Source organism: Nylanderia fulva, unplaced genomic scaffold (assembly GCF_048542155.1).
Source record: "Nylanderia fulva isolate GAGA-0341 unplaced genomic scaffold, ASM4854215v1 Scaffold19, whole genome shotgun sequence".
Classification (NCBI taxonomy): domain Eukaryota; kingdom Metazoa; phylum Arthropoda; class Insecta; order Hymenoptera; family Formicidae; genus Nylanderia; species Nylanderia fulva.
Genome location: NW_028190161.1, coordinates 14919 through 258711, shown reverse-complemented (window position 1 = coordinate 258711; position 243793 = coordinate 14919). Strand labels below are relative to the sequence as shown.

At 34.5% G+C, this 243793-nt stretch overlaps 5 protein-coding genes across 19 annotated transcripts; 3 read left to right on the top strand and 2 right to left on the bottom strand.

Moving 5' to 3' along the window:
- Positions 1-3163: 3163 nt before the first annotated feature.
- Positions 3164-7254, top strand: tank (EI24 domain-containing protein tank). 2 transcript variants are annotated; one of them, XM_029309114.2, is made up of 6 exons: positions 3164-3595; positions 4363-4562; positions 4657-4912; positions 5018-5361; positions 5644-5718; positions 5809-7254. In XM_029309114.2, exons 1-6 carry the CDS (start codon positions 3581-3583, stop codon positions 5894-5896), a joined length of 978 nt encoding a protein of 325 aa, XP_029164947.1. In that variant the 5' UTR covers positions 3164-3580; the 3' UTR covers positions 5897-7254. The 2 variants fall into 2 exon arrangements, with proteins under 2 accessions (XP_029164947.1, XP_029164948.1); XM_029309115.2 differs by having other exon boundaries at positions 4349-4562.
- LOC114936059 (transforming growth factor beta regulator 1) lies at positions 5750-9516 on the bottom strand. The gene is made up of 5 exons (XM_029309055.2): positions 9074-9516; positions 8730-8958; positions 8285-8561; positions 7978-8197; positions 5750-7676 (listed from the first exon to the last, which is right to left on the bottom strand). The coding sequence occupies exons 1-5, from the start codon at positions 9191-9193 to the stop codon at positions 7506-7508; spliced, it is 1017 nt and encodes a 338-aa protein (XP_029164888.1). The 5' UTR covers positions 9194-9516; the 3' UTR covers positions 5750-7505.
- A 9398-nt stretch (positions 9517-18914) lies between these two features.
- LOC114936050 (CUGBP Elav-like family member 1-A) lies at positions 18915-213069 on the bottom strand. 14 transcript variants are annotated; one of them, XM_085481654.1, is made up of 15 exons: positions 212902-213069; positions 155621-155703; positions 105722-105766; positions 101449-101497; positions 45271-45476; positions 38539-38667; positions 37669-37945; positions 36015-36107; positions 33182-33223; positions 32278-32307; positions 30327-30449; positions 30155-30202; positions 28587-28817; positions 28170-28320; positions 18915-25229 (listed from the first exon to the last, which is right to left on the bottom strand). In XM_085481654.1, exons 1-14 carry the CDS (start codon positions 213065-213067, stop codon positions 28193-28195), a joined length of 1650 nt encoding a protein of 549 aa, XP_085337780.1. In that variant the 5' UTR covers positions 213068-213069; the 3' UTR covers positions 18915-25229; positions 28170-28192. The 14 variants fall into 14 exon arrangements, with proteins under 14 accessions (XP_085337780.1, XP_085337781.1, XP_085337782.1 ...); XM_085481655.1 differs by having other exon boundaries at positions 18915-25226; XM_085481656.1 differs by having other exon boundaries at positions 28174-28320.
- LOC146723507 (uncharacterized) lies at positions 42669-45144 on the top strand. Its single transcript, XM_085481668.1, has 2 exons — positions 42669-43893; positions 43997-45144. The coding sequence occupies exons 1-2, from the start codon at positions 42822-42824 to the stop codon at positions 44545-44547; spliced, it is 1623 nt and encodes a 540-aa protein (XP_085337794.1). The 5' UTR covers positions 42669-42821; the 3' UTR covers positions 44548-45144.
- On the top strand, positions 72301-75217 carry LOC146723506 (uncharacterized). The gene is made up of 2 exons (XM_085481667.1): positions 72301-73525; positions 73629-75217. Exons 1-2 carry the CDS (start codon positions 72454-72456, stop codon positions 74177-74179), a joined length of 1623 nt encoding a protein of 540 aa, XP_085337793.1. The 5' UTR covers positions 72301-72453; the 3' UTR covers positions 74180-75217.
- Positions 213070-243793: the final 30724 nt, after the last annotated feature.

Below are 243793 nucleotides of genomic sequence, written 5' to 3'. Positions count from 1 at the left end.
TATAAATTTTTAAGAGCGAAAATGTAAAATCCGGCCTTTTAGAGGACTGCTTTATTATATAAAGAATATATTAAAAAAAAAGTCACGAAGTTATGTCACTTATGTTATGAAATATCTGGACGATAAGATTCTCACTAGATTCATAAGGAGCAGGGGAAATTTCTGTGGTAACATGCTGACTGCTTGACAAGGAGAGAGCATCATTCCATCTTTGTCTCTCTTACATCGCATATGTAGTAGCGTCCATGTAGGTACAAACACTAATACGTGAGCACACGGATGCAAATATTGAGAGATAATGTCAGCAAAAAGGCTATCATATTATTTTTATTTTTTTGTATATGTATGCATATGTAAATAAAGAACAAAAATAAAAACTATTTTAAGATGACATTTTATAATTAATTTTCTATATGTATTTGCATTTTATTAATATGTATTACATTTTTGATATGTTTTTAATTTATAATTTATATAAACATAAGTATGAAATAAAAATTGAAATAGTTCTGAAAATAAGTATATTAATGATAAAATTATTCAAAACAATAAAAAAATTAAATTTAATATTTTTTAGTGTTTGTACCTACATGGACGCTACTACATATGCGATGTAAGAGAGACAAAGATGGAATGATGCTCTCTCCTTGTCAAGCAGTATTAAAAGCCATATTAAAAGCTCTAGCTTCATTCAATTAATAATCCAATATAATAATCAACAATTATTTTTATATAATATATAGTATTTTTAAATATTTTTAAATATTTAAAAATATTTTTTTTAAGATTAATTGAGGAAAAGAATATTTTAAATATAAAAAAATATTTTAAATATTTTTTTTCAATTAATTTTTAAAACAAATTTTTAAAAATATTTTTATATATTCAAATATTTATTATATTATATAAAAATTATTGTGAATTATACTCATTGGAGTAATAATTATTGATTGAAGCTTGTTATGGCACAAACTGAACATCTTGTACATTGTCTGTATAATTTTTTACTTATTTATAAAATGTTTTTTATAAATAAATGAAATATTATATATATATAATATATAAGATTATAATATATAAGATTATTGATGTTACATTGTATAACTCTCATTTCTTTCTCTCTGCTACATAAGTACTTATGACGTGAAAGAACTTACGAGTAACGTATGATGGCTCAATGCAAGAATATTTAATCACGTAAAAAACTTGAGTTCAAATATATCAATATCAATTTTTTTATAATATATTGGAATATAGAAAATCATAGAAATATATTTTTTATATAGGCGATAAACTTAAAAATTTGATATTGAAAATATTTTAATCATTTTACAACTACACATACTATAAATATATAAATGCAAAATAATTCCGTAAATAAATTTCAAGTAATAAATCAATTGCACACATGCACACAGCTGGTATGTAGATTTTTATTAAATTTATTTTCTGAATTATTTTACACTTATATATAGTGTATGTAGTAAAAATATTTTCAATATATTAAAAAATTTTTAAATCGCCGAAATATATTTTTTTATCATTTTTCTATATTCTAATATATATATATATATATATATATATATATTATAAAAAAATTGATATTGATATATTTGAACTCTAATTTATATACTGGATGATATACTGAACATCCTTGCATTGATTATACATTACTCAACGTTCTTTCACGTTATAAGTATTTGGAGCAAATTATACAATAGTATCAATAATCAAAAAGAAATCAAGAATATAATCAACATATCCCTTATATAATATATATATATATATATATATATATATATATATATATATATATATATATATATATATATATATATATATATATATATATGTTATATATATACGTTATGCACATATGTGCATAACCATATATACAATTTCCAAAAAGTGGGTGTTTATTAGTCTTGCTACGTTACTGCTTTCTGCTACGGAAGGCCAGAAAGCATTTTCAGGCGGCATCTCGCGTATACCGGCACGGTAGATGAACAAGGAGAACACGTGATTATCGGTCCTTGTCTCTCTTACGTGCGTCCGCGTGAGCGATGCAGTTGGTGTATGTACGTGTACAGACATACACCACTACATAAAACCCGAGAATTGGTTTCTCGGCGTTGGCAACACTGAAACCGGAGTTTCGCGTTGTCACCGCACGAGGTCTCCAATATCAATTCGGAGTTTGCCTGGGTGTACTGCCGACCCTTAAGGGTCATTCCATCTTTGTCTCTCTTACATCGCATATGTAGTAGCGTCCATGTAGGTACAAACACTAAAAAATATTAAATTTAATTTTTTTATTGTTTTGAATAATTTTATCATTAATATACTTATTTTCAGAACTATTTCAATTTTTATTTCATACTTATGTTTATATAAATTATAAATTAAAAACATATCAAAAATGTAATACATATTAATAAAATGCAAATACATATAGAAAATTAATTATAAAATGTCATCTTAAAATAGTTTTTATTTTTGTTCTTTATTTACATATGCATACATATACAAAAAAATAAAAATAATATGATAGCCTTTTTGCTGACATTATCTCTCAATATTTGCATCCGTGTGCTCACGTATTAGTGTTTGTACCTACATGGACGCTACTACATATGCGATGTAAGAGAGACAAAGATGGAATGATGCTCTCTCCTTGTCAAGCAGTCAGCATGTTACCACAGAAATTTCCCCTGCTCCTTATGAATCTAGTGAGAATCTTATCGTCCAGATATTTCATAAAATAAGTGACATAACTTCGTGAATTTTTTTTTAATATATTCTTTATATAATAAAGCAGTCCTCTAAAAGGCCGGATTTTACATTTTCGCTCTTAAAAATTTATAATAAATAAAATACGGACTCGCGGCTAACCCAACCTTACCCGTTCCTAGCTGTGCATTCCCCCAAGTTTATTAAAAATTTTTATTTTTATCTTTTTTTCATAAAATAGCTCTTTAGAGGACTACAAATGAGCTTACTGATTAAGAATATCCTAAATTTAATAAGATTCATTCAATATTTTCGCTAATATCTGGAAAATAAGAATCCGTAATTCCCGGCCGGCCGATAGGCGTCTCCACCATGTCGCCTGCCGACCCTTAATCTGTGGCAGGATAAAGGCATGATGCATAAATATCTAGATTCGACGCGAACTTTAGACGGAGAGGATATGACGTCGAATCGAGTGCAACTTCCAAGCAATCTATGATCAGCTGATTCTTTCATATATTTGCATTTTAGCTGACTCGTTTAAAGAAATCGGTCGTACACACGGAGTGGTGGAGGGGAAATGGATCTCCGAACGAGATCCTTGCTGTTATTGGACGATACGAATTGTTTGCGTCGTACATTTGACGATGGATACTTGATAATCAAGCACTTGTCGCAACATTGCGAAAAACTCTTCGCGAGCTTGTTTTCATAGTGAGTGTTTTCGTCGTTTTTCGACATCGTAGTCGACAGTATCGCGGCACGTAATTCTTGTGCCAAAAATGATCGTGTTCAGTGTATTGTCTGTTTTCCAAGAATAAATTGAGCCACAGTCAAGCATTATCATATCATGGATAGCGTGACAGTGAGTAGCCTTTAACCTCGTCTCCTCATCATTGTGCTCTTTATTAAACTCTAGTCTTGCAAACAATCTGTATCACCTGACAATACATGCTCCAATTGTATTATTTTGTCAAAAGTTAAATCAAATTTGAAATAATATGAAAAAATATGCATCCAATAATTTTATGGAAATTTGACAATTTTATTGTACTTTGGCAATAAGTAGATCTGTTAATTTTAATTACACTTCATTATGTGTTTTATGTTTCCTTTCTTTTTTTTTCTTCAAAGTCTATGTATTTTATTTTAAAGACAGAGAAAATGAAATGTATATATGCAGGATATAAAAAAAATTGTCACATAGATTTATATAATATATAGAATATATTATATAAATATATAGAATTTATAGATATAAAACTCTAGCTCTTTTCTATACATCTACTTATGTTATCTCATATTTATTACATGACTATGCATGTTTAGAATAAAAATGTCATTATGCATATGATTAAAAATCAAAATGGCATTTTCTCTTCTACAAGAAGTCCTACAGTAGAATAAGAAAATGGGATTGAAATAGCATGTTAAAAATAGAAAAATTTTGTTCCAATAAGTTAAGAATGCAGATATTTGTAAAACAGGTGATACCAAAAGTTTTTATATAGATATTTTTATAATATTTATATATTTGTGTAGATGTTATATTTAAAATATGACAGATAGCATATCTGTGCTTTTTACTATAAATATATATTTCAAATATTGTTATAAGTTTTGTATTTCTAGGGGATAATATATGCAATATGTCGAGGATTTGTGGACAGTTGGAAGGGTGCTGTTGTACTCTTTTACATGGATAAACAAATCAATGAGAAGTTAGTTGTGAACCCTCCTACGTCTAGGAATGTTCCTATTAGAACAGAAACTGAACTCAGAAACAGAGACTTATCTATGCAAAACTCCATTAGGCACAATAATCAACAACGGTAACTTTATTCTTATTTTATGTTTGTGGAAAGTAGATATAACAATAATGTTTTATACTAGAATTAATTAATTTGTATGTTTGTATGCTTTTAGAAAATCTATGGTAATGAGGAGAACTTTACAATGTTGTGCATTGAATGGTGGTGTGTTTTGGGCTAGTATAGCAATATTTGAATATGGTCTTTTACCATTTGTCAAGTATTTATTGACTATTATATTTGGCCATTCTCCTGGCATGGGTCTTTTTGTATGGTCATGGATTCAGCCATTTTTATCTTTAACATTTGGCACAATATGGGTGTTACCACTGTTTTTGCTCAGTAAGATAGTCAACAGCTTATGGTTTCAGGTATAATTTTTTACAAAATAATAATTTTATTTAAAAATGAATATTATTAAACTTACATTTTATATATCACATGATATAAATATAATATATTTATAAACTCTGTAGGATATCGCAGATAGCGCTTACAGATACAGACAAGGGAGACCATTGCTTCTGTCAAGTGTGAGCAGACTGATAGCAGATACACTTTTCAGTGTGTTGGTTCAAGCATTGTTCTTAGGACAAGGAATGTTGGTGTCTAAAGTTCCGTTACCATTGTTAGGGGATATTCTTGCCCTTGTTCATATGTGCCTTTTATATGCTCTCTATGCCTTTGAATACAAATGGTTCAACATGGGTTGGGAGTTACATAAACGATTGACTTTTATCGAAGGCAACTGGCCGTACTTTTTAGGCTTTGGTCTGCCATTAGCAGTACTTACTCAATTGCCCAGTTCGTATGTTACAAGGTATGAAACGATTATCTTTTTGAGAAGATATGTTCTATTTGAAGACAGATATTTGTTTTTCCTAAAATCTTGAGAAACTTCAAATTAATTACAACTTATATCAGAATTAATTGATAATTTTTCCTTAATTTTTCCATGTTAACAAATTTCCATTGTAAATATTGTTAACAAATTCGAATTTTCATTGTAATTAGTCTCTACATTTGTTATTAGTTTGTTATTGAAAGAACCTGCAATAATTCTCTGAAACTCTTTGTATTTAGAAAATAATTTATTTTTCAGTGGCTGTGTTTTTTCTATTTTATTTCCGCTATTTATTATAAGTGGAAACGAAGCAGAACCTGTAACTGGAACATGGTATATCTTCAGATTATAAAATATGTGTATATTTCTTACTTCTTTCTATATTTTATTTGAAATTTAACATGATATAAATAATTGTTTCAGTGATTGCCAACTGAAATTATTTTCACCAGTAATTGCAATTGCAAATACATTATTTAATAAAACTATTGGACGAGCTAATAGGCGGTGACAGTGAGAAAGAAAAAGACAAGAAAATGCCTAATTTATGCCGTTAGTATGCTAAAATGCACATACAATTTACTAATTTGTTACAAAAAATTTTATGCATAAATAATTATATAAATTGCTATTCAAAAACTATTTGTATATATCTATTACTTACTATTGCAGGAAATTATATTACTTTTATTATATTTTGATTGCTTATAAATTTTTAAGAAAAAATACAAAAATATATTTGCTTTTTTTATTAAATAAAATTAAAATAAAATCATAAATTTTATATTCTTTTCTTAGTATTTGTAAAGAATTTTTGACCATATTTCAATTGGAATGCAGGGCCAATCAGTACAAATATTTATTTACGCATATTTAATAACGCACATATAACTTATTTATATATGTAATTTCTTGTATTTAATGATATCGCCGACATATACATAATATACAAATTTAAAGTTATATATTTCTCAATTTTTATGAGAATTTATATTTTGAGCTTTTTATATATGCAATAGCTAGTCATTTTTCAATATCGATTTATGATCTCCAATCGGCGCTGCGCTATAAGCGTATCATAAACATGTAAAAATAGTATGCTGACAGAATTTATATATACATATATCCAATTTAGTAATGAAATCTCAATATAGAATAGTTAAATATTTTTTAAATATTAAAATAATCCTAAATATGTTTAGTGCTTTATACATGACTATTTAAATTTTTTTTAGGAATGTTATATTAAAAAAAGTTATTTAATTTGAAGAAATTTTAGATTAGAATGTCGATTGTCTGTACAGTGACATGCTATGATATATCTTGTCAGTTTTACAAATTAATTAACATCACTCTTTAGAAGCATATAATATTTCTCTTACTTGAATTTACATTAATTGTGTAATCATATTATAATGAAACAAATAAAAGAGCATGCAATAATATTTTTACTTTACACGTACATATGTATCAAATAATATAAAATAAATTAATAAAGTTTCACAAGAATGTTTAATCTTCATGATACAGACAATCGATTGTAAGTATATATATAAAAACACTAATAGAAATATTTTAATTTATTGATCGTGAGTATAATTAAATATGTAGTGTGCCATACATACATATCATTTACTTGAATAACATTCGTCCGAGAAATAGGTTTACACATATAAAATTAAGAGAAAAATATTATAAATCATATGATAAACACTGCTAATAATTAATAATGTATAATATAATATTCCAATTTGTATAGTATGGTTATAGGAAAAAATGCTCTGATTATATATATATACATATATTTGTCATAAAATTTAATCATTTTATATACACTATAGCTCAAATAAATATTATAGAACTATTAAAGTTTTCTATTTGCATTCATTAAAAATGTTTTTATTAGAAATTTCTCAAATGCAATCCAATTTATATACCAAAATGCTAAAAACGTATATTACTATTGAGAATAAAAAGTAGTAATACTATTAATAAGTTATACTATAGCAACTGATAAATCTTTTTGTTTAAATATATTTTAGATATATGAAAAGTTTTATTTATTAATTTTAAATTATATAATTGTGTATGTAAGTTAAGTTAATAGATTAGATTAGCAATCACGCAAGAAGGTCTTGAAGTGTTAATAGATCATGATCTGAAGGTTCTTCCTTTACTCTATAAGAATTTAAAACATAATGTCTGTGTAATGCTGTAAAACTCAGTCCTGGATCAGTTTCCATTTCTATTACTGGACTTGTAGCTCGTTCAATGACATGATTTTTACTGACCTGCAATATATATATAAATTTTTAAATAATATAATGAATACTTGATAACATTTTAAATTTAGAGATTTAAAATATAATATCCTAATCTATCACAATCTTTTCCAAATTCAGATTTAAAGTGAATGTCACTTAATAAAATTTAGGTAGAAATATCTTAAGATATGTAATTTTAAATTATGGCTGTGAAAAATGATATATTTTGAATAAATAATACTTTTTTTTTCCTAATTTGAATCTTATTCATTGACTTCATTCATTGATTTATTAATATATAATCTTAAAAGATTATATATATACATACTTCAAAACGTTGTTGTTTGTACATGGCCAATTTGCGTGTTCCTGGAGAACTTTGTATTAAGTTTTGTATAGTAGGATGAGAAATCCCAAAGAAATCTGCGCCCTTTGGTGCTATCGAACAAAGCACTGGAGAAATTGCTGCTAAGAGTTTTGAATGACACTCATCAGGACTACATCCAACCAATGGTTGATCCAAGTCATTATCAGATACTATTTCAAATCTATAAAATTATGTGCATTTGTATATCAATATTTCCAATTTTTTCCAAAAATAATTATTTTATCAAGCTACTTTCTTATTTTTATACCTAGGTTTTGGTCCACCATCTAATATTTTACAGGTATACAAGCTTTTTGTTCTTGGATCTCTTAAGTTAGCATACACTCTTGTACTACAATAGCCTACTGGAAATATAAGATCTTCTGTGTGATATGCAATTCTGTCTGATACCACTTCACCAAGAGAATATATTGTGAGATCTCCCAAAGCTATGGGAAATATTGGCCTCCCATGTACATCTAATGGAATCAACTGCACTACTCTTCTGGCAGTTTTGTTATACCTTTTGGTCTTATTCTTTGATTCTAGAAAAAAATTATAAGTTAAAACATTTTTGTATAAATTAATGAGTATTGCTAGTGTATTATACATATTTCTTGCTATATAAATTAATAAGATCTTAGTGCATTAAACTGATTTCTCAAATTTATTTTTATGTAGCAAATAATTGGCAATATGTTATAAAGAAATACCTGATCCATCTGAAGGAGCTTTCTTTTTCACTGTCTTTTTTGATGCAGCACATTCTGGATTAAATGATGGTGAATTTACATTATTTGACTGTGAACGTGCTACCATAGAATTTGATTCCATTTCTCCCTGTTGTTGACATAATTTGCGTAAAAGAAACAGTCTCTCTTCTTTAACAACCATGAGATTTTCTTGCATATGTGCAACTTGATCGCATAAAGCTGCATTTTCCTGTAAAATTTAAAATTTATAACTATTCTTGAATTTATATATAAAGTACGAAATTATATACACTTTCTAAACGAAATTGCAACTAAAAATATAAAACTTGTACAGTAAGACTTACAAAAACAGTATTCTTCACAATCCTTTTGAGCTTGTGGTACTTTTTCTTATATTTTAGATTTAATTGTAGTTCAGTATTTTTATGATAATCGTTGTAATAACTATCATACGTTTGAGCCATATTATAATATTATTAATAAAATATTGCACGTGTACAAATTAAGAAACTGAATTGTATTACACACATGTATATTATATTTGATTGACAATAAGACTGACAACTAGAGGTTAGAAATTCCAAAATTCCGTTGATTTTGTAGTTACATATTCTGTATTTATCTCTTCAGAGAGGAGCACTTAAAATAATTTACGCACTTAAGATATATGTATAGATTTTAATGAGAAAGTTTCAGAAAATGCAATAAACAAAATCAAAGTGTATATTTATTATTTCATATTACGTCACACAAAAGTTGACAGGAGAGATTGCAGAGATCTCTTGCGGAGAGTTGTGAACTATAGAGAGACGCTGTGATTGGTCATTTTTTGGCGCTCATATGAAGTATATGCAACTAGTCCATCTAGATAATCTTTGTAGTGCGCAGCTCGCCTAAACGGAGACAATTATTGAATCGCGTCGCGACAAAAATTACAAAATCGTAATTAAATCATGTCGTATCGTTTGCATCCGTCCGTCTAAAAGTGAGTTTAGTACGCGAAGTTATTGTAGCGAGTGAATTTAATCCGCGAAAAGTATTTATTGCGAATAAATTTAACGCGCAAAGTGCAAGAATTTTGTGCGGGAAAAATGTTATGGTGAGATGTCGCGCGCGAAAAATATTATCGCGAATATTTGTTATAAAATGTCGAATTTCGTCTCAACATCGCAGATGCATGTTAATATGGTATGTGCAGTCGTATTATTTCAAGTACATATATATTTGCAATTAAATATAAAAACTTATCAATATATCTTCATATTTGTCAGATATTTTATTCATGAAAATAATTATCAATAATAATCTGATTTACTCTAAATGTTTATACCGGTATAACAATAATGTTAAATAAAAATAAATCTCAATATTGTGACTGTCGTATTAAAAATTTATTCTTCTTGTTTGCAGAATCAATGAAAAATAAATCTATGTGTATATTTTATTTCATATTTTACAGCATATTAAAATCGACAGAAGAGACCTCTTGCGAAGAGCTGTGAACTACAGACAGACGCGTGATTGGTCAATTTCTGCGCATGTATAGTACATGCAGTTAGTTCATCTAGATAATCTTTGTAGTTCGCGACTCATCGCCTAAACGGAGAACCGGAGAACGGGAATGAGTACGAATCGCGTCGCGATAAAAATTACAAAATCGTAATTAAATAGTGTCGTATCGTTTGCATCCGTCCGTCTAAAAGTGAGTTTAGTACGCGAAGTTAGTGTAGCGAGTGAATTTAGTCCGCGAAAAGTATTATTACGAGTGAATTTAACGTGCGAAGTGTTAGAATTATTGCGGGAATTTTGCGCGGGAAAAGTGTTAGGCGGGATGTCGCGCGCCAAAAGTATTACCGCGAGAATTTGTGTAAGACGCCAAATTTTGTCTCAACGTCGCAGGCGCATGTAAATATGTGCAGGTATGTGCACTCGTATTATTTCATATGCATATATAATATATTATATATATATATATATATATATATATAATTTTAATATATATATATATATATATATATATATATATATATATATGTTTATGTATATATATATTTTTTTATTTTATTTTTCAATGAAATATATAAAATAAACTTATCCATATCTTTATTTGTTTAATCAAATATATCATTTTTACAAATATTTATTAACGTCTTTTATTATATAATCCGATTTTTATTTCAAATATTTATATTGGTATAAAAATAATTTTCAATAAAGATAAATCTTAATATTGTGATTTCCGTATCAATAATCATGTAGAATCATAACCAGTTTCGATCAGAAGCGTCGTACATTATTATCTTCCCGCTACAAGGATCTTGATTATGTGAACAGCTCTAATTAACCTGAGAGGAGGAGCAGGCTTAGGAAAAGCATCGGGCACTGGCCGAGCAACCTTGGGGTAAATATATTTATTATTTGCATATAATACTTTATTATAAATTACGAATATGTTATTATTTCTCTATTTAAATAGTTTAAATAGTTTAAACAAGAGAATAGAAAAAAATACTTTTGATATAAATTATATAAAATAAGTTCCTACAAAAGTTTATATTTAAAAACATAATCTTTGTAAAATTTTTAATTATAATTATTTAACTAATATATTTTTATTAATATTATTGTATGCGTTTTGAATATAAAATTCAATGAGTACACTGATAATTTTTATTAGAAATATTAATTATTTTGCGTATAACTATAATTTGAGTTTTATATATTACAGATCAGCGAAGCTTTGATGCAGATGAACTCCGCTGATGATACTCATCGATTGGTGAGTAATTACAATAATAATTTCTTAATTCAAATGTGTTTATAATAATATATTTTTCTGGTAAAATTGCTTTGATTATATATTTGAAAAAAATGCATTAAAAAAAATATACATTTATATGTATATATTCTATACCAAATGTTATGTTTAAAAATATGAAAATTAAATTATTTTATGACAAAGAATGGAAAAATATATTTTATTTTATATAGAGGTTTATCATATAAAAATATAGAGAAATTTTAACTATCAGTTATTAAGTGGAAAAAATTTAGTAAAAAATAATATTTATAAATAAAAACGTATAATAGGAAGTTATTTATATATCATAGTATAATTTTATATATTTATCATAATATATTACAATAGAGTTTATTGTTAATATTAAATGTAGATTGATTGGACATACCCATAATATAAAGAAACGTTTCAGACTTTAAATTTACAAAGAAATTTATTTGTTTATATGTTAATGCAACTGTAATAAAAGAAATTTATAATTAATTAATAAAAGAAACATTAAAAACAATTTTGATAAACTTTTTCTATATTTATGAGAAAATTGAAAAGTAGGGAAGTTGAGAAGAAAGTAAATCTGTAAAAGATTTATTTCGAAAATACGATTTATTAACTTGCCGAACCTAAATTCTGTGACACGCGCTCACACGCATTTACACGCGACATTTCGTTATCGCACGCGCTTTTCTGCATATTCTCACACACTCGATATATAAAATCTAAAAGGTCGCTATACTTAAACACCGTGACTCGTAGCTTGTCCGATAAACGTTACGCTATCCTAGAAATCGTGTTAATTACTATGTCGATACGAGTTGCTCGATCGTGCGCGATCATCACCGCCGTCGTTACAACGATTACACAGAACTCTGTAAAACATCGTGACACAATACATCAAAGATACCCAATCTTCATTATGCGATTCATTTCGCTCATACTGTATTTATCCTAGAGCATTTCTTATAAAAAATGAACTGTCATCAATAAGCTGCAATGTTGACCGTCGGTGGAAATCTTATCAAAAATTGTGAAAGAGAAAAAGAAAGAATTTTGTATTGTTTAATAAAAAATTATACATATATATATAATGAAATAAATTTTAGAGGCAGATATCAATTTCTCTGATAATGAGTTGCATCTTTTAAATATAATAAAAAATTGAATCATACTAAAAATACCCACAAATATAAACATATGATTTACGATATATATGTTCACAATATATTATATATATATATCATAAATATATTATTAAATATTATTTAGCAATAAAAACTAAAGAGCAATTAAAGAGTAACATCTTTAATTACAAAATAATATATTTAAAAATAAAAATAAATTGCTTTTTAGAATTATTTGTCTTTTAGTTAATGTCAGAGAGCCACTTGTTCAATTTTTCATATTTTTGCATAATTAGTTTTCTATTTCTCAAACTTTTATGAACTTTCCACAAACGATCAATTTTTCTGCAATCGCATACGAATGATGCTATTCCTATTAAAGCGACGGATTTATGGATGCATAAAATACAATAAATCAGCTTAAAAGAATAATAAACTTATCTGTGAAAAGTGATTAATATATTTAAAAGATATATTAATCTGAGTTTTTACTTATATGTATAGTTAATAAGTTCACAAATTTCATTTTACTGCAAATTCTTTATATGTAAAAAATTATGTAATTAATGTTATCCCAAACTATTTAGGAAAACTTCCCTTAAACGTAAGTACTTATCAACATTTTTCTTGCAATTTTTTTCTTGTAAAAAGTTTTTATAAATTCATTATTTCTAATTTCATTTTCATTAAATTGAATAAGGATTAGATCGCAGTATTACTTTGTGATTATATTAATTGGAAAAAGTTTGACGCGAGAGTTTATAAAACATTAATATTATATATACATATATATATATATATATATATATATATATATATACAAAACTCAATATACATTGACATCGTATTTAAGTTATGTTAAATGTAGCGCATTTAATATAAACACGCTAAAACTCGCATTTATTTCTGATAACGTAATTAGTCGCAAATTTTAATACTACGATCATAAAGTAATCACATATAATTCTTATTAAAGATAAAAATTAGATGTGGAGACCATAGATCCGACGCTGTTATATATTACAAGTGTGCAAATCTTTATTATCACCCGTGTCAGCGAGATTAAGCTAATCTAGTAATTCATTTTCCAACCTTGTATACTTATAACGATCTCGCAGTCAGAATAAGCGCTTTGAGACAGAAAGAAAAATCTGTACCCAGATGTATTCTTATTTAATCAGAATTACTTGTGTGTGTTCACACTTCCATAAAAGTAATTTTCTCGATTAGGCTGCATCATTTAGGCAAATTTTTGCCGACAACTTAACATTCATTCTATAATGTACAATAGTGTATAATCGGTGATATTAATATTTGTGCGACAAATATACACGGGAAAAATTAGCTATTATAGCTAAATTTTAGCCATCCCTATATTAAACATAAAATTTAATTATCATGCCTAAATTTTAGTTATGATAGCTAATATTTTTTGCTATACCATTCTCTTGTTAAATTATAGCTAAAAAATATTAGCTATTATAGCTAAAATTTAGGTATGATAACTAAAATTCAGGTTGCAACATGAAGACCATTTAGCCATGGTAGCTAATTTTTTTCTTGTATATATTTCGGTAAATTTGAGCAAAATTAACATTTGTTTTAGTACGACAATAACAATTAAATATGCTTTGCTGGATTTTATTATAAATAAGAATAATTTTGTTTATATGAATGCATAAAACTTGTAAAAATATTCAAAAGGTCTTTTAATCGATTGTTTCGATTGAAAATATCGCAATTTATTTGCGAAGTAAAGATGATTCTTTTTTATTGAAATAATACGATTTGGTAGATTTGCTTTTTTCGAGTCAATCGGGTTTACATAGCTGACTTTTTATAAGTCAATATTTATATACGAATAATATGCAGGGTCTGTTCTAGACGCGAGCGATATATGGGGAACGAAATTACATTTAAGATGATAAAAGATAAAAGAGCGGCAATAGCTCTTTTTAAATAAATATTTTTAAATATTTTTAAATAACATATATTTTAAATATAAATAAATATTTTTAAAAAACTCCATCTTCATCTCGACTAAGAGCCAAACGCGATGTTAATGCGACAAATTAATATTTAGAATTTCTAAATATTAATTTGTCGCATTAACATCGCGTTTGGCTCTTAGTCGAGATGAAGATGGAGTTTTTTAAAAAATAGGAGAGCTGACTGACAAATATTCTTATAAATATTTTTAAGTTGAAACATTATAAAATGTGCAATTTAATCAATTTAACATTTAATTTGGAACATTTAACACTTAAAAAATAGTAAAATTTAAGTTTGCAAGATTTTCATATTTTTTTCAGCCCTTGTAAATATTTTTAATAATTTGAAGAAAAAAGGAAACAATTATTTACGTGGCAATTAATTAGTACAATTAGTTTCCACATATATCCCAAATTAGACGTATCTCACGTTAGCATTCTTTCATAGCATATCATGGATATGTATCTGCATTCGTTATTTGCACGAGCTTTGTTCACTTGCGGTCTAGAAAAAGCCCTCATCGTCGAGATCGAACATCGAGAGCGACATACATTTCAAGGATGAATGATCTTAATCTTGGTCGTCTAAAAAACTTTTAATTGCAGACGCATTTATCCGTTGACTAAATGTAATATTTTAGATACCTAAATTAGCCACCAATTCACTAAAAAGCGAATTATGGATGCAATTAACAATTAATCGACGGCCATCGATAATAAGCTTCGTCATATTGTTATGTTTTTTCTTCATCGGTGAACAATTTGCGAGATTCAAAGAACGGTTTAAAGATGAACCTCAGGATACAAAAAGAACATTAACGCGTAAACTTTCTGATTTCTGACTGATCCTGATTTCTCTTTCTTTATGCATTGCATAACTCAATATTAATTTGACCACATATCGATGTTGAAAATCCACATGTCGCACTGTTAATGCAAAACTATTGTAACTCGAAAACACTTGTTTTCTGGAAAAATTAATGCGATATATATGAAAGGAAAAATTAATAGTCGATATAATCGATACATTTTTTGAATTACAATTGTGTAACAGTGCATCATGCAAAACATAGTCTACACATAGAATATATAAGATGTATTGTGAAGCAATCAAGTAGCATTATCTCTAAGAATTATTGATAAAAAGATTTGTTGTTGAAAAAAATTAATTTAAATATTTAATAAATTTGATATTGTGACATATTTCTTTTCTCTGTCTTTAATAATTTTAAAATATGAGTTGCCGAGTTACTATAATGGAATAAGTTTAAATTACCACTTTATAATAACCAAATTAGATAATAACTGTCATATATTTTTCGCTAAATGTGGCAATCTGTTTTCAAGTTTTATTTGTCTAATCTGAATATCACATTTAATGTTATTACAGGCTGAGAATTATATAGCCACATTTAGCACTAAATGGAGTATAAATAGCCATAATTTGCGTGAGTGACGCTTCAGATATTCTATACGTAGACTATGCGTAGACTTCCAACGCTATCGCATACGCCTCCATGCATCCACTGGAATAATCGCTGACGCGTGTACACAGTGGCGGAGTTCCGCTAGAGGCGGAAACGCGCATCGTAGTCCGTTAAACGTTGCTATTTACAGTAGTTACATGAACTCGTCTCTACAAGTTAAACACGCAACATTATGACTGATATTTACATGATAAGAGTAACAAACTCGGCAGCCATCGCTAGTTCGTTCCGCCTGGTTTATCGACACATATTTCAAATTATCTTGAATAAGGAAACTGCATAGTATCAAAGGACATAATTGACCTTTAAAATATCTTTTTTTTAATCTACACTCATCGGAATTTCTCTTAACCAAAATTTCCTTAACTCTTGTTTTTTTTTTTTAATTTTAATTATATTTGTTTCGAAAGCCTATACATAAAATAGAGTAATAAATAGAACGTTGTATTATTTTATTTATTATTTTGTTGCTCAACTCATAAAAATTCATTATTGAAATCGATAAATATTAATGCCTAAACTTGTTTCTTAAAAGAGAATTTACTATAAATTGATGAGAAAATTTGTCGAAGAGAAAATTTATAATAAGGCGAGTACATCTTTGTGTAAAAGATTCTCTGTGCATTAAATGTTTAATTTATTTATGTCTTTAAAAAAAATTTGTGCAAGAATTTATAAACATTTTTGAATATAACTTTTAATGTTTTTTTTTAGGCATGGTTGGCTCTGACTAATTATTAAATAATCGGTTTTGTATCACATATTACAAGAGCAATTAATAATAGCTTAATTTACATCTTGTATTTTATTTTTAAATAGTACCATACTATTTTTAAATAGTATCATAGTATTTAAATTATTATTTTATCGCTGTTAAAAGTAGTTTTTCTTTCTGTTCTTAGAATTCTTTTATATCTTCTTTAATTTTTTATTAATTAAATAAATAGAAAGAAAATATAATGGAATAAAAGAAATGTTTTATAATTTTATGTTCTGATTTTTCGCGCGATTGCAATTAATATTAACAAATATTGATGCATTATAATAGATCTGACAAATTTTTTTGAAATTAGATCCAGATATTGATCTTTTCGCCACTGTGAACACACGTTATTCTTCGCAGAGATCATCACAATTGATTATATATAACGATATAATATTAATTTACTTAGGATTTTGTTGCATACAAAAAATATTCTTACGAACTAGATATGGGCTATATACAGTTATGTTAGTTTGTCGAATGATTATTACAAGTTTATGTCCGGATTTTATACAATTGATATATATTTTAGCATAACTGCCGAAAAAAATTATAATTTGTCTATAATTATATAATCGAACGCTTGACGCAATTAAAGTCAGAGTAAAGATATTTGAAAAAATCTAACGAAAGTTATAATCTCAAGAAAAGTTATAATATACATATTTTTAAAATTTTATTGTAATATTTTAATGTAATTATTTACAAAAAATTCTATTTACTCGCGTTTTGTACTTGACAAATGTTCTCATCAACAATTATAACTTCTTGAAATGCTATTAGTCTACTTTGAAAGGGCACATAATCTTTTTTAATAAAAAATAATTTTAGAAGAATATAATATATTGAACGTAAATTTTTTGTCAAATCTTTAATATACAAAAGAGTGTGATAAGTGTTTGATTTAAATTCAATTTCAATTTCAAACAATACTTTTTACTTTTAATATAAGCATTTTTGGAGTATAAAAGAAATCATCAGTTTATATACAAAATGTATACGATCTATAAAAGTGACAAAATTATGATAAATATATAGCATTACGAGTCTCCTTATAAACGAGAAAAAATTTCTAACATTATGTTGATAAATCAAAGTTAAAAATATGTTCCAAAGGATTTCTAAATCAAATTGAATGAAATGTTGCTTTTTGTTTCCTTATTTATGAATTATTCATATAATTCAATTTTGATACGTATATAATACAAAATTGCAACCATTGCATACATAACATATAGTGCAAAAATATTTTGGCAACAATTTTACTGCTAGAAAAACAGTAGTTTTTGTTATTCAAATTTATATTTGAGTAGAAATCAAGTCAATTTGATATAAATAACTGTGGAATCGCAATCGAGAAAATAAACTAGATATATTTTATAATCTGACGATGAGCCATTTATTTTGGAAGTTGTGTTTGAAATAACTGAACAAAATGTATGTATATTGTCATCTTTTTTTAAGAATTTATATATTATTGAATTTATTTTTTATTGTTCAAAAATAGTGATAATCCATAATTTAATTCCCATTTCACAAAATTGGCAAAAGGAGCTGAATATTATACTTCTTGAATTCACGTTAATCTGCGAAAATTAAATTAAAATAATTATATATCAATTCGCGTTTTTTTTTTAAATGTTATTTTTCAACGTACAACTTATATTTTGCTTGTAAAATAAGCGCGTAACTTTGTGAATATTGAGAAATAAACACTTTTATAAAATTATAAGCAAGTTGCTAATATGTATATTATTAGCATCTTTGGAGCACGCTTGCACATGCAGTCTTAGCGATTACTTTTTATTAATGAATAAATATTATTTAAGATTTAAAAATCTGACTTCTCGTAGTTGCAAAAGAAATCCTGCCCATAAGGAATTAAAATGAGATCATAGTATACACAGTAAAGAAAAATAGCCAGGTACTTTGCAAAATTTTTCTATAGATTCTACTAGACCGATGGTCAAATACAGCAATTAACGAGTCAGGATCATAGGAGTGGTAGTAAAGCGAAGAAAAAAAATTAAAACAACAAAATAAATATATGTATTGTTATTTTTAACATACGCCACATGCTGATCGCGCTCTGCACAGACCAAGCGAAACAGAAAAGAAAATATATAAGTATACTCAACGATATATATACGCCGACGCGATCTCCGCGATTTCTTTTCGCCGGCCACTTGAAATAAAAAAATGGTCAGCGATTAAACAAAAAAAAAAGAACTAAACAAATTATGGATAATTACGAGTAAATTGCGGAGCGGCGTTACACGTGACGACAGAAGATGAATACTATCGCGCACGCAGACATTCATATTATTATGTATACATTCGCGTACGTTTACAGAAATACATACACAAAAGTACATTTAATGCCCGAACATAAGTACGCGTGTGTACTTTTATACGTACACACGCGCGCACATAAAAAGCTGTCGCAATGCGCACGTGGGGTACCATAGCAATAACTCACGATAATTTTCTGTTCACGATTGTTATTCGATTATCGAGAATTAAATGATTTTAATTAAAAGAATGGGATTAATCGCGCGCCTTTCGGAGCTATATTTCAATGATTTTCATTTTAAGTTACATACTTTATAATAAATGAAAAAGAATATTTACTTGGAGCAAAAATACTTCTCTGTCGCGTAACTTAAAATATACTATATAGTTAATAATAAAATAATTACATTATAAATTCTTGCTTTGGATTAAATTACATTTTACATGCGCATAAGTACTTCTTTAATTGCACAATTGTTTAAGTACTGACTACCGCAATAATTGCAATATCTAAAGACAGAGTTGAGTGCTGAAAGCAAATATGGTGATATTAACGGAATTTCGATGTTCCGTATTGACACATATTATTGTAATATTTGCTATTATTTTAAATTTCAAATTTTAATTAAGTAGCTTAGCATTTCAATTTTAAAGTAATAGTTTTTATTTTAACTCTATTATTTATTTTTTTTCAAATTTGCATTGAATTGGACAAGCGAATCATTGTTTCGATAACTCCGATCGCGAAGTATCCCATCTTTTAATTAAAAAAAAAAAAAAAAAAATAATACATACATTTATATCCCAGGAGAGAAACGCGGTAAACGAACAAATTAAAGAAAAAAGAACGAATTAGATTTTAAGCGTATAAGAGAACAAAAATAAAGAAGCATAACAAATTATTAATGACGCAAAGACAGTATACTCAACAGTATAACAGTAGTCTTACGAGATAATCATTCAAACATTTAAAAACAAAAATCTATTCAACAGATTTAGATTGCGGTTGTAGAAATAGTAATTTAAATAAACGGCCGTGCCATTGATGGTCAAACAGAATCACCGAATTGATCGGTTCGCATGCAAAAGAGAAACGGAAAAAGAAACTTATATTATTAATTATATGACAAATTTATTTATAATAAAATATATTATAAATACAAATATATAATTGTATATAAAAATTCCGTATTTTTCTGTTGAAGTATCTTTCTTTATTACTTTGTTTTGTTTGTATTAAGCAGTTTGTATCCAATCTTTGAATAATGTGCAAATAAACATAAAAAATGATTTAATTAATATTATAAATACATTATTCCGTGCTCTTATAACATGTATACATGTAAGATGTATGTATACATTATTTAGAAACGAAACCGTTCCAATAAGTGATTCTGATTTGACCATTTATTAATCGCACAGATATGCGACTTGTGTTTTTATAGCGAATAAAATCATTCGTATACACATTAATGTCCTGTAGAAGTGGACATAAGAATATCTATGATCTGATTCTGATCCTAAATTGATAGTCGTCATTGCGGTACTAAATGAGCGAGCAATCGATCATAGTAACAGATAATCGCGATCGGTATCGCGTAAAGTGATCGTAATAATACATGTAAAACTAATAGAAATAATAGTCATATAATAGTGATAATAAATGCCAATAATGGAATATTACCATTATTGGCAGGAGGTTACTATAGTAATATAAACATATAATACTAATAAAGTAATAATAATCGTAGAGGGAGTAATAATAATTCTATTACATTAATCAATAGCAACAGATATAACTAGCAAAAGTGTGAATATAGTATATAATAATAATAGTAAATAAAGTACTAATAATAGCCATAATAAACGTAGGAGCATTAACAATAGTATCAATGCACGTGCTGGAGGACGATAATGAAAATGAACATAGTGAGAATACATGAACATAGAAGCAATTTTCCATTTGTTAACGATATTTGTGACTAGGTTCTATTTGTATGTACGCACAAAACTAATGTGTACGCGTGCTCTTTTTTATTGTTAATTAATTGATTTAATGTGTGATCAGAAAATGTTGATTATCCACGCATATAGCCTATGTTGACTACAAGATTATTTACTTTTTAAATATTTTTTTATCAAATTTATTTATATGGTTGTTGTATTTATATGATTATATTGTATCTGTTTGTATAAGCAAAAAGATTATTGTTAAACAGATAATTTTTAATTTAACTTTTGCTGGTTGATTTATTAGATAATTTCGATTTTACAAAATCTGCAAAATTTAAATAAATATATATTTTACAGACAGTTTTTATTTTTGCGTGGATACTCAACACTATTCAAATTAGTTGTCAACGTAAGTACATCAATTAATTAATAGACACATCTTTGGTTTTCATACGGAGCACAATGTGTTATCTGCTTGTCAAAGACAATCGCAATTATCGAATAAAAATCATACGCATAAATTTTCTCTGCAATAACGCCGGTTACTCCGTTTATTTGGTCTGACGCACGCGTGTGCATGTTAATGTTCTTGACGACAAAACAAAACTGCATACATTTAATTGTGAATGACAATTAATAGTATTATGGACAAAGTTAGTTTTTATTTCGTCTTTCAAGTATATTCCAAAGAGAAACTCATTGTTTTATTTAAATTTGTTATTGATATTTTCAAAATGTAAACAATACATTTTTTTTGTAATTACATTATAATGAGCGTCAATTTTCATTATTTTAAATGAAAATATATTCTATGATTTGATTGCAAGTAAAACCATTTGATTGGTTTACTTAAAATATTTGAAAGAAACGTAAAAATATGATGGAATATAACAGACTATAATCTGTATTATTATTTTAAAAAAGAAACAAAAATTATATTGCCATTTAGTAATTAAATGTACGTAGAATTTGCTTTGCTCAATATAAACAAGGTTGCGCGAGAAAAAACGCAAATTTTTTTAGAAAAATATGATTTAGAAAAATATGTATTTTGTCAAAATTTGAAGTATGGATAATAATTAGATAAGAAAGATTATGTGACACGATTATTAGAAAAAGTAGTATGGAGATGACTCCAGAAACGTCGAAAAGAAGCTACGCAAAATTCTGTCGCTTAAATAGTATAGCAAGGGAAATCCTAATAAAAATAGTTTTATCGGTTTTTAATAATTTTGATAATTACGGGAAACGTAAGAAACGAATTGAGAATATTGTTTCAATCGACATAAAGGGTTATAATTTATAAAAAATAAAAAAGTCCAAACAACATATTTTTCTCTCTTTAAAAGGCAAAGAAAAGTATGGAAAATCATGATATTTTTTAGTTGACTTTTATATATTTTTTGAATATTTTCTATTGTTTGGAATGTGTATTATATTGTGTAATGTAATTAAGTACCTAGCATCTCGTGAATGTTATTATGTCAGTAATACCTTTAAATATTAATAAAGTCCAAATATTCTAAGTCAGCATTTCTTCCAAGGGCTGAACATTTTTATAATTTGATATTATTTCAAAAGAAAAATTAATTAAAATTAATTAATTAAAATAAAACATTATCGTAAAAAGATTAAAGTATATTTTATAAAACGAAAAGCTTCGTTATAGATGTATGTGTATACCATTTCTCGTAACGTATATAAGATTTAAATAAACTGAGAATAATAATTTTAAAGTTTGGAATTATATACAAAATAGAAATATTATTTTGTATTAAAATTTAAGATTCTACAATATGATGATTTCCTATTAAATAACGTGATTCACTTATGCGATCGACTTTAAGATGTTTCACATTTTCATATTAAATTAACATTCACGAAGGCGTTCACACATCCAGACTAGAGCACTTAGAATTACTTATTTTTAATCACTAACCCTGTGTATATCCTTGCACGACGGTTTTGATTTATTCGAATACAATTATCGCACGGCTTCGTCATGCAACCGACTTTCGCGTTGGTCATCCCGAGCTGAAAATATTTATAATAATCGTTCCATGATTTGTTACGTAATTTCGAAAACACTCACGCGACATTTGAAATTTCGTCACTTGCATTTTATTTGCATTTAAAAGCAAAAATGTCCAAATATCTATTTTGCTTGAATCAAAGTTAACTGTAATCTCACACGTAAAAGAGGATATTGTTAATTTGTAATTATCTGAGGTCCTTATATAAAGCGGTTCGATAATCGACAGAATTTTGATCCCCCAAAACGCAACAATTTTTTTTTATTTATTTCCAAGAAGCAAATTTATATTCGGCGTCACGAATGATTTATTTCAAAATATCTTGCGCGTTGATGCAAACCTACTCGAGTAAATCTATTTTTCTTTTTTTGAATGCGTGTTTCACAATTATACACAATAACTCTGATTCTCTGATTTCGCATTTTGTGTTGCGAAATCGAAGATTTTTAACTCGAGTCGATCCAAGCAGCTTGTCCACAGGATCGGTCCCGTATCCAGCTTTTGTTTCGCGAAGAGCTAAGACTATAATTGCATAAAGCGTGCAACTCGTGAACCCGACGAAGAAGACGATGCAAGTGCGCAAGTCGGGAAACTCGTCCGACGTTAAAACTCGTTAAAAATTTCTCGCATCTCGTGTACTTGTCTCTACGTTCGCGAAGCGTTTCCAGTGGCGGCATAAAATTGGATGCGCGCAATTAACGCGTGACACTTGATGTGTTAGCTTCTGAGCGATCCGGCCCAGCTTCAATTTTTGAGACCCCCCAAATTTTTGAGGTCCCAAATTATCCGGTCCCCTATATACGATACAATCTTATCACAAAAGGTCATTACTACAAAATGTCTCTTACATTCATTTCTTCGCTACCTATCGATTTTTTGTTTCTTTCTTTGTATCCGTTTTCGTTTTTGGTATATTTGCACGATTTTTTTTTTTAAATCTAAGAAATCGCACGTGCGTCGGTTCCGCACGATCATCGTTCGTCCTTTCCATATATTTTCCAGCCTCCGTCTCTCTCGCGCTTTTTTTTCCATACACACACATTATTCTCGCCTACACACGCCCAATTCGCCGTGACGCATATATGTGTGTGTGTATGTATATTTATATATATATATATATATATATAATATATATTATATAAACAGACGCTGCGAAAAGCGCTGACAGCGATCTCGACAATAGAGCCGATAAAAATAGTTCTCAGTCAATAATCCGATTTATGAACATGTATGTATATGTATAGTTATGTATAAGAAATTTTCTCTCTTGCGCGCGCGGCTCGTTCCTCTTCCTTCTGACCCCTTTTTTGTTGTAAGACGAAGAGAAACGTCCGCGCGTTCACCGCTAGTCAGCCACGAAGAATTCTCGACACACACGCACATATCACATACACACGTACACATATATGTGTATGTACATATATGTATAATATATTTATATATCTGTATATATATACAGGGAGGGTTGTGGACAGACAATTAACGTGGTGCGCGTTAGCTTCGTTCGAGGAATCCAGCTCGATCGGTTGGTAATCCTCATCCACTTTTTCCACGTTCCACTTTCTTGGCCCTCTTCGTCGTGTTCTTCTGCGCAATTTCTCTCGCCCGTCATTTTTTTTCGTATGCATATCGTCCAGCATCGTGATTTCTCCCCTGCGAGTCCGACGAGTTCGCAATCGAGAAGATATACGAGGCGCAACTTTCGAGACGATCGTCGCCGATCCTCTCGGCATCGATATCGCAAAATGTGAGCGATGTTGTGCACCTTTGTGGACAGGTGGTTTATAAGCGCGCGAAAGTTCGTGGGGATGAGATGAGAAGAGAGAAGAGGTCGATCGGGCGGAGGATCTTTTACGGCGAAAGTGAGAGCGCGTTTGAGCGGGTGTTGTTCTTTATACAGGCACCGATAGACACAGATAGACTGATCGAGAGACTGACCGGGGAATCGTGATTGATCAATCGACCGATCAAGCGAACGATCGATACCGATTTGACTGACTGAGACTGACATGGCACGGCGACTCCGATCGAGAGTACACGGTCACAACGTCACAGGCCACCTGCTGGCACACAAACAAACACACGGACATGTTAGTCACCACCACACACCAGATATAAAGATTTATCCCTGGGCAAACACGCGCGGTGATGGTTTTTTTTTTTTTTCGAAGACTCCGCTAGATCTAATAATTCTGTGCCCAATTGTCTCTGCAGACGCTCAATCTTGAATCGATCATACTGGTTGTCATCAGACACGATGTCATTAATTTTTCATGAAGACTTAGGGAGAGATCAATCAATATGTGTTATCAGAAAATTAAATATTTTTCTATATTGGCAGTGTTGAAAAATAAAAATTGATCAAATTATTTCGAAATGTTGACTTATTGAGTTAATCCTCTAATAAGGCAATATCTCGAGAGTTGTAGGGTCTGATAAAAAATTGCGCACATAATATAATGTATATGCAGAGTCACTTTAAACTGTTAAAGTATTACATCGAAAGATTAAACTCGATCTTCGCAGAGCCTTCAAACCAACACCGTGCATCGTGTACACAGGTAATTTGCCGAGTCGTTCTTTTCAGACATAAGCAACGAGCGTCCACTTTGCTCAGCTTGACAGACAGTCACAAGGAAAAAAAGAAACAAAGTGTTTGACAGCGCATCGATGGAAACTCGTTGCTGATGCAACGCGATCGGTGGAATTCGCCGGCGGTTTCCGAATTCAGATTGCATGCAAATAACAGCAATATTCCTCCGAATTACACGTAATATGCCGAATGATCGTTTCATAGTTGAAAGCTATATTCGTCCTCGATTGTCTCGAGCGAAAATTGCGATAACGGTAGAACAATGATAAGTAGCGGATTCTTCTTGAATGTATAAATTACGGAAACGATCGGCTTATATTCCCACCGCTTCTTACGATCGGCTTTACATTTCTCCCCCCTCCCCCCAAAAAAATCACATGGCAATGTTAGTACTACTAACTAATAAAGCGTCGTAGCGTGATTATAACCATTAAAAAAATTTAGTGATATTATTATCACGTGATAGAACGTAACCAATTTTTGTGCGCCTCGAACACTGAACGAAGGATACACGCGATATAATAGCTGACACAATTATATAATGAGTGAGGTAGATCCTTGTGTGTATCGCTCGTATACTGTCGGTTCAACTGCTGGCTTAAACTACGTGGTTATTGAGATAGAGAGCTAGATAGAGACAAAAAAAGAGATAGAAAGATATGAATTACAAAAATACAGGAAGAAAAAAAAAAAAGAAAGAGAGAGAGAGAGAAAAGTCAAATCGTCAAATGGTTACAAGGTACGACTCGTGAAACGCTGCGTGAAAATTCAAAGCGAACTACTCTTACTCTCCTGGGGGGGGAAAAGCTACGTTGTTAGTGAACTTCACGTACGTAATTCCACTTTGTGCAACAGTAAGTTAGCACAGAAAGCTTTACTGGCAGCCTTTTGCAACGAGATGTTTGATTGCGTCACCGGGGAAACGTGCCGCCAGGTTTGCATCTTCGAGATTCGAAGAGACGACCATGTTTTCGACACCGTGTGATAAATACGGGCGAATATGACGATTTCAAAGAATCCGATATTTTATTACCGCGTATTTTGCGATAAACGTGAATATTCGATTTTCAATTTTGCTCGCGTTTATATTAAAAAATACTTTTGTTCGCGTGTGCTAAACGTTTTACTTCGTAAATAAACTGAATTCAAGAATGAATGAGCATGTTTAACGATAAATATGCACGCTATATCAAAGTTCTGACGAACGTAACAAAATTTAACTCGAAAATCGAGTTGAGTTGAAATTCGAAAAGCTTTTATTCATCTCGCGTGAAAAAATCTCTTTAGAAATATTAAACATTAGAGCCATTTATTTTGAAAGCTACTATATGGATTGTCAAGACAAAAATCGAATTAAGAGATCTATTTAAAATGGATATATTCATTATACAGACGATCACATTATGAAGCCTTTACATGCAAATTTTTTTATCTTTTATGAAAGCAAAATGAGGTATTTTTCATAACTCTTGCATGCAAATTCCCTTATGTGTTTAAGAGAATATGTAGCAAACATGACATATACTCTCAATATACTCATATGTGTTAATATCTCTTAAAATTTAATATGCAAAGTTACTTTCGATATAAACGGCTCATTTAGTTTCTAAATAGATCGCGCATTGTCTAGATTTTAATAATACTTCATAATTATATATCGTATTCACTAGATCTGTTAGGAATATCGGTGTCATATCATAGTGTCTGAAATCAGTCATTATACGAAATCAAGTTGCCCGAAATAATAATATTAAACTTATATTCGTTAATCCTATCCTATTTTCCATAAAATTACTGGAATGGATTGTCGAAGAAAGTAGGATTTTTATATTTAAAATTCTGAGTACTGAAAGGAGATTGAGACGAATGTAACCACGATATAAAATCGCGACGGATATGGACAGAATAGACAGATTGTTGGACTGAAAAATGTACTGAGAATTCACATATGGGCGGTAGGTAGAAGAGAAAGAGAAGACAATTTCGCGGGAGGGACAAGTTCGCACAAGCGACACGTTAAAAACGATAAATTATTACGTTCCTGAACGTCGGAAGAAAAGTCAATCCGATGAACAAGAGAGTCTTCTGGATTATCACAGCCTCGTTTCGATAGGACGACGAAGGTGTCGCGAGGCGACGTTTCCTCTTCAGCGTCCGAGGACGCTAGATTTGTAGCTCGTTATAGCTCGCTACCTTCGTGAAAAATACTGCTTGACTAGAGAACATCGTGGAACATCCTGCCACCTGATATTTTTCGTTTGTCTACCTAAACCTATCTCGTTAGATTAGACGCGGCAATCCCGCTGCAGAATAATGATTAATTATCGCGGTTATAAATTAAAACGCGCGAGCGTCGTCCCGATTAAGGACGCCGTCGAGCCGAGATGTCCGAGAAGTCCTTGGTATCTACCTACGAACGCTCTGTGACGTCGGCTAGTACGGCTTAGAGGCGTCCTTGGACCGTTTTAACTGGACCTTCAGCCGCTTCATGCCAATCTGGAAACCATGCATCGTCTGGATCGCCACTTGCGCGCTCGCCGCATTATCATACGATACGAAACCTGAAACAACGTCGTAAAGTGTAGAATTTATGATTCGCGGAGATTCGAACTAGGAATGAAATTGATCTTTATATTTTGTCTCCTCGGATGAAAGGTCTAGTTTTTTTTTTTTTTTTAAATTATGTAATTTAAATGCAATATTTCTTACTCCGGAAATTACTTTAGTTCAAAACTCTGAATAGGTAGTCGCAGATACTCGTTACAAAAGCTATCCTTATATTTAAACATTCGTATCTTATTCCTTCACCCGTATTAATTCAACTTACCGAAGCATTTGCTCATGTGCGTGTGCTTATCTATGAAAACTTTGGCGGATATGACGTTGCCGAAGGGCAAGAAGGTGGAGATGAGATCCGTGTCGCTGAATTCCTGTGGCAGGTGGTAGATAAAGAGGTTGCAACCTTCGGGACCCTCGATCTGCTTGTCCGTGTTAGTGAACTTCGTCTTCTGCGTTGCCGCCGCCGCAGCGGCCGCAGCTGCCGTGAACGCGGGAAACCCTGAAATCCGAACACGTTGATGATGATGCTTGTATTTTTTCAAAATTACATAAAACGATTTTCTCTCATAAATCTCGTTGAAGCAAATTAATATTTAATTTTATCCTTGTAGCTCAATATATAATATTATGAATTGATTTCTCTAAACTTGAACTACTTTCTGATAAAACAATTCGATTATCAATATACTGAAAGAAATTATTAAATTAATAAATATTATTTCAATACTGCCTATAATAAATTATTTATTTGAAACAAATAAATATTTGTTTTTATTTTGAAAAGGATTTTCTTATATCAAATAAATATTTTTCACATCAAATCAATATTATTAGTTTTAAATAAATGATTTATTTGGTAGTAATGAAATAAATACTTATTCGAATTCAATAAATTTTTTTCTCAGTGTATATAAATTTACGCATCGACTTAACATATCCCAGCTTACGAAACATATCAAACGAAAAGAGACTCTACTGATTAAAATATTATTATTTTATTAATTTTAATTTTGCTCCAATTTATTCCAAAAAATGACCATGAGCAAATTAACATGTGTGATAATGAAGAATAGAATGAGAAATGATCACATATTAATTCAATTTTGAAATTAAATCACATATTGTATATACGTGATACTGTGAGAAGATATAATGAAATTTTATAAGCTTTTAAATTGCAAAAATGATATTGTGAAATATATTTTTATTTATTTCATTTTCACGAATGTATCTTGTACTCTGGGATACGTGGATTATTCAATAGATACATGCAAACCTATTGATCGTCTTCTTTCAAACATTCATTTGGTTCACTTCCATATTCCTATGCTACAGGTATCTCGATTCTTTCAACTAATTGCTTTAATTGCAGTTTAATTGATCAATTTTAATCTATCTTGCATTCGCATCAGTTTCATAGAAATGTTCTATAAGTACGATTTTAAATTAGACGCTTTTACATGCACATCAATATAAAGAACAATTAAAATTGAAATTAAAAGATTAATAAAGATAAATATAATATTAAATGCGCGAATAGAAATAAGATTTTTAAGATTTTTATTTAAGAAGTTAATTTTATTTTTGCTATCATATATATATATATATATATATATATATATGAGGCATTAATTGATATATTTTTTTAATATAATTTTTTTATAATACTTATAATGTCAATCAAATTCTTATAATTGTGGTCTAGCAGCAATTAGTCATATCATGAACGTGTATTAACTCGAAAGTCAACCATATGAATTAACTTGCTATAAACAATTTACAAAAATATATATATATATATATATATATTTAGGTAATCTACTCATTATTACTCACTATGCAATTCTTTCTTTTCCACCGTCACCGTCGTCTTTCCAATGAGAGCTTTAATACGCACAGTTCACTCATTAGAAAGTAGTACGTTTATACGGATACAAAAAAGCAGTTTAAACTGCGTTTAGCGATTTTCTGCATATATCGAAAGTGGCTTAATGAGCCAAACAATTACCTGCATATTGTTGCAAACTGGAATAAGCGTTACTCAGCGAGTCTTGAAGTCCGTTTAGTGGCGTCCCCGTCAAAGAGTTGAGCGTGAGAGATGTTACAGGACTTAGACTACCCCCGGTAGACCCTTCAAGATAAACATCATGATCATGTTATTTTTTATTGATCCCTAAGTGCAAATTTCGACGATACCCAAGCCTAATTAATTCCATGGCATGCCTCACATGCTACGACGTCGCGAAAACGTCAATCGCCATGGCTCTGACTTTGTTATCACGATTAGAGGCAGAAAGCATCTTATGCAATACGATAAACGAATTTTATAAAATAGTCTACTACTAGATTATTAGATAGCTACTCGATAATTTTTTCAAGAAAGATACGAGGAGGTTAATTGAAAGAGTTTCACGGTATATAGCGTGATATATTTCTTATGACTTTTTCCTTTTTCCGATTGTATCCATTATTCTAATCCGGAGCTTATAATTTGAAATTGACAAATCAAATTTTAAATCGATCAAGTAATCTTAAATCTTAATGTTATCTTAATGTGAATATTAAATAAAATTAAAATAGTTATAAATAATGTTGGAAAAATATATTTTTTGAAGACATTTAAGAGTAAGAAATATATAAAAAAATATTCTTTCTCTCTTTCTTTCTCTTTTATAAGAAAAAATTTAAACTGGGCATACATAAGAATAAATTATAAAAGTTGCAATATGGATATAAAATATTATGCTTGATAGAAAAGCTAATATTTTTAAATAATTAAAATTTTAGAGTCTAAGGTATCGTCTTTCTCCTTGATGTTAACAAAAAATTCGTTAAACATCACAATATACTTGATAATAATAATAATTTAGAAATAAAATATAAAATATAAATTACTATACACGAATCATTATTATATATGGTAAAAATATCTCGGGGATTAATTGCGGATGAAAAGTAAGCGTTTTACGAAAAGTTCTACTTTTTTTATTATGCATAAACGTCACTGCCAATTAAGTTCTTATTACGAAAAATCGTCCACCCGTTAATTGCGATAAGCGTTTGTGCGAGAATCATATATTCCTCCAATACATCTCAAATATACATATATACAAGTATTTAGTCCGATATATACATATTGTTAAAACAACAATTTTACGATTGATAAAGGATAAAAGTATTTAGGTTCCTAAAAGCTCCAACCGGGTCTCGCCAATTAATGTATTAATTCAGTGTCCGAGAGTTTTCACAATAATTCAGCGCGCAAAATATCAATCATTTACTAATTGGCCTTTTATTTACACATTGTGAATAAAATATACATACAAAATGTCATAAACCTCTCTGTTATTCTCTCTACAATCTTTTAATTTATAAAATCCATCACTTAACTTGAAATTAAGTTTTCTTAATAACTTTGATTAAATATATTAACTTTTTTTATTGTCATTTAATGTTTCATGTTAAATATCTTCCTGACTTATACCTAAATTAAAATTTTATTAAAAATGAAGTTAATTTAAACTTGAGAAAAAAAAATAAAGTTTTATTACTGAGCTTTATTTTTATTAAATTTCTAATTCAAATAAAAAGTCCATAAATTTACAATTTCAATTTAATCGAAAATTGCTTTAATGCTTCGATATTTTAAATTAAGTAAATAAAAACATATCTGAAATATTTTTGAAATTGTTTGATTTTTACAAGTGACTACAAGTTATATACAAAACAAAATTTAGCGTTGATAACAGGGGAGACCCGTTTGATTAATTAAATCTGCAGTCAACAATAATTATCAATCTTTCATTTATACAAAATATACAAGAGACAATAATAAAGAAAAAATATACAAGAATGACAGAAGAGAAATGACGAGATAAGGATTTGAGAGGAAACTAAATAGTGTTGAAGTACGATAAAAATTCAGCCAAACAATTTTTCTTCCTATATGAATGTCTCACCTGTATTTCCTGTTTTTCCCAGAAGGGCAGCTATGCACGAAAAAAAATACGCAGCGTTAAGATTGCGATGTATATTCACATAAAAGAAAACGAAAATAATAAAATATGATGTAATCATTTGTTACATGACATATTTAGTACGGTATAAAAATAATGGAACATTCCCGTCTGCAGTTTAATTCCATTGTATTCAAATTTACATAATAACATAAATGTAAAAGCGTCACAGTTAATTAGACAACAAGTATAATTCTTGTGAAAGACTATTTTCCACTATTATCTCTATTATGTTCTTATGTAAATTTATGATGTTTATATTTCGTAAATCTTTTTCATAATTATACATATCAATTTATTTTTATTTAATAAATTTATACTCAATAATTAATTATTATAAAAATTTGAGATTTTATGATAAAAAATAAAAAATCGCGTCAATCATTAGAAAATCATTCATCCTGTTAATAATCAGGAAAAATTGTGGCAGATAAAATGATTAAATTATCAGAAATATTTATGGAAAAGAATTAAAATGAATTCTCAATGTCTGAACAAAAATGTCTAATTTTCGATCGTAATTACGGTTACTAATTATGTAATTGATTGTATTGAAATGGTTGGTTTGATATCTCGCATTCGAGTAATAATCTCTTAATATACAGTGTACAAAATCGCGTAAGGGAATATCTGGGTCCATCATGAAAATTGAAATGTAGGTAGAAACAGAGGAATGTGTGAGGGAACTCGGAAGAAGGAAGAGGGAAAATGCGTGCACACGCGTGCACGCGGACTATTAAATAAGCGAAATGGGGAAATTAGACCGTCAACAGGATTAAGGCCCCTTTTGCATGATTGAAATTAATTTAGTAATTGTTAATACTGTACCAGGCAATGCGACACGTACATAGCGACATACCTGCTGTCGAATTTGCCAGGCCGGTTAATGCTGAAACACAAAACACGGTATTAACAAACAGAGTCAGTAATATGTATATGGTATTTTCGCGAAATGAAACTTTGGCGGGATTTTCCGGGTAACGCTGCCAATATTATGTTTTTAATCGCGATTGGGAAATTACAGAGTCAACAGTATACGTTCACTTGTGTCATTAAATTAATACAAGTCAAATTTGCGAGGCTAGTTTGTAAAAATTATTTATCTTTCTTTTTCACGTTGTTACATCACTACGTCTGTTATAGACAACCTGTTCAACATCCGCTAATTGAAAAGAATTATACAGTAAAATATTTTAAAAAATTATTTTATATTTAAAGTTCTTAAATATAATTTATATATATGTATATATATATATATCTCCACATATATTTTTCAGTATTTATTATATAATTCAATATAAAGTCTTTTTCCTTGTTTTAAAATTAAGCTTTTTATATTTATTTTAATATTGAGGTATTTTATTTATTTCAAAATGTATCTTTCCAGATAATTTATATTTTACACATAGAGAATAATTATTGTATATTAATTGAATTGTTATATATATATAATAATAATTTCAAGAATAATTATAAAATCACATCATGTATTAATATGACGACCTGCTAATTTTATAAAACTCAACTGTTCATTATAAAAATCTTTAAAAAATTTGTTTTTATATGCAAATAGTATTTCCACAATTTCTTACGTCTAAAAACCCCAATGAAGCAACCTGCATACTTGACTTACTTTTCTGTTGACTTTACATAAATTATACGAGAAACGTATGTGGACACGTGAAGTACAATAATAAAGGTGCGTTAGTTTGCTTTGCTCATACTGATGAAAGCCGGTAAAAGAAATAATTATGCAATTAATTACAAAAATATACATCTTACCTGCAGACTTTATACATTTACACAGTTCAAGCACATACAATATAAAGAAGATATAAATCACTAGAAATTTTGATATGCAATTTACTTAGTATATTTTTAGTGATGAATTATTTCCATGATTATTAATTTTAACTTTAACTGAGACTCAATCATCAAATTCGTTCAATGAAAGAAATAACTATAATAAATTATTTAACTGCGCATAACGTAATAATAAAAATAATGATCTTAATAAAAATTATACACAAAAATTGTATTTTGCATGTGATATTACGCATGGAGCTTTTATTCTTCTCGTTCGGGTCTCATTGTCAGTGCGAATAATGACGAGGCTATAGAATGTGTAATTGTATATCACCACCAGGGCGTAAAATATTTCGGCAATAAATTATCCACAACAAAGTATTCGGCCTTGTTGTCATCCATACAAACTTGAACAAGAAAATAGGGATGATGTGAGACGCTCCATCGACTTTTCGATCATCTAAATATAAACGACTGAATCGGATCGCTCGTTTAGTTTTTGTGTGTTAGAATAACAAAGCGGAGGAAGAACGACTAATATATTACATATATTATATATAATATATCTTTTCCTTCCTCCGCTGATTACTAACAGACTAAACGCATTCCGATTTATCTCGCTTTACATTATATTTAAATTTAGACCATCGAAAAGTCGACGGAGTGTCTCGTATCCCTACTTTCGAGTGTTGGCGCGTGAATAATAAATAGAGCCACATGTCAACAAATTATGTCAACAAAGCGCGCTAGATGATATCAAGGCTGAATACTTTGTTACTGATAATTAGTTGAAATATTTTATGCCCCGATATATATAGTCTGCGCGACTACATTCCACAGCCTCGTCGTCATTCGCATAGTGAGACTCCAACGAGAAAGTAAAGGCTTCATATATTATTAGATTATTATACTGTAATATCATGCGAAACGCGATCCATTCCGTATTATTATAATTATTAGCAATTATCAACTCCCGCGATCGATTATTTTAAAATGCTTGTATATAATTTGATATTCCGCGTGTCATACAGGGTGTCCGATAATCGATTATTACCCTGTATATGTTTATTTTTAATTTGATGATTAAGTCTATAATATACTCTCTGCATTTTTCATGAGACAATCTACAAACGATACAAATTTTAGAAGTCAGTCGGGATTGATAAGAATGATAATTTATATTTATGATATATGCATATGCAAAATTATTCATAAAATTATTGTGGTATTAATTTTGTTAAAACAGAGAACGAAAATAGCTATAACATTATTCAATTAATTGAGTTAATTTGCGTATTCTATAGATAATATTATTTCCAAATTTAATATTTTTAGTACAACTTGCAAATATAAAGTAAAAATTGAACATCTATTGATAGAATATTTTTTTTCTTTCGATTGACTTCTAACACGCATCGTTTACAATTGTGCGTTACGTCTTGAAACATCTGGACTCCATTGTACCGTCGTACAATTAAAGTCTGGTTAATATACACTTTTCGAGGACGAGTATAGACACCCCGTCGCGTTATTACTGTCACCGTAATATCGCGACTTCGGCTCACTTTATCCATGCAATACCTACAAAAGCGTGGACAGTTTACCCGTTTGCCTGAAACTTCAACAACGCATGCGATCATTAAAGTCCGTCTACGCTCAAGCGAATTTACTGTCTAGCGCAAGTAACATACGTGATGCATAAGCATATGGGTGGTTTGTACAATTGATGGGAGAACGGGTATGTATAACGTATGGTCCGAAGTTACGCATGTAATTCGGAGCACCGGACAATTTCGCATGGAACTTACAGCTGCACGTTAACGTACGATAATGTGTTCTCCGATTATGTACCACGCGAAATATTCTCTACTCACTGTTTGGCGACACCTGGAGGTTGCCGTTTCCGCCGGTCATAGCTGCCAGAGTGACGAGGTTCTGCATACTCATCGGCGACACGCCCGCGTTCGCTGCAAAATAATGCATCAAAATTTATCGTAGAGAATCTCGATGTTAATCATCTAAAATCGCGATTTTTTTTAAATAACATATCTCTTTCTTAATAATAAGATAATTTAATAGCGATAATTAATTGACATGTTCTTAATGTGCTTCCAAAAAAAGTTCAGTAGACAAATTAGAAAAATGATTTTTCTAATTTGTCTAATGAACTTTTTTTGGAAGCGCATTAAAAACATGTCAATTAATTATCACTATTAAATTCGACTTTTCCGTAATTATAATTGAAGCTTCGAGCTTGACTGCATATCGAAAGTAGGCAACGCGTCATTTCGAACTTGATTCATGTATACATTCATTGCGTGAATTTATTGCGTGACTTTCGAATATCATCGAATGATCATACGTTCCGCAGCAATGAACGGTAAACACATATCTCAGAATAAAATAATGATAGACGCAGTTCTGGCATCCTTCCCGATCTCATAAAACGTAGAATTTTATTATTACGGAACAAGCTAAAGCAGGACATTTCATTGTAATTTTCGAAAAGATATGACTCATGGGACTCGATCGGCGAAAGTTAGAGAATATAAGAGGGAAATAATATAATTTATTCTGACACCGATATAATGAAAGAATATAAAATGCGTAAAAGAATAATTTGCAGGAAAGAAACGGATAAAATCTGATTTCTCTGACAAAAGCAGATCTATCGTATTCTATAGTGCTTTACGTCGGAACAATGGTGCACCTGACACATTTTTAAGCAAAAGAGGATTTACATCTCCCGAGAGGAATTATATATTTAAATTTGCTTGCAAGATTTACGTTCTTTAACTCGTTCGCAAAAATAGGACTCTCATAACTACTGAAAGGCATAAAGTGGTCAGAAAGTGACGTGACCAGTTAAACATGCACATTTGAAAAAAAGAGATAAATTTAAGAATCTTATATGTCAATTATTCTAATGTCAGAAACATGAAACAGCTGACGCAACTTGATATAAAATGCAAATGTGTGAAACGGATGTCTAACATGCATTTTGAACGTATTATAGGATTATGCATAATTGATTATAAAATATATAAATGTGTGTGTGTGTGTGTGTGTAAAAGAGATGGGAATGATAAATATACCATTGACTATTTTTAACTATCAATATACAATTTTACTTATTTGACAATAGAAAAAGATCTCTGTTGTGACTGTTGTTATCAAATATATTTACGATGTGATAACTTTTAATATTAATTTCAATATAGAAAGTTATCATATCTGTCGTCTCTATCTATGCTGCGCGTATTATACACACATTTATTATACGATACACACATTTTAATATATTGTTCAATAAAATTTAATAGAAAATAAATATTAGAATGTCAGCGCAATAAAGACAAAAATATTTTATTATATATATTGAAAAAATTAATAATAATCAAACGCAATTATCTTGAAAAGATCTTATTTGAATGATATCGTTAATTGCATCCAATTGCAAAAAGTGGCAACGTAATAAGTGCGAAAATAAGCGAAAATAAAAATAAATAACAACCAATCGACACTGACCATACTCACCAGCGGTGTTGCTCAGAGACGCGAGGGTGGCCAGACTTTGCAGATTCGCGGGGTTGATTTCCGCCGGACTGGGTACAGCAGGGGGTGCTGCGTGCGCAGGGGTTGCCGCTCCAAGACCAAGGTGTTGTTGTAACAGTAATTGATGTTGCACGTTCGACAATGCATTCGCCGCTCCCGCGTTTGCGGCGACTGGAGTCGCGGCGCTCGTTGTTGCCTGCAATTGTTGCAGCAATTGCAACGATGCAGGCGCCAATGTATGCGCGTCATTCTGCGAGCACAAGCGACATTTTTCATTACGATCATATTTTTATTAATATAAATCCTCTATAATATAGCTAGCACGGGTGCAACATTTTTATGCATGTTCTGATAATATTTTATCTTGATTTTATACTTGACTGGGAAGCTTTGACTAAATAGTCATCAGAAATCTAATTAATTTTTTATTAGAAATTTTTGATATCTTTAGATTCTTAATCCGGTTTCTTAGAAAATTTTCGTTAAGAAAAGATCGATTGCAAATTTATCAGAAAATACGCTTTTTCTTGTGAAGTTTTATGCAAATCTTATGAAACGTTTAATAAAAACAAAGGCTTTGGGACAGGTAGTCGCGTTGAACTGCATTGTACGCGTTCGAAGAATACAGCCCATGTTCTTCGAAAAAGTCTCAATTCTTTTTTTTCATATATTTTGCATAACAAAATTGAGGTCGCTGTGTAGAAAGTCTCAAAGGCTAGATAATGCATACGAGTGTAAGGCGCTCAAACGATAGAACCATGAAGAGTATTCTCGTTCTCGATGCAAATGGAATCTTTGATACCGGCCAAAGAGCTTTTATTATAAAATATTAAGCACACGTACGGCCAGGTAATGCGGCGTGATGTTGACTCCCGCGATATTCCAGAGATTCGACTGGAGTTGCTGCATCCTTTTCTGATCCTTTTCTTTTTGCGTGTCGGCGAATTTTACGACTAACGGCGACGAACAGCCCTGAAAATTGTATAACATTGATGCATAATAGTAAATGCAAAATGTAAGAAATGTTGATTGCTATCGAGATTAAGATCCGATATCTCGACATTTAAAATGCATATAAATTTGTTAAAAAATTTATAAAAAATATTTCCAATACTTGTTTTCTTATTTATACAAATATATTTTCTCATAAAATTTTTATATGATATAAAAAACATGAAAGTATAATTCGCAGTAACAAATGTTCGAGATATCGATTCTATAATAATTTCGTATAGCTTTTTGAAATATTATATTTATATTATTTAATAATTATTAAATATTAATAATTCGCATTAAATTTTCTTCATATTAGCTCTTTCTCAGTGCATACTGTGATTCAAAGATGAAAAGATATATATGTACCATAACATTTCCCTTCCACTTTCTGTTTGAAATTTAAGAAATATTCATATTTCGAGAACTGTGTCACCGCAATGTTACATTTTGCCTTGCTTTCTTAAATTCTTGAAAAAGTGTCTCTGCCATGGTTCGATACTCTTCTCATTAACTTCTAATTTCTATTGTACTTCGCTCCGAGTGTCGTTTTACTCTCGAATCCAAATCCCGTATCTCTCATCCGCCCGATGCATTATTGGTTCAAGTCCAAGTTCAACATTGGCGTGAGAACAAATTTGCTGGTGATCGGGCGTTACATTGGGGGAAAGAGGTACTCTTACGTTTGACGGTATTCGGGTTGGTACACGCAAAGCTCGAGGTCGATGCACTATATACAATACGCGTGCAATCGGGAATGCAAAATCGGCGTGCTGGTTACGCCGGTATATAGCGAGGAACGAGCAAGTTCGAGGAACTTACGGCCGGAAATATTCGTGATATTAAAGTAGAATTGCCCTCGTGCCCGCATGCCTTGGCACGGCTCGCTTTTACCATTCGAAATAGTACATTACATAGGCGTAGTAACTGTCACCAGGATGAATAATCCATTTTACAGAAATATTAGGTATATTTTAAATAATTGTCGATATCGTTAAACGTTTAACCGCATCACATTTTATTGTACCGAAACACAATTACATAATGATTGACATAATTGTAGGACAAGTAATACCTAAGACGTGAACAGAAAATGGAAAGAAAAATAAAATGTCTTTGTATGACAAGTAGAGCAAGTAGGCACAAAGAATTATTTTTTTACTTTAGAATTTCACAGAGTGAGATATATCATATGTTGTAGGCTTTTTTCGAAAAAATGTAGGTCATTCTATATAATTTATTAATTTTTCTGAAAGAAATTTTTCGCGTAAAATTACTCATCTGAAAAGAATACATTTTTCTATAAGACTATCATTTATTTTTCTATAAAACTATCATATCTCTGATGCACAATTCATTAATATTTTGCAATTTTATTATGCAAATAATGTGAAAGGGAGATTCGATAATAATTAACATTCATATGTCTCTATTTAATCCTAATCTAGCATTTCCGGAAGATTAGGATGCTGAGGAGCACGGACGGTGAGAGACGGAAAAGTCCTAGCGTGCTTTGAATCGTTAAGGTGTCGGCCGGTTCGGTGCCATCTTTATTTGCTCGATTTTAGTTACCCCGAGTTAAATTGGTATATCACCGAGGTGACTAGCCGAGTTGTAGATGCACGCGGATGTTTCGTCGAGTAACAATGGCATCGAGCCAATACATCCGTCGGCTTGGCTGAATCGCCATGAAAAGAAATGAGCCGCGAACATTCAACGACTCACTTTGTGCAGTCATCTATTAATTTCTTAACACTGTTTTGCTTAAAAAATCGGAATATTACTTCATTTTTTCTTGCAATGTAAATTTGAAAATAAATTACGTATTCTTATTGGGATTTGAATGGGACTTAAATTTGTGCATTATCTCGACAAGTAATATTCGTTGGCTAATTCTAATAAATACAAACGTAGATTCGATGGGATGGGAGGAACAAAATCATCATCGGATGATAGATCAATAAATGATATTTTAAAAAAGCAGAAATTAAAATAAATATAGTAGAAGCTATATTCTCGTAGAAATTAAATTATTCTTTTACATGTAATTTTTAGAAATAAAACGCAGATTAAAAAATCTCTCAACTAAGAAATTTAACAAGCCTAATAATAACAATATAACAGATACCAATAATACTAATACTAACACTAAATATTTTGTCATACCATATATAGAATCAATATCTGAGAAAGTTGCTTCAGCAATAAGAAGACCTGACGTAGTGGTAGGATATCGTTGCATTAAAAAATTGAATGACTTCATAAGAGTTCAAAAGGACAAAAATAATTGCCCCACGAATTCTAATGTTATTTATAAATTGAATTGCAACGATTGTGACGCCACATATGTCGGACAGACAAAAAGACAGTTAGGAACGAGACTTAAAGAACATAAAAATAATATTAAATTAGACTCTGCTAGACATTCGGTTGTCACAGAACACATTCTAAACGAACAACATACATTTGACTGGGACAATATTAAAATTATGGACCACGAAAAGAACTATCATAAAAGACTAATATCTGAAATGATCCACATTAAAGAACAGAAAAATGGAATTAATTTAAATACAGACACCGAATTGTTAGACAGTAGTTATTTTGACATACTTAAAAAATTTGCTGAATCATAATTTAGAAAAAACATTGGTAATAAATAAATACATCACGCTCTCTATTTTGACATTTGGTATTCAGACTTCGCAACACACACTTGAAATATCGGGGAAAAGGACTTGTTAAAACGATAATGTAAGTTGAAAGATTTTTTAATTCTCTCTGACATTGATTTAATTCGCGTATTATATCCGTAGCATGCTCAAATGTCGCATAACTTGGCATCTCAGACCAATCGCCTTGCATATCTATTGGTCAACAGCGAAGAATCGTTTCAATTTTATATTTTAATATTTAACTAACTTTGTATTTTTAACATTTAACTTTGTATTTTAATATTTAACTTTTATGTATTGATAAAGACTGTAGTGCAGTCGAAACGTTTACAATTTATATCGATTCTGTAACGGAATGTTAATTCAATTATTTAACTATTAATAAAAATTTTTACACCTTATTTATTTGCTCGTTCAGTTGGCCTACTATATATGATTTGTTTAATTGAATTACTTAATACTTACAAGGGACATGTCACAACTGTCCGGAACCGATTTGATTCTCCTTGAAATATGTTGTTAAATACACAAATCTAAAAGACACGTATTTTTTTATACGTGCGCAATTTGAGTTTTAAGGGGTGAAACACCCCTTTAAAGAATAACGGTATTTTTCTTTAGGATCAAATATCTGCTAAACTATAAGAGATATAAAGAAAAAACGTACAACAAATTTTAATGGCTTGAAGAGTACTTTAAAGTTATATGAACAAAAATTTTTTTTTTTTTTTTTTTTTTTAAAAAACCCTCACCACCTAATTTTTTTTTTCAAAATTAAAAATTTTGTTTTACCTAATTTAAAGCTTATTTTTTTCCAAATTCAACCATGTGTAATAAAGTTATGTTACGAAATATCATTTTCGAAAATTAATTATAAACGCTCCCGTATATACGCTCATCCGTGCTATGTGCGTAAGTAATTACCGTCGAACAATAAAATATATAAAAAATGTTTTTGTATAATTCTTATTTATGTTTTCTATGTATTTATAACTGCGTATTGTGTATATTTAGATTTAAAAAAAAATTTTTAAATATAATTAATAAGAATTTTTTAAATATACCCCCTGCTTTCTTATTATTTCTTTAATATTTAATTTCTTCTATAAAAATTAAAAACAATTATATTTTATAATAAAATTATTTTTTAATTGAATCTTGCGAATACCAATGTCGCAATATTTGGCATAAACAAATTTTATATCTTACGTTAAATGAATCATAAGATAAGATTATGTGTACGTGTTCCAGATAAGTTATAATTTTTACAATAAAATCTTTAATACGTTAAAATAAATAATAAAATAAGATTATGTGATGACGTATTTCTGATAAGTTAATATAAATTGTTCATGTAGCAGCATAATTCTCACAGTCGGTGTAGTCTTTTCGTTGTAATAATATCTGTGTAAACTGTTCTTTTATTGCAATAGAAAGCAAAATATAACATCTTTGAATATGATTATCAATCCGCTTAACGTTGTTAGACTTTTATTGGTGTCAATAAATTCAATATATTTAACAGAAACGCCAGTAACTGAAGCAGAAGTGGAATTAAAGGAAAACATTAAAAAAATATTACTGGATAGCGTTTTTCATTATAATGGGGTGGAAGTAACGGAAGAAATATATCTCGATTATGAAGAACCTTATAAATTACATAGTTTTGAAATAATTGAAGATGACGAAGAAGCATGGCATGAAGATAGTTTAAATTCTCATCCTCATTGTTCAAATGATGATACAAATTTTGATAGTTCTTATAAAAGACGAGCTGTTGAGTATTGGCGATTTCGGGACACTGATGAAAACAGTAATGACAGAAAAAGGAATCGTCCTCTAAGAGTAGTACAAAATAAATTTAGAAGAGTTTCATCTGAACGTCAGTTAAGGCGATGGGAAGAACAAATACAATCAGGTGGAAGTCGTACAGAAAAATTATCTTACATCTCCAAATTTACACATGATAAATTTACTGCAGCTGTCGAATCAGGATTCATGGTTCATGATATTGATTTAAAAAGATGGGCTTTACAAGCTCAAGAAGAAATAGGAAATTTAAATCCTATATTTAAAGCATCTCACAGTTGGATAGCAAGATTTAAGAAGTCTCACCGAATTGTTTCAAGAAAAGTTACGAAGTTTGTCACTAGAAGAACATTAGAAGATTCTGCTGATTTGCAAAAATCAGCTGATGATTTTCTGGAAACAGTAAAACCTCTTATTGAACAGTTTGGATCTGAAAATATTTACAATTCAGATCAAAGTGGTTTCCAATTGGAACTTCACTCTGGAAGATCATTGTCTAACCAGGGAGAAAAGAAAGTAGAACGTGTCGTGCAATCCATATCATCAACAACCCATTCATATACGATACAACCAATAATATCCTGTAATGGCAATTTGTTGTCCCCTTTATTTATTGTATTAAAAGAAGCTAATGGTAAATTTGGACCAAGAGTACAAGAAAATTTATTTAAAGCAGAAAATGTTATTGTAAAAGCATCGAAATCTGGTAAAATGACATCAGGTATTTTCCTTTTATAATTACTTTTTTTAACAACCTTATTTTATTTAACAATTTAATAAGAGTCATAAAAAAACTATTAAATTAACATTTATATTTTGTACAGATCATTTTAAAATGTGGTTAGAAGAAGCTTATTTCGCAAACATTGGTCCTAATAGCGTTCTTCTTATCGATTCATGGACTGGACATTGCCCCAATATGATTTCGGATTTAACACCTCCTGGAACACATATTACTACTATGATAATACCGAAAGGAACTACAGGGAAAATACAACCATTAGATGTTTATGGATTCAGAATTTGGAAAAATTTTGCTAAAAGATTTTCAGATGCGGTTTTACTGTTGGAAAGTAATATAAACTTACATGAACGAAATAATATAATAAAATTGCAATCTTTGATACATAATCAATTGTCATCCCCACGATATCAAAACTTATTTAAATATTCGTGGTTTAAAAGTGGTTATACGAATGAAAGACCAGACGAATTCGAAAATCCAGTACACTTTAGTTTAGACGAAACTTTAACAAAATGTGATATCGAAGGTTGCAATAATATAGCTGTAGTAAGATGTTCTTGGTGCAAGAAGTCATTATGTTTGAAACATTTTTTTGTCGAATATCATTATTGTAATGTGTATAATGAGTGAATAATATAAAATGCAAATACATTTTTAAAAAAATCTAAATATACACAATACACAGTTATAAATACATAGAAAACATAAATAAGAATTATACAAAAACATTTTTTATATATTTTATTGTTCGACGGTAATTACTTACGCACATAGCACGGATGAGCGTATATACGGGAGCGTTTATAATTAATTTTCGAAAATGATATTTCGTAACATAACTTTATTACACATGGTTGAATTTGGAAAAAAATAAGCTTTAAATTAGGTAAAACAAAATTTTTAATTTTGAAAAAAAAAATTAGGTGGTGAGGGTTTTTTTAAAAAAAAAAAAAAAAAAAAAATTTTTGTTCATATAACTTTAAAGTACTCTTCAAGCCATTAAAATTTGTTGTACGTTTTTTCTTTATATCTCTTATAGTTTAGCAGATATTTGATCCTAAAGAAAAATACCGTTATTCTTTAAAGGGGTGTTTCACCCCTTAAAACTCAAATTGCGCACGTATAAAAAAATACGTGTCTTTTAGATTTGTGTATTTAACAACATATTTCAAGGAGAATCAAATCGGTTCCGGACAGTTGTGACATGTCCCTTGTTAGTAATTTTAATTACTCTAACATTAATAATTGCGATTAATTATTTGTTTAATTTTCATTTTAATATTTAAAATCAGTTATTAAGCGTTACATATTATTCGCACTGTTGGTACATTAAATATTTTCAATTATACTCACCTCCATTGTCTGGGAATGATGCAAAGCTTTAATGGCATTGATCGCGTACTGCTTACTAGCGAAGGTAACGAAGGCACAGGCTTTACTTTTTCCGGTACTGTCCCTCAGCACCGAACATTCTTCGATCATTCCGTAAGCGCTGAACATGTTCCTAACGTCATTCTCCGTGAATTTTTTCGATAGCATGCCGACGAACAGCTTGCGCTCTGTAATAATAAAACACATTTTTTTTAGCGATCGTTTTAAATGCCATCGCTTTTATATTGTGTATGAAAAGCAAATAAGTATCTTTCGTTTGTATGTATCTTAATGGCTTGATAAGTACTACATAACGATATCGCCTTAAGGATAATATACAATTATTCATCTTCATGTATGTGTGCATATAATTAATCAGAGAGACGTGTCTTGCTGACTAATCATACAATCGAATGACTAAGATATATTCAGTTGTTATTAGCAAGGACATATGATACATTCTATGTGGAATTGCGTTGTAGATAAATCAAATGCATTGCTCATTCTTATCACATTTCTTACAGGTGAATAGATTAATCGATGTGGGTGGTTTTCAAGTTATGGGAATGATTCAGACAGTATAATCTTTCTTAATTAGATTCTTAATTTATCACAATAATCGGAGTTATTAATTAATCAATAAATAACGTTCGGCTCTTTAAATACGTCATCGTGTGCAGTAGAATATACGCCATATAAAAAAAGATTTAAATTATTGAGTATGAGAAAATAAGTTCTTGGCATGTGCCAATCAACTCCTAATAAAATTTTAATAAACGTGTCGATCAAGCATCATCGATATTTGTTTTATGACAGGAAATTATTAAACGAACGTTCCACAGTTTAAAGGTCAACAATCGTTATCTAATATTCTCGGCCGTGAGCAATTAATCGAAAAAAAGAATGAGTCTTCTTCTTGACGTAACTTGTTCTTAAACTTTGTCGTCTCGAACCGAGGTCGCGAGTGACATCATGATTTTCCATCTCGCCCACCGTTTAATAAGCGTTTACGGATAATGCAGACGGTGGTCAAGCTATGGACCTGCGGTGCCGACCATACTGGAGGAAGCGACCTGGTCAATATTTGTTTAGGACCGGGAGAAAAGCTCTACCCAGAGGAAAGCCGCTTATGTAAATTCGGCGTCGCAGGGTATAGGCTAGGCAAAATACTCGGATGTATCTCTCGAGTTTATCCCCGTTTTCTCTCAACCCTGTCACGCATGTTCAATTCTCCGGTGAATCTTCTCGGTGTTAATGCATCGTGGTTTCTTCTGTGTGCGCAGTATAAGTAATATATACTGTTCAACCATCCAAATTTTGTCTTATATAATACTCTACGATCACGAGCGTCCGCAGGATTTTTTCCAAAGGGGAGCATAATTAAATTTTTTGTTTTTTCTGTTTTATTCTTTCTTAATTTTTATTTTTTTTTATATTAAATATGCAAATAAATTCCAGCGCGGCGTTTATTCAAAAGAAGAGCAAATGCTTAATTGTTTTTACTAATTCCAAGAGGGAGCAAATGTTTCCTGCGAATGCCCATGTCTACAAGTTTTATATTTATAATATAAAAATTCTATTATATCAGATTTTCGAATCAAGGTTTATTTATCTTGTTATTTGAGAATTTGATTACCGAAACGATACATTAACAGATTTATATGCTTTAATTAGCGGTTCTGTGTATCTATAAATAGAGCTTTGCAATTTGATATTTACATTTATAAAATTGATTTGCGATAATAACATCTCGTTTGCCGCGAGATTAATCTACACTATGAATAGTTGTTACGCGACGAAAATTAAATTAAACTTGCATCATTTTTGCGTATACGTTTTTACACAAATATATATATATATATATCTCGCATGAGTGCATTAGATCACGATTATTAGATACTCGATTAGTGACTCGCGTTATATTAATGATCAATATTTTCAGAGTATTAATAATGTGAATTAATACATTGATACCGAGTTGTGCAAACTTGCTAGCCAACAAGAGAGCTAAACATGACGAGCTTTAATATATGAAAATCATGGTTCGCTGTCAAATGTTGCAATCCAATTCGTGTGATATCAAAGGAACACGATGCTGCGTTTCAAGCTATGCGCAGCCATACTAACGCGAATTGAAATCGAGCATACGTCGATTTATAGTATGCGCAATGTATCCATAGAAGTTGATATCGAATTCATACGGTAGGATTGCGTGTGATCGTGTTTCTGGAAATCATCAAAACGCTTTATGTGCAAATAATTACGGCCCTTGTTGCTGATAAATAACACTACGGAACATTTTCATAATGTTCGTTCATAATAAAATATAATAAGAGATACTGATTATAAAATATGTTATTTTGAAATATAATAAACGCGAAATATTGTATACCATGTATACAGATAATGATAATTATATTGTTATAACGAATATTTATATTTTATAACGAATATATATTTTCATTCTGATAACGAATTTGTGTAAAATCTATAACGCTAATATTAAATGCAAATATGTAATGGCCTATTCTATAGACTCCATTCTCTCTGATAATTTTGTGTCTCTAATAATATGTATTTAGTCATACGGCAATTTTCAACCTGATTTAATCGTAATCTTTAACTTGCATAATTTCCTATATTTTTTCTCCTATTCAATTTCAATATATTTATTATTTGGAAATTCTTTGTAACAATGATCTAACTCTTTGCGTTCAACGGGTCGTATTTTGTTAAAAAAAAATAATAATTATAAAAAGAAAAAAATACAAGCTCGAGGACTATGGGAGTTTATTCAGAGTTGATTTGTACCGCAGATAAGAGCGGAAAGGACGAAAAGAGCGGCAGATATATCGGTCTAGACCACGGCAAACTCATCCGCAGTTAACGATTTAATTAATTTCGCAACCCCCTAGCGACCGGATACCCGCGGTTGTCGGCGACGGATAGGATTTCCCGCTGAAATCGAATGAAAATTTTAAGCTCGCGCGCCTTTTTTACCTTCGCGAGAAAAATACGAGGTAAAAAGGCAGCCGGCTGAGAGCGGAAGACAAATTCCCCTTCCTTTTCCGTTTCCCTCGCGTTCCAGCGAAACTGCGGCCTTTACGGAATGTTTATTAAATACCGAAGGTGCTGGTTTGTACCCTTCCTCTTCCTTCTAAACGGACCGAAATTTTCCGTCCGTTGCGACCGAGCGGGACGGGTATTATCCGCATGCGGAGGCCAACGTATCGAATATCCCTGGGGATCGATTAGAGGTGGAGTCGTGGTCGGCTAGGAAATAAGGAGGGTGGACGCGAATTGTCTTGATGTCGTCGATTTAATTCACACACGGGAATAATGTATGATTGACAGAAAAGGGAAAATTGAATGATTCGTCAAATAGAAATTAATTTCAAACATTGCGAAATGTTAGTTTTTTTTTTTTTTTTTTTTCATTCGATTTTCCTTATTTTTTACAATTACTTGGTGTTTCTTGTTATTTGCGCATAAGAGAAAATTTATAAATTTTATTTTTCTCACACACAATAAAAGAGATATCATGTAATATTTTTTTTTAAATTTAATAATGTCTTTTCACAATTTAAAGAATTTTTAAAAATAAGAATAGTATTGCAATATATTTTATTCCATATTGAAATCATCACCGCTGTTAGATTAAGCAGTGTATATTCAGTTCATTTTATATATATTTATATATTATTAATAATAGATAATATCTCCTTTACGTTGTGCGATATATATCATCAGGCATCGGGATAACATCGAGCTCATTATAAATCACATTTAGACGGGAGGCTATATTAACGCGGAAATAAAACAAGAGCACGATACAGAGGCACTGACCTCTGTAACTGCATTTGTAATGTAATTCACGTGCAAACTAGATACGACGCGGCGTCGGATCATGGAGTCGGATATGAGATGCAGATCGCGCCTGCCGGAATGTTTGCATCGCACCGAATATTCCGTTAGGACGTCTGCGGCACGTCGTCGCAGGATACGTGCATCAAAGTATTGCGCATACTCTATCGATCGAGCTTTATAAGGTCGGTTTGCATAAACGAATGACAATGTACAAAAGTTACCGTAAATTGCAAGTGCGATGCACAACTCTTCATGAGACTCATATCTTGTAGAATGGCTCATAGTTAATTGTTTTGATATTATAATACAATTGTTAATTAGAATTTTGACAGACTCCACGCACATGTATGGTTTTATATATAAAAAATTAACTATTTAAAATATTTTTTAATTTTTAGTTTTAAATTGATTTTATTTGAATTTTTTCTGTAATGAAATTATAAGTAGAGAGTAATTTTATATTATTCATCCAAAATAATTTAATAAAAAAATCGAGTAAAAAAAAATAAAAATATGCTAATATCTTTACAAATATGTAATGTAATAAGAATATTGTGCTAGTCGTATATGAGATAAACTTGGCTCTATTAAAGTGCATTAGAGAGAATTAATATCAAAACAATTTGGTATTAACTCCTGTCAGCCGCAACGTGGTGAAAACTAATTTTTGGTTGCATTCCGTAAGGTCAGTAGGTGTTGATAACAATTTGCACTTTCTTTCGCAAAGCGTTTATACGATACAAACAGGTGTTTAGCTTCCACAAACAAAACGTTCGTAGCCAGTCGGTGGCCAATGCGGTTGTTTCTGTCCGATTCGATCTCCTTTTGTACCTCGCGAACCTATTTACACTCCTGTGCAATTAAATCGCAGTTTGCGAACGTGATAAGTTTTTCAATGGATGTCCTAAGCATTTCGAATTGATCCTCGCGCTTGGAAACGCAAACAGCGGTTTCGTATCTTTAGTCTTCTCCCATCATTTTTTACTCGATTTCGCTTCTTCGTGGCGCGATCTAATCGAGCGCGAGAAATGGCGAATGAACCACTTACAGGCTGGAGAAGGAAATCAGCGCGATAGGATCGTGCATGCAAATGCAAACAAGCACCGGAATTTCACTGAGAAGCATTTCGATGCGCCTTTCCGAGAATCTTTCTTCTGATACGCATCGCCGGAAGCGCAACTCTTTGATTCCAAAGTTCGATTTCTAAGTTCGTTATCTCGTTTATCGAAGATCCTTCCGTCTAAGTGAAATTTCGTAATCGAGAAAAGTTACAAAAGCGAAAACGGAGTCGTCAAATAATTCCCACAACTATTTCCCGAATATTTTTGTAACAGAATTTTTTTACACGTTAAATTCGATTTAATTATATCTGTGATGTGTTATAGATGTGATAAAATTGCTTAATAAATATTATCGTAAGCGTAAAAAAATATTATCAAAGCATATTGAAAACTTAATGATATAATAAGACTTGGTTTCTATATATACGGTTCACAACTATATAAGCTTAAAATTACGCGATAGTTATTTATATTGTCCAAGTACGAAACGTGAAAATTAATTTAAAAATTTTAAAGAACAGAGAAATAACTTTAAGAATATTTTTAATTCTCATTATCACAATCGTTCTAAATTTGAAATGTTCATGCTGCTGGAATATTTGCGAAGTATATCTCGAAGTTATCTCTTATAATGACTTTTTACGGCTGCGTCTAAAGATACTTGCACAGAAAAAAATGTTTGCAAAACGTGAGTTTTAATTAAAAATATTTTTTTTGAGCTGCGTAATTGTCTCCTGTTCTATGAATACTGATTATTAATAATCATTAAAATTGGCCTCTTGCCATGGGCGGTGCTAAAGACGATTAGATTTGTATCACAGTATTCATCGTACAGCATGTCGCTTCGCCAGAAATATTTTCACGCTTTTAGTGCTCTGCTTTCTAAACTATGCATTTATTTTAAAAAATAAAAATTCACTGTATTAATTCAATCGTTACACTTGGATATGTTGAATGCATACATTGCATTTTGTCCATAGAAAAATCTGCGGAATCAGATATTTATGAAACAATATCTATAAAGATTTAAGTTACAAACATAAAAATGTGCAGATGAAGAGAAATTTATAATAGAATTTAAAGTTTTTGAAATAAAATAAAAAAAATCAGGAATCTATTAATTAAAATACTAATGAATTATATATCTGAAAAAATTCTTAAGACAAAGTACTTGCAAGAAATTCATACATTTCGATGCAGGTGCATTTCATATAATTACAATTATGTAGTCATGGATGTGTCGCTGAATTCCAAGAAATGACATCAAAGATAGACAATTTTAGACACCTTGAAATTCTGATTAGTTAAGGCATTTGGACAGTCGCAATAATAAGATGGTAAATTACGTTTATGAATATGATTCATAATGTTATGAAGGAGACAATTATTGTCCTGTTTTACGAACTGATAGACAGTAATCATAACGCACTGATGCAGATTTACGGTCCAACGAAAATACAAACTAATTCTGTCATAGTGATTAATATGTAGACAGTGATAAACGAGCCAGTTAGAGAAGGCACCTGCGAACGAAACTGCCTTAGAATATGCATAACTGAGACCTGCATAACTCTCTATCCTCATTCTCGTTTAAATCATTTATTAGGAAAATGGTATGTTATTTTTCATTTTAACCACGCATAACATTTATAGTATTTCACTGAACTTTGCATTCTATGTTACGACGCATTTACTGCCACGTGAGCGTGTTTAATCTTGATCCTTGCTTTGAATCTATTTAAAGGGTGACACAAAAGTTTTATAGAACAAACAATTAAAAACAACACAATATATTTATTCAAAAATTTAATTCAAAAATAAATAATTTATTTGTAGAAAAAAATTTAATATAAATATGATAATAATTAGAAATAGTCAGATTTATCATACTTAGTCTTGAATAGTGATTTAAAAAAATGTTTCCTCCAAAAAATTCTTGCAAAAGTAAGCAAGAAAAATGGATCTTTTTAGAATAAACGTATCATGAAGTTTCAAAGAAACTAAATTCGTATATATATATCCTGTGAATCCCCTACCGACATACATTTTGTGGAAACCCTTGTCACCCTCCTGACCACCAAATATCTTCCTCACGATCGCACTACCGCCGCCAGTGAGAACAAATGACGCCATAAATCGTGGATCGCGACTGCGAGCGTTAAGCATCACCATCGTTAAGGACGTGTACGAAGGATACGAATGATGTCTCATACACGTCCGAATAGTAGATGAAGTTCACCAGTGTCACGTTTATATTCCCGGTGGACTGTAAGCGGGCTACATTAATTGGGCATTTGTATGGGATCCGGTGTCTCATGTCGCTTCCGGTTAGTTCCACTGCAGTCGAAGCTGTGTCCATTATGCAATTCTTGTCCTCTTACACGTCCTTTCACCGGAAGAGACTTCCTCTTCTCGATTCGTTACTTTGCTTATCGTTTTTAGCTTCTTTCTCAGAAATATATATTTACGTATTTGCCACTTTTTTTATTAAACAAAATGCTCTTTTTGATGGAAAAATTAGTTTTTAAAAATATAATATAAAATATATTGTGTTGTTCTTAAAATTTATTTAACTCATTTAAAAAATGAAGTCACGAATTATTATATCGTTTAAAATTCTTTTAACTTTTCCCACGTGTGTGTGTTATTATTATTTGTTTAAACTACTATTTTAAATCATATATATATTTTTTTCAAGTTATTTAAAAATCTTACTTTCTTCACGTTATGTAATATTTGATAATATTGCGTGACTAATATTTCACTTCCTCTTCGAAGCATATTTTTACTCGTAAAAACGTCGGCGTACGCATATTTGCCAGTTCCTTTTTATCTGACGAAACCCTGAAACGTTCTTCGCATACAAAATCAACTACTTTCAAAGGTCTCAATACACAAAGATGATTTCTCGAATACTAAAATTATTTCTTCTGACCTACATTTCACTTCTTTTACCAACTTTTATGATATAGCAATTGTATATGTTGGTCTGGTATATACATTATATTGTTTCATCAATAAGGTTTCTTGTGAAATTATATTATTTGCATTTTAAAATATCAAAATGCCCATCTAGTTTATCGTACGAGAATATAAGAATCTTTTAAAAGTAATAAATAGGCACTATTTAAAAATCAAATCCGTAAAGTACGTTAAGTATGAAAAGTTACGATGTTATTTAATTAATTTCTTCGCCGCAAACTTAATTTTCTCATTATGAATTTGATATTTTTGAACTTGCAAATTTAATTTCTCAGTTAGAAATGTCATTCACTTATTAAAAGTTTAATGAGAGTCATCTGAGCTTATGATAATTATATAATTTTATCTCTTTCATTTATTCGCTTGCGAGAAATTAAATATTTTAAAAATAAATGTGAGACGACCCAACTGGCTTAAATTAATTCTTATTATTATTAGTTTGATGCCATGTACAAGAAAAGACAACGTTTCGACCTTAGGTTTAGGTCCTTATCAAGTCTTACAAATTCTTAAGTGCAATATATAATTAATTTTGTTCCATTTTACATATTTCAATATAAATATTGTGTCACGTAAACGTTCGGTATGAATGGTAAAGACGAACGTTCGTCTTTACCATCCATACCGAACGTTTACGTGACACAATATTTATATTGAAATATGTAAAATGGAACAAAATTAATTATATATTGCACTTAAGAATTTGTAAGACTTGATAAGGACCTAAACCTAAGGTCGAAACGTTGTCTTTTCTTGTACATGGCATCAAACTAATAATAATAAGAATTAATTTAAGCCAGTTGGGTCGTCTCACATTTATTTTTAATTTTATTCATCACTGGCGATACAAGATATCTACTTTTAAATATTTTATATATATGTGATAATATGAAAAAGTAATTGCAGAAGTTGAAGTAAAGAAATTCGATATTACAACTTCGATAGTATAGCAAAGATTTGCATAGTAATTAATATTTACGTCGTTATTCATCCTCTATGTAAAAAACGTTAGCATCCAAGTATTTACGACTATAAACATCTAATCCCGTAATTCATTCTTGAATAATTTGAAATAAAAAAAATATGTCCTTAATTTTGAACTAATATTTATATTCTAAGATAATAGATAGTATATTCGAATTCTTTCCAATATAAACATTTTAATTCAATTATACACTAACTTAATTACATAATTATTTAAATTATTTAAAAAAAAATTTATTTCTAAAATAAAAATGTATTATGTGAATAATAGCTGAAATTATACTTGCATTATAAAACAATGAAAATTTAAATTTAACGTATAAGACGGGCAACAAGAGCCAAATCGCGGATGACAATGCGTTATCCTAACGAAACTAAATAATTTTCCGTTAGAATTAAATACCGGTGCACAAGGCACCAAATTTTACTTGGACACGGCCAAGATTTTAAAATATGAAATAATCTCATATTTGAGATTTAATTTCAATACCCCCTTTAACCCCCCTACGGAAAATAAATAAATGAATGCAAGAGAAAAATATAGATCCGAAAATGGCTGAATCGGGAAGCGAACCCGAGACCTTTCGCTTGCCGGGCGACTGCTCTTCCAGCTGAGCTATTCAGATCCTTTCGATTCTATACTTTTCTCTGTTATATATATTAATGTTGGTAAACAAACGCATTTTTAAGCCAGCGTGTATCAATATAAGAGTTTTAACAAGGCTCTGTAATATAAATATAAATTTAACGTATAAGACGGGCAACAAGAGCCAAATCTCAAATATGAGATTATTTCATATTTTAAAATCTTGGCCGTGTCCAAGTAAAATTTGGTGCCTTGTGCACCGGTATTTAATTCTAACGGAAAATTATTTAGTTTCGTTAGGATAACGCATTGTCATCCGCGATTTGGCTCTTGTTGCCCGTCTTATACGTTAAATTTATATTTATATTACAGAGCCTTGTTAAAACTCTTATAATGAAAATTTATTTTCATGAAATGAAAGAAGACGTTTTCAATATCTTTTTAAACCGATATTCGTTCCACTACAACCACAATAATTTTCAGTAAAAAATTGTTTTAGTTATTATTACATCTGAAGGATGCAAACACATAGTATAGTGGACACTAATCCCAGTTTGGGCTTACTTATCATATGCATGTTGCCATGCAAAACCTGCATGAATATGTAAAGCGCGGGTCAGCGGATATGTTCTTTGGAGAATGAAATTGTCGCGAAAGCACCTTCAATTTCGTAGTACATCCTAATCTTCGAAGTACCTTTGTTTCGCACTTTCATATCGTGAAATTGCGAATTGCGAACAAGAGCTTGACTTCAATTGTTCGGTAATCATCGGTAGTCTCGATAATCGCGTAATTACTTGACACGCTTAGCTAGAATCACACTCTCGATTACTGCAATAGACTCATCGACGTATCGTCATTATCAAGTATCGCGAACGTGTCATCATTTATTATATGTTTCCTACCTACATTATCTTTACCCTTTCAGTTTTTGAAAATAAGTCGTATGAAAAACATATAAAACACAATATTTCGTTGGTTACATATATTTTTGTAATCACATTTTTAATATTGCAAAATAATACTATTTTATAATTATGCTATCCAAATTTAATTAGAATTATATTAACATTTATAGTATAATAAATCATATCTGTTTTTTTTAAATATGTTTTATCTGTGGAAATATTAAATTGGATTAACATTTGCAATTATATGCTATATTTAATTATAAGCAATTATTGAAGAAAACATCATATATTTATAAAGTACTTTCGTTTATAAGATACTTGGCTTGTTTATTATTGGCTTAGAAGAAGTCAAAGTGCAATAAGTGAAGATGAAAATACGTAAGATGATGCATAAATTTATAGCGTTTCTTTTTCTCATAATTAGCAAGAAAATTATACAAGACTGTATGGGAAGAGAATATTATATTAATAATCCGTATAAGAGTTAATCTTTTTTTTTTTTGCAATAATATGATGGATGCATAGTCCTCGTGGCAATTAATTAACTGTATAGATATACGATGTACGTTCCGTGGTTTTGTGTTTGTGTGTAGTTAAATTCTTACATAAAGCCGGAGAATGTAAAATGCGCCGTGACAACACAGACTACGACAGACATATTCACACAGCGCATTTCTATTCGACACGGAGGCCAATATTCCTCGCGGGCGGGCGAACACATGCGGCGTAAATGAGCGTGTTGAAAATAAGTCGCGTAAAGTTGCTTTCGCAATGACACGACGGACGGCGAGATATGCGCCTATATTGCAGTCACAAGATAACGGCGTGGCGACACTAGGTATATGCACAGTGGCGCGTTTATGTCTATTGAAACTTTTAGTTAAAAATCTTCCAAGCTAAAACAACTTTTGTTTATATTAACTTAAATTTAAAAAATTAAAATCAGTATATCTCATACGTAAAATTACGCGTGCGCGCGTGTATATATATATTTCATATAATATTATATTCGCAAATAACGAAATATCATATATCAATAAAATTATTATAGAAATAATTTATAACGAAACATAAATATGTAATAAATTTGATTACCTTCGTTACATAAGAATATATTTTCGTGGTAAAATATAAATAATGTGAAATACACATACAAATTATTCATTGAATTGACAAGAAATAAAAATATAAAATTCACGAAATAGGTGATATAATGTGAAAAATGATTAAAAATAATTTGGTTGAAAAATATGCTTGCGAGGCATATTTTTTCATATTTATTTTTTCTCGCACTCTTCGAGTATATTTAAAAACTCGCGCCACTGTCAGATTGTCGCGAGCCGGTGAATTGCTACGAAGCCTTCTTTCTCTTTTTCTCTCGTTGCACTCGTACATAACTGTTCGTACAGCGATGCACAACGGAACGCGGCCGTGCCATCGTACGGTACCATCGTGTAGGGCATACCTCGGCAACAAGCGGAGAACCTGACCGAGGAGCAATCGCAATCCTCTCTTACGCAACCGGATGATGGTCGGCGGTTTCTGCGAAACCGTTCGCCTCATTGTATAAGACGGGAGGGAAAAGCTCGTCGGTTCGCCGACTCGATTCGGTCTGAACGGTTCGTCGGGATTCCCTCAAGTGAAACCTCCGGCTCTATTTGGGAGGGAAAACGCTCTCACTCCAGATATGATCTGTTCCCTTCGCACATCTTCTCTTCAGCGCCAAAACTATATATCGCGTTGATACTTTGTCGCTCGAGAAATTATCCTGATATTTTTGTCATTTATTTTTTCAAAATTTGAAAAATTTCGACATGTATATTATATATTGTTTCATTTTTTTTTAAAAGGATGATAGACTTTCTGAAATTGCTGACAGAATGATTTAATAAGTAAGCATGATTACAAGTAATCTTGCTAATTATTATAATTATTATAATGATTATAAAAACTTTTATAAACTTTTATTAAGTACAATTATAATCACGTTTATTTATGTGGATACCGAGTATCTTAAATGATTCTTTGAGATTATGGGGATATACATGCCACAAAGTCTTTCTTGTATTTTCAATATCGGTCTGGTTGTGAATTTGATTCTCGAGGACTAAAATTACTTTGGAATATCGTTTACATACCGCGATCATACTTCGTTTCATTCGCTGCGATCATTAAAACTCGATGTACCTTTGAAGGATACGATTTCGTCGTGACTTCAAATATGCCTCCCGATGCATAGCGCAGGGAGGTAGGTACAGAAAAACGTCAAGTTTCTTGAATATATTTTTCTCTGCGCTTTGAGTCGTCCAATTTTTAAATATTTTTGACCTATTTATTGCTCCACCAGGAGGAAAGGAAAGACTTTATGACAAAGAAAAAAAAAGAATTTTCATATATGTATATTGCATATTTTTATGCAGCATTTCGATATGTATGAAAATTCTAACATTTCAGCATTATTATGCAGTTACATACTCATAAAAGCTCAACTTACATGCAATTTACACAAAATGAAAATATTAGAGGATTGAAAAAATGAGATATGTGTGTGATGACACGTTTCGGAAATAATTTAATTATTTGATAATTTTAAAATATTAATATATAAAAATTGTTTTATATAATATTTAAAGAAATTATTAAACACAGTAGGACCCTATAATTTTGGTTTGGAAGATTATCGGTATATTTAAGTATAATTCTTTCGCGAATTGCCAAGACCGCGAATCTAGGTTTTGCGCGTAGCGTTACGCAAATACCTGCAGGGCATTGTTTTGCTCAGGTTGAAAACAGCATTGCGAACGTATGTTCAAGGATACAGTTTCATGTGCTTCGTAGTTGAATACAATTCACCGCGAATTCTGAAATCGTCGGACGAAAAAGACACGCACGTTGCAGTAGCTCGAATAGACAAAACGGAATGATTGCCTTCTGCGAAACAACGATTCATGATTACTGCGCTAGGCTATTTTCAGAACGTATAATTCCGCAACACATAAACTAACTGAATTGCGTTGCAGAGTAAACAGTGGCTCCATAGTGGCATCAATTTCCATGGCTGTTCGAAAAGTCATTTGTGTTGAGTTTAAAAATAATTAAATCTAAATAATTACGAAATTTATTTTTATTGAGCGCGAGCTCTGACATGTTTGGAATAAATAATAAATTACGGCTCTTGAAGGATAGTACATTTTTTTCCAAATTTAGTATACGAAGGGAATTTTAAATGTTTCAAAATATTAATTCGCTGTTGGTCGAATTTAGCACTGATCTCTCTTCATACTGTCTTGTCTCTAAGATATAGACTTGGACAATCAATTAGATTAACGTTAATTCACATCGGTGTGCAAATGGCCTTTAGAGTGCTGCAGAGCTCTCGAACATAGCTCTGGCTAAATCGTGCGTGATAATACGCGGTGTGCATCCTGGAGTTTCACACCGGCCTGAATAAGGAGGACGTGAGGAAAAGCGTACTCTGTTTCAAGGTTGGCGTCATCGTGCCAGCTAAGATTTTCCTCTGTCAGTTGAAAGAAGGATTAAGTTATATAATGAAGGCGACGTAACGTTACGAACAAGCGCGAGATGCTGACACCTTCAAAGACATCTCTTCCTTCCACGATCATGCGAGCGTAATTATCGTCTCGACGTAAATTCAGCCTTTACCTATTTCCAATCGCACGTCATCGCGATTTAGCTAAGTAATGGGTTAAACTGGGGCCGCTAATTTGCGTGCAATTTGCGCGCTGCGTGTTTGCGAATAAGCGAGTCGTCCCGCGTTTACGCGACCATGATCGTGAAATGTTGGCGGTCGAATCAAAATGCCGAGCATTCGTTACTGTATCGATCAAATTAACATCCGCGGAAAGCTTCCGCGTAATTTCTAATTAGTAGTTACTACATGCCTATGAATGCAATTATGAAACAGGACGCGAGGCGGGAAAAGTAAAAAAGACTGCCTCGCACAGAGAGCCTCCGAGAATAGTATTAAAATGAGAATTTGATTTCGCGTGTTTTAATTTTGCACAAAAATGTTTATATTTTGCATACTTGTATTTTTTAATAAATCAGAATTGGTATCGCATTTAGTATTTAATACGTGAAAATAAGTAATGAAATAAAATTAGAACAGCAGTCAACGTGTTCAAATAGAGCATAAATTTTCCACGGAGAATAATAAGTTGAATAAAGAAAAAAATTATTAATCGCGCGTATTAATCAATGGAATGTTTTTTTTCAATTATAAAATTATTTTATATTTATATATAGTTTAGTATTCTTATGCACCAAATATAAAGTTCGATGTGTCCAATTATAATTTTTTGAAATAGCAATTAATTTGAACGCTGCTATAATTTAGATTTTGTATTTGTATGTTACAGAAAAAGTTGCTTGAACATCAACTACTCCGCTGTTGTGCATCGGTATCGGTGAGTGAGATTTTATTTAATTTTGAGGTAACGGATTTTTAAATCGTAGTTGTAGATTGTAGATTGCAGATAGATTACCTCAATAAAATGGATGGACTAGAACAAATTAGATCAAATTTACTTGGATAGAACTTTTGATAGATGCCTTTAATATACACAATTAAAACATATTATACATACAAGTATAAAATAACGTATAAATTAAAGAAAGATATAAAGAATTTCAATTCAGATTGCATTTATTTATTTTATTTAAAGAACGCGCGCTTGTGATTTTATTAATTACATATTATATAACAACTACGTTATATATAAAAATAATTTGTTCTTTTAATAGACGATTATGCTAATTTTTTATAGTCTATTCATCTATGTAGTGTGACATATGAAAATACTTTGCTTTGATTGATGTAAAACCAAGTTATCGATCAAGTTAATAATATATACAATATGAATGTTTTTAAGGAGAGATTTATTTTATTATAAATTTTATTATAAATAATACTATTATATAAATATAATTATTATTATTGTTATTAGAAAAATATCATCATTTTGATCAATGACTCGGCGCTATGTTAGTTAAAGCAAAATTAAACTCAACGATGACAAATGACCGTAATTTCTTACGTTTGTATCCAAGCGTAAAATTACGCTTTTGCAAAACTTTAATATCAAACAGTGTCAGAAGAATTTCTTTGTATTTACATCACAAAAAACTAAAACAAAATAATTAAAGTAAATTTTATATGATATATTTTAATATAAATATATATGATATAGTTTGATACAAATCTAAAATATGATAAAATCTATTTATAATATTATCTGCACAAAATTATTTGATGTAAATGATTTCATATCTTTGTTACGATTGTAAAGAATATCGATAACAACGCGCGCGAGATTATAGAATGACGTAGCTATTCAAATAAATTTTGCACGTCACTTTATACTAGTCTCCAACTGAAATTGACTTGTCATGACCTTCATTTTACCAACGCGCTCGTACACATTTTTTTCTTTCTCTTGCGCGCGCGTATAATAATGGTCTCCATTGATAAATTTCTGAAGTCTACAGACTGCACCGATCACAAAAACAAGTATTATATACAAATGTTGCAAGGAACTATATCTTTTTTCTTTTCTTTGTTACTCTTTTTTTCATCGGAATTTTCTCTTGCGGAAAGTACGTAATTGATCATTATTGAAATAAACTAATAGAAACGCTTACAAAGCGTGAATTTGCATTATATATTTTAATGCTACATGCAGCAGTTTGATTTTTTTGTAACAAAATATTTCATATATTTTTATAATATACATTCTTGAGTAGCGAATTTTCAGATGGATATTTTCTTTAAGAAGAATTGTCAAAGGTAAGAAATAAATAAAATGTATAGTGCGATTTAGAAATTATGTTCTTCATAAATAAGCCGGCAATAAATGAATCCATAGTGTTAAATGCGAAAAGGAATCGAATACAACGAGATAGATATAACGCGAAATAATTTCTCACATAAAAATGGTTAGAGATGGAAAAATTGAAGTTACTATTTGCGGTAGTTTGAAATAGCGGAAAAGCATGTCTGCGTTCTATTTTTTTCGACGATTTAGTCGGGTGGGAATACACCAAGCGTAACGAATTACCCGATTTTTCAGGGACGATACAAACTGGTGATACGAGTGAAAGCGGAACACATATGCATTCAAAATTAATATGCAAAGAAGTGTCACACAAGCGAAACTTCTCTCTATTATATAGTGCGAACGAAATCATTTTCTCGATTTTTGTAGGACGATATATAGATCACTCGATATATAAAATTTCACAGAATTAGTGATAGTTATTATTGATCAGAGAAATTAAAATATAATTACTTAACATTTCTTTTAATTCGATTAAGAGATTTAAATTTTAAAAATTATTAATAATCTCTTACATTTAGTAAAAAATAGTTAACACTATTTTCATTTTTGATTATGATAAATTTTGAATGTGCTCAGAATAGTTCTCTTTGAATAAAAGAGATGTATATGTTTCCTCCATGTTCCAAAATAGCAGTACTTTGAAATAGGTTTTCAAAGCAAATTCGATATATGTACATTACAATTGGGTTTCACTAAAATATATATACGGTCAGATATATCAAAATAAAAACGACACAGAGAGACCGTTTATAACTATAGTATATGTTGAAAATTGAATGAGAAATTGATTAAAACTGTAGAAATAAATATAAAAAATTTGAATCGACAGAACTAGGTGATACTCAGTGTTTAAAATATATAATATGTGTATACTCGGTGTCATTTATCAAAGAATCGACACATTTTTAAACTCAACAGAACTCATATTTGTCATTTACGCATAAACATCAATTTGTCTAGTTTACAAGAAACAAGTCATACGTCAATCAAATACAACCGTGAAATAGTGTTTCGTACGCGAGCCAAACGATACGGAGATTTGTTTTAGGGTCAACCACCTCTATCAGCTGAGACTAGGTCGCATGCAAATCGTGGGACAACAGGAGGCACCTTCTCTCTACCATTGCCAATTCATTTCTCAGTGATCGGCAAATCCGCAAAGTCGACTGCCGCGATTTTAGCATTGAACCTCCTTTCCGTCGATCGATATTTCTTTCGCTGATTTTTTACTCGTAGATTCAGCCTGTATATTAACTCTCAAATTGTGCAACATCGTAATTCGAAGTGATAGATGCAAATAACGAAATAATTGAAATAATCTCCCAAAGTATAAATTCATGACTCAATCGACAATATATTTTTAATAATAATTTTCAAGACATACATTTTTATCCCGGAATAACATAATATAATAAATTTCTTTAATCGTACATATAATTGCATCACTGAAGATCGCATACATATATATATTCTAAAATTTACTCCTCTTTGTAAAGTATCAAATTTTATTTACACACGCGCACGCGTATGTAAATTCGATTTGAACATCGTACTTTCCACCGATATTCCTCGAATGTAGATCACTACATGGCGAAGAGAAGATTGAAGAGATCGAAAGTACGGCAAACCGTGACGGCGAAGGGCATCGTACCTTGCGGTTATGTGTAAATGCCGGATAAGAAACTCGTTTCGTTCCCGGTCCACTGACACACTGACGCGACGTCGTTTCGCATCGCACAGAACCTTAACTTCCCCGAGTTCGTAAAGTTGCGCTTTTGAGAGAAACGCTCGAGGGCACCGTATTCCGCGGAATAGAAAACGACGTCGCGCCGCTGTTGGGAGGATACGATGCGAAACGAAACGATGTCTCGCTTTACTGTGCACGAAAAAATTAATTTTTTAACATCCCTAAAAAAGAGTATACGATATTTTGTACATTATGTCTTGAAAAGTATTATGACCGACGTGACGCAACTTCCTCTGCAACATTCTCTCGCGACATTAATTTCAAGGAGTGATGTATATACTTATTGTTAGCTATATTGGAAAAAATTATTAAATTAATAAATATTTATTTCAATACTGCCTAATCAATCATTTATTTGAAACAAATAAATATTTTTCACATCATATATCAATATTATTAGTTATAAATAATTTATTACGCAGAATTGGAAATAAATCAATATTTATTCAAATTTATTTCTCAGTGTAGAGATATCGTAGACGGATTTATCAACATTTATTAATATTGTCACACTATACTAATATAAAAATATCTATATAATTAATTGCAGATTTTTGAATAGAGAAGAGAATGAATTTCTCAAATAATTATTATTTATAATTACAGACAGAATTATAAAGATATTTTATAGTCTTTTTTTCTATCGCAATATAATTTAAAATTTTGAGGGATTTTTAATTATCTATTATATATTTAAGATTTGCGCAAAGCCTTTTTTGATTTCTCACAAAATAATTATTTCAATTGGACTTAGTGTCGTAATAAAAATTATATGCATTCAGACACCGGGCTTTGCAACTGCAAATGATGACGGTAGCATTTGCATTGCATCTTTGTTGAAATAATGTCTCAATTGACTAATTTAAAACTTTTCTGATCGTCTTGAACGGAACGTGACGAATGTGTCAAACAGGACCGCAATCTGTAAACGAAGTCACGCCGAAAGAAATATTGCGCCACCGCCGTCGCTTGCTAATGCAGCCAAGTGCATTAGAAACGTGCACTTTGTCAAGCATCGACGTGAAATCGTAGCGACTCGTCCCGCTTGCGCAACCCATTAACGCATACATAAATACATGCATATATATGTGTGTGTGTGTGTGTGTATATGTATGTACATATACAATATAGAAACACATACGTCACCTGACTATACTTAACTCCTCTTTGATCGCCTCGTTATTGATGCGATCACAAGGAAAGACATAAGTTAGTCATCGTACGTGTCATAAAAAAATGACTCTTTTACAACGCGATTTACTGTTCTTCGAGTATTTGCTCATATGCTTACTCCAGCTGTCAGATTACACGATTTCCCGAAGAATATTTTAGTCAGAACGATGGTTTGCTTAATAAAAATAATTTTAATTATACTTATACGCAACAGAGAAACCAAACAAGTTTTTTAAACATTATCTTAGTAATTTCTAATGCATTTGTAGTGATTCAATCTTAAACATTTTGTATTATTACAATTTATTAGGATTTTTATATGAATATGATAAATTATTTCATATTTGAAATGAGTGAAACACAATCTCATTTTTTCTAAAATTTTGAGAATCTATTTCTCTTACAATTTCTCTTTCTCTATCTCTTTTGTATATAAAAAAGACTATCCAATTTATGTAAGTGTGTATATATATATTGATGATGTAATTTGCAGAAAATTTTTAATGCAGCAAAAGTTACATATTATCCTGAAATTTCTTTCATAACCTAATTACATTCATATTACTTGAACTTTTACGAGTCAAAGTTATCTACATAACTAGTTCTCTCATATAACCGCAATCTTAGTTAAAAGTGAAATCTTTAATAAATTATAGTAAATTAAACAAATCAACAAGTGAATTAGAAACTACATCAAATCTTATAATATTTTATCAAGAATATCTTAATACAATAATAAATTCAATCTTGAAATTTACTGTCTTCTAACTCGCAAATTATTTACTAAGAATGCAATATTCAAAAACTGCAGCAATTATTAATATGATTGCCGCATTTATACTAGCTATTTTATATCAGTGTAGCTATCACGTGCAAAGTACAATGCAACTTATCTTGTTATTCAATCAATGTTGATGTATATATATTTAGTAAAATACCTTAAGCTTTTATGTGTTAGCAATCGTGGGACATTTTTAGACGTATTGTTTCTCGTGTTTGCATTATTCACACGATAACCGGTTTAACCAGTTCTGCAGGATATACTAGATGCATCGGCGTTTTAATGAGAAGTGTTTGTGTTTAATATCTAAGATATTTAATATCGAAAATTTAGAGAAAAATCAACATGTAATCAGCTTGTAATAAAACTTGCGGGAAGAAAATTGATAAAAAATAATCTATATTGTGTGCGACAGTCGCTGCATATATAATATCTCGCAAAATTTGTAGATGCTACTTCGTATAACTAAATGGGCGCATTTTCCATTTCATCCCGACAAAAGCCTCGTTAAAAGTATCCTCGGATAAGCAACAACGATTCCTCAAAGGACGATTTCTAATTCCGCGGGACAATCTGACGCGGTAGAAACATCGTGACAAAGGATTCTGGTACACAGCGGTCTTCCCTCTCGTTTTCTTGTCGTATCCTTCTTACCTGCTTTGCCGTGACTCGACGAGTTTCATTACGTAACTTCCCGCGTGCCTGCATATAAGGAAGTCAAGGATGTTTGAAAGTGTGTTCGTTATTGTATTCTCTCCTCCCTCGGAATTCCGCGCGACTCTCATTTGCGCTTCCCGCCTCGACTGCAACACCTGTTATCGATTACTTCGAATCGATGCATCGACATTGCTAGCGTTCCAATTTGTACGTGATGAAGATTTTCCAAAAGTTCGAAAAACATCGTGAAAATTTATAAACTGTCTTATTAGAACTGTCACACACGCTTTTCGTCTATAAACTCTTCGAGAAATGTAATATGAGTTTTTCTTCAGCAAATATTTGACAGAGTAATTTTTTTTGCCACGATTGATGATGGACTTCTTTAACGTTAAATATCTCGATAATTGGATACTTTTGATTTTTTTAGAGCTGCATTTTAACTATTTTTTGTATCGTCTTATCGATGACTTTCTCGCGAAAGAGCTGCGTGACAAAGTCATACCTATTGAATTTTATTAGTTGAAGCTACTCGCGTTGCTGCAACTCGATATCGCTTGCGTTAGCGTACACAACGCTATCATTTTTCAACGTGGCATTCGTTATTGTGAGACGAGTGTGCTTACGTTAGATGAAGTATCCGCGATATTGATGAAGGGACAGGAGCGGACTAAATTATCCGCAGTAAATTCGTCATTTTACGTTATTAGTTTATCGAAGTGTGATATTGCTCCAAATTTGTATATAATGCAATTTGTTAGTCAATCCAATTATAATGCTAATTATTTTTCTGATTAAAAAAAAATCCACTTTTCTTCTCTTTCTCTCCCCCTTATTTTAGATATAAACACACATGTTTGTATTTAATCTTTCATAATTGTCAAGACAGATCATAATCTCATAATGTAAACAAAGTGATAAATATAAGGCCAACTTATCGAGCTGAATATTCGAGATGTTCAGTCAACTACCATTTATTACATGTATAAATTATAAAACTACAGTCATTATATTAAAACTAACGCAAATTACAATCATTCTATAAACGTTTCGACCGCACGCGGTCTTCTTCAGTATAATTATTGAAATATAAATTCTTACAATTCACATAATATCGAAATTTAATTATAGTTATTCAGAATCAAGAGTTTTTGAGCAATTAACGCGTGTTTCAATCCGTCCTGTCCAACAATGTTCGCCTCGATATGATCCCTGATTTTGTTCAGATCTCGGATAGTTTCATCGTTAATATGCGAGAAATTAACCCGTTCCGTAGGCGCTGCGATTAATAAAAAATTACCGATCAACGTATGTCCAAATTATAATATGTATCCCCTACAATTGGTAGTATGCTTACCTATCATCGTTCTTCTTGACAATTTTGCTACTTATTAACAGTTATTAAGGATGACACATAACAAACCAACAATACAGAAAGACAGCTCATTTTAAACTCTACTTGATCGGAGAGCGTGCGTGTTTATATATGATCTAATATCTATGTTTTACTCGTTAATGTTCTATTTGTCCTATTATTATTTCTTGTTTGCTAATATATCCAAAATATCAAAATACGACTCGCTAAGTAACTCAGTATCTTTGTTTAAATTTAGTCCATTTTTTTGTTCCTTGATATGTAGCATCTCAGAAATGAGTCTTTTATAATAATTATTTTCGTTGTCCATGATCTTAACATTGTCCCAATTAAAAGTATGATGTTCATTTATTATGTGTTCAGAAATTACTGAATGTTTCGTTGAGTCCAATCTAATATTATTTTTATGTTCTTTCATTCGCGTCTGCAATTGCCTCTTTGTTTGGCCTACATAAGATGCATTACAATTATTGCAACTGATCTTATAAACCACATTCGAATTGCATGGATGTTTAGTTTTATCTTTCTGCGCTTTAATAATATTATCCAGTTTGTTGAGACATCTATACCCTACCATACAATTTTTATTTTTTACCGAGGAAACAATCATTTCTGAGATCCCATCTATATACGGAATGACAAAGAATTTTTTATTGACCGAGTCATTTCCTATACTTTTTGTTCTTTCTATGTTGGCCTGTCTCTCTATAATGCTCCCCTTAGATATGATGTGTTCTATCCGATGATTAATTTGGTTAAAAATCAGATCAAGAGGGTAACCATTGCTTCTGAGTATATTAATAATTAACTCCAAATTTTTATTAAAAAATAGTGGATGTGATAGCAATAGACATCTGTCTACAAGGTTGTATATTATTCCAATTTTGTGGCATAATGGGTGGTTTGAATAAAATGATAACGTCCTTCCTGAGAAGGTTTCTTTTTGATACCAGTCTATATATATTTTGTTATTAATAATTTTAAGTGATAAATCTAAGAAATTCAAGCTATGGTTAACCTCTTGTTCGACCGTGAATTTAAGTCTTTCATGATAGTTGTTAAAATTATTCACAATCTGAGTCATATTAGTCATAGAGGTGGCCACTATTATGTCATCCACATAACGAAAATAAAACAAACATTCCAAATTCAACGCTTTGAGAACTGTATCCTCAAGATCTTGCATAACCAGGTCTGCAATAATTGGTGATAACGGTGACCCCATAGGGGTCCCAAACGTCTGTTTATAAATTATGTCATCAAATGTAAAATATGTAGAAGTCAATATGAATTTTATACCCCCCAAAAATTCGTTTTTCGGTATTTTAGTATTTATTCCAATGTAATCCCATCTATCGTTAATACCGTCAATCGCAAGATCCAGAGGAACGTTCGTAAACAAAGACACCACATCCAAGGAAAACATCCTATCATTCTCATCAATCTTTTTACCAGACAATATGCTGTACAAATCAAAACTATTATTAATATGACTTTTCGCTTTGGGTAGGCTAGTTCGTAAGGTGTTTTGTAAAAACGAAGCCAGCGAGTATAGAGCTGTATCAACCGATGAAACTATGATTCTAACTGGATAGTTTTCCTTATGGATTTTAGGTAATCCATACGCTTTTGGAAGGAGAGAATCACTACAACGTAATTTATAATATTCGTTTTTTGAAATATAATCTTCCTTAAGCCATCTCTTCAACAAATCATTCAAATCGTTCTCTATTTTTTTGCACGGATTTTTTTTAACAATAGTGTAAGTATTGACATCTTTTAAAACGTTTTCCATTTTGTTAATATAATGAGATCTTTCCATTGCCACCGTAGCATTACCCTTGTCCGCGCATGTGAATAGAACATTCGGATTGTCTTTACAAAATTTTATTAAATCTCTGTGTGCACCAAGTAATTTGGGTTATTTAATCGTTTACCTGTACTCGCGTGGAATAGAATTTTCGAACATCATAACATTGCTTTTAAAAATTGCCACAACAGATTGGTTACTGCACACGAAAAGAAATTCAATTGGCTTAAGAGAAAACAACACTATAAGTATATCAACAGCATCAAACCTATAGATATACATTGTTCTTTACATTTTGAAACTTCACAACCGACGAAAATATCACAAAATTCTCTCAGGGCAATCACTAATGATGCCAAGGAGATCAATATACACATAGAAGCCAATAAATTTCTCAATGATACAATTAACCCTTTGGAAAATACTAATAAAAAATGGTTTGTTAATCTTTCCAACACAGACATTCCGCCTAACGTTTCTAATCTGTTGCAAATGGGTGATAAATTCTGTCTTCCGAATATTAGTAAAAAAACAGCGATACATGAATTCATCAAGGACATAGAGAGTAATAGCAAACGAAATAATATTAATAATCTCACAACGATCAGAAATATCGCGGTTCCAAAATTTGCACAACTTCTGAACACGAAGGATAAAAATGACGTAAGTCAACAAAAATTACTTGGTGCACACAGAGATTTAATAAAATTTTGTAAAGACAATCCGAATGTTCTATTCACACGCGCGGACAAGGGTAATGCTACGGTGGCAATGGAAAGATCTCATTATATTAACAAAATGGAAAACGTTTTAAAAGATGTCAATACTTACACTATTGTTAAAAAAAATCCGTGCAAAAAAATAGAAAACGATTTGAATGATTTGTTGAAGAGATGGCTTAAGGAAGATTATATTTCAAAAAACGAATATTATAAATTACGTTGTAGTGATTCTCTCCTTCCAAAAGCGTATGGATTACCTAAAATCCATAAGGAAAACTATCCAGTTAGAATCATAGTTTCATCGGTTGATACAGCTCTATACTCGCTGGCTTCGTTTTTACAAAACACCTTACGAACTAGCCTACCCAAAGCGAAAAGTCATATTAATAATAGTTTTGATTTGTACAGCATATTGTCTGGTAAAAAGATTGATGAGAATGATAGGATGTTTTCCTTGGATGTGGTGTCTTTGTTTACGAACGTTCCTCTGGATCTTGCGATTGACGGTATTAACGATAGATGGGATTACATTGGAATAAATACTAAAATACCGAAAAACGAATTTTTGGGGGGTATAAAATTCATATTGACTTCTACATATTTTACATTTGATGACATAATTTATAAACAGACGTTTGGGACCCCTATGGGGTCACCGTTATCACCAATTATTGCAGACCTGGTTATGCAAGATCTTGAGGATACAGTTCTCAAAGCGTTGAATTTGGAATGTTTGTTTTATTTTCGTTATGTGGATGACATAATAGTGGCCACCTCTATGACTAATATGACTCAGATTGTGAATAATTTTAACAACTATCATGAAAGACTTAAATTCACGGTCGAACAAGAGGTTAACCATAGCTTGAATTTCTTAGATTTATCACTTAAAATTATTAATAACAAAATATATATAGACTGGTATCAAAAAGAAACCTTCTCAGGAAGGACGTTATCATTTTATTCAAACCACCCATTATGCCACAAAATTGGAATAATATACAACCTTGTAGACAGATGTCTATTGCTATCACATCCACTATTTTTTAATAAAAATTTGGAGTTAATTATTAATATACTCAGAAGCAATGGTTACCCTCTTGATCTGATTTTTAACCAAATTAATCATCGGATAGAACACATCATATCTAAGGGGAGCATTATAGAGAGACAGGCCAACATAGAAAGAACAAAAAGTATAGGAAATGACTCGGTCAATAAAAAATTCTTTGTCATTCCGTATATAGATGGGATCTCAGAAATGATTGTTTCCTCGGTAAAAAATAAAAATTGTATGGTAGGGTATAGATGTCTCAACAAACTGGATAATATTATTAAAGCGCAGAAAGATAAAACTAAACATCCATGCAATTCGAATGTGGTTTATAAGATCAGTTGCAATAATTGTAATGCATCTTATGTAGGCCAAACAAAGAGGCAATTGCAGACGCGAATGAAAGAACATAAAAATAATATTAGATTGGACTCAACGAAACATTCAGTAATTTCTGAACACATAATAAATGAACATCATACTTTTAATTGGGACAATGTTAAGATCATGGACAACGAAAATAATTATTATAAAAGACTCATTTCTGAGATGCTACATATCAAGGAACAAAAAAATGGACTAAATTTAAACAAAGATACTGACAAGGGACATGTCACAACTGTCCGGAACCGATTTGATTCTCCTTGAAATATGTTGTTAAATACACAAATCTAAAAGACACGTATTTTTTTATACGTGCGCAATTTGAGTTTTAAGGGGTGAAACACCCCTTTAAAGAATAACGGTATTTTTCTTTAGGATCAAATATCTGCTAAACTATAAGAGATATAAAGAAAAAACGTACAACAAATTTTAATGGCTTGAAGAGTAATTTAAAGTTATATGAACAAAAATTTTTTTTTTTTTTTTTTTTTTTTTAAAAACCCTCACCACCTAATTTTTTTTTTCAAAATTAAAAATTTTGTTTTACCTAATTTAAAGCTTATTTTTTTCCAAATTCAACCATGTGTAATAAAGTTATGTTACGAAATATCATTTTCGAAAATTAATTATAAACGCTCCCGTATATACGCTCATCCGTGCTATGTGCGTAAGTAATTACCGTCGAACAATAAAATATATAAAAAATGTTTTTGTATAATTCTTATTTATGTTTTCTATGTATTTATAACTGCGTATTGTGTATATTTAGATTTAAAAAAAAATTTTTAAATATAATTAATAAGAATTTTTTAAATATACCCCCTGCTTTCTTATTATTTCTTTAATATTTAATTTCTTCTATAAAAATTAAAAACAATTATATTTTATAATAAAATTATTTTTTAATTGAATCTTGCGAATACCAATGTCGCAATATTTGGCATAAACAAATTTTATATCTTACGTTAAATGAATCATAAGATAAGATTATGTGTACGTGTTCCAGATAAGTTATAATTTTTACAATAAAATCTTTAATACGTTAAAATAAATAATAAAATAAGATTATGTGATGACGTATTTCTGATAAGTTAATATAAATTGTTCATGTAGCAGCATAATTCTCACAGTCGGTGTAGTCTTTTCGTTGTAATAATATCTGTGTAAACTGTTCTTTTATTGCAATAGAAAGCAAAATATAACATCTTTGAATATGATTATCAATCCGCTTAACGTTGTTAGACTTTTATTGGTGTCAATAAATTCAATATATTTAACAGAAACGCCAGTAACTGAAGCAGAAGTGGAATTAAAGGAAAACATTAAAAAAATATTACTGGATAGCGTTTTTCATTATAATGGGGTGGAAGTAACGGAAGAAATATATCTCGATTATGAAGAACCTTATAAATTACATAGTTTTGAAATAATTGAAGATGACGAAGAAGCATGGCATGAAGATAGTTTAAATTCTCATCCTCATTGTTCAAATGATGATACAAATTTTGATAGTTCTTATAAAAGACGAGCTGTTGAGTATTGGCGATTTCGGGACACTGATGAAAACAGTAATGACAGAAAAAGGAATCGTCCTCTAAGAGTAGTACAAAATAAATTTAGAAGAGTTTCATCTGAACGTCAGTTAAGGCGATGGGAAGAACAAATACAATCAGGTGGAAGTCGTACAGAAAAATTATCTTACATCTCCAAATTTACACATGATAAATTTACTGCAGCTGTCGAATCAGGATTCATGGTTCATGATATTGATTTAAAAAGATGGGCTTTACAAGCTCAAGAAGAAATAGGAAATTTAAATCCTATATTTAAAGCATCTCACAGTTGGATAGCAAGATTTAAGAAGTCTCACCGAATTGTTTCAAGAAAAGTTACGAAGTTTGTCACTAGAAGAACATTAGAAGATTCTGCTGATTTGCAAAAATCAGCTGATGATTTTCTGGAAACAGTAAAACCTCTTATTGAACAGTTTGGATCTGAAAATATTTACAATTCAGATCAAAGTGGTTTCCAATTGGAACTTCACTCTGGAAGATCATTGTCTAACCAGGGAGAAAAGAAAGTAGAACGTGTCGTGCAATCCATATCATCAACAACCCATTCATATACGATACAACCAATAATATCCTGTAATGGCAATTTGTTGTCCCCTTTATTTATTGTATTAAAAGAAGCTAATGGTAAATTTGGACCAAGAGTACAAGAAAATTTATTTAAAGCAGAAAATGTTATTGTAAAAGCATCGAAATCTGGTAAAATGACATCAGGTATTTTCCTTTTATAATTACTTTTTTTAACAACCTTATTTTATTTAACAATTTAATAAGAGTCATAAAAAAACTATTAAATTAACATTTATATTTTGTACAGATCATTTTAAAATGTGGTTAGAAGAAGCTTATTTCGCAAACATTGGTCCTAATAGCGTTCTTCTTATCGATTCATGGACTGGACATTGCCCCAATATGATTTCGGATTTAACACCTCCTGGAACACATATTACTACTATGATAATACCGAAAGGAACTACAGGGAAAATACAACCATTAGATGTTTATGGATTCAGAATTTGGAAAAATTTTGCTAAAAGATTTTCAGATGCGGTTTTACTGTTGGAAAGTAATATAAACTTACATGAACGAAATAATATAATAAAATTGCAATCTTTGATACATAATCAATTGTCATCCCCACGACATCAAAACTTATTTAAATATTCGTGGTTTAAAAGTGGTTATACGAATGAAAGACCAGACAAATTCGAAAATCCAGTACACTTTAGTTTAGACGAAACTTTAACAAAATGTGATATCGAAGGTTGCAATAATATAGCTGTAGTAAGATGTTCTTGGTGCAAGAAGTCATTATGTTTGAAACATTTTTTTGTCGAATATCATTATTGTAATGTGTATAATGAGTGAATAATATAAAATGCAAATACATTTTAAAAAAAATCTAAATATACACAATACACAGTTATAAATACATAGAAAACATAAATAAGAATTATACAAAAACATTTTTTATATATTTTATTGTTCGACGGTAATTACTTACGCACATAGCACGGATGAGCGTATATACGGGAGCGTTTATAATTAATTTTCGAAAATGATATTTCGTAACATAACTTTATTACACATGGTTGAATTTGGAAAAAAATAAGCTTTAAATTAGGTAAAACAAAATTTTTAATTTTGAAAAAAAAAATTAGGTGGTGAGGGTTTTTTAAAAAAAAAAAAAAAAAAAAAAATTTTTGTTCATATAACTTTAAAGTACTCTTCAAGCCATTAAAATTTGTTGTACGTTTTTTCTTTATATCTCTTATAGTTTAGCAGATATTTGATCCTAAAGAAAAATACCGTTATTCTTTAAAGGGGTGTTTCACCCCTTAAAACTCAAATTGCGCACGTATAAAAAAATACGTGTCTTTTAGATTTGTGTATTTAACAACATATTTCAAGGAGAATCAAATCGGTTCCGGACAGTTGTGACATGTCCCTTGTGAGTTACTTAGCGAGTCGTATTTTGATATTTTGGATATATTAGCGAACAAGAAATAATAATAGGACAAATAGGACATTAACGAGTAAAACATAGATATTAGATCATATATAAACACGCACGCTCTCCGATCAAGTAGAGTTTAAAATGAGCTGTCTTTCTGTATTGTTGGTTTGTTATGTGTCATCCTTAATAACTGTTAATAAGTAGCAAAATTGTCAAGAAGAACGATGATAGGTAAGCATACTACCAATTGTAGGGGATACATATTATAATTTGGACATACGTTGATCGGTAATTTTTTATTAATCGCAGCGCCTACGGAACGGGTTAATTTCTCGCATATTAACGATGAAACTATCCGAGATCTGAACAAAATCAGGGATCATATCGAGGCGAACATTGTTGGACAGGACGGATTGAAACACGCGTTAATTGCTCAAAAACTCTTGATTCTGAATAACTATAATTAAATTTCGATATTATGTGAATTGTAAGAATTTATATTTCAATAATTATACTGAAGAAGACCGCGTGCGGTCGAAACGTTTATAGAATGATTGTAATTTGCGTTAGTTTTAATATAATGACTGTAGTTTTATAATTTATACATGTAATAAATGGTAGTTGACTGAACATCTCGAATATTCAGCTCGATAAGTTGGCCTTATATTTATCACTTTGTTTTCAATATACGAGCGACAATTGTATTAATTTACTCATAATGTAATTTTTGAATTCGATTTGTATAGAAGGTGACATTTGATAAATATCAAAGAAATTCTTTCGAGTCTCAATCAGAGATTTAGAAATGAATACTCGATGAACAAAATATGTTTCAAAGCAACAGTGAATTGTTTGGAAAAATCGTCGTCATATGATCATGCAGCTTATTTGGATAACGGATATGCTCAGCGCATACTTGATTAGTGCCTTGCGAAACACGTTAAATACTTTTACCTTGCAGACAGGTAACGGACACGCGATAAGAATACTTATAAGCAATGGCAATCCTTCCTTTCGCGACTTCGGCCACGAGGAAAAAGCCGAAGGCGCAATTTAACCGGCGCACAAAAAAGAGAGAGGGAAAAAGCGAGAATCATTATCTCAATGAAAATCGTTGAACATTTTGTTATGATGAAAATAATCAGCTTGCATTGAATTATTTAACTGTACAGGATCGTGAAAAATCGTCCTCGTTCGATACATCGATAGTGATAAATTCGCGTGAACAAATTGTGGAACAAATAGCTGAAATCGTGCTGTATATCTTTTTGTTTCCGATCGATATAGTCGATAACGCAATTGCATTTGACTTCCTATCGCTGTCTCATGCATGGCAAAACTACTTTACTTCTGATTGCTTCGCTTCCATTTTAATAAGGGGGGCTCACGAAAGTAAAATAATATATAAGACAAAAGTGCATTAAAGTAGTTTAATAGATTTACGAGAGAGTCGTAATTAAAGTATCTTTTTAAGCATACAATTTCGTGATCTTCAATATTATTTCCGGTGCATTTATTTTATGTAACACCACATTTTTATAATAAAATGTTACGCACGTGCATAAATTTTTTTTCTAACAAAAATACAACAACAATAGTTATTATGTTACGATATTGTATTCTATTCACCTTGTACAATTTCACGCGATTTCAATCTCCATCCTTTGACTGACTGCGCGCGGTATTACGGGACATTATTATAATTTGCTACTGTTTCAAGGATGCTTGCAACACGTAATATCAATGCCTAAGAACTAGGACAATACTGTTCTTCAACTTGAAAATCAACGAAAGGAAATATTATATCTCGAGAGAGATCGTAAACCGCATTATACAATCTACATTACAAAAGCAAGGCGTCACTCGAGTTTTTACAGTTGTGTTAATTGTTAGCAAGGATAACTTTCCGTTTTTAAAAACACAATTTGTGTGTGGATATAAAAGAGAGCGCTTTTTTACGGCTCTTAATGCACACATTGCGTGAATAATAATATTCCGTCATCGAGAATAGTAATGAGAACGTTTCGCAAATGAAAATAATAGGTAATGTCAATCTTCTACGCAAAACATAAAAAAAAGCAGGCTACACGACGCGCTTGAAGGCAAATGATTAAACTTTTATGCGCTATTTTTCGCACTTATATATATCGCGATGCATGTAGAAACAACGTAAATTCCTTGGACGATAGCGCACGAATAACGCATCGACAAATCACCGTAAATTATCTCCATCGTCGGGCAAGTCGTAAAGCGCTTCTGTTCGTGTGAAATCTATTGTCGAGCAAATGCGCCTGACGAGAACGCCCACGTGTCTCAAAACTGAGAGGCGGAAACTGCAAGAATAAAATGCCTCTAACGCGGTCTGCACGCTACGTTGCTTGACGCTAAAATCATTACGCGTGATTTATGAATCGTTGTTATAATCTTGGAAAACACCCGACTAATCTTGCGGAGAATCAATCACATATCTTCTTATAAGTAAGAACTTCTGACGCGCTTGTCAATACATTGGTAAATTAATATCCTGGTATTGAAACAAACGGAAGTTATACTGCGGCTTGGCAACAGCTAGATGAGATATAGCAAACGGATAATTGAATACTTGGAAAGATTGGAAATAAAATATATATTTTAATGCTTTTTTTTACATAAACTTGACAGAGGATTGTTGAAAATATACATACACAGTGCTCCAACTTAATTGGCTTTAGGCTGATAATACATGAAAGGAAGTAATTATTGAAGATATTATTATAGAAATAATATTATTAAAAATGTTATGGCATTTAAGCGTCATTATTATTATAAAGTTTAAAAGTTGAACCATTAATCGGATGCATAATAAGTTATGTGTTTTTTTTCTTTGCCAATTTATCTTAAAATAATAGCACATTTAATAACTTCAAGTGCTAGAATAATGCGCATTATTTCGATAATCATATTAAATGTATGCACTGATCATGTGCATGCAATCGATCAAGCCTGATGAATGCGACCTTCTGATCGTATTATGTGTGTGAAATCTACGGAATGAATAACCTCGTTTCAGTTGCAACGTGATCGGTAGTGCAGCAATACTTTGCATGACTGCCATAAACATACTTTCGCTCTTGGCAAATCCACACAATTGCTGCAGAGTCTTCCGTTAATATTCCCGCGATTCTATTCAATGATATTATTCAGAAAAAAAAGTAAAATGCATGTAAAATTTTTCGATCATCAAACTTTATTCGTTACTACTGATCCGTATTTCTTAAAGACGCTTTCACAAGTTAAGTTCCATTTAATCAGCTGATAATGACAGATCTATTTTAACGACTTTTAAATCGAGTTTCGAAATTGTATTTGTTAATTTATATGAATTCTTCACGTCTTAAACGCTATCTTGAAACAAAGAACAATTTAAAAGTATAATTGATTATAAGGCAACGCGGAAAAAATAAATAAACAAAAAGCAGCAGAAATTTGTCTCTTTAACGTTTATATTACATTTATAAATTAAGACAATTGATTTATTGCCGAAAAAAATACACCAAAGGGTTCGAGCATTCACGGTGGACGTTGCCAGTTATGATCGGCCGAAAATAGTCGACAGGAGAGGATCCCTTCAAATCATTTCGGTGAGACGCGCGCGAATATTGACTGACGGCGCAGTGACACGTACGCGTCCGACGCACAGTCGGGATACCTTTATTTTATTAATAGTGATGGCTCAAGCGGTATACGCAACGCGGTCATGTATATTTATGCAGGTACGTACGTACGTACTTATTCATTCTCCTCAACCATTCGCGAACCGCTTCTGACTATTCATAACGTCATCGAGGGGTCGGTGTCACCTTGCGAGTTACCTATCCGTTTCCGAACCGATAGGTCGATTTTTCGCTATAGCGTATCTCGCAATCGCCCACCAAATTAAATCCCGAAGAAAAACAAGTAGAACCTTATCGTCACGTTCTGTAGATAATTATTATCGAAGAGGGAAGCAACTCGAGATAGCCGAGTGTTGTACTTTTCAACAAGTTATATGGGCCTCGTTACTAAGAATGCATAAATTTCGTGTTATTATTAGGTAGACATATTTGTTTATTTTCTCATCATAAATGGTATCTAGATATTGATATTCATTATTCAAAAAAAAATTAATTAATAATACTAAAGTAAATTAATTAAATTAAATTTGAAACTCTTATATACACTCTTATATACTTTGAGATCTAATAATATTCTTACATTTAATTCTTATTTTATGGATAAATTCTTAGAATAAATTTTTGTAGATAAAAAAAAGGAATATATATAACATAGTTAAATTCTATACAATAAATCTAATAAAATACTCGAAAAAATTTAAAAAGCAATGTATACTGTGTATTAATTAATTTATGATAATAATATACTATTTCGAGGAAGCACACGAATGATAAAAACACAAGATAGTCAGTGTGAAATAATGCTATTTCTTTCCATTCTTTTCTTTTAAATGACATATAGAATTCAGAAATTTTTCCTTTCAGAATAAATTAAGTATATTATGCGAGAGGATAAACAAGTTTATTTGCTATGTATTTTCTCAATAAGAGATATTGATGCTTCGATTTCAATATAATTTAAATATAAAAGTGTAGCGAAATATCTTGATCAATGTTTCATGGCATCTTTATTCTTCGCCATGAGTTCTAGTAGAGTTTATATATTTATATCTATTTCGATCCTTTTATAACATAAGATTGTTTTCAGAAATATATTATGGAGTAACGATGATATTCAAATTATAAATTGTAGATTATGTGTTAATTAACTCGCTCTAAAAGAATTCGGAACACGTGTTCGGAAATCTTGGCACAAGCCCCCAGTTATACAAAAAGCTCCAGTTTATATAATTAGCTTATCTTCTAATTACGTAAGCTTAATATTTTACATTTGGGCATCGTGTTTTTTGATATCATTTAAATGCGCAATATAAATTTTGGGAAAAAATTCACTTGAAATCGTAATTTTAATTATGGCAGATGCAAAAATTTTGTTGTAGTAAATGTATTATCTACTATATATAATAATATCTATTAAATTAAATGCTTTCATTGTGAAAAAATTTGTTTAATAATGATTGTAAGATAAAGTATCGGTATCATTAGTATTCGGTATTTACTCTAATGCATCAATTTTTCTAAAAAGAAAATATATATATAAATGTTACTTATATAAACTTTAAAAAAAAATATTAAATGTTTCAAAATTCTTCTGTCACGTTACAGAGAAACTGACACATATGCGTCTGTCAGTTATAAGTACAGAATGAATCATTGTCAACGCGCGAAATAGAACTGCGTTTATTTTAATAACTTGGTACTGTCATTTTATGAGCAAGTTGCTGAAATTTTTTTGTTATTTGCATTTGACACTTACTTAATTACATTTAATATGACGATGAATATATGATCATTTATTTTTCGATATAAATCAGGTGAAAATTATTTTCATTTTAAAAGTCAAAATAAACATTCTACGTTCACACACTAATTTTAATATAATTATAATTATAATTAAAATTGTTATTATACATTATAATTATAATTATAATTATATTATAATTATATTATAATTATATTTTAAATTCGTTAATATTATTAGGCTGAATGTGTCCATCTCTTTTTAAATTCCGTACACATCATATTATATTTAGCGTAAACAAAAATCATGGTAATTAATTGAATTCGATTTCATATCTGAATATAATAGCCAAATATATATGCGTGACACCTGAGATGTTGACGATCCGCTTGATATGTAGATCAATACAAATGACGTTATTGCAGGTCGAAAATCGGATAATTGCGTTTAATTAAAAATAAGAGATACAAATACCGGCCTTCGACCCCGCTTAATCCCGATAATAGCCTTCGATTCGAATAGCTGCCCTCGCGCGACCAACAAATCTTAAAGAACAATCGTTCTGCGCGTTATCTGAGATTGATAAACCAGTATACCTGGGATGGAATAAGGTGCGGTTTGCGGCTGGGGCGCCCAGTAAGCCTGGCTGATAGCGGGATAATGAGCTTTTGGGAAACCGATGCTGGTACCGGTGTTGTGCCGGTGTCTCTGGCTTTTCATTGCCATAGTGTGTTACTTCCACCGTCGTTCTCGTTGCTCTCTTTGACGTCTCCACTTTACCAGCGTTTTCCGACCGAGGTTCGCACTGTCAGGTCCGAGCCATGTCACGGTCATTAAGTTTTCCTGCTCGGGTTTCCCGCTGTCTTTTTTCCTTCATGCAATTAGTTCGTGTAGCGACACAATTTTTTTTCTTTCTTTACGGCACGGATGAACGCATGTTACCTTCTCCGATATCGAAATCAAAACGAATTCCGAGTCGATCTGAACAACATGAACGTATGAGATGTCTTGATGCTTTGGAGTAACACGTGCTTACTCGACCTCCTCCGTCTTCAGAAACCGCTCCTTCTGCGCCACCAGTGATTCATTATGTAACAGACTGTCATCCGGCAGTTATGTAATCCCGATATACACGACCATCGCGTTAACAACAACCGTGCGTAACAATGGTGGACGCTATTATGGATGGCGACGAGTTGATCGAAATGACTGTTCGATGTTCGCGGTTTTGATCGGAACTTGACAATTATTATTCACCCGAACGATCACTTTGACATGACGATTCTTGATGGAACAAGGGATTTTATTCTCTCAACACGTGCATATTCTAATACCCGACGACAACAGTAACACGAAATAGGAGAGAATAATAGAGTCGCGGACGGAAAAATAAGCAGCAGCGATCGATACTTCGGAGTAGTGACAACTTGAAAGACTTGACAGTGTCGTCTTGCTTTCATCACTACGATGCTATAGACTTGGTCTTTCGTATATCACGATGGGCACTCGTTCACCGACAGATGCTCCGCGAACGGCAGAAATTCACTCCAAAATAACCCGAAAATAGCCTTCCTCTCTCTTTCTCTCCCTCTATTATTAACAATGGTAATAATAACATTTACCCCACTGTCGCATACCGTACATCGTTTGTGCACAACACGCCTCGCTTCCACCGTGATGCGCGCGTCGATACACGTGGTCGTGTCGCGTGTGTACCCTTTCTCCCCCACCACACAGTCACCACCACCAGGCACCCACCCTCGTATATCGAGTCCCCCCGAGATGATGACTTTGACGTGATCTTCCTCGCGCGCGCGGAAGAAGCGACTTTCTGCGCGGAACGAGCGCGAGCGCGTCTCGGGGTCCGATGGATTCTGCTCGTCGTCGTCGACTCGTGGCGACGCTCAACAAGTGAGAGAACGCTGCCGACTCTCGAGGCTTCGCCTCGCCTCGCTTCGCCTCGCCTACCATCCCGCTTTTGCTGCCCGCTCGTCTCCTCGCCGTGACGCGACGTGCACTCGTGACTCCTACCTACCTACTCCGCTGCCGCGGATACCCTTCGGTGTTCCTTGTGGTGTTTTCATTCTGGCTCATTCCGCTTCTCCGTGTACGTACGTATACGTGTGCAAACGCGCCTGTATGCGTGCATGCATGTCTGACTGCAGTCACTCACGCTCCGTTGCCGATACCCTGTCGTTTCTCGCTGTCTTTCTCGCTCCTTCTAACTCCCACGCGTCTGGCATCAGCTTTCGAGACTGTGCATTCCTTTCTCTCTCTCTCTCTCGATCTCATATGCGTTTCTTCGTTAGACTTGCCGGACTACTGTCTGTTGTATCTACTTACGTGTACGGACGAAAATGATGACCAGTTGGTACCTAATTAATATTCTTGTCTAATGTAAGATTTAATGTATGTTTCGCATCTGCTTGATGTCTGATATTTCTCTCGCTAAGAATTACTTATTTATTCAATCATACTCTGACATAATAATTAACGCTGGATTCGATTGACAATCATTTGACAGTTGCGCTTCTTTCTCTCTCATATATTTTTCTTTGTTGAACTTGTCTGACTATTGTTTGTCGAATCTACTTGCGCATACGGACGAAAAGGATGACTAGTTGTACCTAATTAATATTAAGATATTGCTTAATATCTGATCTGCTTAATGTCTGATATTTGCGGGTAAGAATTGTTTATTTATTAAATAATACTTTGATAATTAACATTATACCTGGTTGACAGTAGTTTGATTCGACAGTTGCATTGAGTTAATCGATTTTATATCAACTTGATTTAACATCAATAACTTGATAGCTCTTTGATATCGATTTGTGTGGCCTTTCAATTACAGGTTTGTCTGATGAACATTAGAGAATTGTGATATAGATCTGAAATTATTTGTTAAGCGTTTTGATAGTAGTTCTATGTCTACCCGCTATCGATTCAATAGTCGTTTTATCTCCGTTTGATATCAGTTTAATATCATTGACAGAGAGTCACAGATCATTGAATTTCGACATTAAATTTGTATTCGATTCAGCATCTATACTCAAGATAACTAGTCTGCAGCACTGCAATACATTCGATTCTCGCTTGATAACTCGGAATCTCCTTGGAACCCGCCGGAAATCCGCTTTGTATATGTTTCATTCGGGTATCCATCCATAGTGATTCGGAGAACTCAGTCTCTCTCTCTCTCGCTTTGTCATAATTCATGCACCGTTTCATTCGCTTCCGAAGCAACACGCAATCTTCGCGAATGACAAGCAAAGGGCTCATCAACTGATCGCAATGCGATGTGCACGTAAAACTATTTTGAATGAGACCGAAATTACGCGATATAAGAAACGCAGAAAGGAAACATTTAATTGACGTCAACCTAATTCCGAGATTGCTTGTGTGCTTATTCAATTCTCTATTCCAATGCTTGACTCAACTATTTCTTAGTAAGCCACGTAAACTCACCCATGAGTTTTCAATGTTCATTTTATCTTAATAATATCTTGATAGTACTTATTTTAAAAATTATTCGAGCTTCGTATAAATGAAAATTCACAGCAGCATTAAATTGCAACATTTTTTTTTTCAATAATAACATCCATAAGAATTGGATCAGGACATCCATTAAATCGCAACATTTTTTCAACAAACATCAAAAATTCGATGAAGAAGAAAGTGAATCCGCAATTCCGCAATGATCGAAATCATTCTCGTCTACGAGGCGGACGGCAATCGGATCACAATCGGGGAAGCCGACCGCAAATTTACGGCATTCCGTCGTAATGCATCGTAACGAACTCTGCGGACAATCCCCGTAGCGTCGCGACTCGTGAAACAATAGTCGGCGAAGCGCGACGTTTGCGGCGCTTGCGTATGTTCACGCGTGTATGTATGTGTGTGTGTGTGCGCGCGCGCGATGCAAATTGTGTGAGTCAGCCGGAAACGCCGGAAACGTGAGATCTCGCCCGATGGCGAAAACGATGGGTTCGTGACCGGGATTGCCGAAAGAGCGCCCGCGATACATGTACATATACACCCGCGCCGCGAGCACGTGCTGGCGATTCGTCTGTCGTCCGCGGAGGATGCGTCGACGTGACATGCGCGTCGAACGACCGCAGTCACGTCCGATCAGTTGCAATTTGCCATCGATCGAACTTCGCGTAATTCGTCAAAGTCCTTGATGCGACAGCTCGGATTGTCTGGCCGCGCGAATTGTTAACACAATCGTCGGGGATAATTCCGCGAACGGGATAAAGTCGATCCGCGGCGCGGTGCTTGAAGTCGATTTGCGGATGATTTGAAAATAATATGATTTGCGAATCTGAGATAGCTGGTAATTTGGATTTTAAAATTATATGCACGTGCGAAATGATATACCATAATTTGCTTGTCATTATATCTGGTATAGCGACTTTTAACAGTACACGAAGAGAATTTTCTTTTAGAATTTACCTTCAAAATTACGGTAATCGTATAGGATGATATTGGAAGAATTTTATAAGAGTTTCTCTGATTAATATTTGCCACAATAAAAATATTAATATGTACATGGTAAATTTAATCGAACATATTTCATACCTTATTGTGTAATGTAGATATTAATATTTTTATTGCGGTAAATATTAATCAGAGAAGCTTTTATAAAATTCTTCCAATACCATATTGTCTCAAAGTGTAGAAATATTAAAAAAGCTTCTCTTTACCCATATCTTTGACTTACGCAAATTAAGATAATTAAGATATTTAAAATATCTTTAATATTTTTACAACATTTAAAAAAATTTCATGAAATAATGGTTCTCCAAATTTCACTTTAAGAAAAATGGATTCCAAGTTCATTAAAAAATACGTCAGCCAAAGTTTTTCGAAAAAACAGCTTGTACGTCCATAGATATAATTTGACTAACGACAGAGAATAATTTTAATTAAACCTTTTTGGTGGGCATTAAAAAGCTAGTTGATCGCAGGAAAATCCTAATCGGGTTAAACAAAACGAGCTTCAGTGCTAACAAGGAACAACGAGACCGCTATGCTCGCGTCTAATCACTCTTATTCGCGAGAACGCTTCAGGGTCCAACAGTCGCAAACTTCGATTACTCACGAACACCGTCGATTATCGCGAGTAATCCCCCGGGGTGTTTATTTGTTGCCCGTGACGGCCGGGTAGTCGCTTTGTTGCCGGAGGAAGTTGGCGCCGTCGTCGAACTCGTCGGAGAACTTTTGCCGAAACTGCTGGAAAACCTAAATTTCCGTCTCCCTCTGTCCCGGCAAATAGTTTCTCACCCCGTCAAAGCCGAAAAAAAAATCCGCAGACATCTATCAAATATTTATTTAGGGTCGTTTGCGCGTTTAGCATACATGTTAAAATAAAAATTATTCAATTAGAAATTCATTATCAAATTTTTCTCTGATTTTTTTTTTCATTAATAAATCGTATTAAAATGCGATTTTTCGCGTCTCTAATCTTGCGCAATGTAAATCTTGAAGCAATGTTGAATTACTCGTGCCAAATGTACGTCATCGTTACCGCGTTATTTGCAAACAAAGCGAACACGTATGTGGTGCGCGTGTAACATAAACAATTGGATAAACATTGCGGCCAAGCGCCGCGTTGTTTCTCGGTTTTATACGAAAACACCAATAAATCGAATAATGGAGCGCAACCCTGTTTTTAGACGCCACGATCCTCCGTAAATTAGTTTCGATTTGCGCTATTTCTGCAACGGTTCGTAAACTTAATGCACGTGCAAATCCCCCTATAGAAAACGTTCATTTTTAGCCATAGATTTATATGTTCGCCGCGTTATATAAAATCAAAAGTTAGTAAATTATATTGAATATATGAAATATAATACATAAATATTATTACTTGTTTAATAATAATTAATTATTGTTTGCGCATTTTTTTATATAGAATGTTGAACCAGAAATAACACATTTATCATTTTATAATATTCTTATATTTAAATCCAAAACAAACAAAATGCAACATCGTTCTCTTCTTTCGAGAGGAGAAAATACAAGAATAAATAAAAAAAATATAGTAATTGTACAATATGATAAATCAATTAATTAATTAAACACGATTAAATAAAAAAATATGTAGATAAAGGTAAGATTATATATTTCGAAGAATGCAGAGTATATAAGATGTTAATATTTTATTATAAGTAAATAAATCTCTTTTCTATATTTCAAAGTTAAAAATTTTAGAGTGGGAAATAGAACTCTTATTTATAAATTAAATGATAAATATATTTCGCAATTAATTATTTAAAAACATTTTTTAAAAATATTGTTTTCACAAATTTAAACTCTACTCTACTTTTATTTTTTTTATTATTATACTTAATTTCGTATTATCGTTTTGATGATTGATTAATCAATTATATCGTGTTTTTAGCTTTTTGCAAATTAAAAGCTTAAAATTTAATTCCATCGAAAATATCTTTTGTCGGGATGAAAACGGCACTTTCGTTTTACATCATCTTACACAAATACCTCGTCTAGAAGAGACGAGTGTTGAACGATAACTACCGGACGATTCACGAGTGCCACGAGGTCATCGCTGCCATCGACGTTTCATGGATATTTGTGGGCTGTCTCCTTCGAACGACATGATGATGCATTATTTATACGCGCCCGCATATACCGCCGTCGTGGTCGTCGTGCTCGTCGTCGTTAACCTGGCACATAATCGATGAGAATCCTCGCGTGCATTGGCGCGTATGCAAGCAGCCGCGTGTGCCCGCCGACATTTGGAGAAATCTCCTTTGAATTTCTGACGCTAACTTCCTGCGATTTCATCGATTCCGACTACCGTCGCGGACGAATATATACATATGTATACGTACGTGAGACTGTCGCGAGGAGAACTCGACGCTTTTTGTATTTCAATTTTATGCATCACGAAATTTACTCTTTCTTCGTATACAGAAGTTATTTAAAAAATTTCTAATATCTGTCTATCAGCAATGAAATGATATATACGCAAAGTTAATCTCTAAATCTATATACAATATTTTTGATGGAATAATATAAGTACATTGTTTTTCAAATTGCAAGATAAGAGATTAGATAATACGATACAATTGATTAATCAATCAAAATTATTAAAAAAAAAAAAAAAAAGGAATCAACCTACAAGCAATAAGTTTCTGAAGAAAGTAGAAGACAATTTGAATTTGAAAATAATTAAAAATAATTTTTCTAGCATCTCTCCTCTCTGAGAATTTGTTGCTTTGTTGTATAATATTATAGATATCTTTTGTACATTTTTCGATACAATAAATATTTCTAAATTATATATCTACTAGATATAATCCTGACATAACGTGTTATCAAGAATTTAAATGAAAGGAATTAAATTTACCATACACATACATTTAACAAGATTAACAAATCATATATGTACATGTATTAAAATTTATCATTGTTAGCAAGAATGATTTAAATAGATAACATAGTCCTTCAAACAGTAATCTAAATTTATCAACTCTTAAATTATTATTCAAATCATGTACTCGCACATTACATTTCTGGCTTTATATAAGAAGAACTTATTTTTATTCTCTAAATAGCCCATCGAAAGTATAGAGATGCAAATATCATGAGTGCGGCAATCGATGTGAAATGTCGATGTTTTACACAAACAGTATTGGTCGATGCAATTGCTGCATCTAATTCTCCTTGCCACCCCGCTGATGCCAACGATTTGTGTTTACACACACGTCAGAGTCAATAGCAATGGCAAATACCATATCTAATATACGTCTATGTATACTTTCTACCTCGTTTCACATTAAACCAATTCCATGACGGTCGCGATGTAAACGATACCATTGGGACACGCTGACATGAATATTAACGTCGACGATTAATTTCTTGCAAATAGGTCGTATGTCCGACTAGAGACCATTTCAGTTGAATGGATATCATCGCTTTGAGCTTCAATTATGATAAGCGTACACGTGAAGACGTGTCACTAGTTGCATTATGCAAGAAAATGTAATCCCTTGTCCCAATCATGCACTTCCAACAATTATATACTTTTATTCTCATGCTAATTTGCACTAAATTTATTTCCATTTATCTATAGAGAAGATCTATGAAGTGTGCTTCTGTTTTATTCGAACAGATAATTTTGGTTTCCTATATTAGTGTGCAAGGTATATATTTTTTGAACGAATTATTTTCTACTGATTTTATATTTACACACGGAGAGAATTTTCTCTTTGAATTTATCCTGATAATTATGGTAATCATGAACAATATGATATTGAAAGAATTTTATAAGAATTTCTTTGATTAATATTTATCGCAATAAAAAATATTAATATGTACATAGTAAAATTCATCGAACATATTTTATATTTTATTGTGGTAGACATTTTTACCATATTGTCCATAATTACTATAATTTTCAGGGTAAATTCTAAGAGAAAATTCTCTCTATGCGTATAATTATCTTCATTAGGATTTTCATGATCATTTTTTTTTACATCTTTGATTTTTTTTTTTTTTTACGATTATCAAACGAATGCGTTTGTTTAGCATAATCATTGCAATTGCATGCGCAATTCGAAAATTCTCACTAGATCAAAGAAGAGACGTAAGACGGTGATGTAATCCGCAACCGCAGCAGCCTTACGCGATGCACGCGTCACGGTAACGAATGCAGTTCCTTCTACGCTTTGTACTTGGCAGTGTTTCACAGTCGCTGAGCCGCGATAAACAGAGCCGTAGACGAGTGTTGGGTTACCGGAATTCCTGCCGCGTTATTCGCGCCCTGCTATTTCCTTGTGGCAACACCTGCTTCATTAGTCCCACCCCATCTAGCGCTCTCATCGATTAACGAAATCCCGGAATCGAGATCGTCATTTCGTGCCCGGATTTACGGTCGCTCGATAAAGGAAGATTACGGCTTCGAGCAAGTTTCATGCCATCGTCGATCTTCGAAAGGTCGTTAAGGGAAGCTCAGGGGAAGCGTTGAGATGGCTATTCTAAAGAATAGATTACGTCGTGTTTCTCTAGGCCCGACAAAGACCGCAAGCTCTTACATTACGTTAAAAGACTTAAAGCAATTAGGAAATTACATAAAAGAATCCTATAAAATTTCTCATCTAAAAAAAGAATTTATTAACTCAATAATCTGACCCTATAAATCTTTCAAGATTCAAATTAATATCAAGTAATAGAAAACTCAGAAATTCAAAAAATCGATTGTTGGAAAAAGAGAAAATTCTATTAAACATATAATTTATTTTTTTTTTATTACGAGATTTTTAAAAATAGATCGATAGATGCAGCTATTTAAAAATTAAAAAAGTTAAAGCTCAAAAGAAATAGAAAAAGATTGATTTTATAAATTGCTATATAATAGAAAGTTTTTTTTTCTTAATGACTAAAGCCAAAGTTATAAACATCAACTGCATAAGATTGCCATTTCATGTTCATAATTGTTGTATAATTGAAAATATAATATCATATATATTTTAATCTCATCGTTATTATTCTCTCTCTTTCTCTCCCTTTCTCTGTTTTATATGACATATAACAAAATTAAATGTATGAAGCTTTATAAGTTTTGCAAACTCTGTAAATCTCTCTCTTTTTCTCTGCCGTAATATAATATTTATGTATATACAGAAATGCACAAAATTTAAAACTATATAAAATTTATTTTGTGTTATTTTTAGTATGCATTATTATTAAATGCGATAATATGCAAGTTTAAAAAAAAGTCTAACAAATAAAAAAAGTTAAGCACTCTCTAAATTTGTTTAATATGGCCAATATCAATATTATTGAAAATAGCGTTAGAGTTTAAATTAAAAATATGAAGAAAGAGAAAGGAAGAGTTGATATTTTAAATATTTTTGCTCGCACATTAATGAGTGCAAATCTTATAAGTAGCATTATAGAATTTTATTGAAAGCATCATTTATCTAAATGATAAAATTGTTTTTTTTAATTCTATTATACAGTTTGGAGATGCTAAAGTAATATCGCATATTAAATGCCAGCTTTGTCGAAATAAATAATTTTAAAATGAGTATTATAGCATATTAATATTAAGCGCAGTCAATATCTACTATTTAAATTGCTGATCATTGTCCACACACACAGAGAATATAAATCCGTCAAGTATTATAAATAAAATCAGTTAATACTTTGGTCAGAAGAGGATTGCGACCGATTACGAGAAATAAAGCTGGTTTCCATGCATTTATTGTGTAACGACGAAAATTATTATGTGAAATAAATTTTGTATACGCGAAATAATTCATAACAATTTAAAAGCGTTCTATCGACTAAAAATAAAATATCTGTATACTGTATATATATGTACACATTGATTCGTATTAAAAATCATTGCTTCTCACTTTTTCGATAAAGATTAATTATAACGGTATATACATATAAAATATAATATGTGAACATGTGTTTTATAGGATGACACGCTTTTCATTTCGGCTATAAATATTTATTTTTCGAAAATTTTATTAAAAAAAAAAAAAAAAAAAAAAGAATGTCGACGTGTTATAAACTATATATATTTTTCATTATATACATATACATATATATATACATATTTTGATGATTGAATTTGCGCGTCTAAAACTTGAAGGAATGTGGCATGATTTAATAGTAAAGCATAGCATGTTTGTCATTCGTCGGATGGCGTACATGAGTCTCGTGGTTAGCGATATTTAGTGTCCCGATGAGAGATGATTTTATTATGCAGCGGGCGTTAAACGCGCAGGCTGTAATATAACGCGAGTGTCGAGGAGGAGTGAGTGTTGGTAGACGCGGCGAGATATATAAGTGTTTGGCCCGGTTCCAATCGATCTGCATAGTTTCTCCCTATTCTCGAAGGATCTGTTTTTCTTATGCAGTAGTCACTTGTAAAGCAAGCACGGACATGCCCCTTTTGCAAATAACGTGTCGTATATATATATATATATATATATTATATATATATATACAGCGAGCACGCAAACTCCAATCTCCGGTCTCTTGACGTTTGGTCTCTTTGAGTAGAATATGAATTCGTACTTATCAAATGGAATATTGCAATAATTTAGTAAATAGAAACCAGCGCAAATTGACACAATACATTTTTAGTTTTGCTTTTTGGTTTAAAGCTTTCTAAATTTTTGGCTTCCAAGATTCGTTGATAATTGAATTCTGTGTGTGAATCATGGAACTTATATAAAAATGTAGAGAATATATTCTTAAGATGGATATATGAATACATCAATTTAATATTGTATAATCATAAGCAGAAATTGCTGTTTGCTTGTGACTTATCACTTCCACAGTTTTTATTTCTTCTTAATGCCTTCTCATTATTAGTATTTTGTCTCGAACAAATGTCAAATGAATTTTAAATTGAACATGTTCTTCGCTAGAACACTTGTCGGAAATCGCTGACAATAGAATCGTATGATTGTTAATTTTCCAGCTATTATCGATCCATACACGTTTCCTTCGTGGTATACCTGCACGTGCTTCTTACGTGAAAGTAAACAGCTGGTATTTATGAACAACGCCAGACTGTGCTTAGATATCTTCTTTCAAGTGCAGCAAGCATTGTAGAGGAATAATATTTTTGAAACAACACACGTTTGTATGCGATGCAGTTATTACTTGTTAAAAGACACACAGAGTTTGACATATTCGCTACGTATACATAATAAAAAGAATGATATGCATATATTATTTAGGACATATCATTCTCTTCGACTAATATTTTGAGAATATTTTTGATATGTTTTGCATTTATTTGTTAAAACATTTACTCCGGAGTATAAACCTTCCCCTGGGTGGACTGAGTTGACATACGTTCGCTACAGCATCGCGTTCGGGTGTGTGTGTAACAAAAATAATCTATGCTCGGACAGTCAGAAATACCAGAAAAAAAATCGCCGCGGCATGATAAACCGCGGTCTGTTTTTATCGGCAGCGGGGATATTCAGAGTTCGAATTTACGCTCTCCATTTTCACGCGAGCCGTTCTGCCGTTCTGTGAGTCGAGTCATTACGGTGGTTCGCGCAACGTTACGGGAAACGCGAAAATATTTCTCCGCGCGCGCGGAACGAATGCCAAACGCATATCCGAATCATAAATGCGGGGACACGCATTGTCGGTCCGCAATAGGTCACGCCACTGCATACAACCGCTGCTTTTAATCGCCCAGTTGGATTAGCCCCGTTATACGAATTCAATCGGGTTCCCGATGTGCATTCATATCGTCAAATGCATTGACGTGTATTATCTCGAAAGACACAACCCGCTAAATTTATCATTACAACATAGCATTCGAACATTTAGTAGGTAGTATTTTGCATTTCAGATTTATATACGAGATAGTATTGGTTTTTTTTATATATAGGCGCACAGATTTTTCGATAAATTTTCGAAATTGACGTTTCTTGAACGCGGAAAGGAAACATTGTGATATTCTAATTTACAATTTATTAAAAAATATTAATAGAAAAAAATTAAAATAAAATATTAGAATGTGCAAAATACATGTAACATTACTGATTCAATTATTAAAAAAAAATAGATAATAATTCTAATTTTTGGCTAATATAAAATTGTAAATTTATTGCTTAATAAAATGGAGACGTCTCTTGTCGAAAAATATTTTGTCGACTATACGATCAAGTATGTACATTAAACTGAAATATTTCAAGTTTAATCACGCTCGAACACATTCTAAATACTTAACTTTTAGATACGTGCCTACTAATCTCGCGAAGTATGCCACACCGCGTACAAACTTCGATTCGAAGTCGTAGCTCGAGCTTGCCGAAGTGGATTCTATTTACTCCGTGATCCTCGTGATCTACTTTCCAGCACTTTGCGCATTCGCTTTATGCATATTCAAATATCCAAATAGAGTCTCGTTAGCGCCAGATCAACGGCCGCTGTGCGTGCCGCTCTACTGCCGAAGCGTTCAGGAAACTTCAAAGCGGTCGAGGCGACCTGTAAAACCGTCCAAAGGACCTCGAAAAGCAACAGCCAAACAATAAGAGAATATTTCACTATAGACATTCTCTATTTTCAGCCATGCCACGCTAATTGTTACATCGTTCCGTAGCGATCAATGAACGGATCCAAAAATAAGACAATTAGAAACCAGCTGTATTTCACCGCACAAATAGCTGTAGATACGGTAATCCTTTCTTTATTTTTTTACTATAAAATAAATTGAGCTTTATATATCGAGATAAATTGAAGTTTTTATATCTTTTTCATAAAAAAAAACTGGAGCTATGCTTTTAGCATAGAAAATAAGAATATTGTTTTATATTGATATATTATGATAAAGATATTTATATTTATAAAATAAATGTTACAAAGCATCACTTCGTTGCGAGATATTATTTTGAAATCATTACTAATGATGTTATTCGACGATAAATAGTTTAGCCTGGCTTTTATTAGAATTTTATATAAATTCTTTTTATAGAGAGTCTATGCGCAATATAATAAAAGTAAATACGAAAGAACTTGCTACTTTTTAAAAAATGTTATACATCTCTTCACTAGAAAATTTGATACATTTTACTTGTGTAAGGAAAGAAAATTACATGAGTTGTATGTGCGAGGAAATATATATGTCGAAAATATCATCTTCATATTTCCAACAAAAATTCAATAAAACGTGTCGTACTATCAGTTTTATTATATTTTTTCAAAGTATGTTGAAAATTATTCATAAAAACATGTTTTCAAAACAAAATTTTGTTCAATTTTTACTGGTATTTAATTATCAAATTAAATTTTTGCAGACTTAAAGATAACATATTATATATTTTTTGATACTAAGCTTTTGATATTAAACTATTATACATATATGTATTTGCACATTTCCATTTGTATTTATATGAATATTTAATTATAGACTCTCGTATATATTTGAATGCACGAAATATTATATTGATCGATATTGCTATTCGGCTGCATCATACATTTTTCTGCTTGCATTTAATATAATGTTAATTACTATTACATCATCCTGAGTTTTTTATATTCGCCTAATTCGGTTATACGGAGTAATGAATAATAATGTGATTTTTCAAAAGTAGAGTTAAAAAAAGTTTACCTATATCTTTATCATCAAAAAATCATGTTAATCTATGCCTGTTATACTCAGCAAAGATGTAATTTTTACCGAGCATTCCTAATGCATATATTTATTATATCAAAGTGTTGAGGGGGAGAAAATGTTTTGTGTTCGAGACCTATTAAAAGCTATGACGTTGTGCCTTGGAATCGATATCGCGAGAAGTTTCAGTGACAAGAGAGAACAAAGCGTGTTGTAAGCTCCATCTAGTTCTCCTTTGATACGTATTGCAACAATCGCTCCTTTGCAAGTAGAAACGTCGATTTGCCGGATGTTTATCAGTCGCGCGAGCATAGGCACACGTTCGAGGACACGGCCATATTTAAAACCAGACGTTCAAGAGAATCAGTTCGTTGTGCACTTCTAAAGACGTTATCTCGAAAGGCTGAAAAATATTACTCGCGTCTGGCAGCGCGTTATGCGGCACGCGCCGATAAGATTTTCAAGCCTGTGCACGCTCTATCGACTTTTCGTCGAATGAAAACAAACCATTGCGAAAAAAGGGTCGAGAGAAGACCTGCTTCTAACACTCAGTGACCGAAATGTGGCTTGCTCCTGTATATAATATTGATGCTATTTTCGAGAGTACTCCCGGTGTCAACAGGAACATTCCCGTGTTCGTTTGCTGTGGATTTTTATACCTGTGTGTTTCGATGTAGTAATATAAGATATCTTGGATTATTCCGAATTATATAAAGAAATGAGTTTCTTTGGGCAAGAGAAGCAAAAAATTAAACATTTGCAATTTTATTTAATATAAAAATATTGAGAAATAACAAAATAATAAAAAATTTGAATTTAAAAAATTAAGAAAGAATAACAAAAAAATTGTAATCATGCCTCTTTCTGGGAAAAATCCTACCCGGACGCCCATGTTAGTATCTCTACATATTATACACTTTAACGCGATTTGTGAAAAAAATTTGTTATAATTGTATTTTAACTCTGATTAATCGCTTTATATTTTATAAAATAATTGATTAAATTTTTACAGTAAATATGACGTTATGCTGACAATTTTCAGCGTCATTATATCGCGCACGTTATATCAATAGTTAACGTGTATATAATTTGCATGTAAAGTATGCATATAATTTTATAAAGTATTCCGTGAAATTAAAAAATGAAGAGTATCGCCGCGCTTATACGAGTGCAGTGACGAAGCAAAAATTCTGCCAACGGCCGAAGTGCATGAGCGCTTCGCGTATTTCGCATGCTAATATGATTCCGCCATCGAGAATCGTCGTCGCTGCAAATGCAAAACGTCGCGCCGCATCCGTTTCTCCATACGGAGTTTTTGTATGTAGACGCGATAAACAATAAGATAAGATATTCGACCGAGACGAAAGACGATGTACGATTATGGCAGATACGTGTCTTGCTTACGAATTGCTATCGCTGACTCACCGACTTATTCTGTCCGATAAGATATAGAGCTTATCACTGACGCGGTTGCGGTGCAAGACTAACCGCTCTTTTCGCCTTTGCTTCGCGTCTCTATTTTTCGCAATTTTCGTAGAAAACGTTCCTCGAAATACACCGAATCATGCACTAGTTACTTCGTGAAGCCAGCAGCTCATCATTTATTTCCTTCGGATTGATGCGATCAAACGTGAGAGCTCGCCAAAGTCGGTCAAATGAAAGAACGTAATCACATTAAAGTATTTTGCTGTTAAATTGGCGTTTATATTGAATATTTTAATTTTATACCATCTTTGCATTTAGTGCATATTTTTTATTTTTCTCGTGACAAATGCAATCGATTGCTTACACGACTATTTTGTTTCAAGGAGATGAAGTCACTCGATGTAATAGACATTAAGTGCCAATTACATAGTGTGACTTTATTTTGAAAAAAAGATGGCTCGTGGCAACATATTGTTTCCTACTATTTGCGATTATATAACGAACAATTCAGCTCGCGTAAGTATATGAAAGATGATTCGCGTAATGCAATGACTATATGGATCGTAAATAACATGAATCAGTATAAGCATAAATTTCAATACTACGATGTAATATCAAATTTGATTGCTATTTTCTCAACAAATCCTCGATAATTTTTGCTTTATAAAAAATTTCAATAACTTTGCTGATCAATATATGTCTACATTCGAGCGCAAAAAATGGAATTGTCGACGAACGAATCGGATCGCATGAAACGAAGTAATGAGTAACATCAAAAAGGTTACCAATTAGATAACAGTACAAAGCTCAACAACGTGTGTTGCATCTATCATCTCGACAATAAAAAAAAGTCGGTTCGAATTCCACTCCGTTCAAACAATGATCAAATCATTCGCCGAAAGAATAACGAATGACAGCGAGTGTCAATCAAAATATAAAAAAATGATATAACTAAACGCGCGTATTTGCTGCAACAATAAGATTTCACATACAAATGGATTAAATTTTACACGTTTGACTAAGAAATTTGCTCTTCTTTTAAAATCTTGAAAATCGTTTAACATGCTTGATAAATATAATTTAGAAATTACATGTTTTAATTTTTCCGCTTTCAAAAAATATAATTATTGCTAATATATTATTTTACGAGAGAAACACGTATCTAATTTATTTGCGTTATTCTTTGTGGTTACTGTTTATTGGTGAACGAAACGCTGACTTAGTTCTTTATAAAGTTTATTTTCAAACGCTTATTAACTGATAACAGAGTAAAGATGGAGCACACGTGACTTGTATCAGGTTCAAGATAACAAAATTGAAGGACAGATTAGAAAGAGTTTAAAGAAAACGCTAACTTGCAAACAGGTTAACAATAACGTGTGTTACATTGTGCAACGATGTTAACCCAGTTGTCAACGCGCGATAATAGTTTTCCACGGAGAAATCAGTAATTAATTTAACTGCTAGTCTCGTTCATATCCTTTAAGACGTGACATAATCGGAAGCAATGTCGGGATAGAATGAAACTAGTAGAGAAGACAAGTCAGCTAGAACCCGTTACCAGTTAGAGCCCGGAGCAAGCCACCGGTCTGTCAGCCAAAATAAACAGAATGTCAGGGATATAAATAAAGCTTTCACTCTCTTCGCTCTTCTTTTCGTTGGGCTGTCACACTTGACAGGGGTCCCTTGATCGGCGTGCATCCCGTCGGAAACGCTGCTAAAATCGTTCGCTCGTAACTACGTCATTGAGAGAGTAATTATAGGATGAGAAATAAGGTTTGCGCGTTCTCTATATTCAGCGTTTCTTTTTCAATTGTTAGATTAGCAGATATTTGCAATAAAATGCACATGATAATTTATTTTATCTTATGGAACAATTTTCTGTTTGAGAAGTTGCGCAGAAAAAATGTCATCAAGAGTTGCTGCGTTTCATTTTTATTCATTATCATTAATATAAAAAATAAAGCAAGGAGATAAATTTATATAATATATTAATTAATATTTAAGCATAAATTAATTTTTAAACAATGTAAATTGCCAAAATAATTTTAATAAGATCCTGTTACTCAATACGCGTTACATATTTTTCCAAATTATCCATAAAATTGAATCGATCAACAAATACTGACTTTTCTACTATAATCTTTCTAACAACAAGTGTCGTAATCTTTTCACAATTCACGATAAAGCGATGTCAATGTACCCTTATACACATTTTCACTACATTTGCGTGTTTGTGCAAGAAAATAAGTTTCATATTCGAGTAATCTCGCGCTTTGTGCATGACCTTGGAATTGCTTTATCCAAATTCGGCTTATGTCAGAACGTGGCCGGGCATTTACGAGATTCATCTAACGACAAAGCAACTCTAATACCCTGATACTCGGATAACTTGTGATCTCTCTCTCTCTCTCTCCTTTCTCTTCTTGTTTACTATTTTCCCGTTTTACTAGGATTTGCATGTAGCCACAACGGCACTATTCATGGCGGCCACCGTGAGCACGTTCCGCATCCCATATGGAAAAATCCTTTTCCGTATTGCACGTGTGCGCGGTTACGAATAGCCTGATCTCGGTTTCGGTTACACCACGTCGTGTCTATTCATTTTTATATACAACCACGGATACTATGCACTCGTACCCTAGTCTCGCTCTGCTTTGCTTATGCTATAAATAAAATGGGATTTTAGTTGTAATTGAGATAAAATATACAATTAGAAGAAATGGCTGTGGTATAATTACATATTTCTCTGACTAACTCTTTTGATAAGCAATTGAAGAACTATCTCTCCCTTTCTTGTGGAAATATTTTTTAAATCTAGCCTGAATAAAAAAAGCTTGAATAACAGCGTTAATTCGTTGGCTATTATTGTGACATACAGTCACAATAAATTTTTAATTTTTATCTTTACTCTGCATTATATTTTAGGTGCCATAGTATTTTGAGTGTAGTATATATTTTTTTATTATCGCGTCTATTTAATATGCAGCTTTAATCCTTACACTCGTTGTACCTATTTTAAATATTTAATTTACCCTCACAGTACTGCTATTATATTATATAATTTAAAAATTTTTAATAAAAATGTATATAAGCAGTAATAATAGTAAATATATTTTTACAGTCAACTTTTTCTGCTTTATTGTTCAGTTTGAGTTCATAATTTTTTAAAATAAAATTATCTTTAAATAATTTTCACTAAAAATAGATGTAATCCTAATAAATCACCGGCAAATTTTTGCGAGGATATTTTTGATTGCTAAGAAATTTCAAAAATTCTCTTCAAGTTCCTCTTTTACTCGCTTAGTTCTTTTCTCACGGATTCACTTTCAGAATCATCCTCGCTAACTCGATCGAAAAATTGAAGCTTTAATCCTTACACTCGTTGTACCTATTTTAAATATTTAATTTACCCTCACAGTACTGCTATTATATTATATAATTTAAAAATTTTTAATAAAAGTGTATATAAGCAGTAATAATAGTAAATATATTTTTACAATCAACTTTTTCTGCCTTATTGTTCAGTTTGAGTTCATAATTTTTTCAAATAAAATTATCTTTAAATAATTTTCACTAAAAATAGATGTAAACCTAATAAATCACCGGCAAATTTTTGCGAGGATATTTTTGATTGCTAAGAAATTTCAAAAATTCTCTTCAAGTTTCTCTTTTACTCACTTAGTTCTTTTCTCACGGATTCACTTTCAGAATCATCCTCGCTAACTCGATCGAAAAATTGAAGTTAGTTCAACTGCGAAGCTGTCGCGATTGAATGGTTAACCAACGAAGTAACTTCTATTTAATGCCTAACTGCTGGTAAACAGGATCGAGCGTCGGTCCATGTAACGCGGTTACTTGATCTAGGATCTTGTTCGCGCAACTGCGCAAGCCCGACCGTAACAAACAAAGTGTCAGAATCAGGTTTCGGTTAACGCGAGGTGTAAAGCCGCTTGAATCTTGGCGTGATTACAATTTGGCACGTCATTTGCACACAGCGCCGGGCTACGACGACCAAAACGGCGTTGCATCTCGATGTAAAAACTACCCTGCGCGTACGAGCGTCCTCACCTCCACCCATCCACCCTCTTAAAAGTTCTTATACGGTACGAAATAAAAAAAAAAAGGAAAAAAGGCAAAGCGGGAGAGTGAACGAGCGAAAGGGAAAAAGAGGAAGAAACAGAGGGAAACAGAGAAAAAGAGGGAGGAAGGAAAGAGAAACAGTGAACGGTCCAGCCGAGCGCAGCACGTGACGGGTGTCGTTAATATTTCATTAGCATTCGTTTTGCGTCGTTCCACCTCGACGTGCCCGGTTTTATATACGTTCTACGTTACACCCCCATCCAGCCGGTAGTTGGATTTTTATTGCTAACGCGGCGCAGTTATACGTAAAAAAATCGCGCGTTTTGCCGCGTCCGTTGACTCCTCTGCTGGTATTCGCGGTGCCATTCGATATGCTTTTCGATGTTTTCAAATTTTTACGCGGTCCCTTCTCGATCTCTCGATGTATGGCGGAGGAAATTAGAATGTTTCAAAGTAAAATCTGTTGGGCGTTTGATAGAATCATCATGTATATTCATCGAGAAAAATGATTTCATCTTCTTCCTACTTTTTTTAACATTCATATTTTGACACTCTTATTAAATATTAATGACACGTATTAAATTATCATTTATTTTAAGTATCAGATTTAGCTCAGAAAGATGAATAATGATGAATAATATAAATAAGTTTTAAGAGAAAAGCCATCGTTCACTTGCTTAAGAATTTTAACTTTTTCAGAATAAAATCATTCTGAATATCTATCTACAAATTTAGAAAGGTACCTAAATCGTTTAATTCGCCCATGAAACTGAAAAGTTTTCTAAGAAAGTAACAGAATATAAATAGGAAGAGACTCTTTATCGTCCTGCACTGTAAAAAAATATGTAATATATTCCATAAAAATATGGAAAATTACATAAATAATAAATGTAATTTGACATATTTTTTGAACGGTGCGATATCGATATATTTATCGATAAAAATTGCTCATCTCTGCTAATCCCCTGCTGATTCTTCTAGCTAATCTTAACGTCTTATCGCTCAGTAGCTCGTAGCACGATTATGTCTTCTTTGACTACGCAATCTCGACAAGCCCCTCGATTCGGCCAATTAATTAGCACTTAATGAACGTGCTTTGAGCTGCATTCTCCGTCGAGGTTGCGACGCGGAGAGAGAGTTAAGTTTACCTTCGCGGACCGGTATTATTGTCTTCTCTTTTGCTATATACCGTCATGCCACTTTGCTCCAGAATTCCTTTCGTAACCGTGCCAGAACTTCGAAATGATCGAGCAACCATTAAAAGGCACGGTATATTACTCGGCGCATCTTATTATACTAGACGTTTTATGAAAAGGTTTCGTATTTCTTATTAAAACTTGAATTAGATGCGTCCGAACGGAAATTCGAGTTTAATGCGCTCTTAATAAGACCCTCTTAATAAAATAAAAATATCTCTAATTGAAATTTGATAAGATTTATCCCCTACGTAGCGAACAGCAGCATGTGTCAAGTTACTATTACGTCTATCCTTATATATATATTTTGTGCAAAAATTCAAAATTGTTTCGCGAACAGAGTCATATTTCGTTCCCTTAAGAGCGAACTCGACACCGTCTCTTATTGTTAGCGCAAAATTCAAATGTCTTGCGTCCGAGATGGCGTCCCGCCAAAATAATTAGAATTTTCACTCACCGTTCCGATTCTCGCTGTCAGCCGGCTTCATCTGGATCGGATGGCGCATCTGAAAATAATAGGATCAACGATATAGTTTAACGTTTCTGCACACCGGCCTGACCTTATCATCGACGCTTCGAAAGGCGTCCGGGCGTAATAAAAGTGACATTTATTATTGATAAGACTGTCGATATCGTCGACGTTAGAGAGCGGGTTTGGATGTAAAGTTCGTTTCGTGCTTTTTGAAAAATGCAAGAACGGAATACCGTTTTCCACGGCTGGCAGTTCGTTCTCGTCGTACTTACATAGAGGCGATTGCGCCCGATTTTATTCCAAGGATTCTTTCCTATTTCACGCGCGCGAAACCGAAAATCGAGTGCGATATAAAGCCGGAATTTTCTATCTTACAACGCCGTATTGTCAATACAAATATGTATCTATATCGATATAGCGTGGTATTTCCGAATTTGCAACACGATATGAGAGAAAAAGATTCATCTTTTATGTCTACTGAATTTTTAAACAGTGGGATCGATTTTCCTTTAATGAAAATTTTTGTCACGTTTTTCTTTCAAATATATATTTGTTAATTTTCAATATTAAATATGCAAATATTTAATCATACATTAATATTCTATTAAAATTTACCTGATATTAATGAAATAAGGTTACGCATTTTATGTAAAATTAATTTGCACAAAAATCTTTACACTTTTATTAGTTATATATACATATATATATATATATATATTTTTATATATACATATTTATTAAAAAGAGATCCTGAATTGTAATTTTAATATTAATCAAAAAAGTGATTATAATTCTTTGATCTATAACTTATACAAAATCATCTTATTTCTACTTATATATAATATTATCATCTGCTCCAGATAATATATGTACAATATTTTATCTTATAGAGATATTTTCATCATGTGATTTTTAGTACTTCATTAATATAGAACACTTCAGTTTTTCAAACAAAATCAATATTACACATTGCATTAACGTAAGTTTGATTTGACACTTGAGTGAAAATATTGGACGTTGGAAATTTAAAAGAATATATATTGAATATATTTAAAGCGCAGTCATTAAAACATTAAAACCTGCTTCTAGAATACGGCAAGTATATTATTATCGCAAGAGTTCATTATAACGATATCGTGTTACCTATATATATATATATATATATATATATATATATATATATATATATCGAAACGTCATTGAAACGCGCGATATCTCTTTCATAAGCGATATTTATGAGTAGGATGCACACACAGAGAAAACGCGTTTGATAAAGTAGCTGAATTGTATGATCAACCGCTTGTGTGAATATGGAAATTATTTTGGCGTATCTGTTCGCTCGAACGTGGACAACGAGATTTTCTGCGCAATGAATCTATGACGTCGGCCGCGTTTTCGCGAACAAACACACGCGATGTTCATGAACAGATAAGAAAGGTATAGTTAGTGTAACGTATATGCATTAAATACATACAATACACACACATATATATATATATGCAATTACCTATCGTTCATTGCAATAAAATCGATTTACGCCAAATTTAATTGTGCGGATTCCGCCGCAAGATAAAATCCATTGCAATTGATGCTTTAGCAATTATGCGATTGAAACAGTATACGCGTGCAAGTTTCGCGAACAATTTTGGAGTAAATAAATGTTATCGTAGATGAACACGTGCGCGGACTGTGTTTTAATATTTTTTTTGTATACACGTACGTTTAAAATACTCAGATTATTTCAATAGCGTTTATTGGGATAACAAGTGCGGTCAGTTAAACATTTTTTTTTTTTTAAATTGCGGTTCGATGTAACAGTGTGGTATACAATAATCGATAAAATCTCAACTGCTTTGTTTATAATATTCCATTATATTTTGCGTTCCACTATTGCATTTATTAATTAACAATAGCACATTTTTAATATAAATGTGTACACTTCTTTTTTTTCTTTTATATGATTCAAATTTATTAGTGTAATGTTCTATGTTACGAATTAAATATCGCTTAATATAAAAAGTCGAACAAAGATCCATAAAAAATGAGTAAAGTGATTATTCGTTGCAAATAATAAAAATGGAATGATATCGTAAAGTTGTGATCTTATAACTAAGATGATGCATCATAGTAAAATAAATGCAAGGAGAGGAGAGAAAAAATAATGACAGAGAAAGAGGAAGGGATAACATTTATAGTTGTGATAAAGCCTCCTTTCCGAGGAAAATGGTAGATCTGACATTTTCGTTTATTATGGCGATGGTTATTACACGTCGGAGGAATAAGCCATTGGTTTTTATGACTGGAATTATATCGAACAGTCCATACTTTAGTGTGAACGATGAACAAGAAATCACGATCTGGGTTATTTTTAAACCCGTTGTTTTTAGCTTAATTGCTGCGCTCGTTAAATTCAACGTCATAACGAATTCTGACGATGACGAGAAAGTTCAAGTAAAATATTCCAGAAATCCTCAACTAGTCTTAACGAATAAGTCACGACATTTCTCGCGAGAAACGATCCTGAGGAAATAAAAATTGCAGTCAACATACTGCCGTTAATCGACTGCATTAAAAAAAAGTAACTAAAATAATGTAAAGAATGATATATTTTGCAGAAATATTTATAAAAAATAGATAATGATTGTTGATATTTGTGTTACGAAAAATATCATTAGCCAGTTTATTCTAATAAAAAACTAAGAATCTGTACAATAGAATATTTGTAACAGCAAGGATTTAAAGAGATTCAGCAATATATAATATTAAGGACCTATAACATTAACTCGTATGTATTGAATCATTGAGAATTATAATCAAAAATTTTGTCACAAAAGCGAGATTTTATAAATTTGCAATTAGGAGTTTATAAAAAAATTGAGAAGCATCGTCGATTTGAATAAAAAATATACATACATGTATAAATAATATATAAAATCAAAAGATAAGAAAACAACTTATTGCAATGAAACTTTGTTAAAATATAAGTTGGGTAATAATATTTTTAACTATGATAATTACATTGTCTACTTTTATTGATTAATATTTTTGAAAAACATTAATTACATTAATTTTTTACACAGCATTAGAGTATGATGATGTGATTCTTCATGTTTAATTGATTAACAAAGTGTCGATAGACTACAACTCTTGAATCTAATCCATTGGTTGCGCTTACATCATTTAGTTTAATATAGCAAAAAGGTTGAGACTTCTCCTCGAGAGCATTATGTAGAAATTCTGGCGCTCATTTGCTATTCATTCTCGAAACTAGGTTCCTCGCAATTGTGCTCCTGGTTCTATCTTGCAGCCGTCTGCGGGAAGGATCATCCCGAGATTCGAATTCGATATCTACCTATATCGACCGGTAGAATCGATATACCATGCTAGATATAATCGGACCACCAGCCACGATTGCGATCGAAGATTATGCGCATCGACTAACGACCCATATACCACAACGGTGATGCAATCTGGATGCACCAGATTCGTTGTATGAAGCAGTAAGCCAGTATACTTTCCCAATACGAGGTGTATCGCAATACAGAATTATGCAGTAGCTTCGATACTTTGAGTATTCCATATTCATTGAAAATGTCTTTTACTTTTGATGGCTGATATCTAAATAATAACATTCATATGACGTACATTTAAAAAATATACACACATATATGCGCATATATACGTGTATGTGTGTGTGTGTGTAATAGATTAATTGTCTTTCTCTTTCGAAATATATATTATAATTTACGTGGAAATTTTTTTGTTCTACAACGCACACAATTTTTTAGATTTTATATGTTATCTTACTTTATTTCAAGTAATATATAGTCAAGTTAATGATAAATCATGGATGGATAACTATGAAATATAAGAATAAAAATTGATACATTTTGTATTTTATAAACATATAAAATTATTGTCACATTTTTTATTAAATAAATTATTTAAAGTATATGAAATTGTAAAATATTCCTAGTTTTCTCTTTTTCACATTTGTAATATGTGCATATTAAAAACATTTTTAATAATATGTTCTATTAATTTTTATAATATATAATTTGAGAAAGAAATAGGGAGGAAACTAAAATTACTCTCCAGAGCAGATCTTTCATACAAATCCTACGCGTGGGCCTGCATATGTTAAGCTTAAAATATTAACCTATTTTTAGCAATTAAATTTCGTGGCAAGGAATTTTTGGTACTGCAGTTATTTATATCTTATTACCTCGAAAAATTATATAAAATAAAAAATACTCACCTTATTACGACGCGCAAAGGCGGGTTTGTAGTCAACAAGATTGATCTGTAAAATACAAATACATCGAAATCATATATATAAAGCAGTGCCCAAATCAATAAATATTTTAAAAAGATAATTACTGCACGAAAATAAATTTCTCATCTGTTTATTAAGCAGATATTTAAGTTACATAATTGCTGGGAAATTTTTGTTGTGTTACTTTTATAAAATATGAGAAATAAAGATTTTATTCTTATTAAATTGTCTAAATAATCATAAATCTTATAAACAATATCTTTTTGAAATACTTTATATTTATATGAAAAATTAATTAACAAATATTTTATCACTAAATACTTTAAAATAAAATGTACAATATTTTATATGGATTTTATACAATGCTGTAAAATAGTTCATTGCGGAAATACACAAACTAGCAATTAAACTGACAAGTAAGACTAACAAATTGAATAAATTATAAATTATTCCGGTTTAACTGTTCTGTCATTGTCTGACATTGTCGGGCATTCTTTTTTTTTTCTTACTTATCCTGCTCGTTCATGCTGTTTCTTCATGACATTCACGCGATAATCGCACGATTAATTACGATCGCGCACTAATTAGCACAATTCAATGATCGTGCGGCACCTTTACATGGCACTCGCGACATGTTAATTGCACGCGACATGCACTTTATTATATTGCGACGGGAAAACAATGCGTCGCACGAAAACTACGATCCACTGGACACTCGAAAATTGCATGGACAGATTCACGCACCACTCGCTGCGACAATGCTACCTCTATTGTTAACGAATAGTATACTCGCACATTTTAAGGCAATTTTGCTTTATCTAAAATTAAATGAAATATCAATGAAATTTAAAATAAATATCTCTTCTGAATGTAATATCCAAAAATATTTCATCGTTTTACCTGCTGTTCGCATGATAAATTTCGATCGAATATATATTGCAAAATACATGTAACGCACAATAATGTACAAACGTTGAATTTGTTAAACGTTTGATGAAAAATTAAATTAATAGAGAATTAATAACTATGTTTATTATAATTAATCTTACGTCGCGAATTTGTTTGAGCAAAATCGATCTATCCGTTCATTTGATTAATGAAATTAAAAAACAAAAATGATATTTTTAGCCGTGATATTGTGCGAGTCAAGTTAGGACACAATAAATTGCTAAAAATATAATCAGAGTTCGATATTGCAAGTACACAGTATATAATCCATAAATTCGACAAATTATACATAGACATTTATTAATAAGCAATACATATATCATATGTTGTCGATACTTTGGAATCAAATAGCGCATAAATTGTCATGTATACGTGACGATCTTACGTGTCGTTTAACACGAATAAATGAAAATGCATTAATTACGCAAATCGATAATCGCTAATTGGAATAATCACAGAGAGTGATCGCGTTTTGAAAGATAATATGACAATACACAACGGCACGTGTTGTTGTTCGCTCGAGTCTTGTTCAAATGATAGCAAGATGATCTTGTGCACACAACAATGCGTTATAAGAAACGAGCAGAATTAATTTCGTTGTCAGCTCAGAATATTTTACTTAATATAAATGTATATGCGGTATATTTTGTTCCTTTAAGTTTGAATAAATTATTTATAAAATGTTAATACATACGCTTTTAATCATTTGATCCTGATATGATTCATTATTCACTGCATACTTTCAATCCCCGAAAATGATTAACCAATTACATTTAAATCATTTTTATTTTACACAATTATTTATTCGAAATAAGAATCAAAACAAGATAGAGAAAAATCATAAATTATTTTATTTCGATATTTAGAGTGATAATTATTTCTTAAATCCTTCAAATTTATCATTTTGAAATTTTGAAATTTTCGCCGATTTAAATGTAATCATTTTTTAATTGAAAGCATGCAATAATATATGAATCACAGGATCAATTGATTTAAGTAACAAAAAATGTGTTTGTCACTCTTACATTTTAATCAATTATATATATTATTTTGAATTTAATTAATCGTTTTGTAATAATAAATTCAAACTTCAAGGAACAGAATATTCGTTCTATATTCGAACAGAATATACATACATTTATTTTATACTGTATTGAATGTTTCGTAGTGACAACGAATAAACTGTCTCGTCTCTTGCGGCATAAGCGCGCCGTTGTGTATATACAAGGTCAGTGCGCTGCGTCTCGTCATTCGCGTGACGAGACTCGAGCGAGTAGGCAGCAGTGCGAGTCGCTCTGTACATGCAATGCATTACTTTTTGAAATGCGATTATTTCCCGTGATTATTCCAATTATTCCGTGATTATTGATTCGCGTATTTCCCGCGATACACGTAAGATAATTATTATGCGACTATTCACGCGCTATTTGATTCAAATAACAAAGACATGATATATGTAACTGTTTATTAATAGTATATACATACAGATTTATGCATCGTATGTGCTCTCTTGCAATATCAAATTTTCGTTATATATTTTCTGCCTGTCTATTGCATCTAAACTATAAATTCGCATAGTATTATGACAATGTTGATATCATTTTCGTGTTTTTCAATTATTAACGAAACGTATAATTAGTATAGATCGATTCCGCGAGTTAAGCAATGTTACAACGTATTTAATTAGCAAATAGAAATTTACTTCTGTCACTACTAACCTTATATTTTAATATTCATCAATCACTTAAATTCAGGATTTGTACATCGTTGTCAAAACACACATTTCGCGAGATTTATTCGACTAAAATCTATCATGCAAACAGTTGAAAAACTTAATTAAATATTTTAATTTGCAGTTATTTTAATTTTAATTTTATATATTCATTCATTTAAATATCATTAGGCAAAATAATACAATTTTCTCGAGACATGAATACACAATATTCGTTAACTAAGAAGATGTAGCATTGTTGCGAAGAATGGCGTATGAAATTGACCGTATAATTGTCTACAGCCGAACGGATCGTATAGTTTTCGCATTTTTTCTAGCGTCATATAATAAAATGCGTGTATTACGTAAGATTAAAGTCAGGAGTGCCGTATAAAAGTATTGCGCAATCGTTATATTGTGCTAATTATTCGTACGATCATAATTAATTACGTAGGTGTCATGTCGTGTGAGTAACATGAAGAAGCAGCAAAAGATGAGTAAGAGAAAAAGAAGAGGCCCGAGAAAATATCAGGCGAAGGCGGAGCAATTATGTGATGAATAATTTATTATAATTTATTATAATTTATTTAACCTATTATTCATTAGTCTTATATGAAAGTTGTTCGTGTATCTTTGTAATAGCAAACTATTTCACATCATTGTATAAAATTCATATAAAATATTGTACACTTTGATTTAAAATATATGATAAAATATTAATAATAAATATTTTTATATAAAATATTTCAAAACATTGTTTAAAAGATTTGTAATTACTTAGAATTTAATAAGAATTAAATTTTTCATTTCTTATCTTTTATAAAAGTTAATATAAAAATATTTCTGACAATTATGTAACTTTTTATTAAATATCTGTTAATTATTAAACAAATGAAAAATTTATGTGTGAAATAATAATTTTTTTGAAATATCAATTATATGGGACACTGCTTTAAATATATTCAATTTGGATATTTGTATTTCACAGATCAAAACAATTGTACAACTTTGCAGTTGTGTATCGTACCGTAAATATTAAATTATTTTTTATTTTAAACAATCTCGAAGTAATATAAATTTGTGAAAATTCGATAATAATATATGCAATCAATAATAATAGAGCAGCAATAAAATACTCTATTTAGATTATTATATAATTGACTTGATATCTATATAGCCATTTTATTTTTACTTTTATAATTCTTGTTACAATTATTATATTAAAAAAAAATAAAATTTTTGTTATAATAAAATGTTATATATTACTACAATTTCATAAATTCCATTACTTCGAAAATGATAGATTTATATATGCGACGGATTTATGTATGCGAATTTAATCTTGGACATATATAATCTACCCATCTGTTTTTCGTATGAAGAGGCATATAAAGCTCATATAAAGTGCAGTTTATTATTATCAATTTATTATTGATCAATTTGATAATCATACTTACTTATGTACTTATATATTTGTGTGTGCATTAATATTTTTTTTCAAGAAATAATGATGCACGTGTTTTAAAGTTCCTAAATTTCACATGCATAAAATTTTGTTTACAAAAATGTTTAAAAACAAAACGCATTTAATTTTTATAATTGCACGAATCGCAATGTAAAAATTACATGACAAACATATTTGTATAATTTGTACAAAATATGTTGTTATAAAATTTCTCGTTAATTCAAGACACGATCAACATAAATTAAATGATTTAATAGATCAAGCATATTATATATATACTCGTAAATACAGCGTTCAAATACTCGACTATGTTGCTTGGAGAGATGTCTACTTGCTGGCTTAAATCAACGAGTGAAAGACTTGTACCGAAAACCAGTCGCAAATTATCATCTGTAAACTATCTTTGAATCTTCGTGAATGTTTTAGTCTGATGAATAAATGGATGATATTTATTCATAAGGAGCTAAACGTCAGTTTTCTCAGAATTAATAACATTTTAGAAATCCATACGGTTTGAAAATACAATATTTATGTAAGAAACTTCAAAAGCTATTCATCTTTTGTAACAAGAAAATAATGAACAAATAATCGATCAATCTTATTTATACAGGTGTTTCAAATCTCTCACCGAATATTTTTTTTTTTAATAGTAAATTCTCTAACCAATTCAAGAGTAAATATTCTATTAAATTTATATTATTCTGTAATACTTATAAATAATTCTTTAGACGATATGTGACTAGTCTTTTTAAAATTCTGCCAACCTGTAGGATAAAATAGAAATGCATCATATATAGTCCAAATTCACGTATAGAGATTATATTATATAGACTATTATATTTATGATGATATAAGAGACGTTATCATATAAAACACACACATACAAAATTTTATAAAAATTTTGATTAAGTATGAAGCGCTTGCGAGTTGTAAGGATACAAAGAAAAGAAGGTTCGTGATATCGAGAAAATGGAAAAATATAACGTAAAAAGAATTTTGTCTCAGGATAAGGAGATGCATCTCATTCAGGCTGCACGATATCTCGTGGCAGGAGAATTCAGGATATTCTATTTGCGAATCTCTTCGATACTCCGAACGCGAAAGAATCTCCCGTATCGCACTGTGAGAGCCGGCATGAAATTCATATCTATGCTAAGCGCGTGGCGTGTTTGGATTTAGTGGCTTCCGCGCATCGTATCTTTATATTGCGGCCGATTCGGTAATTTCGTACACAGAGCGATCCCGCTTAAAGTCGACGGACGATTCGACTCCCAGGCGAGAAATAAAATAAAGACTCCGTCTTCTCGGCAGGATTTTTACAGAGTAATTCGGTAAGTGCGAGTTTCCGTAACACGAAAACGTTAGGAAGAAATCTGGAAAAGCGCGGAACGATACCGCGATATCTGGCGAAGAGAAATTAAATGAGATCCCTCGGGTCTAAATGTTCCCCGAGCATTTTCTTGGAATAATAAAATATCTAGAATAGGTGAAGCGTAATCGGCTTTCGGCCTTCCAAACGTGCAATCTCCTCCTGACGGGCTGCAATTCTCGATTTTTTAATCTAGACTCTTCCCAAGAAATAAAGTTCCGCGCAGTTTTTCGTGCAAAAGAAGGAGCCGACGGAGCACGAGTTGGAGTTACACTCGTGAATTCTTCCCGGCATTCATCCCCATTTGGAAAAAAGTGCAACTTTCTTTCCTTTCTAGAAATTTTTTTCACGTTCTAAGTCGGAGTCCTTTTATCTTGATAAGTTTTAATCCATCTATATCAATGAGAATTTTTTAAATTTTCATATAGTAAATTAGAATTGTTTTATATCATAACCAAGTTTGTAAAAATTAAATTATGAATTAATAAATCCATTCCAAAAAATATCAATTTCGAACACAAAAACTGGATATATACGAGAATACAGAAAAACAATTTTGTTTTTAATTACTTTCATAGATGTAATATAAGGCATTTTATTCCTGTTTATTTATTCTTCAACAATTATTTAAAAGATATTTAACATCTTAAATTATAGTATTACAAATAGATTTGATGTTTTTTTTAAAAGAAAAAGAGGACTTAATTTACAGTTAAACACATCTTTGATTACATATTTTTGCATCCTGCTCATTTTATGCTCTTTTATCCTTTTTAAATCATTCGCATATCCGAACTGTAAAAAAGCATTTCCGCTTTGCTACTCTGCGATGTCTACTGACTCCGACTTTTAAAAATTTTGAGTCTATTATGAGGCCAATAGGAGATCATCTTTATAATCATCATGTGCGAAAATGAGGACTTTATACTGTTGTTAGGACCGCGAACAGCTTTAGAATTTCGCGGGGCTTTAATGATTTAGGCCGTTAACTCGCGGCGCTAATATCGAGGGCGGTAAGCGACGGAGACCTGCGTGAAGGAACTGATCCTCACGCTCTCCCTTGTTCGTCTCCGACGGTCGTCGGGTGTAGTTCTCCTTTGTATTTGTACGTATCAATATATATACGTTAATAAAGTATTGGATTAAGCCTAAGCTAGAACTAGAGTTGTTTCTAGAAAACACAACAGTGGCGACGAGGATCGGATATATATATATATATTTTTTTTTTTTTTTGTCGTTGGGTTGTTTGTTTTCCTTTCTTCATTATTGGTTGTATCGGAAGGTTACACGATAAAGTCACGTGCACGGATTATCTACACAGTGAGATATTGCAAATTTCTTGGATAGGATGACTACTAATAATACTGGCGCGGGTTCCTCGCGGGAATTAGCAAGAACGCAAGAGATCGCTATTCCAAATTTCTTTACAATAGAAAATTTCAGTCCGGAAGTGACAACGTGGCGGCGTTGGTTACAACGGCTACAAGGAGCCTTTACGATTTTCCGGATCACGGGAAACGTGCGTGTTCCATATTTACTACACTATATGGGACCTAGCGCATTTGATATACTGTGTGACCGATTAGATCCGGCTGACCCGTTCTCGCAGGATTACGAATCATTGACGGCCAAGTTGGAAGAATTCTATGATCCGGCTCCGTTAGAAATAGCGGAAAATTTTAAATTTCACCAACGGCGACAAATTGAGGGCGAACAAGTACAACAATTTGCGGCTGCCCTACACAAGTTAAGTTTACATTGTAAATTTGGGAGTTACTTGAAGACAGCCCTATGGAACCAATTGGTTTTTGGTCTCTCAAGTAAGAAGATTCAAACGAGACTTCTTGAGAAGAAGGAGTTAACGTACGAGGAAGCGGTACAGATAGCCACCACGATGGAGCTTTCGGAGCAGGGAGCAACATCTTTACAAAATGGCGCTACAAGTCCAACGGCAGGTGTGGAATATCTACAGGCGGGGAAGAAGCCATTGAAGAAATTGAAGGACAACAATAATAATCATAATTCTTTTAAAAAGAAATTATCGATTACTAATTTTTCGAAGCAAAATAATAATAAGGCGTCGCGTTCTAACTCGAATAAGGAGGGCACTAAATTAATTAAGTGTTTCAGATGCGGAAAAGGGCATTATGCTTCCCAATGCACGTTAAGTAGAGAAGTACGTTGCTCGGGCTGTGGAGGATCCGGACATTTAGCAAAAGTCTGTTTCAAAAAGAAGGAGTATGCCAATAATTTGGATGAGGTATTACAATTGGAGCAAGCAGAGCAACGGGATAAATTCTTTTGCACGCTCTTAGTTAATAACAAGCGCATTCGTTTCGAAGTTGATAGTGGCTCTGCAGTCACAATCATGAATTGCGAGCAGGTACGTGCTTTATTTCCGGGTTCGACCATTTTCAGAACAAATCTTAATTTAATTTCGTATTCTAAGACAATAGTTAAAATCTTAGGATATATATCAGTGCATGTACAAGGAAATGAGACACGAAAGAAATTGAATATTTACTTAACTGAATTAGATAAAGAACCGTTATTAGGTAGGGAATGGATAAGGCAGTTGAAAGGTCAGCGTGGAGTGCCAGAGTTCCTCGAGTGCAAGTTATTAGAAAATATTAATTCTACGCCGCGGAATTTTCATAAGCGATTACAATTAACAACAATTACAGAGCCTAGTTAAACTCTTAATTTATACACGCTGGCTTAAAGGCGTTTATTTACCAACATTAATATATATAACAGAGAAAAGTATAGAATCGAAAGGATCTGAATAGCTCAGTTGGAAGAGCAGTCGCCCGGCAAGCGAAAGGTCTCGGGTTCGATTCCCGATTCTGCGACTTTCGGATCTATATTTTTCTCTCGCACTTTATTTCTTTAGGGGGAATAGGGGATACATGGAATTAAAAATCTCTTGTAGAGATTATTCCAATTTTATATCTTGGCCGTGCCCAAGTAAAAATTTGGTGCCTTGTTGCACAGGTATTTAATTCTAACGAAAAAATTTAGTTTCGTGTAGAATAACGCACTGTCATCCGCGATTTGGCTCTTATTGCCTATCTTATATATGTTAAATTTATATTTATATTACAGAGCCTAGTTAAACTCTTAATTTATACACGCTGGCTTAAAGGCGTTTATTTACCAACATTAATATATATAACAGAGAAAAGTATAGAATCGAAAGGATCTGAATAGCTCAGTTGGAAGAGCAGTCGCCCGGCAAGCGAAAGGTCTCGGGTTCGATTCCCGATTCTGCGACTTTCGGATCTATATTTTTCTCTCGCACTTTATTTCTTTAGGGGGAATAGGGGATACATGGAATTAAAAATCTCTTGTAGAGATTATTCCAATTTTATATCTTGGCCGTGCCCAAGTAAAAATTTGGTGCCTTGTTGCACAGGTATTTAATTCTAACGAAAAAATTTAGTTTCGTGTAGAATAACGCACTGTCATCCGCGATTTGGCTCTTATTGCCTATCTTATATATGTTAAATTTATATTTCGATTACAATTAACTTTACGTAAATTTGAGGAAATACGTGAGCCTACTTTGGCTAAGATTTCGGGCATACAAGCCAGACTTACAATGAAACCGGATGCAACTCCGGTATTTTTAAAGGCGCGGTCAGTACCATTTAAATTAATTCCTTTAATAGATAATGAATTAGATGAATTAGTTAAAGCGGGAATTTTTACAAAGACGGAAAACTCGGAATGGGCTACACCTATTGTTCCGGTGTTGAAAGCGAATGGCACTATTAGAATATGTGGAGATTACAAATCCACAATAAATCCTAAACTTATAATTGATGAACACCCGTTACCAACTACAAACGAACTTTTTGCTAAGTTAGCGGGTGGCGTTAAATTCTCAAAAATTGACTTACGCCAAGCTTATTTACAGTTAGAAATACACCCGGAAAATAGGAAGTTACTTACTTTAAATACGCATAGAGGACTTTACTTAGTTAATAGACTGATGTACGGTGTCGCATCAGCTCCGGCAATCTGGCAAAGAACATTGGAGCAAATATTGCAGGATATTCCTGGAGTGGCAATTTTTCTCGATGATATAGTAATTACAGGCCATTCGGAGGAGGATCACTTATATAGATTACATATGGTACTAGAGAGATTGCATAAGCATAACGTGCGAATCAACTTAGAGAAATCAGAGTTTTTTACACATGAAGTTAAATACTGCGGTTACGTATTACGAGAGGACGGTATACATAAAGAACCTTCTAAAATGGAAGCAATTAGGAGCATGCCGCGCCCACAAAATGTTTCTGGCGTCCGAGCTTTCATCGGTATGATTAATTATTATAGTAGATTTATTAAAAATCTAAGTTCAATCTTACGACCGTTAAATAAGTTATTACATAAGAATACTCGTTTCTCGTGGTCAGAAGAACAAGAAGTAGCTTTTAAAAAAGCCAAAGAGGCATTTGTGAGTAATCAAGTCTTGGTACATTTTGACCCGAAATTACCGGTGGTTCTCGCGACGGATGCTAGTCCCCACGGAATAGGGGCAGTACTTTCGTACACATATCCCGATGGGTCGGAAAGGGTTATACAATATGCGTCACAAACTTTATCCGATACGCAGCAAAGATACGCACAGATAGACAAAGAAGCATATAGTATAATATTCGGTATTAAGAAGTTCTATCAATATCTGTATGGGAATAAGTTTACTCTAGTTACGGACCACAGACCATTAGTACACATTTTATCTCCAAATAAAAGTTTGCCGGTTTATAGTGCAATGAGAATGCAGCATTACGCCATTTTCTTGCAGGGATTCAATTATACTATCAGGTATAGAAAATCGGAAAATCATGTGAATGCCGATTGCCTTTCGAGATTACCGTTAAAAGAATATACAAAAAATATGGATGTAATAGATGTTTTCGAATTAAGTACACTAGAAACACTACCGGTGGATGCAAAATGCATCGAGTTGCATACACGAAAAGACACGGAGCTACAAAAACTCCTACAAGCGTTACAATCAGGCACTTTGGCACATAGCGCTGACAGATTCAATTTAGAGCAAATGGAATTCTTATTACAAGAAGGTGTAATTTTTCGAGGACATCGGGTCGTAATACTGAAATCTTTGCATAAAAAAATACTAGAAGAATTACATACGGGTCATTTTGGAATAAATAAAATGAAAGGTATAGCTAGAAGTTATTGTTGGTGGAAAGGAATTGACAATGATATAAAAGCTCTAGTGGAAAATTGCCAAAATTGTAATACGTTCCAAAACAATCCACAAAAAGTGGAACAACACATTTGGGAGCCATCAGCGGCACCCATGCATCGAGTCCATGCGGACTTTGCAGGTCCTTTTTTAGGACGTTGGTTTTTCATCGTAGTTGACTCATATTCAAAATGGCCCGAAGTAAGAATAGTAAAAAATCTGATGGCGAAAACAGTTATAGAGGAATGCAGGGATATATTTACAAAATACGGCATCCCACAAATTTTTGTCACCGATAACGGTAGAACATTCACATCGACTGAGTTTAAAACATTTTTTAAACAGAATGGAGTGAAATTTTAATTTACGGCACCGTATAACCCAGCCACAAATGGCCAAGCCGAACGTTTTGTACAGACCTTAAAAAATGCGTTACGACGCATGAAGGCGGACACGACTAATGTACGCGAAAATCTTAGTAAAATGTTACTACAGTACCGTATTGCGCCGCATGCGACGACTAAAAAGTCGCCAGCAGAACTGTTTTTAGGTAGGAAGCTTCGCACAGGACTTGACTTGTTATTTCCTTTACCTGAGAAAGAGGAGACGAGTTCCTCATATTCATGTGTTAATAAAAGCTTTAATTTGGATGAGCGAGTATCGTGTAGGAATTATGTAGGTAAAGATAAATGGAAATTCGGAAGAATTAAAAAGCGTTGCGGAATAGTGCATTACTTAATCACGCTTGACGACGGACGAACCTGGAGAAGGCACGTTAATCAGATGCGATTAATAGGACAGGCAACTCCGAATCAAGAAACAGACTGGGATCACGGTCCCGTGGAGGATTTGATCGTTCGAATAGAAGCGAACGCATCGGAAAATAAAACTACCGATAAAGAGCAACAGAAAGAATCTTCACAGGAGATTCAACAACACCCGCCGGATCGTTCACAGCCCCGGCAGATAGAGATCGTTCCGCAGGAATCGATTAAGCAGCAAAAGAATGTAATCCAAAAAGGAACTATGCGGAAACCACGTGAGCCTGTTATAGGGAGCATTGTACGAAAATCCGATCGAATTGCGGCTAAAGGCACAATCATCAAAGCAAAGAAATAATTCATGTTATGTTAAAGCGACGTTTTTTTTTGTTACATGTAAAGAAAGGAATTCGCTTAAGAAAGAAAGGTGTTAGGACCGCGAACAGCTTTAGAATTTCGCGGGGCTTTAATGATTTAGGCCGTTAACTCGCGGCGCTAATATTGAGGGCGGTAAGCGACGGAGACCTGCGTGAAGGAACTGATCCTCACGCTCTCCCTTGTTCGTCTCCGACGGTCGTCGGGTGTAGTTCTCCTTTGTATTTGTACGTATCAATATATATACGTTAATAAAGTATTGGATTAAGCCTAAGCTAGAACTAGAGTTGTTTCTAGAAAACACAACAACTGTCTTTTTTAAATTAAAAGAAATTAAAGTTGCACTATTCTCTCATTTTTCTGCATCGTCACATTTTAAAAAGAACGCACTTTTAGCTTCTTTTTTTTCTCTTTGGTGTCTGCTGTCTTCACTTTGGCTCGTGTAAATTCTACCACCATCTTGACATCGATTTCTTTCCTGTGCTTTAATCGTCGACGAAACTACAAAAGTGGCAGTTCGCACTTTCACCGAGTGCTGACTCGCACTTTCGCGACTTTTAATCTCCTGCTTGTTTTTAGCACGAGGGTGGAAATAGCTTTCATGGTATTTGTATGAACAACGAGTTCGTATGATATTTCCTGAAATATTTCAGATGATTCTAAAAGTATATTGATAGTGTCAAAAATCACATAAACAGTTATTTAATAATTTTTTAATATATTTCTTTTGCTCTTAATTTTTAAATTTGACCAGAAAATATAGTATATTTTTGTTCAATTTTTGAAAAATCCCGTTTTAATATAATATTTATTTTATGAATACATATTGTATGCACACACATGTGATGTGTGTCTTACCTTTTATATAAATTATTATTTTATTATTTTATATTGATGAATATTATACACAACGATTGAAAAGATTAAACAATTAAATTGTTTCAAGAATAAATTTTGTCACAATAGGTGTTAACTATTTAATTCATTTTTTTACCATTTTGAAGGAATTTATTTTTCGCTCATAGTAAACGGAGATTATAATTATTTCTAAAAATTTTATATTATTGTATAAAATTATTTATTTATTTATTTTGGGAGAAGTATTAATGGAATACAAAAATATTTTATTGAATCTGAAGTGTGTGGAATGCGTGTACAGGTGTTGTTTTATGTTTCATATTTATTTATAGCTTCTGCCTATGCTCTATATAAAATAAATCGAGTATTGTTTCAACAATGTAGCAAACCATTCATCGCTCGCAGAACACAAGCGTATCAATTCTCCCGAAAAATTTAAAAAATAGGAAATATTATATATTGTTTTTAATATGTTCTAATTATATACATATACAATGCTTTAATTAGAAAAAAAATGGATAGAATATACATGCATTTACGTGTTTATTGCATTTTTAGAAAATTCATTTGAATATAAAACTCTAATATATTATTTCTTTCGTATCGTGCAAATATATCCTTGGTATTCGATAGATTGCAAACAGCAATACGAGGGAACACGCCAAATCCATATTTTTTATGTACTTTAACACACAAAGAGATACATATTGCAAAATATAAAATTGTCAGTTTAAAATACTATCGCGGCAATGGCGGCGCTCGGCAAGAAAAATTCGCTTTTGTTCATCTCTGCCCGCATATTTCTCACTAGATCTCTCGACCATGCGGTATAAATTCAATATCCACACGGTAAAAGCCGATCGGCCAGGGTGCGCTTTGACATTCGAGGGGTCGCCTCGAAAGTGACAAGGGCGCGTAGGCAGGGATGGTTTGGATGCGGCGGCGTAGGGGTACAGCGCGGGTATTAAAATCGACGTATTCGACTCAAGGGCTCGACCGTCGTATCGCCAGTTATAAATTCGTTTCACGTACCGCCACGTCGGGCAGCGTCGACAGAATGAAAAAAGGGCGCGACGAGAGGGCGGCGCGGCGAAGGGAGAAAGAGTGGCTGGCCTGTTTTTTTTTCTCCCGCACCCCCAGCGTGGCGGACGCGAGAGCGCGCTGGAGAGGGCCTCGTGAAAAATCTGCATGGATTTTAGCGACGGAGCGCGCGCGCGCGAGGAGAGAAAAAATGCGGCCGCCACGTGCATCCACGCGAACCGACGCTCACGGCGAAAAAGGGTGGGCGCCGCGACACGACGAAACCGATGTTCTCAATGAAGGGAAACATGAAATACGGGAGCGCCGGCGGCGGCCTGGCAGCCTGGAATGAGAAAAGATCAATTTCTGGTCGATTTTGATGGCCGATGGGAGCAAACATGCTCGTCAAATTTATGGCCGCGTTCGGTAATTCGGTTTCTTCAAGGCCGGTTTCGGCAGCGTTTATCTTCGTCCGCGGTTCATTCAATTCTTATATGCATTTTCGCGGTTCTATTTCTAGAAAGAAATATATACATGGAAGATTGCTTAAATTTATTTTAAATTGATTCAATTTTGCAGTTTGTTTTCTAAAACAAGATTCGAGTTCATTTTTTTTATAATAAAGGGTGCTAAATTTAGGATATAGGATTTTTTTTATTATAAGCTTAAGTAAATTTAAGCGAATGTCTCTCATCGTTGAGCCGATGTGTTAATAAGCAATGTTATAATGAGTGAGATAAATAATATATAGCAAAGTATATATATATATATATATATATAAAACTATAGATATTCTTAAATAAAAACAATTATTTTAAATTGATTTAAATTCTTTTATGCATTTTCACGGTTCTATTTCTAGAAAGAGATACACATGGAAAATTGCTTAAATTTATTTTAAGTCAAAATTGATTCAATTTTGCAGTTTGTTTTCTAAAACAAGATTCGAGTTCATTTTTTTATAATAAAGGGTGCTAAATTTAAGATATAGGATTTTTTTTATTATAAACTTAAGTAAATTTAAGCGAATGTCTCTCATCGTTGAGCCGATGTGTTAATAAGCAATGTTATAATGAGTGAGATAAATAATATATAGCAAAGTATATATAAAACTATAGATATTCTTAAATAAAAACAATTATTTTAAATTGATTTAAATTCTTCTATGCATTTTCACGGTTCTATTTCTAGAAAGAGATACACATGGAAAATTGCTTAAATTTATTTCAAGTCAAAATTGATTCAATTTTGCAGTTTGTTTTCTAAAACAAGATTCGAGTTCATTTTTTTTATAATAAAGGGTGCTAAATTTAAGATATAGGATTTTTTTTATTATAAGCTTAAGTAAATTTAAGCGAATGTCTCTCATCGTTGAGCCGATGCGTTAATAAGTAATGTTATAATGAGTGAGATAAATAATATATAGCAAAGTATATATATATATAAAACTATAGATATTCTTAAATAAAAACAATTATTTTAAATTGATTTAAATTCTTCTATGCATTCTCACGGTTCTATTTCTAGAAAGAGATACACATGGAAAATTGCTTAAATTTATTTTAAGTCAAAATTGATTCAATTTTGCAGTTTGTTTTCTAAAACAAGATTCGAGTTAATTTTTTATAATAAAAGGTGCTAAATTTAAGATATAAGATTTTTTTATTACAAGCAAAAATAAATTTAAGCAAATGTCTCTCATCGTTGAGCCGATGCGTTAATAAGTAATGTTATAATGAGAGAGATAAATAATATAGCAAAATATATATAAAAAACTATATAGATATTCTTAAATAAAAACAATTATTTTAGATTGATTTTGCCTGATACTATATAATAAATATGTTTTTCGAATATGTTTGACAGCTCTGTCTGTCGCAATAGAGTTATGATAACCATTTATAAAACTATTTCACAAAAATTTGAATTTATCTCTCATCACAACATGTCCTACAGATGTAACAGACGTTCTCGATGAGAGATGACATGAAATATAGAAAGAAAGAGAAAGAGAGAGAGAGAGAGAGAGAGAGAGAGAGAAAGAGAGAGAGAGAGAGAGAGAGAGAGAGAGAGAGAGAGAGAGAGAGAGAGAGAGAGAGAGAGAGAATCGATTTTATTGATTTATGAATATATTACAAAGCACGAATATATATATTAAATTTATAAACTTATTTATTATTTTAACCTATTAAAAAAATTTTATAATATTAATTTAAGCTTTTTTAGAAAATCAAGAATTGATTTCTCGCATATATTGAAAAAGCTACGTATGATAAAACATTAATTTTCCGTGATAAATAACAGATTATTTTTTTTTTGGCCGAGGATGAGCGAGTTGACAGAACGAAACCGATGTTCTCAATGAAGGGAGGAATGAAATATACGAGAGAATCGGCGGTGCGGCATATCGGAATAAAAAAGAATAAAATGTTGGTAGACGCTATAATAGTAGCAAACATGCCCATCAAATTTATGAGTAATGGTTGTTTGGTAATGTACCCTACCGCGGAGAAATGTAGATAAACATCAATATAGATTATAGATCATCAATTCAGACATTTCGCAAAAAGTGAGCTTTTTAACTCTTCGCAGCGTCGTGCGTTATATTATATACGGTACGAAATAAATTTCCTGTTGTATAACAAATAGCAGAAAACGATTTTCAGCCAAAATGCACGATAAATCGTACGTAGCGTACGAATTATTGCGAGACATAAATATGTATTTGCCGAGTAAATTTATTTAAATATTTGCCAAACTTCATTTGTAAACAGTTATTTAAATATATGCTGAATAATCAATCAAAATCGTCTGGTTAAATATATTACCATCAACTAGATTATAACCATTGAGTTCAAAATTAAAACTGCCAACTGATCAATAATATATTAATCTATATAAACATTTATATATCGATACATAAAAAAGAAAAGTGATACATCTCTCATTCGGGTGTTTGTTCGTGCCATACAAAAATTATCTATACAATTTTTATACTTCTTGACAGTCTCATCTCCATTATCGATTCAATATAATCAGTGTTGTGCTTAGATGATTTTAAAATTAGCTAGATATAAAAGATGAGATAAAAATATGTAAATTTATCTTAGGTAAGATAAAAATGATTTTGTTTTAAATATATCTTGGTTAAAGGTAAAATTATATAGCGATTCATCTAGATAATTTTCTAGATAATAATTGTTAAGACTGTTTATACAAACACAGTTATAAAAAAAATGTAAATTATAAAAAAAATATATGTATTTATATTTTTATTTATAAATTTTTATCGCTTACTGCTTAAATTCTACTATTTAAGTATTTTTATGTGCTATGATTCTAAATCAAAATTATCTAAAAATTATTCTAGATAATTTAGTACCCATACAGCACAAAATATTATGAAGGTTTCAAAAATATTTCTAAATATTTCTATAAAATATTGTATAAAAACGTTTTAAAATGGTTTTAGGAATATTTTAAAATAATTTAAAAACTTTTCGTGATAACATTTTTTGAAATATTTTTAAAAAACTTTTAAAAATATCTTAAAAAATGTTCTTCTTTATCGCTCAGATAATATTTTCTTAAATATTTGATACATATTCTTGAAATATTAGTTTAAATCTATATTCAAAACTATTTCTGAAAATATTTTTGAACATGAAAAAACAGACATAGAACCATTTAAAAAATATTTTCGAGAATTATTTTAAGAAATATTTTTAAAAGAGTTTAAAAATATTTTGTACTGTATGAGTAAAGAGAAGATAATACATATTTTTATTATCTATATAAATATAAGATGATGCCAAAGTTTCATCCAGACGATCATCTATATAATTTTATTTAAACAACAACAACACCGAATATAATACAATTATGGAGCATCACAAAGATGTCTCGAGTGACTTTAAAGATCGGAGCATAAATTACGGAGCATAAATCGTACACTCGAGAAACGATACATTATATCGTCCAGACGTATTTCACCGCGAGTCGCAGAGAGTGTGCATATAAATTTTTATCGCGGCGCACGATGACGACGGCGTCATCGTTATCGCGATCGGAGACCCCCGGACGATCGCCCGACAGTTTCCGGTGCGAGTCGGTTGTAAACGACGCGTCGTCATTCAATTTCCGTTGCGCGGCTTTCTTCGGGATGGGAGGCCCTTTCAGCCGTCGTCGTGCGGCCGTGCGAGCTTTCGAGAGTTTTCGCGACTTATCCGGCGTACGATCTCTCGTCTTCATTTCCGTCGCCCGTGTCGTCGAATCGCCCGTCCGGAAAGCCGCGGACGCCCGATGTCTTTTCATGAAAAATTAGCGAACGCGCGCGTTTTGTCGAGCGCGGTTTCTAAGTTCGACGGATCGATTCCTCCGGCACACACACTCGATTTCGCGTGTGGCTTTACTTGCTCTCTCTCGTATTGAACAGACGGAAATTAAACGATACCTGCGGATGATATATTCGAATATATAAATCCGTTTTACCTCGGGGACTTTGCAGAATTCAGCCCGAGTTCGTACTTGCACGTCGAGCGAAGCGGAGTCTAGTAATTATTGATTACGTTTTACATAAAAGTTTCTTGTGGAATTCCATTTTTAGGTTTTTTTTTCTAAAAATTAATGGAAGTGAAATTTGCGTTTTGAAATTGAAATGTTTTCTGTACAATTTTAACGAATTTAAATACTAATCGGTTTTATTTACATTTTCTCTTTCTTGTATTTTAAATAAAATTTGTATTTTAAATCAAAAATCTTTGACGAAGTTTCTTTATTACGTTGCGTAAATCTGCCTATATAGTTGATCAAAGAAAATATTTTAAAAAATTGTAGAGTTAATAAAAGCTTTATACATCTTTTGTGAGAGAAATCAAAAATTTATAGTCTCCATTTTTTTTCCTAGAAAATACGAAACATAATTATGAACCGTAATTTAACACGCGATGAGTGACGCGCGCAATCGAATTCGTTGCAGCGGATATTCCGCGGATTTTCCATTCCAATTTTATATCACGAATATATTTCTACCTTCTCGCCTTAAATTTGATAAATATCATCGCGATGATATGAATCGTTAATCACGTCGATCGATAACCGATAATTTAAATAATTATGAATTTGGCGTTCCTTTTTCAGTAGTTTTCGCAACTGCGTCAGTAGAAATAATCAACGATGATACGCGGCAAAAAACGCGGTCTAGGTATATCTTTTTTCCTTTTTCTTGCACTTTTATAACGCGTTACGTATAAAAAACGAACGCCGATATACTTTATGATTATGTGTAAACCGCCGAATTTAATTAATTAGAACAACAAATAGCAACATTTGAACAACTTGGCAATATACAATTAATATTAAAAGAAATATTATTGTATATATTAATATAATAATTATTTTATTTAAAATATTGATTAATGTTTTTATAACAATAATTACATTTACATATATCGATATCTTTATGTAAAAAAATGTCACAAAAATTATTTCTTTTAATAGCGTTTCTCAATATTTGCAATAATTATATTAATCTATCTTTTAAGTTTTTGATTAATAATAGAAGTGGTTAAAAAATAAATACAAATTTTGAATCAATTTTGCACTGATTATACAATCAAATTCATGAAACAATACATATATAAAATTTTAATAATTTATATCAAATGTTTTGTGAGAATGATGAGCATACAATTTAAAGAGAAATTAAAGTCTTCAGTTAAATTCCATCTCTAATAAAATTAAAAAAAAATCGTCGCTCTCAAAGAAAGAAACAATGATTGCTGAACACACAATATTCCATGCACGTACACATATATCACGATTTTAAAATAAAAAAAACTCACTGTTTTCGATTTTTGGCGAGACTATCAATCTCTTCGCGCAATAGTTATGAGATATAATTTAACGTCCAACGATTGAAGTCCGTTGTAGGGTCGATTGTTCGGATTTTCCGGAATACCAATAGGGCACTAAAAGTGATTAAATTACTTGGCGAGCTGGCATTCGGCAAACTAGGCGTGATTGATACAGGTGGGTATGCGCGCGTGTTGCGCGCACGAGCGACACGCAATCATTTATGCGTGACTGACGTTTGTTTACTCGATACAGATTTACTCCTCATTGTACGATCGATCGAGTTTCGTTGGTGATCTAAATATGATTATTTGACGAAGAAACGTATAGACGCGAGAACATTCAATTATTTTTATTTCCTCTCGATACGCGAATTTGCATATGTATACCTAAATTATTTTGTATGTGCAGAGCAATAATTTTCTTGATAGATTAATAATTTTTTTAAAATTAACAATTATATCTATAATAATATTGATATCACAATTTAATTTCCATGTGTATATTGCATAACTTGCAGTGTTTCTTATATCTAAGGTTATATAGCGAAAGATCTATTTTTCGTATTTGTACAGAGAGAATTTTTTCCTCTTTTTCTTTTTCCTTATAAAGGCAATTATCTAAGATAAATAAGAGTTTCTGCTTTTATTTCCGACGTAATCCGGTACAAGGAAAAGGCCAAAAGTTCAATAACCGTTTATTTTCTAACTACAACCATGCTATTTATAAAATATACATAACATTACCAATTAAGCTCTTAATTATAATATTGCCCATTTTATAATACTGATTAAATATGATATAAATTTCAGAAAACACACTAACACGCAATGCGAATTTTCTATAAATTTGAAAGATATCATAGAAAAAGCAAATGGAACATTTGACATCTCTGATTAGCATTGTTATAATACAAATGAATTTTTAAAAATCTAAATGAAAAAATTTAAATTTATTATAAAATTCAATTTTATAATTTGTTCATTAATTTTTTATTCATTCACACTTGTTACATCACTAGAATAAGACAAGCGCGCGCTGCGCTTTTATAATTTACATTTTTTTATAACTGTGTTTACATAAGCAGTCTTAAAAATTATTGTCTAGATGAATCGCCATATAATTTTATCTTTTATCCAGATATATTTTCAACAAAATCATCTTCATCTTATTTAAGATGAATTTATCTTCATCTAGCTAATTTTAATTTTTTAACTTCATCTAGCACAACACTGTGTATAGGTCAAGTTTTTTTTTTTATAATTTACATTTTTTTATAACTGTGTTTACATAAGCAGTCTTAAAAATTATCTAGATGAATCGCCATATAATTTCATCTTTTATCCAGATATATTTTCAACAAAATCATCTTCATCTTATTTAAGATGAATTTATCTTCATCTAGCTAATTTTAATTTTTTATCTTCATCTAGCACAACACTGTGTATAGGTCAAAATTTTTTTTTTATAATTTACATTTTTTTATAACTGTGTTTACATAAGCAGTCTTAAAAATTATCTAGAAAATTATCTAGATAAATCGCCATATAATTTTATCTTTTATCCAGATATATTTTAAACAAAATCATCTTCATCTTTTTTTAAGATGAATTTATCTTCATCTAGCTAATTTTAATGTTTTATCTTCATCTAGCGCAACACTGTGCATAGATCAAAATTTGAAACAATTCTCCGGGTGATGGCGCGCGTTGTCATTCTTGAGACTCCGCGCAAAAATTCAAGACACTCACGATCCCGCGATCCTTCGCTCGCGGAATACAATTGCAATTGATTACCCTCGCGATGACTTTCGCAGAGCGGCGCGGCTCGTTTCTCGCTCGCGCTATCAATTTCCATTTCGCGTTTCTATCCGGCATGGGCGGGCGTTTCCGTCAGCGTGTCGCATTTCTCAGGGAAATGGGAATCGATTTGAAGAACGCCGCTGCGAAACTGCAGTTGGCAACACGCCCTCTGCCTGTATGTCCCCTAGCGCCCCATCGGGTCATCCCTCTAGTGTCCCATTCCGGCGGATCAACCCCCATCGCGCCTTTCTTTCGCCATCCCCGATCTTCTAAACGCGCGCTTTTTCACTGTCCACGAAATATCTTTACGACGACACGCGCGATATGTCCCTGTGCTTTCGCTTTTTCCCTATCTTCCTTTTCTTCTTCTCCACCTTCGCGTGATCGACGAATTTCGACTCTCTGACGAAATGCGAGGAAATAGAGCTTGCAAATGGGATAGAGTCTTCAAAGATAATAACGAAGCGAAAGATACGGTGCTAGATTTTTATTTTATAGCACACTGTGCAGAGATGATTGTAATTCAGAATGGCCAAAAATCTAAGCTTAAATTATTAAAATCGAATTAAATAATATATTTTCGTTATTGTAACCTCGAGCAATCAATATCTGAAAGCCTTCACGTCGCAATATAACATCTTACTCAATTTAATTACATATTAACAATTGCTGTTATCGAGATTCGCAACCGACCTTCTAACCGAACAATTAGCGAGAGATCTGTTTCGCGACAATTACATTAAATGACGATTCGAGGAATAGAATATATAAAAATGCTCATGCTTTTAAAAAATGCGTTGATTTTGTTTTTTATAAAAATAATATCTTGACGTAGTTTTATGCGAATAACTCTGTTTCTGTATAGTTTTAGTATATTGACAGTTATGAATAATTTATTGTTAATTTCTATTAATCTTTAATTTTAAATGATGCGCTGAAGAAGGTTGAAAAAGTCAACCGAAACGTTCAAACTTTTTTGTCTAATATTTTATGTTATAAAAAAAATTTTTTTTCCACAAATAAATATTAATAACAAAACTTAATCTCTTATTGCCTTTTATATGTATATTAATTTTTAAAGAGCTGTTACAAATTATATCGAATTAAATAAGTTGGATGCCAGTGAAATCAAAATCAAGGTTGATATTTTTTTAAAACGATCAACTGGCTAATAATGGTAAAATTATTTTATTTTTAGGCTGATATTTAATCCTGATATCTAAACCTGAAGAGGACCCAATTCAGGGTCGAAACGTAGCTGTAAGAATAAAATAATTTTACCATCATTAGCCAGTTGATCGTTTAAAAAAATATCAATCTTCCTTTAAATTATTACATTATATCTCGGTAATTATACGTTCATTAATCGTAGCTTATTCAATATACTTAATAATTTAATTACGATTTTATTAAGTTGTAACAAATTAAAATACTAATTCTTGAGTGTTAAATTATTCAGATCAATTTGAGATAATAAAAAAGTGTTTTTGTATGAGTAGATATACAATCAATATTCTCATGACATTTCAAGCAACTAGGTCATACTATTAATAGCTCATTAGTTGTTGTTATGAGCATTCTGTGCTGAATAAGCGATATGAATTCATTCCAATTATCAATGGATTTGGAATCTGAGAGCTCGTTTGTAATAATCCTCATAATTTTTGAACCACGTGCACGCATATAATAATAAATACGTGCAGCTTCGATCGAGAATAAACCAGCTATACGTACGTATATGTACGCAGATCGTACATATCTAAATCCTATATACAAAAAGCAAGTAAACATGATCCGTATAATGTTGCTGCTTATAGAACAGTAATAGCATTGCGTTACGAGATATTTCGCTGAAAATGCTTTTCTCAGGCGTACATATATATGTTTTGTTGAAAATTTTTGCCGGATAGACGTTTGCCGAGACTGAACGTTTTGTCAAACAGACGTTTTATTCAATATACGTTTCACCGATTTGACGCATATCGTATCGCATATTATACACGATGTATGCAGAATATGCATGCACACGTACATATATGCATATAATATACATACCTTATACTCATCTTACAAGAATACTTATCTTTTTCTTTTCTCTCTTATTTTAGCGCAGTCTAATTACGTTAATAATTCATCTGAGAATTATATTGAAATTTAATGCAAGGAGCAAATGTCAGATCGGAAAGTTATGGCAGACCGAGTGATTTTCACGGGGGAAGAAAGATCGATTGCCCGCGGGCTCAAGGAAAAGTGCTCAATAAAACTGACGTTGTATCGCGCATACTCGACATCGCTGTCCAGGGGCGATGTATCCGGAAATTGCAAGTTTCCTGTCGGAGGTGGACCACGGGCGACTGGCAGGTAGGAAGAAAGATTTGTCCCTCACCGTGTCACACATCACACACAGACATACGGACGACGCAGGAGATCACTATTTCTTTATTTCGTCTCGCTCCGAGCGGAATCGGTCTTCGTGGTCGGCGGAGATATTCGCGACGCGAATCGGGATAATATACCGCGTTATAATATCCCCCGAGAATTGGATCGTGGGGTTACAATACGAGCAGGTGGGAACGTACACGTACGCAAAACTCGCGCGCACACACACACACACACACATATACGCAAATGTCGCGCGATTGTGCGCTCGTCGTTCGAGACAAATCGGTTATTCGTGGATCGTCGTACGACTAATTGTTTCGGAATCACATTTTTGCGGGAATTGTGCTCGCCGATACGCCTTCTCTCTTCTTTCTCTGTCTCTCTCTCTCTCTCTTTTCGCTGAATGAGCGCGAAAGTAATTCCTTTCCTGAAACGATTTCATCCCCCGTACATTTCCATTTGCATCCGACTTAAGCGTTTCATTTGTCATCGCCGGAGTTGCAGTATACTTCCATACGGACGTTCTCTGCTTTCGATTTGCCCCGACTTATGCGAATTATGCGGTCATCGTAGATTTCTGTTCGCGAAATTCAACGTGAGATGGCTGATATAAATGTCCAGTTACATATATAATTAAATTCTGTAGTTTGTTCATGATATTTTTAATACCGAGTTTTATTATAATTGCGGTTTTAAATATCTTGATAACTAACTTCAGTGTTTAAATATAGCTTCATGTTTGGAGAAACCAATTAGAAACTAAAATAATTTTTTGTTAACAATGATAAATTATTAAATTAAGGCCATGTGTAACGAGCAATACGATATTATTTTATTATTGAGAAGAAAATTCTTAATTTGAAATAATAATTATACAAACGTTTCGAGCTCTACTTGCTCCTCTTCAGTGCGCAAAAAAATAGTGATAATAAATAACGATAATAAATAAATACATAAAATTCTAATAAAAAATCCGCAATACATAGTCAATATAAGTTATATAGTTGAGTCATAGTTAAAACGCAAAATATATTTACAATGAATTGAGACCATTAAAATAGTTCAACAAAGTAAGAACCCAATTAGAAGCAGAATCATTCGTCCGGTTATTCATAAAATATATTAGAATTATTAATAAAAACTTGGAGTGACACTTATACATTACTCCAAATGAACCACTTATCGTTATTTGACGAAAGTCCCTCGATCTGGCAATGATTATGTTCATCCTCTCCAAATTATTTGATATTTGTTAACTGAATTTAAAGAATTTATTCAATTGTAAAATAGGATTCCACTAATGTGTATGTGAAAAAAAGATTAAAAATTATAAATTAAACTAACTACTAAAATATTGAACCTTTATGCTTACAAATTGTTCCGAATAACTTGAGATGACGATGCTTCTAATTGTTGTTGGCCTTATTGTTAGTACTTGACTGTTGTCTAGTCTTTTAAAAAGTCGAATAAATAGGTGTCAGATCTCACAAAATAAACATTTACATAAGTCTAAAAATTCGATATTTCTTCTAGAATGTCGAAATACGCGTTGTTAAGCAATTCGGTGTCTGTGTTATTATTTATACCATGCCTTTGTTCCTTGATGTGTATCATTTCCGAGATAAGTCTTTTATAATAATTAGATTCAATATCAAGTATTTTAACGTTATCCCAATCAAAAGCATGTTTTTTATCCATAATATGTTCAGAGACCACAGAATGCTTGGAGGAATCAAATTTAATATTATTCATATGCTCTTTTAGTCTAGTGTGTAATTTTCTTTTGGTTTGCCCAACATACGAAGCTTCACAATCCTTACAATTAATTTTGTAGACAACATTATTATTATTGTTATGCACGTTTTTGTCCTTGTGGACTTTAATTAATTTGTTAAGATTATTTAGACAACGGTATCCTACTCTGAAATCTGATTTTTTTATTGTCGATGCTATTGTCTCAGAAATGTTATTAATGTATGGAATGACGAAAAATTTTTTCTTGCTATTATCTTCTGCAATTTCTTTTTTTCTATTGTTGTTAAACTGACCATTGTTTAAAACTCTTATTCTCTTATTTATTTCTTTAAAGATTAAATGAATAGGGTAACTGTTGTCCAATAATATTTTAATACACAGTTCTAAATTTTTCTTATGATATATGGGATGAGATAATAACAATGCCCTATTAATAAGATTATAAATTACTCCTATTTTATGGCACATAGGGTGACTCGATAAAAAAGATAGTACTCTACCTGAACATGTCTTTTTTTGAAACCAATCTAAGTGTATGATGTTGTCTATTATTTTAATGTTTAAATCTAGAAAATTTATGCTTCTATTAATTTCGTATTCAATCGTAAATTGTAGTCGTTGATTGTAACTATTAAACTTATTCAATACGCTATCAATTTTATTCTTTGGTGCCACCATAATAATGTCGTCTACATATCTATAATATATTCCAATACCGATGTCCAATTCATTAATTATTGATTCTTCAAGATCTTGCATAACAATATTAGCAATTATTGGCGATAACGGGGAACCCATGACTGACACAATAATTCCTACCAATGTCACTAATCTATTACAATTTGGAAGTAAATTCGGCCTGCCGTTTAAGAATGACAAAAAGTTGGCCATACACGAGTTTATCAAAGATATAGAAGGGAATTCCACTAGTTCTAACATGAAAAATTTAAATACATTACGTAACAATCTGGTTCCACAACTTACCTATTTTTTACACGGCAAAACTAAGTTTAATTCAACTCATGAAAATTTGATTAATATGTATAAATATACAAGGAGGTTTTGCCATGATAATCCGGATATTCTTTTTACAAGGGCTGATAAGGGCAACGTAACAGTCGCGATGACAAAAGAATATTACACGAATAAGATGGAAGGTTTACTTGAAGACAATAGCACCTATTCTATCATAAAAAAGAACCCATCCTCCAAAATAGAAAAGGAACTAAACGATATTCTTAAGAAATGGCAAAAAAAAGGGTACATTTCTAATAAAGAATATTACTCACTACGTTCCAGCGACTCCCTTCTTCCAAAATGTTATGGTCTCCCAAATATACACAAGGAGAATACTCCATTTAGAGTAATTGTGTCATCGATTAATACCACGCTTTACTCGATAGCCACATTTTTACATAAAATCATTTCAAATAGTATTCCTACGGGAAAAAGTAATGTAAATAATAGTTTTGAACTTTACAGCAAGCTAGCGGGTAAGAAAATTGGTGCGGAAGATATTCTAATATCATTAGACGTGGTTTCACTATTCACTAACATTCCGATAGATCTTGCAATAGAAAGTGTGAGCAATAGATGGAATTATATCAATACACATACATTAATTCCAAAAAATGAATTCATTTCCATGGTTAAATTTATATTGTCGTCAACATACTTCACATTCAATGACATTGTATACAAGCAAGTTTATGGCACACCTATGGGTTCCCCGTTATCGCCAATAATTGCTAATATTGTTATGCAAGATCTTGAAGAATCAATAATTAATGAATTGGACATCGGTATTGGAATATATTATAGATATGTAGACGACATTATTATGGTGGCACCAAAGAATAAAATTGATAGCGTATTGAATAAGTTTAATAGTTACAATCAACGACTACAATTTACGATTGAATACGAAATTAATAGAAGCATAAATTTTCTAGATTTAAACATTAAAATAATAGACAACATCACACACTTAGATTGGTTTCAAAAAAAGACATGTTCAGGTAGAGTACTATCTTTTTTATCGAGTCACCCTATGTGCCATAAAATAGGAGTAATTTATAATCTTATTAATAGGGCATTGTTATTATCTCATCCCATATATCATAAGAAAAATTTAGAACTGTGTATTAAAATATTATTGGACAACAGTTACCCTATTCATTTAATCTTTAAAGAAATAAATAAGAGAATAAGAGTTTTAAACAATGGTCAGTTTAACAACAATAGAAAAAAAGAAATTGCAGAAGATAATAGCAAGAAAAAATTTTTCGTCATTCCATACATTAATAACATTTCTGAGACAATAGCATCGACAATAAAAAAATCAGATTTCAGAGTAGGATACCGTTGTCTAAATAATCTTAACAAATTAATTAAAGTCCACAAGGACAAAAACGTGCATAACAATAATAATAATGTTGTCTACAAAATTAATTGTAAGGATTGTGAAGCTTCGTATGTTGGGCAAACCAAAAGAAAATTACACACTAGACTAAAAGAGCATATGAATAATATTAAATTTGATTCCCCCAAGCATTCTGTGGTCTTTGAACATATTATGGATAAAAAACATGCTTTTGATTGGGATAACGTTAAAATACTTGATATTGAATCTAATTATTATAAAAGACTTATCTCGGAAATGATACACATCAAGGAACAAAGGCATGGTATAAATAATAACACAGACACCGAATTGCTTAACAACGCGTATTTCGACATTCTAGAAGAAATATCGAATTTTTAGACTTATGTAAATGTTTATTTTGTGAGATCTGACACCTATTTATTCGACTTTTTAAAAGACTAGACAACAGTCAAGTACTAACAATAAGGCCAACAACAATTAGAAGCATCGTCATCTCAAGTTATTCGGAACAATTTGTAAGCATAAAGGTTCAATATTTTAGTAGTTAGTTTAATTTATAATTTTTAATCTTTTTTTCACATACACATTAGTGGAATCCTATTTTACAATTGAATAAATTCTTTAAATTCAGTTAACAAATATCAAATAATTTGGAGAGGATGAACATAATCATTGCCAGATCGAGGGACTTTCGTCAAATAACGATAAGTGGTTCATTTGGAGTAATGTATAAGTGTCACTCCAAGTTTTTATTAATAATTCTAATATATTTTATGAATAACCGGACGAATGATTCTGCTTCTAATTGGGTTCTTACTTTGTTGAACTATTTTAATGGTCTCAATTCATTGTAAATATATTTTGCGTTTTAACTATGACTCAACTATATAACTTATATTGACTATGTATTGCGGATTTTTTATTAGAATTTTATGTATTTATTTATTATCGTTATTTATTATCACTATTTTTTTGCGCACTGAAGAGGAGCAAGTAGAGCTCGAAACGTTTGTATAATTATTATTTCAAATTAAGAATTTTCTTCTCAATAATAAAATAATATCGTATTGCTCGTTACACATGGCCTTAATTTAATAATTTATCATTGTTTTTATTGTCATACGAGCTTGAGCATTGGTATGTGATGTTTTGATTAGGTATTAATTTTGCATTAATTTTTTGTTGTTTGCTCTTACATATTTTCCCATTGTGTTCTTTCATTTTAATGTTCATCAATCTATAAAGTCTTCATTGAATCGAGGAAACTCAATTACAACTTTGTTTAACAGTAAATTCAAGAATGACGTTTCGCAACTTTTGTTCGTAGTATTCGAAAATTATCAATATCTAATCTGTTATAATTAAATTACTCGTTTTACTGCAGATATCTAATTAAATTAGCGTGTTTTCACTTGTATTGTGTTGTTACCATACATATGCGTAACACAAGTGATATAGGGAAGGGTTGACCTAGTTAGGAACCAAGAAATCGATCGAGAACAGAATTGTCTTCCAAGTATCTTCTATGAATTTACATTCAGTTCTGCATCTAACACAAAAGCGAAACTGCTATTTTAAATTTCTAAGAAAAATAAAAATGCAAATTGTGAAAATAACAATTATTAGTCAAGTGTGTTTCAATTATTAACGAATGAATGACGACATAAAATTATTGATTATTGTTATTGCGATTATTATAATATGTCGTTACGATAGGTCATAAATTAGACTAATGTAATTATTTGAAGTGTTCAATACTATTCAGTAATCGTATTAGATTATAGCAATCGACCCAAATAATTGTTGAGTTCTATTATATAATTGGCCTGGGATTTGGTTTCGTACGTAGAATACAATTTCCATTTTAATTAAGAAAAATTAAACGTTAATTCTAATACTGATTTCCACGATAATAGACATCAGGAGACGCGGTAGCGTCTCGCTAAGTTATATCTTTCATTCGTCAAATTAAAATACAATCTACAAAAAAACAAAAAAAAATATCGAAAGATATCGAGAAGATAGCGAAAATATCGAAACAATAGCGAAAATTATCCGTAGGACGCTACTGTGTATCCTTTACCGGACGTAACACGATTTTCGTAACCTTGAAAACAAAAATTTGAAATATAAATTTAACATATATAAGATAGGCAATAAGAGCCAAATCGCGGATGACAGTGCGTTATTCTAAACGAAACTAAATTTTTTCGTTAGAATTAAATACCTGTGCACAAGGCACCAAATTTTTACTTGGACACGGCCAAGATATAAAATTGGAATAATCTCTACAAGAGATTTTTAATTCCATGTATCCCCTATTCCCCCTAAAGAAATAAAGTGCGAGAGAAAAATATAGATCCGAAAGTCGCAGAATCGGGAATCGAACCCGAGACCTTTCGCTTGCCGGGCGACTGCTCTTCCAACTGAGCTATTCAGATCCTTTCGATTCTATACTTTTCTCTGTTATATATATTAATGTTGGTAAATAAACGCCTTTAAGCCAGCGTGTATAAATTAAGAGTTTAACTAGGCTCTGTAATATATAAATATAAATTTAACATATATAAGATAGGCAATAAGAGCCAAATCGCGGATGACAGTGCGTTATTCTAAACGAAACTAAATTTTTTCGTTAGAATTAAATACCTGTGCACAAGGCACCAAATTTTTACTTGGACACGGCCAAGATATAAAATTGGAATAATCTCTACAAGAGATTTTTAATTCCATGTATCCCCTATTCCCCCTAAAGAAATAAAGTGCGAGAGAAAAATATAGATCCGAAAGTCGCAGAATCGGGAATCGAACCCGAGACCTTTCGCTTGCCGGGCGACTGCTCTTCCAACTGAGCTATTCAGATCCTTTCGATTCTATACTTTTCTCTGTTATATATATTAATGTTGGTAAATAAACGCCTTTAAGCCAGCGTGTATAAATTAAGAGTTTAACTAGGCTCTGTAATATATAAATATAAATTTAACATATATAAGATAGGCAATAAGAGCCAAATCGCGGATGACAGTGCGTTATTCTAAACGAAACTAAATTTTTTCGTTAGAATTAAATACCTGTGCACAAGGCACCAAATTTTTACTTGGACACGGCCAAGATATAAAATTGGAATAATCTCTACAAGAGATTTTTAATTCCATGTATCCCCTATTCCCCCTAAAGAAATAAAGTGCGAGAGAAAAATATAGATCCGACGCACTTTATTTTTTTAGGGGGAATAGGGGATACATGGAATTAAAAATCTCTTGTAGAGATTATTCCAATTTTATATCTTGGCCGTGTCCAAGTAAAAATTTGGTGCCTTGTGCACAGGTATTTAATTCTAACGAAAAAATTTAGTTTCGTTTAGAATAACGCACTGTCATCCGCGATTTGGCTCTTATTGCCTATCTTATATATGTTAAATTTATATTTATATATTACAGAGCCTAGTTAAACTCTTAATTTATACACGCTGGCTTAAAGGCGTTTATTTACCAACATTAATATATATAACAGAGAAAAGTATAGAATCGAAAGGATCTGAATAGCTCAGTTGGAAGAGCAGTCGCCCGGCAAGCGAAAGGTCTCGGGTTCGATTCCCGATTCTGCGACTTTCGGATCTATATTTTTCTCTCGCACTTTATTTCTTTAGGGGGAATAGGGGATACATGGAATTAAAAATCTCTTGTAGAGATTATTCCAATTTTATATCTTGGCCGTGTCCAAGTAAAAATTTGGTGCCTTGTGCACAGGTATTTAATTCTAACGAAAAAATTTAGTTTCGTTTAGAATAACGCACTGTCATCCGCGATTTGGCTCTTATTGCCTATCTTATATATGTTAAATTTATATTTATATATTACAGAGCCTAGTTAAACTCTTAAAAATTTGAAATATTTCATGAACGGAAACATATTTTTCAAAAGATGACCATATCAATCGAAAGCGCGATTTTTTCCGAGTAAAATGAGACCTTAACGAACTTGATAGCTCTATTGGTTGCAGAGATATGAATTTTTCAAGTTATTTTTTGGTCGAAAAGGTGTCACTTTTTTTTAAGACTACGGCGTCGTACTTGTCCGCGGTCACCCATCCCGACAAAGTGATTCTGTCCGAAGCTGCTTTACCTTATCCGCGGTCACCCATCCTAGTATAGTGACATTTTCCTCAGCTGCTTAACCTTTTAAGCAACCAAACGAAAAATAAATTCTCGCTCTCTCTCACTCTCTCTCTCTCTCCCCCCCTCTCTCTCCCCTCTCTCTCCCCCCTTTTTCTCCCTTTCTCTCTTGCTTTCCCACGTCTTTTTTCGCTCTCTCTCGCCCTCTCTCGCTTTCTCTCGCTGTCTCTTGCTCTCTCCCACTCTCTCTCGCGTTCTCTCGCTCTCTCTCGTCTCTCGCTCTCTCTCGGTTTTTTTCGCTCTTTCTCGCTTTCTCTCGCTGTTTCTCGCCTTCTCTCGTTCTCTCTCGCTCTCTCGCTTTCTTCCGGTCTCTCTCGCTCTCTCCCGCTCTCTCTCTCGCGCTCTCTCGGCCTCTCTCGCTCTCTCTCGCTCCCTCTCGTCTTCTCTCACTCTCTCTTGGTTTTTTTCGCTTTCTCTCGCTGTTTCTCGCTCTCTCTCGTTCTCTCCCGCTCTCTCTCGCTTTCTTTCGCTCTCTCTCGCTCTCTCCCGCTTTGTATCGCTCTCTCTTGCTCTCTCTCGCCCTCTCTCGCTGTCTCTCGCTCCCTCTTGCTCTCTGCCGCTCTCTCTCGCGTTCTCTCGCTCTCTCTCGTCTTCTCTCGCTCTCTCTCGGTTTTTTTTTGCTCTCTCTCGCTTTCTCACGCTGTTTCTCGTCTTCTCTCGTTCTCTCCCGCTCTCTCTCGCTTTCTTCCGGTCTCTCTCGCTCTCTCCCGCTCTCTCTCTCGCGCTCTCTCGGCCTCTCTCGCTCTCTCTCGCTCCCTCTCGTCTTCTCTCACTCTCTCTTGGTTTTTTTCGCTTTCTCTCGCTGTTTCTCGCTCTCTCTCGTTCTCTCCCGCTCTCTCTCGCTTTCTTTCGCTCTCTCTCGCTCTCTCCCGCTTTGTATCGCTCTCTCTCGCTCTCTCTCGCCCTCTCTCGCTGTCTCTCGCTCCCTCTTGCTCTCTGCCGCTCTCTCTCGCGTTCTCTCGCTCTCTCTCGTCTTCTCTCGCTCTCTCTCGGTTTTTTTTCGCTCTCTCTCGCTTTCTCACGCTGTTTCTCGTCTTCTCTCGTTCTCTCCCGCTCTCTCTCGCTTTCTTTCGCTCTCTCTCGCTCTCTCCCGCTCTCTATCGCTCTCTCTCGCGCTCTCTCGGCCTCTCTCGCTCCCTCTCGTCTTCTCTCACTCTCTCTCGGTTTTTTTCGCTTTCTCTCGCTGTTTCTCGCTCTCTCTCGTTCTCTCCCGCTCTCTCTCGCTTTCTTTCGCTTTCTCTCGCTCTCTCCCGCTTTGTATCGCTCTCTCTCGCTCTCTCTCGCCCTCTCTCGCTGTCTCTCGCTCCCTCTTGCTCTCTGCCGCTCTCTCTCGCGTTCTCTCGCTCTCTCTCGTCTTCTCTCGCTCTCTCTCGGTTTTTTTCGCTCTCTCTCGCTTTCTCACGCTGTTTCTCGCCTTCTCTCGTTCTCTCCCGTTCTCTCGCTCTCTCTCGCCCTCTCTCGCCCTCTCTCGCTCTCTCTCGCTCTCTCTTGCTCTTTCCCGCTCTCTCCCGCACTCTCTCGCGTTCTCCCGCTCTCTCTCGCTTTCTCTCGCTGTTTCTCGCCTTCTCTCGTCCTCTCCCGCTCTCTCTCGTTCTCTCTCGCTCTCTCTCGCTCTCTTTCGCTCTCTCTCGCTTTCTCCCGCTCTCTATCGCTTTTTCTCGCTCTCTATCGCCTTCTCTCGCTTTCTCTCGCTCTCTCTCGCTCTCTCTCGTCTTCTCTCGCTCTTTCTCGGTTTTTTTTCGCTTACTCTCGCTCTCTCTCGCTTTCTTTCGCTCTCTCTCGCGTTCTTTCGCTCTCTCCCGCTTTCGCTCGCGTTCTCTCGCTTTCTCCCGCTCTCTCTCGCGTTCTCTCGTTCTCTCCCGTTCTCTCTCGCGTTCTCTCGCTCTCTCCCGCTCTCTCTCGCGTTTTCTCGCTCTCTCCCGCTCTCTCTCGCGTTCTCTTGCTCTCTCTTGTCTTCTCTCGCTCTTTCTCGGTTTTTCTCGCTCTTTCTCGCTTTCTCTCGCTGTTTCTCGCCTTCTTTTGTTCTCTCCCGCTCTTTCTCGTTCTCTTTCGTTCTCTCTCGTTTTTTCCGCTCTCTCTCGCTCTCTCCCGCTTTCTATCGCTCTCTATCGCTCTCTCTCGCTCTCTCCCGCTTTGTATCGCTCTCTATCGTTCTCTCTCGCTCTCTCTCGCTCTCTCTTGCTCTCTCCCGCTTTCTCTCGCTCTCTCTTGCTCCCTCTTGCTCCCTCTTGCTCTCTCCCGCTCTCTCTCTTGGGTCCTCTTGCTCTCTCTCGTCTTCTCTCATTATAAATATAAAAAAATATACATTTATTTAATGCATTTCGTTTAATGATCTTTGCAAAAATATGTGAAATCCCACAAAAAAAGACATCACAGATGTAAAAAAAAAGCGCTAAGTTATATCTTTCGTCAGCAAAAATAGTTCTTTATAATAATAAAAAATATAATCTTCTCAAAAATTATGTTTATAGCCAAAATAATTCTTTGCAAAAATTAATCATTATCAAAAATATTTTCTCAAAAATTATATTTATAAATTATATTTTATTTTTGTTAATAATACTAGAAAAAAATTAAAATATTAGCATCAAAAAGTAGTGAAATCAAAAAATTGCGCTAAATAATTATATTGATAATACGAGAAAAAAGGTTAAAATATTAGCATCAAAAAGTAGTCAAATCAAAAAGTTGCACTAAGTAAGTGACAACATAATATATAATATTTAGATAAATTTCTTATAATGATACAAATGTATAATTATTGCTTTATTTTAAAACGTTTATAATATATACAATAACAAAATAAATTCAGTAAAATATATATATATATATATATTTATTCATCTTTATATTTAAATAACATGAATAATTATGTAATTAATTTAAACTGGAATGTATATACATTGTAAAGTTATTATATATTTTTATAAAATATTTAGATAAATAGATATATATAAAAAATAAATTATTTATCTCTAAATAATTATTTAATTCAAATATATTTAAACGTATATTCAAAAAAGATAATATAAGGCACAAAGAATTAAATTAAGGAAATTAAAAAAATTTAAAGTTAAATAAAAATTTTTAATTTAAATTAAAAAATAAAAGTAAAAATAAAAGTAAAAAAAATGTAATGTACAAAAAATACTTAGCGCTGTTTTTGTATTGTTATTTTAACACATTAGTAAATAAAATAAAATATAAATCAAAGTATAGACTAATTTTTTTACTGCAATACGCTTCAATAGAAATCTATAAACATATTACGTGGCTCGATATTCGAATGACATGTGGCTAGCTGAACATATCGATATACATGTATGAAATATATGTATATAATGTAACATGCAATAATTGTCATATTAAACAGATTCAACGATTGGGCAATGTGAATGGGCTAAGTGAAAATTATAAAAATGAATTTACTATACATTAATATATGCTAAAGACGTATACATATACATATATATGTTATTAATATATGTATACCAGGGTTGGGAAGTAACGAGTTACTTGTAACGAAGTTACAGTTACAGTTACTTTTTTTCGGTAACTATAACTTAACTTCGTTACTTTTTTCCATCTGTAACTGTAACTGTAACTTAGTTACATTTTTTTAGTAACTAGTAACTATTTTAATAGTTACTTTATTAGTTACTTTTTTTGGAAACATGCGCTAAAAGTATTGTTTAAGTATGGTAGCCGTTATATTATTAAATTAAATTTTGATAACAGTAGCATATGGATCTTCATATGATTTAATCTTTTACCTAAAATTTTCATTTTGTGTACATAAAATAATATAACACATAATTAAGATCGACCAATCACAGTCAAATATTTAAAAAAATTCTTAAAGGTAATAATTGATCGATTTGCTTGCGACTTTGCGATTACCATTTAGTAACTTACTATAACTATTTTTACTGTTGTATATAAAGATCATTCATACATTGATGTTAATTGCAAAGTCGCAAGCAAATCGATCAATATTACATTCAAGAATTTTTTTAAATACTTGACTGTAATTGTGCATAAAATGTAAGCTCCTTATATTTAAAACAATGTATAATTATTTTTAAAAAGTAACTGAAAAGTAACGACTCGTTACTTTTAGAGTAACTGTAACTGTAACGAGTTATTTTTTAAAATCGGTAACTTGTAACTGTAACTAGTTATTTTTTCAATGAAATAACTGTAACTGTAACTAGTTACTTTTACAAAGTAACTTTCCCAACCCTGATGTATACATATATTAATTAATGTATATGGAGCATTTCAAAGTGTTTAATTGATCAATCAAAATATAAATGAATAAAAATTTCTTTATTCTGATACATGTTTTAAAGCATTTGCAATGTTTTCCTGATCGCAATCAAAGTTTCGAGATAGATGTTTAAAGCGCATTATTTTCATTATGAATTTTTTTATAAAAAAGATTCAAATATAATTTCATGATTCTTTAATTTCGACTTATTTTGACTTCATCATTTCACTCTCCAAAGATAGGATGCGACTTCTGTGTGTGATATATTCTGTATATACACATTTCGTTACTAATCATCATTTTTAAGGACGTTTCGTAGTCAAAGGGCTATAATACAAAAACAGCGCTAAGTATTTTTTGTACATTACATTTTTTTTACTTTTATTTTTACTTTTATTTTTTAATTTAAATTAAAAATTTTTATTTAACTTTAAATTTTTTTAATTTCCTAAATTTAATTCTTTGTGCCTTATATTACCTTTTTTGAATATACGTTTAAATATATTTGAATTAAATAATTATTTAGAGATAAATAATTTATTTTTTATATATATCTATTTATCTAAATATTTTATAAAAATATATAATAACTTTACAATGTATATACATTCCAGTTTAAATTAATTACATAATTATTCATGTTATTTAAATATAAAGATGAATAAATATATATATATATATATTTTACTGAATTTATTTTGTTATTGTATATATTATAAACGTTTTAAAATAAAGCAATAATTATACATTTGTATCATTATAAGAAATTTATCTAAATATTATATATTATGTTGTCACTTACTTACATTAGTGCAACTTTTTGATTTGACTACTTTTTGATGCTAATATTTTAACCTTTTTTCTCGTATTATCAATATAATTATTTAGCGCAATTTTTTGATTTCACTACTTTTTGATGCTAATATTTTAATTTTTTTCTAGTATTATTAACAAAAATAAAATATAATTTATAAATATAATTTTTGAGAAAATATTTTTGATAATGATTAATTTTTGCAAAGAATTATTTTGGCTATAAACATAATTTTTGAGAAGATTATATTTTTTATTATTATAAAGAACTATTTTTGCTGACGAAAGATATAACTTAGCGCTTTTTTTTTACATCTGTGATGTCTTTTTTTGTGGGATAAAATTTCCAGAGCACTTGAATTTATAAGTTAAAAAAAAATCTCATTCAAATTTCATTGATTTCAATCCATCTTTTTAAAAAAGATATTTTTCTCTCAACACTTAATTTTGATCTCAACACTTTTACAATTTCAGAAAATTAATTTGAACACAGAAGATTTACGCGGTGTACAAATTCTTCTTTTCTAAAGTATCTCGGGTCGGGTTCATCCGCATTTCCAGTTCATTCTCATACGCAGGAGACACGTGCGTATTTTTCCCTTTTTTACGGTCTCTTCCTCCTTTTCCCCAATTTCTTTCCAGCAAATTTATCCGGTACTTGCTGTCATCGCGTTACTCAGAGCCCGAGATTACACGACGTAAAGCCTAGCGGGAGAGAGAGTGCTAGTTTCTCTTCTTTCTATTTGCGCGAAGAAATCTCGCGGTCCAGCTTGGCGTGAAGACGCGGCGCGACAGAACAGGGCGTTCATCTCATGCCAGGCGCAACAAATCTCTCACGAGATGAAAAATCATCTCGAGGAAATGGGACGGAATTTTTGCCACTCGCGATTTATCAATGGCGATACCGGAACGGACGACCGGACGGATAAAAGTGTCAACTTTTGGCATCGATATCGAGAACCTTGAGTTAATGCTCAAACAGGGCGCCATTTCTCGAGTCACTGAAATATCTCCCGCATTATAGTGGATCATTTCTCTCGCATTTCAATTTCTTACAGCGAGTAATACTATCAGAAAATTGCAAAGTAAACAGGATATTAAACCATTAGACCGCGTTGAGCTGAATCCATTTTCCTCCAATAAAACATTAAAAAACACTTTTTGTTTGTACTTGATGTTTTATAATATATCCATTTAATAAGATTATCATAGATAGAAAATTTAAAAATTATATATATCAATTTTAATTGCATTCTAAATATCAATAATAATTTTAAATCAAAAATGCTTTGACAGAGATAAACAATATTATATATTTTTATTTTTTTAAGAGGAAGATTTTTACGATATTCAAAGGATGATGTACAGAGCACGAAGGTAGATAAATATTTTTCTCATATTTAATGTGTAAATAAGTAATTTTTCAATGACATCTTGAACAAGGCAAGTTATGTACGAGTATAATTGTACTGAGAATAACGTGGGCGTGAAAATCAGTTTGAGATTGCAGCTGTCATAACAGCGCGCAAGAGTGAACATATACATGTATATGTACAATAATACACTCCATGCGAGTGAAATAACATCTAATACTTATTTCTTAAATCCACGCAATATCGTGATATTGATGCACTGGCAAAACATGTCTTTTTAAATATCAAAAATTACTTCAGATTACTTTCAATCAAATAATCTCCATATTTAATTTTTAGAAAATACACAGATTTCATATATTTTTTCTTATTTTCAAATATATTTTCTCTCGGACTGGCACAAACGATTAACCTCCCGCGAGCTTTCGGCTCCGAACAAAAGCAGTGCTGCAAGAGGCTAATCTCCAAAAAGCGGGCCCGTCAATACCATACATTTGAACAATTCCGTTGATAACAATACCGGCATCTGAGAGCGTTATCGCCCTGTCGCGGTTCGCTTAAAATCTCTCGTTTAATTTGCCTCATGACCTCACCGAAATCCGACGTAATCAAACTGTCGCTTCGCAAATTTCCCCTCTTCCGTCCTCCCTTTTTGCTTCCTCATTGATTTCGCATCAAACATGTCACTCGCACGTGGCCGCATCATCGGCGATCGCATATTCGAAAAATCGCTCGTCTCGGCGCGGCGAGCCGCGACACCGCTCGTTGTCGTGGACTAAAAGCTAAAGCTACCGGTTCGCGGTGCGAAGCGAAAGTCATTTCGGCCCAGTAATTAGTTGCCCGAGTCGCGACAAATTGAAAAAGTTGCTGAGAAATGGGACGCAATTTAGCCCGCGGCTGCACGCGCGCGGCCGCGTGACGTTTCCGCGACGATAATTGAGCTCGCTGTGTTACTGCTCGTGCAACATCGCGACGCAAATCGAATTCTTCCGCGTTTCTTCTTCCGCCGCTTTTCGCGTGTTTGTTTGTTTTATTTTTTTTTTCCCGCACTCGTTAGAGTCCGCGTCTGTCGGCCAACCCGCGAAACTCCAGCACGCTACGACGTCTTGCAATTTCGCTGGAACGCCTGGACAACTCGCGTCAGCTTCCGTGATAAATACCAAGAACTTCCAACTCTTATACATATAATTATTTCTGTTTCGCTGGCATAGACGTTGAAAGCAAGGAGTGCAAATTATTCGATATAAATTGTCACTGGATTGCAATATGATGTAATTTTTAAATTTGCATGGAAAAACTATATTTTAAATGTCACATTAATATTTTTATTTATATATATTTTGCAATACAAATTGGTACTTTTATTAAGTAATTTCATGAAACAAAAAAAAACAAGTCGTATTCTGATATAAATATAATTAATAAAAAATATTCACATATTAGTTACATAATTGCATAGTGTTTGTTGTATTTTCACTTATGTTTAAAATTTAATTATATAACTATATTATTTAAACCGCGGAATCTGTAAAGCACTCAGCTGAGACAAAATAAATAAATATTTATTTATTTATTTATCGCATACACATGCATACTGCTACAATTTTTTAAATTCAGTACTAAGTAGAATAGCGACATAATTGCGCAGAGTCTTGCAGTGGTAGGGATCAGTCTCGTGCGAGACGTGCAGCGCAGCGGACACGTGGAGACGCGCAAGCCTAATGGAAGTGCAGGTATTCGGAAGATTCTATTTTTCGCATTTTTTGTTCAAGATTTAAATGTTGAATTTTTATGCATCGCATTAATTAATATATTTCTATGCATGCAATTTTTAATATTTAATTATCAAAGAATAATATAACTTCGCTTTGCGCGCGTAATTATGTCCGATTAGATTAAACGAAATGAGAAAGATATATATATATATATATATATATATATATATTTAATCTAATGCGACTTTGCAAAATAATATACACAAATGTTTAATTTAGATATATGTAGCTCTACCATAGAAATATATAATTTAAATGCCTTTAATGTAACACTTTTTGATCGTTTCTTAGAAATTTTCTAAATTGCAACTTTTAGACACAATGTGCAAATTAAATAATTGACAAAACCGTTTTGTCCACTAATGTATTTTAAATTGCAAGAATCGCGTATGCTGCTCTTTTCGGTGCTTAATTCTCAATGTTGTTAATCGAGAATTTCGTGACATGTTCAAATGCAGTCCGACAAAAAATCGAAACAATCCCTGAAACGACACGATTGTCGTTGGCGCGATGCGTTTTCGCACCGATTTTCCTTTTTCCTCACATTCATCCGTCGATCGTCATTTCGTTTCTCTCCACCTCATTCCTCTCTTTCTCTCCTCTTCATCCGCGACCATTATCTCGGACCGATAATGACGTCCATTATTTTTTGTTACTACAGCGCGCACAGGGTAATGGCAGGTCGAGAGGTGGGTGTAGAGGGTGTTCGTTAGCGCCCTGGAGAATCATACGATGTCGTTATGCGATTACGACGTTCGCCTCTGCGAAGTGGAAGCGCTTCCGGTTCTTCGCGCCCGCATCAGACGGTCGATGACTCCGTTTTTCTGAGCCAACAATCGCGTTCGGCATCGCAGGAGGATGCCGAGAAAGAGAGAGAGAGAGAGAAAAAGAAAGTATGCGAGATAGAAATCGTTTAATTGGCGACAAATTACGTACACGCTCGGATCTCACCATAACTCTCGTACTTTCTTTCGAACGTGCGACCGAAATGTAACGGAGAGATAAAACTAAGAGACGGAAACGGAGAGGTTAATTATTCGGTTTACGACTTTGTCGCCTCGCGTTTATGTACACATCCCACGTATCCTCGTTCTGATGCTCAGTACGTTTTACGATTCAATTTTCACGTCCTCCTCTGAATTATCGAACGAGACGGAGGTAACTGACCCTAGATTTTTATGTCATGCGTGAAAGATTTCTCGTGTTTTTTAATTAATTAAACTTGTGCAAAATGTATCGCGGTTTAGTTTGTCCTTGTTTTTTTTTTTTTGTATAATAACAAATTTAACAATTCGTTCTTTTGAAGTACGCGCTTTCTGTCAATTGCAGATTTTGCAATTATTATAATTCTGCAAGCCATTCGTAAATCACAATCCAGTTTTCTTAGCAATAACTGATGCGTAAATAACTTGCAATAAATTTGCAATTTTTTTTCAACATTTACATTTTTCACGCGAAACATGTTTTTAATTAAGACTCAGCTCAATATTCGATCAAAACAAAACTTATTTGAATATTTGTATATTTTTTAAATATAATACATATTTTATCTGGCAAATATGAAACTAGAATTAATAATGGAGAAATCGATTTCTTGGCATAGAAATGCATGAATGCATTGATTGCGAAACCGAGAGTTGAACTGTTGGTGTATTTAAGACGGAAATATGGGTCAAGCCTTCTTCCGTTCGCGTGTTGTCGTCATTCTTATTTTTCCTCTTCTTCATCTTTAAAAGACATTAAGTAAAAAAATAGGGCGGGCTCGTCTTTGTCACTTTACGATCAACAGAGATTTATTTTTAGGCTACTAGCTGGGCGTTCGCCAATATTTAAGATCGTCTTTTTTTGTACTACGACGACGACACGGCAAAATCATGTCATTTTAATTGAAATATATCGATTGCATACAGTAAACATCGGATTTAATAGCCCGGTAGTCGCCGCTTCATTAAATCATATGCCCGATGAAATCCATATGTCAATAAATCAAAAACTGCAGATTAAATTGTCGCTATTTATTCATGCAAATTGGATGATAATTTATACTTAATATTCGTTAATAATGAGCGTGAAATATATTTTTCGTTATCTGAACCTTACACAGTTATAGCTTTTAGCTGGAGGATATGAAATATTTAGTGTTTACTTTACTTGAAAATTATACGAGAATATTCTCTCGATATAATGCCGATCAAAATTTTATTCTGTTTATATGTGATACATACAAAACAAAGCGTAGTAAAAAAATTTTACAGATCAATAACCCTCTAATACTATTTTGTGCGCATTAAGAAAAGTATGTTTCATTTTATTACAGTCATTACGAATATTATTTATATCAGCAGAATGTATTCAGGATTTATTTTATTGCTTTAATGACGTAATGAATTAAACATAGAATTTTATTAAAAAAAAAAATTTCATAAACTCTCATAAATAAATTTTAGAAATATCAGTTTTCATTATTCATCTTATCTTATATCTTTTCATTTATTATTCATCTATTTTTTAATTACACGATATAAAAATTACGTGATAGAGTAAAATCTCGAAGAAAATTTCAAGGAGATTGATACGGTTTGTCTGATTTCTCGTTTTAGAGATTTGCTAGTAGATTGATTAGAAGTACGTTTTAATTTTCATTCGAATGAAATACATAATATAACGGTACATCGGTATCGGTATTCGAAGATCGTCTTGTCAAGGGCGACAGGTGTCGTGAAATAAGCAAAGTCACCGCGATGTTCGCGCAAAGGCTGCATCGATTATCGTTATATTGCGGAAAGTGTCATGGCGTGACTCATCGCGCTATCGTGGCAATATATAGCTGTACACGCATCATTTATATCTGCATATATGCGATCGAGCGAACAGACCGTATTATTAACGTGAATTATCGAATGTATAATAGCGGTTTATTGAATTTCTCTCTCGCTTTTCCTCTCTTTGTTCCCTCCCAACCATCCTCTTTTTAAACCGAATATAATCGATGCATTTCGAATTTTAGTAGACATTTCAGCAGACATACCATTGATATTGATCGTTAATATCCAGTCAACTGACTCCAGGGTTATCCTGAATATTTTAGAACTCTCTACGGTCATGAGACTGGACGGCGTCGAATAAGGAAAGAGAGTTACTTTCGTTTCCGCTATTCGCCTCTCTCTTCATTTCTCTCCTTTTATATATATATATATATATATATATATATATATATATATATATGTGTGTGTGTGTGTGCGCGTGCTTCGAAGTATCTTTTCTATTTTTTTATTCAAATCTCGATAACTTGCCAGCTATTGCTGTTTTATTTAGCATACATTTTTTACTTGGAAAGACATTGCAAGCAATATTTTTTAATATTTACAGAAATTAAATAAATTATTATAAATTATTTTATCATTTAATATTTATTTAATATTTAATAAAAATATCTAATATTTTATTAAAAATTAATGCTCTTTTTAAATTATTACCTACATTTTCAAACATTTTATCTCAGTTAAATGTTAATAAATTCAACATATTTGCATATTAATACATGTTCAAAAAATGTAACATTTGTGGCATTTTTATGGGAATTTCTTTATTAATTTTTCAGGAAAGAATATTTCAGAATTTTAATCATAATTTAATCTTATATCAACACATCATTTCGTTTGATAATGATTCTATTTAATTTAAATCTAACTTAAAAAATGATGTATAGTCGAAATATAATTGAAACACTTTAAAAAGATTCTTCATGTGAACTGCGATATTTTTTCTCGTATGTTTGTATTATGCAGCTTTACACAGATTTTCTAAAAGAATAGCTAACACGTTATCGAGGAATTTTCTGTAACGCCATTTCCACGCATCCATCGTTCGCGCCAAAGCGTTTGACGTATAATGGTTTCATTTTCCATTTGTATCTTGCCTACTAGCTCTCCAATATCTCTCGTCCCGCTTTAATAATATTACGCATTGTTGAGAGCGCGGTATGCACGCTTGTAAATTCGCCACGGTTTTCCGCCAATTTCGCGGCTACGAGCCAGACGTTCTCATCCCTCTTCCTTACCGCAAAATCGCCGCGAGATACTCCGTTATTTCGATTATAGCAGTGAATATTTTTTTTTTTTCGTTCGACATCGATTTACACTTTTATACATTTACGCCGGAAACAAAAGTTGCGCGTGAAGTTTTTTTAAAATAAATTTGGACAAGTAAAATACGGATTTTGCATTGAAAAGAATTTTATCATCGAAAGGGATGAAATAAATTTCTTTTCAAACATTATTTTAAGCACTTACATTTCAAGTATACTTATGATGTTTGTGATAAATTATTGAACGCTTGGTCGCTACATTTTTTAACAATTTATTAATTCAATAATTTTAAATGTTAAAATATTCTTTTGTGAATAAAATCTATGGCGTAATATTTTTTGTTGTATTTTTTTACATAAATAGAAAGCATGTGATATTAAAATGTAATTAATTATTTCGTTTCAAGTAAAGTACATCAATAATATTAATATAATAATACTATATTCGAATATATATATTTTTTATTAATTTTTTCTTGCTTATAAATATCAAATAAATCTCCATGTAAGAATACATTTGAAATTATATTAATTTTGGGAATAATTGCCGATGAGCAGCATTGAACAGTTACAGTCTGGATCTCAGAATAAAAATATAAATTGTTTATAATCTGAATTAAAAAACTGGTGGCTGAAATAATTTTATTAATTTTTTCTTGCTTATAAATGTCAAATAAATCTCCATGTAAGAATACATTTGAAATTATATTAATTTTGGGAATAATTGCCGATGAGCAGCATTGAACAGTTACAGTCTGGATCTCAGAATGATTGTTTATAATCTGAATTATAAAACTGGTGGCTGAAATAATTTTATTAATTTTTTCTTGCATATAAATATCAAATAAATCTCCATGTAAGAAAACATTTGAAATTATATTAATTTTGGGAATAATTGCCGATGAGCAGCATTGAACAGTTACAGTCTGGATCTCAGAATGAAAATATAAATTGTTTATAATCTGAATTAAAAAACTGGTGGCTGAAATAATTTTATTAATTTTTTCTTGCTTATAAATGTGAAATAAATATCCATGTAAGAATACATTTGAAATTATATTAATTTTGAGAATAATTGCCGATGAGCAGCATTGAACAATTACAGTCTGGATCTCAGAATGAAAATATAAATTGTTTATAATCTGAATTATAAAACTGGTGGCTGAAATAATTTTATTAATTTTTTCTTGCTTATAAATGTCAAATAAATCTCCATGTAAGAATACATTAAAAATTATATTAATTTTTGGAATAATTGCCGATGAGCAGCATTGAACAATTACAGGATTTCAAAATAAAAATATAAATTGTATATAATCTGAATTATAAAACTGGTGGCTGAAACTGTCGCGAAAAACCTGAAAAATCGATTCGCGCGAATCACGTATAGGAAACGAGGGAGGATCTCTTTCGTCAGTTTCGCGCGAAATAAATCTGCCGTTGGCCACAGAATAAGGGCGATGTTGAAACGTTAGTACATTCGGCACTGGTACAGAGTAGGGAGCCTGCGAGAGGGCGGCTAAAGAAGTCGATGGTAAAAAGAGAGAGAGAGAGAGGGTTTCGGGCTCTCAAGTCATTTCTCCGAGCCAACACAGACCTCTCAACTCGACGCCACTCGTGGAAACGAAATCTGATACGAGAAAAGCTAAACTCCTTCAAATTCACAAGCCGTCCTCTGTTCGCCCCCTATCTACCACCCTCTTTCGCCCCCACACCAGCTTCTCTCTGCCTCCTTATTCCCTTCCTCCCTCCGGCCACAAGGGAGTTTGCAACCCCCCAAGCGTCCTCGCTTCTTTCTCCTTCCTCTTTCGACTCTTGCTCCTTTCAGCTACCCACTTATACTCAGTCAACCCTTTTCATTGCGAAAACGTCGTTCTGCAATTCATCCTTCCTCCTCCTCTTTTTCTCCAGCTTTTCCATTCGCCTTCTCTTTCTCTCCCTTTTTTATGCGCCATTCGAGGACGCTTCATTTCCTTGTCAATGTTCTTTTCTCCTCCCCTTTTTTTCCTGGATCAGAGAAAATCCCTGTGTTCTAGGCTTTTTTTTTCTATTACTCCATTTCCCGATCGAGCATTATCCATCGCACGCTCTTTCTTGGAGAGCAACTGCTCGACTTCCGACTATTTAACCCCCTTAATTAACAGCCGGTATAAGAGTCTCGGATTCGGCCTCCTTCATGGCACGCGACTTTTTTTTTTTCAAGCAAAGAGCTTTCACTTATTAAATGCTAAGATTAATGAATTTCGATGTACAAAATATCAATTAAAGTAAAAGAGTAACATCAAATAATGGAAACAGATTATTGTTTATTACGCTATTTTTGAAATTTCCCAATATGTCTTATTATACACTGAAAAAAAATCAATGTACTTTACATGAAAATTACTTATTCAGAACTGGAAAAATTACTTGACTATTACAGTCATTTTTTTTTTCCATACTTTTTAAAGTGAAAATACATATGCAAACTATAGGTAAAATTACTATTTTTATGCAAAAATTATATAGAATTTTAAATTTACTATTTTTACTTTATTTTATAAGCATTTATTCATTTTATTTATAATATCAAATTACATATAATCTACAATCTTCCATATGAATATTACATGATTATTCCGGGTCGGCAAAAACCCAGCATAATCATGTAACTTTACACAAATATTTTTTCAGTGTAAAAGCGCGGAATTTTTTTCTTATTTTGCTTATTATTTTAAATTAAACACCGATGCAATTAGTTTTCTTATAAAAAATGAAGATTTATCAATTGCTTAAAAATACATATCGCGTTGTATGTGGAAATATATTGTCAATTTTTTTTGGCGATTTAAATACCACGGTGATGCATTTATAAATAACGTGATGCAACCGCTATGCGCGGAATTTTTTTCTTATTTTGCTTATTATTTTAAATTAAACACCGATGCAATTAGTTTTCTTATAAAAAATGAAGATTTATCAATTGCTTAAAAATACATATCGTTGTATGTGGAAATATATTGTCAATTTTTTTTGGCGATTTAAATACCACGGTGATGCATTTATAAATACCGTGATGCAACCGCTATGCTCGAGTGTGAAAAGGTGTCTGAAGCGGTGCCAAGAAGCTGCTGCCGCCGCATGATACATAAGAAAGCTTGTTGTTTCACGCCGCCCGATGGGTCAATGAAGCTTTATTTTCTCGAACAAAGTATCTCACAATAAGGCATGACTTTAAATTACTAGTGAGATTAATCCCCATCCCTAGAAAAAGCTGATTAATGTTTGAAATTTTTTTCGTTTTAATTCTTAAATTGTAGTATTTAATTATTCTTGCCTTTAATTTTAAAAAATGTAGTCTAACTGAACTTTTGGTATTTTTATTAAATATAAATCTCGGAATTAAAATTAGTAAAATTCGCACGATCAAAAATCAAATCGTCAATCAACTATTTAATATATGCACATGTGCACACGACGCTATTTAGTGAAATAATGATAAATTAGATGGGAAGACTTCTCTAAACACGTAATTGTATAATACATTTTTAAACTGAATTAGTAAATATGTCACAGAAGCAGTGATAAACTTTCATCGAAAATCGATGAGCAGACTCAGAAATTTCATTGAAAACATTCACACTTTCTCTCTCTCTCTCTCTCTCATCTCGTGAATTGATTTTTCTCATTACCCGTGCGAGTGTTGTACTTATAAATGTGAAACCACTGCTTGTCAACGATAACATATTAATTTCATTTAAACGAGTATATGCATATTTAAAAGATCATATTACATATCATTGTGAATTATTAAATTTCACCGCTATATAATAAAAACAAGATTTTCAAGATAGAAATTTAACGCAACGAAATATTATATATTATGCAATTGATTGCAATTTACTGCGTGCCACATTTAATATCGAGCGTTGTTGGCAATCCGCACGCGGCTTTATGGGAATCGTCGCCCGTTCAGCACGCCCTTTCGCTTTCGATCGATAATAATTATTCTCGTAAATTCAGGCATAAACGCGCGCGTATGAGAGGCAGGTACAAGAGGGAGAAGGAGAGAATAAGGGCGGAATAGTCGAGCCTGCTTGGTTAAATACTCGTAATGACGTCTCGTAATTGCATCGAAAGTTTCCAGGGAAACTGTAATTATCGTACGAGCTCACTTCCAGCGATATCTTCAGGCTCCGGTCGCCTGTAATCGACGGGACGCCAAACCTGAAGAAAGGAAAGCCGCTTTTCCGACGGAATATTTTTCCAGACGGGGACGGCGTTATCTCGAATCGAAAAGAGGATCGAGGGCTTCATAATGGAATCCTCTGGGTTCGACAGAGAAACAGAAAGAATGAGGGAAAAAAAGGGAGAAAGAAAGAGATGCTTAAAAGTGCGTCATTTGAAATTTTCTCTAATCCCTGTTCCAATTAAATCAATTAGCGCTGACAAGAAGATTGTTTAATTCTCTTCATTTGTATATACGCGTCACGATTCTCTTGTGTATACTTTTTCTTTATAATCGCCATTTTTAATCCCCAACTGCTTTGTTAAACACAAGCATTCATTCCAGAGATGATAAATGTACACATATATACCCTAGTCATAAATTTTAAACTTTCTAGTTTTACTTTTATGAATTTATATTAATAAATCTTGTTAGCAAGATTAACGATAATAATGATTATTTAAGTACAAACAATAATCTTACACGTATCTATTTTAATTAATTTCTTTTACAATTCCACTTTATCATTTTTATCGAATGTAAAATCGATGAAGATTAAAGAAAAAATGACGATTAAATGGAGTTTTAATATCTCCTAATTCTTTAAAAAATATAACGAATATCGAAGTAATTATATTCTTTTGACGGTGATTAAAAAAGTAATCAACTGTTTAGAAAAGATACAATTTTGATCAATAAATAGATGTCGTTTGCAGTACCTAGACCGTTCGCTCATACTCGATGATTACTTGAAGATTCATTGGGCTGTCATGTTGATTTGAATAATTTATTCGAGCGATCAACCGTATTAATATTCATTATTCGGTCAATCATCGTCACTTGGATAATTATCTGCGTAAACGTTCATTATTCGGCTAAACGGATGCGTTTGGCGATTGATTCGGTACTCGGAATATGCTGAAGCTATCCAAACATTTCTATCAGCAATGCCGATATAGCAATAGTGATTTGTGATTCAGAGATGACTAAACTTGCGCTCTGTTTGAAAGATCATCCCCTGAAGCCATCGCTCGTCATATCTGTACAATATCGTGTGCTTACGTTTTAAGCTATCAGTTCTAAAGATAATCATGTACTTGTAATGAACTTACATTGCGCAACATTTTAATAATTAAAAAAAAATATATATATATATATATATTCTTTTTACCAGTCTTATGAAATCAATTCTACTTCTCCATTTTTGTAGCAACTATATACATAGTTGTATCGTACAATTAAACTTGAAATTGATTATAAATAATTCACTTACCCCACTAAAAGTTTTGACGTTATGAAGAGCATTCTGCGCTGCCAAGGCTGCTTTTCTGGTGTAAAAAGTAACGAAGCAACATCCTGCAACAAAAAAATGAACGTAAAATTAGAAATTATAATTAATTATTGCATTTGGAGAATATTAGCTTAATTAATTTCACTAGCTAAAAATAAAATAACATCGTTTCCTGTACGTCGACTAAATATATTTCGCGAATCATAATTATTTAAAGAGAAAGATGCTATTATTTCGGCAGTAAGTGAATGATGAATTTCACAGTGCGGATTATTATTATAACCGATGTGATTATTAACGAGAAACTTTGTGATAAACGCGAATGGCCGCGAAGTTTGCACCATCGGTGACAGGTTCGATATGGGAGAAACGATCAGAGGAGAAAGAGTGAGGTCGGTTCTCGAGGACCTCATCAAGGCTCTTCCATATCCCTCGGTTGTCGAGGCTGGACGACATCCAAGCCTTAACCGGTCGATAGTTACGAGTTGCCAAAAGTTCGATACACCATCTCTTTCTCGAGCGTCGTATACTCGATCCCTGTCTTTCTTCGATATCTCTAACGTCCCAGGTGAATCGTTAGTTTGTCTAGAGTCGGAATAAAGATAATCGAATTCTTCATCGAAATAGAAACAGAAAGATAGAAGTTTCGCTAAATGCCGTATAATGTAAAATGGTTTTGTATATAGAAAGAATTGCCAGGACCGAGGATCTGTAGAAATAAAAATATGTTGGGAAATCGCGAGGATTTTTAGAACGACAGCTGTATGGGAATAAACATTTGTCGGTTTAACTATTTTCATTTCAAGACTCATTGTCAGTAAAAATAAAAAAAATTGTCGAAGAATATATACATACACGCACACATAATTTAATACTAAAGAAACACTAATAATTTGTTGAATAAAATATTTGAGACTTGGAATCTGTGAAGAGACAGAAAATTCTCTCTGAAACCAAGAGCTATAAAATGAAACATTTGTAAGGTAAAATATGAAAATTTAAATCTATAAATTTATGAAAAGTAATTATGAAAAATTTTTCTTGTATATATGTGTGTATTTGTATATGTGACTAGAAATTTTTAAATCAAATATCTACATTTAGAGTCTTTTAGATCATTTTAAATCGTCATATCGAGACAATTTGGTTACCATAGTGATTAGATTTTCCAAATATAACATATGCCCCAGGACTCTCTTTGTGCTAAGTAAACAACAGATAATTAAGGTGTCGTGAGCGCGGAGTTAGTAGTACCGCAAGTTAATAACGGTCAGGTTCAATTAACAGGTTTCCTATTTACGGTGTATAGGAAATTATGATAAACCTGTAACGCAGCGCTGAGCACAGAGAGTGTAATTATAATGCGATCGCGGTAATAGTTTCGGTAACAAGCCTTCCAATTACTCGAGGAAATCCCGATATTCCGCAATGTTTTGTTTGGCAACGCGATATTCAATATCGCACTGAATAACGCATGGTATCGGGATGAATACATAATTGCGAATCGTGCAACCCGATACGTAGCGAAAGGTCCGGAATGTTAGGACCGACGTATTAAGTTCAACCTAATCGAAAAAGGAGTTTATTCGAGGCTATAGGTTGCGTATAGCATTTCGTTTTGATCCCTACGTAATTTGAGATCACGCAGAGGAAAGCTTCATTAATAGAGAGATCGTTAACAACGGGATAATTTTACAAAGACGTTACGAAAAATATAATAATGCAAAAAGAAGCAGATCACAAGGATACACGTCTAATGTGTTTTAAAAAAATTTCGCGTATTTGCTCTTTTAACGCGAATTAATCGATACTTTTTTCATCAATTTTTAATTTCAAGATAATGAAGAAATTCATTATCGTGTTCCCAATGAAGTAAATTCTCTCACATGCATGATTTATTAAGGTAAGTGACATTCTCAACATATTGCCAGTAGGTTTGTCGTAAATTACGGCATGAAGACGCAGCCGGGAGCCGGGAAATTATGTTCTGGCAAGCAAGTAATCTTAAGGCATCATCGCTCGATAGACCTTTAAATCACTACCTGCAAACTGCTTTCACGCATCCTTTTGCCACCCGTCGACAAAGCTGTTGTAATGCTCGTGTCTACAAATGGTCTTATTCGTTCAGGTACTAACGTTAACTCCCTCGCATTCTTGCTTGTAAATTATTCCGTCTCTTATTCCTCAATTAATTTTAAATAAAAAATACTTTATTGCGTGTGTGCTTACAATAATTAACAATTTTCGTCCAAAACTATAAAGTACATACAGGTTTTTAACTGATTTTTGTTCTCTTCATTTGCCTCGTTTTTAATCATTATTTAATTTGTATTTTGATCCGAGATTTAAAATTATAGTCAGTACTACTTTAACAATAATGCTAACGATGCTAAATAAGAAAAGAAGGTAATATATATTTATATTGTAGGCACAAAATAAAAATTAAAAAAAAATACGATAACATATATTGTATGTGTGTTCACGAGAAAGAAGGAAATAATTCTGATAACTTTATTGCGTGTGTGTTTACAATAATTAACAATTTTCGTCCAAAACTATAAAGTACATACAGGTTTTTAACTGATTTTTGTTCTCTTCATTTGCCTCGTTTTTAATCATTATTTAATTTGTATTTTGATCCGAGATTTTAAATTATAGTCAGTACTGCTTTAACAATAATGCTAACGATGCTAAATAAAAAAAGAAGGTAATATATATTTATGATGTAGGCACAAAATAAAAATTAAAAAAAAATACGATAACATATATTGTATGTGTGTTCACGAGAAAGAAGGAAATAATTCTGATAACTTTATTGCGTGTGTGTTTACAATAATTAACAATTTTCGTCCAAAACTATAAAGTACATACAGGTTTTTAACTGATTTTTGTTCTCTTCATTTGCCTCGTTTTTAATCATTATTTAATTTGTATTTTGATCCGAGATTTAAAATTATAGTCAGTACTGCTTTAACAATAATGCTAACGATGCTAAATAAGAAAAGAAGGTAATATATATTTATATTGTAGGCACAAAATAAAAATTAAAAAAAAAATACGATAACATATATTGTATGTGTGTTCACGAGAAAGAAGGAAATAATTCTGATAACTTGCTCGATTCACAACGCACATACGGGATAGAATATAATTGCTCCGTACGCGCGTTGTACAGGTAAATTGAGATTAATAATTAATAAGTAAATTATTAAGCTGTGCACGATAGTATTCTCGGGTATTCCCAAGTGCATCTGCAACACGGCCCGAATAGCGATAGTTTCCACGACTGCGTGTCGCGAACCGGTGTAATTTCTGGAACTAGTTTGGACGGCGTGTTTTTGCCAGAGTAACAGCTTCGTTGGTCATTCTGCACAAGCTTGGCCAAAGAAAGCGATGCTGTTAAATGATTACTAGTAGTCTGTCATATATCGATGTTTTCGAGTTTGAAAAAAAATAGGGGACGTACTATGTATAGTCCAAATTTATATTTATAATTTTTAATCCACATGAAAAATAAATATTTATGAAGAAAATTAGAATTCGGAAACAAATATATCGCACAGGAAATCATTACTATCATTATGCAATAAAAATAGCTTGCTTGAAGTAAAATACACGCGACTAGAAAAAAATGATTTACTATGAATGAAACGGTTATGTTTAGTGCCGCGATGCCAAGAATACCGTATATAAATTATAAATTAATGCAACCAAATTAATTCACTTTATAATTCATCTTCTCTCTTTCCCAACAATGAGAATAGTAGCGCGCGAATAAGGTCGAAAGTTAATTCTAATTTTATATCGAGAAAATTGTTGTTTTTCGTGATTGCAGTCGAGTGAAAATCTTTAAAAATAACGAGACGTAACGTCGCACGAGAAAGGAGGATAACGACAAAAGCGAGTTCCTTCCAGCTACTTAAATGAACCGACCGTCGTCATTATAAGAGAGAGGAAACGAATTTAATTTGAGCCTCGAATTACGCCGTCTGCAAAAATCACGGTACACACGAACGAACGGACCAACACGGAGATGTCCACCATTAGGAATTCCCAATTCGGGTCGTAATTATCGCTAATTGGACCGCGGATTATGCCTGTACGATATGCGGCGCGTGAAACTCTCGTCGTTCGAGGCGCAAATTACGCGTTGCATGTACTTCTATACATACACATATAGGTATATGTATTTCTGAAAGCTTCGAAAGACACCGAAAAGTCACGAATAGAAAAAAAAATCATTTTAATTAACCCGAATTAAAAATTTCGCAATCGGAATCTTTGGCAAAAAATTAATAAAAAAAAAAATTACTAAGCACTCCTTTTAATTTGTCAGGATAAAAAGAACGCGCCGAGTAATCGATCGATCGAAATGAATTGGCCGATCGGAAACGATGCATTATCCCATGCGCTCGCGACTATGGCACCTCGGTGCGTGATTAGCGTCCACGGGGAAATCTATCGCAGACATGGATGCGAGCTAATGCCGATCCCCGTTAGAAATCCCCTGATGTAACTAGTTTCGCTTCACACGATCCGAATCAATATCGCTCGTCTAAAATCGTCGGCGATCGTCGCCTGGAAGTATCTCCAATTACAGCAAACTTGTGTTCGCGCATTAATAGCGCCGATCGTTGGCGGTCGTGAAACTTTTTTTCTCGATTCTCTCTTTCTCGGTGAAGATCACGAGATCCCGTTCGATGACCTTTCTACCTTCTTTCAAATCGCGCGTGTAAGAAGAGAGAGAGAGAGAGAGAAAGAGATGAAGCGCTGAATCGGTCAATTACGTCGCCGTGTTCGACTGTGTCTGTGCTCTGTTGGTGGTGGATAAATCGGAATAGCCATCGGATTCTCCCCAGCGCCAGTAGAAATGTAGGGACAGTAGTAGCTAATTTCGTGGAACTTCTCGGAGAGGACATAAATTTCCACGTTATAAGAAAAAGAGCTATCGAGCAAAGTATTTTTTTGCATTTAGAGAAAGCTTCTGTTAGAAAGACACGCGAGAGAAAAATTGTCCAGTTCGATTGCAGATCGTTGTTTAAATTGATATTAATTGGGAAATGTATAATTAATCAATTAGAAAAACGATGAAGATGAATTTTTTGTCAAGGGAATCTCGATAAGATTTTTGTCGAGAGAGGATTATGTGTTTTAAAATGATAGAATCGACAACTCCCCGCCGCGTAAACCTCTTTATTATACATATTATATATATAACTATATAAATAGCAAGAATTTTTAATTAATATATAATAATATATTTGATATATTTGATATATATATATATATATATATATATATATATATATATATATATACGTATTATTATATATTATAAAATTTCATAATAATTATGTTATTATTTGATATAATCTGAATTTTATAATTTTAGTTTATTATTCAATTGAATTGTCAATGCTCTGTGAGGACTTTTAAAAGCTTCGCTGAGTCGAGATCAATCATATATGCGGACTGTCGTTGAATAAATAACTTGTTAATTATCTTTCAATTAGTTTTAATTAACATTCGATGTGTGCGTGACAATAATTCATAATATTCGATAAATTCTAACGTAACCAACCGAGAAATGATTGCGCGAAATTCGATGTTAAACGGTGAAAATGCTTTCGTTGCTTTAAATAAAACTTCCGCCGTTATTTACAGCGGGAAAATAAGTTTCATAGATAGAATGCGTGGTTCATAATATACGCAAAATATTCCGACGCATATACATATAATATACTCATAATCAGAAATAAAGATGGAATCGTGTTGATTGATAACGAAACATCCTTGCGTTATGCCTGGTATTTATCCGCCCTCCGAAGCCAAACACGAGCCAAATATGATTAATTAATTTTAAATATTTTTGCTTGCACATTCGTTACATAATTTTCAGAGGATTGAAGCTGTGTAATTGGATCTCGTGAATTCGCCAAGTACGATGAATATAACGTGTAAAGAGAGTAAAGTGTTGCGCTGATTTGTTTTATTGTCAATTTACGGCAAATATTCAGGGCAAAGCATTGCAAACATCATTGTAAATAGAGACGGAATGCTAATGGGGAGAAATATTTCGCGATTCATCAGCGTGTTCAAATAAAACTTGTCAAATTTTCAAAACGTTTTTCATTTATCTCACCGTAATTATATTCAAACATAAATTCTAGTTTGAGTTTTACCTCAAAAGATGCGTATAGAAAAAGGATGTGCGCGCTGGTATCGCACGTTTAATTCGGTGTATCAAGAGTAGATACCTAAACAAGGGCCTTGCACAAAGACATCACTCTCCGAAATTCACTCGAGAGACTCCCAACATGCGTAAATCGGGTTTAACGAACAAAGATAAGACTGAATTATACCCGCGGTTATCTCGCGGCTGTACCTACAGAATGCTTGACCTTTGATATCAGGGGGCCATCGCTGCGAGGTGCAAACAGCCAGGATACCCCCGGTATTCCTGGGCACAGGTGTATGGGTGCGGTCGAGTGTGCTCCTCAAGCCGCAGCGCTACCTTTGACCGATCAAGCAACGTAAATTCTCTGATTAGACCGAGAACAAAGCCGAGTCTCTAAGGAACCCCCGGCTCGATCACAATCAACTGCAGCTGCGTCAAGACGATCGAGTTCGGCTGGAAAACGGAGGGTGAGTGAGAATCCTTTGCAATACGAACCTTTCCAGAGTCTCTCTCGTTCTCTTTCTTACATTGTAGTCTCTGGCACAAGAGATATCGTCAGATTTGATTTGCAAGATCAAACAGAGATGTTGCTTCCAAGATGTTTCTCATGGTCAATATTTATGGAATATGTAACATAATTGTTTTGTATCTTGGTAGTAAAAGATCTTTATCGGTTTTCTCGTTTTACAACTGTCTAGTGCGTCTGCGTTAGGCAAAGTTTTCATTTATTTAATAATGATCTATTTGATACGATTTCTTAAATAAATTACATCTGAATAATTTGCTGCAAAGTGTGAGATTGAGGTGAATAATCTTGTATAAATGACATAAAATTATTATAGATTATAATTTTATTATAATTATAATTGTAATTATATTAAAATTATATTATAATTTTATTTAAATTTTATTATAAATTATACTATATTATAATACCTAAATTAGCCGTAAACATTATTTATACGTGATTACTGTCATTTATTGCTATTATCTCGTTTATTGAAATAATTTTAATCATCGTGAAAATTCAAACAAAAAACGTCGACTTGATTATTTTTGTTCCTAGAATACTTTACTCTGCGACATTGAGAAAAGAATAAAACACACTTTATTGTAATCACTTATGCATCGTTTTCGCATTCGAAAGAAGAAAATTTCTTGTTTATTGCTCTTCTGATTTTCGCGATCGGTTTGTGGAGAATTCGACTCGAGGATCGATCGAGATCTCGAGAGAATTTAGTTTGTGTTATCGCTTTGTGACTTGTATTTGTTGATCGTGAAAACTATCCGGACCAAGAGAATCTCCCGATAGTAGAAACGATGCAAAAGAACGCGAAAAGAAGAACCGCGACAAATTCCAGATCTGCAATTTCTTGAAAATCCAAGAAGTATAACCGCGAGCGAAAAATCTAAAATATGATACAAATATCTCCACGCGCGAGTTCGAACTTAAATTAAGCGGAAGTAAATCGGGGAAATAGAATAACGAGCAAGAAGTTCGGGAAAGTTTTCCAGCAACTTCTTGACTAGATTAATAATCACGCGCTGATAAAGCTAATCTTACGAGTGTTCGCGCTATAAACGCTGTGCGCAGAAAATTATATAGTGTAACTATTATCTGAGATACATATTTTGTTTCAAAAATAATTGTATTATAGTCATTTTTAATTTTTATTTCAGCCATTTTCATAAATTGCCTAATTTTTAATCATTTTTATAAATTATTTTTAATTTTTATTTTAATCATTTGATAGAGCGCGTTTTTCCAGATTTCGTCGAGTTGACAGATTTAATACGCGATTCTCGCGCGTATTATGTAAATTCTACATAACATACGCAAGTGAATATTTGTTGTAATACGTTTGTAATAAGTACAAGTGCAAGTTGATTGCATTTTCTTAAATAAACGACCATTTACAATGGTTAAATTTCACAAATTACATCTCGCCTCGTTAGCCGGTTGTGCCAGTTGCGCTCTGATAGTGCAAAATCGGGCGAATCGAGGCAATCAGGTGCGTCACGTGGGATTTGCGGAGTCGTACGTGTAGAGGACACAACTCCCGTGAGACTTTTTGTGTACCCGATCTGCTCGAGAAACGCGAGGCTCTTTTTGCCGTGAGATTACATACGCGTCGTGTAACATGCAGGAATCCAAACATGTAGCTGTATATGCATATACATGCAGGATGTATTCTGAAGTTTCTCTTCTATACAGATGTATAATATAATGTCAAATATAGTTCAAAATTCTAATATTTATCCAACGGAATTTAATTCATAAATTAATTTTTCGTAAAAATAATAGAGCTTTGATTTAAACAAGTTTAATTAATTACAAACGATACTTTTGGACAACCGAATTTTTTCTTTATTTAAATCTGAATTATATGATTTATTTATTTTTAAAATGTTGCTGTATTTTATTAATGATGATAAAATTATGTAATAGAGCGTAAAAAATATTTCTTCGTGCAAAGATCATTTTTTAGTCATTAAAGCTGAAAAAAACTATTCAATGAAAGCATCTGTTATTCTTGTCAGTTCATGAATTTTAAAGCATATAAATTAATTCTTTCAATGAAAACTCTCGATAAAGGCAGAAGGAAAAATAAATAGCCGTGATTATTTGTAATATTTCATCAAACGTCTGTTATCATAGTAAAACGTAATTTAAAGGAATTCTAAATACATAGGTATACGTATGCAAACTCTGTGCGTTCTCTCAATACGTTTTTTGGCCGGATAATATCGCGATATATTATACTTATATCTGTTCGCCATTGATATTCCGGCCGCGTAAAAGATGGCTTTTTCCCACAGGATAATATCCCTCGCAAAGATCCGCTCCAAGCCGTTTTCCACTCTGTTTCCTTTTGCACAGTAACCCGCTCGTATCTATTCGTGCGCTTCGCCGTACTTGAGTTGAGAGAGTACCAGCCTTACGCTGATAAGATATTCCTATTTGTCGCTAAACTTATTGTGATCAACCGGCCGGTTCGATCGTTTCGCCGTTGTTCGAACAAATTGCCCGAATATCGTTTCGATATCGCCCAATTAAGTATCGATTTGCTAAACCTCCTCTGTTTTCGCAGACGACTCGTATTACAAAACATATCCGGGACAAAGTAGAAACCACGTAGGATGTAGCGAAAGCTGAAAAATAGCCGGCCGGCGCGACGGTGCAGACATTTCGAGAGTTTAATTTAACGGTCGGCCAGAAAAAATATAGCGGTCGCAAATTTTCCCCTAGCCTTTATCAGGATTTTTATCGCTGCTTGTCGCGTATACCACACTAGTTTTGTATAAGCTTAGATTCTATGAAACTTCACCGAATGTGCGCTCTTTTTTTTTTTTTTTTTTTGTATCATCCTGCAACAAAGACAATAATTGAGATGAAATTGAGTTGTAATTGATTATACGGATTTGCCGTTATTACCTTTCATCTTCTTAAGTTTTAACGAAATTAATATCTTTGATATAACTATCTTTGAGACGAGAAAGAGCAGGTTGTTGTTCAATAAAGTTAAAGCATCTTCAGGATTTCAACTCAATTGAATCGATCAGCTCGAAAGCCGATGTAAGTACCGAGAGAGATAAGCAGCAGGACTTCTTTCGTTCTTAAAGTGCAAAGCTTATAGTTTGCGGGGAAAAGAACACGAAAGCCTCTCTCTTTCTCTTGCAACCGCTATCTAGATATCTACTTTCGGTTTGAAAACAGCATTTATGCCAGGTATTAGAACGTCACAGTTAGATTCAATCGCACTATCGCGACCAGCATAATGATTTTTCCAGGAGGGAATGAGGTCTCGTGGGGGAGATATATAGGGTGAGCCACATAATCCCGGAAAATCTTCCCGGGCGTGCTTCCTAATATACGCGCACATTTCGATTTCTGGACCGCAGATGAGATTAATGGCGAGATTCCCCGGAACGACGTACGGGCGGTCGAGCGAAGCGAATAATCCAAATTGCTAGCAGCCAGTTAGTTAGTCGGCGCTCCCACTAATCTCGACGATATTAATTCGCACGCGCGTACACACAGACACACGCACGCGCGCGTTGTTCTCCTGCCGCGAGGATTCTGCGGGCAAGTAGTGCGGGTAGACGTTAAGGTGGACGGCTGGCGAGACCCGTGATGATCAAGTGTATAGTATAATAAACGGATCTGTCGACGTCAACGCCAGAAGGGGCCGTGAAGCAGGTGTCCCGTTCGTCCTTCTCGAGAGCAGGGACGCAGCGGGCGAAGTCGCGTGTTAAGATGTCCGGGATAATTGCGCGTTAATCGTGTCTAAACGTCGCAGGCTGGATGAAATAATGGGAGAGAGGAAGAACGCGGAAAAGAAAATATATGACATCGATTAATATATGTGTTTCTTTTAAAGGAAGGAAAACATGTAAATTTAAGAAATTAATGAACACTCTATTAAATCAAATATGTCAGCTCGTGGAAAATCAAGAAATATTTTTTTTATTACTAAACATATTTTAAGAATTATTTTATAATTACTCGACTTACTGTAGAATTTTTGAATAGAAAATCCTTATTGTTTGATACATATGTGTATGTATAAAAAAAATTAAGGTCTTCAATGCTTTTTATAATATAGAACATAGTTAATTTTATACAAAAAAGTAATATAATTACACATTACTTTAGTAATAGTTTTTATTTTAATATCTTCTATAGGAAGAATTTTAATACTTTCTTCTATAATAAATTCTATTTATAATAATAATATTTCTTATATGTATATATACGTATATAATAATTTTTACATATGCATATAGATGCTCTGCATTTCTTTGATATAAAAATCGACTTAATTTAAAGTTAGAATATTAGAATGTCCACGATGATAAAATTATGTTTTAATATAATCTGAAAAGTGGGTCACAATCGAATTTCTCAAATGTAATGAATCAAAGAACTTATGGAATAAAAAATTTATAGAATTGAAGATGCACAATTTTAAAAATATATGTAGTAAAGATTAAAGTTTCTGATAGTTAAGAAAAAATGACTGCGATATTAAGAATGTTTAATTTCAAAATTTCGTAATACGATATTTAACGTAACGTGAATAATGATAATGAAAAATCCGCAAATGCAAAAGATATATTTCGACGAAATAAATTTGAAAAAAAATTTATAATAAAAAGCAACATTAAATTAAATATCTTTCTGTAATTTAAAAAAATAATATTATACAAATTTTCAAATTAATCACGTATATTCTATTTCATTATCTTGATTACAATTAGGCAATAAAATTTTATAATTTTGATAATCTAGTAATATATAAAACACAATTCTATTTTATTTATGTAAAGCGATTTAATGTACGCTAAAAGTAACACATATTGTATACGTTGCATGAAAATATTCACGTTATTTAATAATAATAGAAGGAATGAGTTATCAAATAATCAAGAGAGACTAAGATATATCGATAAGACATACGTTATAAAATATCGTGCATTTTTTCCTGAACAATTTGAGCATTTCCCGTGATCGATAAGACTCTCATTGACTTCGAAAACGTTAATCAAATACACGTTCATTATTATTTATGCCATTCATCATAATGAAAAAGTCTGTTCGTGTGTGTTCTCTTTTACTTTGAATATAAATGTCCGATTTGATGCGCGTCAGAACAATGCAAAATAATACATCTGCATATTACGTTCTGCTTATTATTATGCCCGCCGTTGGAAGGTAACATATGAACATCTACAGTATAATAAACGAATCAGTCTCCGTCAACGCCGCAGGGGAGAGTCGAGAAACAGGTGTCCTGTCTGCGATGTCGTGCGTAAATAAATGATGCAGTTCGTCCATCCTCACGATCACGTTTACGAGTTGCGCGATACTTTCTTGAGGTCGTATCATTTCGGTTGTATTTTAACAAAAGCAGCGTATACATCATTTATAAAACCGATAGACTGTCGATACCTGCACGATATTACTGCACGTCGTATTATTTTGGCGAGAGTTTCACATTTTCCATTATCTTTTCATATAATATATATATATATATATATATTTATTTATTTTGATATGAGAAGTTTAAAAAAATTATAAAAAATGAAAACTTTGGAAAAATTAGGTTAGCCGCGAAGAATTTATTAACATAGTTCTCATGTTATGCAAACATTTATTATGCAATTTAAAAATTACATGAAAATGTTGATATTTGCTTTAAAAAAACATTTGAACCAAATTGTATAACTCAAACCATTAAAAGCACTATCGTTTCTAATATATTGGCAATGTACAAAACATATATACCATATTGCCATTTTAGCAATTTATTTTGAAAACAATGTAATCTAGATTTTGACATACAAATGCATACACGTACACTGTATCGAAGCTAGAATTTCAGCAAAAATGTATATATATTTTTTTCACAACGTTATCAAAACTTTATTTATTTTCAAAATAAATAATTTATTTCTGCAATATTGCCTTGATTGTCAAATTGTGCAATCAATAAACAGTCGAATCATATACGCACGGTCACGTGGTCGACATATTCCACTTACAATTAGATATCATCTGAATCACGTACATATACAGGGACACGCTCCGAGCAATAATTATCACTTAGAGATTGCACGGACAGAGACAAAGCTTAGATACATGCTGGATGTCTCGACGCAGACATTTGTTATCCCACCTGTCACTTGACTCACGTCGCGACTCCTATCTGGCTCGTCTATCACTAGGATAGATATCTCGATTATGCTCTCTGAATGTACCTCGTGTATGCGGGTAAGTTTATGAGGCACGCGCGCGCGTGCAAATTTTGGTCACGTTGCGAATGATCAATGAATCTATTCTATTTTCCATTCAAATACGTCATTACGAAAACGGTTCTTCGAAGAGTGTATAATTCAGATGATATATCGTACACTGCGAAATTAATTGTACACGGAATTTTCTCTTAGAATTTAATCGTGGGATAATATGGTATTGGAAAAATTATATTAGAGTTTCTCTGATAATATTTACCACAATAAAAAATATGTACATAGTAAAATTAATCGAACATATTTTATATCTTATTATGGTAGATATTAATATTTTTATTGTGTATTTCTAGGGTAAATTTTGAGAGAAAATTCTCTCTGTGTAGATATTTGAATTTTAATCTAGTATAATCGTAGTTGCAAGTCTAAAAAGAAATAAATAATCCATGAAAGATGAATTTATGAAAGCTTCTTGAAATATTGTGTAAATCTTTTTTGAAAAATAACGAATTTAAAGAATGTTTTTGATCGTATAAAAAAGTTGATTGAAAGAAGAGACATTAATGATAAATGTCAAAATACAATTACGCATTAAAAAGTATATCTTATATTAATTACCCTATTAGTCAATTTGTCTTATTAATTTTAAACCTGCAAGTCTTTCCATTATTTCCGTAATTAATCATACTACTTAATTTTGTCATATCTTGATTTATATAAAATCAAGTAAAATACTGTCCCTCTCTCTCTCTCTCTTTCTCTCAAAATTCATTGATTTGCTTCGAAAAATGTTTCGCATACTCGATCATCATTTTTGTACGCGTAAGCAAAGTTAATAAAAGTAGCTTTCACATCATTGCTATTATTTTCCACGCTTCTTTGCATTATATTCACATTTTCAGATCGATAATAATCGCACGGTTGTAATTTAACGCGAGAAAAGGACGCCGGCAATGTCTGTTTCCGGGTGTGCAATTGGTCGGCATCGGAAGAGGTCAGCCAGACGACGGATAAGCACCAATTATTAGAGTTACCAGAACGTGTATCGTTCGTTATCCGATTAAGGTGGCTGAAAAGATATCTGATAGGAATCCGATGAGGCTCGCTGGCCGGAGGTAAAGCCATTACCGCTGTACGGCATCGGGAAACGTATGAGCGTGTCTACTGGTGCAAGAATGTTTCAGTATTGCTACAGTAAAGTGCAATAACGGCGTTCGTTAAGAACATTTTTAACATGTCGAGGTTTTTCCTTCAGTGACCGACATCGCTGGGGTATCGTGCTATGATACAGAAAGATATGACCCCGAAAGAAATTCAATACGCTGCTAATTATATTTGCTCTATTTCATATTGAAGCATATGTCCGCGAAAGATAGTAATTTGATTAAATAAAAGGATAACAACATATGAGAATTTTTTGCTGCGTCAATAGACTAGTTTTAGATTTTTAACGAAATGTGTAAATTTCTAAGTCGACATTTATTTTAAAGCTTTTATGTAATCGTATATATTTAAAATTAGAAGATTTGATATTTTTTAAATTTATATAATATGTCGAAAAAATCTAATTAAGAATCAACCTGTTAAATCAATCATTTAAAAACGTTGCATAAAAGCGTATAATTATTATATTTGCATTCACATGTTTGCGCGAGTCCATATTTAGCACATAGCGTTTATATCTCACAAAGGACGTAATTAATCTGCAAATGAATATAGATACCGCGGTTATATGTAGTGCATAGCTGGATTATGGAAAGCAAAACATTAATAGTATAAGTTGAGTTGGAGGAGTAATATGGTTCAGTGTATAAATTACACAAAGTGCACTGCCGTTGATTTGATCAACATAAGCGTTCATAATATGTCACACAGATTTAAAAACATTTAAATTAATATTATTCGCGCAGTTTGTATATCACAGCTTATCTCAGATTATTCTTCCTTCAAATATCTCTATATTTATATTTATCATATTCTTGTATCGTATAGTTTTATATTATGTTCAAGCAAGAGACTAGACAAATTTATTTATTAATAAATAAATTTATTATTAAATTTATTAATAAATAAATAAATATATATTTATTTATTTATTACTGCAAACCGTTCTCGAATTACAACAGTTGCAAAAGGAATACGTATGCATACGTGTAGAAAAGGTATCAATGAAATAAGTAGTATGTTACGCTGTAAGCGATTTACGCTCACAAAGCTTCCGCCGCAAAGCTTTGGGATAATTGCTTGCCAAAGTCCTGTTGCCGTTTGAACGTGCTGCCGTCTCGCTAGTACGACGTTAAAGGCGGGTTTTCTATCGGCAAAATTCGTAGCCCACTTCCTCGCATCTTCTGCTTTTGTGGTTTCGACGTTTTCCTACATTCTACGCTTCTCTGCAAGCTGCATGATGCCGCACTGGCATCGAAAAGTCGCCTTGAGAAAAGCTGGCTAGAAAAAGCAAAGTGAAGACACAAGAACGCTGCTTTGTTTTCCGTTCTAGCGTCTAGCAGCATTGATTTCAAACCAGAAAGACGTTTATTGTTGGTCTCTTTGAGAGTTGGACAGAGATTGCGAATAACGAAAGATGAGGAAAAATTGTGAAAATAAAAATAATTGTGTACTCTTTAGAGCAGAAAGAATCTTAAAATGGCTCGATATATATATATATAAAAGGAGTAATCACACAACCACGAAACAAATAAAATCAATATTCTGTTGCAGCTGTGAAAATTGCAATTTCTTAAATATCAGATCGTACAATCTTTCTTATCGTGCAATCCTTATTTCGCCCAAGTACTTACTTTTTTATTTCGCAATGTGTTTAGTAATTTATGATTATTTATGAAGTGTAATAAGATTACGTATTTTGTTAAATAGTGTTTCTCCGCGCAACATTTATCTCCTTAGCGCAACTTTCTTATGCTAGTTTAATTAGAACGATGAATGGACAAAATTTATTACCACGCTGGAAATAGTGGATGTGGATAATTTAGTAATGCAATCTTGCATTGCGAAAGTTCGGCTGAGATTTTAGTAATTTATGACATTCAATACGTCATAATTCTACCTTATAATAATTTTCAAAATTGCACGTTTAGCGTTTACACATTATACATATAAATTATCGTAAAATTTTTGCAACTACACACTAATGTATTATCAGATTTTATATATATTTCTATACGTGTCATTTTTCGATATTTATATAATTTTTAATATGACATAATTTTTTTAGAACAATTATATTTATATACCTATACATTTTTCTAAAGTTGAAAATAAAATTAAACATTTTCGCATTTCACTATTTTACACGCAATGCAATTTCTTGACGATTATTACAAAAGTCACATGGTGCTTCGCAATTTGCAGCGATCGTGTGAACGAAGCGAGAAAAACGAGCTCGAAAGTCATGGGATAAAGGCGAATTTTCGTCGATGTTAACACGAAAGCGAAGAAGTTTGAGAAAGAATAGCGTTTATTTCGTTCTTTCTAAAAAGAAAGACCGCGACCAGGAAGAGGGAAAGAAAAAAAAACAAGGAGAACCGTCGCGCGTTTTATCATTTTTCTTAAACGTAAAATCGCCGGTAAAAAAAAAAGAGGAGGAGGACGGTTATAAATTGTAAGCCTGCATGAATGCACGAACTCTACGATCCTTTGCGCCTCGGTAATAAAACGCGCCCAAAGCATTCCCTTCTCAACCTCAGATCTCTGTTCCGTTTCTTCCCTCTTTTTCTCCCCTCGAGTCTTGTTTTTCGCCAAGCGTCGATCCGTGGAATCTGTAGAAGCGGTGAATCGACTAAGATTTCTTTCTTTCACACCTTTCGACCATTCATAATATCCAGAATAAATCTGAACCTCTGATTTCTGGTCCGCTTGCCGCGTGACATTTAAAAAAGTACGAATAATTCTACATTGCGTTTAATGAGAAGGATTTGTAGCTTTGTCTCCTTTTTATTTTTATACATAAATTAGAGATGCATAAAAAAGTTATCATAATGGAAATTATTAAAAATAATTATTATAAAAAATAGTTTCCATTTATAATAATAAATAGAATAAAAATCTTTCCTCAATGGTAAAAGTCGACCAAACTGGCAATCATTTATTATAAATAATTAGTTAAAATACGACGTTTCGGCTGTCATTGCAGCCCTTTTCAAGTAAATCTATAAAAAGTTACATAAAAATAATTCTAATTTTAATACATTTCATCACAACAAATAATTATAAATTCATATACAAAAATATGTTACATGCCAAACGTAAATGCATAATAAATTAATACAGTAAATCGAGACAAAACTAATGTGTCTTTTGCAATCTAAAATTTCATAACAAAGTCAAATAAATAAATAAATAGGTAAAAATATAATTAAATCAAGAACACGATCATAAATTCCAATAAATAGAATTTTTGTAAATTATATTTATATATATTACTACAACGGTCGAAATAAAAAAAAATATATCGTTAATTTTGAAGTTGGAAAAATTCGATTAGCTCGGGCATAGCAATAACCAGCACTTACCCATTCCCGACATCGGACGTAAGTAAGCAAAAAGATATCGGATTACACGACTAGACGGCTCGAGTGCTCCTGGTGTTTGCAGTAGCACCCCCGAGTGTGCCGACCGAAAAGCAGGGGTAGGAATGGGCGAGGGCGGCCAAGCGGAAAAACGGAGGGTGCGAGCCACCTTGCGAATTTGTTAGGTGCATATACAGCGTGACTGTTTTGCTTCACCCCTGAAACTTATTTCCGGAGGAAGACTCGCGATTAACCGAATAAACACTGCGAGAAACCTGAGTTTTTCGATTTTGCGTTGCGCGCTCGTCAGAATCCATTTATCATCTCTCTTTCATACGCTGCAAAATATTTCACACTTGTTTCTTTGTATTACACGTGCAGGCAATGTGGCACTTTCGGTGCATGTTTTCTGTGCGGAAAGCGGCCGATTTCCCACGCCGCCATCTAGCAGCGACGCGGTGAGTGAATAAGCCGCATTCAAAGTCATTGTCCACGGCTGAAGCCGTGGGCAATGTATTGAACACGGCTATTCCCGCACCGTGCTGCCGCAAGATGGCGGCGTGCGATCGGCCGCCTCGTGCACAGAAAACGCGCCGAAATAGCCACTTTACCTGCACTTGCAATACAAAATAGTATGTGTATCACGTGCGGATTGACAATGACTCGCTTTCGGCTCGTGCGTCCATCCTCCGCACTCGTGACCAATTGTCAACTTTCCGCACTTGATACACAATATACTATTGTGATAGAATATATAACGGAGAAAATATATCGTGAAAAGAATTAATTATCTCGTATATGTGCGCATTTATTAAATCGCATAAATGATCATACTTCACAGTGATAGAAAGGGTGTTATTAAGGGCAGATGAAATGAAAGATAAGGATACTAGTGAATCATTCGGGACAGAATCGCGCGGATGAGTTGGCTAAAGTGCCGAGATCGCGTTGACGGAGCAAAACTGCCGTTTCTTTCGCGGTCGCGGAGAATAACGAGCCTGTGAAGGCAAAAAACAGTAAAGACACGATAATGTCGAGGGTGGACCGGAGAGATCTCGAGCGAAAAAGGAAGAGAGAGAGAGAGAGAGAGTGAGAGAGGATGGAAGACGGAAGGATGCGCCGGAAGAGTGGTAGAAAGGCACAAAGGGAGAAAACTGGGCCGAGGGCACAAAGAGACGAGCAATCAACTCGCTGCGGTTGACGAACGTGACTTTGGTTTCTTGCTTTCGATAGATAGCAAAGGGGAAACGATTTTTCTCTTCTAATGAGACATTACGGATTACGGATTCTTGATGATCTCGCGAATAATCGCTTGTATGAATGCAGTAAGTTTGAAATGGAATAGGGCAAAGTTAATATATAGCATATATTTGAATGCAAAAAATCATATGATTATTGAACACAAAAAATTCTTGAAGAAAAAAAGCTTTAATATTGCATTGATACGATAGAAACATATGACTTTTATAATAAGAATAATTAAAGATTTTTCAAAGATTTTAATTAAAAATTTGTGATGTCTTTATAGTTGCATTAATTAAAAATAGATGATTTATAGAATTAAAGATATCTAGAACATATTGATGATTTATTGATAATTTTGTGGATGTTATATTAGAATGATCTGGTGGCTGCAAACAATTTTAAAACTGTAAAATATAAAAGATATGATTTTATCGAGTAATAATTATGAAAATAGCGAAGAGTTGGGAGAATTGTATAATGTTGACGTTTGTAAGCAGATCTTTAAAATTCGCGAAAAGATAAAACTTAATCTTCTTTTATGCATTTCAAGGTATTTGAAGCGTGGAAAACGTTTGAAAGCGCAAAAAGCGCTTCAGTGTGATAAATTTTATTGCTATGCTCTTCTCTCTTGGAAGCATCATTTCCATTGTTAAAGTCCCAGATCGCTTTGTTCTTCCCTCGCGAATTTTGCTGATTCGCCGATAAACGTGAAGTCCGTCCGGCTCTCTTCGTCACACGATTTTTTCGTCATTTAATAATCGCTGTCTGTTCCTCCATCGACATAACTTTTAATTCAAGTTCCGCATTTTTTTTTATTACAAAAGTACGGCTCACGTATTCCGATAAAAAAAATTTTTTTTTCTATAATCCGTTTTATTTATTATATAGAATTAATTTCGTAAATTTTTTCCCTCGAGCTGTGATAATGAAATAAAATTTCCCTAAAAAAAGTTTTTTTTATCAAATCTTTAAAATTGACTATCTTTGAAAAATGTTCAGTTTAATATCGAAATAACGTTACGGTTTAAATTTTTCTCGAGAAAAGATATGCTTCTCGTACTTGTCAAAGAATACGCTTTTTATGGTAGCGTAGGATGCAAACCTTAGGAAAGTACCCCAGCCGGTGCAAGATACATATGCAGCATTCCATTTTGCGTCGCGCGGGTTGGAAAAGAAATTTCAGACACGGTAAAGTTAGGTTTCTCATCCTGTGTATTACACGCTGGAAATGTAATCTCTTCTCGCTATCCTCATGTCACGAGTTTTGTAGAGGAGAGAGAGAGATTCGCGCAACAACTCTTCCCTCCGGTATATAACACTCTTGTATCTTTATACGCGAATGTTCGCGAGTGTGCGCGACATGATGAGACGCGTGCGTTCTCGATTTATATGCGTACACTCTTGTGTTGCACGAATTCGCATATGTATACAATGTATTTCTCGCAGCCTTTGGCTCGAAGCTATTCGAAAGCTTTATTCGAAGAGACTCGCTTTTAACCCGCCGGGAGAAACTCGATGCTGGAGAAGCGCGATGGAATGTTGCAGCTCGCGTTACGAGCCGCGTTTTCGAGAGTCGCCAGTTGATCAGAAAAGTGGGAAACAGATTCGACCGCGCGTGCACGAGAATTTTAATTTTGAATCGCGGCATCATCTTCTCGAGCTTGCACGCAATTTTGGTATCAACTAATAGATACGTATAATTTGTAACAGCTCTTTAGAAAATTTTAATCTACAAATAGAAAGGCAATAAGAGCCAAATAAGTTCTATATTAGAATTATATTTGTGAAAAGATTTATAACATAAATTATTAAATATTATACAGAAGTAAATTCGATTCGTCGTACGTTTCGGTTGTCTTTTTCAATCTTCTTCAGCGCATCAATTAAAAATTAAAATATTAGTAGAAATTAATAATAAATTATTCATCGTAATAGATACATATATGTATGTGTTAAATTGAATTGTCCAGATACACAATTACAATTTTTGTCCTTCTTCTTACGAATCTAATGCTAAATATTTTTTCTAAAATAAAAATCTTTTATTTAATAATGATATAAAGCTATTCTTGAAGCCATTATTGGAGAAATTATGGTATCAGAATAGAAGAGCAAAAATATTCTTTCCCATTCAAAGATGTAAATTACTATGTATTACATTTGCACATTACTCTAATTTCGTATGCATTATGTTAAACAATTATACAATATAGTAATATATGCAGAAAAATGTATATGAAGCGAATTTATATTTTAATTTTCTCGAGCGAATTTAATGTTTAATCTGTCAATTAATTAGGACACGTCCGAGATTTTCAACGATACGATTGGCAAATGATAATTGGATATCGGACAGAATCCGTGTGAGTGAGCATTTGTTTTAAATTACTTGCCTTTCGCGGTGCATATTTAAATAACCTGCAATTTACACATCATGTAGATTTGTACTAATTTGTATCATGTACACGACTGTGTTTCATTTATATCATATGCATGATTGTGTTATATTGAAATAATTATATCGACAGGACACAACGCGTGATCGGTAAAGTTGAATGGCAATTAATAAATTGATTTCGACATGCGTTGTTATTAATTCGCACATGAGCGGAGAGATAGGAACATATTTGAGCTTTTTCCAGAAAAATTATATCGCAAGTAATTATGTACGCATATTAATATATTTAATTCAGTACTCTGCGCCGTATATATGCAATTATTATTTCGATATCGAATAAAATTTACATTTTTATATAAATTAACGACGGCATTATTTTGTAAAATATGATATAACAAGTTCTTGTAAATTTATTAAACAGATATAAATGCCCTTGACTTTAATATCGCAATATCGAAACTGTTGTGTATTCATTTATGCAGAAAAAAATTCGCAATTATTTCAATACATATTTTAATTAAAGAGACTCATCGTATTTTTACTTGTTCTTATTAAATTAAAATTTTTATTTTATAAAATAATTTGTTACATTAAATTATTTTATAAACATTTTACGAGAAGATTTTAAATGCAGATTGCAATACTCTTGTAAGAAAGAATTTTTGTTCTCATTCAGCTTCTGAAATATATATAAATGTATCCTATTTATAGAAAGGAAGAAAAATCCCAAGAGAGATTAAAAGATTATAAAAGAAGTGACAGTATTAATATTATGTAAATGATAAGGATGAGCAGGCCAGGGCACCAAAAAGTAGCAAGCGAAGAAAAAGTATCCCATTTATGCATTAATTTAAATATTTTTATAAGTTATATTGTTCGTCTCTCTCCGACTCAGCTTTTAATTTATTAATTTTTTTTGCGATAGATATAAATTTTACATAAGTTAGGAAAGGAAGGCTGCTTAAAAAGTGACTAGCTTAGCCAATATAATAAAGCTGACTCTGAAAAGTGAGACTGAGAAAATACAAAAGTATTATGCGAAAAAAAAGTTGCAAAGCAGGATCTCTGTAATAAAGCAGAAACGCAGCGAATGGCAAACAAAATGCGTGAAAACAACGACGGATGGATGGCTCGCAAAGAGAAAGAGATGCACATTACAGAGCAATAGACGGACTGACAGAAAACGGCCGTGAAGAGGAAACAAGAGATAATAGAGAGGAAAATTCATTTCTACTTGTGCTAAAAAGAGCACAACTGGGGCAGGCAAGCGAAGACAATCTCTGAATCTGTGAAGAGAGGAGACGAAGACCGTGAACAATGACGATATTAATGTCCTCCAACGAAAGCAAGAGAGATAGGATATGGGGATTCATTCCTTTGTCGAAACGAGGAGACGTTGCGTAAAGTAATTTGTAAAGTGGATAAGTAAGGGAGTAAGGATGGAAGGATGGAAGGTGAACGAACGAGATACAAAGAATGGCGAAAATAGCGAACTTCCGAGACACAGGGATGCTACGCTATATTGGATCAAGGATGGATTATACTTATACTGTGATTCTCGTTACTCCGCGAGTAGATTTAGATTCTGGGATTTACATATGTCTAATCAATTGTTTTCACTTTCGCAATCATAATATTCAAGACTTTCTTATGATTACAAATATGTATATATTGTATATACCGATACTGAAAAAAATTGTCAACTTGACTAAATATTATTTTGTTAATTGAACATATAAAAATGTTTAAATTAAATGTAACATTAAATTTAACAAAACGTATATTTGACTTCAATTAACAAAATCGTGAGTTAAGGTTTAGTCTTCACTTATAATTTTATCTTCACTTAAATAATAGAGTATCTAATCCTAATTTCTTTTTAAACTTAATTAAAAATAAATTTTCAAAATAAAAATTTTTTTATTAACTAAAATTATTACATTTCATTATAAATAAAATTAAAAAAAAATATTTTAAATTTCCTTTTCATATTCTTTAAATTATTAAAATTATTTATTTTTATCATCAGTCTAACCGCAATTGCTGGCACTTAAATTTATGAATAATATAAATAAAATTATCTATTATAATTTTCATTAAAATAATTATTTTAAATATTAATAAAATCATTAAAAATTATTTAAATTTTTAAATATTTTTGGAGTTGAAAGGTTTAGTCAAGTTAACAAATTTGTTTTCAATGTATATAGAAGATATAGATTTTGAGTGATTTTACAACACAAAACTGGCAATCTAGAAAAATTGAAAAGGAGAGTTTATAAGATAAGAGATGACACCAGGGTACGACGAGAGTAGGTTGAGAGCAGCAAATCGAGGGAGGGAAAATAGTGGAGTGGATCCTTCGTTCCGTAGCAAACTTGATTAAACGTTCAGCGAACTGTGTATATTATACATGCATCTGTATGCGCATACGTTTATACGTTTATACGCGTATGTCGTCTTGTCACATTTTTCGCTTTAATGCGATGGAGTACAGGAGACGCATTTTGAAGCTCCTTTTTGTTGAGCACTATATTTTTAAAATTTTTACTAACATTTCTATTGATTATTCTATGCACATTATCCAACTGCAGTAGGTACAGTGTTTCGATAGGACATGTCTCACGTCGTTTAGTAGTACGAATCTTCCACGAAGTGTCTGGAATAGAGATTTCGCATGCAACGCCAATGCAATTGCGACGAACTTTACGTTAACAACATAACTTGGCAAAATTTACTTCGATATTGAAATGCGCGAAAATCGTGTCATCGCTAACGTTAACGTTTCGTAATATTCGTCAATTTCTACAGGTTTCCCTGACTTGCCTTTCAATCTCTTTTGACGGATTTTATTATAAATTTAAAAAATTTTTTTCATTAAAATATAAATTTAAATTTCAACGAGCTAGTAAGTATCAGACGCAAAAATTAATTTTTCACTGAAGCCGATTAGTTATGCATAGGATATAAATTTTTCTTGATACCAAATAATTAAATAAATCCCAATTTGGGATTTTTTTACTTTCCGAACGAAAAATTTTACTCTGTGCACGATTAATCAATGTCACTGAAAAATTAATTTAATTGAAACTCCACGTTTGTTACTATATACAGAAATATATTAAAATTTAAATTTGTATTTCGAATTGAGAGCCTTATTAATTCCTTAATTAATTATAATGTTTGTAGCAATTTTCTACAATTTAAATTCCTTCAACTCAATTTTTTCAAACTTCTCTATTATTCTTTTAAACTCTGTTGATGTGAATTTTAGCTCTTCCAAAGCTTCATATTCAATATTATTGTTTTCATCAATTATGAAGTCTAGCTAAACACTTAAATTTGAAGAAATGCTAAACTATAATAATATTAATCGACTTCCTCCCTAACAATCTGTTCAATTATTGTATTCATAAAAGATACTTATCCAATTCGCCGGAATACGTTTAATCGTTCGATCAGAATTATAAAGAGCGCCATTAATTTAGCGAGCTTAATTAGACGTTCAATTATGACGTGCGCGTTTAAATCTAGATTTCTCGGAGAGCGGCGATCGATTGCAGGAACACGCGAGCTCTTTTCGCATCTGATCCCAAATTTTGGACGAAGCAGGTAGTTAGATATATATATATATATATAGAGAGAGAGAGAGAAACGTCAGGTTTACGGATCTGCGAGCGATGCGAAAGCCGATAGAGGCAACTTTACAGTCCACCGGTGCCACATCGGAGCACCGTAATCTCGTAAATTGTCCGTCCGCGCTCGTCCGATCGGGAATGCGAAATTTCGACAATGCTTCGTGAGAGAGCCGTTCGCGTCCTGCGGAAAGGAGATACGACGTAAAAATGGAAGCTAGATGCAGCGCGCAAGAGAGACGACTTACAAGGTAATTCCGCGGAACAAGTTTTTAGTTTGGCCACTGGCGGTTACTCTGGGACACGGAGTTAAGAAAAGTTGCCCCACGGCTTGAATCTCTCCCCGGCATACGGGATGGAGCTCCGCCTTTTCTAACGAGATTACGAAAATTTTTCAAATTCTCCAGAAGTACCTGGGCGAAGCCTCGACGTCGCGAATTTTCACGCTCGTCTCTTTTCGGAAGAAAAGGACGAAACCGACAAACCGACCCCGTGCCAATTTATATTGCGAAGTATCCCGACAATGAGCCGGCGATGCGCGTTATGGGAGAAGTTAGAAGCGACGAATAGCACGTGCGAGCAAATGTTCATGAAATAAATGTCAGAAAAGTTGTCGAAATGAACTGTACTTTTGCTACGCGTATTACTATTGCTTGTACCACGTTTGTATTGCTCGTTCGAGATCAACCCGACATTAAGCAGAATTATTTCTCGCGAATTCGTCATGATTTTTGGAACGATTAATTAAATAATTATAAATATAAATTTAACGTATAAGACGGGCAACAAGAGCCAAATCGCGGATGACAATGCGTTATCCTAACGAAACTAAATAATTTTTCGTTAGAATTAAATACCGGTGCACAAGGCACCAAATTTTTACTTGGACACGGCCAAGATTTTAAATATGAAATAATCTCATATTTTGAGATTTAATTTCAATACCCCTTTAACCCCCCTACGGAAAATAAATAAATGAATGCAAGAGAAAAATATAGATCCGAAAATCGCTGAATCGGGAATCGAACCCGAGACCTTTCGCTTGCCGGGCGACTGCTCTTCCAGCTGAGCTATTCAGATCCTTTCGATTCTATACTTTTCTCTGTTATATATCGATGTCAGGATCTGAATAGCTCAGCTGGAAGAGCAGTCGCCCGGCAAGCGAAAGGTCTCGGGTTCGATTCCCGATTCAGCGATTTTCGGATCTATATTTTTCTCTTGCATTCATTTATTTATTTTCCGTAGGGGGGTTAAAGGGGTATTGAAATTAAAATCTCAAAATATGAGATTATTTCATATTTAAAATCTTGGCCGTGTCCAAGTAAAAATTTGGTGCCTTGTGCACCGGTATTTAATTCTAACGAAAAATTATTTAGTTTCGTTAGGATAACGCATTGTCATCCGCGATTTGGCTCTTGTTGCCCGTCTTATACGTTAAATTTATATTTATATTACAGAGCCTTGTTAAAACTCTTATATTAAATAATTATATATTATCTGTCTTCCAAATTTTTTAATTACATTGTAGTAAGTCGAGGCTTTTATTAAATTATAATAAATTTGATGAAAGGCTGTTAAGAGCAGTAAATATAAAAATTCAAATTATGTTAGAAAGTGAAGTCATATATAAAAATAATATTCTTTAATCCAATGTCTAATAATAAATTACAATAAAAGGTGACAAAAAAGAATTAAACATAAGCACTCTTTAAATACATTTTTTTAATTACGTTGAGACTTTAATTATTCATCATATATTTATTTTATAATTTTTCACATCGCTTATATATAATATCTTATTATAAGGAAATTTTGATCCATCATCGCGCATCTATTTCCAACGAAGCTCAATAAAAGTCAGAGCCGCTCCTGTTGCTAATCCATTGTCTCTTTTTCCTCACTTTTCTTACAAAGCTCAACCTTCTCATTTTAACATTGCCATTACGAACTTCAGATACATTCTTTGGATACATACGCTTCAAAAAGTTCCCGCCGGTAACCTTATGTCGTCTTTCACAAAGGCCATGTCGGTTCTTTCCCCTTTTCCGTTTCACCTTGATCTTTCAAAGCGATCGATGTCACCCGTCCGTTTCTCTCTTTTGTAACGGGAACTTTTATGTGACTTTGCCGAGGCAGCGCGGTGCAGAGATGCAACTAAGAGAAAGTTTAATTACGTGTCTGCATCCCTTTTTTTAGAATCAAGAATTATAGTCTGCCCGTTTAACGGAACATTCATACTTGACTCTTATCGAAACCGACTATATTTAGGATTAATGCAATAGAGTCGTAATCTAACTTTTTAAATTTTTTGATAAAATTGAATTATGCACATCAAACTTTCCCTGTGATTTTTTCAACTCCAACTCATTCGCTATATATTCAAACAATTGTTGCGAAAGTTATTTCATTTTCATTTTTAATTTAATAGTTTCAAAAATTAAAATAATGCAGTCATTCGCATATTATGTGCATGATAAACATGCTGTTTGATCCTTTTATGCAAAAATAAGTGTGTAAATAAAATTTTGTGTTTCTTTTATTAACTTAAAAATTATATAATTTGAGGAAAATAATTTTATACATAAAGCATATTTCAATGTTTTTAAATTTGTATAAAATTAATTATTTTAAATTACTCTTACAGATGTCTCATTATTAAAATTTTATAACGAAGAGAGATACAAGTACTATGATGATTGATCCGAAATAATTGAAGGAGCTTGAGAAAATATGAAAATCAATTTTAACAGATAGTAGATACGTGTCTGGTTATAATTAATTTGATAATTCAACGATAAAGAAATTAACGATGATGTAATTAATTTTGAAGATTCGTGTGAGTAATTAATGCTACGACGGATATAATGTACATGCGTCGCGTGCAAAACCGAATTCACGCCGAGATGCACATTTGAATCATCATTTCACATTAGATTATTAGTATCTGATTACTATTGTAAATTAATTTCTGCATGACGTTATGTAATCGGATTATGAGCGGATTACGAACAAATTTTGATAGACGAAAGTACAACTTTTGCAATTTGACTTTTATTCTACAGTTTCGAATATTTAAAAATATTTATTTGTATTGAAAAATATTGATTCCTAATGAAAAGTTATATTAATCAATAATATTTTGAAAAGTTTTACATTTGATTATTTGAAAAGATCAAGTTTATTAAAATAATAAATTAGTAAAAAATTATAATGCTCTTATATATTAAAATAAAATTGTAAAATTAATGTAAGAACAGGCCAACTCAAGAGCATAAATTATTAGGATGTTAGTGAATATTATAAATTTTTATTACTTTTCTTATACCATATTAATCATGTTTTCTAATATTGTGCAATTTTTTCAAAAGAATATCGTTTAATTGCTTCTACCAAGAACGTAAAACATTTACGTTCTCTATTCTATCTTGCTAAACCGTAAAACATTATACATACATATATCTTTAGCGTACAAGCACATTTATTCAGAAATAGTTCCTTATCGTATAACGATGTGTAATTTAAATTCCCTGCACTAAAAGCACTGCAAGATGTTTCGCACGTAATTACCATTCTCCTCAGATATTCATCGATTACTGGCGGGTTAATTCACCTAGGAACCAAACAGGAACGAGATCTAATCCGTTCAGGACCGCAACCGACGTAGCGCGATAAACACTCCACCGCCATTCTAGCCATGTTACCCCCTTGACGTTGGTGATCTGATACATATGTATAGGATAACGCAGACACTATCCAATTTCTTTCAGCTTCTAATGGATTTTCAGACTTTTCTTTAACAAAAATTCATTACTGCGACACTCAATCTTTCTACGTTAAATATCCCAATAATTAATTTCGAGTTAAATCTCTGTCAAAGCAGATTATACATATACAATTAAAAAATCTTTGTATTACACGTGCAGGCAATGTGGCACTTTCGGTGCATGTTTTTTGTGCCGAAAGCGGCCGATTTCCCCCGCCGCCATCTAGCGGCGACGCGGTGAGTGAATAAGCCGCAGTCAAAGCCATTGCCCACGGCTTCAGCCAATTGTCAACTTTCCGCACTTGATACACAATATACTATTTCTTTTTCAAGTGCAATCTTACGCTTTTTTAAATATTAATAGAGCGATTTTTTTATCTCTCAATTTTTGAAAAAATTGACGAAAAAAATTAATGAAAAAGAGAGAACAAGCAAGACTAACACGAGTTGCGATAATGGTGATAGAGCGAGTGATAGGGAAAAGAAGGCAGAGCAGGCCTGGGAGAATTTTCAAGCACGACGTCGCAATTACATCGGATCAGAGTGGAATATTTCATCCGGCGCCCTTCATCCGACGAAAACGAGAAAGTTGCACAGGGTTGTGTAACCAGCCTCTCTGCTTCCACTCCCTCGTTTTCCAGCCTCAACCCGTCCTCGTGCGGATTATTAACGGGCAATTTGCCGCGTCTGCTGCTGACTGTATTGTCTCTCCATTCTCTGGTCCTCCATCGGTCGGATGGCAGACCGTCTTTCCTCTTTCTCGCATCCTTTCCCGTCTTCCAGCCGTATTCAGGCTGTCTTGTCGCCTCCGCGTTGAGTAATTCTCTTTTTTCTCCGTCCGATCAGGCCTTTATCTCTGTCCTCACCGCATCACTCTTTCATTTTAAGAGTGGTTCGAAATTCGTTAAGATGGCACGAGCTGCGCGAGGTTTCGATCACTTGGAATCCCTTCGTCTGCAGAACCCTTATTGCTGTATCTCTTCGAGGACATTTCCCGTGTCGTCTCGACAGGAAGACAGAAATTGAAATTGGAAAAGTGTAACTGATGAAGCCGCTCTTGCTGGAAAGACGATGACAATTGACGAACGCAGAATACGCGCTCGTTTTATAATTGTTATCTGATATTTTTAATCTTTGTTATAATTAGATTTTAATTTATGTACGAGGAAGATAAAAAAAAAGGGAAGGAGGAGAAATCTTAAGATAAACTTGTCTTACAAGAAAGTTTTTTGACAAAACAAGCGTGCGCTTTTTTTATTTTTCAAGACATCATATCCAACTAAAAATTCAAGACCTACAAGAATCGTTAAGATAACGAGGATATTTGTGAAAACATAACGGCAAACTTTGCGAAAGACGATGGGTTGACCTTATTACGTAAGAACGGGGGTAGGACTTGGTACATTAACGGCTCAAAAACTTAAATAGCCTAGAGCAAAAATATGCTCCAAGCATATATGCTCAAGATTTTCTTCCGTTATACTTTTTAACAAGATTGGCGCATATCTATTTATAATGTAAAATCGCTTTAATATTATTGATCGCATCACAATGCTATTCTCTCCTTCAGCTGTATATCCAAGCTCAACTTAATCAATTTTTAGAACATTTATATATTAATTATAATAGATTATTGTGCCAGAATTAGAATTGATGTTATCTGTCAATTAATTTATCGATTATAAATATATTTCTATTTACGCTCATTTTTAAAGTAAAGAGTAAAAGGAAAATAAAATATCCTTGAATAATTTCCGTAGATAAATATTCAGTTTGCCATTCTTTTCTTTTCGTGAAAAATGGACAAAAGACATTACTTGAATGAGCAAATAAATTCCAAAGGGGCTGTATTCGTGTACGCGTTAGTTCAGCATCGCGTCTTCTATACACTCGAGAGGAAGTACCTCATTTGCGAGGCTTTGAACCTCCTTCGCGATCACGCAAAGGAGCGCTAAAGATTAAGGCATTAATGACTTTTCCCTTCCCCGACAATAATTTCGCGCGAACTAGGCGGGCATTAACTGCAGGCGAATGGCATTCTGGGAACGACGCGACATCGGTACTCGTATTTACGAGATATTCGCCAAGTAATATCGGATCCTAGGAACTCGCGTGGCGGTACACGTGTGAGCGGGTAAGCCCGAGAAAGGCGAGCAGCCTCTGGCAGCACTTCGGTTCCGACTGCAGCCAGTAAGCTAGTTAGGCGGGGTATTTAGGAGGGAATTTGGCGGTCCCGAAGTTGTACATTATACTCTCCTCCGTCTAGCGCTGGAAGGGAGAGAGAGAGAGAGAGAGAAGAGAATCTGCAGCCGATGTTACGCGGACCCAAAATCCACCGTCTCCCTGGGAGCTGGAATTTGTGGCACGGTAAATTTAATAAGTCGACAAGCAACACTATCCCTCGATCCTCCCACGACGCTCGTCGCCCCCAATTTTGTCCATCGTTAATCGAAATTTCATTAACTGAGATTTAGGATGATATTTTCCTCCCCACAATATATCATTTGTGTAATGATTTTCTACACATTTCACTCGACAAATCGTCGGGACTCGATTAGAACTTCATCTTTGGAAAATTGAGATTTTATAGGTCTTGTTAAATAACTATAGATAAATTCGAATATACTGTTTATAATATTATAATTACAAAGATGTAAATGTAATTAATGAAAAATTATTATTAATCATCAGAACTTCATCTTTGGAAAATAGATGATTTATAGGTTTTGTTAAATAACTATAGATAAATTCGAATATACTGTTTATAATATTAATTACAAAGATGTAAATGTAATTAATGAAAAATTATTATTAATCATCAGAACTTCATCTTTGGAAAATAGATATTTTATAGGTCTTGTTAAATAACTATAGATAAATTCGAATATACTGTTTATAATATTAATTACAAAGATGTAAATGTAATTAATGAAAAATTATTATTAATCATCAGAACTTCATCTTTGGAAAATAGATATTTTATAGGTCTTGTTAAATAACTATAGATAAATTCGAATATACTGTTTATAATAATAATTACAAAGATGTAAATGTAATTAATGAAAAATTATTATTTTGTGTTAGGCTGCGTTTATAAAAAATAAGCGAAATAACAAAAAATATGCTTACGTTGCAAGAATCATTCTCTAATTCTTATATCGCCCTTCAAGTGTTAATTTAATTTTTGTATTTTCGTAGAACTGAGAATAGCTTAGAATTTTCTCATAAAATTTTTGGCAGCCAGTAAATCAACTAAGTGACTACAAAGAGAAAAGGAGGGAGAGGAAAGATCTCGACTTGATTTCAAGCAACTTACTTTTCCGCCTCGCGAAGTGCCGAGTCGTTTCTGTGATCTTAGTGCGCTTTCGAGTTTGCTACAAAGAGCGCCGAAGTAACGTAGTTCGAGATTCCGTCCGTACGGGAGTTTGAAATCACTCGTCTGGTATTCGCAGCAGTGCGACGATGTAGTCGTGGATACGATCTCGAAGTGGAGGGAGATCTACGAGTCGACCGTCTTGTTTGCTTCGTCTTCAACGATACGTGAATGGCAGACAATGGCTTTTCGATGATGAAACGAGAAGCGAAACTTGGACGTTCATTGTTTAGTCGACTGACTCGATCTAGTACTACATCGATGAACTGCACAGCTTATATCTGAGGTGCATATTTACGCGACAGACTGGATTCGCAATTAATAAAATAAGCAACCTATTGCTCATTCGCATCTCGAAATATTTATCACATTTACATCCTACCGTAGGATATCGATGAGAGCTTCTCTCACGGAAAATAATTATTTGCAAAAAAAAAAAAAAAAAACACGTGTATTATTTATTCTTCAACTTTTCCTTCAATTTAAATTCTACTTCTCGAAATGCGAAATTAACTCGCCCCTCATGTATATAAAATTATACGCGCTCCTTTAAGATGATTTTATTTTATTGTCAAAGTTGTAAGCTCTGAAAAAGTTTTTTGCGAATTAAAAGGAAGGTGGATAATGAATTTTTTTCGTATTATACCAAAGGCAGGATCGGATCGCTAGAATTAGAGGTCTTTTAAGGAAAGAGAAAGAAAGAGAGAGAGAGAGAATCCCTGCCGTCTCCATTTTCGCTGAGTGAAATGAACCTTTTCCACCTTGCGCTTTCCTTTACATATTTCACGATACAACTCACCCGGACACTGACGGAATAAAAGCGAGAGGGTTGGTTACGAGCGGTCAAACGTTTGCAGTACCGACAGGAGGAGGATGGCTACGAAGCCGAATACCAGCGAGCCGTTCTACAAAGTAAACACGATGGAGCCAGCTAAGGTTTATCCTCGTCTGAATGCAACAAGCTATTTCCACTCGTCCGACCCTTCTCATTTCGACCCTTCGAGTTACTCTCAACGTAGCTAGTGACAATGCAGTACGATCGTTTCCTATACTTGTTTCCCGTACAAGGGTTACAAACTGGTTAGCAGTCGGCTAACCAGATCTAAAATATAAATACGATGGGGAAGAAAGATGTCTAAAATACATATATGCATGAGGGAGCCTCGACAAATTGGAAAACATTTCTCAAGCACTTTTTCAAACATACGTATACTATAATTAGTAGAGAATTTATACGAATGGATCTTTGACATTTCAATATTTTTTTGATGTTCGATATATTTTTTGGATAAATAATTAAAGAGTAATTAAATATGTGAAGAACACTTGAGAATAAATCTTCGATGTTGCGACATCGAGATTTGACGTAGATGATTTATAGCGAATAATAAATGAGAAATTGCAATATTCAAATTTTAGAAAATTATTATGTATATTTTCGCGAGGAAAACAAACAGCTAACCATTTCACATCATTTTACGCTCGCGCATTATTCGCACTTTATTTTAAACATACGCAAGTAGTAGAGAATTTATATACGAATGGATCTTTGATACATTTCCATATTTTTTGATATTCGATATATTTTTAGATAAATAATTAAAGAGTAATTAAATATATGAAGAACACTTGAGAATAAATCTTCGATGTTCCGACATCGAGATTTGACGCGCATGATTTATAGCGAATAATAGTAAATGAGGAATTGCAATATTCAAATTTTAAAAGACTATTACGTATATTTTCGCGAGAAAAACAAACAGCTACTATTTCACATCACTTTATGCTCGCGCATTACTCGCACGTATGCATTGCATTTTTCAATGGGCGCGTCTCGAATTGACGGATCCATATCGCAAAGCTATTATACCCGACCTAATGCAAAGGGTTCATTTCATTTGTTGACCAAATTTGTCAACCGATGCGACGCTGCTTTACAGCGAGAATTTCTCATTACGAGCGCCGCTTCGACGCCTTTGACGCTGCAAAATAACGAGTTTGACTTTTGATATCGAAGAAATAGTAGACGATGGATTACGATTACGATTATACGATTGATGAACCGATTGCATCGCCGGGGCTAAAATCGAAGTCACTCCGGATCACGGCGTAAACGTTATTGAGCGAATGCTCGCCCTGTGCATTCGATGCGCCCGACAATAGTAATGAAACGTGATGCCTGCAATGTGCCATGTCCCGTGCTAATGCCATTCAACTTACACGCGAATTAATACTGTAATAATTTACAGTGGTTGGTCAATGCGAACGAAAATTGAGATTTATATCTTTCATGTTTTTTTAAATTTATGATATGCGCGATATTACGAAAAGATATATTTCATTAGCCTAATAAGTTGATTAAAGAAAATTAAAATACGTACTGATTATTATATCAAAAATGGAAACAATAATTATTATTTAAAAATATATATGTATATTGTATATGTATAATTAATATACTCCAAAAAATAATTTCTATGCATTTGATTTTTATCTAAAACAATTTAATATAAATATATTGTATTAATTAGTTTTGTATTTAAAATATATTAAAATTGTACTAGAGAAAATATACTAATTAAAATTAATCACTATGTTCAATGCATAATTACATGACATACGAAAGGAAGAAAAGAAGATTATTATTTACTTCTGATTAAGTCTATTCATTAATTTTTATTATTTTTATTATTGAACTAACTGCAGATTTTTTTAAGTGTATATATAATCATAATTCAAGAATATAATCCACGCTTGGTAAACTGCGACGTGTTATTGTAACACGCGTATTTTCATTCTCCCGTGAACAATTATGATTTGTCCAACCGACCGTATCATCCGCGGAAATTGCAGAGACGATCACTCGCGATCTACATTGCTGATCGAAACCGTTTCCCAGTTAACGTAATGCTGTAACAATCGATGTTATCAGATGCGTTGAACGACACTAATGCAACAGCGGAGCGAGAGAGAGATAAATTCATTTCTACGACGAGACAATCATTTTTCCATCTAGATAATTATCTACTAGGCAATTATCAATCACGCGATAAGTTTTATACGTTCTTTGTACAAGATACATCATTTGCAAAATACACTTTCACATTTCTGTTTAATTAACATAATTTTTTATTGATAAAATTTTCATGTTATATTTTACAAATTTTTCTCTATATTGTACTTCTTTAAAATCATGCCTCGAATACAAAAATTTTATTTAGGATTAAAAGCTGTTTTATATAAATACTTTTTTTTTAATGTATGAAAATATATCTTTAATTAATCCAATAATTTTAATGACATCGGAGATGTAATGGAAATGCAGGGTTCAAATTACCGAAACTACTATAAATTTCAACATTTCGTAGAGGCTTTGTAGAGCACAATTGATTTATATCGTGATTTATGAGACGTTCCCCACGAACGATAGACCAGCCCTTTACGAGAGAAAACAAATTGCTCTTAAGCAGCCCCCGTAAATAAACAAGCGTGCCGTTTGACAAGTAACATGTATCCCCAACACCCATAAGTGCTGTTAACTTCAACCATTTGGTTGACAAAAGGACGCCAAGATAAATGAAAGGGGGATGACAACCCATAGAGAAGTTACTGAAGTACAAAAAAAGCAGTTCTGAAAGATCAGTTTGCCTTTTATTTTCTCGATAATTTATATTTTCCAATAATCTTAACGTCATAATGTACTTTTCTTATAATACTTCACTGAAAATTCTTTTCTACAAAATTAATTTTTTTTTATATGCCTTAATCTGTCATATAACTACTTAACATAAAAAATTAATTTTGACAAGCAAGCTTGAGAGAAATAAATGCGTGTTTTTTTTCCCCTGTTTTTTATTTCATACAACATCCTCGGTTCTCCGAAAGTTCGTGATCCACGTTCTTGCATTGGCTAGAATACGAGACTCAGCGAAATCTTTATGTAGTCTCGGAATTGAAAACTGAGGGGGAAAACGCGCCACTCGAGAGATAACGGGTAGCTTCGTGACTTTTTAAAGTATCGTCTTGAAATAATAGATGAGGAGATACTTGCCTGAATTTATAGCCGCGTTCGCCAAGTTCAAACTTCTCACGGATTTTCTCGGATCGTAAGTTCTCGAAATATGCGTGTAATAGAAGAACGCGATTGGAGATCTTTATGAAACTCCGACACCCCGATCTGGCAGCAGCGACGTTTTAATTTTATATTGTATAGTTTTTTATTCTGAATTCCGGGCTAGAAATTTCGCGCGAGAGGATGTTATTCGCACAGGATGTACACGACAACACCAGGAAGATTTATATCTTTCCGCTTTTTGTTGTAGTACAATTTATTAAATCATTACGAGACAACCTGAATAACAATTCTGTTAGAAGTTAGAAGTTATTCGAAAATATCTTTGATTAAAATAGTGACACAAGCAAGTTTGTTTCGAAAATGTATAAAAAACTAGTTATAAATTTACAGAGGTTTACTACAAAATTTTCCACAAAATATATAACCTTTTTCTTTCATAATCTCTTGTTTAATAGTATGCAATTAATATTATATATGACATTTATAAACTTTGTACGATTTTCTAATTTAAATAGTAATCGATTTCTTCATAGCTATTTTATATATAATTTTTAATATTACATATTTTGAATAAAAATTAAAATATTTATTGAGAATCTCTACTTGCAATAAATATTAATTTTTTAAGTGATATTTAACGTAACAAATCATTCATATATACAACATATTATTTTCAAGTTCGTAAGTAAATATCGAGCATTAAGAAATACACGACCACATATTTATAGAAAAAATATTTATAGAAAAAATATTTATAGAAAAAATATTAATAGACGAACCTGAAATAGAAAATTCTAAATGAAAACTGTATATAAGGAAATTTACGGTACGCTTCAAATGCAGTTACGGATTTATTTTAAACTATAATATACAACGTGACGTTGCCGTGGAAAGGAAAAGAAGAGAAAAAGTAGATTTTTATAAAAATGAAATTTTAAAAATGAAAAATCGATTTCGCATTTACCCAACAATCTATCGTTGAAATCTATTGTCTGCAAAGAGAATGAACCGAGAGGTTTTTCGGTCAAATAAATTTCAATAATAACGAAAGAAGATCGGTTACTGCATTTCTCCGCGGTGCAATCGTGCATCGAAGAAAACGACGACGCGATTCTGACGACAAAAAAAAAAAGGAAAAAACTGCGAACATCGAGTCTCGAGCGGGCCTCTCGAAGCCACTTGGGCGCCGATTTTTCCCGACTCACGTATTCGACTCCTCTTATCGCGAGAGCAGCCGCACATGCAACCCCTCACGCTTCGATGCGCGATAAAACCGTGCCGCGCCGTTTCTCCTCCAGGACGATAAAGGCCGTCCGATTTCACGTGCCGTTTAGCGCACTTTAATTCCATTAAAGGGACATAACGGCGGGGGATCGCGCATAATTTCTCGCTAGGAAGGATAAGTGGAATCGAGGCTCCGAGGAGAGCAAAAGGTAGAACCTCCAGCGATGCTCCATTTCGTTCCTCTTTGCCGACGAATATATGAATTCATCCGAGGACGAGATTCGCGAAGGTGGGGAATAAAGGATTCTCCTGTTTTCGCAAACATTTTTAATTGCGTCCGAGAAATTCAAATAACGCCCACTTCTCCCGGTTTTATCGCGTTTTGTTTTACGAACGGATGGACGAGATATCCCGTTGCGTGATTCCACGGGCTCGCTCTTATTTTAGAGTTAAGACATCGTGAGGTAAGACTTAACGCGAGGGATTATTACAAGCGACACGGCCGATTCCCATACCTCGGACATACCTATCCTATCATTTGTTCATTATTCCGTAATAGGATGTGTTTTATCTTATATCAGTTGTAGAACCTTGTAATCGCGCACGATTAATTACTTTAACATCTCGAATCACACTGCCAACTATTCAATATTATTATACAATCAATGATCACACCTTTAAAACATTTTGCAAAATAATTTTATGATATAAAACTTGGAAGCATAGTGTCAAAAAACGAACTATTATTAATAACATAAAAAATAAAATTTTAAACATTGCTAATTATTCAATAATCAAGGTTGAATTACAATAAATAATCGCACATCTAAGGTATAATATTTTGCAAAATAATTAATGTGTCAAAAAAAATGTACCTTATAATCGCGCATGATTAATTACCTTAACACTTCGAATCATACTGCCAACTATTCAATATTATTATACAATCAATGATCACACCTTTAAAACATTTTGCAAAATAATTTTATGATATAAAACTTGGAAGCATAGTGTCAAAAAACGAACTATTATTAATAACATGAAAAATAAAATTTTAAACATTGCTAATTATTCAATAATCAAGGTTGAATTACAATAAATAATTGCACATCTAAGGTATAATATTTTGCAAAATAATTAATGTGTCAAAAAAAATGTACCTTATAATCGCGCATAATTAATTACCTTAACACTTCGAATCATACTGCCAACTATTCAATATTATTATACAATCAATGATCACACCTTTAAAACATTTTGCAAAATAATTTTATGATATAAAACTTGGAAACATAGTGTCAAAAAATGAACTATTATTAATAATGTGAAAAATAAAATTTTAAACATTGCTAATTATTCAATAATCAAGGTTGAATTACAATAAATAATCGCACATCTAAGGTAAAATATTTTGCAAAATAATTAATGCGTCAAAAAAGTGAGCATAACATGAAAAATAAAATATCTTTGATGGCTTCTTGAGATTGATTCCTAAAAATTGTCGGATGACAGCAACGCGAGAAGAAAATAGCAATTCCATCATAGGCTCGTCCACGTCTGGGAGGGCCCGCGTTCTCAGCAACCCTCGGCAAGAGTTTAATACGCGGGCGCAGGTGCCGGCTTTGTCGTTGCGTTGCGTGCGAGGACGACGGTGACAATCGAGGTAACATTTTACGGCACGTGAGGGGCTTTAACGAGCCGGCAGTTGACCCGTCTGAGGGCATAAAGACACGTGGTTCGCGAACAAATTACGGGCGCGGTATAAACCGCGCGTGGCCAAAACTTCCCGGGAACTTCTCGTCATGGTGTACGTGACAAATCTGACGTCACTTTGTGCAAGTGCATACAACGTGCTCGGGGCGTGTAGCGAGAACTCAGGGCAACGAGAGGGGAGACCCTGGTAACTCGGGAACATTTTGCGGCAATGAGAGGGAGGGAGGGAGGTTAATGAGTAGCCAAGCCATATCCGCATAATGTTTGAACATGAAGTGGGTTGGTTCAAGAGAAAACGGGGACAAATGCGAAATTTGCAAATTTACTGCTTCAGTAGCTTTAAAAGAGAAAATTATCTCAAATATTTTGGAAAATCTCATTAAATTCTACACATTTAATTGAGAATGTTATATAAGAAAAGTAAGTAATGCACGTAAAAATACACACAGGATCAAATTCATTAATACCAAAACTCCTAATATCCTTTAGCATATTTATTATCTCTGCATTTCTCAAAAATCACCCAAATAAATTATATTCGCCATAAAGACTCATTACTCGCACGTGCGCTGCAACGATGATTTATCGAGAGCAGGAATCCAATGACGAATCCGACATTATGCCGCGATGGGGCGAGAGGGCCTAATTTGGCCGATTGGAGGCTACGTGTAGAACCAACCGCCACTTCAGGTAACGATCGTCGAGTAAGGGTGGATGCTCGTGCGTAGGACAGCACGATTGGAGACGGAACGAGGCGAGATGAGACTAGGTAGGCCGACAACCCTAATTGCTGGCCAGGGATTTACAGGGGAATAGGTGCCAGGAATATAAATATCCTCGCAGGTTAGCTCGCCGCCAGGATATTCCACTTGCTCCGCCATCCGGTTGTCTCACTCTCGCCGACCACCGTTCTTCTTCGTCAAGCCTCGTAATCCCACCGGGGATTTTCTAACGTACCATGAATTCCTGCGGTGCGTCGCGCTCGGTTGCGACCGTCTGCGACACGAGTCCGAGTAGCGAAATTAAAAGAGATCCGTCTTTGTCGGCCGCGCGGACCGTGTCGATGCCGTCACATGCACTCTACGCAACCTATCGATTACTAGATCGATTAGCTAAACGCAGTTTAATCATTCAGTCAAAATCGCCGGTAGAAGGAAATTCGATGAAAACATTTTTTTTTATTTTTTATTAATTTTACGAGTGTTTCAATTAGCAGCAAATTCAATATTTTGAGATATATAATTCGATTAGAGAGAGATACAAATGATATGTCATTACGGTGAACAAAAATTATTAAATTAATCAAGATTTATTTCAATGTTTCCTTATAAATTATTTATTTAAAATGAATAAACATTTATGTTGTTTTTAAAGGAATTTTCTTATGTCAAATATTATTAGAATAAAGTCCTCAAGCGCCGGTAAATAAAACGAATTTAATAAACAAAATTAAACAATCATATATAGTAGGCCAACTAAACGAGCAAATAAATAAGATGTAAAAAATTTTTTTATTAATAGTTAAATCATTAAATTAACATTCCGTTACAGAATCGATATAAATTGTAAACGTTTCGACTGCACTACAGTCTTTATCAATACATAAAAATTAAATATTAAAATATAAAGTTAGATGTTAAAAATACAAAGTTAGTTAAATATTAAAATATAAAATTGAAACGATTCTTCGCTGTTGACCAATAGATATGCAAGGCGATTGGTCTGAGATGCCAAGTTATGCGACATTTGAGCATGATTATCGTTTTAACAAGTCCTTTTCCCCGATATTTCAAGTGTGTGTTGCGAAGTCTGAATACCAAAAAAATTTGTATTTTTAACATCTAACTTTATATTTTAATATTTAATTTTTATGTATTGATAAAGACTGTAGTGCAGTCGAAACGTTTACAATTTATATCGATTCTGTAACGGAATGTTAATTTAATGATTTAACTATTAATAAAAAAATTTTTTACATCTTATTTATTTGCTCGTTTAGTTGGCCTACTATATATGATTGTTTAATTTTGTTTAATTTATACGAGCCTTTCATTAATGAATTTAATAAAGTTTGTAACGATCAACCAGCCAGAAATATTTATTCTTAATACACAACGTTTATCCGGTTAGCCTGACCAGGATACTGAACAGACAGGTGTCGAAAAGCATAGCAGATATTACGTTTCAATTTACATCCTCTTCCTTAAGTGCAATTACAGCCACAAGATACCAATATAGTTTAGTTGGAATTATATATACACCAGAAATTACTGGTCGAAACGTTGTGTATCAAGAATAAATATTTCTGGCTGGTTGGTCGTTACAAACTTTATTAAATATTATTAGTTTGACATAAATATTTGTTTGAATTCAATCAATTTTTCTTTGATTTCGTCATCATTTATCAAATTCAAAGCTTTCTAAAGTCCAAAAACATGATAAATTAGAGAAAGCAAGATCAGGATTGTATTGTGGGGGATGTCATAAAATCATTGAGGAGAGAGGATGATCATGATAGAAAAATTACATATCATTTGCATTTCCAATCGAATTATATATCTCAAAATATTTAATTTACTTTTTGAAGCATCCTTTAATTCTAGATAAATTATGGCAGATAAATGCAAAAAATAATGGGAAAAAGGAATACATAATAATCTAATGATAACTGTATATGAGAAAAAGAAAACAAATAAAACGAGGAATTCCATTACTTTCGATAGTCGAGCAAACTTGCGTTGACATTCCGTTTATCGCAGATATCGTGCGTCGCACGACAAATAAATATCGGTGTCGCGCGATAAATTCTAGGACGTGCACTTTTACCACGCAATTGTTTCGAATACAGCCGGACAAAAATATCTCGTGACGCGTTTAAACGTGCCGTGCCGTGCGACGGGGTTTTATATGCATCCACATCGGTCACATCGACGCGGGGATGTAATTTCTGTGGGACACGAGCGGCATTAAGCACCGTTGAGGATAATCTACGACACGCAATCACCAACAGGCCAATGAAAGTTACCAGTGGATCTAGAACGTTCCTTGGTTCCGTTATTTCACGCAGTCGACGCGAGCGATTTGCATTTCTTCCTCAAAGACAAACAATTAATTATTCACTTCAACATTTAATCGTAAACCATTAAATTTATTAAATGTATAAAGTGTTTTCAATGTATAAAAAGGATGAGAAATTTCTCCTTTTGTCTCTTCTCTCTTCCTTTCTTTCTTTACATCTAATGATACATATTTGAAATAAAATCTATGTAAATAATATCTATGTAAAAAAATTAAAATTGTTAAGTTTGCATTTAAAAAGAATTCAGAGTACATTTTCACTATTATATGTATTATATTAATAGTGATAAGTTTAAATAGTATATTGTGTATCAAGTGCGGAAAGTTGACAATTGGTCACGAGTGCGACCACCCCACACGAGTGAACAATTGTCAATCCGCACTTGATACACACGATATTTTGTATTACAAGTGCAGGCAAAGTGGCTTTGTGCGCGTTTTCTGTGCGCGAGGTGGCCGATCGCACGCCGCCATCTTGCGACGGCACAGTGCGGGAATAGCGGCGTTCAAAGTCATTATCCACGGCTGAAGCCGTGGGCAATGACTTTGAACGCGGTTCGGCCGTAAGCAATTGCTTTGAATGCGATTTATTCACTCACCGCGTCGCCGCTAAATGGCGGCATGGGAAATCGGCCGCTTTCCGCACAGAAAACACGCACACAAAGTGCCACTTTGCCTGCACGTGTAATACAAAAAATCTTGTGATAGAGAGTTTTGAAAAATATATCAATATTTTATTTTACATACATATATGTATATATAAAATTTTTTAATTATTTTGTAATGTACTCTGTGTTACGCAGCTTCGCCGTTTAGATGGATGCATATTGTTTGATAAGCACACCACTCGCAGATTATGATCGAACCACGTATTTATGTTTTATAAAGCTGACGTTTAAAAGACCGCATGCGTCTCTTGCCAGGTCAGAAATGGGCAAATAGCTTACCCGGAGCGATGCACACGTTCGTGAAGGCAAGAAAATATCCCGTGTCGAGGGGACGAATTTTATGTGCGCACACCTCGTATATCGGTCACATTAATGTCGTATAATTTTACGGTCCACGTGCGGTTCTGGTGCTTCACCAATCGCACAGCGACTTTAATAAAAACGTGGCCTCTGGGATGTGGAGCTTTGACAAAAAAAAATCTAACACGATGGAAGAGCGAAAAATGAAATTTGAAAAGGCTGAATAATTCTACTGCAATGCAATAATTGAATGCGCGCAAAGCAAGCATTTAGTTTTAAAGTTTTTATTCAGTATCTGTGATATTTTTTCGTCGCGTGATTCGAAGATATTATTTTTAACAATGCAGCTGCATTATCTAGCGAATATTTTTGTAATAGGACAGAGAAGAGAATGTAGTAGAATTTTTAAAGAATTCTGTATAAAAATATGATGAATATATGTCTCGTCATAAAAGTTTGCAACATATGTACATATTCTCTCTTCGAAATGCTGTTTCATGTATATCTATTTTTAATGACAACGACAAGCGTTTCTTCCAAAGTTATTATAAATTCATAATTAAGATCTAAACTTTATAGCTACTCATTTAAAAGATTAAAATCGATAAGTTGTGTGATTTTTATTATATCCGTCGGTCGGTCTCCGAATTAATCCTTAATGCATCCGACCGTAGAACTTTGCTAATTGAAAATGTCGTTATATCGTAATCTCGTCTTACAACGATGAGCAAAGAATCATTTTACCGGATACTTCATTCGAGAGACGACACCACGCGATAAGAGGCGAAAGATACGAATTAATTACTTCGATGTCCTCTCGAGCAACTGGAGGTTCAAATTCCCTCAGGACAGTAGTTTATCTTGATTACCTTTAGTCCTTTAGACCTTAGTCCGGGATTAAGAGGGATGATTGAGTAGTCCGCAAGGGCCACGTCTGGTCTGGGCTTCTGGTGTTATATGAAAACACCCTGTCACAATGATTTGTTCTTATTGCACCAAAGTAGCAAGATTAAAAAGTCTAAAATTTGCGCTTTTAATAACGCATCTCCCACTTTGCCTAAATTTATGCGATCGTTCAAATTTTTAAAGGTATATGTTTATTTTTTTCATGCCGCGTTTTTTCGCGAGACGGAAAGGCAAAAAAAAAAAAAGAGAAATTACAAATTTATCGACGTAATAATCGCGAAATTAGAATGTACCTCGTAATAGACGCCACGGATCTAACCGCGTTGACGCTGTGTTAAACCCGCATCTACGATGCCAGCAAACTCAAACCCTAACTATCGACTTCCTGTCCGGTGACCAATCATCGAGTCCGCTTACAGCCACGTAGCGAAGCGTCGTGTTAAAGGACTTCCCAAGGAATCTACTTTGGGGATCCTTTAAAGGATTATCTTCGTCACTGTGTTCAAAGTCATCTTCAGAAACCACCATTCAAGTCAACCGATATTTGATGAATGTCTGTTCTAAAGTGCAGGACCTCAAAGAACGGGTTTTCGCAGAGGTATCAAAGTTTTTGTCGCATTCAGCGAATCGATTTCTTTGAGGGAGCGTCGATTAATAACGATTTATCGTGATGCTAATAACCAGATTACTGGAATATATCGGAATATTAAAAGCTTCTCGTGTATGCATGTGTGTGCGTATCAGGGCGTGTATATGTGTATATTCGTTCTGTGACGTCGGGAGCTTTCGCGAATGATTAATTACATCTGTGACACGAAGAAGTTTTGCTTAGACGCGCGATAATGGAAGCTAGACAAACGCTTTTATACGCGTGACAATGATGAAAAAGTTTAACTTTTGCATCGCAAAAGGAGAGAAAGTGAGAAGAGACGTGTGGACGAAAAATTTCTCGGGAATGCAATCGGTCGAAATTTAAGTTCCGAAAGAGATTATAATTTCAATAATTTGAAATTTCTCCGGAAAAAAGTATGCGTGAAATTTCGCAGATTAGATTAAATATGAATTCGCAAATAGCGACACTAATTTGCGCGGCGAGCTTGATTTTAACCAAGATTGAACGACCCACGAAAATTTGGTCTCACGGAGAAGGCAGATGGCCTAATGTTTCGTATTATACCGCATGATGGATGCCACTCGTTAATTTTATAATTTTGCCAGTGAACGACGTGATAGGTGAGACAGGGAATTTACACGAAACGAGTGGAATAAAGACTGGGAAGGATGCGAAGGGAGATGTAAGAAGGAAAAAAAAGGGAGAAAACAAAAATGAGAAATATGAAAAAAAACGCGGAAAGAGAAAGCTAGAAAAAAAACCTAGGATAAGAGGAAGAAAAAATGAAGAAAGGGTGAAATGCAAGGAAGAAAAGATAAGGAAGGTGAGAAAGGTCGCTGGATGATTGGCTACCCGAGCCACCCCCAGCCGCGAAGTACTAATATCAGGGTAGGTGGGATATACTCTTACAAATTGTCTGGCGGTGCGTCGGCAGAGGGCGCGCAGAGGGGGATTTGTCTCCATTAAAGGGATTGAGGTTTTGTCGTACTCCACTTCCACACTCCGCTTTTACTCTCTCTCTCTTCCCTCTATAGCAACGCCCTACTTGTATTTCGCGCCTGCACCGCCATTCCTTTTTCCGGTGTTTCTCTCATGCTCGACCGTGCGCGCTCCGTCTCGTTGAAACGGCCACCAGATTGGAAGACGAATCTTTCGCCAGCAACAAGCTTTCCCCGTGAGCCCACATCCAGTTAGCGAGCCCGAGTACTTTGCTTTTTGTCGAGCAGACGCAACCTAGTCAAACATACTGAACTCCCACTAATGGTTACTTTCTCATCTCACGGGTTTTCCATCTTGCTCTTTGTGGCGAGAGAGAGCTCAATATTATACGATGGCTCTCAAAAGCAGCTTCGTCACACGGATGCCACGTGTCCAACGGAAGTTGAAAATTGTTGTCTTGCATTGAAACGAAGATAATTAAAAAAGATCAGATTTCTTGTTTTCGCTTCTTTGATTTATTTCGAAGAGATAAACTAGGTGACTTTCATAAGACAAGCTTCATGTTCAAATAAATCGCAAATATATACTATACATGTTAAGATTGTAGCGAGAGGAGATGATTTGAATTTTTTTGTAAAAAAAGAAAGATTCCAAATTTGTTGAAGAATTTTTATTTGAAGAAAAGATTCTTGTGTAAGAGGTCACGAGGGGACACGCTGTGGTTCTGGCTGTGTCGACTCGATAAAAAGGGAAGGAAGACTTTGACTCGATATTATTTTATCGGATAGTTTTCGTTCGAGATTCAGGCTGAGAAAAAGAATGGGGCACGTAAGAGCGGCTGATCGAATTGATCTACTGTTTCTATCGCGAAATCGGGTCAACCCCGTTTTCGCGTGGAGATATCGCCTTTTTCTTTATTCAAGCGATACCGTTGCCATTCACGAGGCGGGAGGTCTCGTAAAAAGTATTGGGAGAACGTATTGCTTATGCTGGAACGAAGTTATCGACCACAATGATACATAACAAGAAAACAAAATTGACTTGTTATTTTATTAGAGATATACATCTCGCAATAATTCCACCTTCAGAGACACTTTTATAGAATTTTTATGGTATTTTTTAAAATATTCAGTCCATATACGATTCCAATAATGTCAACGTATTGTCTGTCACAGCGTTTGACAGCATTTTTTTAAAATTCATTAAAATCCAATGCCTTAAATTTTAATAACGCACAAATTCAATAAAAGAACTATATTTTACTTTGTTATGTCAGGATAATTTTTATGCAATAATATTAAAAATTGAGATAAAATGCTTCCAAAAATTCTAAAAAACAGTAAAATAAAATAAATAGAAATTATGATAACGCATACATCTATCTACGCAATTTGTATAATTATAATAATTAAAATGCATATCAGTACAACAAATAATAGTCACAAATTTCAATTGATTTCACGCGATCTTTTATCACGATTTCTCTTTGTGGGAGAATAATATCTCACTTGGTTCGCGATCGCATTATTTCCAACGTGGAACCATTTTCAGCGATTCCTCGGGATCTAAGAAACGCGATGGCGGCAGAAATACATATATATATATATATCTGTCTCCATATCCGCGGTCTCCTCGACCTGGAAGAATAAACGGAGCGCGATTCAACGCGCTTTGGGGGTGCGTTAGATTTTGCTGTCGGGATGGGCCGGTGCTTTTGTGTAGAAACATTTGTATTTAGAATCTGATACATAGATGGTCGCACTCGAGCGAGGGAAAAACGCGTGATAAATCGGCGCGATCAGTTACGCCGGTCACCGGTTACAAGGCGCTCTCATAAATTCAAAAGGAAGTCTTATTGCCCGGAAGATCCCGATGTACGTCATAATGGGAGATAATATTGGGATCCGTTCCAAGCTATTGTATCCAATGGTTCTCCTTGTGTATCGAGCGAAACGTAGCGTGTGCGCGATCTTCATCGGAATATATTTGAATCGGTAAGTAGAAAAGGGACCCATACATGTATATACAGACTCGGAATCTTTACAAGAGAGAGAGAGAGAGAGGAGAAAAAGTCTTCTCGTAAAAAAAAAAAAACTGAAAGAAATACCGCGCGATGTGTTTTTGATAATATTGAAACGGTGAATAAATTCATTTGCTTCCATTTCTCTTGAGATAAAGTTTTTCTCACTTTAAACGATACAAGTTCTCGAGAGCATTTCCGTTCAGACACGATGATTTTACATAATAGGAAATCTTGTATCGATCATTCTCTCTCTTCGTGGAAAATGCACTATTTTTGTACATTAATATTCTTGTAAAATATAAAATATTATCTTCACAATTAATTGTTGATCGCCAGTGATAAATTTTGCACAAAAAATAAGATGCAATTTAAATTCGACCAAAAACTGGCTATTCATTTATTAAAAATAAGTACACACTACGTTTCGACCCACATTGTGGTCCTTTTCAAGTGTTGTTCTTATTCGGCAATTACATTAATTAAAAATAGAAACACGAAAGTTGTCCTGTCATATCGACAATTTGTTAACTACTGAGGTGTGTACTTATTTTCAATAAATGAATAGCCAGTTTTTGGTCGAATTAAATTGCATCTTATTTTTTGTGATAAAATATTATGCTTTTAAAAATGTATTGGTATTATTTTTAGTAATTTGTGTCTGTGAATTGTATCTATATTTCTATACATTTGGATATTGCATCTTTGCCGAATGTCAAAGACAAAATTGGCAATTCGCATACTATAAGAATATCTTGTATGCAAATTGCATCTATTGTTGCAACGTGTAATCAAATCGCCTTTTTAGCGTATCAAATATAACCGTTCGTGAATAGTTCTTTATAGTCAATGAGGTCCCTTAAATCGAGGAAAACCTCGATCGGTTTCACTCGCAAAGTTTCAGAGACGAATACTCGGTTCAGAAATCAAACACACGAGCAAAATGTTTCGCGACGAGAGAATCGCTGCCAAGGTGACACGATTCTTCGTTAAACATGCGTAATGGTCGGAACTATATGGCATTCGAGCCAGTAGCTGGATATCTCGAAGTCTCGAAGGTAGTCGACACCTGCCGTGGTTAGATAAGCTCCGTGCAAATTTACTCGGCTTACTTTCAGAATCAGCCGAAATACGGTTACATTGCACTCCAACTACACCTCTCTCTCTCTCTCCTGTCTGCCCTCGCAGGAGCGCTCAAATATTTGCGCAATCGATGGCAGTTTTGCCGCGGCGTAATGGCAAGGGAAGCGAGAAGTACCTGCGGCTCCACATTCGAGAACAAAAGGAGGAAGTTGGAAAGAGAAGAGCCCGGTAGGGAAGGATGTAACGAAAGTGGAGAAGACGTAAGAAAGAGAGAGGGAGAAAAGTACAAACGCAAAGCGAGAGAAGAAATGAAGTTCGCAACGCGGCTTCTTGTAATCCTGGCCGGCAGCCAGGATTTTCGCCATTGGTCGGGTTTATTGCCAGGCACAAATTCTCGCGTTGAGCAGCTGTGACGTAACAAGAAGATTGTTATTATGTTATGTTTGGCGGGAAGATTGCCAAAATGTTATTTGCAAAATATAATGGCCATCTTCAAGATATTATAGATATATAAAGATGTCTTTTCAAGCCTGACATGTTTTGCATGCATTTGGACATTTAACTGTTTCTAAAAATATTTTTTTAATATTGATATATTAAAAAATTGTATATTAGTATATTTAAAAATGTTTTAATTATTATCATTTATAATATCAATATTAAAATTTTTTAATATCGATATAATATTATAAATGATAATAATTAAACAAATTTAAAGGAATGTTAATTAATGTGAATAAAATCTGCAAAATACTTTAGTTATTCTTTTTAATTATGTAAACTGTTGCAAATCATAAAGTATGATAAGAATTGAATTGAAATGAAGTGTCCAACTCGATAGACCGGTTTCCTTGTGAAGATTTCAGGAAACGTTATATGTGAACAACGTAGACGTTTATCAATGAAATTTTGAAACTGCTCCCGATAGCGACCGATGCCATGAGTTCCACAAGATTACGGGGATCAGAAGCCGTTTAGTCGCAACTCTGACGAGACTTTAACTGGCTTTAGTCAAAGTCGCGTAATTCCCTACGACGAAAACGTAACGAGTTCGCGGCGGTAGGATTTCAACGACGACGAGATCTTGCGAGGGATGAAAAGGGGAGGAAACGCCCTCGTTGTCGAGAGAGAGAGAGAGAGGAAACTTGAGTCCCAAATCCCGTACGCAACTTTAAATTAAAGCAGTTCGTTTTGTCCGCCTTTCGCGTTTTTATCATCCCGCTAGTTGGTATTTTTGTGATCCTTGGGGAGGAAGCAGAGGAAAGGGAAGAAAAGACACGAGACGTTTGAAACGCGTGTAACAACTTCCACTTTTCTCTGAAGGACAAACGGCTAGAAATAAAATGAGCATTTCACCAAATCTCGACATCGAAAAGAAAAAAAAACATTTTTTTCGCGAGTTTTTAAACTGCATTTCATAACATAACTTTGCAACGTCATACAAAAATTTCTCATTCTGGCTGAAGGAAAATTAATTTCAATGTTTTTTCAGTAAAAATATAAATGAGAGAACACTTAAAATTCTGTACGAAATTGTATCTGAAATGTATCTTTCTCTAATTATAAAAACGTTGTTCAAACAATACATATACTTTTACCGGTTTAAAAAACTGGCGAGATTGCTTGAATTCCCTACGATTTCCAGTGAAAAACTGATGCATCCCGCACGCTGACAGATTGCTTGAAACTTGAAAAAAGAGAAGACTATGGCGAGAGCATCCTAGAAATGCAAAACACGCGGCGACGATTAATTTGTGCGAGATTTACCAGCCGGGTCTTTGTATTTACACGCACTTGTAGCATGGATGGAATTCTGAGTGGGATTCAGCTTCATGGGGTGAACAAAGGGCAGAAGGCGTCATTAAGACTGAGTGATCGACGAGCGGGCGTCGGAAATACTAAGCAAGTGCCGTTTGCCGACTGGAAGCACGTACCAGTTCTTGGCGCGGGAGCAGTTTGCCAATTAATTAGAGCTGTTTCCGGTGGTGTCATCAGTAGGTATTGCCGATCCGCCGCCGCAATTAATTTCGGCACCGCGAATTCGTGGACGAGAAGATGGGGGAGTCGAATTGCAACGAGAAGTAAGTTGCATCGTTCGTTATGGATCTCACTTACGCGTGTTTGCAAAATGTAATTAAATTACACCAGCGGAGATGAGTTTGCTTACAATTAAATAAAGGAAGGCGATGAAAGAAACGAAGATTTGGAAACCGTTTAATGTTGAGAAAGTTTTGTGAGAACTTGAGATTCTCTAGTGAATTATTTTCACGACTAATAGGTACCTATATGTATAACGGAAAATTAATTGCAACAATTGTTTATTTGCTAAATTTCTATGATTAAACTTCATTTCAAATATCTTTCTATTTTTTCTTTAAAAAAAATTAAAATATTAATAATAATAATAATAGATAATATTATATAATAATATATAAAATAATTAATAATATATAATAATGAAAAAAAATAGGAAAATAAAATTAATATACTATATTATACTATATTAATATACTATATTAATATACTATATTAATATACTATATTAATATAGTATAATATAATATATTAATTTTATTTTCCTATTTTTTTTCATTATTATATATTATTAATTATTTTATATATTATTATATATTATTAGCTATTATTATTATTAATATTTTTATTTTTTAAAAGGAAAAATAGAAAGATATTTGAAATCAAGTTTAATCATAGAAATTTAGCAAATAAACAATTGTTACAATTAAATAAAGGAAGATGATGAAAGAAACGAAGATTTGGAAAGCGTTTAATGTTGAGAAAGTTTGTGAGAACTTGAGATTCTAGTGAATTATTTTCACGACTAATAGGTACCTATATGTATAACGGAAAATTACAATCGTTTATTAATTGCAACAATTGTTTATTTGCTAAATTTCTATGATTAAACTTCATTTCAAATATCTTTTTATTTTTTCTTTTAAAAAAATAAAAATATTAATAATAATAATAATATATAATAATAAATAAAATAATTAATAATATATAATAACGAAAAAAAAATAGGAAAATAAAATTAATATACTTATTGAGAAAATTGCACTTGATGAAAATAATCTATCTAGCGATTTTAAAGCTTTTTTTGGACTTGTTAAGGATATGGTTTACTTAGTTATCAGCTCGATAGAGTCAGCCATTATGGGACTTCAAAAATTTATCTGTCTTCGAAAAGTCCACTACTCTCTTGCGAAAAGAACCAAGAACTATCTTGAATCCGGCTTGCACATGTTGGAACACAAGCACGCTAGGAAGCAGCTTTGCGATACTTTTGCGCCAGAGTTTCGTTTAAAGTTTCTCCTGTAATCCTGAAGTGCACGGTCTACGACATCTTCGGCGTTCTTCACGATTTCGGTAGCCTTTGGGAGAGCCGGAAGGTCGGAAGACAAAGAGACACGAGGAAATAACCGTTAGGTGGAAAATAAAGGACTATCGCGATATAGTTTAAGAGAAAATTCATTTATATTTCTTGTTAGCCAAAAATTTCCAAAATATTAATACAAAATTAGAAAAATGTTTAAATTAGGCTCGGAAAATATGCTAGCATAAAAAAATTCAAGGAATATATAATTTACACACATAATCCATATATATATATATTTTTAAATTTATTTCTATTTTTTCTATTAAAAAAATAAAAATATTAATAATAAGAATATTTAATTATATATTATTAATTATATATTTTAAATATGCTAGCATAAAAAAATTCAAGGAATATATAATTTACACACATAATCCATATATATATATATATTTTTAAATATATTTCTATTTTTTCTATTAAAAAAATAAAAATATTAATAATAATAATATTTAATTATATATTATTAATTATATATTTTAAATATGCTAGCATAAAAAAATTCAAGGAATATATAATTTACACACATAATACATATATAAATTTTTTAAAATCTATTTTATAGAAAAATAGAAAAAATTAAAATAAATATATAGCGCAAATTATAAGAAGAAATGATCCCCTTTAAGAAGGATATCGATTTTTTCGGGCACTGAACACGACTGACAAATAATAGAACCGATCTCTATATCGGTCCTTAAAGACAGTCACGTCGACAAAGTTGGGCTTTCTTCAACGTGAAAGAGCAAGGCTCGGCGCAAACATGGCGCGACTTAAGAACGATTAATAGGGCTGCGTGATTAATAGCGGGGTGTATTTCTGAGCATAACGAGCGGGATGAAGGGAGGATGGAGGAAAAGGGGAGAAAGGCCGAAGGAGGAAAGGGAAGGGATCGATCTCGCGTTCTTCCGGCTGGAGTGGGGAGATTTTCCGAGCGAAGAGATTTTTCGAACGAAAATGCGAGCCTCGCGACGATATCGTATATCCTCGCAGACAACGGGAAGCCGGTCGAAGAGAAATTCGCGATCAACACGGGGAGAAACATGGCCACGCGCGCAAAGAGAGAGACAGAGAGAGACTTCTGTTAATTTAACTAAAACATTTCCCGACGTCTTTTCGCCCGGGCGGAAGCTAACGGAATTCCGCGCTGAAAATTCTGCGACAGCGCAGCAGCGTCTTCTCTCGTCTCTCTGTGTTTGCAGAGAAGTCCCTCGTCGTTCTCGTTCCCGTATTGCGTCTCACAAAGTAACGAAGTATCGAATTCCGCTACTTTGCGACAAGAAGCGGCGCAGTCGGACACTTTCGGGATTCCGATATATTGGCTACGATGGCAATCTCGAGCGTCTTCATTGCGAACACGGTTCCGCACTTGTTTTAATCGGGCATGAAGGGAGTTCGCTGCGAGTTTGCTGTCTCTTATTGACCCATCAAATTGAACATTCCATGAGTTGTTCGTTTTAGTGGTATTGATTTAGAAGTAGACGACTTCGCCATTTAATTCTCTTCTTCATGAGTGAACATATAGCTCGGTTTGCGTTATACCATATATTGTTTAATACGCTATATATATAATATTCGAAATAATTTTCGTAAATAATAATAATAATATATGAATTTTTTTTTAAATCGGCCAATAGAGCCCAAAATTAAATAAGAAATATATGTCGGCTCTCAATATTATTAATAATAATAATACATGAATTTTTTTTAAATCGGCCAATAGAGCCCAAGCGCGAAAAATTAATTCTTCGGAACTGTATCTCTTGGTTTTGAGATTACTAAGTTTCATATATAAATTAATCTCGAACTTACATATGGAGAATTAATTTTTCGCGCTTGGGCTCTATTGGCCGATTTAAAAAAAATTCATGTATTATTATTATTAATAATATTGAGAGCCGACATATATTTCTTATTTAATTTTTCGTAAAGTTATTGTGTGGATACGAATTTGCGAATCCAGAGACCAATTCCGAAAAATAAATCAAATACACGTAGTTAATATCATATTATTAATATATACGACCGCGCGAAATATGTAAGCAACAAATATATATTTGAGATAATTTATCCTGCGTACAAATAATTTCAAAACAAAAAGATTAAAATGCGAAAAAGTCTATTAGTCGTTAAGCACTTTTATTCTGCTCGATAGGTCGCTGTGAATAAAGTTGCCATGAAGTAAATAAAAGCAAGCCAAGATAAAGTACTTCGAAAGAACTTTCACTGGCATTTTTAAAGCATAGTTTTGCTTAATGGCCTTGTAGTTGTAAACTATATTTAAATCTGAAATTCTTCGAGAGAGAGAGAGAGAGAGAGAGAGAAACCGAGATACGAATTATATTGATACAAGAATAAAAATAAAACAATTACATATATAATGTTCAATCGTGCGATTAAAATTTCGATGTATAACTGGGAGATAATTTAATTAATTAAGAAAAAGAAAGTAAAAGTTTTTAATTACATTATATGCTGTACCTTACTCACATATGTTTTTTTCTATTTTACCCTTTGATTAAAATATTTTTTTTATTCTTGCTCAACAAAATTAAACTGATTTAGAACTGATTTTGCACAGGAAACGTCGAAAATTAAACGGGAAATGAATTATAACATCGTAATCACCAATGGAATGGCCGAAAAAATGTTTTTCATGACATGGGATTACGAATACCTCTGTGAATAATTTAAAGTTTAAAATTATTCTCGTGTAAATCAAATATATATGCCATAGGAACTCTTTGTTAATTTTTAGTAGAGCTTATTCCAAGCTCGGGGTTCCGCGGCTTAATTAATATAAAATTTCTGGAAATTTCAGCGCGTTTTATTCCCACCGACGAGATAAAGCGCCTCGATGTATTGTGGAATTTACCTTCCGTTTCGCTGTTTAGTCAGCATCAGATGAGCAAGCTCGCTATGTCGAGCGTATTATTCCGGCGCGTGCTTTTTATTTAAGTAATATTAATAATTTAAGCCGATAGCAGCTCGCCGCTTTGAGATAAGACTTCGCAGACTCTCCGACGGTATTTGGCATAAACTGGCAAAACATTCGGAAAATTGGATAATTGGTCCATCTCCTTGCAAGAAATGGTAAATAAAATTAATATTCAGCGACAGAGGCTGATAGACGACGAAGAAGAAATTGTCTAATACGACAATTGTCAGCTAGAAGTTTATCGGAAAGCAATAATTAGCCTCTGTTTTATGCTGTGAAATTGAAACTCCACGTTGACAGAGATTTCGAATCTAAAATGCGGTGCATTAAACAAACGGCCCGCGAGCGGGACATTAATTCACCATTACGTCATGGTAATCAAGTTAAATTTTCACAATAGGGAACGAATTTCATCCCAGTTGTACTACCTGCCGCCATCAATTTTGCAGGTGCGCATGACGTTTACAATTCGCTCATATTAATTATTCCGGAAGTTCTCAGAATCCCAACGTTTCGCGCCTTCCGACTCCGGATAGTGCATCGCGTACATTTTACATACAGATCTACTTATCTGCTGGAGATTTCTGAAGGCTGTTGCGTCAAGAAAATCTGTTTAAATCACTAAGAAACGCAAAATCATATGTATATATGGCATATACATATATATATATATATATATATTTATGTCCGTACTGGATAGATTTATGTACTAAAAATTTCTCTGAAAAATATTTTCTAATAATCTTCAGAAATCATTTTTTATCAAAAATAGGATTAAAATTTCTCTCCTCTTTATGTACATAACCATAAATTATTTCAAAAACAACCGCGAGAAACCTTGAACGATGTGCAAAAGATAATCATTAATCTTTCAACAGAGTAGGAAATAATTTTTCTTTACGCATCTATTTTCAACAGCAAAATTTGTATGTGTTATTATGGCTCTAATTTAATTCTACTGTCATTGTTACGACGATACAATATTTGAATAAAATTGAATATTTCTCTTTTTTTCACTTTTTTGGGAGTGGGAATTTTATATCGATACGTATGTAATGACTCTTGGCAATCTCCATGGTGAGTTTCGGTCGTTTCATACGCGTCGAGAAATCGATAACCCTAGATATATACCGAACAATCGTGTAATGACGCGACGCCTGACTTCCGCACCGGCCGCAAACTTGAAGTCATCTGTACAGTGAAAGTAATTGCGCAAACTTTCGCCAATGCGGATGACGTTTAGCGAGAGTTAAAGCTCGTTACCGGCGAGCGCGTGCATATTTTAGTGACAGCCCTGTTACAAGTGCGCCTGTATTCGGACTGTATTGCGAGGGTCTCGCGAGAATTGCTTTCTGGCTTATCTTCCCTTTGCTTTTCCACCGCGATCGATGCACGTATGTACTAAGAAAAGCTCGTAACGGCACGGTCATTCTAGGCTTTATTGATTTATATGTATGCCTTTTTTATTCCCTTTAATAACGCAATGTTAATAGAAAAGTTCAAATTCAATTATCCATTTGTCGTGGCCTTACATTTAGCTCGCAAAATAATTTTATTCAAAATGTTATATCTCTTTTTAATATATTTCTAATTTTATTTTAATTACAATTCAAATCTCCCAAAAAATGATTTTATTGATATAATTTTATTATATATGTGCAAAGAAAATGTAATACTGCAAAGATTGAATAGCAATTAAAGTCATATGTAGGACTATTTCATTATTATGCTTTACTCGATTTTCAAATAGATCAGAATTGCAAAAAGATCAAATTATCCACAGAACAATGACTAATTTCAGCATATTCATATCCTGCAATAATAGCAAAGTGCCACAACGTCAAGTATATTGAAAATTCGATTAAATCGAAAACGATGATGGATCCATTTAATCATAATAGTCGAAAATATGATTTTAGGCAAATTAATTCAATCAATGGACTTATTGGTATAATTTAACCTCAAGAATGGGTTTTAAAAACTAGATGGTATTCCGATTATTTGTTAATTAAGTAGTGTTAAATATATTACATCCCGTTTACTTTACCCTATACGTTCTCTTTATGACATATTCTACGATATTTTATCGTAATTATCGTATTGACGTAATTAGCAGAAATTAAAGATAATAATGTACAAAATGTCCATTTATACGAATATAAAGAATATAAAATATATTCAATTTTTCGAAAAATTTTCATCTATTTTTATATTACAAAATACGCATCCGCAAAATACTAATCTCGGTATGCAGCCATATTTTAACGCGTTTTATCGTTCTCTCTGACATTGTAAACACATTATTTTTTAAATCAAGAGCAAAATTATGCGAATACGCTTTCTCTTGTTTTCCCATTAACTGCGAAACTTTGCATCTGAAACGACTTTAAGCACGCATCGCAAGCAAGCGATGCTGGAAGTTGTTTTTAGTCACTTACCTCTATGACTGCCGGTGATTTTATCCCGCAGAATATTTATCTGATGCACTCGACCATATTCTTCAAACATCGTCCTCAGGTCATTCTCGTCCATGTCGTGAGGTACTTGTCCCACAAACATCTTTATGTTGTCCGGATCCGGCTGCTCCACACTGTTGTTGTTCATTATACTGTAATGTGAAAAGGAAGTTTATGCGGCATGCGCAGGGTATTAAACATGCGTGCCTGGAGAAAAACAACGTGCCGTTATTAATACGTTAACAGTTCAAAGACTCCTGTGCACTTTATCAGTTCAGATTTATCTCATCCGGTATAATACAACAAGTGATTTGTCTTTTTTTTCCTCCCTCTTTAGATATAAATAATGTTACAAAAAATATTTTCACCACATGCAATATTTCATGTTTGGCAGTTCCAACATTTTTTGAATATTAAAGATTTATATTCAATAGGCGCGAAAAATAATTTTATAAATAATTATAGAAAAATAATGTTCTAATTCAAAATTCATATTAAGCTCTCCGTTTCTAATACCTAAGGATTACATGTGTTTACTCAATAATATTTATTCATAAAAGGATCATTCGATGAATAAAGCCGTTTCCCAAAATCCCCGGCATTCGGTCGAATATTTTTGCAATCGATTATTAGAACTAAAAACTCAATCGACTATTTTGATTGGACGCGTTGCAAAGCGCGAAATATTCTCACGGGCATTCCGTTCGTTAAACGAGCGATTAAAATATTAAGCATTTTATCTGCGCAAAGCGAAGTAGAGGATGATTTTATTGCGGCGATGTATGGCCGCGAATGGCCACAAAGTGAATTAGAAATTATCATATCGAGAATGGAAAAATATTCGGTCAAATATTTTATAGACATATTCGCTACGAATATGATTTATTTCATATACAGGCTATATATATATATGTATACAGGATATCGTTATTGAATATCGTTTCGGCTGCGCACTGACAAATTTAAAGTCGATTTGCCGAGAATTTTATAGAAATCCATCATCGTTCTAGCAATTTTTCAACTTTGACAATTAAACGTCAAACGTGAATTCTTGTTGCAGTAGCACATCGAGTGGAAAATCTTAATGTATAGCCATTTATTTTTATTATTGAAATTCAAGTATAAACTTGATCATTCCTAAATTATATATAAGCCTTTTTTTAGCGATTTTCGATCCTCTCCATAATTTTTTACAAGTTTACTTATAAGGTTTTTTAATATTTTAACACCGTTTTAGAGATGAAAAATTGAACATAAATAAGGCACTTTTCCAAAACATCAAATTATATTTTCATTAATATTTATAAAATAGTTACGATCAGTTGATGAAGACGAACAATGATTTTTTGGCGAGAAGAATTTTTATCTTGTCAGAGGCCTCTGCCTTGCCAAAAGGCTTACGTAATTCAGAGATGGTCCCTGAAGGGAAAGGACAGACTCTGGAACGACCTGCACACACATACGCATTTTGTATGCGCGTGTATTTAGCCCGTGCGCTTTTCGACGGAATTTTTCGCAGATAGAAAGAGAGAGAGAAAGCTCGCGCTTTCCATCCGAACGGCGGGATTAACGCTGCATTTTGCGCAGCGCGGACTGTATACGCGACGTATGTATGTATGTCGCCATGGATATTTTAGCACATACAGCTTGTATGTGCTTGCGCGCGCCGCTCACGTATAAAAGACTACCCGGTGTGTTTGGCCACCCTAGAGTACATATTTAAACGTGTGCACGGGGGCTCGTCCGCTTTCGAAACTTACGCCGGAGCTTTTCGCCGCCACGCAGTAATTTCGCGCGGATTATGCGTGTGTTTGAGGTGTCCTTTCTTCCGCGGGACACTCTGTTGCTCCTGTCCCTCGATCGCGCCTCTGTCGCTCGCGAATTCATCATCTCGAACTTTCCTTCTAATTTTCTCCTCCTCGCGACGACACGCGACTCTCCGCCAATATTTTTACTCTTAACGGTTGATTAAAATCTGATATGCGGGTCAATATTTTCCGTCTACTGTCAGTGCGTTCATTTGATCCTTCTCGCGAAAGCATTATGGACTTGAATTCATATTATTCTCATAAACGCGTCATGTTATTTTCTTAGCGATTAAATAGAAATTTTGAATATTTCGCTTTGATTTTAATTCGGAGCAAGTTGATGCAAGCTTTTGCTAATGATTTTAAAGCCGACATCTTCACTGAAAAAAATGTATAATATTAAATTCGAATATTTATTTTAATACTGTCTAATAATATTGATTTGATGTGAAAAATATATATTGAAATAAACGTTTATTAATTTAATAATTTTTTTGAGTGTACTAAATATATGGAAAAAATTTGTCATAATTTTTATTTGCCAATATGCTAAATGGATATGACAAACTTTTTCTTTTTTAGCTTGAAAATTTGCTTAGACATCAATTTAAATAATTAAGCTAAACTGATGTAAATATAATTCGCTTGTTTGACTATACATATTTGATTTTAAAAGGAGATTTGACGTTTTTTAATTTATTTAATAAAATGTACGGTAGTACGACGCTGAACATTTGCAAGTACAAGAATATGAAACTATCACATATACATATCGCATCAGGTATGCAAATAAGTTTTGCATATAAAGGCAGAGTTCTGAGCACATTGTCGGATTACTAATCGAAAAATTTGAGTTGGCGCGAGCGACGCGTCCGGACGCGAGTTTCTGCAAAAGAGCAAAGAGCCTCGTCTCGAGCGAGGACGACACTTCCGCTTTTTCGCACTTGGATATGTACCGGATCCACGCCATGGCGCTTTAGCTGGGCGGTTAGCCGCCTCGCGTGAGTTATATTCATCGTAGAATGTAGCTGGCTATATGAGCGGAAAGAGCATTAGCGTTTCATGCTGTTAAGGGAAAGAGAGGAAGCGAGATGGGGAAAGATGTGACAGTTTGTTGCACCGTAAAATCGTTTGCATAAAGTTCGCCGGTTGAAATAGTGACCCGATGCGCCGGACTCTCTTCTCTATTCTCCTCCATCTTCTCTCTTCTCTGTCCGCCGACTATAAATCACCGAACTTTAATAGTAATAGTCATCGTTCGCGGATCCCAAAAGTTCCCCGATCGATCACACGACGGAGGTGGTTAATTATATACGACCTTGAAATATCACGATCACCTTGATAATGCTTAGCTTGGACTCTCTCCTGCCGATCCATCTTCTCTCGTTGCAAAATTTTCCGCCGTATCGATCGCGAAAGAGTGGCAAGGAGAGAGAGAGAGAGAGAGAGAGAGAACGAAAGGAGAAGAGGAGAAAAACATTCACCGTTTGCGGGATAAAACGAAGTTTACACAAAGCCGGATTGGCCGGCCGTACGAAATAAGGCAAATAAGGAAATTTCGGATCGCGATGGTGGTTCCCTTCCCCATGGGAAGGGGAAGCTTTTGCGATCCCGGTGGATGCTGGGACGCGAGAGATGGAAGAGAGACGGAGAGAGTGAGAGAGAGAGAGAAAAGAGTTCGGGAATTTCGCGAAACGATAGGAGAAAGTTAATATTAGTCGGCGCGGTTTAAAGCGATTTTCCGACCGAGCGGCCACTCTCATCTCGGTCCATGGAGTGCGAGAGATCCTGGGGAGAAATAGGGTAGCAAAGGAGAGGGTGTCTCTATATACTACGGTGTAGAGAACTCTCCAGGGAGAGTCTCTGCATCTCTCCCGCCGTGTCTTGTCTATCCCCTTTCGCGAACAAAGACGAGAGTGGGTTAACTAATCAAAGAACCGACCAGGTTAACTAAACGAGAAGGTCTATTCCGGCGAATTGAGCGGCGATTGGCAATCGGTTCCTTGGGATTGGTCACGTGCCGGCGGCCCACGTGACGGCTCTTCGATTGGATTAATCGAGATTTATCGCGAAATACCCGGAAGAGAAGCCTGGCTTCGAAACCGAATACATGCAATTGCATTTGTCGTTTATTGCGTGCAATTCAAATGACGCGTTAAGAATACCTGTAATGGTCGATAAGTCATTTTGATTTCACTAATGAAAAGTTAAGTTGGAAAGTTAACTGGTCTCGTTGCGATAATCATGAAACTGACGGATGGACCTTCGTGCGAGCGTTAATAATTAAAACATGTTTCACTACAGGAACATAGGGACAATAAATAATTACAAATTTTCATAATGATGCTGAATTTTCATTATACGACGCAACTAATTATGAAAACACGCGCGACATTTCGTTTACAACGGCGAACTATAAATTAGAGTACCTCAGTTAATGTCCAACTAGTCTCATAGGAGTTCTTCAGTTACAGCCACGACTAAAAGCCGCAGAAGCAAATTTAATAAATTGTGTTAAAAAATAATTAGCGTTTCGCAGGAGAATAAACATTTCGAATGTCCTATATTAATATCCAATTGTAAAATTAGAAATTTAGAAATTATAATTTCTTAGAAAAATAAGATTTATGATTTATGAATTATCTTTCTTACAATGACAGATGCTTTTTTAGCTTATTAAAGCAGTGTTTTCTAAAATGTGTGTCGTGACACTTTGATCTTTCGGGGAAAAAAGTGTCGTCGTAATTTCGCCGTAGCTCTGTAAAATCGTGTCGCTGCGGATATTTCCGGTGATCCCTGCGTGATTTATGGGTATCGCAAATTGACCCTTGGTTACGAGCGCAAGGACGACCGGCGACTTGTAATCCTGCATCGACGTTACCGTGACAGTAACGGCTGTTACGTATTTCCGGCGACCAGGCGTTCGCTCAATTATCAGACCACCACGTGGATTAGTACCCGGTGAATGTACGTGCGTCGCGATCGGTATCTTATCTCGGTAATAGGGAATGTGCTGCTCCTTCCTAGTCGGATTGCGAGAAGGCGAATGGGGTGGCAAAGATAGAACGAGGAGAGATGCTATCCTATCCCGAGGATGAGGGAAGGGAGGAAGGAATTTTGTATTACACGTGCAGGCAAAGTGGCACTTTGTGTGCGTGTTTTCTGTGCGGAAAGCGGCCGATTTCCCACGCCGCCATCTAGCGGCGACGCGGTGAGTGAATAAGCCGTGTTCAAAGACGTGGACAATGACTTTGAACACGGCTATTCCCGCACCGTGACCAATTGTCAACTTTCCGCACTTGATACACAATATACTATTTCAACCCGGTAAGATGGAAGATAGATTATTTACTTAGGAAAGATTCATTAATGTGTTATATTTATAAGTCGAGAATTTGGAAAATTGTACGATTAAATCATGTATTATTAGACAGTTTCAAGTAGTATTAATGTTAGAAAGTATTTAGGGACATTATACAGGGTGTATCTAGATAAGTGCGAAAAATTTTAGATGATTCTTTGTCGAAAATTATAATAGGGGTTTCTGATATAAACATATAAAAATTAAGTTATTTCTTTGCTCAAATTTCAGACAAATTAAAAAATGAAACTTGGGGGATATTTTTCACTAGTAAAAAGAAGATTTATTAATATTTTAATATCATTTTAAAGAGTAAATTAAGAAACCCCCTTTAATTTTCGACAAAGAATGATCTCTTAAAATGTTTCGCACTTCTTTAGACACACCCTGCATAGAAGCAGCAAAGACAGAGAGTTAAGCGGAATATGGTGAGAAACTATTCATGCGCAGACATAACATTCCTTTCAAGGAACCACCATTTACCATCTTCGGAAGGGAATGAATGATGACTGTACAACGTACCATTAATCATGCAGTATAATCGACGCGTCGGCGATTCGTCGTTACAAACGAGCACCGAAGGTGCACATATATAGGACCGGCAGAAATTAATGGAGAGATACTTCGCATTCGAAGTCAGCATTTTCGGTGATTCGCACGGATATATATATATATATATATATATATATATTGTGACGTGACATTTTGTACTGTCCGTCACAAGGGCCGAAGGCCCGGCCGGGAAGGCGGGAACTTCGGGAACCTTTGCTCTCTCGCCAATCTTTGAGAGAGAGAGAGCACCCGAACAATCATTTTGCGTTTTCTACCGCGTCGGAGGATGCGCTTCGCGCATCCGTTTCGCGAATTACTTTTTGTATGATTTTTGTTTGAGCGATTTTTGGCGTTTTCGGCGAGCAATTTTGCATAGGGTACGTGTCTCAACCGAGGAAACCAATAGAGAGAAAGAGTGAGAGGACGGAGAGGCCGAAGAGGACGATTGAGGACCGAGCAGGAGCCACCAAGTCCGGATCACGCCCGGTAAATATTATTTTCGCACCAAATTTTGGCTTGCCCATCCCCGTTAAGAACCTGGGTACCGCCGTAAAATGTTCCTTTCTTCCGCAGAAATTCCGGCCCGAGACGGGGATGGCCACTCTCTCGCGAGAGGCGAGAGAGCCCCGGGAACGAAAGGCGCGGGAGACATCCTGCCTCGAGCCCCGCAGATCCGGATACACCGAAATCCCACCATCGATCAAACAATCGATCTGGCGGATTTTTGGGAGGAATCGCAACGAGGTGCACTCGTAGGAGTCTTCCCGACGGCCCATAAAGAGGAATACCGGAACCCAAAGCGGAAACATAGAGGAACGGCGAGGGAAAACTTACATCAAGAAAATTCGCAGGGCCCCGCGGGGTACCCGGCGGCCCTGCCAGGATAAGGAGCGCCACGGGTGGAAAATGCCAAATTTAGTATCGGCGTGATCCCGGCAGGCCTCTTGCTCGTCACTGTTCGGCGAGACGTGCCAGAGAGGAGAGGTTCCTGCGCGGATGCCGAAGCACACTAGGACCCGGCGATACCGGTGAGACGAACGGCCCTATCTCATATTGTAAAGCCGCTAACTTCTTTCTTTTTGTGAGTACCGTATTCGGGAGAGAAGCGTGTCACGGCCGCGGCCGGTTATTAGAGTCACCGGTAATGTCGTGATTTTGAGAGTTTCATTTAGAGTTTCGTTCCGCGTAGAATTTATCCCGGCGCCCGGCCGACCGCGTGCTCTCTCCCGCGCGTAAATTAAGAGAGGCTCTCTCTCCCGCGGATACGCCGACAGTCATCGCGATTTCGTACATTAATGTAGAACAAACGTATCGTTTCGTGATTATTGTGTCGTTCTCGTCTGTTAGAGTTTCTGTATCTGAGAATAGAAAATTATCTAGGGTCACGCATCCGAAATAGCGTATTCTTTCTCGCGCATATCATTATCCGCGCAGTTTTCTGATTCTTTGTAAAATATTGCGAGGGACGACCGGCGTGATCGATCTCAAGGGAAATCGCGCGGGACCTACTACAGTTTACGGAAATTTTGTATTGCCTAAGACCATCGGAATTAATTACGCCGCACGGACCTTATTAAGTCTCGTGCGTTAATAATTATTCGACACGTAGGCGTGCGAATTTACTTCCGGGTCCCGCGTGTCGTCCGATATCATCGCGTCGGGTCGTCTTAAAGGCGTGGAATAATAACAACGCGCCGCGTCTCGGCCGTACATACGCCGTATTGTATTTTTCGAATCACATTTCGGCCTCGTTGATCTGTATTTCGGCGTTATTAAAGCGGAGATCTCTCCGTAAGATATCAAACGAATATTACTTTTCTTTCGGGACCTAACATTGTACTCAAGTTTTTATACAATTATTTTTCTGTCTATCTTCGCTTATCATTGTCTAAATATATTTAATGTTTGTTATATTTGAGCGATTTCAAATAGCCTCTCTCGAATTCCGTCCTCTCTCCCGTCCGAACTCCCCCCTCTACCCACTGACGATCTGAGCGAGTCGATTATCGCCGTCGCGGAAATTTTCGGGATACTTTGCTGATTATAAAGGTCATTTATCGACTTGGAAATTTCAGAGTGGCGCGACTCTCGCGCCTGGCGCCCAACCAAACATATTTTTTGTGTTTACGAGAATTTCCCGCTTTCCGCGCCGAAGGTGTGCCGTCGGCCACTTACATCGGCCCTATTTCCCGGATCCTTTTCGATCCGACGGACAATAAAAAATATAACGGTTACAAATTGGCGCCCAACGTGGGGCCCACGAAATAACAATTTTATTATTACGGGACGTTCGGTTTCGAGATTGGCTATTTTTCGATATATATTTGAGATGAAAATTTTTTTTGCTTTTATGTGACATTAATATTATGCGATTTTGATATATGAACTCTATATATTTTTGGAAGTGTATATTATATATGGATTTCTAGAAGGAAGCAAAATTTTTCCTTGCGATTTATATAACAAGATATTTTTTTTTTGTGTGATAATTATTTTGGATAATTATTTTTTTTTGGACTTTTATATTTTTGTTAAAAATTATGTTCGCGAATATTTATGTTTTCCGAGTTATATCTGTTTGAACTTTCCTTTCTTTACAGTTAACGCTTTTGAGAGAAATTATATTTGAAGAATAATTTTTTTTTGTATTTCTTTTTTTTGGGGACATAGATTTTTCAGTGTCAGTCATTTTTTTTCTGTCGCTGGAATTGTAAGCTCGGAAACATGTATATTTAAAAATATTAATTTATATTTTGAGAAGTCTATAAAATTTTTGTTTATCATTATTATTAATTCTTTTTGCGTATTTTTTTTTTAAATTTCTATGAATAAACTTTGTCTTTATTTCGAACCTCCGTTAGGCGAAATTATTATTCGCCAAAATTTACATTTGACGAATTGAAACATTTGTCGGAAATCCCAGCATTTTTCTGGAGATTTCCCTTGCGAGACCTCTAGTACTTCTGCGTTGAGTACTGTGAGACGCTTATATCGGGCGTAAAATAATTATTGAAATTGCGTGCGAATTATATGCTACTGCTTTGCTTGCGCTTAAACTGCAATGACCATTTATTGCGTATATGATTTCTAGCATTTTGTTGGTATAAAAATCTGCGATCTTGCGCTTGCCTGAGAAGCCTTAAGCGACGTGCCGCTAATATATCCTATGCGATTAATACGCTATTATTGAAAATTCTTTTTTTTGGAGCGTGACTTAAATGTTTGTTTTCTTTTGTATATTTCTGTGGGCACAAATTCTTCAGGCTGTTTGAATTAACAAAGGAACAAGGATTAACTGTAGCATATATCTCGCTGACTATTGATATTGCTTGTTTTGATTTTGTGTGTTGCTAATCCATTTCTTTCAGGTATTTTGATTTATATGTTTGTATTATATTTGCTTTCCCTTGTATGAGGTGCTGTGAGGAAACGTACCGTGGAATTTCGCGTGTGTTGTGAGCGAACGTCGCGAGTTAAGGATAAATATTCTACCGCACGAACATTGAAAATATTTTCTTCTTTCCTCTCGCGTTGACTTTGTTCAGGGCTACTTTCGGTTTACACTTCGATCATCATACCGTTCTTTTTTTTTGTTTTTCTGAGTTTTGCTAAATACCGGGACTCTTTAGCGAAGTTTTACTTAAGTATCGGTTACGGGAGTACACGACCTGCGGGGTAGGATCTCTCTTGAGGGGAGCTCGTCAAGGGGAACGTGCCTGTAGACCCTTAGTACCCGCGTTTAAAATTTTTTTTTTGCGATCATGAGTTCGGAAGAAGACTGCGGAGGCGGGTGGATTTTTAACCTCACCGTCGAGCAATTACGCGACGAATTAGAGAAGCGCGGACAGAATAGTGAGGGCAACCTTGCGACTTTGAGGGCCCGGCTGAATAGATACGAGGTCTGCACCCAGTTAGGATGGGATCCGCCTAAGACGCCGACCCAGGGAGACCCTGACGCGGCCGCCGGCCCCTCGGTTCCCTCGCCTATGCGCCCCGATAGCCACCACGAGTCGGGACTCGGGGATGCGATTTTCGGGAATCAAACGCGTGCGCCGATTTATTTACGACCGCCGGTTCTCGAATTACCCTCCGTACCCCGAGGTTCACGCCCCGTAGCACGCTGTACTTCGTCCGCCGGCGACGCATATCAGATGATGCGCCGCTGGAACTTAAAATTTTCGGGCGCCCGTGGCAGCGACGCGGAGGCGTTCTTAGCCCGTATAGAGGAAGGTCGTGCCTTAGTTCCGGTTGAGGACGAAGAACTTTTCAAGTGCATTCCGTTTTTCCTGTCCGGTATCGCGCTTTATTGGTATCGTAACGAACGAAACCGTTGGAGAACTTGGCGAGAATTCGAGACCGCGTGGCGTGCTCGATTCGGGAACCCCGATTTCCAATTCGCGTTGCGAGACGAAATCATGCGACGTACGCAGGGCGAGGGAGAGACGGTCGCCGATTACTTGACGTGTTTGCGCGCGCTTTTCGAAAGGTTAAGTCCGCCGTGGCACTTAGAGGAGCAATTGAATCACGCGCATCGTAACATGTTGCCGCGTTTACAGGTTGCGGTCCATCGTCGAGACGTGTACGACTTTACGTCCTTAGAGAATTTAGCGACGCGCATCGAGAATAGTTACGCAGCGGTGCTGCGCTATCGCGCTCCCCCGCCACCGGAACAATCCATTTTTCCGGAGTTAGCGTATCGGTCGCCGAAGAAAGGCGCGAGAGCCGTCGCCGCCGTAGGTTTGATACCTGGGGTGGCGAAGAGTAAAACTGAGATCGGCGGGCGTCCGCGCAGGGCCCCCAAGAACGCGCCCACCGCGAACCCCGCATCTAAACCAAAGGTTAAGCCCGCTATCGAGTTAGCGACCCCGTCGACGTCCGCCCCTGCGCGTCAGGGCCCCAAGTGTTGGAATTGCGAGCAGACGGGGCATATCGCGCGGGAATGTCAAGAGACGCGTCGCGTATATTGTTATCGATGCGGGCAGACGAACGTGACAGTAAAAACATGTCCTACGTGTTCGGGAAACGGGGACGGGAGTCAGTAAAGCGGGCCCCCGCGACTCCGTCAAGCCGTAAAGCGGCCCACGACGAACATACATCGGAAACTCGCGAAAGTTCGAGCCTCTCGACCCACGTTGTATATACGTCAAATTCTTTGAGTCGCCACCCGTACGATATCTTAGAGTTCTAATACGCGGAAAACCTTTGCGTGCGCTCGTAGACTCGGGATCTAACCGCACTATAATCGGAGCTGAAGGGATACGGATTGTTAAGAGACTACAGTTGCCAATAGATTATAGTCGCGTCACGCACATTCGCACCGCGAACGGGCAATTAGCGCGAGCTCCCGGGGAGGTCAAGATTCCGTTTATATTAGAAGGTCGCGCACAGACAATTACTGCCTGCCTGCTGTCCGATCTAACGGTTCCATGTATTCTCGGTATGGATTTTCTTTGCAAATTCGAAGTCGTCGTGGATTTCTCTCGGTCAGATTGGTTTTTCGCGGATCAGCCTACAAAGCGTCGTAGTTTTATTTCTGAAGACAAGGCACCGCAAGCCTTTAGCGGACTTCCGGCACTCACTCCGCAACAAACGGAAAAGTTAGAGACGTTTCTTCGCGAACGGATAACCCCTACGAACAGTGAACCCGGAATCACGACGCTCACCGAACACGTGATCGACGTCGGTGATAGTAAGCCCATCAAGCAACGGTGCTACCTAGTTTCACCTAAGGTACAAGAGGCTATTCGAGAAGAAGTAGATAAAATGTTAGAGACCGGAATTATTGAACCGTCGTTTAGCGAGTGGTCTAATCCCATAGTAATGATCAAGAAACCTAACGGGAAATATCGGTTTTGTTTGGATTTTCGTAAAGTCAACGACGTGTCTAAGAAGGATGCATACCCGCTCCCTAACATGAACGGTATATTAGATAAATTACGAGCCGCGCGCTATATCTCTACACTCGATTTGAGTCCAAGCGTATTTCCAAGTTCCGTTGGCCAAGGAAAGTCGCGAGATCACCGCGTTTAGCGTACCGGGAAAGGGGTTGTATCACTTCACGCGCATGCCGTATGGATTGACGGGCGCTCCGGCTACATTTCAGCGCCTCCTTGATAGACTCATAGGGCCCGAGATGGAACCGCACGCGTTTGCCTATCTCGATGACATCGTCATAGTTACGCCGACTTTTGAGGAGCACCTCGAATGGCTAGATCGCGTTTTTAAAAAAATCTCCGGAGCGGGACTTACTATCAATCCCGAGAAATGTGAATTTTATAGATCTCAAGTAAGATACCTCGGCTTCATTGTGCAACGAGACGGTCTGACAGTGGACCCGGAGAAGACGCGTCCTATTTTAGAGTACCCCGAACCACGAAATTTAAAACAGTTACGCCGTTTTCTCGGAATGTCCTCGTGGTATCGTCGGTTCCTACCACAATTCGCTACAATGAGTGAACCCTTGACGCGATTACTGAAAAAGAATGCTCGGTGGACTTGGGAGTCGGATCAACAGGACGCGTTCGAACAGATACGCGCTCGCTTAGTTACCGCGCCCACCTTGTCGTGTCCCGACTTTAAGGTTCCTTTCGTATTACAGACGGACGCCAGTTCCGTAGGTTTAGGGGCCGTCTTGACTCAGACGATCGACGGCGAAGAACGCGTCGTGGCAGTTCGCGAGTCGGCGCACTATCCGGTCCGGAAACACGGTATTCAGTCACCGAACAGGAGTGTTTAGCCGTAGTGTGGGCTATTAAGAAGTTTCGCGCGTATTTAGAAGGGTATCGTTTTACAGTCGTCACAGACCATAGCAGCTTAAGGTGGCTGCATAACTTGAAAAATCCGACGGGGCGACTCGCGAGATGGGCCCTCGAACTTCTAGAATATGATTTTGAGATCGTACATCGAAAAGGCGCGCTACATCACGTTCCGGATGCATTGTCCCGCATGTACGAAGTAGATACGGAGGCGAACGTTGTCATGGTCGCGGACGCAAATCTCCCGGACGACATAGCAGATCCGTGGTATCGTAAACGCTTTGCGGAGGTGCGTGACAGACAGAAACGTTTTACAGATTGGCGTATCGTAGACGGTCATCTGTACTATCATCGCCCGCGAGCGATTGTATCAGACATCGTCGAGGACTTAGATAGGTGGAAATTAGTTTTGCCGACCGAATTGCGCGGAGAAGCCCTTCGAGAAGCGCACGACGTTCCGCAATCCGGTCACCTTGGAATGGAGAAAACGTTCCATAGATTAGCGGTTTCATATTACTGGCCGTCTATGTTCCGCGACGTTGTAAAATATGTTAGGCAGTGCGACACGTGCCAGCGGACGAAAGTAGAGCAGGCAAGCCCACCCGGTCTCATGGGGCATCGAGTAATAGAAGGCCCATGGACCGTTGTGGCAGCGGATATTATGGGACCGTTTCCCAAAAGTAAAGCAGGATTCACGTACGTATTAGTAGTGCAAGACCTCTTTACCAAATGGGTCGAATGCTTTGCGTTGAGAGCAGCCAACGGTCGAAAAATTAGTGAAGCTTTAGCGGAGGTAGTCTCGCGATGGGGCACCCCAAAGTTTTTCCTCTCAGATAACGGGACGGAATTCGCGAACCAAACGATACGGGCTTTCGCAGAGGATCACGGGATCACGTGCACTACAGTACCCCCTTATCATCCCCAAGCGAATCCCGTTGAGCGAAGCAATCGCGTGTTAAAGACTATGATAGTCGCGTTCCTCGAGAGAGATCATCGTGAGTGGGATGTCCATTTATCCCGAATTCCGATTCGCGTATAACACGGCGTTTCACACGTCCATTGGAGCCTCACCGGCTCTCCTAAACTTAGGACGCGAGTTGGTTCCGAAGGAGTGCTTGCGCGCGCGAACTCCGAAAGCGACGGAAGTTGAGGAGCGGAAGCCGGCCGAGTGGTCGGAAAGAATGCAAAAAGTTACAAACTCCTGCATCACTGGGTAGCGGAAAATCTCGATCAGGCGTATCAACGCCAATCGCGATACTATAACTTGAGGCGACGGAATGTGGTTTACCAAGTAGGTGACTGGGTAATGAAGAGGCAACACGTGTTGTCCTCCGCGGCTCAAAATATCGCCGCGAAACTTGCACCGAAATTCCATGGTCCGTTTCAGGTCTGTAAGGTACTATCCCCCGTAGTATATGAGTTGAGAGATCCGGAGGGAAATCCTATAGGTAAAGTCCATGTAAAAGACCTTAAAGCCTATCGCCCTCCTAATTTTAGATAAGTTATCCCGTTATTCCGCCTCATCAACATGGACCAACGCTGGCGGGCTTTCAGGTCCCGCCATGCGGGTACCATCCGCTCCGTCCACGAGGCGAGTCCAGGCGTTCTGGGCGGAGTTCCGTGCCCTACTGAGCGGCCCGGAGGAGGACGAAGGGCCCCGCTCCACGCATTGGGTGCCGCCAGCGATGAAGGACCAGGCCACTCAAACCAGCGGCTCTCCCTACTTAGGAGACATCCTGGAGGATGTATTCAGGGTCGAAGCAGACCCTCAGGAGCGCGGGACGCAGACCAACCCGGTCCCCCTCCAGGATGCCGCTACGCAGACGGAGAGCGTAGCCCGCGCCATCGCCGGAGCGGCCCCCGGTCACACCATCGACCGGGGAACCTCCACGGATCCCGACCCGCTCGTTCCGCTCGTCTTCGACGCTCTGCGTCAGGCAACCCGGGGACGGGGACGCATCCTGGGCCCACCGATTGGAATGCCCCGCCCGGGGCATTTCGATAAAGAAATACAGACGGAGGACCCGGCCGCGCGCTCAACCAGCCGCGGCCCGCGGACACCCCCGCCGGACGAACCGCGACCCCGGTCACCCCAACGGCGCTGTTGGAACTGTCAGGCGACGGGTCATCGATACACCGCCTGCCCGGCACCCCGACAGGGCAGATATTGTTACGGGTGTGGTCGGCGCGACGTCGACGTGCAGATCTGTCCCGACTGCGGCCCGGCATACCGAGATCTGGGCGCTTACCATCGGGGCCGAGGACCGTCCAAACGGGACCCCGCCTAAATTTATTTTTCCTTTTCTTTCTTTTGTGTGTTCTTTTTGTTTTATTTGTTGTTTGTTCCGTATCCCCGAGGATATCAGTTTTTTTTGTTCCGTCCTCGAGGTACCGGAGGACCTCTCTTTCCGTTCCCGGTAACTAATATGTAACCCCCATACCGGTAGAATAGAAGGATTGCAGGTTCTAATTTACGTTTTTATTTCACACACCTACCTCGTCCGTTCCTGACCGTCTTGACGGTTATGCGGCCCTAGCATGTGTGTCGTCTTTGCGTGTTTTCAGGCTTAGCTTTGTTTGCGCTTGATTAAGAGTCGATTGGTGTATCGCACGATTTATGTGTCGGCTGTGTCGCGAGGGAGATGAGTTTGATTCCAGGGGACCGAAGCGGGGCCGCCGAGCCCAGAAGTATATTTGCCTAGCAAGGAAATTGGTGGCTAATACCGTTCGTCCCTGGTAAAACCTCCCCGGTCCTCCTCTGGGAAGGGGGAGTTGTGACGTGACATTTTGTACTGTCCGTCACAAGGGCCGAAGGCCCGGCCGGGAAGGCGGGAAATTCGGGAACCTTTGCTCTCTCGCCAATTTTTGAGAGAGAGAGAGCACCCGAACAATCATTTTGCGTTTTCTACCGCGTCGGAGGATGCGCTTCGCGCATCCGTTTGGCGAATTACTTTTTGTACGATTTTTGTTTGAGCGATTTTTGGCGTTTTCGGCGAGCAATTTTGCATAGGGTACGTGTCTCAACCGAGGAAACCAATAGAGAGAAAGAGTGAGAGGACGGAGAGGACGAAGAGGACGATTGAGGACCGAGCAGAAGCCACCAAGTCCGGATCACGCCCGGTAAATATTATTTTCGCACCAAAATTCTGGCTTGCCCATCCCGTTAAGAACCTGGGTACCGCCGTAAAATGTTCCTTCTTCTGCAGAGATTCCGGCCCGAGACGGGGATGGCCACTCTCTCGCGAGAGGCGAGAGAGCCCCGGGAACGAAAGGCGCGGGAGACATCCTGCCTCGAGCCCCGCAGATCCGGATACACCGAAATCCCACCATCGATCAAACAATCGATCTGGCGGATTTTTGGGAGGAATCGCAACGAGGTGCCCTCGTAGGAGTCTTCCCGACGGCCCATAAAGAGGAATACCGGAACCAAAAGCGGAAACATAGAGGAACGGCGAGGGAAAATTTACATCAAGAAAATTCGCAGGGCCCCGCGGGGTACCCGGCGGCCCTGCCAGGATAAGGAGCGCCACGGGTGGAAAATGCCAAATTTAGTATCGGCGTGATCCCGGCAGGCCTCTTGCTCGTCACTGTTCGGCGAGACGTGCGAGAGAGGAGAGGTTCCTGCGCGGATGCCGAAGCACACTAGGACCCGGCGATACCGGTGAGACGAACGGCCCTATCTCATATTGTAAAGCCGCTAACTTCTTTCTTTTTGTGAGTACCGTATTCGGGAGAGAAGCGTGTCACGGCCGCGGCCGGTTATTAGAGTCACCGGTAATGTCGTGATTTTGAGAGTTTCATTTAGAGTTTCGTTCCGCGTAGAATTTATCCCGGCGCCCGGCCGACCGCGTGCTCTCTCCCGCGCGTAAATTAAGAGAGGCTCTCTCTCCCGCGGATACGCCGACAGTCATCGCGATTTCGTACATTAATGTAGAACAAACGTATCGTTTCGTGATTATTGTGTCGTTCTCGTCTGTTAGAGTTTCTGTATCTGAGAATAGAAAACTATCTAGGGTCACGCATCCGAAATAGCGTATTCTTTCTCGCGCATATCATTATCCGCGCAGTTTTCTGATTCTTTGTAAAATATTGCGAGGGACGACCGGCGTGATCGATCTCAAGGGAAATCGCGCGGGACCTACTACAGTTTACGGAAATTTTGTATTGCCTAAGACCATCGGAATTAATTACGCCGCACGGACCTTATTAAGTCTCGTGCGTTAATAATTATTCGACACGTAGGCGTGCGAATTTACTTCCGGGTCCCGCGTGTCGTCCGATATCATCGCGTCGGGTCGTCTTAAAGGCGTGGAATAATAACAACGCGCCGCGTCTCGGCCGTACATACGCCGTATTGTATTTTTCGAATCACATTTCGGCCTCGTTGATCTGTATTTCGGCGTTATTAAAGCGGAGATCTCTCCGTAAGATATCAAACGAATATTACTTTTCTTTCGGGACCTAACATTGTACTCAAGTTTTTATACAATTATTTTTCTGTCTATCTTCGCTTATCATTGTCTAAATATATTTAATGTTTGTTATATTTGAGCGATTTCAAATAGCCTCTCTCGAATTCCGTCCTCTCTCCCGTCCGAACTCCCCCCTCTACCCACTGACGATCTGAGCGAGTCGATTATCGCCGTCGCGGAAATTTTCGGGATACTTTGCTGATTATAAAGGTCATTTATCGATTTGGAAATTTCAGAGTGGCGCGACTCTCGCGCCTGGCGCCCAACCAAACATATTTTTTGTGTTTACGAGAATTTCCCGCTTTCCGCGCCGAAGGTGTGCCGTCGGCCACTTACATCGGCCCTATTTCCCGGATCCTTTTCGATCCGACGGACAATATAAAATTAACGGTTACAAATTGGCGCCCAACGTGGGGCCCACGAAATAACAATTTTATTATTACGGGACGTTCGGTTTCGAGATTGGCTATTTTTCGATATATATTTGAGATGAAAATTTTTTTTGCTTTTATGTGACATTAATATTATGCGATTTTGATATATGAACTCTATATATTTTTGGAAGTGTATATTATATATGGATTTCTAGAAGGAAGCAAAATTTTTCCTTGCGATTTATATAACAAGATATTTTTTTTTTGTGTGATAATTATTTTGGATAATTATTTCTTTTTGGACTTTTATATTTTTGTTAAAAATTATGTTCGCGAATATTTATGTTTTCCGAGTTATATCTGTTTGAACTTTCCTTTCCTTACAGTTAACGCTTTTGGGAGAAATTATATTTGAAGAATAATTTTTTTTTGTATTTCTTTTTTTTTGGGGACATAGATTTTTCAGTGTCAGTCATTTTTTTTTTCTGTCGCTTGAATTTTAAGCTCGGAAACATGTATATTTAAAAATATTAATTTATATTTTGAGAAGTCTATAAAATTTTTGTTTATCATTATTATTAATTCTTTTTGCGTATTTTTTTTTTAAATTTCTGTGAATAAACTTTGTCTTTATTTCGAACCTCCGTTAGGCGAAATTATTATTCGCCAAAATTTACATTTGACGAATTGAAACATTTGTCGGAAATCCCAGCATTTTCTGGAGATTTCCCTTGCGAGACCTCTAGTACTTCTGCGTTGAGTACTGTGAGACGCTTATATCGGGCGTAAAATAATTATTGAAATTGTGTGCGAATTATATGCTACTGCTTTGCTTGCGCTTAAACTGCAATGACCATTTATTGCGTATATGATTTCTAGCATTTTGTTGGTATAAAAAAATCTGCGATCTTGCGCTTGCCTGAGAAGCCTTAAGCGAAGTACCGCTAATATATCCTATGCGATTAATACGCTATTATTGAAAATTCTTTTTTTTTGGAGCGTGACTTAAATGTTTGTTTTCTTTTGTATATTTCTGTGGGCACGAAATCCTTCAGACTGTTCGAATTAACAAAGGAACAAGGATTAACTGTAGCATATATTTCGCTGACTATTGATATTGCTTGTTTTGATTTTGTGTGTGGCTAATCCATTTCTTTCAGGTATTTTGATTTATATGTTTGTATTATATTTGCTTTCCCTTGTATGAGATGTTTTGAGGAAACGTACCGTGGAATTTCGCGTGTGTTGTGAGCGAACGTCGCGAGTTAAGGATAAATATTCTACCGCACGAACATTGAAAATATTTTTTCTTTTCTCTCGCGTTGACTTTGTTCAGGGCTACTTTCGGTTTACACTCCGATCATCATACCGTTCTTTTTTTTGTTTTTCTGAGTTTTGCTAAATACCGGGACTCTTTAGCGAAGTTTTACTTAAGTATCGGTTACGGGAGTACACGACCTGCGGGGTAGGATCTCTCTTGAGGGGAGCTCGTCAAGGGGAACGTGCCTGTAGGCCCTTAGTACCCGCGTTTAAAATTTTTTTTTTGCGATCATGAGTTCGGAAGAAGACTGCGGAGGCGGGTGGATTTTTAACCTCACCGTCGAGCAATTACGCGACGAATTAGAGAAGCGCGGACAGAATAGTGAGGGCAACCTTGCGACTTTGAGGGCCCGGCTGAACAGATACGAGGTCTGCACCCAGTTAGGATGGGATCCGCCTAAGACGCCGACCCAGGGAGACCCTGACGCGGCCGCCGGCCCCTCGGTTCCCTCGCCTATGCGCCCCGATAGCCACCACGAGTCGGGACTCGGGGATGCGATTTTCGGGAATCAAACGCGTGCGCCGATTTATTTGCGACCGCCGGTTCTCGAATTACCCTCCGTACCCCGAGGTTCACGCCCCGTAGCACGCTGTACTTTGTCCGCCGGCGACGCATATCAGATGACGCGCCGCTGGAACTTAAAATTTTCGGGCGCCCGTGGCAGCGACGCGGAGGCGTTCTTGGCCCGTATAGAGGAGGGTCGTGCCTTAGTTCCGGTTGAGGACGAAGAACTTTTCAAGTGCATTCCGTTTTTCCTGTCCGGTATCGCGCTTTATTGGTATCGTAACGAACGAAACCGTTGGAGAACTTGGCGAGAATTCGAGACCGCGTGGCGTGCTCGATTCGGGAACCCCGATTTCCAATTCGCGTTGCGAGACGAAATCATGCGACGTACGCAGGGCGAGGGAGAGACGGTCGCCGATTACTTGACGTGTTTGCGCGCGCTTTTCGAAAGGTTAAGTCCGCCGTGGCACTTAGAGGAGCAATTGAATCACGCGCATCGTAACATGTTGCCGCGTTTACAGGTTGCGGTCCATCGTCGAGACGTGTACGACTTTACGTCCTTAGAGAATTTAGCGACGCGCATCGAGAATAGTTACGCAGCGGTGCTGCGCTATCGCGCTCCCCCGCCACCGGAACAATCCATTTTTCCGGAGTTAGCGTATCGGTCGCCGAAGAAAGGCGCGAGAGCCGTCGCCGCCGTAGGTTTGATACCTGGGGTGGCGAAGAGTAAAACTGAGATCGGCGGGCGTCCGCGCAGGGCCCCCAAGAACGCGCCCACCGCGAACCCCGCATCTAAACCAAAGGTTAAGCCCGCTATCGAGTTAGCGACCCCGTCGACGTCCGCCCCTGCGCGTCAGGGCCCCAAGTGTTGGAATTGCGAGCAGACGGGGCATATCGCGCGGGAATGTCAAGAGACGCGTCGCGTATATTGTTATCGATGCGGGCAGACGAACGTGACAGTAAAAACATGTCCTACGTGTTCGGGAAACGGGGACGGGAGTCAGTAAAGCGGGCCCCCTGCGACTCCGTCAAGCCGTAAAGCGGCCCACGACGAACATACATCGGAAACTCGCGAAAGTTCGAGCCTCTCGACCCACGTTGTATATACGTCAAATTCTTTTGAGTCGCCACCCGTACGATATCTTAGAGTTCTAATACGCGGAAAACCTTTGCGGGCGCTCGTAGACTCGGGATCTAACCGCACTATAATCGGAGCTGAAGGGATACGGATTGTTAAGAGACTACAGTTGTCAATAGATTATAGTCGCGTCACGCACATTCGCACCGCGAACGGGCAATTAGCGCGAGCTCCCGGGGAGGTCAAGATTCCGTTTATATTAGAAGGTCGCGCACAGACAATTACTGCCTGCCTGCTGTCCGATCTAACGGTTCCATGTATTCTCGGTATGGATTTTCTTTGCAAATTCGAAGTCGTCGTGGATTTCTCTCGGTCAGATTGGTTTTTCGCGGATCAGCCTACAAAGCGTCGTAGTTTTATTTCTGAAGACAAGGCACCGCAAGCCTTTAGCGGACTTCCGGCACTCACTCCGCAACAAACGGAAAAGTTAGAGACGTTTCTTCGCGAACGGATAACCCCTACGAACAGTGAACCCGGAATCACGACGCTTACCGAACACGTGATCGACGTCGGTGATAGTAAGCCCATCAAGCAACGGTGCTACCTAGTTTCACCTAAGGTACAAGAGGCTATTCGAGAAGAAGTAGATAAAATGTTAGAGACCGGAATTATTGAACCGTCGTTTAGCGAGTGGTCTATTCCCATAGTAATGATCAAGAAACCTAACGGGAAATATCGGTTTTGTTTGGATTTTCGTAAAGTCAACGACGTGTCTAAGAAGGATGCATACCCGCTCCCTAACATGAACGGTATATTAGATAAATTACGAGCCGCGCGCTATATCTCTACACTCGATTTGAGTCAAGCATACTTCCAAGTTCCGTTGGCCAAGGAAAGTCGCGAGATCACCGCGTTCAGCGTACCGGGAAAGGGGTTGTATCACTTCACGCGCATGCCGTATGGATTGACGGGCGCTCCGGCTACATTTCAGCGCCTCCTTGATAGACTCATAGGGCCCGAGATGGAACCGCACGCGTTTGCCTATCTCGATGACATCGTCATAGTTACGCCGACTTTTGAGGAGCACCTCGAATGGCTAGATCGCGTTTTTAAAAAAATCTCCGGAGCGGGACTTACTATCAATCCCGAGAAATGTGAATTTTGTAGATCTCAAGTAAGATACCTCGGCTTCATCGTGCAACGAGACGGTCTGACGGTGGACCCGGAGAAGACGCGTCCTATTTTAGAGTACCCCGAACCACGAAATTTAAAACAGTTACGCCGTTTTCTCGGAATGTCATCGTGGTATCGTCGGTTCCTACCACAATTTGCTACCATGAGTGAACCCTTGACGCGCTTACTGAAAAAGAATGCTCGGTGGACTTGGGAGTCGGATCAGCAGGACGCGTTCGAGCAGATACGCGCTCGCTTAGTTACCGCGCCCACCTTGTCGTGTCCCGACTTTAAGGTTCCTTTCGTATTACAGACGGACGCCAGTTCCGTAGGTTTAGGGGCCGTCTTGACTCAGACGATCGACGGCGAAGAACGCGTCGTGGCATTCGCGAGTCGTGCGCCTGTCCGGTCCGGAAACACGGTATTCAGTCACCGAACAGGAGTGTTTAGCCGTAGTGTGGGCTATTAAAAAGTTTCGCGCGTATTTAGAAGGGTATCGTTTTACAGTCGTCACAGACCATAGCAGCTTAAGGTGGCTGCATAACTTGAAAAATCCGACGGGGCGACTCGCGAGATGGGCCCTCGAACTTCTAGAATATGATTTTGAGATCATCCATCGAAAAGGCGCGCTGCATCACGTTCCGGATGCATTGTCCCGCATGTACGAAGTAGATACGGAGGCGAACGTTGTCATGGTCGCGGACGCAAATCTCCCGGACGACATAGCAGATCCGTGGTATCGTAAACGCTTTGCGGAGGTGCGTGACAGACAGAAACGTTTTACAGATTGGCGTATCGTAGACGGTCATCTGTACTATCATCGTCCGCGAGCGATTGTATCAGACATCGTCGAGGACTTAGATAGGTGGAAGTTAGTTTTGCCGACCGAATTGCGCGGAGAAGCCCTTCGAGAAGCGCACGACGTTCCGCAATCCGGTCACCTTGGAATGGAGAAAACGTTTCATAGATTAGCGGTTTCGTATTACTGGCCGTCTATGTTCCGCGACGTGGTAAAATATGTTAGGCAGTGCGACACGTGCCAGCGAACGAAAGTAGAGCAGGCAAGCCCACCCGGTCTCATGGGGCATCGAGTAATAGAAGGCCCATGGACCGTTGTGGCAGCGGATATTATGGGACCGTTTCCCAAAAGTAAAGCAGGATTCACGTACGTATTAGTAGTACAAGACCTCTTTACCAAATGGGTCGAATGCTTTGCGTTGAGAGCAGCCAACGGTCGAAAAATTAGTGAAGCTTTAGCGGAGGTAGTCTCGCGATGGGGCACCCCAAAGTTTTTCCTCTCAGATAACGGAACGGAATTCGCGAACCAAACGATACGGGCTTTCGCAGAGGATCACGGGATCACGTGCACTACAGTACCCCCTTATCATCCCCAAGCGAATCCTGTCGAGCGAAGCAATCGCGTGTTAAAGACTATGATAGTCGCGTTCCTCGAGAGAGATCATCGTGAGTGGGATGTCCATTTATCCGACTTCCGATTCGCGTATAACACGGCGTTTCACACGTCCATTGGAGCCTCACCGGCCCTCCTAAATTTAGGACGCGAGTTGGTTCCGAAGGAGTACTTGCGCGCTCGAACTCCGAAAGCGACGGAAGTTGAGGAGCGGAAGCCGGCCGAGTGGTCGGAAAGAATGCAAAAGTTACAAACTCTGCATCACTGGGTAGCGGAAAATCTCGATCAGGCGTATCAACGCCAATCGCGATACTATAACTTGAGGCGACGGAATGTGGTTTACCAAGTAGGTGACTGGGTAATGAAGAGGCAACACGTGTTGTCCTCCGCGGCTCAAAATATCGCCGCAAAACTTGCACCGAAATTCCATGGTCCGTTTCAGGTCTGTAAGGTACTATCCCCCGTAGTATATGAGTTGAGAGATCCGGAGGGAAATCCTATAGGTAAAGTCCATGTAAAAGACCTTAAAGCCTATCGCCCTCCTAATTTTAGATAAGTTATCCCGTTATTCCGCCTCATCAACATGGACCAACGCTGGCGGGCTTTCAGGTCCCGCCATGCGGGTACCATCCGCTCCGTCCACGAGGCGAGTCCAGCGTTCTGGGCGGAGTTCCGTGCCCTACTGAGCGGCCCGGAGGAGGACGAAGGGCCCCGCTCCACGCATTGGGTGCCGCCAGCGATGAAGGACCAGGCCACTCAAACCAGCGGCTCTCCCTACTTAGGAGACATCCTGGAGGATGTATTCAGGGTCGAAGCAGACCCTCAGGAGCGCGGGACGCAGACCAACCCGGTCCCCCTCCAGGATGCCGCTACGCAGACGGAGAGCGTAGCCCGCGCCATCGCCGGAGCGGCCCCCGGTCACACCATCGACCGGGGAACCTCCACGGATCCCGACCCGCTCGTTCCGCTCGTCTTCGACGCTCTGCGTCAGGCAACCCGGGGACGGGGACGCATCCTGGGCCCACCGATTGGAATGCCCCGCCCGGGGCATTTCGATAAAGAAATACAGACGGAGGACCCGGCCGCGCGCTCAACCAGCCGCGGCCCGCGGACACCCCCGCCGGACGAACCGCGACCCCGGTCACCCCAACGGCGCTGTTGGAACTGTCAGGCGACGGGTCATCGATACACCGCCTGCCCGGCACCCCGACAGGGCAGATATTGTTACGGGTGTGGTCGGCGCGACGTCGACGTGCAGATCTGTCCCGACTGCGGCCCGGCATACCGAGATCTGGGCGCTTACCATCGGGGCCGAGGACCGTCCAAACGGGACCCCGCCTAAATTTATTTTTCCTTTTCTTTCTTTTGTGTGTTCTTTTTGTTTTATTTGTTGTTTGTTCCGTATCCCCGAGGATATCAGTTTTTTTTTGTTCCGTCCTCGAGGTACCGGAGGACCTCTCTTTCCGTTCCCGGTAACTAATATGTAACCCCCATACCGGTAGAATAGAAGGATTGCAGGTTCTAATTTACGTTTTTATTTCACACACCTACCTCGTCCGTTCCTGACCGTCTTGACGGTTATGCGGCCCTAGCATGTGTGTCTTCTTTGCGTGTTTTCAGGCTTAGCTTTGTTTGCGCTTGATTAAGAGTCGATTGGTGTATCGCACGATTTATGTGTCGGCTGTGTCGCGAGGGAGATGAGTTTGATTCCAGGGGACCGAAGCGGGGCCGCCGAGCCCAGAAGTATATTTGCCTAGCAAGGAAATTGGTGGCTAATACCGTTCGTCCCTGGTAAAACCTCCCCGGTCCTCCTCTGGGAAGGGGGAGTTGTGACGTGACATTTTGTACTGTCCGTCACAAGGGCCGAAGGCCCGGCCGGGAAGGCGGGAAATTCGGGAACCTTTGCTCTCTCGCCAATCTTTGAGAGAGAGAGAGCACCCGAACAATCATTTTGCGTTTTCTACCGCGTCGGAGGATGCGCTTCGCGCATCCGTTTGGCGAATTACTTTTTGTACGATTTTTGTTTGAGCGATTTTTGGCGTTTTCGGCGAGCAATTTTGCATAGGGTACGTGTCTCAACCGAGGAAACCAATAGAGAGAAAGAGTGAGAGGACGGAGAGGACGAAGAGGACGATTGAGGACCGAGCAGAAGCCACCAAGTCCGGATCACGCCCGGTAAATATTATTTTCGCACCAAAATTCTGGCTTGCCCATCCCGTTAAGAACCTGGGTACCGCCGTAAAATGTTCCTTCTTCTGCAGAGATTCCGGCCCGAGACGGGGATGGCCACTCTCTCGCGAGAGGCGAGAGAGCCCCGGGAACGAAAGGCGCGGGAGACATCCTGCCTCGAGCCCCGCAGATCCGGATACACCGAAATCCCACCATCGATCAAACAATCGATCTGGCGGATTTTTGGGAGGAATCGCAACGAGGTGCCCTCGTAGGAGTCTTCCCGACGGCCCATAAAGAGGAATACCGGAACCCAAAGCGGAAACATAGAGGAACGGCGAGGGAAAATTTACATCAAGAAAATTCGCAGGGCCCCGCGGGGTACCCGGCGGCCCTGCCAGGATAAGGAGCGCCACGGGTGGAAAATGCCAAATTTAGTATCGGCGTGATCCCGGCAGGCCTCTTGCTCGTCACTGTTCGGCGAGACGTGCGAGAGAGGAGAGGTTCCTGCGCGGATGCCGAAGCACACTAGGACCCGGCGATACCGGTGAGACGAACGGCCCTATCTCATATTGTAAAGCCGCTAACTTCTTTCTTTTTGTGAGTACCGTATTCGGGAGAGAAGCGTGTCACGGCCGCGGCCGGTTATTAGAGTCACCGGTAATGTCGTGATTTTGAGAGTTTCATTTAGAGTTTCGTTCCGCGTAGAATTTATCCCGGCGCCCGGCCGACCGCGTGCTCTCTCCCGCGCGTAAATTAAGAGAGGCTCTCTCTCCCGCGGATACGCCGACAGTCATCGCGATTTCGTACATTAATGTAGAACAAACGTATCGTTTCGTGATTATTGTGTCGTTCTCGTCTGTTAGAGTTTCTGTATCTGAGAATAGAAAACTATCTAGGGTCACGCATCCGAAATAGCGTATTCTTTCTCGCGCATATCATTATCCGCGCAGTTTTCTGATTCTTTGTAAAATATTGCGAGGGACGACCGGCGTGATCGATCTCAAGGGAAATCGCGCGGGACCTACTACAGTTTACGGAAATTTTGTATTGCCTAAGACCATCGGAATTAATTACGCCGCACGGACCTTATTAAGTCTCGTGCGTTAATAATTATTCGACACGTAGGCGTGCGAATTTACTTCCGGGTCCCGCGTGTCGTCCGATATCATCGCGTCGGGTCGTCTTAAAGGCGTGGAATAATAACAACGCGCCGCGTCTCGGCCGTACATACGCCGTATTGTATTTTTCGAATCACATTTCGGCCTCGTTGATCTGTATTTCGGCGTTATTAAAGCGGAGATCTCTCCGTAAGATATCAAACGAATATTACTTTTCTTTCGGGACCTAACATTGTACTCAAGTTTTTATACAATTATTTTTCTGTCTATCTTCGCTTATCATTGTCTAAATATATTTAATGTTTGTTATATTTGAGCGATTTCAAATAGCCTCTCTCGAATTCCGTCCTCTCTCCCGTCCGAACTCCCCCCTCTACCCACTGACGATCTGAGCGAGTCGATTATCGCCGTCGCGGAAATTTTCGGGATACTTTGCTGATTATAAAGGTCATTTATCGATTTGGAAATTTCAGAGTGGCGCGACTCTCGCGCCTGGCGCCCAACCAAACATATTTTTTGTGTTTACGAGAATTTCCCGCTTTCCGCGCCGAAGGTGTGCCGTCGGCCACTTACATCGGCCCTATTTCCCGGATCCTTTTCGATCCGACGGACAATAAAAAATATAACGGTTACAAATTGGCGCCCAACGTGGGGCCCACGAAATAACAATTTTATTATTACGGGACGTTCGGTTTCGAGATTGGCTATTTTTCGATATATATTTGAGATGAAAATTTTTTTTGCTTTTATGTGACATTAATATTATGCGATTTTGATATATGAACTCTATATATTTTTGGAAGTGTATATTATATATGGATTTCTAGAAGGAAGCAAAATTTTTCCTTGCGATTTATATAACAAGATATTTTTTTTTTGTGTGATAATTATTTTGGATAATTATTTCTTTTTGGACTTTTATATTTTTGTTAAAAATTATGTTCGCGAATATTTATGTTTTCCGAGTTATATCTGTTTGAACTTTCCTTTCCTTACAGTTAACGCTTTTGAGAGAAATTATATTTGAAGAATAATTTTTTTTTGTATTTCTTTTTTTTGGGGACATAGATTTTTCAGTGTCAGTCATTTTTTTTTCTGTCGCTGGAATTGTAAGCTCGGAAACATGTATATTTAAAAATATTAATTTATATTTTGAGAAATCTATAAAATTTTTGTTTATCATTATTATTAATTCTTTTTGCGTATATTTTTTTTTTAATTTCTATGAATAAACTTGGTCTTTATTTCGAACCTCCGTTAGGCGAAATTATTATTCGCCAAAATTTACATTTGACGAATTGAAACATTTGTCGGAAATCCCAGCATTTTTCTGGAGATTTCCCTTGCGAGACCTCTAGTACTTCTGCGTTGAGTACTGTGAGACGCTTATATCGGGCATAAAATAATTATTGAAATTGCGTGCGAATTATATGCTACTGCTTTGCTTGCGCTTAAACTGCAATGACCATTTATTGCGTATATGATTTCTAGCATTTTGTTGGTATAAAAATCTGCGATCTTGCGCTTGCCTGAGAAGCCTTAAGCGACGTGCCGCTAATATATCCTATGCGATTAAGACGCTATTATTGAAAATTCTTTTTTTTTTGGAGCGTGACTTAAATGTTTGTTTTCTTTTGTATATTTCTGTGGGCACGAAATCCTTCAGACTGTTCAAATTAACAAAGGAACAAGGATTAACTGTAGCATATATTTCGCTGACTATTGATATTGCTTGTTTTGATTTTGTGTGTTGCTAATCCATTTCTTTCAGGTATTTTGAGTTATATGTTTGTATTATATTTGCTTTCCCTTGTATGATGTGCTTTGAGGAAACGTACCGTGGAATTTCGCGTGTGTTGTGAGCGAACGTCGCGAGTTAAGGATAAATATTCTACCGCACGAACATCGAAAATATTTTTTCTTTTCTCTCGCGTTGACTTTGTTCAGGGCTACTTTCGGTTTACACTTCGATTATACCATTCTTTTTTTTTGTCTTTCTGAGTTTTACTAAATACCGGGACTCTTTAGCGAAGTTCTACTTGAGTATCAGTTACGGGAGTACACGACCTGCGGTGTAGGATCTCTCTTGAGAGGAGCTCGTCAAGGGGAACGTGCCTGTAGACCCTTCGTACCCGCGTTTAAAATTTTTTTTTGGAGATCATGAGTTCGGAAGAGGACTGCGGAGGCGGGTGGATTTTTAACCTCACCGCCGAGCAATTACGAGACGAATTAGAGAAGCGCGGACAGAATAGTGAGGGCACCCTTGCGGCTTTGAGGGCCCGGCTGAATAGATACGAGGTCTGCACCCAGTTAGGATGGGATCCACCTAAGACGCCGACCCAGGGAGATCCTGACGCGGCCGCCGGCCCCTCGGTTCCCTCGCCTATGCGCCCCGATAGCCACCACGAGTCGGGACTCGGGGATGCGATTTTCGGGAATCAAACGCGTGCGCCGATTTATTTACGACCGCCGGTTCTCGAATTACCCTCCGTACCCCGAGGTTCACGCCCCGTAGCACGCTGTACTTCGTCCGCCGGCGACGCATATCAAATGATGCGCCGCTGGAACTTAAAATTCTCGGGCGCCCGTGGCAGCGACGCGGAGGCGTTCTTAGCCCGTATAGAGGAAGGTCGTGCCTTAGTTCCGGTTGAGGACGAAGAACTTTTCAAGTGCATTCCGTTTTTCCTGTCCGGTATCGCGCTTTATTGGTATCGTAACGAACGAAACCGTTGGAGAACTTGGCGAGAATTCGAGACCGCGTGGCGTGCTCGATTCGGGAACCCCGATTTCCAATTCGCGTTGCGAGACGAAATCATGCGACGTACGCAGGGCGAGGGAGAGACGGTCGCCGATTACTTGACGTGTTTGCGCGCGCTTTTCGAAAGGTTAAGTCCGCCGTGGCACTTGGAGGAGCAATTGAATCACGCGCATCGTAACATGTTGCCGCGTTTACAGGTTGCGGTCCATCGTCGAGACGTGTACGACTTTACGTCCTTAGAGAATTTAGCGACGCGCATCGAGAATAGTTACGCAGCGGTGCTGCGCTATCGCGCTCCCCCGCCACCGGAACAATCCATTTTTCCGGAGTTAGCGTATCGGTCGCCGAAGAAAGGCGCGAGAGCCGTCGCCGCCGTAGGTTTGATACCTGGGGTGGCGAAGAGTAAAACTGAGATCGGCGGGCGTCCGCGCAGGGCCCCCAAGAACGCGCCCACCGCGAACCCCGCATCTAAACCAAAGGTTAAGCCCGCTATCGAGTTAGCGACCCCGTCGACGTCCGCCCCTGCGCGTCACGGCCCCAAGTGTTGGAATTGCGAGCAGACAGGGCATATCGCGCGGGAATGTCAAGAGACGCGTCGCGTATATTGTTATCGATGCGGGCAGACGAACGTGACAGTAAAAACATGTCCTACGTGTTCGGGAAACGGGGACGGGAGTCAGTAAAGCGGGCCCCCGCGACTCCGTCAAGCCGTAAAGCGGCCCACGACGAACATACATCGGAAACTCGCGAAAGTTCGAGCCTCTCGACCCACGTTGTATATACGTCAAATTCTTTTGAGTCGCCACCCGTACGATATCTTAGAGTTCTAATACGCGGAAAACCTTTGCGTGCGCTCGTAGACTCGGGATCTAACCGCACTATAATCGGAGCTGAAGGGATACGGATTGTTAAGAGACTACAGTTGCCAATAGATTATAGTCGCGTCACGCACATTCGCACCGCGAACGGGCAATTAGCACGAGCTCCCGGGGAGGTCAAGATTCCGTTTATATTAGAAGGTCGCGCACAGACAATTACTGCCTGCCTGCTGTCCGATCTAACGGTTCCATGTATTCTCGGTATGGATTTTCTTTGCAAATTCGAAGTCGTCGTGGATTTCTCTCGGTCAGATTGGTTTTTCGCGGATCAGCCTACAAAGCGTCGTAGTTTTATTTCTGAAGACAAGGCACCGCAAGCCTTTAGCGGACTTCCGGCACTCACTCCGCAACAAACGGAAAAGTTAGAGACGTTTCTTCGCGAACGGATAACCCCTACGAACAGTGAACCCGGAATCACGACGCTTACCGAACACGTGATCGACGTCGGTGATAGTAAGCCCATCAAGCAACGGTGCTACCTAGTTTCACCTAAGGTACAAGAGGCTATTCGAGAAGAAGTAGATAAAATGTTAGAGACCGGAATTATTGAACCGTCGTTTAGCGAGTGGTCTAATCCCATAGTAATGATCTAGAAACCTAACGGGAAATATCGGTTTTGTTTGGATTTTCGTAAAGTCAACGACGTGTCTAAGAAGGATGCCTACCCGCTCCCTAACATGAACGGTATATTAGATAAATTACGAGCCGCGCGCTATATCTCTACACTCGATTTGAGCCAAGCGTATTTCCAAGTTCCGTTGGCCAAGGAAAGTCGCGAGATCACCGCGTTTAGCGTACCGGGAAAGGGGTTGTATCACTTCACGCGCATGCCGTATGGATTGACGGGCGCTCCGGCTACATTTCAGCGCCTCCTTGATAGACTCATAGGGCCCGAGATGGAACCGCACGCGTTTGCCTATCTCGATGACATCGTCATAGTTACGCCGACTTTTGAGGAGCACCTCGAATGGCTAGATCGCGTTTTTAAAAAAATCTCCGGAGCGGGACTTACTATCAATCCCGAGAAATGTGAATTTTGTAGATCTCACGTAAGATACCTCGGCTTCATCGTGCAACGAGACGGTCTGACGGTGGACCCGGAGAAGACGCGTCCTATTTTAGAGTACCCCGAACCACGA

Bases quoted from the DNA above. Each gene is read 5' to 3' on its own strand.
- tank (XM_029309114.2), top strand. The intron at 4,563-4,656 runs GTAACTTTATTC...GTATGCTTTTAG, and splicing joins AGGCACAATAATCAACAACG to AAAATCTATGGTAATGAGGA. The intron at 5,719-5,808 runs GTATATCTTCAG...TAATTGTTTCAG, and splicing joins GAACCTGTAACTGGAACATG to TGATTGCCAACTGAAATTAT.
- LOC114936059 (XM_029309055.2), bottom strand. From the start codon at position 9,193: ATGGCTCAAACGTATGATAGTTATTACAACGATTATCATAAAAATACT. The intron at 8,959-9,073 runs GTAAGTCTTACT...TAAATTTTACAG, and splicing joins TTGTGAAGAATACTGTTTTT to GAAAATGCAGCTTTATGCGA. The intron at 7,677-7,977 runs GTATGTATATAT...TATATATTGCAG, and splicing joins ACAAACAACAACGTTTTGAA to GTCAGTAAAAATCATGTCAT.
- LOC146723507 (XM_085481668.1), top strand. From the start codon at position 42,822: ATGATTATCAATCCGCTTAACGTTGTTAGACTTTTATTGGTGTCAATA. The intron at 43,894-43,996 runs GTATTTTCCTTT...TATTTTGTACAG, and splicing joins ATCTGGTAAAATGACATCAG to ATCATTTTAAAATGTGGTTA.
- LOC146723506 (XM_085481667.1), top strand. From the start codon at position 72,454: ATGATTATCAATCCGCTTAACGTTGTTAGACTTTTATTGGTGTCAATA. The intron at 73,526-73,628 runs GTATTTTCCTTT...TATTTTGTACAG, and splicing joins ATCTGGTAAAATGACATCAG to ATCATTTTAAAATGTGGTTA.
- LOC114936050 (XM_085481653.1), bottom strand. From the start codon at position 213,067: ATGAACAACAACAGTGTGGAGCAGCCGGATCCGGACAACATAAAGATG. The intron at 38,668-45,270 runs GTGAGTATAATT...TACAATTTTCAG, and splicing joins ATCATTCCCAGACAATGGAG to GGCTGTTCGTCGCCGTTAGT. The intron at 32,308-33,181 runs GTACGTGTCGCA...TTTCGTGCATAG, and splicing joins GACAGCAGGTATGTCGCTAT to CTGCCCTTCTGGGAAAAACA.